The 288,358-nt window shown below is 42.7% G+C and overlaps 2 protein-coding genes across 2 annotated transcripts; both read right to left on the bottom strand.

Annotated features, from left to right (window-relative positions):
* Window positions 1-21,810: 21,810 nt before the first annotated feature.
* LOC130285309 (olfactory receptor 5B12-like) lies at window positions 21,811-22,731 on the bottom strand. Its single transcript, XM_056536665.1, has one exon. The coding sequence runs from the start codon at window positions 22,729-22,731 to the stop codon at window positions 21,811-21,813; it is 921 nt and encodes a 306-aa protein (XP_056392640.1).
* Window positions 22,732-46,662: 23,931 nt separating this feature from the next.
* Window positions 46,663-210,231, bottom strand: RHBDF1 (rhomboid 5 homolog 1). Its single transcript, XM_056533504.1, has 18 exons — window positions 209,973-210,231; window positions 132,481-132,622; window positions 122,829-122,959; window positions 113,371-113,584; window positions 113,079-113,285; window positions 111,492-111,614; window positions 108,857-109,023; window positions 107,078-107,329; window positions 99,726-99,837; window positions 91,485-91,559; window positions 79,710-79,871; window positions 76,962-77,065; window positions 75,485-75,548; window positions 73,057-73,151; window positions 72,744-72,819; window positions 66,527-66,627; window positions 66,091-66,244; window positions 46,663-47,585 (listed from the first exon to the last, which is right to left on the bottom strand). The coding sequence occupies exons 2-18, from the start codon at window positions 132,595-132,597 to the stop codon at window positions 47,166-47,168; spliced, it is 2,574 nt and encodes an 857-aa protein (XP_056389479.1). The 5' UTR covers window positions 132,598-132,622; window positions 209,973-210,231; the 3' UTR covers window positions 46,663-47,165.
* Between the last annotated feature and the right edge of the window lie 78,127 nt (window positions 210,232-288,358).

Here is a 288,358-nt window from a genome sequence, read left to right as displayed (position 1 = left end):
TGCACTATCTGTGCCCGGGATAAGACTCCTCGCCAGAAGCCCGCTGGTTTTCTTCATCCTCTGCCTGTCCCCGAACAGCCTTGGTCTCTGATTGGTATGGATTTTATTACTGACTTACCCCCATCCCATGGCAACACTGTTATTTGGGTGGTCGTTGATCGATTCTCCAAAATGGCACATTTCATCCCTCTTCCTGGTCTTCCTTCAGCGCCTCAGTTGGCTAAACAATTTTTTGTACACATTTTTCGTCTTCACGGGTTGCCTACGCAGATCGTCTCGGATAGAGGCGTCCAATTCGTGTCTAAATTCTGGAGGGCTCTCTGTAAACAACTCAAGATTAAATTAAATTTTTCTTCTGCATATCATCCTCAATCCAATGGACAAGTAGAAAGAATTAACCAGGTCTTGGGTGATTATTTACGACATTTTGTTTCCTCCCGCCAGGATGACTGGGCAGATCTTCTACCTTGGGCCGAATTCTCGTATAATTTCAGAGTCTCTGAATCTTCCTCCAAATCCCCATTTTTCGTGGTGTACGGCCGTCACCCTCTTCCTCCCCTCCCTACCCCCTTGCCCTCTGGTCTGCCCGCTGTGGATGAAATTTCTCGTGATCTTTCCATCATATGGAGAGAGACCCAAAATTCTCTCTTACAGGCTTCTTCACGCATGAAGAAATTCGCGGATAAGAAAAGAAGAGCTCCTCCCATTTTTTCCCCTGGAGACAAGGTATGGCTCTCCGCTAAATATGTCCGCTTCCGTGTCCCTAGCTATAAGTTGGGACCACGCTATCTTGGTCCTTTCAAAATTTTGCGCCAGATTAATCCTGTCTCTTACAAACTTCTTCTTCCCCCTTCTCTTCGTATTCCTAATGCCTTTCACGTTTCTCTTCTTAAACCACTTATCGTTAACCGTTTCTCTCCCAAATCTGTTCCTCCCACTCCTGTCTCCGGCTCCTCGGACATCTTCTCCGTCAAAGAGATTTTAGCATCTAAAAAGGTCAGAGGGAAAACCTTCTTTTTAGTGGATTGGGAGGGTTGTGGTCCAGAAGAGAGGTCCTGGGAACCTGAGGACAATATCCTGGACAAAAGTCTGGTCCTCAGGTTCTCAGGCTCCAAGAAGAGGGGGAGACCCAAGGGGGGGGTACTGTTACGCCGAGCGCTCCGGGTCCCCGCTCCTCCCCGGAGCGCTCGCTACACTCTCCTCACTGCAGCGCTCCGGTCAGTTCCACTGACCCGGGGCGCTGCGATACCGCCTCCAGCCGGGATGCGATTCGCGATGCGGGTAGCGCCCGCTCGCGATGCGCACCCCGGCTCCCGTACCTGACTCGCTCTCCGTCTGTCCTGTCCCGGCGCGCGCGGCCCCGCTCCCTAGGGCGCGCGCGCGCCGGGTCTTTGCGATTTAAAGGGCCACTGCGCCGCTGATTGGCGCAGTGGTTCCAATTAGTGTTATCACCTGTGCACTTCCCTATATCACCTCACTTCCCCTTCACTCCCTCGCCGGATCTTGTTGCCATCGTGCCAGTGAAAGCGTTTCCTTGTGTGTTCCTAGCCTGTGTTCCAGACCTCCTGCCGTTGCCCCTGACTACGATCCTTGCTGCCTGCCCCGACCTTCTGCTACGTCCGACCTTGCTTCTGTCTACTCCCTTGTACCGCGCCTATCTTCAGCAGCCAGAGAGGTTGAGCCGTTGCTAGTGGATACGACCTGGTCACTACCGCCGCAGCAAGACCATCCCGCTTTGCGGCGGGCTCTGGTGAAAACCAGTAGTGACTTAGAACCGATCCACTAGCACGGTCCACGCCAATCCCTCTCTGGCACAGAGGATCCACTACCTGCCAGCCGGCATCGTGACAATTTTTTTTTTAAATAAATAAATATAAAAAAAAAACACATAGGGTCCCCCCTATTTTTATTCTCAGCCAAATACCAACCAAACAGTAACAGCCTGACGTTACCAGGGTGGGCGAGGACCATTGTTACTGGCCCTCCCCAGCTTAAATAACGCCAGCCTGTTACCGCCTAGGCCCAGGAGCGCAATTTTTTACGCTCCGGTCCTGTTCGTACCGGCTCCTCCCGGCACCCCTGTGGCGTTGGGTACCGGGGTAATAATTGGGGGTTAGCGCTAGCTGTTTTTGTGGCTAATGCTAAGCCCGGCTTAGTAATGGACTCCGTCTATAAGACAGCTTCCACTACTAAGCCTGTCTAGTAAAGTAAAAAAAAAAACACAACAGGTTTAAAAAAAATTTTATTACAAAAAAACACTCCCCCCCACAAGCCCTCGTTAACCATTTTATTAACATCAAGCAAAGAAAAACGCTGGTCGTCGAAGTAGTCCACCGAATCCGAAGGAGTCCACAGGCTACACGGATCTGTAGAAGAAGTAAAAAAAAAAAAAAGTGTAATTACATTTAGGGAGAAAAAAACAGTGTTAAAACCATTTAAAAACACACACACACACACACACTAAACGCCGTTTACCACTATTCTGAGCCATGACTACAATTTAGTTATTGAATTATTTAGATGTGGTGAAAAAGCTAAAAAAATAAACTCAAAAACAAAAGATCCAGAAGGAAACCTAGCAGCCAAACCTATTCAGACAGCAGGAAAGAGGAACAGACTATTTTTTTTACTACATGAAGTAAATTTCCCACTTTTGCCTATGTGTGCCAAATTTATTAACACCGTGCAACAATTTTGTAAATTTGTCGCACATAGTCAAAAATGAAGTAGAAAAAAAACAGGGTAAAAACCAGACTACATAGTAAAAGATTAGTAAATGCCCCTCTATATGATCACAGTATGCAGAAAAATTCAGTCACAGTATGGTGATTTTATGTATTAACCCGTTTAGTTAATCTGAAGGGCCAACGTGTGTAGACCACTGTAGTGGTCTCCAAACTGTGGCCCTCCATATGTTGCAAAACTACAACTCCTAGCATGCCCAGACAGCCATTAGTGACCTTTTTTTTTTTTTTTGCAGCAACTAGTACTGCTGTGGGTCTAAATTTCGAGTGACAAATTTTCTCCATTTACCCCTTTTTGGGACCACACCAACATGTTGGTGTAAAAAATAATTTTTTTGTACTTCCATGCTGGTGTTGTCCCTTATTTTTCATTTACACAAGGGGTTAAAGAAGAAAAAGCCAACATTTGTAACACAATTTCTCCCGCGTACAGATATACCCCATACAGCATGTCAGTGGTTCTCAACCTTTTTCGGCTCGGGGAACCCCTCGAAAAACTAAAATGTCCGCGGGCTACCCCTATGCCTCTATGCACAACATCAATTTATCTGTTGACTATGTAAATTAGAGTGCTGCTTTATACAGAAACTCACAAGTGACATCTTCTAAAATAAGCGTCGTTCCCTTCTCTTCTCCGGGTCATCATAACGATTTCTTCCAGCCACAATTCTTCACCATTAAACCTGAATAACAAACCTATTAGGCTCCGCACTTTTCCTGCATCAGCCTCCAGATTCCCCTTTTACAAGTGAAGATGAATACAGGGCGTATAGGTGTAAAGGGGTAACAGAGGGGTGTAGAATAGTGTTCATGGGTGACAGGTGTGTAGAAGAGTGTACATGGGTGACAGAGGAGTGTAGAATAGTGTACATAGGTGACAGATGGTTGTAGAGAAGTGCACATGGGTGACAGAAGGGTGTTGGGGGTGTAGAGGAGTGTACATGGGTGACGGGGGAGCGTAGGGGTTGACAGAGGGGTGTACATGGGTGACAGGGGAGCATAGGGGGTGACAGAGGGGTGTACATGGGTGTAGAAGAGTGTACATGGGTGACATGGAGGCGTAGGGGTGACAGGGGTGTACATGGGTAACGGGTGTTGGGGATGTAGAGGAGTGTACATGGGTGATGGGGGAGCGTAGGGGTTGACAGAGGGGTGTACATGGGTGACAGGGGAGCATAGGGGGTGACAGAGGGGTGTACATGGGTGTAGAAGAGTGTACATGGGTGAAATGGAGGCGTAGGGGTGACAGGGGTGTACATGGGTAAAGGGTGTTGGGGGTGTAGAGGAGTGTACATGGGTGACGGGGGAGCGTAGGGGTTGACAGAGGGGTGTACATGGGTGACAGGGGAGCATAGGGGGTGACAGAGGGGTGTACATGGGTGTAGAAGAGTGTACATAGGTGACATGGAGGCGTAGGGGTGACGGGTGTACATGGGTAATGGGTGTTGGGGGTGTAGAGGAGTGTACATGGGTGACAGATGGGTGTAGAAGAAGAGTGTACATGGGTGACAGGGGGCGTAGGGGTTGACTGAGGGGTGTACATGGGTGACAAAGAGTGTACATGGGTGACAGGGAGGCATAGGGGGTGACAGAGGGGTGTACATGGGTAACAGGGGTGTTGGGGGTGTAGAGGAGTGTACATGGGTGACAGAGGGGTGTTGAGGGGTGTACATGGGTGACATATTAGTGTAGAAGAGTGTACATGGGTGTCAGGTGGGCGTAGGGGGGGGACAGAGGGGTGTACACGGGTAACAGGGGTGTTGAGGGTGTAGAGGAGTGTACATGGGTGACGGGGGAGCGTAGGGGTTGACAGAGGGGTGTACATGGGTGACAGGGGAGCATAGGGGGTGACAGAGGGGTGTACATGGGTGTAGAAGAGTGTACATGGGTGACATGGAGGCGTAGGGGTGACGGGTGTACATGGGTAATGGGTGTTGGGGGTGTAGAGGAGTGTACATGGGTGACAGATGGGTGTAGAAGAAGAGTGTACATGGGTGACAGGGGGCGTAGGGGTTGACTGAGGGGTGTACATGGGTGACAAAGAGTGTACATGGGTGACAGGGAGGCATAGGGGGTGACAGAGGGGTGTACATGGGTAACAGGGGTGTTGGGGGTGTAGAGGAGTGTACATGGGTGACAGAGGGGTGTTGAGGGGTGTACATGGGTGACATATTAGTGTAGAAGAGTGTACATGGGTGTCAGGTGGGCGTAGGGGGGGGACAGAGGGGTGTACACGGGTAACGGGTGTTGAGGGTGTAGAGGAGTGTACATGGGTGACGGGGGAGTGTAGGGGTTGACAGAGGGGTGTACATGGGTGACAGGGGAGCATAGGGGGTGACAGAGGGGTGTACATGGGTGTAGAAGAGTGTACATGGGTGACATGGAGGCGTAGGGGTGACGGGTGTACATGGGTAATGGGTGTTGGGGGTGTAGAGGAGTGTACATGGGTGACAGATGGGTGTAGAAGAAGAGTGTACATGGGTGACAGGGGGCGTAGGGGTTGACTGAGGGGTGTACATGGGTGACAAAGAGTGTACATGGGTGACAGGGAGGCATAGGGGGTGACAGAGGGGTGTACATGGGTAACAGGGGTGTTGGGGGTGTAGAGGAGTGTACATGGGTGACAGAGGGGTGTTGAGGGGTGTACATGGGTGACATATTAGTGTAGAAGAGTGTACATGGGTGTCAGGTGGGCGTAGGGGGGGGACAGAGGGGTGTACACGGGTAACAGGGGTGTTGAGGGTGTAGAGGAGTGTACATGGGTGACAGGGGTGTTGAGGGGTGAACATGGGTGACATATTGGTGTAGAAGAGTGTACATGGGTGTCAGCGGGGCGTAGGTGGTGACAGAGGGGTGGACAGTGGTGACAAAGGGACAGAGGGGTGGTGAACATGGGTGACATTAAAGTAGACAAGGGTGAAAGGGGGTAACAGGGGGGTGGACAGGGGGGACAGAGGGAAGAGGGTGCATTACCTTAATTAAGCTAAGCTGTTTTTCACTGTCCTTCTGCATGGGGCTGGGAAGATGGTTATACCAGGAGGATGGTCCTGGGGCCGGGTGGATGGATGGTCCTGGGGCTGGGAGGATGGATGGTCCTGGGGCCGGGAGGATGGTCGGTCCTGGGACCGGGAGGATGGATGGTCCCTCTCTCATGGCGCTGCAGGGGGAGGGGGACGCTGTGTGTGCAGTGCGCATGTACACGCAATGCGAACGCAGGCTTCCCTTCCCACCCTGCACCGCTGTGATACACAGGCGCACAGGCTGGGTAAGGAGATTTAAAAAAATAAATAAATAAATGAATGAGTTGCCGGAGCGTTGTTCCAGGTTGGGAATCACTGGCATATATGAACGTGAAGAGCTCGGGCGCACAACATAGCTCAGGAATGAAGGAGTACCATGTACATTTGAGGCCTGAATTGGTGATTTACGCAGGGAATGCTGCTTGTTGTTGAGGTTCTGACATAAATGCTTAAAAAACCCCACATGTGACCCTATTTTGGAAACTACACCGTCAAATGAAGTAACAAGGGGTGCAATGAACATTTATGCCCCACAGGTGTCAGGCAGATTTTTGGAACAGTAAGCTGTGAATATAAAAAACATTTTTTTTTTATTCCAAAAATCTGTCAGACAACTGTGGGGTCTAAATGCTCACTGCACCCCTTGTTATGTCCCTAGAGGGGTGTAGTTTCCAAAATGGGTTCACTGGTGGTCTATTTATTTTTATTTTTTTAGCTTGTGCAGGGTTTCAACTGTTCTGGCACCGTGAGGGCTTTATAAATATGCCATGGTACCCAAAATCCATTCCAGCCAAATACACTCTCCAAAAGCCCAATGTCGCTCCTACTATTCTAAGCCCATCCATACGCCTGCAGAGAACTTTATGTCCACATATGGGGTCTTTCCATGCTCGGGAAAAATTGGGTAACACATTTTGGGGTGCTTTTTCTAATTTAACCCTTTGCAAAAAATTAAGAGTTTGGGGCTACACCAACATCTTAGTGTAAAAAAATGTTATTTTTCATTTTTACGGCCCTCTGTCCAAAAATTGTCAGACATCTGTGATGTTTAAAGGGTTATTCCGGGCAAAAGCATCTTATCCCCTATTGAAAGGATAGGGGATAAGATGTCTGATCACGGGGGGCCCGCCGCTGGGACCCCTCACGATCTCCCTGCAGCAGCCGCACTCTATGCGTAGCAGCGTCTGCAGTTTTGGAAACCACCGGGCTTCCGAGACGGGGTCGTGATGTCACGCCCCCTCCATTCATGTCTATGGGAGTGTTTTATTTTTAAACTTCACTCCCTGCAGTCGGGGCCGGAGAGTAGGGAGTTGCGCCGGTCGGTCTGTGCGGGCCGTTTGTGTGGGCCGCCGGGCCTATTTTAACGCAGGGGCCTGGAGCTCCTCCTCTCTTTTTTTAATGGATGGGCAAGTGGGTTGGTGGGGAGGTGTAGGTTGGTTAGGTAGGACTCGGAGTAGGTAGGTTCCTCTCCCTCTTGGGAACGTATAGTTTTTTTTCCCATTAGGTAGGTGTACCCCTGTATTTAGCTCAGTATGTAGTTTCCCCTATTAATCTGTCACCCACCATAGGCATGTTTTCACAGTATGCTTGTTTTCCCCTTGTATGTAGGACCCCTTGTAGAGAGTTTGTAAACACCACCCCCCCCCCTTCCACACACACACCACAACGTTGTAGATAGGACTGTCCTGTAGCTAGCTCCTAGTAGGTAGGACTCCCATGTATGAAATTTGTCCAAGGAAGGTAGGTAGGTAGGCAGGTAGGAGCCCATTGTAGGGAAATTGCAATAGGTAGGTGGGTAGATGGGTAGGACCCCCTTGTAGGAAGCTTGTCCAAGGTAGGTAGAAAGGAACCCCTTGTAGAAAGATTGTCATAGGTAGGACCCCCTTTTAGTAATATTGTCCCAAATAAATAAGCTGGAAATTTGGTAGGTAGTAAGTTTGGTTGGTAGATAGGTAGGAAGTTTGGATGGTAGGTAAGAAGGTAAGAAGTTTGGTTGTTAGATAGATAGTAAATTTGGTAGTTAGATAGTAAGGTAGGTAGTAAGTTTGATAGGTAAGTTCCCCTTTAAACCCCTAGCATCCACCTGCATGCATTACTAAAGGCTGTTAGTAACATATGCAGGTGGCTGTTAGGGTTGTGCAGTACAAGTGTGCCCTGGGCCATTTAACCCAAGGGCAGTGAGCTGAATGGAGGGTCCTCTGTGGCGGATGAACCCAGGATTGTGGGCAGTACCTGTTGCAGTGAGGCGGCCATTTCCCATCTGACTTTCTGTGTAGACTGCTCGAGGGTTGTGACACTAAGACTTACTGCCGGACATCCCAAGCGGGGTCTTACGGCACTGTATAATAACAACCTGCCATTACCAGGGCAGACAAACCATATATGCTAGTGCAGATGCACATGTAGATTATTTCTGTAGCAGGTGGATCAGATATCTTGTGTTAATGTTTGGAGAAACACCGCTCCACTCCAGCCCTCTGAAAGCACCTGCGCAGCGGACCCGCCGGCACCGCCCCCGCTTCAAACACCAAAGTCCAAGTAGAAAACGAATGTCCAGTACTAGGTGTTCAGGTACAAAATCTTTTGTGCTTTATTGGGATGCGACAGGATAAAACAGGCACGATGAAACCTAGCGCTGGACATTAATTTTCTACTTGGACTTCGATATCTTGTGTTGTACAGATCTGTGATACACCTACAGCCAAGTATGGGACTATACTGTGTCTCCTTGTCAAAGTAATAATATTACAAAAAAAATAATTAATATAGGATATCAATTTGGCCTGGCTGCATATCCAGAACCTGGAAACTTACTTTTCTCTATAACAAAATTTTCTCTAAATGACACCAGAACTCCATCTTCCTAACCTATCTAAATAATAGATTGCCATCTAGTGACATCTAGAGGACATCTGGGGGTATTACAATTGAAACTTTATCCATCCAGCTAAACATAAACAAATAAAGACATTTTGCTGTATATATTTGTAATAAAGTCATACTGGGCTGCAGTAAATTTCTTATTGACATATTCTACAGTGACCACATTATATTGTACATATGCTGATGATCTTTCAGAAATGTGGACATAAAAATTCCTATTTAAAGGGGTTATCCAAAGATTAAGCCTCATTCCCTATTGGCAGGATAGGGGAAAAGCAATCGACCACCAATTCTGAAAATTGGTCCCTTGTCCATCAAGTGATCGGATCAGCAGTGCACACACTTGCTTGGCAGCTGATCTATTCACCCTTTATGGGCCTTCTAATAATAACCAAGTACAGCATGGTGCCTCAATGCTTAGAACTGTTGCCTTGTGGCGCTGGGTTCCTAGGTTCAAATCCCACCAAAGGACACTCTGCATTGAGTTTGTATGTCCTCCCTGTGTTTGCCTGGGTTTCCTTCCTCACTTTAAATACATATAGATAGTCAGTTGAGTTTAGATTGTGAGCCCCAATTGTGACAAAGTCTAATTTGACTGATAAAAACATCAGGATGCGCTCCCTAGTGTGATACCTTGGGACGAATGGTAATGCTGAATGTGAACTGCCGCTTACCAAGGAAAGTTGTACACTGACCAAGTACAACAATGGGATGGCATATGTATGATAGCAGGTCTCTGCAGCTGCTCCACGACAATATTCAGCATAAGACCAAGATAACTCCTCCACCACACGGCGGGATCAATCAAACACTGAGACCACGGTACGATGAGGGAATTTTTATTACCTACAATGCAACGCGTTTCGCCGAGAATCCACTTCCTCATGCATGTAGGATTGGACTGAATACAGAGGTTATATAGGGAGGATTTTTAACCCCTAAGCGGGATAAAAAAAAGTAACCCTTTACAAGCAACTTCATAACATATTCTACACATAATAAAAACTGGTTGCAGGTCAATTATATAAAGAGTGACAACTGCACAAAAGGAACACTAAAGGATATTCACATAAAAAAAATATATATACCTATACAACAGTAGAAAATATAAAATTAATAATTAAAATGTTAAAATAATTTAATGGGCATTTTCTAGTGTCTCATTTAATTCGTCCGGAAATAATGTAACCAGGGAAAATATCCCAAAAGCTTCTCTATTGTTTAATTTTTGCACACGGTTGTGAGTATGATGTGGAATAGTTTCAAGTATCGTAAGTTTTAAATTATTCATATATTTATCATGCTTTATCCCCTTAAGGACACAGCCCATTGTGACCTCAAGGACGCAGCCATTTTTTTACAAATCTGACCACTGTCACTTTAAGCATTAATAACTCTGGGATGCTTTAACTTATGAATTTGATTATGAGATTGTTTTTTCGTGACATATTCTGCTTTATGTTAGTTGTAAATTTTCTTGCATCATTTGTGTTACAACTTTTGCTCCGGACAATTTCCCTGGCCATGAGCACACTGTCCCCCTCTCCCCTGCTGTCGGCGGGGCTGGGATCCGCATTGCGGGATGCGCCTACATGCGAATCCCAGACCCTCACTTACCACGCTCCTCTGCTGCTTCTTCCTCTGCCTCTGAGCTCCAGTGCGTGTGTCCACGTCTCCTAGGGCATGCGTACACGCGCCGGAGCTCTGAAATTTAAAGGGCCAAAACGCCCATAATTATGTGAAACACCTGACACTATTCTTTAAGTCCCTGTACCTCCCACTCTTCCCTGCCGGATCTTCAGTGCCATTTGCTTGAGATTAAGCGTTCCATACTGTCTGTTTGCCTTGCCCATGTTCTGACCCTTCCACTACGTTATTTGACTACGCACCTTTGACGCCTGCCTTGACCTTCTGCTAAGTCTGACTACGCCTCTGCCTCATCCTACTGTATTTCGCCTCGCCCAGCTACCTGTGTGGTTGAGCCATGTCGGGGGTAGCAACCTGGGTGGTGCCTGCCGCAGCAAATCCATCCTGCTTTGCGGCAGGCTCTGGTGAAGACCAGCGGCACCTTAGACTCTGCTCCCTGATGCGGCCCGTGTCATCAGCCACTCAGTTCAGTGGATCCAAAACCAGCATTGTTACAGCAATATCCGGCCATGGATCCCACTGGGGTACCTCTGCACGTGAATCCGGATCTCGCCACCATAGTGGCTCTTCAGTCACAGCAGTTGGTCCAGCAGGCGCAGCAGTTAAACCAGTTGTCCACCATGATGCAGCAGCTGCTTACTGTCCAGCAACAGTCTCCTCCTGCTCCAGTAATGCCTCCCGCTCCAGCAGTCACCACGGGATCCAAGCTCCATTTGTCTCTTCCCGAGAAGTATGAAGGGGATGCCAAGTCCTGCCGTGGATTTGTGACACAGTGCTCCATGCACATATATGGACATTTATCAACGGGTTTAGTCAGGTTTTCTTTACTATAATTGTCGCAAAATTGTCGCAACTGCGACTACGCGATTTTTCGTGCGACATTTTGACTGGAAAGCGAGAAAAGCAAGTTTTCCAAACAATTTACTACGTAGTAATAATTTTAAAAGTGACTACGTGTAGTCAGGTATTTATTAACTGCGACAGTCGCAACTGTGCAAAAAAAAAAGTCGCAACAGGGTTAAAAATTGACTAAATTTACTCCAGCTCAAACATGGAGCAGAAAAAGCTACTACCAAAGTAAAAAAGGAAAAATTGCTTACGTGAAAGAAAATTATCAACAGGCTGAAACCAGTTGATAAATAAGTCACACATAAGGAAAAAATTACTAAAAAAAGAATACATAAGCGAACATTGATAAATGTCCCTCATAGAGCTTATAGCGGAACGAGCGAAGGTGGCCTTTGTTGTCAGTCTGTTATAGCGGAACGAGCGAAGGTGGCCTTTGTTGTCAGTCTGTTAACTGGAAGGGCTCTGGCCTGGGCAACTCGTTTATGGGATCGCAGTGATCCACTCACAGCCAGTCTTCAGGCTTTACTGACGGAATTCCGAAGTGTTTTCGAAGAACCTGCACTTCTGCTGAAAGGCCTTGCTAAGCCTTTCTCAGTTTAACTCCTCTGTGGGCGAATATGCCATCCGATTCTGTACCCTGGTTTCAGAGCTATCCTGGAATAATGAAGCTCTTTGCGCCACTTTGAAAAGAGGACTCTCTAGCCATATTAAAGATGTCCTTGCTGCCCAGGAATTGCCGTCTACCTTAAATGATCTTAGACAGCTGGCCTCCCGGATTGATATCCATCTCTCTGAGCGACGTGAGGAACAACATCAAGAAAGGGAGTCTGCATGACCATGGCGCTTTCCTAGCTTGGCACCAGTCTTCCAGCAACTACTGCAACCTTCTATGTTGCCTCCCGCAATGGAGGCTATGCAGGTGGATCGGTCTCGCAGGAAAGAACTCGCCGACGAGCTGAGAATCTATGTCTCTACTGCGCCAGTGGAGATCATTTCCTCAAAGATTGTCCTGTACATCCACAGTCACAGGGAAACGCTCGCACCTAGGGTTTGTAGGAAAGGCCTCCCTAGGTGTGAACACCACCTCTCTGCGCTTACATTTGTCGGTCCAGATTTCTCTACCCTCCAAAGAGATTACTTATGTTCTTGCCTTCCTGGATTCTGGTTCCTCGGGATAATGGAGAAAATCTGGACTGTACTGTGCTATACCGCACAGAATCGATATCAATGCAGGTCGGAGTCTTGCATAAGGAGAACTTGGCCTTCTATGTACTTCCTCACTGTACCTCTCCTCTCCTGCTTGGCCTTCCTTGGTTGCAACTCCATGCCCCGCAGCTGGATTTGAAAACTGGAGAACTTCTCCGTTGGGGACCTTATTGCAACATTCACTGCATTCATACTCGTCCGTCTAAGTGGGTGCCTCCTTCTACTCCTCTGCCCGGTTGGCCTTTGTTTCTTCAGGACTATGTTGACGTCTTGAGTGAGAAACAAGCTGAAATATTGCCACCTCATCGTCCCAATGATTGTCCTATAGACTTATTGCCTGGGACCTCGCCTCCTCGGGGAAGAATTTACCCTCTGTCTATTCCTGAAACTCAGGCCATGTCTAAATATATTCAATAAAATCTTCAAAAAGGCTTTATCAGGAAGTCATCTTCCCGTGCCGGAGCTGGATTCTTCTTTGTAGAGAAAAAAGTCGGTTCTCTGCGACCCTGCATTGACTGTCGCGAACTGAATAAAATCACCGTCAAGAACCGCTACCCTCTTCCCTTGATCTCGAAGTTGTTCGACCGTCTCCGTGGGGAAAGGATCTTCTCCAAACTAGACCTTCGAGGTGCCTATAACCTGATTCGCATAAGAGAAGGTGACAAATGTAAGACTGCATTTAATACTCTGGATGTACATTTTGAGTGTTGCCGTTCAGACTATGTAATGCTCCAGCAGTCTTTCAGGAGTTCATTAATGATACCTTTCGTGACCTCTTATACACCTGTGTCATGGTCTATTTGGACGATATACTCATCTACTTGCCCAATCTTCAGACTCATTGTTCCCACATCTGCCAGGTCTTGCAATGTCTTTGTGACTACCATCTTTACGCTAAACTTGAGAAGTGTGTTTTTGAAAAGTCCAGTCTTCCTTTTCTGGGTAACATTGTTGCTAGTCAAGGTTTACAGATGGATCCTAACAAGTTGTCAACTGTACTGGACTGGCCCCAACCTGCCAACTTAAAAGCTATTCAGCGTTTTCTTGGTTTTGCCAATTACTGTCGGCAATTTATTCCGCATTACTCCATCTTGGTAGTGCCCATTGTCTCTTTTACCAAGAAGACTTCTAATCCCAAGGTCTGGACTCCAGAGGCTGGAGATGCTTTTAAACAGTTAAAGGGGTACTCCGGTGGAAAACTTTTATTTTATTTATTTATTTATTTATTTTTAAATCAACTGGTGCCAGAAAGTTAAACAGATTTGAAAATTACTTCTATTACAAAATCTTAATCTTTCCAGTACTTATTAACTGCTGAATACTACAGAGGAAATTCTTATCTTTTTGGAACACAGTGCTCTCTGCTGACATCACGAGCACAGTGCTCTCTGCTGACATCTCTGTCCATTTTAGGAAATGTCCAGAGCAGCATATGTTTGCTATGGGGATTTTCTCCTACTCTGGACAGTTCAGAGTAGAAGCTACCTGTGTGGTCGAGCCATATCGGGGGTAGCGACCTGGGTGTCGCTTGCCGCAGCAAATCCATCCTGCCTTGTGGTGGGCTCTGGTGAAGTCCAGCGGCACCTTAGACTCTGCTTCCCGATATGGCCCGTGTCATCAGCCACTCAGGTCAGTTGATCCACATCCAGCTTAGTTACAATTTCTTGGTAAAAAAAATACAAAATTTTTCGAACTTTGAAACTCTTCGCTTGTAAGGAAAATAGACCTAACAAATTAAAGTGTAGCAGCAATTTTCCAAATTTTCAAGAAAAAATCTGAATTTTCCAGGGGCCAGTTAAGTTTGAAATGGATTTGAGGGGCCTTTCTGTAAGAAATCCCCCATTATAGAAACTGCACCCCTCAAAGTATCAATAATTTGATCATGGTCCCTAAGAGTAACAGATCTACTCCATGAAAATCTACTATGGAAAACACCAAGAATAAGTGCATAACGTCCATAGGTACTAATGAAATGCTTTATTAAACAAATGTACTCCAAATGACATACATTTAAAAACATATAAAAATATTAGAAAGTAATGAGGTAATAGCAAATATGCTATAGGAACCGACTAACAAGTGGAGACTACACACTTAGCATACAGCCTAATAGAGGGTATAAATGTCCTCCTTTCCCGTCCTCCTATTTCGACCTCCTATCTCGACCTCCTATCCCGTCCTCCTATCCCGTCCTCCTGTCTCGACCTTCTATCCCGACCTCATATCCCAACCTCCTATCTCGAACTCTTATCTCAACCTCCTATCTCGACCTTCTATTCCGACCTCCTATCCCGACCTCATATCCCATCCTCCTATCCCATCCTCCTATCTCGACCTCCTATCCCGACCTGTAATATGTGTACCAGGTATTGAAATATCTCCAGCCGTATGGAAGTTATGTGGGAACATACATTTTTCATTGATTTGCATGGGACTTTAAACTAAAACCCCGACCCTCACAAATGGGGGTAGTTAAGGGTTAAATTAACTATCCTATATTTTAAGTGGACATATAAGTAACATGTGACCAAGTATTATCGAAATATCTCCAGCCGTTTGGAAGTTATGCAGTAACATATATTTCCCATAGAGTTGTATAGGACCTTAAACAAAAACCCAGACCCTGGCAAATGGGGGTGGGTAAGGGTTAAATCACCTATCCTATGTTTGTTGTTGACTTATAAGTAACATGTGTGCCAAGTTTCATGTTAATATCTTTCGCCGTTTGGACGTGATGCTGAAACATACACACAAACCCACTCACACATACATACATACTGTCACGATTCGGCTTACAGGTAGTGGATCCTCTGTGTCAGCGAGGGATTGGCGTGGACCGTGCTGGTGGACCGGTTCTAAGAGGCTACTGGTGTTCACCAGAGCCCGCCGCAAAGCGGGATGGTCTTGCTGCGGCAGTAGCAACCAGGTCGTATCCACTAGCAACGGCTCAACCTCGCTGACTGCTGAGAAGGCGTGGGACAGAAGGACTAGGCAGAGGCAAGGTCAGACGTAGCAGAAGGTCGGGGGAGGCGGCAAGGTTCGTAGTCAAGATGGATAGCAGGAGTTCAGGTAACACAGGCTTTGGACAACACTAAACGCTTTCACTGGCACAAGGCAACAAGATCCGGCAAGGGAGTGCAGGGGAAGTGATGTGATATAGCCAGGGAGCAGGTGGAAGCCAATTAAGCTAATTGGGCCAGGCACCAATCATTGGTGCACTGGCCCTTTAAGTCTCAGAGAGCTGGCGCGCGCGCGCCCTAGAGAGCGGAGCCGCGCACGCCAGCACATGACAGCAGGGGACCGGGACGGGTAAGTGACTTGGGATGCGATTCGCGAGCGGGCGCGTCCCGCTGTGCGAATCGCATCCCCGACGGCCATATCAGTGCAGCGCTCCCGGTCAGCGGGACCGACCGGGGCGCTGCAGGGAGAGAGACGCCGTGAGCGCTCCGGGGAGGAGCAGGAACCCTGAGCGCTCGGCGTAACACATACATACACACATAAACACACACACATTGAGTTTTATATATATAGATTGTAAATGTAAATGCTCGCTGCACCCCTTATTACTTTCCTTGAGGGGTGTAGTTTCCAAAATGGGGTCACATGTTCTGGCACTATGGGGGCTTTGTAAACTCACATGGCCGTCAATTCCAGCCAAATTCTCTCTCCTAAAGACCAATGGCGCTCCTTCTCTTCTGAGCATTGTAGTGCGCCCGCAGAGCACTTTACATCCACATATGGGGTATGTTCTTACTCAGAAGAAAGGGGGTTACAAATTTTGTGGGGCTTTATTCCTATTACCCCTTGTGAAAATTAAAACTTTTCATTTTAGTGAAAAAAAATCTAATTTTTCATTTTCTTTTCTTTCTTTCTTTTTTTTTTTTAAATAATTGTTTATTTTAAATACGTTTTTCCATATTTATATAACAGATGAGGTACAGAAAACAAAAAGTACATCACGTAATAGTGTAAAGAAATCAGAAAACAGAATCATATATTCAATATAATAATATGCATGACATTTTAAATTGAAGGCAATATATTCCTTACAGGGGTTATTCAGCCATTTTTTAGATATCAACTGGCTCAGGAAAGTTAAACAGATTTGTAAATTACTTCTATTACAAAATCTTAATCCTTCCAGTATTTATGAACTGCTGAAGTTGAGTTCTTCTTTTCTGACACCTGTCTCGGGAATTGTGCAGAGTAGAAGCAAATCCCCATAGAAAACCCCTTCTACTCTGTGCAGTTCCCGAGACAAGCAGAGATGTCAGCAGAGAGCACTGTTGCCAGACAGAAAAGAACAACTCAACTTCAGCAGCTGATATTTATTGGAAGGATTAAGATTTTTTATGTTCAATAGTTTTTTATTAAGATTTTTGGAAGTATATAAAACAAACAAAGAAAAAGAAGCAATGACAGACGCAGCTGTCCATAGTATTCCAAAGTGCAGATAGCATAAGTCTTTAGCAAAAAATTACAATAAACAAATAAACAGAACAGTAAAAGGAACGACCACATGGTTGTAATCAGTGAGCGGAGTCAGCACTCATATGAGGAATACGAAGAGAGTAATGGGATATGGAAACTGAAGGGAAAGAATTGTGTGTTGGACCCACTTGCTACTATGTCCATGGGAATATGGAAGGACCATGTCACTTAGCGACAAGTCTAATTGACCTTGTGCCACAGTCTTGTGTTGGGGAGAAATATGGGGGAGTCGTGTGGAATGACCAATTCCGGTGATATGTATAGCAGGGATAATCATATATCTTTACAAAGGGGGGAGGCTGTCCATAAAGCCCATCTTGTGGAGAACTTTTTCTTATTACCAGAGCCCATAGCTAATACTATTTCAAAAGAATAAGTGGTCAATTTTTGTAAAATGGCCTCTCTTGATGGAGTGTTGGAAGGATTAAGATTCTTTAATAGAAGTAATTTACAAATCTGTTTAACTTTCTGGTGCCAGTTGATATAAAAATATTTTTTTTTCCTGGAATACCCCTTTAATGCGTGCGTAAAGAAAACAAAATGTGGTTCATTGGGGTATCTAAATATGGTATCTAGAATGCATAAAGATTCAGTGGTTCAGCCTAAACCAAATAATGGCTGATGCATGGCCTTTCCCGACATGCCAAAATTACTGTACCATCTACATATTTCGTTGAGAGAGGAAATATACCCCTAGATGACATAGAAAATACATGAGGAAATCAAGAACAGGGTAAAGGGAAAAATAAGGATAGAGATAAGTGCAAAAAAACAAATTAAGAATGAAGGAGGGAAAATAATTTAGCATTTTCATGTCCAAATTTAACGAAAATTTGTCAAACACCGTGGGATGTTAAGGCTCACTATACCTCTTGTTACGTTCCATGAGGGTTGTAGTTTCCAAAATGGGGTCACATGCGGGTGTTTTTTTTTTGCGTTTATGTCAGAACTACTGTAACCAGCAGCAACCCCTAAGCAAATCACCAATTTAGGCCTCAAATGTGCATGGCGCTCTCTCACTCCTGAGCCTTTTTGTGCTTCCGCAGAGCATTTTACGTCCACATATGGGGTATTTCCATACTCGGGAGAAATTGCGTTTAAAATTTTGGAGGTCTTTTTTTCCTTTTACCTCTTATGAAAATGAAAAGTATGGGGCAACACCAGCATTTTAGTGTAAAAAATTTTAAATTTCGATTTTTTTCACTAACATGGTGATGTAGACCCCAACTTTACCTTTTCATGAAGGGTAAAAGGAGGGGAAAAAAGAAAAAATTTGTTCCGTAAGTTCTCTCGCGCACAGAAATACCCCATTTGTTGCCCTAAACTGTTGCCTTGAAATACAACAGTGCTCCGGAGTGAGAGAGCGCCATGCACATTTGAGAACTAAATTAGGGATTTGCATAGGGGTGGACCAGGATGCAAGCATGGCGCTTGCCTCCGCCGCCAAAATACCCTACAGCAGTGTTCCCCAAACAGGTTGTCTCAAGCTGTTGCAAAACTCCCAGCATGCCTGGACAGTCAATGGCTGTCTGGCAATACTGGGAGTTATTTTGCAACAGTTGGAGGCTCCGTTTTGGAAACAGTGTTGTACCAGACATTTTTCATTTTTATTGGGGGGAGGGGGGGGTGTGGGTAACTGTGTAAGGGTATATGTATATGTAGTGTTTTACTCTTTATTTTGTGTAAGTGGAGGTGTAGTGTAGTGTTTTTAGGGTACATTCACACTGGCGGAGGTTTACAGCGAGTTTCCCGCTGGTAGTTTGAGCTGCGGTGGAAAATTTGCCGCAGTTCAAACTTAATGCGGGAAACTCGCTGTAAACCCGCCCGTGTGAATGTACCTTCAACTGTTGCAAAACTACAACTCCCAGCGTGCACTGACAGACAGTGCATGCTGGGAGTTGTAATTTTGCAACAGCTGGAGGCACACGAGTTGGGAAACACTGAGTTAGGAAACAGTGTGCCACCAGTTGTTGCAAAACTACAACTCCCAGCATTCCCGGACAGCTTAAGGGAATGCTGGGAGTGGTAGTTTTGCAACATCTGGCCCTTCAGATGTTCCAGAACTACAACGCTCAGCATGCCTGGACTGTCTGGGTATGCTGAGAGTTGTAGTTTTGCAACATCTGGAAGTGCATAGTTTGGAAACCACTATACAATGGTCTCCAAACTGTAGCCCTCCAGATGTTGCAAAACTACAACTCCCAGCATGCCCAGACAGCCTTTGGCTGTCTGGTTATGCTGGGAGTTGTAGTTGGGAAACTACAAGGCAGCAGTAAAGATCACTTACCAGATCTTCACTGCTGCCTCTGTCTCTGCCGCCTGCATTCTTCTGCTGCCAGTCCTTCCTGCCACCGGTCCCCCGCTGTCTGCCACCTTCCCCCGCTGTCTGCCGCCGGTAACCGTCTTTACCCCATTCTGCCCAGACTTCAAGGGTCCGGCAGAGCGGGGATCTCAACTTTAACCCCACGCCCCCAACTGCCATTGGCCTGTTAGTCCTGACAACTCCGATCATCCCTAGTTTCCGGGCGATCGGGTCACCAGAGACCCGATCAGCCTGGAAAAGCCGCAATTCGCCAGTTAGAATTGACCGGCAAATCAATGTGATCGCCGACAAGGGTGGGGGTCTCAGGACCCCCTGGGCGATATGCCGGGATGGCTGCTGATAGATATCAGCAGTCATCCCGTTCTGATCACCGTGTCCAGAGAAGCGGTGATCAAAGAACGCAGTGCCGTAAATGTACGGCGCTGTGCGTGAAGCTACACTTTGCAGCGCCGTACATTTACGGCGCTCGTCATTAAGGGGTTATGGATAAGTGACGGAAAATACTGTGAAGCATAAGCCTGTTTTTTTATATTTGACCTCTACTTGTTCATACGCGACTGCACTGTCTGAACAGTGCGGCCCATGTACTGAAGTCCACAAGTACAGGTCAAAAGATATATAGCAAAGGAGCTATCACAGGTAGGATGATTTTTGATTAAAAAAAAGGTTTTTTTGTAACATGGGACGAAAATGAAAAAGTGGGATTTCCTATCATGGAACAACAATTACAGGAGTACCTACTGGTCCATCATTGATAATGTTGGGAACATCTGGTTTGAACCTACTTGGGGCTATCATATTTCTCAGATTGGGGGATAGACGAAAAGGGATCCCAGGTTGCTGAGGTATTATGTTTTTCATGATGGGGTCGTTTACAAAATTGGTCAATATTTATTCAGAATTTTTCTGACATCACCTACAGCACAATTATAGTCAATTATGAAATTGTATTTATAAGAATTATCATAAACAGGGGTTGTGGATACAATGGAGTTTTTTTTTTCTTTACTAATGTTTCCTGCAATATATTTTTAACTCTATTATAAGTATGTGACAGAATGGATTTGGGGTAACCTTTATTGCGGAAGAGATCACGAAGAATGTCCAACTGCCTAGCAAAATCATGAGCACTTGTGCAATTTTTGCTTACATGCAAGTATTGCCTGTAGGATAGTGAGAACTATTAGAGTCGAGTAGACTATTAATGTCGACTTTAAAATAAAATAAAAAAAAGTCTCAGTGATGATTTTTTTTTATAAGTAGGTCCAATAAAGGTTACCCCAAATTCATTCTGACACATGCTTATAATAGAGTAAAAAAAAAAAAAAAAAAAAAAAAAATAAATATATATATATATATATATATATATATATAACCACCACTGTATCCACAACCCCTGTTTATGATAATTCTTATCAAAACACATTAATAACTGGCTATAATTGTGCTGTAGGTGATGTCAGAAAAATTCTGAATAAATATTGGCCAATTTTGGTAGACGACCCCATCATGAAAAACATAATACCTCAGCAACCTGGGATCCCTTTTCGTCAATCCCCCAATCTGAGAAATATGATAGCCTCGTGTAGGTTCAAACCGGATGTTCCTAACATTATCAATGATGGACCGGTAGGTACTCCTGGTATGTTTGCCTGTGGACATGCCCGGTGTATGTGTTGTTCCATGATAGACAATCCCACTTTTTCTTTTTCGTCCCATGTTACTTAAAAAAAAAAACTTTTTTTTTTTTATCAGAAACCATCATACCTGTGATAGCTCCTTTGCTATTTATCTTTTGACCTGTACTTGTGGACTTCAGTACGTGGGGCGCACTGTTGAGACAGTGCGGTCGCGTATGAACAAGCACAGGTCAAATATAAAAAAACGGGTTTATGCTTCACAGTATTTGCCGTCACTTATCCCTAAATCACCATAAATGTATCAATAATTTAAAACTTACGATACTTGAAACTATTCCACATCATACTCACAACCATGTGCAAAAATTAAACAATAGAGAAGCTTTTTGGATACTTTCCTTGGTTACTTTATTTCTGGACGAATTAAATGAGACACTAGAAAATGCCTGTTAAATTATTTTATCATTTTTATTATAAATTTTATGTTTTCTACTGTTGTATAATTATATATATATATTTTATGAGAATATCCTTTAGTGTTCCTTTTGGGCAGTTGTCACTCTTTATATGACTGACCTGTAACCAGTTGTTATTATGTGTAGAATATGTTATGAAGTTGCTTGTAAAGGGTTTATTTTTTATCCCACTTAGGAGTTAAAATCCTCCCTCTGTAACCTCTGTATTCAGTCCAATCCTACATGCCTGAGGAAGTGGATTCTCGGCGAAACGCGTTGCATTGTGGGTAATAAAAATTCCCTCATCGTACCTTGGTCTCATCGCTTGATTGATCCCGCCGTGTGGTGGAGGAGTTATCTTGATCTTATGCTAATTTGACTGATGATTGTGTATAGTGCTTTGTAATATGTGTGTGCTATATAAATAAAGAGTTATAAGTATAAGATAGGGCATATGTGGAGGACCCAGCTGGACCCCAAGTAAATCGACATAAAGAAAGACAGTGTTGAACATATTACTCAAAACTTTCAAAAACATATTTAAGGTTTTTATCATTTTAATGATCTAAAATATTTTTGGAAGCCCCTCTTTAGGTCATTGTTCCTTAAGCTGTAAACCAGAGGATTTATCACAGGCACAAAGATAGCGTAGACCAAAGAAACATGTCGCCCTAGTGAAAAATTTCCAGTTTCAGGGTGAAAGTAATTCATGGCACTTGTACTGTAAAATACCAGAACTATTGTTAGATGAGCGGTGCAGGTGGAGAAGGCTTTGGTTCTGCCTTCAGTTGTCTTAATCTTCAGCACAGTCATTAGGATTTTAATGTATGGGATAAATGTAAGGAGGAAGGCAGCCAAGCCCAAGACTCCTCCAAAGAGAAAAATCAGCAAGACATTGAGAAAGTAACTACTACATGACAGCTCCAACAGTTGTCGCAGGTCACAGAAGAAATTCTGGACAATATTTGGCCCACAGAAAGATAGAGTCAGTGTAGAAAGTGTATACAGCAAAGAATAAGAAACACCTACCACCCAGACAGTGAAAAGGACCCCAATGCAGACTTTCCATTGCATAATATTACTGTAATGTAAAGGAAGACAGATAGCGGCATATCTGTCATAAGACATTGCAGCCAGTAAGAAAGTTTCAGTGCTTATAAAAGTCAGGAAGAAGAAGAGCTGGGTGATACAGTGTGTTATGGATATAGACTTCTTCTCTCTAAAAAAATCAAACAGTAAACGTGGGACAGTGGCGGTGGAGGAGGCAATGTCCAAACAGGCCAGGTTACTAAGAAAGAAGTACATTGGGGTCTGAAGATGGAAGTCCGTTATTATTATAGACAGCACCAAGAGGTTACCAGTAAGTGTCATAATATAGATGAGAAGACACAACAGGAAGAGAAAAATACGAATCCTAAAATCATCCGAAAGTCCTAACAGCAGAAATTCAGACAACGCTGTACCATTCTCCATGTATCTAATACCAAGAGATATTCATTGACCAAAATGTAGAAATCTGTAAAAGTAAAATAAAATAAAACATGTCATATTCATGTGTATAGATTGGGTAGAAAAAGTAGACAAAAGTCTAAAGGGGCAACCCCCATCGTGTGCATGTATGGTTTTTTACTGTATATTGTTCAAGCATTGTATTAGGACATGTTTTCTTATATGCCATACACTTGTAATTGGACCTCTAGGACTCAGGTCTCACTGACTCTAGACCTGGGTAGTTGGTGGTTTGGGTTGGTTGGGGCTTTATGCAAATGTTTGCTTGCTTTTTTAAAATGTCAATATTATCCCATTTAAAAAAAGTACAGTGTCAAACATAATTGGTATTGCTGTTACCATAAAAAGTCTTATCTAATAAAATATCATGTTATTTATCCCACATGGTAAGTTCCATAAGAAAAAAATCATATTCTGAAAATTTATGTTTTTTTTTTTTTGGGTCAACCCACCCCCCAAAAACATTAAAAAAGAAAGTGCCTAAAAAGTCATATGTACCCCAAAATGGCACTAGTATGGTCAATGACCCCCAGAATAAAGTTATTATTTATCATTTATAACACAAACTGAACTCCAAAAAAAAATCATATCCTTATTAATAATAATAATAATAAAAAATAGAGGCATTACATTTGTTTCCTTTTCTTCACACCTACATTACATGACAAAATAAATAGTGGCATTTAAAATAAAAACATTTCCCACAAAAAAAAAAAAAAAGCCCTTACAAAATACAAAATCCATGGCTCTTGGAAGGCTGAGATGAAATATGGAAGCAAAATGGCATTAAATGCCATTTTTTACAGGTCCTGTGCTTATTCTAATCCTTAGGCTGGGTGGATCCTTCTATATGCCCTAATACGGTGTAAGGAAAGGATTTGTCTATTGGCTTTATGGAAACTTCAATTTAAGACTTTTGATTACAAAGCTGAAAATAAAAAATATAAATGTAAAAATGTGAAAATATTCAAAGTATATGCTATAAATTTCTGATGTTTCTCTAGGTGATTCTGCTATTATTTTTGTTTATAATTTTGCGAACAGTGTTAAGAAGATTTAGTTGCTTGTCATTGTTGTTGCGATTCTGAGATGAAATTATAGGCTAAATATTGTATGACCCTGGCACAAGTGCAAGATAAATGCCTATGAATGCTAAAATACCACAGATGCAAGTAAAGGCACGTTTACATGGGCCAATTATCCGGCAAATGAACGCTCCTATAAACAGTCGTCCCCAATATTCGGCCCATGTAATAGGGCCAGCGATCAGCTGATGAACAAGCAAACGCTCAGTGACCGATTGAATCTTTTGTATGGCCAAGAAAATCATTGCTATCGGTCGCACATCTCCCTGTCGAAAACAAGGGATGTGCGGCTGATAACAATGCATTTAAATGGGCCACAAGATATATATATATATATATATATATATATATATATATATATATATATATATACAGGTGTAAATAGGTCTGTGGAATGGCACCACTAGTATCAGCACATCAGGGGTCAGCAATTAGGAGGATAATGCAGCCAGCACTGGATACACAGATAAATAGAGTCTGCAGTGATGCTGGAAATAAGTAGCAAATAGATTTATGTAACAAAGTGTAACAACAGAATACAAAGAGCTTTCCGCACTCACCGTACAGTATATGGCTCGAAGATCCTATTCAGAGACGCCGGTAGACCTGGGCAGCATATGATGCATAGCACTCAGAGGTGAGGCTATTACCGGCAATTTCGCACCATATGCGCTTCTTCCGGCCTCGCAGAGGCCGGAAGAAGCGCATACGGTGCGAAATTGCCGGTAATAGCCTCACCTCTGAGCACTATGTATCGTCTACCGCCAGGTCTACCGGCGTCTCTGAATAGGAGCTTCGAGCCATATACTGTACGGTGAGTGCGGAAAGCTCTTTGTATTCTGTTGTTACACTTTGATATATATATATATTTACTGAATAAGGTTTGTCATCTACTTTCAGATTTCATCACGTCCAATTATTGGGGATGGTAGTATTATTTCAGAGATTATTAGCACTCTAAAAGGATAAATAAATAGGTGTAATATTAAGGTTTATGGTTTTAATGTTCAGTTCTGATATAGCATCAAAGCTGAGCCTCATTCTACAGTAAAACCACCACAGATCTTCATAACCCAGCCCGGTTCACTAGCATGGATAATATAGAGCAGTTGCTTGTCTTTGCTTAGTTACAAAAGGAAATGCAGAACCGGGTAATGCATACATTGAAATATAGTTGAAATATATATCATAGAAATAACAGGTCCCAAAATACTACCTAATGAACAAAATCCACAACAGAATACAAAACTGATAAACATATGAATGAAATAACATAGAAAAGGTACGATCTGCAGTAAGACGTGTCTCTTGTAGACAATGCACAGCAACCAAATGGTCTTATATAGACAGCAGCAAATCTCCAAAGCATAGGCAAATGTTATTGTTTGCTTTCCCTAGACTCCTATTTCAAAGTTGTTTAGTGTCTATGCTCTGAGCTTACGTAAGACAAAATTTGAAATCTATCCGTCCATCCATTTATTATATATTTATGTATGTGTTTATCATCTGTTTCTTCTAGTTATTATCAGTTATCAATCTCATATATATATTTGTCTATTATATATGTCTATTGTTTTTACTATCTACAGTGCTTTCAAATTTTTTACAATTCTGTCTTAATTTGACCCAAAGCTACACCAGATTGTCCACTAATCCTACACGTATAAAAAAAAAGTAGAAAATATTATTTAGTATTTTATTAATTGAGAGAAATTATCTAATATCACTTACTGTATCTGTGAGTATGTAAAACTTTAGGACTAGCAGATAATTTGGAGGTGAAATTAGAGTCAGGTCTTTTAAATCAATGGGATGACTGTCGGGTGTGAATAGGCAACCTGTTTTATTTAAAGAGCAGTGATCTATCAAAGGCCGATCTTTACAATACGTTTTTTGGAAGGGTATCATGGAACAAACAAAGAGATGTTGATGTTTATGAGGCTGGAAAAGGTTAAAAAACCATCTCTAGACTCTACCAGGCCACATTCAGTCAGATTATGTACAAATGGGGAAAAGTCAAGACCATTCTGACCCTCTATAGAAATGGTTTTACCATGAAAGATCACGCCAAGAGCAAGGCGTATAATAGTCACAAAGGAACCCAAGGTAATCTCAAAGCAACTAAAGGCCTTTCTCCAATAAGCTAATGTTAATGTTCCTGAGTCCATCAGTAGAAAGAAACTGAGAAAGAATGGTGTGCATGGCAGAATCTTAAAGTGTGCCTGTCGCCAACAAAATATTTTGATATCATGTAGATAATACTATTATATGTATATTTGTGATATACATTGATTAAAAAATGTGTATATTTTTGGGTGTAAAAATGCTGTCCCTGCAGCTATTGCCTTGTGCCTGTGAGCAGTCCAAATACAGGAAGTGAGGGCAGGAGAAGCAGGGCTCTGTGCAAGATCTTGGCTTGTCAATCATCCTGCTGTGAGCCTGAAGCATATCACAGAGCCTCAGTGTACAGAGCCCTGCTTGTCATCAGTGTACAGAGCCCTGCTTGTCCTCAGTGTACAGAGCTCTGCTTGTCCTCAGTGTACAGAGCCCTCCTTGTCCTCAGTGTACAGAGCCCTGCTTGTCATCAGTGTACAGAGCTCTGCTTGTCCTCAATATACAGAGCCCTGCTTGTCCTCAGTGTACAGACACCTGCTTGTCCTCAGTGTACAGAGCTCTGCTTGTCCTCAGTGTACAGAGCCCTGCTTGTCCTCAGTGTACAGAGCCCTGCTTTTCCTCAGTGTGCAGAGCCCTGCATGTCCTCAGTGGGCAGAGCCCTGCTTGTCCTCCGTGTACAGAGCCCTGCTTGTCCTCAGTGTACAGAGCCCTGCTTGTCCTCAGTGTACAGAGCCCTGCTTGTCCTCAGTGTACAGAGCTCTGCTTGTCCTCAGTGTACAGAGCCCTGCTTGTCCTCAGTATACAGAGCTCTGCTTGTCCTCAGTGTACAGAGCCCTGCTTGTCCTTAGTGCACAGAGCCCTGCTTGTCCTCAGTGTACAGTGTCCTACTTGTTCTCAGTGTACAGAGCCCTGCTTGTCCTAAGTGTACAGAGACCTGCTTATCCTCAGTTTACAGAGCCCTCCTTGTCCTTAGTTTACAGAACCCTGCTTGTCATCAGTGCACACAGCCCTGCTTGTCCTCAGTGTACAGAGCCCTGCTTGTCCTCAGTATACAGAGTCCTGCTTGTCCTCAGTGCACAGACACCTGCTTGTCCTCAGTGTACAGAGCCCTGCTTGTCCTCAGTGTACAGAGCCCTGCTTGTCCTCAGTGTACAGAGCCCTGCTTGTCCTCAGTGTACAGAGCCCTGCTTGTCCTCAGTGTGCAGAGCTCTGCATGTCCTCAGTGCGCACAGCCCTGCTTGTCCTCAGTGTACAGAGCCCTGCTTGTCCTCAGTGTACAGCGCTCTGCTTGTCCTCAGTGTACAGAGCCCTGCTTGTCCTCAGTGTACAGAGCTCTGCTTGTCCTCAGTGTACAGAGCCCTGCTTGTCCTCAATGCACAGAGCCCTGCTTGTCCTCAGTGTACAGTGTCCTACTTGTCCTCAGTGTACAGAGCCCTGCTTGTCCTAAGTGTACAGACACCTGCTTATACTCAGTTTATAGAGCCCTGCTTGTCCTCAGTGTACAGAACCCTGCTTGTCCTCAGTATACAGAGTCCTGCTTGTCCTCAGTGCACAGACACCTGCTTGTCCTCAGTGTACAGAGCCCTGCTTGTCCTCTGTGTACAGAGCCCTGCTTGTCCTCAGTGTACAGAGCCCTGCTTGTCCTGTGTACAGACACCTGCGTCTCCTCAGTTTACAGAGCCCTGCTTGTCCTCAGTGTACAGAACCCTGCTTGTCCTCAGTGTACAGAGCCCTGCTTGTCCTCAGTGTACAGAGCCCTGCTTGTCCTCAGTGTACAGACACCTGCTTGTCCTCAGAGTAAAGAGCCCTGCTTGTCCTCAGTGCACAGAGCCCTGCTTGTCCTCAGTATCCAGAGCCCTGCTTGTCCTCAGTGTACAAGCCCTGCTTGCCCTCAGTGTACAGAGCCTTGCTTGTCCTCAGTGTACAGAGCCCTGCTTGTCCTCAGTGTACAGAGCCCTGCTTGTCCTCAGTGCACAGAGCCCTGCTTGTCCTCAGTGTACAGAGCCCTGCTTTTCCTCAGTGCACAGAGCCCTGCTTGTCCTCAGTGTACAGTGTCCTACTTGTCCACAGTGTTCAGAGCCCTGCTTGTCCTAAGTGCACAGAGCCCTGCTTGTCCTAAGTGTGCAGACACCTGCTTGTCCTCAGTTTACAGAGCCCTGCTTGTCCTCAGTGTACAGAACCCTGCTTGTCATCAGTGCACACAGCCCTGCTTGTCCTCAGTGTACAGAGCCCTGCTTGTCCTCAGTATACAGAGCCCTGCTTGTCCTCAGTGTACAGAGCCCTGCTTGTCCTCAGTGTACAAACACCTACTTGTCCTCAGTGTACAGAGCCCTGCATGTCCTCAGTGTAGACACCTGCTTGTCCTCAGTGTACAGAGCCCTGCTTGTCCTCAGTGTCCAGAGCCCTGCTTGACCTCAGTGTACAGAGCCCTGCTTGTCCTCAGTGCACACAGCCCTGCTTGTCCTCAGTGTACAGAGCCCTGCTTGTGCTCAGTACACAGAGCCCTGCTTGTCCTCAGTGTACAGAGCCCTGCTTGTCCTCAGTACACAGAGCCCTGCTTGTCCTCAGTGTACAGTGTTCTACTTGTCCTCAGTGTACAGAGCCCTGCTTGTCCTAAGTGTACAGACACCTGCGTGTCCTCAGTTTACAGAGCCCTGCTTGTCCTCAGTGTACAGAAACCTGCTTGTCCTCAGTGTACAGAGCCCTGCTTGTCCCCAGTGTACAGAGCCCTGCTTGTCCTCAGTGTACAGAGCCCTAATTGTCCTCAGTGTACTGAGCCCTGCTTGTCCTCAGTGTACAGACACCTGCTTGTCCTCAGTGTACAGAGCCCTGCTTGTCCTCAGTGTACAGAGCCCTGCTTGTCCTCAGTGTCCAGAGCCCTGCTTGTCCTCAGTGTACAGAGCCCTGCTTGTCCTCAGTGTACAGAGCCCTGCTTGTCCTCAGTGTACAGAGCCTTGCTTGTCCTCAGTGTACAGAGCCCTGCTTGTCCTCAGTGTACAGAGCCCTGCTTGTCCTCAGTGCACAGAGCCCTGCTTGTCCTCAGTGTACAGAGCCCTGCTTTTCCTCAGTGCACAGAGCCCTGCTTGTCCTCAGTGTACAGTGTCCTACTTGTCCTCAGTGTTCAGAGCCCTGCTTGTCCTAAGTGCACAGAGCCCTGCTTGTCCTCAGTGTACAGTGTCCTACTTGTCCTCAGTGTACAGAGCCCTGCTTGTCCTAAGTGTACAGACACCTGCTTGTCCTCAGTTTACAGAGCCCTGCTTGTCCTTAGTGTACAGAACCCTGCGTGTCCTCAGTTTACAGAGCCCTGCTTGTCCTCAGTGTACAGAACCCTGCTTGTCCTCAGTGTACAGAGCCCTGCTTGTCCTCAGTGCACAGACACCTGCTTGTCCTCAGTGTACAGAGCCCTGCTTGTGCTCAGTACACAGAGCCCTGCTTGTCCTCAGTGTACAGAAGCCTGCTTGTCCTCAGTACACAGAGCCCTGCTTGTCCTCAGTTTACAGAGCCCTGCTTGTCCTCAGTGTACAGAACCCTGCGTGTCCTCAGTTTACAGAGCCCTGCTTGTCCTCAGTGTACAGAGCCCTGCTTGTCCTCAGTGTACAGAACCCTGCTTGTCCTCAGTGTACAGAGCCCTGCTTGTCCTCAGTGTACAGAGCCCTGCTTGTCCTCAGTGTATAGAGCCCTGCTTGTCCTCAGTGCACAGAGCCCTGCTTGTCCTCAGTGTACAGAGCCCTGCTTTTCCTCAGTGCAATGTGATCCGCACCAGATTTATCACACGCACTGCACCATGTAATAAATTCGGTGCAAGTACACAGTTTCTACCATATGAATTAATGGAGTAGAAAACTAAATAACCCTAATTCTGATAATCTTTCTGGGTACTCTAGTCCTCCCATTTCCTGTATTACCCTAGTTGCCCGTCTTTGAACCCTCTCCAGCTCCACTATATCTTTCATGTACACTGGTGCCCAGTACTGTACACAGTATTCTATGTGTGGTCTGACTAGTGATTTGTACAGCGGTAGAATTATTTCCTTGTCGTGGGCATCTGTGCCCCTATTGATGCACCCCATGATTTTATTTGCCTTGGCAGCAGCTGCCCGACACTGGTCACTACAGATATATTTACTATTAACTAAGACCCCTAAGTCCTTTTCCATGTCAGTCGTCCTAAGTGTTCTCCCATTTAATACATAAACCCAGCCTGTCCCCCCCCCCCCCCATGTACCTCTAAATGGTGTAATTAAAAAAAGAGCCCTCATATGTCTACTGCTACAGGAGAATAACAAAGTTATGGCTCATGGAATTCTGTGATGACTTCATTTCATTGCATGCAGCCTGTAGGAGAAGGTCATGCTTCACTCTACTGGGCAAGAAGAGAAAGTAGTATGTCGATCTGAGAGTGAGAGTGGAGAAAATGTGAGTGGGATTTTTATTATTTGTTTCTATGGAGCTGTCTAATGGGGTAAATTAGTATACTGTCCTACTGTGGGGGCATCCTGGGGGGGGGGGATTTCCTACCTACTGGGAAAGGGACTATGCACCCACTTGGGGCTTCTACCTTATTGGGGGAGGGAGGGGGGTAGAATTATCTACCTACCCACATGGGCATTTACCTGATGGGGGGAATTTTCTACCTATTGGGTGCATCTATCTAATGGGGGTGGGAATATCTACCAACTGGAGGCATCAACCTAATGGGGGGAATAATCAACCTACTTGGAATATTGGATATTAGATATTGGAATATCTACCTATTGGAACATCTAATGGAGAGAAAATGGCCTACTCGCTAGGGTCAATTACCTAATACACAGGAAATAACTTACGTTTTAGGATAATCTATGTAATGCGGGAGGGGAAATTACCTACTGGGGGGCATCTACCTAATGTGGGTGGGGGATTCCCTACCTACTGGGGCATTTTACTACCGACTGGGGAAATGGGTGGAGTTAAAAACCCACTGGGGACCTACTTACCCAGCCCCACTCAATTTTCCTACCACTCCCCTTCCCCTTCCCAACCCACTTACCCACTCACTCATACTATGCAGGCCCCAAGGAAATAATTATTTGGGGCACTATGGGTGAGGAAAAGGTGGGGTATGTGCTGGAAAGGTATGGAACCTCACATGTTTGTCTGGCAGATTCTGCAGAGACAAGTCATGGTTGGAAGAACTCTTCATGGTGATCTAAGCCAGATAGGGAATAAAAGAAAAAATAATTGTCACGTCAAGCAAGGAAGAGTCTCACAGCACCTCTGTCCCTAGACAATGGACCCCCAACTGGGCAACGTTCCTTACAGTGAGTACTAGCTGGGCTTATGGTCAAATTAACCAAAAAACAGTCAGACATGTCAGGAAAAAAGGACAGGTAAACAAAAGGGAAAATAACCATAAAATTAGCCAGACGAAAAAGAAGACAAATAACACAAACTTAGGTTAGGCAGGAAAGGGTCAAAGCCAGAAGAAGCAAATAAACACAGATTCAGAAGGCAAAGGAGTAGTCAAAACACAGTAGCCGAGATCCAAAAAGCATTACAATCCAGCAGAGGTGGGTAAAGGGTAAAGTAGTTATTGTATTGTGGTATCATTTATCTCTTGTATAGAGGTGTTCTTGCTGATATTTGTTTGTGTATAGTGGTTATTTTTTATTAACAGTATGATGGTATTTAGTTACTGCAGTAGTAATATGCTATCCCTAATCCTGCACAGTGACCTCTGCACAGGTCACAGATCATGTCTACAAAATTAGCCAGCTTCAGACTGTTGTTTCCGATTGTCCACATGGCTCCTGAAAAGCATCATACTAAAAGCAGTCTTGACAAGATATCTGTAATCACATATAATGCCCCCATCATGCGCCCCTCACATATAATGCCCCCATCATGTGCCCCTCATATATAATGCCCCCATCACGAGCCGCTCACATATAATGCCCCCATCATGCACCCCTCATATATAATACCCCATCATGCACCCCTCACATATAATGCCCCCATCATTTGCCCCTCGTATATAATGCCCTCTGTGCTGTACCCCTCACATATAGTGCCCCCTGTGCTGTGCCCTTCACATATAATGCTTCTGTCATGTGCCCTCACATATAATGCCCCCTGTCCTGACCCCTCAGGGGTCATTATATGTGAGGGGCACAGCACAGGGGGCATTATATGTGAGGAGCACAGCACACTGTGTCACTGTCATGTGCTCTTCACATATAATGCCCCGTGTGCTTTGCTCCTCACATTAAATATTCCCTTTTCTCTGCCCCCCCCCCCCTCCTCCTCCTGTACGATATAGTGCCCCCTGGGCCCTGAGCATACTCGTCTTACTTACAGTATGCTACCCACAAGGATGGGATCTCCAGGCGCTGGCGCCATTATGTGACGTCATTGCACCAGGCTGCCGTGGAACGCATCCCTGTGGCTCACGCTGTGTACTCACAATGTGTGAGGAAGGTTAGTGAATGGAGGAGCGGGAGCTTACAGCTTCCGCTCCACCATGCTACAGTACGGGGCCCCCCCTTGCTATTCCACTGTGCAGCGGGCTGCAAAATTTTGGTCCATGGGCCGTGAGTTTGAGACCCCTGTTTTAGAATGTAGGAGTATGTTACCACTTCAGGGTATTCGTGCACATATCTGAATGACGTGCAGCACAGGAGTAAGAAATAAACCCTGGATCTCTGGCACAAATAATCCTTGAGAATCAACTTGGATATCCAAGGGATTCAGGTGTTGCCATTTATTATTAAAACAAATATAGAAATGGAAATAAAAATATAAAAGGCATGACGCATTTCACAGCAACATGCTTCTTCCTCAGATGCACTGGGTCCATGTCTGATGAAGAAGCACATTGTTTTGAAATGCATTTTGTCATTTATATAGTTTTTCTTATCATTTGCATGTTTGTTAGCAATAACTCAATCCATTAAATATCTAAGTTTATTCTCCAAGGACTGCTTGCGTTTGGGGTGCAGGGTTCTTTTCTTTCTCCTGTATAGCATTGTTGTTGTATTGTTGCATTGTTGTACTGTTTTGGTGGCACAAAAAGGCTTACATAACATTAGTCAGTTGGTTTTATTGTTACAGCTGGAATCTATCTATCTGTCTTATTACTGTGCACATTACTGTAACTTTCTTAAATTAACTTGAAATTTGGCAACACTAAGTAATTGAAGTAATTTCATATTACAGAAAAATGTATGCTTATATATGTTACTCACTAAGTCTTGCAGATGCTTTTCATTTCTTTTTTTTATGTGTCTAGTATCTGTATTTGGCTCACAAATCCCTTTGATCTTCTGCTCACAAGGCAAACACTGAGCCCACTCACCATGCATTTACTTCCTCCCTGAATCTACTGTGCTTTGCTGTGTCTCTTCATCCAATTACTGCAGTCTGCTTTGTAACCCCCTTCTTTCTGTTTGCAGACAGGAGTCTAATAAACAGGACAGGAGGGAGCACATAGGATTATTAGTCCTGTCCTCACTTTCTGCCCTTACAGCCGGACAGGTTTATGTTCTGGATGGTATGGGGACCCCTAGTGGTCTTTTTTTAAAGCCATGATTTCTATAAAAAGGAGATAACATTTCTGTATGAAGTATATTAGAAAGGTTAATGTTTTGCCAAGATATACAACATATAAGATGTTTTTTATTCTGACAGTGCCCATTTATTTATCAACAAATAGTTTTTTAATTCAACCAGACAGGCCTCAGTGTATAATTAGTATAATGAGTCTCTGAACATGGCTAATTAAGCTTTGACTGCAGAAGCAATTGTTTTATTGTATCTGTTTAGTGAATAGGAAAATCCCAAGTGAAGCTAAAAATAAATGGGACCGTATTCTTACAAAACAAGAAACAAACTAATTAGAAAGAAATACATTGTCAAATTAAAAGTTTTATTTTACAAAACTTCTATTATACACTTCTCAAAAAAATAAATAAAGGGAACACTTAAATAACTCAATGTAACTCCAAGTCAATCACACTTGAAATCACACTGTCCACTCAGGAAGCAACACTGATTGACAATCAATTTCACATGCTGTTGTGCAAATGGAACAGACAACAAGTGGAAATTATAGGCAATTAGAAAGACACCTCCGGGTAATATGAGGGCCCGATGTCCACAGGTGGGGGTTGTGCTTACAGCCCAACACTGTGCAGGACATTTGGCATTTGATAGAGAACACCATGATTGGCAAATTCGCCACTGGTACCCTGTGCTCTTCACACATGAAAGCAGGTTCACACTGAACACATGTGACAGAGTCTGGAGACGCTGTGGTGAACGTTCTGCTGCCTGCAGCATCCTCCAGCATGGCCAGTTTGGCAGTGGGTCAGTAATGGTGTGGAGTGGCATTTCTTTAGGGGGCCGCTCCAGCCCTCAATTTGCTTGCCAGAGGTAGCCTGACTGCCATTAGGTACCGAGATGAGATCCTCAGACCCCTTGTGAGACCATATGCTGGTGCAGTTGGCCCAGGGTTCCTGCTAATGCAAGACAATGCTTGACTTCATGTGGCTGGAAGGCATTGATGCTATGGACTGGCCCACCCATTCCCCAGACCTGAATCCGATTGAGCACATCTAGGACATCATGTCTCGCTCCATCCACCAATGCCACATTGCACCACAGACTGTCCAGGAGTTGGCGGATGCTTTAGTCCAGGTCTGGGAGGACATCCCTCAGGAGATCATCTGCCACCTCTTCAGGAGCATGCCCAGGCATTGTACGGAGGTCATACGGGCACATGGAGGCCACACACACTACAGAGCCTCATGTTGACATGTTTAAAGGACTTACATCAAAGTTGGATCAGCCTGTAGTGTAGTTTTCCATTTTGATTTTGAGTGTGACTCCATATCCAGACCTCCATGGGTTGATACATTTGATTTCCATTGATAATTTTTGTGTGATTTTGTTGTCAGCACATTCAACTATGTAAAGACGAAACTATTTCTTACGATTAGTTCATTCATTCAGATCTAGGATGTGTTATCTTAGTGTTCCCTTTATTTTTTTGAGCAGTGTAGGAAGGCAGCTCACTAGAAGGGCTCCGTAACTTCAACATGTGGCCACTTGAACATAAACACTGTATGGATTGGCAGGAAGCAATGGACTGGCTGTGCAACAGTTTTATTGCTTACACATGGCTGTGGCAAGCCAGGAGGGACATTAAATAAAGATTAATATATTTGTATAACATAACTACTACATAACATGACCAAATGTCTTAACACAAAAAAACCATCTAATAGCACAGATTTTCTATTCCCATCCTGACAGCTTAGTGTCAGCTTTTGCAATACAAATGTGTACCAAACCTGTGTACCAAAATTTGAGCAAATGATGACTACTTCAGGGTATTTGTGCCCATATCCAAATGGCCTGTGGCACAGGAGAAATATACCCTGGATCTCTGTGCTTGCCAGAGGTAGCCTGACCGCCATTAGGTACCAAGATGAGATCCTCAGACCCCTTGTGAGACCATATGCTGGTGCGGTTGGCCCTGGGTTCCTCCTAAACAATCCTTGAGAATCAACTTGGATATCCAAGGGATTCAGTTATTGCCTTTTATTATTAAAACAAATGTACAAATGGGAGAAAAAACTATATAAAAGGCATTACGCATTGAAATGCACACATGCCGTGGTGTGAACGCGGCCTTGGGATATGTTTACACACCAGAATTTCTGCATGGAATTCTGCATGAATTTATAGCCAATACACTTCAATAGGATTCTGTTACATAGTTAGTACGGTCGAAAAAAGACATATGTCCATCAAGTTCAACCAGGGAATTAAGGGATAGGGGTGTGGCGCGATATTGGGGAAGGGATGGGATTTTATATTTCTTCATAAGCATTAATGTTATTTTGTTCCATAAATGTATCTAATCCTGTTTTAAAGCTGTTAATTGTTCCTGCTGTGACCAGTTCCTGAGGTAGACCGTTCCATAAATTCACAGTCCTCACGGTAAAGAAGGCGTGTCGCCCCTTGAGACTAAACTTTTTCTTCTCCAGACGGAGGGAGTGCCCCCTCGTCCATTGGGGGGGTTTAACCTGGAACAGTTTTTCTCCATATTTTTTGTATGGGCCATTAATATACTTATATACGTTTATCATATCCCCCCTTAAACGTCTCTTCTCAAGACTAAACAATTGTAACTCCTTTAATCGCTCCTCATAGCTAAGATGTTCCATGCCCCATATTAGTTTAGTCGCGCGTCTCTGCACCCTTTCCAACTCTGCAGTGTCCCTTTTATGGACAGGTGCCCAAAACTGAACAGCATATTCCAGGTGAGGCCGTACCAATGCTTTATAAAGGGGGAGTATTATGTCCCTGTCCCTTGAGTCCATGCCTCTTTTGATACATGACAATATCCTGCCGGCTTTGGAAGCAGCAGCCTGACATTGCATGCTATTCTGTAGTCTGTGATCTACAAGTACACCCAGATCCTTCTCTACCAGTGACTCTGACAGTTTAATCCCCCCTAAGACATACGACGCATGCAGGTTATTAGTACCCAGATGCATAACTTTACATTTATCCACATTGAACCTCATTTGCCAAGTGGATGCCCAGACACTTAGTCTATCCAAGTCATCTTGTAACTTATGCACATCCTCTATAGACTGTACTGTGCTACAAAGCTTGGTGTCATCTGCAAAGATAGAAACAGAGCTGTTAATACCATCCTCTATATCATTGATAAATAAATTAAACAACAGCGGTCCCAGTACTGAACCTTGGGGTACACCACTAATAACCGGGGACCAATCAGAGTACGAATCATTGACCACCACTCTCTGGGTACGATCCATGAGCCAGTGTTCAATCCAGTTACAAACTAAAGTTTCCAAGCCCAAAGACCTTAACTTACCTGTCAGACGTCTATGAGGGACAGTATCAAACGCTTTAGAAAAATCCAGAAACACTATATCCACAGCCATTCCTCTATATACAGAGCCTCCCTCTATATACACAGCCCCCCCTCTATATCCACAGCCATTCCTCTGTCAAGGCTTCTACTCACCTCTTCATAAAAGCAAATTAGATTGGTTTGACAACTTCTATCCTTAGTAAACCCATGCTGGCTATCACTTATAATACAATTATCCCCTATGTATTCCTGTATGTAATCCCTTATAAGTCCTTCAAACTATTTACCCACAATGCACGTTAAACTTACCGGTCTATAGTTTCCTGGGGAAGACCTAGAGCCCTTTTTGAAGATTGGCACCACATTCGCCTTGCGCCAGTCCCTTGGCACAATACCAGACACCAGAGAATCTCTAAATATCATGAACAGGGGTACAGATATTACTGAACTTACCTCTCTAAGAACTCTTGGGTGCAATCCATCTGGCCCTGGAGATTTGCTTACATTTATATCACTTAACTTACCTTGTACCATCTCTACATTAAGCCAGTTCAGTACATTACATGATGTGTTACCAGCACTGACCTGGCCAATGTCAGCTCCTTCTGCTGTCCTATTCAAAAAGTAAAACTTCCGCTGCAGGAATTCCATTGAAGTGAACTGGCTATAAAAATTCATACAGAATTTTAATGCAGAATTCCATGCAGAAATTCTGCCGTGTGAACATAGCCTAAGGCTATGTTCACATATTAGAATTTCCATGCAAAATTCCACATTGGAATTCTGTACGGGGATTCTGCAGCAGCAGAGTCCCATTGATTTTAATAGGATTCTGCTGCATTGTACACACGGCGGAATGTGCACCTTAAATTCTGATTCCGCTGCCTGCAGAAAGAATGAACAAGGTCAATAGGGGCACAGATGCCCACAACAAGGAAATAATTCTACCGCTGTACAAATCACTTCAGACCACACATAGAATACTGTGTACAACATGGCCTATGTGAAGGTTCAATTAGGTCCAAGGTTCAATGGTGCCATTAATATGTGTCATGCAATGAATGTGGCCTCTAGAAGAATAAAACAACACAGTGTGATTCTTTACCACAATCCATCTTTACCTTTAAAAACTGTTTTTGAACATTAAAAGTATACTGTACTGTATAACTTACCAAGCGCTCGGTTATATTAGCTATAATTTTGTACCATCATTTTGAATTACCCTGTATATATGTGAGAAGGATTTTATATTTTATTTTCCGTCATTTCATAAGGTTCCTTAGACAGGTCCAAATAGGTGATAAGTCTTCTTTAACCCCTTCCCGACCTATGACATACCTGTACGTCATGGGTGGCAAGGTGTTCCCGACCCATGACATACAGGTACGTCATGAACATTACTGCCGCTACTCGCGGCATCCCGCAGCGCCCGGAAAGATGTGGCTATCACTGATAGCCAGCCATCTTACCGTGCGACCACGGGGGGTTTCGTCCCCCACCCCCCCCCCAGCGATCGCTGCTATCAGCTGGTCAAATCTGACTAGCTGATAGCAGCGTTTCGCTATCAGAATACTTAGCAGCGCGGTGTGTGAGTCCGGATCACGGGGATCGGTACACACACCGCTCTGCTAAGTGTCCCTGACCCGTCCCCCGGGGTCACTTACCCGTCAGAGCGTTGTCCCGAGCGGTCCCAGCGTCCTCCGTGCGGTCCCGGCGTCCTCCGTGCGGTCCCGGCTGCGCTGCGTCCCGGAGGTGAGTTTCCGGCAGCAGTGCGGCATCTTCATTGGCAGCAGTAAGATCGCCGTAAAGCGATCTCACTGCTGCCTCTGAGAGTTTCAAAACTGCAACTCCCAGCATGCCCAGAAAGCCTTTGGCTTTCTGGGCATGCTGGGAGTTGTAGTTTTGCAACATCTGGAGGTCCACAGTTTGGAGACCACTGTATAATGGTCTCCAATCTGTGCTCTTCCAGATGTTGCAAAACTACAAATCTCAGCATGCTCAGTCTGTCCAGGCATGCTGGGAGTTGTAGTTCTCTAACATCTGGAAGAGCACAGATTGGAGACCATTATACAGTGGTCTCCAAACTGTGGACCTCCAGATGTTGCAAAACTACAACTCCCAGCATGCCTAGACTGCCCAAGCATGCTGGAAGTTGTAGTTCGGCAACATCTGATCCTTCAGATATTGCCGAACTACGACTTCCAGCATGCCTTGGCAGTCTGGGCATGCTGGGAGTTGTAGTTTTGCAACAACTGGAGGCACACTAGTTGGGAAACATTGTCCGTTTCCTACCTCAGTGCCTCCAGCTGTTGCAATTGTTGCAAAACTATAACTCCCAGCATGCACTGACAGACCATGCATGCTGGGAGTTGTAGTTTTGCAACAGCTGGAGGCACACTGGTTTGGAAACACTAAGTTTGTTTGCAAAACACTTGAAAGTTTATTACTTAACTTAGTGTTTCCAAACCAGTGTTCCTCCAGCTGTTGCAAAACTACAACTCCCAGCATGCACGGACAGCCAAAGGGCATGCTCGGAGTTTGCAACAGCTGGATGTTTGCCCCCTCCCCCCAATGTGAATGTACAGGGTACACTCACATGGGCGGAGGTTTACAGTGAGTGCTGCAAGTTTGAGATGGCGCAAATTTTGCGCTGCAGCTCAAACTTCCAGCGGCAAACTTGCTGTGAACCTCTGCCCATGTGACTGTACCCTAAAAACACTACACTAACACTAACCTAAAATAAAAAGTAAAAAACACTACATATACACATACCCCTACACAGCCCCCCTCCCCCCAAAAAATTAAAAACGTCTGGTACGCTACTGTTTCCAAAACGGAGCCTCCAGCTGTTGCAAAATAATAACTCCCAGTATTGCCGGACAGCCATTGACTGTCCAGGCATGCTGGGAGTTTTGCAACAGCTGGAGGCACCCTGTTTGGGAATCACTGGCGTAGAATACCCCTATGTCCACCCCTATGCAAATCCCTAATTCAGGCCTCAAATGCGCATGGCGCTCTCTCACTTTGGAGCCCTGTCGTATTTCAGGGCAACAGTTTTGGGACACATATGGAGTATCGCCGTACTCGGGAGAAATTGCCTTACAAATTTTGGGGGGCTTTTTCTTCTTTAACCCCTTATGAAAAGGTGAAGTTGGGGTCTACACCAGCATGTTAGTGTAAAAAAATAAATTTTTTATACTGACATGCTGGTGTTGCCCTATACTTTTCATTTTCACAAGAGGTAAAAGGGAAAAAAGACCCTCTAAATTTGTAACGCAATTTCTCCCGACTACGGAGATACCCCATATGTGGACGCAAAGTGCTCTGGGGGCGCACAACAAGGCCCAGAAGGGAGAGTGCACCATGTACATTTGAGGCGATTTGCACAGGGGTGGCTGATTGTTACAGCAGTTCTGACAAACGCAAAACAATAAATATCCACATGTGACCCCATTTTGGAAACTACACCCCTCACGGAATGTAATAAGGGGTACAGTGAGCATTTACACCCCACTGGTGTATGACAGATTTTTGGAACAGTGGTCTGTGAAAATGAAAAATAAAATTTTTGATTTGCACAGTCCACTGTTTCAAATATCTGTCAAACGCCAGTGGGGTGTAAATGCTCACTGCACCCCTTATTAAATTCCATGAGGGGTATAGTTTCCAAAATGGGGTCACATGTGGGGGGGGTCCACTGTTCTGGCACCATAGGGGCTTCCTAAATGGGACATGCCCCCCAAAAACCCTTTCAGAAAAACTCACTCTCCAAAATCCCATTGTCGCTCCTTCCCTTCTGAGCCCTCTACTGCGCCCGCCGAACACTTGACATACGCATATGAGGTATTTCCTTACTCAAGAGAAATTGGGTTACCAATTTTAGGGTGATTTCTCTCCTTTTACCCCTTGTAAAAATTCAAAAATTGGGTCTACAAGAAAATGCAAAGTGTAAAAAATGAAGATTTAGAATTTTCTCCTTCACTTTGCTGCTATTCCTGTGAAACACCTAAAGGGTTAAAACACTTACTGAATGTCATTTTGAATACTTTGGGGGGTGCAGTTTTTATAATGGGGTCATTTATGGGGTATTTCTAATATGAAGATCCTTAAAATCCACTTCCAACCTGAACTGGGCCCTGAAAAATTATGATTTTGAAAATCTTGAGAAAAATTGGAAAATTGCTGCGGAACTTTGAAGCCCTCTGGTGTCTTCCAAAAGTAAAAACTTGTCAATTTTTTAATGCAAACACAAAGTAGACATATTGTATATGTGAATCAATATGTAATTTATTTGGAATATCCATTTTCCTTTCAAGCAGAGACTTTCAAAGTTAGAAAAATGCGAAATTTTAAAAATTTTCATGAAATTTTTTGATTTTTTACCAAGAAAGGATACAAATATCAGTGAATTTTTACCGATAACATAAAGTAGAATATGTCACGAAAAAACAATCTCGGAATCAGAATGATAAGTAAAAGCATCCCAAAGTTATTAATGTTTAAAGTGACAGTGGTCAGATTTTCAAAAAATGCCCAGGTCATGAAGGTGAAAATGGGCTGGGTCATGAAGGGGTTAAAGGGGTACTCCGGTGGAAAACATTTTTTTTTAAATCAACTGGTGCCAGAAAGTTAAACAGATTTGTAAAATTACTTCTATTAAAAAATCTTAATCCTTCCACTACTTATTAGCTGCTGTATACTACAGAGGAAATTATTTTCTTTTTGGAACACAGAGCTCTCTGCTGACATCATGACCACAATGCTCTCTGATGACATCTCTGTCCATTTTAAGAACTGTCCAGAGTAGGAGCAAATCCCCATAGCAAACATATGCTGCTCTGGACAGTTCCTAAAATGAACAGAGATGTCAGCAGAGAGCACTGTGCTCGTGATGTCAGCAGAGAGCTCTGTGTTCCAAAAAGAAAAGAGTTTCCTCTGTAGTATTCAGCAGCTAATAATTACTGGAAGGATTAAGATTTTTTAATAGAAGTCATTTACAAATCTGTTTAACTTTCTGGCACCAGATGATTAAAAAAAAAAAAAAGTTTTTCACCGGAGTACCCCTGTTAATATCCATCCTTGAATAACATTTTGTTTTACTTATTTAGTCTAAAATCTTTTACTGATTAAATATTCAATTTTTTTTACACATAGCTTCAAATTCTCTCAAGATGGTAACAAGGCAAAGGGTGTGGACCTACTGTGCTACCCAACCAGTTTCACATTTAGGATAAAAGTATCTTCTAGGTTTTCACCCTTTATTCCACTTCAGGGTGTGGAAGCTGGACTTCTGCTAGAGGGCACCAGGTTGCTTCCCATGTGTGAGTAGTGGATGGCCCAGCGGACCAGAAGACTCGGGTGTGTGGCACCAAAGGATAAGGCAAGACAGGTCAAGGTCCAGGCAAGAGTCATGGGTAGGTGGTAATCACATACAGGCAGAAGAGTTGAGGCAGGTGGCAGACTGCAGGATCAGTAATTTTGGGTCAGGCAAAGGAGAGTCAGTACGTTTCAGAGGGGTCAGGCAAAAGTGGAGTCAGGTTATAAGGTACAGATAAAAACACAGAATATCAGGGGAGTAGCAAGCCTTTGCTATGGACACAGAGAATTACAATATTGCTCAGGTAAGGGTTAAAGGGGAGTGGCTGGGGACGGTATATGAGTGCATGGTGGATCTATAAGATATAGAAAGTGGACATGCTCACACCCTATGGGCAGAGTCAGGAGCATCAGAGAGTGGAGCAGATGCAAAGCAGAGTTAAAGGGGTATTCCAGGCCAAAACTTTTTTTATATCAACTGGCTCCGGAAAGTTAAACAGATTTGTAAATTACTTCTATTAAAAAATCTTAATCCTTCCAATAGTTATTAGCTTCTGAAATTTTCGGTCTAACTGCTCAATGATGATGTCACATCCCGGGAGCTGTGCATGATGGGAGAATATCCCCATAGGAACTGCACAGCTCCCGAGACGTGAGTCATCAGAGAGCAGTTAGACAGAAAACAACAACTCAACTTCAGAAGCTAATAACTATTGGAAGGATTAAGATTTTTTAATAGAAGTAATTTACAAATCTGTTTAACTTTCCGGAGCCAGTTGATATATAAAAAAAAGTTTTGGCCTGGAATACCCCTTTAACCCCTTAACGACGCAGGACGTATATTTACGTCCTGCGCCGGCTCCCGCGATATGAAGCGGGATCGCGCCGCGATCCCGCATCATATCGCGTCGGTCCCGGCGCTAATCAACGGCCGGGACCCGCGGCTAATACCACACATCGCCGATCGCGGCGATGTGCGGTATTAACCCTTTAGAAGCGGCGGTCAAAGCTGACCGCCGCTTCTAAAGTGAAAGTGAAAGTGACCCGGCTGCTCAGTCGGGCTGTTCGGGACCGCCGCAGTGAAATCGCGGCGTCCCGAACAGCTGACCGGACACCGGGAGGGCTCTTACCTGCCTCCCCGGTGTCCGATCGACGAATGACTGCTCCGTGCCTGAGATCCAGGCAGGAGCAGTCAAGCGCCGATAATGCTGATCACAGGCGTGTTAATACACGCCAGTGATCAGCATTAGAGATCAGTGTGTGCAGTGTTATAGGTCCCTATGGGACCTATAACACTGCAAAAAAAATGTAAAAAAAAAGTGTTAATAAAGGTCATTTAACCCCTTCCCTAATAAAAGTTTGAATCACCCCCCTTTTCCCATAAAAAAAATAAAACAGTGTAAAAAAAATAAAAAATAAACATATGTGGTATCGCCACGTGCGTAAATGTCCGAACTATAAAAATATATCATTAATTAAGCCGTACGGTCAATGGCGTACGCGCAAAAAAATTCCAAAGTCCAAAAAAGCGTATTTTGGTCACTTTTTATATCATTAAAAAATGAATAAAAAGTGATCAAAAATTCCGATCAAAACAAAAATCATACCGATAAAAACTTCAGATCACGGCGCAAAAAATGAGTCCTCATACCACCCCATACGTGGAAAAATAAAAAAGTTATAGGGGTCAGAAGATGACATTTTTAAACGTATAAATTTTCCTGCATGTAGTTATGATTTTTTCCAGAAGTGCGACAAAATCAAACCTATATAAGTAGGGTATCATTTTAACCGTATGGACCTACAGAATAATGATAAGGTGTAATTTTTACCGAAATATGCACTGTGTAGAAACGAAAGCCCCCAAAAGTTACAAAATGGCGTTTTTTTTTCGATTTTGTCGCACAATGATTTTTTTTTCCGTTTCGCCGTGCATTTTTGGGTAAAATGACTAATGTCACTGCAAAGTAGAATTGGCGACGCAAAAAATAAGCCATAATATGGATTTTTAGGTGGAAAATTGAAAGGGTTATGATTTTTAAAAGGTAAGGAGGAAAAAACGAAAGTGCAAAAACGGAAAAACCCTGAGTCCTTAAGGGGTTAAGAAGAACAGACCAAGCACCATGGATTGGAACTAATCATTCTGGGGGAAAATGTGAGAAGGTGGACATATACTTTAAGGCTAAGGACTATAAAGCAAAACAGCACCACAAAACTATATTCATATTCATGAAAACTAGTAGGAAAACTAAGTGTTACCCATAGCAACCAACTACAGCTCAGCTTTTAATTGCATCAGTGTTCTTGAAATATAGAAACTGCGCTCTATATCAAGGTTTAATCATTTGTTATGATGACATGGCTGATTGTGACTTTTTCTCATTGGGAAATATATGCAGGTCCCAGTTTTAATAAATTCATCATGACATCTGGCAAAAAGTTCCATAGTTTATAACTGGCCCCAAATAATGCCACAATAATTGCATAATGCATCAGTTGGCATCAGTTGTCTAGGAGGCGAATATTTGGCATCAGTAGTCCGGTGGCTAATATTTGTGCAGGCAATGTTTCCAATGATCTGGCATCCAAACTGAGGCGCCAGATGAATGTGAACTGTTCCATTAAAATGAATGGGATCAGATCTACCATCAGTTTCCCTCCGTTCATTTTCTACAGTGCCAGAGGGGAATGCCACCAGATCATGGGATTTATGTGAAGGGGGCCTAAGGCTGGAATTCCACTTGTTTTTTTTTGTTTTTTTTATTGGGAAAAACGCCAAATAAAACACCAATTCTGCAGCACGGCGTTTTTTTGTCCAAAAAACGTTGTGGCCAGATGTTAGCTGTAAATCAATGAAAAAAGGCAAAATTATTTTCCCACTTTGCGTTTTTTTTTTTTTATCCTTTTGTTTTTTTTTCACTCTTTTTCAGCTCCTTGGCGGTTTTGCAAAATTGCAGCATGTTGAGCCTATGGTGTTTTTTTCCACCCTGAAATCGTGGCGTTTTTCTACCATAGAAGTCTATGGGAGTAAAAAAAAAAAAGAAAAATGCCATGAATTTTAACTTGACTTTAGCAATCCAAAAAAGTGATGAAGATACCTTTTTAATAAAATTTCGTAGGGTACCATTAAAAAAAATTATATAAAATATACAGTAGTGATGGAAAAAATTGTATTTAACGAAATTAACATTTTTTTATAACAAAATTTTCAATTTATGTGGGCGGGTAGGGCACTAAAAATGTAGCCGACAATACGACAATAATAAAAATGTAGTGTGTGTGTTTTTCACATTTTATTCTTTATTTAAAATTTTTTTTGGTAGTACTGCTACTCCCAGCATGCAACACACTGTTCCATGATGGGAGTAGTAGTACCTGTACTAATTGACACATCGCCTGGGTCCGTTGCGATCCTTCTCTATAATTTGATAGATGTGGCGGCCGCTCTTCTATGGTCCCCTCCACTCACGTATATATAAACATATTCATATTTCCCGCAGAGAGTTGTGATTGGCCAGATGGTTCCAGCCAATCACATCTCTCTGTGGGAAATATGAATAAGTGTATATATACGTCAGTGCAGGGGACAATAGAAGAACGGCCGCATCTATACATTATACAGGAGGATCACAGCGAGTGTCAGGAGTGACATCTGCTGTGATCTTTCCTTAATTGCTCCCAACATGGAGCACACTCTGCTCCATGCTGGGAGCTGTAGTACCTGCATTAATAGACAGATCCCAACAGGTGTCAGAAGTTACACTCGCTGCGATCTGTCTATTAATGCAGGTACTACAGCTCCCAGCATGGAGCAGAGTGTGCTCCATGTTAGGAATAGTAGTACCTGCAGTTAAGGACAGATCACAGCAGGTATCACTCCTGACACTCGATGCGATCGTCCTATCTATTGCAGAGATGCGGAGCGGCTTTCTCCTGCGCTCCGCATCTCTGCACTATACTCCGGCCAGTGATGTGAATAGAACATCACTCATTCATATTTCCCTCTGAGAGCTGTGATTGGCTGCAACCATCCGGCCAATCAACACTCTGGGCGGAAAATATGAATTCACATCACTGGCCACCCGGAGTATAGTGCAGAGATGCAAGCGCTGTATAGAGCTTCTCCGCATCTCTGCTATATTATGGACGATCGCATCGGGTGATCTGTCAATTAGTACAGGTACTACTACTCCCGTCATGGAACAGGCTCTATTTAAAAATAGAGAAAAAAAAAGTGAAACACACGCAGTTTATGAAAAATTTAATTTCATTTTTTTCCCCCATCCCTACTGCATCCTTTTTTTTTCTTTTTTTGTACCCAACAAATAATAAAAGGGAAAAAAAACGCCAAAGGGGCCAAAAATGCAATTTGTGAAAAAAACGCAGGAAAAAAAACCAAGTGGAATCCTAGCCAAACTGATAAGTTGAGAATCCCTAGATGTGAAGGTACATGGAAAAAGAAACACTAAACTCAATGTTCAATAGTCTGCTTTTCTTTTATTATAGATAAAGTAGCTAAAACGCTACCCTGAGCTGAATTACTGCAGAAAGTTCTGCAGGACAAAAAATATTAAAAAAACATAATCATTGCATTAGTCCATCAAAAAGGCATCACACTGTTGTTCAATAAAAGTGAACAAGGAAACAAATAGTTCTGTTTTCAGACAGTAAAATCATCTGACACATTTAACAAAGGTTATCAAATACTATATATACATTAAATTATCAATGTGCACCTTAAGAATATTGTTTTTCTTAATATGGATACATATATATCAAAAATATTTTATTTCCCACAGCATATGATGACCAGGCCTGCTGCTTAATAATTGCTACAAGGATCAGTTATTAAGGATCTGAAATTCAGCAGGTGGTGGGATCCAATGGCTATGTTATTCCTTCAGTACCTTTAATAACAGCAATAACACAATATATTTAAACCATAGAAAAAGAATCATTTGTTTTATAAAAATGCAATCTCTAGTTAACAAGTGTCAATGAAGTTGAGCGTCAAGATCATACTTCTCACAAAATTTGTCTGTAAATGGAATACAGGTTAAATACTCGCACCATTCACACTTCATATGATAAAAATAAAATAAAACCACAAGTCCTGAGAAAAGTCCAAAAAAAATTAAAAGAAAAATTATAATTTGACACCTTTTTCGGTACATGTCAAACTTGCCAAAACTTATGTAAGGAAGAAATGCAAAAGACAAAAAGAAACCACTAATAAAACCGGAAATATGAGCAAAATTGTCAATCCATGGAAGAAGGCCAAATGTGAAGAGGAAGATGACAACAGCGAAGAGTTTGAAGAATGCCCTCCACGGTCTTTCTAGAATTTGCCAGCTTTGGAAAAGCTCAACGAAAAGGCATGCCAAGATTCCAAACTGAGATCCAGCCGGTCCAACCTGGAAGAAAGATGACATATTCTAAATACAAAACATAATATAAGAAGGAGTTTTTATTTACAGTACTCGAGCAATAAAAACAGGAGCCCTGTTGCATCAGCCCCAACCACTAGATGTAAGAGAATTTTTCAAAAGCATTGCCTTTATTTTTATTTAGTTATTTTGAGGTTTGACATTTGATGCGTAAGTCCACATTCAAAGCAACTGTGGAGCTGCCTCTGAAAGAAAAATCTTTAACCCCTTAAATGGGCACTGTCAGATAAAAAAAACCTGGCAAATGGATAGGGGATAAGATGTCTGATCGCGGGGATCCCGCCGCTGGGGACCCCCGCAATATAGCATGCGGCACCCACCTGTTTCTGCGCTGGAGGGTCTGGGTCTAATACCACGGGAAAGGAAGATCGTGACGTCACGACTCCGCCCCTGTGTGACGTCACGCATGCCCCCTCAATCCAAGTCTATGAGAGGGGGCGTGACGGCCGTCACGCCCCCTCCCATAGACTTGCATTGAGGGGGCATGCGTGACGTCACACAGGGGCGGAGTCGTGACGTCACGATCTTCCGTTCCCTTGGTCGGGACCCAGACCCTCCATCGCTTCCGGAGCAGAAACAGGTGGGTTCCGCATGCTATATTGTGGGGGTCCCCAGCGTCGAAACCCCCGCGATAAGATGTCTAGGGGAGGAGTACCCCTTTAAAGTTTCTAATATACTTCATATTGTATAAGAAATTGTATTTCCTTTTTATAGAAATCATAGCTTATAAAAAAAAATAACACTAGAGGTCTCCACACCATCCAGAACATAATCCTGTCCAGCTGTAGCATCATTTTTGTCCAAGATGAAGCACATGCAGGGACAAAATCCAGTAAGTGAGGGTGTACATGATTAGGATAAGATACTGTGCAACATATAACTTTTTATATGACAGGTAGTCTTTAAGTATCAAGCCAATTTTAGCCTTATTGGGGTATTTTAGCACCTAAAAACATTCCGGGGGAGGGCAGAACCAAATTCTGGGACCCCCTGCAATTTTTAGAATGGAACCCTGACACTACCAGATGAATGGAGGTGTGTTTAAGCACGTACTCCATTTATTGTCTATAAAAAGGGTCGCAGTGGTGGTGTCGGGAACCTGCTCTGAAGATCAGACACTGTGCATTGGCGATAGGTACTCTATTTAGCAGCTGGAGTATCCTTTTTTTGCCTCATAACCTTATTAGTCAAAACTTTTAAACCATTAAAGGGGTACTCCGGTGGTAAGACATCTTATCCCCTATCCAAAAGACAGCTGTCACGCCCCCTCCATAGGCTTGCATTGAGGGGGCGGAGCGTGACGTCACATGGAGGCGGAGCCATGACATCACTATGCTCCGTCCCTGTGATCGCTAGTAATCAGACCCGGGGCGAGCACACTCCGGGGGCTGATTCTAACAGAGTGCGGTGTGGAAGATCACGGGGGTCCCCAGCGACGGGACCCCCGCGGTCAGGCATCTTATCCCCTATCCTTTGGATAGGGGATAAGATGTCTTAGCGCCGGAGTACCCGTTTAAATTGGAAGTGCTGTTAGGGCCTTGCTTCCATTGGTTTGATGAGCTGTATGTCCTGGACATCCCTCTATATATCTATGTATGTTGGGGCATAACTATGATATGCAGTCACCCTCACATATACTATGCAGCCAACATGCATATTCTTTTCATGTAAAAGGATATGGGATTATGTGATTAAAGGTCCTTAACCCCTTAAAGAAACATGCCGTAAATGTACAGCGCTGCAGCGAGTAACTGCGCTCAAAGCGCCGTACATTTACAGCGCGGCTATGTAGTGGGCTGGTAATGGCCAACATCAGTGATCGTGCTGATGTCCGCCATTACCCTTTCAGATGCCTTGATCTCCTTTTTGGTCACATCACATTGCAAAAAAATGAATCAAAAAGTCACATATACGCAAAAGTGGTACTAAAAAAAAATAAGCCCTCACACATCCCTGTATACGGAAAAATGAAAAAGTTAGAGGTGGTCAAAATAGGGCAATTTTAAACAAACTGATATTGTAAAAAAAAAAAAGTTTGACATTTTTTTAAAAGCAGTACAATAATAGAAAAGTATGTAACCTTATGTAAGTCTCAGATTCTTCTAATTTACCCATAACATTTTTTTGTAAACCACTAGTTACTATGTTCTACAGAGGCCTCCACTGATAGTTTTTGTATTAAAGACACCAGTGGGATCTTGTTTCCCCTATTATTCAAATACTGTTTGTATATTACTTGAAAATCTTTAATAAACATTTATTATTGAAGAAAAGTATGTAACCATGGGTATCACTTTAATCGTACACTATAAACCACCAGAGGTGGTCACTAAACTCTAAATTTACCAACCATAAATTTAATAAAGTGCTTTATACAATGCTTTATTAGTAAAGTGAATACACACATGATTAAAACTAGACTATGTGCATTCTGCCTCTCTTTTTGTGATGGAGAACAATGAAAACAATAGGCTGTATAAGCTCATCACATTATCACAGTCTGCTTATATGAGAAGTATCTCTGCAGATGATGCCTCACAATGAGGGCTATTTGTACATAGACAGGTTAATAAACCAAATACAATGCCCCCCTCAACGTTTCGCCACCACTGTGGCTTTGTCAAAAGGCGACAGGGCAATGGGTAAAAATAACTCCAGCTTGGAGTTTTAAAACATCCCTTAGTGACATCACCTAATTATTTGCCAAATGGGAATGTCAGATACATAATCACAACAAAGGGAACCAATCCAAACCAGACCAAACCTTTATTATGCTGATGGACATCACTATAAGCCAATCACAAATTGTTTACCAACAGTCCAATTAGAATGGATTACATTCCTCAATTAAATTCTTAAATCCTCCTGACCGGTTCCGTCTGCGCAGACTATGCTGCACTAACACTTGGTATCCATGGCGCAAGGTAAATGACAGTACGCCCGAGATTTCCACATGGAGACCTGCGCGTGAACATAGTCTCCTGTGATCTGCGGCTGGGCTGCGCTAACTCCTAATGTCCATAGCGCAGGCTGGATGGCAGTGCGCATGCACCCGATGTCTGCGCATATGGACTTGCGCGTGGACATAGTTTCATATACTCCCCGGCAATGTAAGTATAAGAGGATGCGTATCAGCCACCTGCGCATGGACTTAGAACGTCACTGAGTTCAGCACAGGAGAAATGCCTGATGAAAATCATCATAACATGATGTGATATATATTGTGTTGTGTGTCATATGATTTCACTAGATGATAAAGTTATAAGTATGATTAAGAGAAAAAATGTGAACGGAGGATCAGAGGAAGGCAGAACAGATGGGCACTGTCCGATACAAAAAATTTTGATATGTTGTAAAGCATGCAAAACCAATATGCTTTGCGATTGCTTTCATTAGAAAATTTTCAGTATTTCATACTGAAAAAGCCAATCAAACAACTGTTCCTCCTGCCTGCTTGGACACATACTAGTCCTGCTGTGTCCATGCATCATCACCTACGTCATGGACACACTTTCTTGATTGACAGCTGTGAGTGCAGGGCTCACAGCTAGAGGAAAAATCCTCCCACTGTCAGCTTGTGTCCCGCTACTGTAGGTGAGGACAAGCTGGGAGTTGTAGTTTTGCTAATGCTAGGGGAGGGGAGATGTGGGCAGACAGCATAGTGAGGGAGGGGGCGAAGACCTGCACAGTGAGGCCACACCACCTTCCTTTGAGAGGAATTCAGACTAGTGAGCTAAATTAAAAGTGTAATAAAAAAATAAATAAAGGTGCTAGACACATAAAAATTAGATGTCAGATTTAGGAACTGAGTGATATATTAAAAAATATGTTTTTGTTGTTGGATTTGACGGTTACGCTTTAAGTCCCTTAGGACTTTGAAATTGATATATCAATCGCGCCTCAGTGCCCAGTAGTTTTTTGTCAAGATCTCCCTTTCCGGGACCCAATTTAGGTCGTATAAAGCCCCAGAATTGGATTTGTGAAAAGTCACCATTATGTATCTCCCACATGATTTGACAAGGGGGTGTCGCCTCTGGTATTGATGGTACTTAAATGCTTTGAGATTCTCCTACGAAGCTGCTGAACGATTTTACCAATATAAAGTTTAAGACATCCGCATTGTGCAATATATAAACAACACCTGTGGTCTGTCAGTCGATAAAGTCACGGATCTCATATTTTCGATTGTTTATCGGATTATTGAAGGATTTAACACGCAGCATGTATTTAAAAAAAAAAAAAGAGCATCGCCCGCAAGAAAAGAAGCCTACTACAGGATATTTCAGCCATTGCGATGGTCTACGCTCATAAAAATGGCTATTGACAAGATGTTCCTTTACATTTTTGCTCCTTCTGTACGTTACAGATGGATGCTCAGAAATAACGTTTTTCAGATCAGGATTGGCCAAAAATATGGGACAATACTTGTTGAGTATTTTCATCACTTTTTGATTTTTCTGGTCAAAATTACCTATACATCAGATAATTTTTTGAGTACTTTCTATAGGTGACTGTGTTTTTGCTGTTAATGGGGGCACTTCTCACAGTCACCCTGGCCCTGGCGTACGCCCTGTGCAGGACTTTCTTCGGATACATTTCTGTAAATTTTGGATAGATTTCTGAAATAATGCGTCACCTTCTTGTTGAAAAGCACTTGAAGTTGAACAGTTTCTGCGTGCCCTCAAATACTGACCTAATGGTATTCCTCTTTTTAGAGGTGTAGGATGGAAACTAGTCCACTCCAAAAAGCTATTAGTAGAGGTAGGTTTATGGTAGATCTCTGTTTGGACACTGCCACCAGGATCCAAATAAATTCAAGGAAGTTCAGTGTATTGGTATGTATTTCAGAAGTGAACCTCATACCGATATCATTGGTGTTTATAATTGTGACAAATTGTTGAAAAGAAGTGATAGTGTCATTCCAAAATAAAATGTGACTAGTGAGAGTGGACAAGTGCTCAGAAAAAAACAATAGTGTCTACCCACCACCCTAAAAATAAATTGGCGTAATTTGGTGTGCTGAGCCTCTCTTTTGAAAGTAAAAGTGCTGATCAAAAATGAAATAATACCCTTAGTGCTAAGAAAGTATTTTACCGCAGTGATTCCCAAATCATGTTTAATACTAGTATATAATGACTCCACGTCAAGACTTGCAATCAGTGTGCCAGGTGGGAAAGTTATTTCTTGGAGTCTGGGGACAGTGTCCTTTGGTTCCCTGAGATAGGAGAGTAAAGTAGTAACAAAAGGGGTGAGAAACTGATCCACATATAGACTAATACCCAGGGTGAGATTATCGTTCCCTGAGACAATGGGGCGGCCAGGGACAGGGCAAGTAGCTTTATGGATTTTGGGCAGCGTGTTAAACGTTGTCAGTGTTGGTTTTGCCTTAAATAAAACCCGATGTTCGTCTTCAGTGATGAGCTCCTTGGACCGTGCCTCTTGTAGTAACATCTGAAGTTCAGCTAAAAATCATGTAGTGGGATTACCATCTAACACCATATAGGCGTCTTTATCCCTCAATAGCCCAACAGCTGGAGAACCATTTCTTTATAATCCTTTTTGTCCATCACAACTACATTGCCCCCTTTATCTGAGGGCTTTATATTTATTGTATTGTTAGTTTCAAGATCACGTAAAGCCATTATTTCATCAACTGTCAAGTTCCTATATGACCTCGCTGGAAAATGTTTCAGATTGGTGAGTTCCTCGCCAAACCATGCGGACAAAGGTGTCAATTAGAGATGAGCTAATCAAATCTGACGAATCCGAATTAGTTTCGAATTTCAGGAAAAATTTGATTCGTAACAAATGCCAATATCACCGCAATTTGATCGCACAAATCGCTTTATTAAACTCCATTTTGTGCGGTCCAGGCTCCAGTGCATCTAAAATAGCGGATCCACATGTGAGGACATGGGGCAAGGAATCCTGGGAAGGCGTGAACATGGGTAGGAGGGATGACCCTGAATCACATGCAGCATGCAGCCTATCAGCAGCCAGCCACCCCTGTGATGTCACAGCCCTATATAATCGGCAGCCATCTTGCGGCCAATCACTTCAGCCTTTTATTGCAGAGAGAGAGGGACAGACAGCAGTGTGTGTTGCACAGAAAAGCATTTTTACAGCAGTGATTCACCTCCCAGTCACATCAGTGTTCTATTGCAGAGAGGGACAGAGAGCAATGTGTTGCACAGAAAAGCTTTTTTACAGCAGCGATTCACCTCAAGCCCAAGTCCAGCCTAGAAGCACTGATAGAGAAAGGAGTGAGATTGAGAGAGAAAGTGCAATTTTGGGTCTAGTACACAGCGACTGTGTGCTGCAGCACTGGTGTGTACAACAACTGAAAATCTAGTAGTAGCCAGCAAGTTAGGGTGAGCAGAGCATATTGTCCTCTATTAAGTGTAACCTGTGCGTACATCTAAGTGGTGTACTATTTTGATCCTGTTAAAGTCTTAAGGGCCTAGATACTGTGAAAGGCCAGCCAAAAGTACACACCTGCTGGTGTTGTAGACAAATACTGTTTTAAGCAGACTGTAGCACATTGTCCTCCCCTCATAAGTGCATACCACATACGTACATCTAACTGGTGTACCATTTTGTTCCTGTTAAAGTCTTAAGGGCCTAGATACTGTGAAAGGCCAGACAAAAGTACACCTGCTGGTGTTGTAGACAAATACTGTTTTAAGCGTACTTGAGCACATTGTCCTCCCCTCATAAGTGCATACCACATACATACATCTAAGTGGTGTACCATTTTGTTCCTGCTAAAGTCTTAAGGGCCTAGATACTGTGACAGACCAGCCAAAAGTACACACCTGCTGGTGTTGCAGACAAATACTGTTTCAAGCGTAGTTGAGCGTAATGTTTTTCCCTCATATACGCACTAAGTATGTCAGGCAGAGAAGTTCCAGGTCGTGCACAGATGGGATGGCAGAGGCCTAAATTCACCAGGCAGAGGTCGCAGCAGACTAGGGGCGAGTGGCAGCAGCTCCCGGTATCAGCAACCCATCTGCCGTTATCGATTGGTTAACACGGTCATCCAATTCATCACAAGTGATATCTGACACCCCCAGTCAACAGTGGATTCCTCAGACACAACCTTCAGTTGGCATGGCCTGGGAGCAGTACCTGTCCTCTCATTGCCTCTGTCCTATGCTGTCCCCTCCCCCACAGACATATCTTATGCAGTGGGTTCAGCTCCACTATTTAGTGAGGACGATATACTAGAGGACAGTCAGCAGCTACTATCCCACCAAGAAATGGAGGAGAAATCTGCTGCTTCCTCCGCTAGGCGGGCAAGTAGTGATGAGGAGGCGTGGGAGGTGGTGTTGCGAGCGTTCAGGCTCCTGAAGCAGACACTGTAGAGGAACCTGAGGAGGACATCAGTGACATACAGACACAACTCGATGATGATGAAGCCGATCGGACTTGGGAGCCGGGTGCAGAAGGGGCTTCATCATCATAAGGAGAAGAGGGTTGCAGGTTGCCCGTGAGGCCGCAGCTGAACCAGCAAGGTGGTAGCATGGTTGGCAGTCAGCATGGTGGCAGAAGTGGAAAGTCTGAAGCCAAATGTGCCCGGGGTAGACCACCTGCTTCGTGGCAGCCTACCTTCCCGGGAGGTAGTGGGATAGGGGTTCCTGGAGTCGGTGGCAGTAGCAGTGGTGGGAAAATCAGCTACTCGGCGGTGTGGCAGTTTTTCATTAAGCATATGCGCTTTCTTCACCTGCATAGTGAAGCAACTCATCAGAAGCAGGTAGACCTGGAGCAGGACCTGAACCAGCAGGGGATGGCATACCTTGACATGACCATGCCAACACATCTTGAAGATCCGCTGGACTTCTGGGCAGCCAAACTTAATTTGTGGCCGCAACTAGCAGAGTTTGCCCTGCAAAAGCTGTCCTGCCTGGCAAGAAGTGTGCCATCAGAGCGGGTGTTTAGTGCCGCGGGGGCCATAGTAACCCCAAGGAGAACTCGTCTGTCCACGAAAAATGTGGAGAGACTGAACTTTCTGAAGATAAATCAGGCATGGATCAGCCAGGATTTCCACCCACCAATGCCTGATGCATCATAGTAGATTGATGATGGGGCCACACCAACACTTCACAAATATGGATAGTGCTAAACATATTTAAAGCACTGCTCCCCAATTACAGATATTCCTCCTCATCAGACCACAAGTATTGAGGATAAGCATTACGTAAAACGTAACTTTTAAAGGAGATGTCCGGCACAGACTTTTTCTATTCCATCCTGCCGCAAAAAAAGACGAAACAAACTCTCACTTACCTCCCTACATTCCCCCGGAGCTCCGCAACAGCTGATCGGTCGGCCGGGCTGTTTACTTCCTACTTCCTTTAGCCCGGCACGCCACACGGCGCTTCAGCCTATCACCGGCCGAGGCGGGACATCGCTGCGGCCGGTGATAGGATTAAGTGCTGTGTGACATACCGGGCTAAAGGAAGTAGGAAGCAGACAGCCCAGCCGACTGATCAGCTGTTGCGGAGCTTCGGCGGAATGTAGGGAGGTAAGCAAAAGTTTGTTTTGTCTTTTTTTGCAGCCCGGGCAGGAAGGAATAGGAAAAGTCTGCGCCGGACATCCTAATATTCTTAGGATAAAATATATGTACCCAATTTTTTTTTTAAATCAAACGAAAGGAAAGGTGTGCAAAAAACACCATGTTCCACCTACACCACCAAGTATTGATGTGATGCAAAGACCTCTAAAAGGTGGAAGGGAACAACATATGGTCCATTGTAACCAGTGGGGGTAAAAACTTCCCCTGTAAGGCCCTACTCTCGCATTATTAATTCCCTTCTAGGCAAGTGTTACTCGCCCTAAAAAGGACGGCCCCACACAGGAACCTCTCCCTATTTCCCCGTACAAACACTGCCATTTCCCAGGGTTTGTAGGTGGAAATAGAGAGAGAGTTTCCTGTGTGGGGCTGCCCTTTTTAGGGAGAGTAACACTTGCCAAGAAGGAAATTAATAGGGCAGAGTAGGGCCTTACGGGGTAGGTTTTTACCCCCACCTGCTACAATGGACAATATGTTGTTCCCTTCCACCTTTTTGAGGTCTTTGCATCAGATCAATACTTGGTGGTGTAGGTGGCACATGGTGTTTCTTGCAAACCTTTTCTTTTGTTTAATAAAAAAATAAAAATTTGGGGTCCATATATTTTATCTTAAGCATAATATTAAAAGTTACGTTTTACGTAATGCATATCCTCAATACTTACTTGTGCACACTAACACCTTTACAAAAGAGACCGTTTTCTTCTGCCTACCTGCCTCAGCTACTATTCTGATCCTGCCACCCGCCTGATGCCACACATCTGATGCTTCCGCCATCTCCAGGCTGTGTCATTCAGCTACTATATGTTCTCCTCATGCTGCTGCCAACTCCAGGCTGTGTCATTCAGCCACTATATGTTCTCCTCATGTTGCTGCCACCTCCATGCTGTGTCATTTAGCCACTATATGGTCTCCTCATACTGCCGCCACCTCCACACTGTGTCATTCAGGCACTATATGGTCTCCTCATGCTGCAGCCACCTCCACACTGTGTCATTCAGGCACTATATGGTCCCCTCATGCTGCTGACACCTCCACAGTGTCATTCAGCCACTATATGGTCTCCTCATGCTGCCGCCAATATCAGGTTGTGTCATTCAGCCACTATATGGTCTCCTCATGCTGCCACCACCTACACGCTGTGTCATTCAGCCACTATATGGTCTCCTAATGCTGCCCCCATCTCCACGCTGTGTCATTCAGCCACTATATAGTCTCCTCATACTGATGCCACCTCCAGGCTCTGTCATTGTGCCGCTCTGCGACAATGATTCTAATAGCGACACCTCTGATCTGCATGTCATACTGAATAACAGTATTATTTCACTAACCCAGCACACACCCTATGCGTGTTACAGCAAGGCAAAGTGTTCTACACCCCTATTGAGGATCTCTGTAGGCCAGAAATAGCCGTTTTTAATAGCGATTTGCCGCGAATAAATTTGTACCGTAACAAATTTTTGGGGGAAATTCAGCGAATCGTCCGAATCTAATTTTTCAAAATTTCACTCATATCTAGTGTCAATATTACTGAATTGTGAGAACGATGGAGTTGTTTAAGACCTTGGTTTATGTGTAGAGAATGGAGCACTTACTGCACCTATCCCCGTTTCATTCTCATTTAAAAAAGCTTGTAAGTCATTTATTACTTGTTCATCCCATCTGGACATAATCATAGGATTAAGATCTCTATTAGTATGTACCTTATGTAATGCCAGTTTTCTGGCAAACAAATTGACATCTTTGACCCACTCAAAGGGTTCATATCTTGGAGTAGTGGTGAAGGACAAACCTTTCTCCAATACTGAGATAAGATTTGCTGATGGGATAAATGAGGACAAATTGCAAATAAGCTGATTTTCCTTTCTATTTAGTATGTCTGGGACAGGTAAGCCCACTTCTCTCTGTCCCGTAGCTGCACTCTTCCGCCTAAAAAAGACAAAGAGGAGGTAGTTGGCATTGTCATATTGGCTGATGAATGTCCAGGGGTCAAGAATGGTGTAGATGTCATCATTAGTCACCATTGGTATGTGTATGAACAGGTGAGGACAGGGGAGCTGCTGTCATTATTACAGGTTGTTGTACCATTGGTACAACATTTAGAGAGAAAAAGTAGGAGGAAGAGACACATGATGTGTCTGACATCGAAGCTGCCAGATAAAGCAAAGGAGTCTTGTTTTGAGGATGGATACATGTTTGTAGAAGGTGTATATCCTGGATTATAAGTGGTAGATTTAGCTAATTTCTTGGGTGGGAATCTACGTTTGTTTTTATATTTCGGCCTCACACTTGGTTATGAATTAGCCCTTACCACAGAGGAAGATTCTTCAGACCCAAATATTTTGGATACCGATATATCTGTATATCTAGGTGTATTACTGATAGATCTTTTGATATAAATATTACCTGTTTCAAAATCTTTTTTGTCACGGATATACTTTCTATGCTTTCTCTCCTTAATATCCGATTGAAAACTCTCTATGGATTTCTGTAATTTCTGTTCAAGGTTGTCAAATTCGGAATGTGTCCGAAAACCCTGTATTTCCCCCAATTGCTTATCCAGTTGAGCCGATATATCAACAAATGTTCTTTTCTCGTAGTTCAGTAAATATTCAAGCATGCGCAGAGAATTCTCTGTCAGAAGGCACTGCCAGCCAGAGAAAAATTCTGCGTCCCCTTGGTGGGAATTAGGTGTTATGTTTATACGTAATCCCCTATAAAAAATGTTGTTGTAGGTAAGTATCTAAACTTGTAATTTCCCACCAAGATCTTAGATATTGGGCCTCATTTACTAAGTTGAAACCGACATGTTTTTGTCTGGTTATTTTGGTGCAGAGTGTCTGAGACATGTCTGCGCCAGTGTGCGACAGTGTGCGCCTGGAAAATCCAACAAACCCGACATTGCACTGTGAAAAGCTGAAAAAGGGGTGCGGTCTGTCGCAAATGGGGCGTGGTTTCACAACTCGACCGATTTACTATTGAATTCACAGAAAATCCTGTGGGTAAATGGCTGGAAATATCGACCTAGAAAAAGCTGGTCAGAAAATGTTCCCGACTTTTCCCAATAATAAATAGAGAGGAATCCTGCAAGTCTGAAACAACTTTTCCCACTAGTAAAAACCCGAAACTCTTAGTAAATGAGGCCCATTGTTTATACATCCTTTGAAGATTTTTAAAGGCTGAATCGATGTCTACTAGATTGAGAGGTAACTCATTGGCTGAAAAAACATGAGCTGCGTCACTGAGGTAAGTATCTAAATTAGGTCTGCCGGCCAAAAACCCTTCCATATTCATTACAAGCTTCTAGTGAAGCTAAGTCTCACAACTTTAATGGTCTATTCACATGTACAGTATTCTGCGCAGATTTGATGCACAGGAATTTCTGCTGCAGATTTCAATGTAAACTGAATGACTGCACACAGCTTGAAATCCTGCGCATCAAATCTGCACAGGATACTGTATGTGTGAATAGACCCTAAGGATAATTAACCCCATCCAAGAACTTAACAAAAAAGAGACCTATGGTTGGAGGGCTTCAATCAAATGAAACACTATAAACCATGAGAGGTGGTCACTAAACCCTAAATTTACCAACCATAAATTTAAATAATAAAGTGTCCTATACAATGTTTATTAGAAAAGTGAATACACACACGAATAAAGCTAGACTTTGTGCATTCTGCCTTTTTTTTTAAACATGATTCAGGAATCACCGCGGTGAAACACTTTCTTTGCACTAAGGGTACGCAGTACACGAGTCACAATAATTATATTCTGTCATTTCATATAATTATATTCTGTCATTTTATATAATGTATTTCATTTTTGATCAGCACTTTTACTTTCAAAGAGAGGCACAGCAATGGGCACGACCTGTGCGCCAAATTACGACAATTGATTTTTAGGGAGGTGGGAAGACATTGTTGTTTTTTCTGAGCACTTGTCTACTTTCACTAGTCACATTTTATTTTGGGGTCATTATATTGATGACATTTTACTTTTTTGGGATGACACTATCACTTCTTTTCAACAATTTGTCACAATTCTAAACACCAATGATATCGGCATGAGGTTTACTTCTGAAATACATACTAATATACAGAACTTCGTGTGATGAATCAACAGTGATGAAAATACAACAAGTATTGGACCATATTGTTGGCCGATCCTGAACTGAAAAACATTATTTCTGAATGTCCATCTGTAAGGTACAGAAGGGGCAAAAACGTACAGAAGGGGCAAAAAGGAACATCTTGTCAGTAGTCATTTTTATGAGCGTAGACCATCACAATGGCTGAAATCTCCTGTGTCCTTTCCATGCGGGCGATGCTCTGTTTGTAAATACATGCCATGTGTTAAATCCTTCAATAATCCGGTAGACAAACGAAAATGTGAGATCCGTGACTTTATCAACTGTCAGATCACAGGTATTGTATATATTGCACAAAGAGGATGTCCTAAACTTTATATTGGTAAAACCGTTCAGCAGCTTTGTAGGAGAATCCTCAAGTATTTAAGTACCATCAATACCAGAGTAGATATCTCCTTGTCAAAACACATGTGGGAGATACATAATGGTGACCTTTCGCAAATCCAATTCTGGGGCTTTATACAACCAAATTTGGGTCCCAGAAAGGGAGATCTTGAGGAGCGATGGATATATATCAATTACAAAGCCTGATTCCTAAGGGACTTAATGAAGGATTTACCTTTTTTGCCTTCCTCTGACCCTTCCGTTCACATTTTTCTCTTAATCATACTTACTACTTTATCATCTAGTGAAATTGTATGATGCTCAATGCCTATTCTAGTGACATCTAATGGTAATGAGAAAAGTCTTATTGCCAAGTAAATTATGCAATATACAGGAGAGGGATTTCTTGCTAATTACACAAGATACAGATACCATGGGAACCTTGGGTATCCAATAGTATAATCTAGTTTGTTCATTGACTCATTATTAGAGTGTACTCCTATAAATAAATGTATATATGTACAGTGGGGATGAAAAGTTTGGGCACCCTAGGTAAAAAATTGTATTAATGTGCATAAAGAAGCCAAGGAAAGATGGAAAAATCTCCAAAAGGCATCAAATTACAGATTAGACATTCTTATATTATGTCAACAAAAGTTAGATTTTATTTCCATCATTTACACTTTCAAAATAACAGAAAACAAAAAAATGGCATCTGCAAAAGTTTGGGCACCCTGCAGAGTTAATATCTTGTACTGCCCCATTTGGCAAGTATCACAGCTTGTAAATGCTTATTGAAGCCAGCCAAGAGTCTTTCAATTCTGGTTAGAGGTATCTTTGCCCATTCTTCCTTACAAAAGTCTTCCAGTTCTTTGAGATTTCTGGGCTGTCTGTCACGCAATGCTCTTTTAAGGTCTATCCATAGATTTTCAATTATGTTGAGGTCAGGAGATTGTGAAGGCCATGGCATAACCTTCAGTTTACGCCTCTTGATGTAATCCCCCGTGGATTTTGAGGTGTGTTTAGGATCATTATCCATTTGTAGAAGCCATCCTCTCTTTAACTTCAGCTTTTTCACAGATGGCATCAAGTTAGCATCCAAAATTTGCTGAAATGTTATTGAATCCATTTTTCCTTCTACTCGTGAGATGTTCCCTGTGCCACTGGCTGCAATACAACCCCAAAGCATGATTGATCCACCCCCAGGCTTAAGAGTTGGACAGAGGTTATTTTCATTAAATTCTGTTCCCCTTCTTCTCCAAACGTACCTTTGCTCATTACGGCCAAAAAGTTAAATTTTAACCTCATCGGTCCACAGAACTTGTTTCCAAAATGCATCAGGCTTGTCTATATGTTCATTTGCAAAGTTCAAATGCTGATTTTTGTGGTGAGGACCTAGAAGAGGGTTTCTTCTGATGACTCTTCCATGAAGACCATATTTGTACAAGTATCTCTTTATAGTGGAATAGTGTATCACAACTCCAGTGTCTGCCAGATCTTTCTGGAGGGATTGTGCAGTCAAACGTGGGGTTTGAATTGTTTTTCTCACAATCCTGCGAGCTGTTCTGTCTGATATTTTTCTTGGTCTTCCAGATCTTACTTTAACTTACACTGTTCCTGATGACTGCCATTTCCTAATTACATTCCGAACAGAGGATATTGACATCTGAAAACATTTTGCTATCTTCTTATAGTCTTCTCCAGCTTTGTGAGCGTCAACTATTATCAGTTTCAGATTTCTAGACAACTGCTTAGAAGAACCCATGGTGCTGATTGTTGGGGCAAGGTCGGATGAGTCTGGGCATTTAAAACCTTTGAGATTGACATCACCTGGTCTTCCCAGATGATGATTCAGAACAATCCATGACACTGGCAGGTCTCAGCTTTGCAAAGGGGTCAGTGCATGCTATAAATTCTGCAGGGTGCCCAAACTTTTGCAGATGCCATTTTTTTGTTTTCTGTTATTTTGAAAGTGTAAATGATGGAAATAAAATCTAACTTTTGGTGAAATATTATAATGTCTAATCTGTAATTTGATGCCTTTTGGAGATTTTCCCATCTTTCCTTGGCTTCTTTATGCACATTAATACAAATTTTTACCTGGGGTGCCCAAACTTTTGATCCCCACTGTATATATATATATATATATATATATATATATATATATATATATGTGTGTGTGTCCTTTCCTTTCTATTAAGGATATATCTGTTATTTCACCAAAGGTACATATAACCCTACATATATAGTAGGTAAAGGTATGTGATTGTAATTATAACACCGAAAAGAGAACCATACCACAGAATAAACAGCAAGATAATAGAATATACAAAATCAATCTTTATTAATACAATTTAGTGATAAAAAATATATATTAAAATTTGAAAAAAGAGGGAATAAATAGGCACTGGTGGACATACAAAGGTATAGGACAATGGTAGGACACAAATACATCAAAATATAGAAGTATAAGGAATAAATGCCACAATAGCTGGTAGGATACAAGGGTGATGCCTGCCAAAAATAAGCAATAAAGGGTGCCAAACCATACCTACACCTGGACCCCAACGATCGTTTCGCTGTTATGCCGCTTCTGAAGAAGCGGCATAACAGCGAAACGATCGTTGGGGTCCAGGTGTAGGTATGGTTTGGCACCCTTTATTGCTTATTTTTGGCAGGCATCACCCTTGTATCCTACCAGCTATTGTGGCATTTATTCCTTATACTTCTATATTTTGATGTATTTGTGTCCTACCATTGTCCTATACCTTTGTATGTCCACCAGTGCCTATTTATTCCCTCTTTTTTCAAATTTTAATATATATTTTTTATCACTAAATTGTATTAATAAAGATTGATTTTGTATATTCTATTATCTTGCTGTTTATTCTGTGGTATGGTTCTCTTTTCGGTGTTATATATATATCTGTTATTGTATAATTAATTTATACAGAATTTTAGCCTATCAGTAATGTCACCAACATGACTCCATCTATAATTACAAAAAAATACACATAATTATTGCCAACATTGATTTATTATATTTATATACAGTATATCACATCATGTTATGATGATTTTCATCAGGCATTTCTCCTGTGCTGAACTCAGTGATGTTCTAAGTCCATGCGCAGGTGGCTCATGCGCATCCTCTTATACTTACACTATGTACAAATAGCCCTCATAGGGAGGCATCATCTGCAGAGATGCTTCACATATAAGCGGACTGTGATAATGTGATGAGCTTATACAGCCTATTGTTTCAACTGTTCACCATCAAAAAAGAGAGGCAGAATGCACATAGTCTAGTTTTAATCGTGTGTGTATTCACTTTACTAATAAAGCATTGTATAGAGCACTTTATTATTTAAATTTATGGTTGGTAAATTTAGGGTTTAGTGACCACCTCTGGTGGTTTATAGTGTTTAATTTGATTGGGGCCCTCCAACCATAGGTTTCTTTTTTGTTAAGTCACTTTAATCGTATTGACCCACAAAATAAAGAAAACATGTCATTTGTACCGTACAGTGTACTGCGTGAAAATAAAACCCCCCCAAAATAGCAAAATTATGTTTTTTGTTTAAATTTCCCTACACAAAAAATATTTTTTGGGGTTAACCATACATTTTAGGGTACAATGAGTGATGTCGTTACATAGTACAATTGGTCATGCAAAAAATAATTCCTCATATGGGTCTGTGAATGGAAATATAAAAGAGTTATGGATTTTAGAAGGTGAGGAGGAAAAAATGGAAACGCAAAAACTAAAATTGGCTGTGTCCTCAAGGCCAAAATGGGCTGTGTCCTTACAACCTTCATAATAAGCACGGGAGAAGAAGCAGTAAGGTGACTGAAGTGTGTAATTCTGTGTTACTGTATCTATGTATGTGATTGCTTGTATATGTATCTATATCTATATACTCATGTTTTATCTATATACTCATGTTTTATCTATATCTTTGTGCTAGCAGTGTGCTGCTGTATTCTCCTGTTGCTGTATATTTAGCCCAGCAGCCTGCACCTGTAAGCCAGGTCTATACAATAGTTTGGAATCAAATAGTGCTGGCCAACTTATTCTTTGGTTGTATTACACATACGGGGGAGTGGCTACCTCCATGTTGGCTCTTGCACCCCAGCCTTCTCTATTAGGTGTATATAAGGTGCCTTGGATGTTTCAGACCATGCAATGCCTGTTGAACTGTTCACATAGAGGCATATTCACAGTGTAGGGTCCGTCCCAGAATGAGGTCATCTTACCGTGGTGGGACAGTCCACGCTATTTGGCCGCCAAATTCGCACGCTAAGTACCTCATAATTTCATAGTTTCATATTTTCATTTATTGCACTACAGCTGTATAGCTTTTCATGTTCTAGCTATATACTCATGTTTTAGCTATATACTCATGTTTTATCTATATCTTTGTGCTAGCAGTGTGCTGCTGTATTCTCCTGTTGCTGTATATTTAGCCCAGCAGCCTGCACCTGTAAGCCAGGTCTATACAATAGTTTGGAATCAAATAGTGCTGGCCAACTTATTCTTTGGTTGTATATGTATCTATATATGAGATGGTGTGTGTATGCATATGAGTGTGTGTATGTGCGAGGGGAAACAGTACAGATAGATGGATCTTAGAAGAACCATCGCCACATAGCAGGGCTGAACCTGGAAGGTTTCAGGGTCCACCAGGTCTTTCAGGGTCATTAATTTTGTATCTATCTATCTATATATATATATATATATATATATATATATATATATATATATGTGTGTGTCTTTAAAGGGGTACTCCGCCCCTAGACATCTTATCCCCTAGGGGATAAGATGACAGATCGGGACCTTGGCTGCAGCACCCTGCTGTCATTACTCGCAAACTCGCTCTGTGCATAATGACCGGGCAATACAGGGGCCGGAGCATCGTGACATCCTGGCTCCACCCCTCGTCACGCCCCCTCCCATAGACTTGCATTAAGGGGGCGGGCCGTGAGAGTTTGCTCTGTGCAGTAATGACAGCGGGATGCTGCAGCCGAGATCCCGGAGGTCCCCAGCAGTGGGACCCCTGCGATCTGACATCTGATCCCCTATTCTTTGGATAGAGGATAAGATGTCTAGGGGCAGAGTACCCCTTTAACAATTATTATCATTACATTTTTTTCACACCAATAGGCCCAGATTTATCAATCTGTCCAAACAATGAAGTGATTTGCCCCTAACAACCAATCACAGCTCAGCTTTCCTATCTTAACTAACTCTGGTAAAATGAAGACTTAGCTGTGATTGGTTGAAATGGCTAAATCAGACAGTTTTTGTCCTCAGAGAGAGATCATTTGTCATGTCTATTGCTGAACTCTACATATTGGTTTAGGCTCTATTCATATTACTGTGTAAATGAAGTTTTAAATAGCAAAAACAAATAGTGGCCTTTTCTTACCTCAGCTCTGTAAGGCAGAAAAATAGCACTTGTAAGATTACCAGTAATCCCACTTAAAATATAAATGATGGAGATTCTATGCCAGCCCGCCAGCTTTTCCAAATCTCGAAGTATTGTCATCTGGAAACATACCGACACCAAACAGTGCAAGATGCTGCAAAAAGAAACATATAGTAGGCATCATATCCATCTTTCTGTATTATGTACAATTCTGAATTCTACAAGCTTTAACAAGAGATAACATTACAAGAGATAACATTCGTTACATTACTTTTACAAGAATAATATTGTTTTTTATTTTTACACAACTATGTACACATTTATTTACACACTTGTCTAACCTCTACTGCAAAATTGGAATGAGGCTCATACGATCATAAAAGCCATGCATAGCATATATATTTTCTTAAACAACAAAACATACAATATTACATACCCAGCATGAAGAAACAGAGAAAGCCATAACCTATAAAACTGGTCTGGAACTTCTGGGTTCAGGAATGGCAGCAGACCGCAAACATCATCCATGCAATGAACCTAGGAACAATATGGACATTTGATCAATAAATCAGCTTTCACTAAGAGCTATAGAAAAAAAACATAATAAACAGTGTAATAAAGTATACCTATAAACGGAATTTAAGGTATCGTTCTGTTGAAAATTCTCCAGCTCACACTGATTTATTTTACATAAATGCTGTGGACTCAGCAAACTGGAGAAAATACTAATTTTCACATGAACTTCACTACAATCTATAGCCTCCATACTATATATACAGTGGGGATCAAAAGTTTGGGCACCCCAGGTAAAAATTTGTATTAATGTGCATAAAAAAGCCAAGGAAAGATGGAAAAATCTCCAAAAGGCATCAAATTACAGATTAGACATTCTTATAATATGTCAACAAAAGTTACATTTTATCTCCATCATTTACACTTTCAAAATAACAGAAAACAAATACCGTATTTATCGGGGTATACCACGCACCCTCATTTTACCAAGGATATTTGGGTAAAAAAAGTTTTTTACCCAAATATCCATGGTAAAATGAGGGTGCGTATGTGCGCGTGTATACCCCGATACACCCCCAGGAAAGGCAGGGGGAGAGAGCCCGTCGCTGCCCGCTTCTCTCCCCCTGCCTTCCCTGGGGTCTAGAGCCCTGCTGCCGGCCCTTCTCTCCCCCTAGCTATCGGCGCCACTGCCCGTTCTGTCCCCCTGACTATCGGTGGTGGCGCCCCATTGCCGGCGCCGATAGCCAGGGGGAGAAAAGGGGCAGCGGCACCGATTGCTGGCGCCGCTGCCCTGTTGCCTCCCCCCATCCCCGGTGGCATAATTATCTGGGTCGGGTCCGCGCTGCTGCAGGCCTCCGGCGTGCGTCCCCGGCGTCGTTGCTATGCGCTGCACGGCGCGGCGCATGACGTCAGTGCGCCGCGCCGTGCATAGCAACTACGCAGGGGACGCACGCCGGAGGCCTGCAGCAGCGCGGATCCGACCCAGGTAATTATGCCACCGGGGATGGGGGGAGGCAACGGGGCAGCGGCGCCGGCAATGGGTGCCGCTGCCCCTTCTCTCCCCCTGGCTATCGGCGCCGGCAATGGGGCGCCGGCACCGATAGTCAGGGGGACAGAACGGGCAGCGGCTAGGGGGAGAGAAGGGCCGGCAGCAGGGCTCTAGACCCCAGGGAAGGCAGGGGGAGAGAAGCGGGCAGCGACAGCCTCTCTCCCCCTGCCTTTCCTGGGAGTGTATCGGCGTATAACACGCACATAGACTTTGGGCAAAAAATTTTAGCCTAAAAAGTGTGTGTTATACGCCGATAAATACGGTAAATGGTGTCTACAAACGTTTGGGCACCCTGCAGAGTTAATATCTTGTACTGCCCCCCTTTGGCAAGTATCACGGCTTGTAAACGTTTTTTATAGCCAGCCAAGAGTTTTTCAATTCTTGTTTGAGGTATCTTTGTCCATTCTTCCCTACAAAAGTCTTCCAGTTCTTTGAGATTTCTGGGCTGTCTGTCAAGCACTGCTCTTTTAAGGTCTATCCATAGATTTTCAATTATGAAATAATCAGCACTAATGGTTAAGGTGCAATACTCTGCAGTTTATTTTGGTCCAAAAATCTGCAGTTACCTGTCTATAGTATGAAGTATTGAGAAGTCGGTAGGTACTGGATTGTTGGAAAAGTGCACTGTGCTGTCTATAGTGATAAATATAGAGAAGTCTAAAAAGATCTAATAGTCAGGCAGGAAAAAATTCAATTATTTTGTGTGTTCCTTGGGAGCAATGCTCTGCATCCGTAACTGAAAAATACCTGTAGGTCCTTTACGCGTTATTTCTGCTGAATTTGCTGTTGTGTCGGGCATCCACGTCCCAACAGAAGATGTGCGGTTGTGAAGATTGTGGGATATGGACGGGAGACAGCCGGTGTCCAGATAGTTCGCGGGTTCTGTGAGTGACGTCACTACAGGTAGCAAGAGAGAACAAAACGCCGACGCGTTTCGGAAGTAAACGTCTTCCTTCATCTGGGATGGTGTATTCTGTCTCATCTTGCTTTTATATAGATTTAGAACCGGATGTTTTGCAAAAAATACCTGTGATACTCTGATTGACTCTCCGAAAGGTAAGGATATAATAACTGGATTTTTCCAATGTAGATCTGTTTAATAAAAGCCAAATATTTCCATGTCCATATTCAAATCATGTGGGACAAGTGTATTCATTTAAAAAATCCATCGGCTTTCTGCTCGAGACATTTGTGCTATGTAATCCCCCCTCTCCAATGCGGGAGGACCTTTTCCAGTCCAAAAAATGTGGATCCCTCACTGGATGAGTGATGTTTATCTTTGTAGTGCTTGGATGGGGGTTTCCCTCAAAACCCCTGTTAATATTATATACATGTTCTCTTATTCTTTCGGAGAGTGTTCTTTTAGTACGGCCAATGTAAATTTTATTACATGGGCAGCGAAGTCCATAAATTATTCCTTTAGTCTAGCAATTTATATGGCTTTTTATGCTTTTCTCTACTATATTTTCTCTATCAAAGATTGAAAATACAGGGGTTTTATTTTTCATTACTAAACATGGTTGACAGCGACGGCACGGAAAAAAAGCTATTTTTTGGGGTACAAATGAAGCTGGTGGGTTTTTTTTTTATATCATTTTTTGATGTTTGTTTTCTATTGGGGTTTTTTTTTTACAGTTGGGGCTATATTATTCCCTAGATTTTTATTATTTCTGAACACAAATGATGATTCTTTTGGCAATAGTTCTCCAATAACTTTATCATTATGTAAAAGGTTCCAATGTTTTTTAATAATTTTCTTTACCAGGAAACTTTGTGAGGAGAAGGTTGTGATGATTGGTATATTAAGTTTTTGTATTTCTCCATTTTCTATATCTTCTTTCGTTCACATAGGTATGTTTTTCCCTATTAGTAATGTACTACGTTCCATTTCTCTCACTTTATCCATTGCATTAGTCAGTGTTTCCTCCTTATATTCCTCCTTAAAGTGAGAGAAATGGAACGTAGTACATAACTAATAGGGAAAAACATACCTATGTGAACGAAAGAAGATATATAAAATGGAGAAATACAAAAACTTAATATACCAATCATCACAACCTTCGCCTCACAAAGTTTCCTGGTAAAGAAAATTATTAAAAAACATTGGAACCTTTTACATAATGATAAAGTTATTGGAGAACTATTGCCAAAAGAATCATCATTTGTGTTCAGAAATAATAAAAATCTAGGGAATAATATAGCCCCAACTGTAAAAAACCCCAATGGAAAACAAACATCAAAAAATGATATAAAAAAAAAAACCACCAGCTTCATTTGTACCCCAAAAAATAGCTTTTTTCCGTGCCGTCGCTGTCAACCATGTTTAGTAATGAAAAATAAAACCCCTGTATTTTCAATCTTTGATAGAGAAAATATAGAAGAGAAAAGCATAAAAAGCCATATGAATTGCAAAACTAAGGGAATAATTTATGGACTTCGCTGCCCATGTAATAAAATTTACATTGGCCGTACTAAAAGAGCACTCTCCGAAAGAATAAGAGAACATGTATATAATATCAGGGGTTTTGAGGGAAACCCCCATCCAAGCACTACAAAGATAAACATCACTCAAAACATTTTTCGGACTCGAAAAGGTCCTCCCGCATTAGAGAGGGGGGGAATAACATAGCGCAAATGTCGCGAGCAGAAAGCCGATGGATTTTTTAAATTAATACACTTGTCCCACATGGTTTGAATATGGACATGGAAATATTTGGCTTTTATTAAACAGATCTACATTGGAAAAATCCAGTTATTATATCCTTACCTTTCGGAGAGTCAATCAGAGTATCACAGGTATTTTTCGCAGAACATCCTGTTTTAAATCTATATAAAAGCAAGATGAGACAGAATACACCATCCCAGACGAAGGAAGACGTTTACTTCCGAAACGCGTCAGATTTTTGTTCTCTCTTGCCACCTGTAGTGGCGTCACTCACAGAACCCGGGAACTACCTGGACACCGGAGGATTTCGGAACAGTAGAGAAGCCACCGGCCGGGGCTGTCTCCCATCCGTATCCCACAATCTTCACAACCACACATCTTCTGTTGGGACCGTGGATGCCCGACACAACAGCAAATTCAGCAGAAACAATGCATAAAGGACCTACAGGTATTTTTCAGTTACGGATGTAGAGCATTGCTCCCAAGGAACACACCAATTAAATTGAATTTTTTTCCTGCCTGACTTTTAGATCAAACTATACTTCTCCATCTGGAGACATTGCATATCGTCCCCTACAATACAAGCCATACTCTCGGAAGAAAGTGCAATAGCCGGAGACAAAAGTACAGTGCACTTTACCAAGTATCCAGCATTTGCAGTTCACCGACATCTCTATATTTATCACTATAGACAGCACAGTGCACTTTTCCAACAATACAGTACCTACCGACTTCTCAATATTTCATACAATAGACAGGTAACTGCAGAATTTTGGACCAAAATAAACTGCATACTATTGCACCTTAACCATTAGTGCTGATTATTTCATTTTTTTCAATTTTTAATCCTTGTATATGGTATATAGGGAACCATAATATTATAATTGCCAGTTTACCATTGATCGTGTCCACCTTAAGTAGTGCTTGTAGTGTATAAATTTAGATTTTCAATTATGTTGATGTCAGGAGATTGTGAAGACCATGGCAAAACCTTCAGTTTACGCCTCTTGATGTAATCCCCCGTGGATTTCGAGGTGTGTTTAGGATCATTATCCATTTGTAGAAGCCATCCTCTCTTTAACTTGAGCTTTTTCACAGATGGCATCAAGTTAGCATCCAAAATTTGCTGACATTTTATTGAATCCATTTTTCCTTCTACTCATGAGATGTTCCCTGTGCCACTGCCTGCAATACAGCACCAAAGCATGATTGATCCACCCCCATGCTTAACAGTTGGATAAGTTCAATTTTAACCTCATCGGTCCACAGAACTTGTTTCTACAATGCATCACGCTTGTCTATATGTTCATTTGCAAAGTTAAAACGCTGATTTTTGAGGTGAGGACATAGAAGAGGTTTTCTTCTGATGACTCTTCCACGAAGACCATATTTGTACAAGTATCTCTTTATAGTGGAATAGTGTACCACAACTCCAGTGTCTGCCAGATCTTTCTGGAGGGATTGTGCAGTTAAACGTGGGTTTTGAATTGTTTTTATCACAATCCTGCGAGCTGTTCTGTCTGATATTTTTCTTGGTCTTCCAGATCTTGCTTTAACTTCCACTGTTCCTGATGACTGCCATTTCTTAATTACATTCCGAACAGAGGATATTGAAATCTGAAAATCTTCCTATAGCCTTCTCCAGCTTTGTGAGCGTCAACTATTTTCAGTTTCAGATTTCTAGACAACTGCTTAGAAGAACCCATGGTGCTGATTGTTGGGGCAAGGTCAGATGAGTCTGGGCATTTAAAACCTTTGAGATTGACATCACCTGGTCTTCCCAGATGATGATTCAGAACAATCCATGACACTGGCAGGTCTCAGCTTTGCAAAGGGGGCAGTGCATGGTATAAATTCTGCAGGGTGCCCAAACTTTTGCAGACACCATTTTTTTTCTGTTATTTTGAAAATGTAAAAGATGGAAATAAAATCTAACTTTTGTTGACATATTATAAGAATGTCTAATCTGTAATTTGATGCCTTTTGGAGATTTTTCCATCTTTCCTTGGCTTCTTTATGCACAATAATACATTTTTTTTTTTACCTGGGGTGCCCAAACTTTTGATCACCACTGTATGTAAATACATTTTTAGTCACAATACGCACTACTGTATACTACAGTGATATGAATTAAATGAAACCAAAGAACGGAAAATATTGTGGACATTCTAAAAGATAAACAAAAGTAGTTTGATGGCTCTCATTCTTAGGATAAGGGGTCTCAAGCTGATCATGGGGGTCTCAGGACTAGTGGGGGTCATACCCCCACTGATAAGCTTGTTATCCCCTATCTTTGTCTACTTTAAGATGTGTATAACTTGACATTATTATTGTGGCCTTCTGTACAGGGATTATATATTTCCATTTTTCTGGTTGTGCTTCGCTTTTGTAAACTTCCATAACCACCTACTGAAATGTTAGATTTACCTGTGAACACAAAGTTGCTTCTTCATGGAAATATCCTTTCATGAAATCACAGTACTCTCTTGAAGTTATTTTACAGCTAAGAAAGTTAAAAAAATACATTAGTAATATTAATTTACACATTTCTATAAGTTGACATTTTCAGGCAATAATAAATGTGATAGTCAACATTGTACTTGCTCATTCTCAACTGTAAGAACTTCATGTATCTAAACTGTGTCAAGCAACAAGTGTTAGTGTTTCCCACCAGAAATAATAGTAGTTATCGAGCAACATAAGTTCTGTAAAGTTACAATTACTAGGATAATTTGCTTACCTTCCCTTTGTTCCAATACAACAGGGCCTGCCTGTTATTTCGCAATTCATGTGAAGATGGTTAGGGTAGTTTCCATTTGTGCTGTTTGTACAGACCTACAAACAAGAAATGGAAATATTACCACCAGGGGTCAAGTCCTGGGAAAAAAAGTGTGGGAACTCTCCCAAGATTTCCATTTGAAGGGGTACTAGACATCTGCCACTGAGGACCCCCGCATTCCCCCTGCTGCACCTGGCATTCATTTAGAGCATTGGGTGCAGCACCGGAGGCTCGTGACGTCACGTTCACGGCCCTTAAATGCAAGTCTATGGGAGGGGGCGTGATGACCGTCACCACCCTCCCATAGACTTGCATATGGGGGGCATTACTGTGATGTCACGAGCCTTTGCCCCGCAACACCAGTCAACCGGCACGGAGCGACGTTCACTCCGTGCACCGGATGTCTGGGGTGCTGCAGCCGAGATTGCGGGGGTCCCCAGCAGCAGGACCCCCATGATCTGACATCTTAGGATAGGGGATAAGATGTCTAGGGACAGAGTACCCCTTTAAGGACTGGTCCTGCGTTCCTGCTGTGGAAAAAGTGCAGGAACTCCGTTCCCATGAGTTCCTGCAGGACTTGAGCCCTGATTACCACCTACAAGATAACAATGTGTAAGGCTAGTCTTCCCCAACAAGGATTTAGTGGAGTTTTGGATTTCCTTGGAACCTGACACTTTTACTGTAGTGCTCACAAAATGGATGCTTAAAGTGTACCTGTCGTTAAACCTTTTATATAATGTAGATTATACTATTATACATATATAAGTAATATACATTGGTTAAAAATGTGTATATTTTTGTACCAAAAGCTATTGTCTGAGTGTCTCTGTGAGAAGTCCTAATACAAGAAGTTTAGGTGAACAAGCAGGGCTCTGTGCACTGAGGACAAGCAGGGCTCTGTACACTGAGGACAAGCAGGGCTGTGTGCACTGAGGACAAGCAGGGCTATGTACACTGAGGACAAGCAGGGTTCTGTACACTGAGGACAAGCAGGGATCTGTACACTGAGGACAAGCAGGGCTCTGTACACTGAGGACAAGCAGGGCTCTGTACACTGAGGACAAGCAGGGCTCTGTGCACGGAGGAGAAGCAGGGCTCTGTACACTGAGGACAAGAAGGGCTCTGTGAACTGAGGACAAGCAGGGCTCTGTACACTGAGGACAAGCAGGGTTCTGTACACTGAGGACAAGCAGGGCTCTGTGCACCGAGGACAAGAACGGCTCTGTGTGCACTGAGGACAAGCAGGGCTCAGTACACTGAGGACAAGCTGGGCTCTGTACACTGAGGACAAGTAGGGCTCTGTACACTGAGGACAAGCAGGGCTCTGTGCACCGAGGAAAAGCAGGGCTCTGTGTACTGAGGCCAAGCAGGGCTCTGTACACTGAGGACAAGCAGAGCTCTGTACACTGAAGACAAGCAGGGCTCTGTACACTGAGGACAAGCAGGGCTCTGTGCAGTGAGGACAAGCAGGGCTCTGTACACTGAGGACAAGCAGGGCTCTGTACACTGAGGACAAGCAGGGCTCTGTGTACTGAGGACAAGCAGGGCTCTGTACACTGAGGACAAGCAGAGCTCTGTACACTCAGGACAAGCAGGGCTCTGTACACTGAGGACAAGCAGGGCTCTGTGCAGTGAGGACAAGCAGGGCTCTGTACACTGAGGACAAGCAGGGCTGTGTGCAACGAGGACAAGCAGGGCTATGTACACTGAGGACAAGCAGGGTTCTGTACACTGAAGACAAGCAGGGATCTATACACTGAGGAAAAGCAGGGTTCTGTGCACGGAGGACAAGCAGGGCTCTGCGCACTGAGGACAAGCAGGGCTCTGTACACTGAGGACAAGCAGGGCTCTGTGCAGTGAGGACAAGCAGGGCTCTGTGCAGTGAGGACAAGCAGGGCTCTGTACACTGAGGACAAGCAGGGCTCTGTACACCAAGGACAAGCAGGGGTCAGTCCAGTGAGGCTCTGTGACTCACTCCCGGCTAACACAGCAGGATGACTGACAAGCCAGGAGCCTGCACAGAGTCCTGCTAGTCCTGTCCACAATTCCTGTATTTGGACTCCTCATAGAGACACACAGAGGCAGCATTTTTCCACCCAAAAAAATACAATTTTTTAATCAATGTGTATTGCAAATATACATATTATAGTATTATCTACATTAAGCAAAAAGTTTTTGTTAACAACAGGCACACTTTAAAGATTATTATACTTTATTATTATTTATGACATGCATTGCCCTGCTGGTGATACGGTACCCTAGCATGGCCTGTGCAATCTGCATGACTAAGGTTCAGCTTGTCACATACTTACCATTGGTCCGCAAGCAGTTAAAACACAACTGGTGTCTATGTATACAAACTGATTTAAGGGAAAGGACAGATACCTACCGGCCATTTTGTGATGTCATCTGGCCACTCATGAGGGGGAACAGAAGCTGGTTCAGCACAAAACCTACAATACAACTCTCTGTTAGCATTTATTATTTGAAAATGAAGAATTTACAATACAGCACGCCTCATTTTAACCCTACATTAGGCAATGCCCTACCAGATGTACACCTAACTGTATTCAAACAAAATAAGCATAAATAAGCTGACATATAAGACAAACATCAAGTCAAGAGAGCACTACAATAATTCATAACACGAACTACAAGTAACAAAAAGATCACAGCCATTGCCTTTATATATAATCATTGGTGGCTAAACTATTATACTTAAGCTCGTTGTATAATATCTGCAACATAGTTTTAGTAAGAATATTTTTGCCTACTGACAGAGGGGAATTTAGGATGGAATGCAGGATATTTAAAGGGGTATTTCAGGAAAAACATTTTTTTTTATATATATCAACTGGCTCCAGAAAGTTAAACAGATTTGTAGATTACTTCTATTAAAAAATCTTAATCCTTTCAGTACTTATGAGCTTCTGAAGTTAAGCTTGTTCTTTTCTGTCTAAGTCCTCTCTGATGACACCTGTCTCGGGAAACGCCCAGTTTAGAAGCAAATCCCCATAACAAACCTCTTCTAAACTGGGCGTTTCCAGAGACAGGTGTCATCAGAGAGGACTTAGACAGAGAAGAACAACCTTAACTTCAGAAGCTCATAAGTACTGAAAGATTTTTTTAATAGCAGTAATTTAAAAATCTGTTTAACATTCTGGAGCCAGTTGATATGTATAAAAAGTTTTTTCCTGGAATACTCCTTCAATGCCCTTAGGATACCCAAATCCAAAGCAAGATAAGACCACAGGGGAAAAGTTATTCAAACCTGTGTAGAGAAAATTTCCTATAGCAACCAATCAGCTTGATTCTTTCATTTTAAAGGGGCCTGTGAAAAATTAAGCAATCTGATTGGGTGCTATAGGCTACAGCACCACTTTTACTTTACACAGATTTTAATAAATCCCCCCACTGTGTCTAATTCACCTCAACATAAAAGTTTAAGGGCCCGTTCACACGGACGGATCCATTTTTCATATTTTATGCTGCAGATCCACCGACGATGGACCCCTAAGATGTGTCTACTCAGAGCGGCAATCCGCACACAGACACACTGCTGCCATGTGCGAGTCGCTGGGTGCATGCGCAGGGTACTCACACACATCGCGGCCACTCCTCCTGCTCCCTAAGCTAGGCCGAGAGCAGCCGCGATGTGAGAGAGTATACTGTGCATGCATGAGGCCAATCGCACATCGCAGTGCGTCTGCTCGTAGCGGATTGCCACTCCGAGCAGACACATCTGAGGCTCACTGTAGGGGTCCATCGTCGGCGGATCGGCAGAATAAAATATGCAGTGGATCCACCTGTGTGAACGAGCCCTAATACAGATTCATTTGGCGGTGATATATCAGCCACCCACATACCTCGGGTCCTGGCGACAAACTGATCCATAATGCCTATGACTTTTGTTGTGTAGTTGAGGGGTGCTCGGATGGTCAGGCCACTTTACCCACACCGCAAGAGTAGACTGAAAAAAACAAGAACAAAACAAAGCTGAAACACTGAATAAACTAAAGATGTCATTTATCGATCTGGTAAACAAAAATCTCATAGGATCAATGCAAAATAATACAGGCACTATTAGTGTAATTTAGGTAGAATTTTTATTTATTAGATTTATTAATTGACAAATAACTACAGAAGCACTTTGAATTGGGGTCCACATATCCAGTATCCGATACAAGTGAGTTCAAGGCATGAAGAGGCCAAATAATAAATGTTATCTCCATCTTGGTGTCCCAAATAGGGGGGGATACAATGAAACCTCTTCAGAGAAGAGACCAGATTTGAGGTTATGGATTTGTTTGTCCACCATATTGACCACTTTCTTTGAGAAGACCACTTTTTAATGCAATTGTGGGTGGTATTCTCAGACATGCAGTGCCATCTGCAGATTAATGTTTGAATGAAAAATTATGACTTACGGAGCAGTTACATATACAGTAGCTGGCAGTAGGTAGTCATTTTTTTCCCTTTTAGAGATTTTTTTTAGCCTTTTTTTTATTTTAGCTTTTTATAGCTTTATTAACCTTCTATGAGGCACTGTTTCAATCTACTTTTTTATTTTTTCCTTAATCACCCAGTGATCAATTTTCAACATTCTTCTGCCACCATGATCCTTGTGGTGCATTTTGGCTTTAAAGGGGTTATCCGGGGAAAAAAAACTTTTTTTCTATATATCAACTGGCTCCAGAAAGTTAAACAGATTTGTAAATTACTTCTATTAAAAAATCTTAATCCTTTAAGTACTCAGGAACTGTCCAGAGTAGAAGCAAATCCCCCTAGCAAACCTCTTCTACTCTGTGCAGTTCCCGAGACAAGCAGAGATGTCAGCAGAGAGCACTGTTGCCAGACAGAAAAGAACATGTCAACTTCAGCAGCTGATAATTATTGGAAGGATTAAGATTTTTGAATAGAAGTAATTTACAAATCTGCTTAACTTTCTGGAGCCAGTTGAGATATAAAAAAAAGTTTTTTCCTGGAATACCCCTTTAAGGGTACGGTCACTCATAGCAGGTTCATTTAGTTTTTTCTGCAACATATACAGTAGCGTCAAAGTAGATGAGATTGCCTAAATCTCAACCATACCGGAGCAGGAGCAGCGCAGGGATTGTAAAAAAAAAAAAATAGCGCCTGGAATAAGGAATAGGTCCGGGTACTTTGAAAAAGGGCTTGTGAGGCCACATTTTAGTATATACTGTGTGGTACATTTATGCTTTTTTGTGGCACTTAAAGCACAATCTTGGCTTTCAATGAAAAATCACCAGCTGCAATATGTTTGTGACAGCAAATTATATGTACCTGTTATTATAACAAAAAACTTTTGATGTCCTAGAGACAAGGCAAAAGTTTTATCAGTCAATGTCTGAGAGTTAAGAAGTGAGCTACCACATGTCTTTCTCCATGCTCTGTGTCTATGACATTATGAAACTATCTTGGTCGTTACACCGAGCCGGGAGAGAACGCTCTAAGAGTGCACTTTTCCTACTTGTTTCTACTGATTGGTTGGGGTCTGAACACTGACCGGAGGGTCCGACTGCTGGGCCCGTTCATGTTTCAATCAGCTGACATGCTGGGTACAGGACACGCTCTAGCAGAGTAGAGCTGGGGCTGAGCCAGGGCCACGCACGGGAGATTCAGGTGGAGCATTCCAGGATTTGTTTATTTCTTTTTTGCTTATAAGTGCAGCATAGGCTATTATTACAAAACAATATGGAGGTTTTTGTGTATGCCTTTTGCTTACTTCTTTTTGCTGATGTGGCAGGCTTGAGATTGGTTCAATTTTAGTTTACAAATGGACAAGAATGCAGCCTACATTTCCCATAATGGGGTGTTTTATTATTGCACCTGGTCATGACATCGGGCTGCTAGTGCTGGATGTTACTAAGGGTATTTGACCTATAAGAACAATCGAGGTGTTTTATGAAGATTTTACATCATTGGGATGTGTTCACACATTGAATTATTACAGCATTTTTCACACATTTTTACTGCATTTAAGATGTTTTTGAGGTGATTTTCCAAAATTCTGGTAAAAATTACCATATTTTGCACAATTGGGGTACAATCTCCATTTCCATGTCAGAGTCTGGCATTCTGCTATAACCATTAGGCATTAAAAGATTTGGGGAGTCACATGACCAAATTAGAGCATAAAAACACAGAGATGCAGCAATGCTGGAATAAAACAAATGGTGCTGTAGGACTAGTATTGGTGAGGTGAGTGTAAGAGATGAGCAAACTTACAGTAAATTCGATTCATCACGAACTTCTCGGCTCGGCAGTTGATGGCTTTTCCTGCATAAATTAGTTCAGCTTTCAGGTGCTCCGCTGGGCTGGAAAAGGTGGATACAGTCCTAGGAGACTCTTTCCTAGGAATGTATCCACCTTTTCCAGCCCACCGGAGCACCGGAAAGCTGAACTAATTTACGCAGGATGAGTCATCAACTACCGAGCCGAGAAGTTCGTGACGAATCGAATTTACTGTAAGTTCGCTCAACTCTAGTGAGTGTGTATGATATAGTTAAAGAAAAGAGCTGTTTTCCTCCACATACATCGCACACTATGTATTAATACCCTAATAGTGAATATTGAATAGAATACAGTCTTACTGAACACTCCTCTTCTGAGGTCTGAATACATCCCGATTTATCATTTCTCACACAGCACGCGGAGTGCTTCTCTTTTTCTCTTTTCTTCTGAATTAAACTGTACACTTGCTGATCTTGTCTCATGCACGGTGAAAACTTTGCCCCAAGATGTATTAAATCTTCCTGGAAGAAATTACAAATCACATAGTAGGAAAGTTTATTTACACAATAGATCAGATGCATTTTCACAGAACAGTTAGTTTTCTTTTGTTTTTTAAAGTTTACCGTATTTTTCGCCCTATAGGAGGCACCGGCGTATAAGACGCACCCAATTTATAGGTGCAAAATCTAAACAAATAAAGATTTTGAACCCAATAGTGGTCTTCAACCTGCGGACCTCCAGATGTTGCAAAACTACAACTCCCAGCATGCCCGGACAGCCGTTGGCTGTCCGGGCATGCTGGGAGTTGTAGTTTTGCAACATCTGGAGGTCTGCAGATAGAAGACCACTGCATAGGAGGTAATACTCACGTGTCCCCACCGCTCCGGACCCGTCACCGTTGCCCTGGATGTCACTGTGGCCCCGTCGCTCCGGAACGTCTCTGCTGCCGGGCGGGTATCCTCGCTCTCCGTCGCCGCCATCACGTTGTTACGCACGCCGACGTGATGACGAGGAAGGAGAGCGCCGGCCATACAGGGGATCCCTGAACGGAGAAGACACCGAGGAGGCAGGTAAAGTCCCTCCTGTCCTGTTAGCTGTTCGGGACGCCACGATTTCACCGCGGCGGTCCCGAACAGCCCGACTGAACAGCCGGGTTAGTGTCACTTTCCCTTCAGACGCGGCGGTCAGCTTTGTTCGCCGTGTCTGCAGGGTTATTACAGGGCAACACCGTGATCGGTGATGTCCTGTATTAGCCGCGGGTCCTGGCCGTTGATGGCCGCAGGGACCGCCGCGATAGGGGTGTATTCGCTGTATAAGACGCACCGACTTTTTCCCCCCAGTTTTGGGGAAGAAAAAGTGTGTCTTATATGGCGAAATATACGGTATATTAAAGGGGTTATCAGAAGGAAGGGAAGTCACTTTACTCCTCCTGGATAACCCCTTTAACTATTCTTCACCAGTGGGATCCCTTACTTGTAAGGTAGACCCTGCAGGCCAATGGAACCCTGATTGCTTATATATATAGAATTCTACATGCTCATCAACACTACAGCATGTGGCACTCCCACAACCCATCATAGAACAGACTTGTTTCCATGATGGGAGTAGTAGTTACCTCGACTACGGGAGTCTGGGGAGGCTACATTAGTGCTTGTACTACAACCCCCATCATGGAACAGAGTCTGTTCCATGTTGGGGGTAGTAGTACAGGGGCTGAAGGATTGATCGCACTGGGTCTCACTTCTAAGACCCGATGCAATCATAAGCTATTAATCGCTCCCCTGCGATGTATATAGTGTGTTTTTACTTTTTATTAATTTTTTTTTTTTTATAACTGTTTTATTTATTGTTTTCATCAGGTTTTTATAAAATACAAAACAATAAAAAAAAATAGAATTGACAATAACAAGTTAAGAGCAGTCTCGTTAGCAAACCATCAGAATCAGGCATATAGGATATCATGACTACTGAGGAAAGGGCCGTGACCCCAAGTGCCCTGAAACGCGTCTAGTTCTGATTTTATTCAGCCACTATTGATCCTGAACACAGCATCATTTGAAGTTGTGCTATCATCACAGTTATCTCTACCTGGTAGCCCAGCCCATGTGAGCACGCACAGCCTCTGGTTCCAGCCTCTGTTTCCAGTGTTTGCCCTCAACCAGTTACCAGTGACGTCACACGCTGACCCCACAAGGTTTTGCCAACTACCTCAGCAGTGAGTTCCACCATCAGCGAGCGGTTCTCCATCAGTCCGGCGCAGACCAGACCAGCCATTGCCAGGGCAAGCCAGCGCTTAACTCCTGCAACCCTGGGAGGAACGGCGGTACACTAATTCCATCTACAGTGGACGACTATCCAGAGACTGGTAATATATTCTGCCACCTGTGCTAGTGGTCTACACTTATTTTCCACTTATTTCTGAAATATTTGAACATTCAGAAACACTGTTGCAATATCTGAACATTTAAAAAGATCAAACAACCAGGCTATAACCTGTGTTAACCATATAGTGACATTTATGGACGCTGCCTGTTACAACATTACTTGAATATTTTTAACAGGATCAATTGAACAGTTATTCACTAGTGGCTATAATTTTATGTCTATTTTATGTTTAATGTTTTATTAATAATTGTAAATTGTCCATTCTATTTTTCACACAAGGGCCCTGTGTGAAGATAGTTTATTAGATAATGATAATTTTAATAAATTGAAGAATATATATTACAATTGAAGCACGGTTTTCAATAATTTAATTATTCTTATCTATCAAAACCTTCTACACTTTCCTTGAGGTCGGGCAAATTAGATTTATTTTGTATTTATATTGTTTACACCCTTGGTATAGGTGTATGCCCATCAGATCTCGGTCACTGTAAAAATTGTGAGCTGCACCATTCCTTTTTCTCATATAGGATTGTGTATTTAACGTCCTAAGATAGGAGCTCATTAAGACTTTATGCCCATTAGAGGAGTTATAATGTAGTAAAAATAGAACTGTCATTACATGCGACATACGTTGGTTTTCCTCCAGTTTTTGGCTATGAGGCATTTAGAGGCAGTCAATATGTGCAAGATAAGTCTCGACAGATGTTTTTGTATACCCGCTGGCATAAGGTTCAAATGGTATGTTTTTGGATCTAGGGGAAGATGAATTTCTGTGATTTTTCTAAAGACTGCACTTCTAGCCAGAAGTGTCTCAGGTTATGACAGTCCCAAAATATGTGTTGAAGGGTACCGGTTTCCCTCTCACATCTTCAACAAGCAGAGGACAGGTGTGGAAACAAGCTCCGTAGCTTATCCGGGGTAAGATACCAATATATCACCAGTTTGTATTGGTTTTCCTTGTATGTGATGCAAGTGGATGGTCTTGGTGCCTGAGTCCAGATTGTCTGCCATTGGGTCTGGGAGAGGAGTATGTGTCCCACTTATCCATGTAGGTATGTCTGACGGATGTGGGGTCCCGGGTAGTATTTAAAATGTTGTAAATATCCGAAATTAAGCCCTTACTGGAGGTAGACTGTCTACATATTGTTTCAAAGGTCGTAGGTGATGGGAAGGGGGGATTGTCGGAGGGCAAGTTGAGATGGGTGTGAATTTCCCGATAATAAGAAAATAAGTTGCAGGGAGCTTATCTTGTCTTGTAGCAGATTAAAGGGGATTAATGTCCGTGTGCATGGGTCTATCAAATCGGCTAAATGGAAGAGTTTGGCATGTATCCAAGGGGTAATTACAACAGTGTCGCAGCTACTTGGTATTTGGGGATTAAATATAATGGGCGTTAAGAGGGTTCTATCGGACTTCAATGGGAAGGAAACTATAGCTTGATCCCATATATTTTTTGTCAGTTTCATCGGTCCCAATAACTTATTAGAGGTTTTAAAGCGGTCCCTGGACCAAACCAAGAAAATTGGATGTAGGGGGTAAATCCACATTTTCTCAATCTCTGACCATTTATTGAAGGCCAGGAATGAGGACCAGCAGGGAATTCTACGAAGGTGGGTAGAGAGATAATATTTATAGAGGTCAGGTACTGCTAAGCCTCCGTATGACTTTTTAGCCGTCAGGACCGAGAAAGACAATCTATGATGCCCACCTCCCCAAATGAATTTAAGTATAACGGATTGGAGTTTTTTAACATACCTTTTGGGATGGGAATAGGTAGGGTTTCCAATATATATAGTATTTTAGGGAGAATAGACATTTTTACCGTGGCGATTTTACCGAATAGTGATAAGGGTAATGAGGACCACTTATGTAGTAGAGTTTTAATATCGTTGAGATGGGGGGGATATTACTTTTGTAGAGGGAGGCATAGGAGGAAAATACCTAGGTATTTGGGGGTATCCGACTGCCATCTATAAGGGAAGGAACATTTTAGGGTATCCAGAAGATCAACTGATAAATTTATCACTAGAGCTTCGGTTTTAGAGGCGTTTATTTTATATCCCGATAAGTGGCTATACCTGTCTATGGCGACGTGAAGGTTATGTAAAGAGATTTGAGGATTGCGTAACGACAGAAGGACGTCGTCCGCAAACAGTGAGATTTTAAATTCACGGTCATTGACAGATATACCCTGAATGTTCGGATTCCTCCGTATGTGGGCTGCTAGGGGTTCTATGCTCAGGACAAACAGTAACGAGGAAAGTGGGCATCCTTGACGTGTTCCGTTTCTAATATGAAAGGCTGGGGAGGTGGCGTGTGGTAATTTTATTTGTGCTGAGGGAAGTGTGTACAGGCCAGAAAAAGCACTCAGAAAGGCGCCAGAGATACCATATGACCTCATTGCGGCTAGCAAAAAAATTTCAATTTAGTCTATCGAAAGCCTTTTCGGCGTCCAAACTCAACAAAACAGCTGAGGAGTTCGTCTTGTTAATAATATCAACTAGATCTATGTTCCTTCTGGTGCAGTCTCCGGCCTGTCTGTTTATCACAAATCCGACCTGATCTTTATTGATCAAGTATGGAAGGACCGCACCCAATCTATTGGCCAACATTTTTGAGTATAATTTTAGGTCTGAGTTTAATAACGAGACTGGCCTGTAGCTGGCACAATCTGAAGGGTCTTTACCACTCTTTGGAATCACCGTAATATATGAACCCAGCATCTTTTTACTAATTTTTAAACCCCCCGCTGGGAACCCGGAGTGCCGCCATTCAAGGATCCCGGCAGGGTTTTTAAACTACTTGTGCATAATCTCAAATTTAATCCCCCCGACTGTGCATAAGTAGTTTAATAACCCCACCAGGAGCCCTGGATGACCACTGGGTGCTGGACATTCAGGGCTCCCGTTGGGGGATTTAAAAATTAAAGTAAAAACACACTATACACATCACAGGGGAGCAGAGCATGGCCCCCACTCCCCTGGTTAATAATTTCTGATCGCATCGGGTCTCAGAAGTGAGACCCAGTACGATCAATCCCTCAGCCCCTACACTAATATCTCCAAAATGGAACAGACTTTGTTCCATGATGGGGGTAGTAGTACAAGCCCCACAGTAGTCTCCCCAGCCACCCTCAGGCTCCTACAGCTGGGGGAACTACTATTCCCATCATGGAAACAAGTCTGTTCAATGATGGGAGTAATAGTAATCCAAGCTGTGGGAGTCTGTAGGTAGCTGACTTTTCATACTAACAGATGAAAAACTGATGCAAAAAGAGGTGGCAATAAATGGCATCCTTTTGCATCAGTTTGCATCCATTAGTAGTATGGTCCATTTAGGAGGCAGTGACAGGAGAAAAGCAGGACAGGGGACAACGGCCATGTGAACCTAGCCTAACCACTCATGTTCAAAATGTATGATTTGCGGTGAAACTAACTATTAAAGAAATGTAACTGAATATAAAAGGTTTTGTGAACAAGTGAGGGAATTGATCTTCTTTTTCCTTTTAAGCATTGCACACCTTAACCCCTTAAGGACGCAGCCAATTTTATTCTTGCATTTTCGTTTTTTCCTCCTCACCTTCTAAAAATCCTAACTGTTTTATATTTTTATCCACTGACAAGTATGAGGGCTTGTTTTTTGCGTGACCAGTTGTCCTTTATAATTACATCACTCATTTTACCATAAAATGTATGGCGAAAAAAAAAAAAAATAACTATTTGCGTGGGGAAATTGAAAAGAAAACAGCAATTTTTCATTTTCACGCTGTACAATTTACTGTAAAAAATTACATGTTTTCTTTATTCTGTGGATCAATACGATTAAAATGATACCCATGATTACATACTTTTCTATTATTGTACCACTCAAAAATCTCAAACTTTTTAACCAAATTAGTGCATTTAAAATCCGACCTATAACTTTTTCATAAATCTTTCCGTATAAGCAGCAGTATGAGGGCTCATTTTTTGTGCCATGATCTGTACTTTTTATTGATGCCATATTTGCATATATGAAACTTTTAATTCATTTTTTTTTAAATAATATGTGACAAAAAAGCAGAAATTTTGGATGTTTTACTTTTTAATGATTACGCCGTTCCCCGTATGAGGTCAATAACATTATAATTTGATGTAGCAAATTGAAGACAGTTCACCCAGATATGAACACCACCTGTGTTCTTTCCTTTTTCGAGATTATAATTTGATAGTTCGGACATTTACGCACTTGGCTAAACCAAATATGTTTATACATTTTTTTTTACACTTTCTGGGGGTAAAATGGGAAAAAGGGACGATTTACATTTTTATTGGACGAGGCGATTTTTTATGTTTTTTTCATTTTTGTAACTTTTTTTTTTTAAACTTTAATAATCCCCATAGGGAACTATTTATAGCAATCATTTGATTGCTAATACTGTTCAGTGCTATGCATAGGACATATCACTGATATGTATTATAGGCGATCTTCTGCTCTGGTCTGCTTGATCGCAGACCAGAGCAGAAGACCCATGGAGACAGCCGGAGGCAGGTGAGGGGACCACCGTCCGCCATTATGGACGATCGGATCCCCGCAGCAGTGCCGTGGGCGATCCGATCATCAATTTTACCGACCACACTGCCGCAAATGCCGTGATCTGTATTGTTCACGGCATCTGAGGGGTTAATGGCGGAGATCAGCACGATTGCTGTTGTCCGCCATTACTGGCGGGTCCCTGGCTGCTGGTAGCAGCCAGGACCTGGCGTGCTTGACACGAGAACCACTCCGGTGCTCGCGGTCATGTACAGGACATAAATGTACGTCCTGGTGCGCTAAGTACCAGGGCACCAGGACGTACATTTACGTCCTGTGTTGTTAAGGGGTAAAAAGTAGGGTCACACAGCGCATTTGCACGTATTTGATACTCCGGATGCGCTGTCAGCAGTCACAGAGCAGCTGCAGAGCAAGCTTCCTGAAGCTCTGTATGTCCACTTATAATGGCAGATTTTTTGTATACTATAGAGGAAGGGGTGTTGTTCTTTCCAGTCTGACACAGTGCTCTTTGCTGCCACCTCTGTCCATGCCAGGAACTGTCAGGAGCAAGAGAGGTTTGTTATGGGGATTTGCTCCTGCTCAGGACAGTATCTAACAAGGTCAGAAGTGTCAGAAGAGAGCACTGTGGTCAGATTGGAAAGAACTACACAAGTTCCTCTCGAGCATACAGCAGCTGATAAGTACTGGAAGAATTATTATTTTTAAATAGAAGTAATTTCTAAATCTGTATAACTTTATGACACCTACTATGGAAACATTGATAATACACAGATTAGGAAAAAGATTAAGAATGTGTTTGTCATGACGAGTGCTCCGGTCTCTGCCTCTGGACCGGAGCGCCCATCTCCCGCTGCAGCCCTGCGCGCCCCGGGTCTTCACCCTGACCGGGGGCGCAGTGTCTCTGTGGTCTCCGGCGGGGATGTGGGTCGCGGCACGGCTCATCCCCGTGTGCGATCCGCATCCCGGTCTCACTCACCTCTCCCCGCTCCTGTGTACACCGGTCACGTGTCCCGGCGCGCGCGTCCCTGCTCTCTGGGGCCCGCGCGCGAGCTATGTTAGATTTAAAGGGCCAGTGCACCAATGATTGGTGCCTGACCCAAATGGTTAATTAAGGGCCTTAAATAAAAGTACCCTGCCCCTTCCTGCCCTTGCCGGATCTTTGTGCCTTGTGCCTCTGAGAAAGCGTTCCCTAAAGCCTTGTATTGCCTTGCCTGTTGCCGAACCCGTTGCTACCGACTACCCGCCTGTAAACCCTAGCCACCTGCCCTGACCTCTGCTACGTCCGACTACGCCTTTGCCTGCTCCCTGTGTACCACGCCATATCAGCTGCCAGAGAGGTCGAGTCGCTACTGGGGGACACGACCTGGTAGTTACCGCCACAGCAAGTCCATCCTGCCTTGCGGCGGGCTCTGGTGAACACCAGTAACTACTTAGAACCGATCCCCCAGTACGACCCGCGCCATCGCCTCTCTGGTCCAGAGGATCCACTACCTGTCCTGCCGGTTCATGACAGTGTTCACACTGTGTTATTGCTGTCTGTTAAATGGTATATGTTAAAATATGCTAAAAACAGATGCCATACAGCTGTTTTATAACCAGCACGGCTGATCATGTTTTTGTGTGCAGCAAAATTAAAGGGACAGTAAAAGAAAGACAAAAAATGCAGTGTGAACCCAGTCTTACACAGAGAAATCATTGCATTCTGGCAGGTGAGGTCATTAACTGGTTAACCATAACTGGCACCAGAAAACAAGCATTTCTGGTGTGACAGATTAGGATATGCAAAACTTTGAAATAACTTAGGAATGTGAAGAATAGCTTTCAAGTGAGTCATAGGAAAATAAAATAAGAGATAAGCTGCAACCGAATACAGGACAAAGTAATCCATCTTAATTCTGTTAGTAAAATATCCTTATAAAGTGTCTGAAGGCACGGTCACACTTATGTGGAGTATTTATTATTGTGTCAAGGAAAGAGGTTGACCTGGCACTAGTCACAGCACTGTTCGCTACAGGAATGCTCACCTGTCGGCAAACAGGGAGCAAAACAGCCAATGTCTCTGTGTGTCTCTCCGTATGGTGGTACGGGGTGGGTAGCGGGGTGGGTTCGGCCGGTGGGCGATGGTCCGTTATCACGCATGTGCGCTTCGTCAGGCCCCGTGGGCCTGACGAAGCGCACAAGCGCGATAACGGACCGTCGCCCACCGGCCGAAACCACCTGCTCCTGCACCATCCCACCCTCTCCCTGCTATGCACATGTCTCTGTACCATGAAAAAAGAATATTCTGAATGATATTTGGTGTTCGAGGTGAGTGCTCCGAATAATTTTCCTGCCTTACAAGAACATTGAGTATTTATAATTGTTCTTGGTTTGTTAGGGAAAGCAAACACTGGGAAATATTCTTCTGGTAGTGACTGTTTTGTTTCTTAAAGGGAAACTGACAGCACTAACCAAAAAATATAGGGGTATATAGTGTGGGTGAGGCATAGGGAAAAAGTGTTTGATCTCGGGGGGTCTGACCGCTGGTACCCCTGTGAGCTCCTGCACGGGCGCCGGGTCTCTGGAAAAGCACTCGGATCTCTTTGGTGCAGCCATAGTGAATGAATGGAGTGCCTGTTGTCCCCAGCACGCCCTCTTATAAGAGAGCCAGTATTATTATAACTGTTATTATTGCTAATTAGACGTTCAAAAAAGGTAAAATAGCAAAATATTTTAAAATTAAAGCCGCTGAACAGGTTTAATTTTGTTTTTTTGTTTTTCTGTGTTGTGTGTCAAACGTGTGTCTAAACCACTCACAACCATTAATCTTGTCCGTTTTGTGTGAAACGTGCCCACTCGTTTGGTTAGAGGGGTCAATTTTGGCACATAACCCCCAGAAAAAGAACCTATTTCAATACAATACATCTGGGCCAATGTTCCTAGATAACAGGAAGAAAAAAAAAACTTCCCCCAGTTCCACACTTCTGCTTGTGCAATAAGGCATGTCCGCTTATATGGAGTCATTTGTTCTCTGTGCATCCACATTCATTCAATATGGCAGAGCCCCAGATATTCCCACCAAGAAAAACAGTTATTTCTTCTTGGAACAAAACACTTATATTAATTCCTTAATTGTAAATATATCAGCGAATGACTACATGCCAATGGGAAATACAAAACCATAAAGATCATCTCAGGACACACAATGTAAAACAATAATTCTTCTCATATGCTAAGCGTTCTATTTTTAAAGAAAAATCTTAAAGAATTGTAGTTTGTCCTAACTTTGACCCGAGCTGTGTTCACAATATAGTAATCTGCTAATCTGTAGAAACATACTACCAGCACTTTAACCCCTGAACATTTAATGAAATAATGTTAAAGGGGTACTACCGTGCTGACAACTTATCCCCTATCTAAAGGATAGGGGATAAGTTGCCTGATCGTGCGGGGTCCCGCCGCTGGGGATCCCCGCAATCTCGCACGCAGCACCCACTCTCATCAGGCCCTGGCCCAAACATCGCTCCGGGTCTGATGACTGCCGATCACGGGGTCGGAGTATCGTGACGTCACGGCTTCACCCTCATGTGACGTCACGCTCCGCCCCCTCAATGTAAGTCTATGGCAGGGGGCGAGACAGCTATTGAGTTGCATTGAGGGGCGGAGCGTGACGTCACACTGTCCTTTAGAAAGGGGATAAGTTGTCAGCACAGTAGTACCCCTTTAAATGCAAAAAGGGTAAAGAGCAATAGGGGTGCCAGAAAGTTAAACAGATTTGTAAATTACTATTAACAAATCCCAATCCTTCCAGTACTTATCAGTTTCTGTATACTACAGAGGAAGTTCTTTTCTTTTTGAATTTCTTTTCTGTCTGACCACAGTGTACTCTGCTGACACCTCTGACAATGTCAGGAACTGTCCAGAGCAAGAGAAGCTTGCTATGGGGATTTTCTCCTACTCTGGACAGTTCCTGACATGGACAGAGTTGTCAGCAGAGAGCACTGTGGTCAGGCAGAAAGGAAATTCAAAAAGAAAAGAACTTCCTCTCTAGTATATAGCAGCTGATAAGTACTGAAAGGACTGGGATCTTTTTAATAGAAGTAATTTGCAAATCTGTTTAACTTTCTGGCACCTCTTAATTTAAAAAACATTTTTTCCAGCGGAGTACCCCTTTAATGTCCCTGCGTTGCCACCTCTGTCTGTATAACATGCAAAATATTAGCTCCTTGAAAGCAAGAAACACTCTTTATTGATGCTCTCTACTAATAGATGACTTGTGCTGTAAGGTGTGTGCCTACACTGTATGACACTCAATGTACAATATACAATGCCATTCAATGTACAATATATTAAATATCAATTAACTCATACATTTTAGCAGAAATAACAGGGGAACACAGTGCAGCCTTCTAAAATACCCAAGAATTGTAATTCTATTGGGTAGTTACCAAGTGGTCACAGTTGGGTTAGTTGTGGAGAACCACATGGGTCAGTATTGGGCCCTCTACTTTTTAATATGTTTTGTAATGAGTTTTACAGAGTCGAATTTCTGTATCTTCAAATAATACTAAGCTCTGTAAGGCAATGCACACAGATGAGGATAATATCACACTACAGAGGGATCTGAGGAACTTGGAGGCTCAGAAAGAGAAATGGAAAATTGAGTATAATGTGGATAAATGTAAGATTATGCACTTGCGCCGAGGAAACAAAATGTACAATTATGTGCTAAATAATAAACTACTGGGTAAAACTGCTACTGAAAAGGATTTTGGGGATACTGGTGGACAGTAAACTCAACTTCAGCGACCATGGCCCGGCAGCTGCCGCCAAGAACGTTATAAGGAATAGGTAGCATGCAGCACCATGACAGATTATCAATCTTTGGGTTATTTAGTTTAGAAAAAAGACATTTTAGGGGCAATCTGATCACATTGCAAAAATACAGTATATAAATCTGATTTGTATTTGACCTGGGACGTTAGTAAGAATGTAAAATTCTTTTCCACAGACCTTCTTGATGGGTAATTCACTTCAAGTTTAAGTGCCTTTATGCCTTACGTGAAAAAATTTGTAGTCTGATACCACTCCAAATATAAGGGTGCATAAAATTGCATGTGCTAATGGGATCCAATGAGTACTGATCTCCCCAGCAGACAACTGGGATGGCATTCCCTTAAAAAAAAAAAAAAAAAATAATAATAGTAATAATAATAATCCTTATATTCACTTACTGAATTTGGTCCAATCCAAAAGTTTTCTTGTTGGACGTATCTAACATTTTCATAAACTCCCTTATTCCTTAAAACCTATAGATTCAAAAACAAACAAACATAATTAAATAAAAAATTATAAAAAATTATAAACTGTATTGGAGAGTTCTAAACATAATAAGCGTAACAGCAGCTTACTGTTTGGTGTACTATATGCCCTTTCAAGAGGTTTCAAGGTTATTAATACATAATAGGAAATTACAGATCTGCCGTAGCACTCACACTTTAATATACTCATTGTGAACATTCATCGTCTCCAGGGTCTGCAATTGATAAGTACAACTGTGGGTAATATATTTTTTTATTTACACATACAATGGGTCACTGGGGATTAAAGCAGCTTCCTGGAACTTTGTTGTTGATGGTCTAACCTCAAGATGGGAAATCAATATCTGTCAACATCCAACGCCGAAGCTTATGGGTGGAGGTTCTGGGTCTCAGCCCCTCACCGATCTAAAGTTGATAAGCTATCCTGAGGAAAGAAATTCTTGGTAGACGGCCTTAATGACCTATTATCATAGAAATTTTTTTTTAAGAAAAGTCACCTGAACCCATCAATTTTACGCGTATGGAGGCTCCTAACTTTCCCCCAATAGAATATGTCAATGGAAAAAAGGACTGAACATGCTAAATTTCAACTTTCAATTCTTTTGTTACAATAAGCTGCCCCAAGAGGTGTTTGGCTATGGCCTTCTACTCTCACAACACTAAAAACATACGCACACAACGTTCATGGGGAAATCAAGGAACATAGCTATATACCATATTAGAGCATATGAAGGTCATAGAGAGAGTTTCCTACGTGGGGTAAATCGCCTATGAGCCACAGCAGAGATCCAATAACAAGTAACAGTGGTCCCCCCCGGCAGACTTGGGTTACCTATGTACCATCATTTGAATGGCCACCATGTTATACTACAGTACTTGCTGAAAATCTGGCTCTGTGGCCATATGTATGGGGTGGTCTTTGATATGGCAAGACCTTTAAATTGACTTTTTAAGTAACATCAATGTCACATCAGTTTAAGTCCTGCGGCTAGAAACCCAACCTTTGGGGAAATGTCACGTCCAAGGATGTCTTTTAAAACAAAGAAAAATTGACACATTGAAAACATCTTTACAACTTGAACAATCCATTTCCTGCTAGAGAGAAGCAAGAAAGAAAATCCAAGATTTCCTCCACCGTGTGCCAAAATCAACAGTATTTAAACCTGGATAACAATATGTAAAATGAACATCAATATGAATCTCATCTGATGACTTATTGGCAGACTCGAAAAGAAAAATTACATTTACCATATAAAATCTGCTGAGCATCTGTGGTTTAGTTTACTGCAAAAGCAACTGAGCAACTCCAATAACAAACAGGACAGATGAGACGTCTGTATGACTAGATATTTAGTAATGTAACACAATTCTTCAAAGTTATTCCTCATTGTCTTTCTCTGATAGTCAGTGGCAAATAACATAACATATAATAGTAGGAATACTTCCTGGGGTGAGCCTCCAGCTGGCCGAAACTGCTAAGAAACACATCCTGCCGTAACAATAGGTACAGTATTTCATCTGTGCGTTGCAAGCCCTATGCATGAATTGTCTGCAAAACATGGTCCACATATAAATATCCTTCTTTGTTCCTTCCCTTAGAAGTGAAATGATCACTACAGTCGTATGGTTCTATTAGTGTCAGACTGCATACAGTTAGGTGATCCATACACCAGGTTTTCACTGTTATAGTATATATTATGTATCTGGTAATGAGCATTGAGATATGGCAGGATTACCATGGAATTTGGCCAATATATATATATATAGTGTGTCAAAACTTCCCTAAGAAAAATCCCATCTGTTAAAATAATAAATGCCATGACAGAAACCAATCAAACCCCATTAAAGGAATACTGTAGTGCAAAATAACTTATCCCCTAACCGAAGGATAGGGGATAAGTTATAGATCGCACGGGGAGGGGGGGGGTCCGACTGCTGGGACACTGCGATCTCCTGTAGTCCGCAGAAAGGGGGCGTGTCCATCTGACGCGGCAGCCGACACTCCTCCCTATGTATACCACAGAGATACATGGAGGGGGCGTGTCAGCCGCCGCATCATGCGGCAACGGAATGCTCCCTTCATGCAGACTGCCAGGGCCCCGTACAGGAGATTGCGGGGTGGTCCCAGCCGTCGGACTCCTCAGGATCTCCTGTACGGGGCCCTGGCAGTCTGCCTAAAGGGAGCATTCCGTTGCCTTATGACGCGGTGGCTGACACACCCCCTCCATGTATCTCTGTGGGATGCATAGGGGGCGTCGGCCGCTGCATCATGCTGAGGATGGACACGCCCCCCTTTCTGAGTACTACAGGAGATCGCGGGGATCCCAGCAGTCGGACCCCCTGCAATCTATAATTTATGCCATATCCTTCGGGTAGGGGATTTTTTTTTTCACTACAGTATTCCACACAATAGTGTTGTGTGCCAGTTTTCAGTATGAAAGGGATTCAGAGCAACCATTATTTTCATTGTTTTGCTTATATGAATGATCAGAGCAATGAATTAGCTGAATGGCAGTATATTCCTTGCGCCTGCCTCTCATTGCGTCACCAATACATTTAAACTGCCAGTTCCGGCATGCAGAACCGTTCACTGCTATTGGCGTTTGGTCTGTGGTGTAGTGCTGTTCATCGGGCACGTCCAGGGCCGGACTGGGACGAAAGAGCAGCCCTGGAACATAGACCCAACCAGCCCACATACTTAAAGGGGTACTCCGCTGGGACCCCCCACGATCTCTGCTGCGGCACCCCAGTGATCTGGTGCACGGAGTGAACTCTGCCGGATAACTGGCGATCACAGCCACCACGCCCCCTCCATTTACGTCTATGGGAAGAGGCGTTTCGACTAAGTACAAGCTGTCACGCCCCCCCTTTTTATAGACATGAATGGAGTGGCGGGGTGTGACATCACAAACCCGGAAACTGTAAGCTTCCATGTTCTGGACACCGCCGCTGCCAGCCAGGAGATGCTGATAGCAGCCAGGACCTGCTGTGCCTGATGCAAGCATCGCTCTGGTGCTCGTGTCATGTATAGGACGTAAATGTATTTCCTGGCGTGTATGTTCCTCACCTACACAAAATAGAATCTATAGTGCACTAAGCAGTAATAATGCCCCTTTAGGTAGGTCCACCCCTTAATATTTCCCCCTTTGCCCCAACATCCCCCCATTAAGTAGCAATAAACCTTTATATTAGATAGGTAGGCTGATAAACCCCTTCCCCCCTTTGTACTAGATAGGTAGACAGGCTTAATATTCACCCCCCCCCCCCAGTAATCAGCCTGTCTACCTATCTAATATGGAGGGGGAAGGGGTTAATCAGTCTATCTAATATGGAGTGGGGGGTTAGATAGGATAATTAAGCCCCCTCCCCCATCATATTAGATAGGTAGAAAGGCTGATTATCCTCCCCCCTCCTTATTAGATAGGCTTATGCCCAACTCAACATGAGTCATCCATTTAGCCCTTAATCCCCCCACCAACCTTTTGCAGTAATTTTAATTAAAAAATAAAAATAAATAAAAACACTTAGCTATTGCTTCTCATGAACAGCTGCTGTGTCCCAGAACAGCCGCTCAGTCTGCTCAGGTGGAGGCGGCGCAATGAAATGACATCATCGCGCAACCTCTGTCTGGATGCAGACGTTCTGTGCGGCTTCACGTACATCCGGACTCCAAAGTTAAAGCGCAGAGGTAGTGGGGTGCCAGGATGCTTATAGATCTTAGCTCTGACACACACAGATCGGAACTAAGATCTATAAGCTTCTAAATGCATAAAGGATGTTGCGCATAAGGTCCTGGTACTAATGTCAGGACCTTGTGTGCTAGTGGGAGGGTGGGTAGCCAACTGTGAACCAGCCCGCAGGGTGGACGGCCTTGCGGGAAAATTCCCGGTATCCCGGTAGGCCAGTCTGGCCCCGACATGTCTTCTTAAATTTGCTTTATTGCTTGGAGCCCATTATCATACTGGAAGCAGACTGAGATATTCATCCAGCATTGTTAGAGACCAAGTGGTTGAACTTGATATCTGATGGCCGGTGTGGCAGTCTATGTTGGTTTAATGATGGCAGGTGCAGCTCCTGGAGCCCTTGCAATACATCAATCTGACTATTATTTAGTGATATAAAAACTGCTTGTGATACCACTACCTACATGCTTATGTTGCCCAATGAACATAACGTTTAGAAAATGGGAAAGGAATTGGAACATTAATCAGTTACATAATTACACAGTTAGTATGGTTGAAAAAAGGCATACGTCCATCAAGTTCAACCAAGATATTGAAGGGAAGGGGTGTGGTTGGATGTGGTGTGGTTGGAAGGGGTGTGGTCCCAGCGGCGGGACCCCCACGATCAGGCATCTTGTGTCTAAGTGCCGGAGTACTCCTTTAATGTTATTTTCTTTTAAGAATGTATATAACCTTGTTTTGAAGCTTTCAACTGTTCCTGCTGTGATCAGTTCCTGAGGTAGACTGTTCTATAAATTCACAGTTCTTATGGTAAAGAAGGCAGGTCGCCCCTTGAGACTAAACCTTTTGCTCCAGATGGAGGGAGTGCCCCCTTGTCCTTTTAGGGGGTTTAACCTGGAATATTTTTTGTATGGGCCATTTATATACCATATAAGTTGATCATATCCCCCCTTAAACGTCTCTTCTCAAGACTAAACAAATGTAATCATTTTAATCTTTCCTCATAGCTAGGATGTTCCATTCCCCTTATTAGTTTAGTCGGAGCTTTAGTTTAGTCTGGAACTTAGCCTGGAATGTAGCCATAGGACTACTGTGCTATCTTGTGATTTAGATAACACTAGTTGAATACCCTTTGTTGCCTGGTTTTTCCTTCCTAATGCTTGTTGGGGAGGAAAATAAACAAAGGAGGAAGTTTTTGACTTCATATCCCGTCCTCATATATTGTTGTCATATCCCAACCCCATATCCTGTCCTCATATTCTGACCTCCTATCCCATCATCATATCCCAACCTCATATCCCATCCTCACATCTCGTCCTCCTATCCCGACCTCCTATCCCGAACTCTTATCCCAACCTCCTATCCCGTCCTCCTATCCCGACCTCCTATCCCGACCTCCTATCTCAACCTCCTATCCTGACCTCCTATCCTGTCCTCCTATCCCGACCTCCTATCCCGACCTCCTATCCCGACCTCCTATCCCGACCTCCTATCCCATCCTCCTATCTTGACCTCCTATCTCGACCTCCTATCTCGACCTCCTATCCTGACCTCCTATCTCGACCTCCTATCTCGACCTCCTATCCCGACCTCCTATCCGTCCTCCTATCTCCACCTCTTATCCCGTCCTCCTATCCCGACCTCCTATCTCAACCTCCTATCCCGTCCTCCTATCCCGTGCTCCTATCTCGACCTCCTATCCCGACCTCTTATCCCGTCCTCCTATCTCCACCTCCTATCCGGTCCTCATATCCTGACCTCCTAACTTGACCTCCTATCCCGACCATCCCGTCCTCCTATCTTGACCTCCTATCTCGACCTCCCATCCCACCCTTATATTCCGACCTGTAATATGTGTACCAGGTATTGAAATATCTCCAGCCGTATGGAAGTTATGTGGGAACATACATTTCCCATTGATTTGCATGGGACTTTAAACAAAACCCCCGACCCTCACAAATGGGGGTAGTTAAGGGTTAAATTAACAATCCTATATTTTAAGTGGACATATAAGTAACATGTGACCAAGTATTATCGAAATATCTCCAGCCATTTGGAAGTTATGCAGTAACATATATTTCCCATAGACTTGTATAGGACTTTAAACATAAGCCCCGCCCCTGGCAAATGGGGGTGAGTAAGGGTTAAATGACCTATCCTATGTTTGTTGTTGACATATAAGTAACATGTGTGCCAAGGTTCATGTTAATATCTTTAGCCGTTTGGAAGGTTTTGTGGAACATACACACACACACACATTCGTTGAGTTTTATATATATAGATTACCCTGTGCTTAGAACTGGAATAAGACGTAAAAACTGGAACTCTTTTCGAACATTGGGGATGTGCGACTTTGTACCATTTGGGTTAATTGTGTGACCCAGTTAGCACTCGGTCACTCTCCCAGTACTATGTCTACTGTCACCTTGTCTTACTAGGGACTTCCTGCGGTTTCTTAAAAGATGTATAAATATTTATTTAGTGAGGTCCATTCAAGCAGGGTAAATTTGGATGGGAGAGAGTTATGTGGATTACGGTCATTGTGACAAATTACGCTCTTGTCATAATATTTTATTTACTGTACCTTTACTTGACTGAACCTAGTGACTGTAGAATTTTGCAGTTTAAATCCCATGGGTGGTAGTTGTGTCATTAATGTGATCATTAATGGTTACGTTTTAACCCAGGTGCTAGGTTACTCATTAAAATCTCACATTTTTCTTGGTGCAGTTCGAACAGAGCAATGGAAAGAACTCTGCAAATGTGAAAAGAGCCTAAATCCAATAAGCTTCAGTTGTAGTAATGGAATACCATAAAGGGTGCCATAGGTTTAAAGGGGTACTCTGGTGGAACACTTTTTTTTTTTTAAATGAACCTGTGCCAGAAAGTTAAACAGATTTGTAAATTACTTTTATGTAAAAATCTTGATCCTTTCAGTACTTTTTAGCAGCTGTTTGCTACAGAGGAATTTCTTTTTTGTCTTGTCCACAGTGCTCTCTGCTGACACCTGATGCACATATCAGGAACTGTCCAGAGCAGGAGAAAATCCCCATAGCAAACCTACGCTACTCCGGACAGTTCCTGACACGGACAGAGGTGTCAGCAGAGAGCACTGTGGACAACACAAAAAAAAAAAAAAAATAAAGAATTTCCTCTGTAGCATAAAAGGATTAAGATTTTTTAATAGAAGTAATTTACAAATCTGTTTCACTTTCTGGCACCAGTTCATTTAAAAAAAAAAAAAAAAGTTTTCCACCGGAGTACCCCTTTAAACAAACATTCATATGGCCACCAATGTGTTCAAACTTTGCAACATAAAGCCTGATAAACACAGCAACAGCTATACTGTGACCCCTCGACATACGATGACCCCGACATACGATCATTTCAACATACAATGGTCTCTCAGAGGCCATCGCATGTTGAAGGCAGCATCAACATACGATGCTTTTTTATGTCGGGGCCATCACATAAACGGCTATCCGGCAGCGCTGACTGCTTCAGCTGCCGCCGGATAGCCGTTTACGGTGCCCGTGAGCTCCGGTGATGGTCACTTACCTGTCCTCGGGGCTCCGGCGCGTCCTCTTCGGGATCCTCTGCATCGTCGGCGCTCTCCATCGTCGTCATCACATCGCTGCGCACGTCATCCCGTCATCCAATAGGAGCGGCGTGCGTAGCGACGTGATGGCGGCGACGGAGAGCGAGGATGCCGGGGAAGCAGAGGCCTTACCGGAGCGTCGTGGACACCTCGGGGACGCGGCGACAGCGATGGACGGCGACATCCCGGGCAGCGGTGATGAGCAGTGACGGTCCGGAGCGGCGGGGACAGGTGAGTACAACTTTCTCTAACAGTGGTCTACATCCTGCGGACCTCCAGATGTTGCAAAACTACAACACCCAGCATGCCCGGACAGCCGTTGGCTGTCCGGGCATGCTGGGTGTTGTAGTTTTGCAACATCTGGAGGTCCGCAGGTTGTAGACCACTGTCCTATACTTTACATTGCACGGATCCCTCAACATACGATGGTTTCAACAAACGATGGTCCGTTTGGAACGGATTACCATCGTATGTTGAGGGACCACTGTACTTGGTCAAGCATGTCCATCTAGCAACCTATATAGAAATGTCCTATAAAAACAGATAAACACTAGTAAATGAACGCAGGGTTCTCTTCACTAACCAATTGACTATAATGCACTTCCTAAGATGTAGCTTTACTCTCAACGATCAGGTCTCTGCTCTCACAAAATGAACAGTACTATAAACAATATAACATCTTACTGAAATGTCAACTATGTCAGGTATGTAGTCTTACCAAATAATACAATGTGGGGGGGAAATATTATCCACTGGTGCATTCCATTACATTCAATTGCATAAAAGTTCAAGTGCATAAAATTACAGTCAGTAACATTCTAGAAGAAGATCAAGCCTTCTAATAAAAAAGGACTGAAGGGTCGGATTACTTACTGATTCTACTGTTTCATGCTGGGAAAATCCAACAGGTGCAATGCCATAGATGCATACCGTCAAGATGGTTATCAGTAGATGTACCACTGTGATCCAGTAAGTGAAGAACGGCCTGAGAGAACAGAAAGCATACTGGTTATATGGCACACAATGGGATCATGGAAAGCTTGTTACCTACACTCCGTTATAAACACTCATGTCAGCCAGGACAGGGCTAACTTACATGCCACTCTGGAATACAGGTGATGCCACCCTATATACATGTTACATGTGATGACAACACTAGGCTCAAAAGACACATGCCTCAAGTAGTATAGTTGTATACAGGGGTCAAGTCCTGGGAAAAAAGTGTGGGAACTCACCCTAGGTTTCCACTTAAAGGGGTACTAGACATCTTATACCCTATCTAAAGGATAGGGGATAAGATGTCTGATCCAGGGGGTCCCGCCGCTGGGGACCCCCACATTCTCCCTGCTGCTCACAGCGTTCGTTTAGAGCATTGGGTGCAGCGCCAGAAGCTCATGACGTCATGGTCACGGCCCCTCAATGCAAGTCTATGGAAGGGGGCGTGACGGCCGTCACGCCCCCTCCCATAGACTTGCATTGAGGGGGCATTAATGTGACGTCACGAGCCTCTGCCCCGCATCACCAGTCTTCCGGCACGGAGCGAAGTTCGCTCCGTGCACCGGATGTCTGTGGTGCCGCAGCCAAGATTGCGGGGGTCCCCAGCAGCAGGACCCCCGTGATCAGACATCTTAAAACATGTCTAGGGGAGGAGTAACCCTTTAAGGGCTGGTCCTGCAGAACTCCTGCTAATGGGAACTGCGTTCCTGCTGTGGAGAAAGTGCAGGAACTCCGTTGCCTTGAGTTCCTGCAGGACTTGAGCCCTGACTGTATATAAGTACACAAGTTATGGCAAATTTAAAGTATAAACTTCTCACATTTGCAGACATGACTTGCTTCTGGCTTTGGAAATAAAAGTGCATCAAATACTTGCATAGTTTCTTTCATACACATTGTATGATAAACCAGCCATATGCTGTGTTCTCAAGTAGTATTTTGGTCATTATATTGTCAATATTTTTCGCCCAAACCGGGAGTTTTTCCTGTCAGTTCCACACCCCATGCGATACCAAAAGAGTGACCAAAATATTGACCAAAATATTGACCAAAAAACAACTTGTGAGCACAGCCTTAAGATGGTCATACACATTGGATTAGGGGACAATTTATCCTCATTCTCGGGACCCCCCTCTGATCAGTTAGTCATCTCATTGTCCTATATAGAGGGGATAACTTTTGATCATGAGATAACCCCTTTATTATTGGCAGAACCTGTTTGTTTTTGGCAGGGGAAGCTGACAATTTAATGCATATGGAGGCCAAACAAATCCTCTCCAACAGCAAAGAAAGAGAGAGAGAGCAGAGAGAAAGATCTGTTGGTTGATTCTGAATCCTGAATTCTAAAACATTCTGAATCCTCATATTCTCAGGGAAAACCAGAGGTGTCTGGCAGCATCATAGGGTCCTAATACATGGGGGAGGAATTATCGGTTGAACAGGATGATAATCCCCAGTGTAATAGAGCTAGCTATCAGCCAATGAACGGGCAAGCCCACGTTCCTCAGCTGATCGAGCCCTGGTTAGTCGTAGGTAGTCGCGCGCATAACTCCTCGCGTAATACAGTGGTCCCTCAACATACGATGGTAATCTGTTCCAAATGGACCATCGTTTGTTGAAACCATTGTATGTTGAGGGATCCGTGCAATGTAAAGTATAGGACAGTGGTCTCCAAACTGCGGACCTCCAGATGTTACAAAACGACAACTCCCAGCATGCTGTATGCTGGGAGTTGTAGTTTTGCAACATTTGGAGGTCCACAGGTTGAAGACCACTGGTATTGGAGGTTATACTCACATGTCCCCGCCACTCCGGACCGCCACCGCTGCCCTCGATGTCGCCGCATCCCCGGGGTGTCCCTGACGCTCCGGGAAGGTCTCTGCTACCTGGGAACGACGCTCTCCTTCGCCGCCATCACGTCACTACGCACACCGCTCCTATTGGATGACGGGACGGCGTGCGTGGAGACGTGATGACAACGATAGAGAGCGCCTGCGATGCAGAGGATCCCGAGGAGTACGCTACGGAGACCCGAGGACAGGTAAGTGATCGTCAGCGGACCACACGGGGCACCGTAAACTGCTATCCGGGGGCAGCTGAAGCAGTCTGCGCTGCCGGATTGCCGTTTATGCGATGGCCCCGACATAAAAAAGCATCATATGTTGATGCTGCCTTCAACATTCGATGGCCTCTGAGAGACCATCGTATGTTGAAATGATCGTATGTCGGGGCCATCGTAGGTCGGGGGGGGGGGGGGGGGGTCACTGTACCAGATTTGATGTTTATTACAGGAAAGGACCACACGAGCAACTGATAATTCCTTTATTTTATGGTAGCCCTTTATACTGGAAAAAATGCCTATTGTTTGATTTACATCCATTATTTTTCTTTGTTCTACCTAGCCAGAAGAGTATATGAGTGCGTGTCATTATGCACACCCTGGCACAGCGGCAGTCATTCCATGCTGTATGTCATCACCTCTAAGGTAGTACATCATTTTATTTTAAATTAGAAAGATGTCACAGAATGAAGTTACCTCTGGAATTCCTTTAAGTAAGGTACACATTTTCCTACCCTTTCTATTCATTCAATACACTTACAAATGTCTGTAGAAGGAAACCATCCCATTGCTCCATTTTACCAGAGCAAATATTTGCAAATCCTTTTGTGTAAATGTCTGTACCATACAAAAATTCTAAAGAAAACAGGTCTACAATGCAAAGTTTCTAATATGAACATAACCTTCATGCCACTCTTACAACACTCTAATGTTTACCCTGACCAGGGCAACCAGCTATAAGTAAATCCAGTAACTACTCAAATACTAGGTGTATTGGGCCGTGAATGGTTTTACTACGTTATGTACAATCTCAACCATAACAATTTCACTAAACAGTAACAAGAACTACCAAGTATATCTATTTTTGCAGAAAAATTATTCCGATCAAAGTGTAAATGTCATTAAAACAAACTTGTGACATGTGACATAAGTTTTGATTGGTTTGGATAGGGGATTAGGAGATAAACGCTTAGCCAAGCAATTCTCTGCCTCATTCTAACGGTCGGTCGGGGTCTCAGTACCGAGGCCCAGACCAGTCATACCTTTTAGCAGGTCTCTATGATAGCTTGGTGAATCTGAAAAAAAGAAAGGGGAGGACTCCAAGTAATCCCACAGGGAGGAGGGGGGAGGAGGGATGTAGCCTCTTACCAAAGTTGATTGTGTAACATACACAACAATGGGAAGCGCATGTGTAGTAAATTCTGACTGCAGCCGTCCTGTCGCAAGGTAGCATCAACTAGATAAGGACTTCAGAGGAAGACAGGATTACCCGGCGCTGTCTGGAACAAGAACACGTAGATCCGTGGATACTTCAGGTAAGCAGCTTTATTTTAACATACATGCAACGCATTTCGCTGCGCATGCGCAGCTTCATCAGGCATATCACATGGGTAACACACACCTGTTTAAATACCTGGTGGTGTTGACCCCTTAGTGGACAACTAAGCTGAAAATATAGCTATAGATAATCAAGTATTAAAAAAAAAAAGCATATAAAACTATACAAAATCAACACTAATATGGCATATAGATGACAAAACATATAACAATACATATACTTCCAAATAATGTTACATATAATGTTACAAATAATGTTGTCATAAAAATATGAATTGGAATGTATATTAAGAACCTAAATGTCCAAACTCTTATGTTAATCACTCGAAGGGCTCTACATACATAGAGACGTAAAGTGGACAAAGGTGCGTTGTTGAAAAAATGCATTGAAACAGCCTAAATATTCACTGCATGTAAACAAATACATATACAGAAATATAACAAATCAAGAAAAACTATTAGCATGCCTATGAAGAATACGCCTCATAACTGATGGAAGGCATTACCTCTATATCGCAGCATATATGGAACTATGTGAGTTATAATGTATGGGTTAACAGTTTTTGTTAAATCTATTTGGCCCAGATATATAGAATGTGTCTTAACAGCTATACCAAATTTATTTGCCTTCCTGTATGTAGTTCTGTTTAATCTTTACACTCTTTTATATATCTTTTATATATACTTGTCTAGGTGGAGTTGTTATCACGCTAAACTCTGTTGAATCCATACGCTCCCCTAACATACACTCGTTTATGTGGAGTAATTATTATGCTGTATTTATAGGTTTACTTACACATAATTATCTTTTTTTGCTTGGTCTATGGACTGGCATGTTTGAAGCTGGTACCGTTGCATTTCCCAGGTACCGTTGCATTTTCCAGGTGTCTGTCCACATGAGGGTGGAACTGTCATTGCTCCCATGAGTTTTTTTGCATGTGCCTGTTTATATTAAATTGGCATTCTTTTGTATGTGTGCGTCTTTTATACTAACTTTTATACATGCGTTTTTGCACATACTTCCATCAGTTATGAGGTGTATTCTTCATAGGTATGCTAATTGTTTTTGTTGAATTGTTATATTTCTGTATATGTATTCGTTTACATGCAGTGGATATTTAGGCTGTTTCAATGCATTTATTCAACAACGCACCTTTGTCCACTTTACGTCTCTATGTATGTAGAGCCCTTTGAGTGATTAACATAAGAGTTTGGACATTTAGGTTCTTAATATACATTCTAATTCATACCTTTATGACATGTAATATTATTTGGAAGTATATGTATTGTTATATGTTTTGTCATCTACAGTGGGGATCAAAAGTTTGGGCACCCCAGGTAAAAATTTGTATTAATGTGCATAAAGAAGCCAAGGAAAAATGGATCTCCAAAAGGCATCATAGATATTCTTATAATATGTCAACAAAAGTTAGATTTTATTTCCATCATTTACACTTTCAAAATAACAGAAAACAAAAAAATGGAGTCTGCAAAAGTTTGGGCACCCTGCAGAGTTAATATCTTGTACTGCCCACTTTGGCAAGTATCACAGCTTGTAAACACTTTTTGTAGCCAGCCAAGAGTCTTTCAATCCTTGTTTGAGGTATCTTTGCCCATTCTTCCTTACAAAAGTCTTCCAGTTCTTTGAGATTTCTGGGCTGTCTGCCACGCACTGCTCTTTCAAGGTCTATCCTTAGATTTTCAATTATGCTGAGGTCAGGAGATTGTAAAAGCCATAGCACATTTCGAGGCCTGTGGATTTCGAGGAGTGTTTAGGATCATTATCCATTTGTAGAAGCCATCCTCTCTTTAACTTCAGCTTTTTCACAGATGGCATCAAGTTAGCATCCAAAATTTGCAGAAATTTTATTGAATCAATTTTTCCTTCTACTCGTGAGATGTTCCCTGTGCCACTGGCTGCAATACAACCCCAAAGCATGATTGATCCACCCCCATGCTTAACAGTTGGACAGAGGTTTTTTTCATTAAATTCTGTTCCCCTTCTTCTCCAAACGTACCTTTGCTCATTCCGGCCAAAAAGTTCAATTTTAACCTCATCGGTCCACAGAACTTGTTTCCAAAATGCATCAGGCTTGTCTATAATTTTCATTTGCAAAGTTCAAACGCTGATTTTTGTGGTGAGGACGTAGAAGAGGTTTTCTTCTGATGACTTTTCCATGAACACCATATTTGTACAAGTATCTCTTTATAGTGGAATAGTGTACCACAACTCCAGTGTCTGCCAGATCTTTCTGGAGGGATTGTGCAGTCAAATGTGGGGTTTGAATTGTTTTTCTCACAATCCTGCGAGCTGTTCTCTCTGATATTTTTCTTGGTCTTCCAGATCTTGCTTTAACTTCCACTGTTCCTGATGACTGCCATTTCTTAATTACATTCCGAACAGAGGATATTGGCATCTGAAAATGTTTTGCTATCTTCTTATAGCCTTCTCCAGCTTTGTGAGCGTCAACTATTTTCAGTTTCAGATTTCTAGACAACTGCTTAGAAGAACCCATGGTGCTGATTGTTGGGGCAAGGTCAGATGAGTCTGGGCATTTAAAACCTTTGAGATTGACATCACCTGGTCTTCCCAGATGATGATTGAGAACAATTCATGACACTGGCAGGTCTCAGCTTTGCATAGGGGGCAGTGCATGCTATAAATTCTGCAGGGTGCCCAAACTTTTGCAGACGCCATTTTTTTGTTTTCTGTTATTTTGAAAGTGTAAATGATGGAAATAATATCTAACTTTTTTTTACATATTATAAGAATATCTAATAGAGATTTTTCCATCTTTCCTTGGCTTCTTTATGCACATTAATACACATTTTTACCTGGGGTGCCCAAACTTTTGATCCCCACTGCATATGCTGTATTAGAGTTTTATTTTGTATAGTTTTATATGCTTTTTAAATACTTGATTATCTATAGCTATATTTCAGCTTATTTGTCCACTAAGGGGTTAACAACACCAGGTATTTAAACTGGTGTGTGTTACCCATGTGATATGCCTGATGAAGCTGCACATGCATAGTGAAATGCGTTGCATGTATGTTACAATAAAGCTGCTTACCTGAAGTATCCACGGATCTACGCGTTCTTGTTCCGGACAGCGCCGGGTAATCCCGTCTTCCTCTGAAGTCCTTATCTATGATATCTTAGATTTTTTTTTTTAAATAACAGTGACACTTTTGACAAATCTCTGTGTCACCTGCTAGGTGTAATAAAATCAAAGTACTGTTCTACTGAAGTATAATAGCTGATTATCCACTAAATATGAGTAACTATTACTTTCTTTGTTTGCCTGCATTACTACCTGTTGTCCGCACCTCCATGTGCTCTTCTTGTTGCAGTAGTGAGCTGGATCCACAGTGTGTGTACAATTTATACTTATGCTGACAACACAGTCATGCTGCCATTTGATGCCCACATAATTCTACCATACGCTGCCTAAAAAGTGCACTATTACAAGAAAAGTGCCAAACCATAGTAAAATAATGCTTACATGCAATTCCAAGTAATATCAGTATATGTTCCAAATAATTCTGGCATACAGTCCTCAAAATAATGCAGTCATGCCTCACATAATGCTCACAATAGAGGCCAAATAATGTAAGCTGTCATATCAATAACACAACCATCTATAGTGTCCATAAAATAATACATGTATAATTAACACTGAATTATATGGAAGCAAGTGAATGTAAGAAACCAGTACCGAAAAAAATCATCTACATGCTCACTAAGCGCCTCAATGCTCTTGGGCTTCTGCCAGTAATACATGCACCAATTTCTACACAGCGACTTATTCTGTTACCTTTCTAATGCGCTTACCGGTGATCATCCATATCTTCAATTTGCCTTTTTACATAGCTATCTATTCTCTTGCGGTACGTCCTATTTGTTAATCTTCCCACCATTCCCAGTCCATATGGCCTTTTTTCTTTTGCAAAGAGTTTCCTCACTGGGATAGTTATGCGCTGTCCTCGCTTTTGAGGACCAACACTGACGACTTCTTGGCACAATCGGATTTTTGGCTGTACGAGATGTCCGTCTTTTGTCTTACGCCACCCTCTTTCTAATGGCCTGGGAACACACAGAATGTCCATTTTTATGCATATTTAATAACACAAAGTACTCCTTAAACCTAACATTAATATCCATAAGCTTATTATATAATAATAATTTAGCTTCTGTTTAAGGCTACATGTTGGCATCCTATCAGAAAAGGATTCTGATGTGTTGCTGATGGACCTTAAACCTGAATAACCTGAACACAGTGTAATTGTGACTGTGTTTGGTCTATTTCCCATGTCGTGTGGTGATGTGGTGGTGGTATTCAAAACATGGTTGACCATGTGTCTTAGTAGATATGATTTTAGAAGTAGACTACCTGTGTAGCAGAAATAAACTTGTTATTTAGAACGACCCAGAACAATATCACAAGATGTTTCTTATCTGTGGTTTTCCATTGGTTAACCTAACTAATGTTGTATTGTACTAAATAGCTGATAAGTTCCTACATGCTATCGGTACTCACCTGTAATAGTAAGTACCTGAGCTGTTCCCTTCTATACAACCATTACCTAGTTACTAGAGATGAGCGAACTTACAGTAAATTCGTTTCGTCACGAACTTCTCGGCTCGGCGGTTGCTGCCTTTTCCTGCATAAATTAGTTCAGCTTTCCGGTGCTCCGGTGGGCTGGAAAAGGTGGATAAGGTCCTAGGAAAGAGTCTCCTAGGACTGTATCCACCTTTTCCAGCCCACGGGAGCACCTGAAAGATGAACTAATTTGTGCAGGAAAAGTCATCAACTGCCGAGCCGAGAAGTTCGTGACGAATCGAATTTACTGTAAGTTCGCTCATCTCTACTAGTTACATTTGTTTTTGGAAAAGGTGGATGACAACCAAAATGACCACTGTTGTTGTAACCTTATTGCAAGTGCTGTCAACCAGCTTTGTCAGATTGCTGTGAAACAAACCTTCCTTCTTTTGCAAAGATACAGGAGTAGGAAGGTAGCCATACATTTCTAGGTGGCTATTGTGGTTATCACTAAGCTTTTATAAAAAAAAAAAATAAAATAAAAACAAGAACAGTCTGAAAACTTTGGAATAGAAAAAACTCCAAGGTGCTTAAAGGTGTACTCCGGTGGAAAACTTTTTTTTTTTTTTATCGACTTATGCCAGAAAGTTAAACATATTTGTAAATTACTTCTATTAAAACATCTTAATCCTTCCAGTACTTATTAGCTGCTGATCCAGAGTAGGAGAAAATCCCCATAGAAAACATATGCTGCTCTGGACAGTTCCTAAAATGGACAGAGATGTCAGCAGAGAGCACTGTAGTCATGCTGTAAGCAGAGAGCACTGTGTTCCAAAAAGAAAATAATTTCCTCCGTAGTATTCAGCAGCTAATAAGTACTGGAAGTTTTTAATAGAAGTAATTTACAAATCTGTTTAACTTTCTGGCACCAGTTGATTTAAAAAAAAAAAAAAAAAAAAAAAGAGTACCCCTTTAAAGATACAGTATAATCCCACATTCCAGAAAACAGGTGTTGTCTTCAAAAAAACTGCTTGATATTGGTTTATTTCCATATTCACATGTCCACTTACAGCATCAAATGGCTTTTTTCTAATTCGCTCTTGTCCAAAGCACTCCCCGTACGTTCAACAGTGTCTTCCGTTTTTGCATTCTGCTCAGCCTCTTTTATGGCAGCCTCTGATGGAGATTCAAACACTTCATCCGGATAACTGGACATGTCTTCATGAAGAGCTCCTTCCTGATAAATATACAATACAGTAAGGGCATGGTGTGCTACAAGTCAGGATTTACATTGGCACTTCTCATTATGTGAACCTTGGAAGACTTTAGTGCTTTGATGTCTTTACAACACACAACTGAGCTGGCCTGGGATACAACCACTGTCATTATCAATAATTCTTTTATTTATAGTACAAATAAGTTGGAATCTGCTCCATTGATGTGAACAGATATCGTTATTGCCTTATAGCAAAGTTTACTCTAACAATATTATGATCACCTCGTGGGTTGCCATAAATGTATAATATCTTTCCTAAGACAGAATCCACTTTTTCTCAACTAATAACTTGTTATTTCTGGCTACTGGTAATCTCCTACTAAAGTCCTTCTCAACCGGTGGTACGTGTACCCCTAGGGGTACGCCACTGGTTGTGCGGGGGTACGCTGATGCCCTGACAAATACTGGCCATACATTGGCCAGTATTTGTCAGCGCAGAGCGGGGAATGGCCGCGGCAGCTCTCTGTAAAGTACAGCAGCTCCGGCAGTGGCTACTTTACGGGAGCCGCATGGTTGCCAGGCAGACGTGTGACATTCCCTGACGATGCGCGAAGGTGCCGCACAGCACAGGAGGATGTCCCCCATCAATGCGGCCCGCCGAACGCGACTCCGTGAATGGGACTCGCTGTTTACCCGAACGGGCCGGGTAATGTTAAAAAAAAGAAGAAAAAAAAAAAAGAAAGATAAGTGTATGGGAGGGAGGGATGTTATTGTATGTATTTTATGTATGAATATTTTAGCCTGGGGGGATGGGGGGAGAAATAATGGCACAGGGGAATTAAGATGGAGGAGGGGGATTATTTCCCCCCCCCCCATTTTTATCCCCCAGTGCCATTATTCCCCCCTCCCTCTTATCCCCTTTTGCCATTATTATCTCCCCCCCCCCCATCTTAATGCCCTTGTGCCATTATTCCCCCCTCCCTCTGATCCTTACCTTTATCTGATAATGGCAAAAGGGGATCAGAGGGAGGGGGGAATAATGGCACAAGGAGATTAAGATGGAGGGGGGGGGGGGGGATGATTAACCCCTCCTCCCTCCTCGTTATTCCCTCCCCCTAATTCCCTTTTGCCTATCGGATAATAATGGCACAAGGGGATTAAGATGGAGGGGGGAACAATGGCACAAGGGGATTAAGTATCGCATTAGTATAAGGTAAGTACACGCCATTATAAAAGTAAGTCATTTTATGACTTATTTTGTCTGCTCGTACCCCTCGCGCGTAAGTTCCGTGTGAATTTACGCGCGAGGTGTACCAGCAGACATACTTTCACCCTTTGGGAGTACAGTCGCAAAAAAGGTTGGGAACCACTGCTTTAAGTTCAGTACAGTGTGATCTCCATGGATTGGACATGTATTTCCACTACATTTCACATCTTGGATTGGGATCTGGTAAATCTAGTAGTCAAGTGTACACTGTGAACTCTTTGTCATGTTCCCCAAACCATTCCTAAACAATTTTTTTCAGTGTTGGTGGAAGGATTATCCTGCTGAAAGAGGTCACGGCCATTAGGGAATAGCTCTGCCATAAAGGGGTGGACATGGTCTATAATTGTGGCACACGTCATAGTAAAATCCACATAAAAGTGAAGCCCTAGTTTAAAGTTTCCAGGAAGAACAGTGCCCAGATCATCACGCCGTCTGGTTCCCATAGTCCTTCCTTGTGCAACCTCTTTCCCAGGTAAGTGACACACACACTCCTGGATTTTCACATGATGCAAAAGGAAATCTTATTCTTGAGACAAGGTCGCCTTCATTGCTCTATGGTCCACTACTGGTTCTTACATGCTCACTGTAGGCAGGCACTCTTACCGATCTGTTGCTACACTGCCCCCTATGCAACTCGCTGAAATTCATTGTGTGTTCTGACACCTTTCTGGCATAGCTAGCTAACATTAACACTTGTGCTACAGTACCTCTCCTTTGAGGCTCGTATATAGCACTCTGGGAATATCCCACAAGATCTGCCATTCTAAAGATGCTCTGAACACTTCATATAAACATCAGAATTTGTCTCTTTTCGGTGTCTCTCAGATCCTTACTTTTGCCCATTTTACCTGCTTTCAACACATCAACTTCATAAATGACGGCTTCCTTGCTGCCTTTTATATCCCACCCCTTGACAAAAAGCATTGTCATGAGATATACAGTTTATCTTTCCCCTATGGTTTTAATGTAACTAAACAGTATACTAAAAATGTTCAAATTTTCAGTTTTATGAAACATTTATCACCTTGTACTAAATGAAGATTGTAAATGTAAATAATGTAAAAATGAAGTCCATAAGAGGACCTATGTAAAGGTGCATAATGTTTTTAAAGAAAGGCATGCAGAAGGATGAATAAATCACTCTGGGGTGTTGTGGACTTCTTTCTTTTACATATAGAACTATATAGGAACATGTTTAAAAATAAAGTCAGACTAGTCTTACCCTGGCAAAAAAAGATGTATCTAATTCATCTGGAAAATCCATTGTGTCTTCTTCAAGAAAACTAACTGGGGTAAAGCTTCTTCTCTGTACCCTGCGTAATGTACCTTCTTTTACTGAGCGCCCCTGCATATTTTTTAAAAGAATAAAACAAATGATTATTTAACAGTCATGTCTGCAAATATATATTCAGTACAATCAAACACAAAGAGGGCCATCACCACCAAATGGGGGCAGTACAGAGATCTCTCCCATGGTCTATTCATACCCAGGACTATATGTATAACAAGGGGGCATCCTATACATCTAGAGGAAAGAAGTTTCTACACCAGCACAGATGGGGGTTCTTTACTGTAAGAGCAGTGAGTGAGACTATGAAATTCTCTGCCTAAGGAGGTGGTCATGGGGATCTTAATAAAAGAGATCAAAGGCGGCCTGGATGAATTTCTGGAGAGTAATAATATTACAGGTTAATGTTATTTAATTCTGGGCAAATATTTTTGTACTAAAACTACAAAAATTCTACCTCATGTTATTATTAAATAATAGGTGTGACTTATAGTTCATTTTCAACTTATATTAAATGTTTTAAATAACTCTCTTTACCAGCAACATTGTAACGAAATAGAGAAGCAAAACTAGAATTCATAGGCCACACAGAAAAGTCAGGAATGTTCTTCCAATTTGTTGTTAGTAATCTGAACTGCAGTAATGCCAAGTAGTTGCATAACTACTTTTTCATGACCAGCAATCGAAGGATGGATAGTAGTGTCATGTATCATACTTTCTACACAAAGCACAATATATTGAGTGGCTTTAGGTAACCGAAACTCTGTGTGTCTCCTCATAAGAAAAGAATAACTTACTGCATTTGAGAGGAACCTTACTAGGATCTGTAGATGTGCCCGTGACAGTATGTTATCCAACTCTGGAGATGTATATAGGTATATAGGAGTCCTTACCTTAACAAGGGGAGTGAATGGAGAAAAAGGAGGGAATTGAGTGGAGCGCTTCTGCTAGAAATGACGGGTCTCAGAACGCCACAATAGCACAGGACGATATTTATTTAAAAGATTTCGGACAATGCGTTTCGGCACAGGCACGCGTCTTCCTCAGGTCCACAAAACACTCAAGTTGGTGTGTCCTGGGGTGTGTGGCTGTGCTATTGGTGCCACCAATAGCACAGCCACACACCCCAGGACACACCAACTTGATTGTTTTGTGAACTTGAGGAAGGCGCGTGCCTGCGCCGAAACGCGTTGTCCGAAATCTTTTCAATAAATATCGTCCTGTGCTATTGTGGTGTTCTGAGACCCGTCATTTCTAGCAGAAGCGCTCCACTCAATTCCCTCCTTTTTCTCCATTGACTCCACTTCTACGCTTCTGTACCCCTGTGGATACGGAAATAGGGAAAATGAGCTGCACACTGCATGTATCCCACCCACCGCACTACCATCACAAGGTCTCGCTTGTTCTGTTGGATCACTCCAGCGGATCAAGTGTGACACCCAGAACCAGACGGTGGGTTCCATCCGCTTTTTCCCATCTACAAGCACACCAGAGAGCGCCCCTTTTTTGTCTTTGCATTACCTTAACAAGGGCAGCTGCTGCCCTAAAACTCATTTTGGCTACAGACTCTTTTTTCCGTCTTCTAGGAAATCGGTTAAATCCAGATCTTGAGCTTGTAAATGAACAGAGAGAAGTTGCTCCTGGAGTAATAGGTGTATGAGGCATACTGTAGCCATCAGTGTCTTCCACCATGCGGAAAGCACGCCCTCGCGCCAAAGGATCTATAATCTTCGAATATACAAGTAATTATTATAAATCACATAAAAAGAAAGAGAGAGGACATTGTGCTCTGCAACCATAAAAAAAAACATACCCTCTGCATATTAAACTGCGTTGGTCCCACGTAAAGAGGAGGTGGTGTTTCTGTACTTGTTAAGGATATATTATCTTGGCTGGGAAGGTCCATTTCTCTTATGACCTGTGGTTTTAACTTTCCATATCTCTGGCTGCAATGTCTTAGGCTTTTCCGTTGCCATTTCTGTGTGGAATCACTGTCTTTACTTACTCCAAACCAGTCAGCTGTGCCCCTGCAATAAGCAATACATTATAGCAACAAGGGTAAAATTAAGTATAAGGCTTGTGATGTTCCCCAGAGAAATGAATGCAGTACATATATCGCACAGTACATAAGTGTTAATGGTAAGGCAAAAACAACCCACTGGTTAGGACTTGACAGTAACATTTTTATTTATTTATAAACTCAATTTTTTTTTTTACTCATTGACTTATTGTCTGTTACTATTGAGTGCAGATGTCAAAAACAACACAAAAAGCAAATGTTTTAAAGGGGTTCTCCAGTGCTTACACATCTTATCCCCTATCCAAAGCATAGGGGATAAGATGCCTGATCGCGGGAGTCCCGCCGCTGGGGACCCCCGGGATCTTGCACCCTGTTTGTAATCAGTCCCCGGAGCGTGTTGGCTCCAGGTCTGATTAACGACGACCACAAGGCTGGCGGCATGTGACGTCACGCATCGCCGGCCTTGTGGTCGTCGGTAATCAGACCCGGAGCGAACACGCTCCGGGGACTGATTACAAACGAGGTGCCGCGTGCATGATCCCGGGGGTCCCCAGCGGCGGGACTCCCGCGATCAGGCATCTTATCCCCTATCCTTTGGATAGGGGATAAGATGTGTAAGCACCAGAGAACCCCTTTAAATAATGTTAAAAACATGTCAAGATACCAAGCTGGACAGAACCTGAGATATGCTATTTAAATAGCTTTTGTTCATTACTATTAGCCATTACAGACTTGGGGATAAGCTGGATACAGAATGCTTCACAATGACTACTAGACAGGAAGTCTACAGTGGAAAAATCCAAAAATACAATAACAAAAATATTTATCTCTGAAGGGCGCTGTTCATATGCTGGAAATACAAAAGCGTTTAAGTACATAACACAATAAAGACAACAAATACAGTAAATATGATCTTAAAGGTCATCTGTCAGTTGACTTAAGTTGCCTAAACCATGGGCATCATGAAATCCTGACCGGTTTCCTTGTTTCCTGACAACTATGTTTTAGCTGTAGCCGATGCATTAAGGAAGTGTCTTCTCTGCTTCTCCCTGCCCAGTTTAGCTTAATTCATAGGTCTCTTTATATTTGTGTATGAGGAAATCTGTCAATCAAACCAAAAAGGAAGAAGCCAGAAAATCTGCCTCCCAGACACGTCCCTAGTATCACATACAGCAATAAAATTATTTAAAATTGTGCCCATTGCCTTTAAGAAGACTGAAAAAAAGTATTTATACAGTTCTTCTATGTGAAAACTGTGGCCCAGATTTATCAATCTGAGACAACAAATTGTGTGACTGTTGTCTCAGACAGCAGCCAATCACAGCTCAGCTTTCATTTCTCTAAAGAAGCTGTAATTGGTTGCTATCAGACACATTTTTGTCTCAGATGATTAATAAATGTATGTCTCTGTTAAGGCTTAACTGTACAGTTTACTTTTTTTTCTATACTTCACTCTGAGAATTTATACTTACGTGGCAAATATATATCCATTTTCTCCATGGAATCCAAAGCTAACTATTAGGATGTGTAGGCCATGTTTGTACTCTTGGAAAAATAAACCTAATCTCTAAGGCAAATGAACAAGCTGCCACTAGAGGCTTTAATAGTTTGGTATAAAACAAAAGCATTGATCTATCATATAGTACAAGCAATAACGTTACAAATGAGATACTATTGAACACCAAATAAATTTGCCAAGTTTTACCTCAAGCTCTAACGTTTGTAGGTAAGGCTGCCAGATGGTCGGATATCTTATTCAGTTATGGTGATCATGTCCTATCTAATTAAAAAAAAAAAATCTTTTAACTTAATGTCTTAAATTGTTGGGTTAGGGATTGTGTGTAGAATTACCAAAACTAGTGCTCCTATCCTAAAGGGGGAGATGATTCCCCACAGTTTATATGGATGACACTAAGGATAGCGAGTGCAGCCAAAAAGGCTTATCAGACAGCTGAAAGTCAACAAATGTCCCACACAGAGAAGTGATATCAGGTAAATATATACTTTCAATACCAACTATGAGCTGATAACAAGGGTAGAACAAATAAAAAGTAGGTGCTGGATAGATGGCCATTACTGCTAAAAAAAAAACCTGTATATTCTGCAATGATAATGAAAATGGTACAGAGGAAACACTAGGAAAAAGATAGCTACTCCTGCTGCATTTGCCGTCTACCCCCATCATCTTTTTTGGTGAATTAAATATATATATATGTCTGTGCTTGACTTTCCTTTTTAAAGGCTGCCAAATGGCACATATTGATGGTCTATTGTCAGGATAGGCAGGATGCCTACACCCAGCACATCTGCCTCACATCAGTTGTTCTACAGAGCCGCTACAACCGCACCTACATTGTGAACGGGCTGGCAGCAGAAGGCTCTGTTCATTGTGTAGTGGCTATGAAGTGAATGGGAGGAGAACATCACTTACCTCATATGGCCACTACACCATGAACTAAGCCATCTGCTTTGCTTCCAGCACTTCTGTTTTATAGAACAGCACATCGGCAGGGCTCCCAGGTATCGGCAACCTGACGATCAGCTATTGATGGTCTGATCTTAAAAATAGTAGAAAGAAAATCCCGGCACTTGTTTATTCTTCTGAAGAAATTCTTTTTACTGGTCAAGATGCATAAATTTCAGCATACAATGGACGCAGAACGTGTTCTGGCTGTGAAGCCTTTCTCAACTGAAATGTATGCCTCTTGAACAGTAAAAAGCATTTCTTCAGAAGAATAAACGAGTGCCGGGATTTTCTTTCTACTATATCTACCCGTCTACGGGCACCGGATTCACCTACAGTGCCGACCAACCTTCTAACGTTTTGATCTTAAACATAGACCTTCATAATGTAGAACTGTAGAACCCTTTAAAAAATTAGACTGGCATTGCTGCAGATACATTAGGTAATTCATGGAGGACAATTAAAAGCTAAAAATAACTATGAATGTAAAAAGAGTAAAACAGGATGTCAATGAACTGTGAAATAATTATTTTGGTACTGACAGGTGCCCTCTTTCAAAAAAAAGTGACATGGCAGCAGGGAAGTTTTCTCCTGGAGAACATGTAGCATTAGATAGTTAAAAGGGGCTAGCACTGGGAGACTGCTGTATGACTGTGATCAGTATATGAGAGACTGTCTGACTGTTCCATGGGCAAGTCCCCCAGTTCTCACCAAACTGGTTGCTGAAAATCCAAAGGGTAAGCAGTGAGACCAGCAGACAGACACTATGTGGAGTTAGGTCATCGCCGAGAGAGGGCTGTGCATACAGAGGCAAGTCCTGACTTGTGAGACTGCAGCTTACACCGTGGAATGAAGTGTGTCATGTGATTTTCAACAGCGACATAGCTGAGTGAGGGCCGCCTGAGAGACAGCTAAGGCCAAAGGGCTCCTGAGCAGGAGACAGACAAGTCCCCTTCCTGACATTTACAACATCTGAAAGAACTTAAAGGGGTTGTACAACCTTGTAAAGTTATCCCCTATTCGCAGGATAGAGGATAACTAGCTGATCAATGGGGATCCGACCGGTGGGGCCTACCATGATCTCGAGAGCAGGGGGTCCAATCTTCTGTTGAAATGAAGTGTGGGACACACATGCACACCACCACACCATTTATTTTCTACCGAAGCCACAGAAACAGGCGAGTACAGTGTTGAGCTATTTCCAGCAGCTCCCACAGAGAATGAATAGAGCAACAATGTACAACCTACCTCTCCATTCTCACAGGAGACTGAGCTTCCCAACACAAAATAGTGAGGGGCCTCAGCGGTCACATCCTCTGTGATCAACTAGTTATTCCCTATCTTTAGGATAGGGGATAACTTTACAAGATGGCACAACCCCTTTAAAAGACTGTGTTATAGAGCACCCTTGGTGCTAGGCCCTAAAATTTAGTAGAGACCGAGTACAGCATGCTCAGTAGGCTCAGACCAAGTGTAGAGACTTTGTCAGATAAAACAACAAGCCACCATTGTTATAAATGCAACTGCTATTCAACTCAACTATAGACTAGCAACTTATCCCTGGTCATTTTTATTGTATACGATTCTGAAAATGCACACAATATATTTTTCATGTTATTTGTATATGTATTTTCAGTAAACTATTAACTTTTCTGAAGTGTCATTCAGATTACCGTTATGTGCCAGGCCAGCGGCCAGCTATGAGAAATTCCTGAATGGTGATTATTTGTTGTGCTACTTCTGTATAAGAAGGATTCCAAGGACACTAAACTTAAGTGTGAAGAAAGATTTGTGTCCTTATTCAGAGGTAGTCACGGTACATTTTACAGTGCACAGAGAATCTGTGGATCTCCGATTCCAGAAGAGGGAGAGGGCTCCTGCTGCAGTCAGTTGCTTCACAGCCAAAGACGGGAATGACGTGAGATTTGTGAGATGGAGGTATGAAAAAGGTTGATGTAGTAAGATCCAAATAAAAAATTCTCCAAATATATTCTCCAATATATTTGTGTATTATGTACAACAGACTTCTCTTCACCACTGTTATCCTGTCACATGTCTCTATCGCATATCAGAAGATAAGGTAAACCAAAATTATCCCATTAAAAGATTCAGTTAATTACAACTCATAGCCAGAATAACATAACATAAGGAACAGAGACCTTTTAATATGGCAACACACAGAAGTGGGAACAGATAGATATGTGAAACTCATCTGACCTGGCCATCTATGTGTGAGGCCCAAATGGACCCATATAATACCTTGTTAGGAACCATGTCCAACATTAATTGAGAGAATTGAGACATAATCCCAAAATGACTGTGAGTGGAGGAGTAACTCAATAAAGCTATAATCATATCAAATAATCTGCCGCTTAAGGGGAAGGTATGGATTCATTGGCTATTGTTAAATGCATTTCAATGGGCAAAACAAGAAGATTATTTAATCCCTGTTATAGTTGAAGATTACTGGTAACAAATAATTAAATGAAAGGAGTGACAGATCAGTAATAAGGATGGAAATTACTAATATTACATATTAAAGTCAAATGTACTCTTGATGTATAGACAGCTCTTCATTGTACAGAAGGCCTCTCAACACTTTTTTATTAAAGGGGAAGATCTAAAAAAGATAGAACATCTGTTCTAAATCAGAAATGTGGTTCCTTAACTACTTAAAGGGGTACTCCGCTGCTCAGCGTTTGGAACAAACTGTTCCGAAGGCTGGAGTCAGTGCTGGGAGCTCGTGATGTCATTGCCCCACCCCCTCATGAAGTCACGTCACACCCCCTCATTGCAAGTCTATGGAAGGGGGCGTGGCATCATGAGGGACGGAGCTATGACATCACGAGCTCCCGGCACCAGCTCCAGTGTTCGGAACAGTTTGTTCCAAACACTGAGCAGCAGAGTACCCCTTTAAATTTAAAAAGTGTGACTGGCCATAGGTAGGCTTGGAAGGATTATGAATATAGAGCCATAGTGAAAAGCATTATGCTGAATATGACCTAAGGGGCAACTGTCCACTTCTTTATGTTTACTTAGCTTCTACATAAGGACTTCTTTTTGCCAAAAATAATTTTAAGGGTTTAGATCACTGCAATTCCCTAGGTATATGATTAGAGATACAGTAAATTCGATTTATCACGAACTTCTCGGCTCGGCAGTTGATGACTTTTCCTGCATAAATTAGTTCAGCATTCCGGTGCTCCGGTGGGCTAGAAAAGTTGCATACAGTCCTAGGAAAGAGTCTCCTAGGACTGTATCCACCTTTTCCAGCCCACCGGAGCACCTGAAGGCTGAACTAATTTACGCAGGAAAAGTCATCAACTGCCGAGCCGAGAAGTTCGTGACGAATCGAATTTACTGTAAGTTCGCTCATCTCTATATATGATATGAAAAGTAACAAATGATTTTACTGCTTTCTTATGATTTATTTAATGCTTATATTTTTATTAATATTATTTTACAAGCTGAATCTTCCAGCCTGTGTAATTGGCGAGTTAAAACTCTGTCCTTAGCCTAAATGACAAAAAGAAAAATAATGATAAAAATTAGAAGTACGGCAGCAATACTATTAATTTCCATCGTAGCAAACCTTTTCTAAACTATGGTGTTAAATAAAATATCTTTATGACTGTATGACTAACTTTGTTTTATAGCTTCAACTACAACATTTTTCAGAATTAATAGACATGCAAGAAAGTTAATTCACGTCAAACAAATTGTTTATTAGCCATGTGAATCTAGGAGGTTGTCATTTACTATACTACAAATGTTCTCCAACAAAAAAGAATCATGCAGAATTGCAGCACCCTACATGCACTTCAAAAACTACCTGCAAAAAAAAGAAGAGAGTCTCTGACGTTTCCTATAATATATAGGTCTCCTGCGAGCCAGATGCCCCTTTACTGGCATGGTGCTGATTCTGTCAAATGTGACATGCTTTCTTCCAGGAAAAAATACAAAACAAAAATATTGGTGAACATGTCTAAGGTTACATAGAAATATATGTCTAAGGTTACATTCGCACTACCTTTCGCAGTGTTTGTATTTCCCAACATATACCTCAAATGGATGCCCCCCATAGGCTCCCATTGTAACTCAGTTTACTGTGCTTTTTGATACAGTACACAAAGGTATGCAGACATATAACAACCTGGCAGAGGCCATATGGACAATCTTTTGACCATTCTTGGGTCATTGTGGGGCTATGAATACGTTTGACATATGTGCCAGGTACTTTTTCAGCTACATACAATAAATGTACACTGCAAACACAGTGTAGAAATAGCCTAACATAATATTAGTTCAGTAATTTATGTTCTACTAATATTTTATAGTTTTGTAGAGGAAATGCTTTTGTTTTTGGACCACAGTGCTCTCTGCTGACCTCATTCCACACAGTAGTGTGTTATTTGTGAGACACCTACGTATACATAGGACCTTAAGACACACTGGTAGAATGTTTTTAATCAAAACTATTTGCAAAGTTTCTTCTATTTTTGGGGCAGAAAAGAAAAATTTGGTTGGACATATCCTTCACAACTGTTCTTATAAACAATGCATTCAGACCCTTTCACTTTTCTGACATTTTGTTAGGTTGCGGCCTTTGTGCTAAAATCAATGACTGAATCAAAGATTTAAGTTTTCATTCATTCATTCATTCTGCATCCTATCTCAATATCCCATAATGAGAGAAAGGAAATGTGAATTTTAGAACATTTGCAAATGTATTAAAAAGGAAACACTAAAATATTGCATTGACATAAGTATTCAGACCCTTTACTCAGTACCTAGCTGAAGCACCTGTGGCAGGGATTACAGCCTCCAGTCTTCTCATGTATGATGCCACAAGGATTACACACCTGGATCTAGGGATTTTCTGGTTCCATCAGGTTAGATTCGAACCGGACAGACATTTTTAGGTCTTTTTGAGTGGCCTCAGGGCCCTTGGCTGGGCCACTCAAAAATTTTCCCTAAGCCAATCCTGTTTTGTTTTGGCTTTGTGCTTAGGGTCATTATCTTATTGGAGGGTGAACATTTTGCCCAGTCGGAGGTCTAGGGCCCTCTTGATCAGGTTTTTATTAAGAATATTTCTGTACTTTGCTCCATTCAGCTTTCCCTTAACCATGACCAGTCTTCCTATCCAACCTCTGTAAAACACCCCCACAGCATGATGCTGCCCCAACTATCCTTCACTGTAGGCATGGTAACAAGCAGGTTTCTAAAAATGACACTAAAAATTGAGGCTGAGAAGTTCAATCTTGGGATTATCAGAAAAGAAAATATTTTGTTCATACAGTCTGAGAAACACTCATGCTCCAAAAGCATTTCTTTTACTGGGGAGAGGACTTCTTCTGGCCACTCTGCCATAAAACCCAGATTGGTTAAGTGATGCAGTAATGGTTGACCTAGAAGTTTCTGCCATCTGTACACAAGATCATTGGAGTTCTTTCAGAGCGACCATTAAGATCTTGGTCAATGTTCTTACCAAGGCCCTTCTCTGATTACTTACTTTGGTGGGGTGGCCAACTCTAGGAAAAGTACTGGTTGTTCCAAACTTTTTCCATTTAAGAATTATGGGGGCCACTGTATTGAATGGAACACAGGTGACTCCAATTAAAATTTTAAGTGTCATAGCAAAGGATCTGAATACAGTAATTATGTCCATGCTAAATTTTAGATTTTCCTTTTTTATAAATTTGCAAATATTTCTAAAATGATTCCCCTTCTCCCTAAAATTCTCATTATGGGATATTGAGCACAGAATGATAGCAGAAAACTTGATTTATTTTTTACTTTAGCAGAAATCTTCAATATAACAACATTTAAAAAAAGTGAAAGGGTTTGAAGACTTTTTTTTAAATGCATTGTAAACCATTCTGAAGTACATTTTTTTTTTTTAATCTGTAAATGCTTTACTAGCACATAATGGGGGAGATTTATCAACACTCGTGGAGAGAAAAGTTTTAACCCTTTAACATGGCCTTTTTTTTTTTACCTTAAATAGGACCTGTGATCACGAGTTGCAGTAACCAGTAGATGGCTGAATTGGGGCTGATCACATACCGGTTATCGCCTTCCCTGTTGCTGAGTTATAGGGACCTGTAGTCCTCTCTGACTGATTCAGTGAATTTGTCAAATGGGTGGGGACTTCATTTTCAGGTGGGCTGTGTTTGGCTGAGTTCTGTGCACAGACTATAAAGGGGCGTGCATAAAGAATGAGGGGCGTGATCACTCGCATAGAGTATGATCTCCTGCCTGCAAAGACACACCCCTTAATTAAATATGCACATGCCCTTGTAAAGTAACTGCACAGAACTATTTTGTTGATTCTTTTTCCTTTTCAACAAAATTCATTTTTTTCCACTTCATGTTGCCATGTTTTGACAGCCATAACATCTTTGATTTCTAGTCCATCAGCATTGCTTTTTTTTTTTTTTTTTGCAGCACGAGCTGTACCTATTATTGGTACCATTTTGTGATACATGCAATACCTATTATGTATATATATATATATTTTTTTTTTTTTATGATAATCTAGGACTTTATAAAGAAAAAGGGCATTTATGGGTATGTCCTGTCGCGGGAATAGAATATACCCTTACTTCCCAATGAGGGAAGGGGTTAAATGGGCCTCTAAAAAATGTAATAAGGAATCTGACTGGTTGCTATGGGCAATTGCTTCACTTTCCTCTGCATACGTTTTGATAAATCTCTGTAAATGTTTTTACCAATATTGTCAGTGATCATGGAGACGACAACAAATATTATCACAGTCAATGATTACCTTTTTATGGTCTGGGTGATTGAGGTCTGTCGTTGTAAGATTGGCCGTTTCGAGTCATTGGGAGGAGAAGGAATCCTAGTATTCTCAACTGGCATACTCACGCTTCTTAAAAACGTCTGGCGCTTGAAGGGCTGAAAGTAGAGTTGTTTTTATTGTAGCAAAAGCCTAATGTGTTTTTATGACATATTTCATTCAGCAAATGATTATCCACAATACATACTAAATATAATATATTATATGTAACAATACATAAATATCCAAAATATTCATTACATTTTTAAGTACTGTAACTAATGGAATCATTTTCATTTCAATTCAATTGCTTATACCTTCCAAAGTAAAACCCCTTAGTCACATTCTGCATGACCTATAACCTTAAAGGGGATCTCTGATCTAATACACTTCTGCCTGCTAGGGCTAGAAAATAAAAAATTACACTGTACTTACTTCAACCACTCCAGCACCAATTCTCAGGTTTTCCCAGGTCCCTCCCTTTCTTCCCCCTGATATTGGACTGTCCCTGCTCTGCTGATGAAGTTCTGAACACAATGCAGCCTCAGTGATTGGCTACAGTGGGTTCAGTATAACATCAGGAGAGGCGGAAGAGTGCATCATCAGGAGAAGTAAACAGGGGACCTGGGAGGACCACAGCATTGATGCTGGATTAGGTGAAGTGAGTACAGTAGAGTTTATTATTTTTAAACTTTTATGCTCTTTTCATATTCGCAATGTCTGGTCCCACTTAGCAGCATTCATCATACACTGTAAACTTTTTTATTGTATGCTGCTCTGTGGAATAATGCATCAATATGAGCTATATTGATACATACCACCTGAACGTAGGCCAATATAACACTCTTTTGGCCTCTGTTGGGTAATGGGGGTCTATGGATTCTTGGATATAAGGATAAATGCCAGAAGCTTTCTCATTTAGGAGGATAGGCCATCAATATTAGAAATTGGAGAACCCATTTAATGGTTTATGGGTGGTGGGAAACATGTGAAAATAGACTATGATGAATATTTTACTATTGCTAAATGCACTGGGCAACAAAACAGCTAGTAGTACTAATGCTGACACTATAGATGTGAATTCAAGGTCTTAATCTGAAACATATGCAATAATACTTAATTTTCCAGAATAGAAATGGATCTGGAGCTAAATACTGGAGCCAGCACCCAACATTGTTATTCACAATAGCCCCTTGAAGGAAATTAGGAAACGTGCACGTGTCATCGTCAGCATTAGACCACCCCCACAGCCATAGAAGAATCATCTATTATGTTATGTTTTTAGAGGTCGTCAATAGGTCATACCAGTCTTCCTCCAATTGTGAATTAATAAGGCAGTGTAAACCAGTGTACAAGCTGACTGTCACCATGATCTGGTATTGTTTCTGACATTGGTTCATCAGCTTTTGGAACATAATACCAAACTATAATTCAGTACCAATATTATACTCTGCAACAAAAGTCCATTAATAGTTGTTTTTTCCTAAATCATGTTCATGTATCATAATACTGTGCTTGTTGTGCTAGCTGCACAATGGATTGCATTGTACATACACCTAAATGGATATCTGTTGACGCGGGTTCTCTTTTTCCAATATTACAATTTGTTGGTAAGCGCCTATTTCCTCTCTTTGTCCGTGGCATGAAATACTGAGTGCTAGCACATGACTAAAGAAAGGGGGGCATATTTTGTTTTTGAAAACATGGCTAACCTCTAAATTATAGGCGGCCAGGCATTCTCAAAGATTTTCTTTTCAATGAACACATTTTAACCACTTCCTGACCAGACGCATTACCCCCTCTTGCTGAACAGGCACATTTTCAGGTATTTGCCATGTGCCAATTCAATAATAAACTATCCTATTTATCTGCCAACCTTCTATACATGTATTTGGTCTTGTTCTTTTTCAGAATATATACAGTTTCCATATGGTGCAATAAAAAGGTTAAATATTTTACTTTTTTAAATATAGAAGAAAATGAGGCCGTACAATGAAAAAAACGGGTTGCCACAATGGTCAGTCTTATTTGCCAGAAGCAAAGAAATACCATGGACATATATATATTTTTAATATATAACAGATGTGATTCAGAACCGAAAATAGATCATTTTAGTATCTGTCAGAGCTATACAATTCCCTGCCATATGCCTCCAATGTATACCTACAACAGAGGTCGTTATACGTAGGCATTCATATTTAAAAAGAAAAAAAAAAACACAACGTGTGGAATACTTTTTATTTTATTTTCTACTGTATACGGGTCTGCGCTGATCCACACATGACACCCCAATGTATACCATTTGTATATAGTCTAAAATGTCACTTATTTGGGGTAATGAGACTCTATAATACATTTACCGTATACATCAGGAGCTTCCCAATGGAGACAGTAGTATCTAAAGTCTTTCTTAATACCATGTACGGCACAAAACTTGCACTTTTTCTAGGGATTCTGATTTTCTGTTGGAGGGAGAATGTCAGGAAAGTGTTTGTCATACAGTCTGCTGATGGGCTCTGACTCAATTCTCACAGGGATTGTACCGGATGGATAAAATAGAGCCATAATGATTTCTTCCTGGAACTTAAGAAAAGTACCCTGGTTTCCAGATTTTTTTTCACCATGCAGTGTTTGATCAGCAGCTTTTTATAGTGACACAGGACTGCGCTAATACATTATACATATTAAAATAAAATTGTATAATGCTTAATGCCTTTTATTAAATAAAAGTTCAACTCAAGAAAAGTCTACAAAATATTTTTTTAAAGTGATTATTTAGTATAAAAGCACTTTTTTTTTAACTGTAAATTTGTATTGAAATATTTATGGAGACAATAATAAAAATAACAGTACAAGTAACAAGCAGGGCCGAAAGAGCCCCAGAAGATGACCAAGATTACAATACAGACAAAAAAAAAAACACAAAAGAAAAACAAAACAGGTTGGCCAGTATATCACCGGCCAAATCAGGCAAATAGGCAGTATCAGCCTGAGAGTAACAAACTTAGCCAAACCCACAAAGACACAAAAAGACAAAAAGTAAAACCAGAAAGACAAAGGGGGAGGGAAAGAGGGGATGGAGAAGAAGAAAGAGAAGGCAAGAAGAGTGAAAAGCAAAAAAGATAGGGACAAGAGAGAGCTCATGGAGTTTGACGATCAGAAAAACGATCCCAAGGCTCCCAGACAGAAAGAAACAAAGGAATAGAATTATTAAGGGGTCAGTAAGAGACTCAAGAGAATGTATCTCACGAATACGGGCAACAGGAGCAGCCTCTGAAGGAGGCAGAGTGCTCTTCCAGCACTTGGCAATAAGAGTTTTAACCGCTAAAACAATGTGCATAAAAAGCTTAAAATGCCCGATAGAATAGATGAAGGAGAGAAAGCTTAGGATCCAGGGGGACAACAACATTCAAGACATCACTAATCAAACGCTGCACCCCCACCCAATAGTCTACAATAAGCGGACAGGACCAAAAGATGTGAAAAACTAATCCCAGACCCACCCCACAATGCCATAAAAGCACTTTTTTCACCCACATTTAGGGGCAGTTTAAAACTGCCCGGGTGTTCATAAAGTGCAGCCCACAAAATAATGCTAATGCGTTTCAAGAGTTAACCATTTTTACCGCATAAACGCCATTTTGTGGACTAATTATATGGACTGTATTTAAGTGAAATTCTTTTTAAAGTTTTTAAGATTGTGCCTAGAAAATTCTGTGATTTATGACTCATAGACCAATGCTTATATAGCCCTAGGTTTAAAAAGAAATACGCAGAAAAATGCAGAGCTGTGTTGTTGGTTATCATAGCCTCAGGCCATGAGAAGTGCTGCAATTTGCTAACCTAAAGAAAAATAATATATATAAAAATGATACAAACAAAACAAAAAACAAAACAACACATCACCAACACATTACCAATAGTGCCAGAATACAAAAGGTCAATAATATCACCCCATTACGACCACTGCCATCACCCTTACACAGTAATTAGATGATACCATCATACTGTTATTAGGTAAAAAACACTATACAATGACCATCAATGCCAAAAATACCAATATACATGGGCCACATAATATCAGCGCATACACATTATTTTCATACAGTCACTAACTAATGGGCCCTACTGTTATTAAATACAACTCCTGTATGCAGGGAGGGGTGACGAGTAGCAAAGATCAAACTGGTAATCCCATGTTGGTTTCTGCACCCAGGGGAAATGGCCGTTGGTATTCCATCCCCCCTCTTCCTATAACCCTTGGGCCAATCCCAAACTTCTTGTTTGTTAACAATGTAGGAGAGACCTATGTAGGTTTTGGTCACTTAATACCAAAGGAAATGGAACAAACAAAAACAGGCCCCTCTGTATAGCCAGTCTCTAATAAACTATATGCTGGCTGAAATGATTCACAGATATTAAAATATCACAAATGTATATATGGTATATTCAGTATTCATGCCTCTAATATTTGCCAAAATGAACTCATTTACCTTATCACCTTAAAAAGGTTTTCCAATGGCACAAAAAGTTCTTCAGTGGTTTTCAAATTAAAATGAATGTAACTTACTGATAAATTATTCAAAATATTTGGTCTATTAACATTTCCTCTTTCATATTAATATGCACAGATATCACAATAATAATTATCCTTATTAGTACTGGGTAGTACTACTAAAAAAAAACTTCTTATTACGTCCCACTACAACCTAACATGAAGTTACCCCCACATAGTACACCATAGAAGCCAAAGCTTTTAGATGTTGTAGTTAAGGCTAGTAAGTGTAAAGAGCTATAAGATTCACTAATAACGCTAAGCTAGTATACGCTATATTATCCTTTCAATCGACCCCAAAGTCTTGGTAAATTTGAAAACAGCTAAATAATATAAAAAAGAATATTCTTTGCTTATTAATACAAACATATATGTTCAGGGGGAGTAGGTGGCAGTGTTGGCATTATTATACTTCAGGCTGTTAAGGCCCGTTTTTTGTAAACTGGGACCTGCAGCTGAAACCCCCGAGACTGATGGCCATGTATTCACATAAGTTGTTCAGAGCCGGGCAGTGAGAGTGCGAGTGTTCTCAATGCATAGTTGGAAACCAAGGTCACAAACATATCTCTCTCTATAGGTATAGATTTATTATGGAATTCCTTTTTATAAAACAAAAACTATCTTAGGAAATTATGCACTTCCTGTATTTCCACTATATATAGTAAAGCACACATGAATAGGCAATGAGTAATCTGTATGTATGTAAAGTGCATTCGGAAAGTTTTCAGACCCTTTCCTTTTTTCATATTTTGTTATGTTGCAACCTTGTCCTAACATAAAATAAAATAAAAAAATCAAGTCAGGTGCCGGGGCCGAAAACCTCACACTGCCGCTCACCCTATCGCCGGCCGAGTCGGGACTTCACTGCGGCTGGTGATTGGCTGAGTGCAGTATGACTCGCCGACCACCGGCAACCAGGATGAGGATCGCGGCGGAGACCGGAGTGGGTTACCGGAGGCATCGGGGGAGCGGAGGAAGGTATGTATCTATTTATTTTTTTTACTGTTGGCAGTATGGGGGACAATTTTTCTATTCATTAAACCCCATAATGACAAAGTGAAATCAAAATATTCCAGATCTTTGCTATTTGATTGAAAAGGAACAACTAAAATATTGCATTGATATAAGTATCCAGATCCTTTACTTAGTCATTACAGCCTCCTTTACAGTCTTCTTGGGTATGATGCCACAAGGATTGTACATCATAGTCTGAGGTCCAGATCACTCTTGATAAGGTTTTCATCAAGAATATCTCTGTGCTTTACTCCATTCAGTTTTTCTTCAAACTTGACAAGTCTTCCTGCCCCAGCCACTGAAAAACACCCCCAGAGCATGATGTTGCCACCACCATGCTTCACTGTGGGGATGGTATTGGGCATGTGATGAGCAGTGCCTAGTTTCCTCCAGACCTGACACTTTTTAGGTCCAAAACAATCAATCTTGGTTTCATCAGACAAGAGAATCCTGCTTCTTACAGTCCTTAAGATTTTATATATATATATATATATATATATATATATATATATATATATATTATTTTTTTTTTTTTGCAAATTTCAGTTTGGCTTTCATGTTATTTTTTTTTACTGTGGAAAAGCTTCTTTCTGGCCACTCTGCCATAAAGCCCAGATTGGTGAAGTGTTGATCTCATGGTTGACCTTCTGAAAGTTTCTCCTTTCTGCACGCAGGATCGGTGGAGCACGGCTGTGTCTTTCCAAATCATGTCCAATAACTTAACTGATCACAAGTGACTCTAATCAAGATGTAGAAACATGTCAGAGGAGATCAAGAGAAATGGGAGAGCACAACATAACAAACTGTGAAAAATTTGAAAGTGTCTGAAAATTTTACGGATGCATTACATGCATGGCATCAACATAGTGATAAGGTAAGCTGATATTTAAAAAATAAAATAAAAATAATAAAAACAACCTTCTGGTGGAATGTATTGTTTAGATGTGGGCAAGCATCAAAATGGACCTGCACTTGTCTAAACTCTGCCCAGCCTTCTCCCTGTGTGTTCTGATACAATCTAAGCAATGCTCCTTAAACTTATTATTATCGCTGGCAAGTGAAGTCACCCTGAGCACACAGCTGAACAAGAAAACCAGGTTTAGATTTTAAAAAGGCAAATAATGATCTCAATCAGTTAGACAGCAGCCGGCATCAACACATACATCCTGGGAAAGAAATGTAATGTAATAGGGTATAACTAAAGAATTGCTTATAAAAGCAATTACATTTCTAAATGGCCACTGTCATTTAAACAACTTCCCTCCATGTGAAAGCCTATATGACTTTTATAAATCACTTCATATACCCTTAGACAGAAAGCTGAAAGTCTTGGCCACTAGGTGTCTCACTTCATGCAAACTAACAGACCAAGACGGGCACACATGTGTAAAAGTAAGCCTGTCCATGCGATCTGAACCAGCCTGCCCCATCCTGAGGGTCCATGCTGACCCTAAACGGTAGATCAAGACTACCCTTTTAGCTAAGTTCTGGGTAGCTGTCTCTAGTGACAATACTAGTGTTCCTACTACTGTATGTACACAGAGCTGCATCCTGAATGTATTCCCCTATACAATCTCCACTTAAGTATTGCAAACTGTCATCATCATTATCAACAGGTTACATCCCTCCAATGGTTTGATCCTCTCTGCTACTGTTGGATTTCTTTGAGTATAAGTAACCCTTCCTCTTCCTACACTTTTCTCCATATATACAACCCGTGTAATGAGAACTTGGATGATTTCCCCTCTTTCCACACTGTCATTTAGTGTGTACAACCCCTTTTCCCTTCCAGCTACTATTTCTAACACAGCAAGGACAGCCGAGGGAGTAGAAAGAGTTAGGAACAGTTTGCTGATCAATCTATGTTAGAAGCAGCAGAACAACCAGCTATGTGATGGATATATACAGTTTTTGCTACAAAAAGGCTATTAAAAGTTACCTGACTTTCATTTAGAAAGCAAACGATCAGTGGGAAACATTTAGAGCAAGGGTGTTCATAGCCTTTGAAGGGAAGACTTAAAAGGTTTCGACTCACTTGCCCCCACCTGACTTGTATAAATTTCATTTACCACTGCCATCACTATCTGAACATATCCATGTGTGCCTTCAGTAGTACAACATACTTTGCAACACACAAAAAAAAAACCCTGTTCAGCATTGAAATTCATTTTCTAAGAGTCTGCTGGGTATTTCTTCAGCAGGCAAGTGTCCTGTGGTCTCCTCAGCAACCCCTCCAATCAAGGCTTGGTTGATATTGATTTGCAGATGATAATGGATGACGATGTAGATATCAGAGATGTCGGTCAAACATATAGCACCTGTCCTCCATGCTATTTCTAAGGTATACTACATGAAGGCTGCATTCACATTACGTTTAGCCACTACAGCTAGGAGATTTCAAAACCGGTAGCTCCCAGATCCCAGCCGGACCAGCGCCAAAACCCATTCACTCATTCAGATAGTGACTCCGGTCGGCTCATTTTGTCCCTGTATCCAATTTTGTGACCGGACCTAAAACCATATTATATAACAGTTTTAAATCCGGTCACAAAACCGAATACGGGGCAAAAATGAGCCGGCCGGAGTCACTATCTGACTCCGGTCGGCTCATTAAAGTGAATGGGTTTCGGTGCCGGTCCTGCTGGAATATGGGAGCTCCCGTTTTGAAATTTCCGGCAGCTGTAGTGACTAAACGTAATGTGAATTCAGCCTAACTGAGAACCTAAATAAATATGTTTAGAGAGTTCTCCCGGGATATATGTGTGATAGCGCTTTAGAGGTGGTTGTTTTCATATCCTTCAAAATATTGGCCTTGAAAACAAAACAAATTGTTGCAATGTTTCCTCTTTGCATTCCAGCAGTTATAAGTATTTTATTTACTGTTTGATGCAACTGTATAAAGGCTTTTTGGGGGAGTTTTCCCTAAAGTCAATGGGAGTTACACAAACTCCTGTGGATATGCCATTAATGTCAAGATGGGAATACCCCTTTAAACCAATGACATAAAACTTACAATTTATTAGTTACAAAAAAAATTTTTTTGTAACTAATAAATTGTAAGTTTTTGTAACAACTGAGCATTCTTCTACCTCTTTGTTCACTCTCTTCCCTGTATACCCCCATTTTCCTTCTCTAACTTTCGCCCTCTTTTTCCTTGGACTCCACACATCCACTCTCAGAATACCATCAAATCATACACATCTATTATATCATTTCATTCCATTAATAATATCACCAAATCATAATATATTGATACCGAGTATAATAATCATTATAAAGTCAACTCATCACAGTCCACCATCGCTGACTGGTCTTCTTTTATCATTATCCCACTCTCAACTATATCCATCAATTCAGTTATTATACCTCTTTAGTTCACACTCTATCAATTCCATTCATTATAATATATTTTGTTATTTATTTTATCTGCAATTGTATCTTTATTTATATATAAATCCATTCATTTTATCTAACAAATTTTATATTACTGAACATTTTAGCAACTTCATTTACTAATCTAATTCCACAGATCTATCCTAATCAAGTATCCACCAACACAGACTAATAGACCTTGAGAACCGATCAAATATTTTCAGTACTGAGAAATGTGTAGTAACAACTGCATGTTGATTCTTTACTTCACATTTACAACTACGTAACATATGGCTTGTACAAAACATCAGTGACCATCAATGTCCTATACTGCACTGCTCTTTGGGAGCACAAAACAGTAGAACTGTAAGCATTTCATGTCACTAGACCATAAGCACAGTCTGAGACTTATTGATTAATTTCTTGCTGAACAAAAGGAACTTGTGGACCCCTACCAGAATAGGGGGACCCATTGTTTATGGCACCGGCAAATGGGAAACAAAACATCATAAATTACCATAAGGGTTTCAGACACAAATCTAGGGGTGATGCAAATCTACTTTAGAGCATAATTCCCTAACAAACATAAATAAAAACTCAGCAAGCGAAAATATAGTCACCATGACCTACATGCAAGTGCAATCACCTTTACACAGTAGTAGCTGCTTTCTGTAGCTAAAAATCCATATGACATCATACCTGAACAAAGGCCGGCTCCTCGCTTGTCGTAGTAATTACAGATGGTATTTCTAATTTTAACCATGGTGGCTTCTTTCTTTGTAAACTGCTTGTACTGTCCCGACGCACTTCAGTCATCTTTGTTCTCTTACACTTGTTACACCTGTTATCAAGAGAAAAAAGAAATCTTAGTATTGGTAATACTGATAACTTTCCTGGTAATTTAATAATAATAATAATCAGAAGGAAGGTATAATGTCTGTTTTTGTGTCTTTCTGTCTTGGGGTCTGTTCAGACCCCAAGACAGTTCAGTTCAGCTTTTGTCTGAGCAGTTTGCTATTCTCCCTGGCTGGGGAATAGTTTATGCTCTGAGCCAATTGCAACTTGGGTGTGGCTACTTATACCCAAGCTCTGCTGCATTCTGGTTGCTGGTGATTTGTGCTATTCTGACCATTTCTGCTTTATCATGCACTTTGTAGTTATCTTGTAATATTTCTGAGTTTTAACCATGGTTAATAGTCCTGTTTATTATAGATTTTAGTCTGTGTTACATTTGTCGGTTTTTAGGATTATTGTATGTTCGTTCTGCTTTTGCCTTGTATCTTAGTCTGTGTTCAAACTGTGAGTATCCTGACCTGAGTCCCTCCTGAGTCCCTGGTGGAGTTTTATTTTGTGGAGTTTGTTCAGACTCATCCGTTTCTCAGTCTAGTGTTCCGTGTTTTATATTTCTGTTTCCTTCTAGGGCAGTATTCTGATCACATGGTGGATTGTGCACGCTGGCTAGAAGTCTATCTGGAGTTAGTATTTTTGTCCCTCCAAGTTTGGAGTGGGGATTCTAGTTTGTATGTTTCCAGAGTTGTTTGCTGATCTTTAGAGTTTATAGTACATGCACTGATCATGGAGTTCATGCTCACTGATCTAGTGTTTCCTCTGTGCTTTACCATTGGTCTATAGTGTCCTCTGTGCTTACTCACTGATATGTGTCCTCTGAACTTAATCTGTTTGTTAGCTATCTGAGTCCAGTGTGAACAGTGTCCTACGTTCCTGATTAGTTTGGTGTTTAGCATTCAGTTCTTCTGCTCATCCCCTGCATTTCCTGGTTTCTGCTGTTTTCTCATTCTATACCTTGTCTAGTTCATTTATTCAGGTCTGCTGTTTATCTGGGTTCCGGTTTCTGAACTGTATGTTAGTACACTACATCTTGCCCTATTTGCCTGTTTATGTTCTGTCTGGTATATCTGCTTGTTTGGTGGTTTTCCCGTTATGTTTCTGGCCTGTGACCGACTATGTATATTATTATTTGTTTTTACGCCCACTGCACTTTAGCTCAGGTCGGCACCGGCAACGTGGTTGTCCATCTGCTGTTTAGGGCAGATGGGCAAGAAGGCAGGGAGTTTTCTAGGGACAGTTTAGGGCTCACTCTCCCTGTCCATTCACCCAGTTGGTCATGACAGAAATGTTAATAAGTTGCTGGTCAGCCTGAGGTCTGAATTTACATGCAGGGATATTTTTCTTAGAAGGAACAGGAAATACTATTCACATCAAAGCAATATAAAACCCTTAATTTTCCTGTAATTTGGAGTCTTCTACAATTGCTTAGTGTACATTACTATTGAAGCAATAAAGAAACGAAGAATCATTATAACCAGTCTCAGGTGCAGTTATGTGGCTTCTTTTAGTCATACAGTACTTGCCTCTCTTATTATAAAATGTTACAGAAAACACATATTGAACCCTGCTCTCAAACTTTTTGGCTTTGTCTTACTTTGTCTTTTTTTGGGCTTTGTCTTAAGTGAAACGGTCATGTTTTTGTGCATGATGAAGTTAAAATAAGTCAACAGGACCAGTACTAAGAAGGTAGGAGAATGTGCTATATAGGCAACAAAATTTTGGTAAAAAGGTAAGAACTTTTCAAAAGTTTAATTTAGGATGTTAAACATGTGGCCAAAAATGTGAATTCCATTTTTCAGTTTTGCTATTAAAGAAAAACAATGGAATTGAAGTTGTGAAATATCTATCATATGATGGTCACCAGCAACACCCGATGCACCGTATTGACCCCTATGATGGGGTCTGTTGTGTCTGTCGGGAAGACTAGAGATAAATGCTGTACTCTTTTCCCCATCTAATATAGCAGAATGTGCAACACAAACTCGAATGCTGATGTTAAACGAGTCTTAACAACAAAAACAAAAAATATCAGTTTATTCATTCTTATACTAAAAGACATACAGAGAGATTTATCAAAATCTGTGTAGAGGAAGACTGGAGCAATTGCCCATTGCAACCAATCAGATAGCTTTTTTCATGTTTCACTGGCCTTTTTTGAAAAAGAAAGAAGAAATCTGATTGGTTGCTATGGGCAACTGCACCACTCTTCCTTTACACAGGTTTTGGCTTATTTTTTGCACCACCAATTCTACTTTGTAATGACATCAGTCATTTTACCCAAAAATCGACAGCGAAACGAAAAAAAAAATCAATGTCTGACAAAATTAAAGAAAAAACGCCATTTTGTAATTTTGGGGGCTTCCATTTCTACGCAGAACATTTTTCAGTAAAAATTACACCTTCCCTTTATTCTGTAGGTCCATACGGTTAAAATGATACCCTACTTATATAGGTTTGATTTTGTCGTACTTCTGCAAAAAATCATAACTACATGCAGGAAAATGTATACGTTTAAAAATGTCCTCTTCTGACCCCTATAACTTTTTTTATTTTTCCATATACAAGGCGGTATGAGGGCACATTTTTTGCATTGATCAGATTTTTTGATCGCTGTTTATAAATTTTTTAATGATATAAAAAGTGACCAAAAATACGCTTTTTTGGACTTTGGATTTTTTTTTCCAAATACGTCATTGACCGTGTGGTTTAATTAACTAAATATTTTTATAATTAGGACATTTCCACATCCAATACCACATATGTTTATTTTAATTTACACAGTTTTTTTTTTATTATGGGAAAAGGGGGGTGATTCAAACTTTTATTAGGAGAGGGGTTAAATGATCTTTATTAACTTTTTTTTTTTCACTTTTTTTTTTTTTTGCAATGTTACAGCCCACATAGGGGGCTATAACACTGCACACACTGATCTTTTACATTGATCTTTGTTATCCCATAGGATAACATAGATCAATGATTCTGCCGCTTGACTGCTCATGCCTGGATTTCATGCCCCGATTTTGCTGAGGCAATCCCGAACAGCCCCTGAGCTAACCGGCAGCAGTTTAGTTTCATTTTAGACACGGCGATCAACTTTGAACGCTGTGTCTAAAGGGTTAATAGCGCCCGGCACCATGATCAATGCTGCGCACTATTTGCAACGGGTCCCGGCCGTTGTGGCCCTGTGTTATAGAAAGGTAGCAGACTCAGGGCGTACAGGTACGCCCTGCGTCCTTAAGGAGTTAAAGGAGTACTACACTGCTCAGCGTTCGGAACAAACTGTTCCGAACGCTGGAGCCGGCGCCGGGAGCTGGTGACATCATGCCTCCTTAATGCAAGTCTATGGGAGGGGGCGTGGCAGCCATCACGCCCCCTCCCATAGACTTGCATTGACGGGGTGGGGCGTGACATCATGAGGGGGCAGGGCTATGACGTCACGGACTCCCGGCGCCAGCTCCAGCAATCGAAACAGTATGTTCCAAACGCTGAGCAGCAAAGTACCCCTTTAATTCCCTTTATCTTAATAATGTACAAAAAGATGTTCTGAGGATGACATCCTGTACTTTACACTTAAGAAATTGTTAAACACAATACATATACACAGGGTAGTATTTCCTGAGGAGGAATTAGATGTACACCTGTAGCAGGCGAGAACATGACCCATCTCATTCCAGCAAAGAGCAGGAGTAATTGTTTTACTCGAAGCAATTGCATTAGGAAACAATAGATCATTTGAGAGGAAATTCTTCAAAATCTACCTGGTCCTGTAATATAACACAGAAGACGATTCCACCTTTATGCCTCACAATGGACACATTGTATACAAGCTGGTACATGACCCAGACAACTTCTCCTTAATCTTCCTTAAAACTGGTTGATCTTGTTGCCAAACATGAATTGTTGAAACAGTTCAGCTCTCCCAATGAATGTTAGGGGTATGTAGGTTATTTACACACCTTCCGAGCATGCACTCCTAATCCTTAAACTGTTACAATGCACTTCCCAACAACTACCATTATTTCTTTGGATAGAAAAATGCCTTTCAAAAGTCGCTCATACGCGCTTTTTCTACATTATTTTATTGAGCAAATAAAGTCACAGCGGGATATAATATAATGACATTGACACATTTTATACAAAAAATAGAAGCAACAACCAGAACCACAAAAAAAACAACCCTTGTGAGGGCAGGAGGGGGACTTGGATCAGGGGGATCCCAAGAGGTGTAGAAGCAGAGAAAGGAAGAGGTGAGAGGAACAAAACTGTGGAAGTGGAGGTGGAGATTGGGTTGTTGAGAGGTCAAGGCAACAAGTTAGAAGAGACAGAAAAAAGCCTTAAAAAAGAGACATAATATGATGAGGGGAATTGCAAATGTACACAGAATTAGCTACCAGCATGTAGTCGGTAAGGTTCTCTATACCGTATTTTTCGCCGTATAAGACACACTTTTTCTTCCCCAAAACTGGGGGGGAAAAGTCGGTGCGTCTTATACGGCGAATACACCCCTATCGCGGCGGTCCCTGCGGCCATCAACGGCCGGGACCGGCGGCTAATACAGGACATCACCGATCGCGGTGATGCCCTGTATTAACCCTTCAGATGCGGCGATCAAAGATGACCGCCACATCTGAAGGCACAGTGACACTAACCTGGCTGTTCAGTCGGGCTGTTCGGGACCGCCGCGATTTCACCGCGGCGGTCCCGAACAGCCCGACTGAATAGCCGGGTTAGTGCTTACAGGACACCGGGGGGGGGGGGACCTTACCTGCCTCCTCGGTGTCTTCTCCGTTCAGGGATCCCCTGTATGGCGGGCGCTCTCCTTCCTCGTCATCACGTCGTCGCGTACGTGCGTCGGCGTGCGTAACGACGTGATGGCGGCGACGGAGAGCGAGGATACCCGGCCGGCAGCAGAGACGTTCCGGAGAGGCGGGGACACGGCGACAGCGATGGAGCGACATCCAGGGCAGCGGTGACGGGTCCGGAGCGGCGGGGACACGTGAGTATTACCTCCTATGCAGTGGTCTTCAATCTGCGGACCTCCAGATGTTGCAAAACTACAACTCCCAGCATGCCCGGACAGCCAACGGCTGTCCGGGCATGCTGGGAGTTGTAGTTTTGCAACATCTGGAGGTCCGCAGGTTGAAGACCACTATTGGGTTCAAAATCTTTATTTTTTTAGATTTTGACCCTAAAACTTGGGTGCGTCTTATACGCCGGTGCGTCCTATAGGACGGAAAATACGGTATTTATGTCATAGTAATGGATGGGGGGAGATGATGTGCACTGTATAACTTTTTTATTAAAAAAAGTAAGCAAAATATGGTGATAGTAATGTTTTAAAACTATCATATAACAAAGAAACATGAAGTCGCACTCACCCGGACAAGTCTTCAGTGTGATGAAAACTTTATTCCAACAGATATGCTGCAGATTACAGGAAATACAGATCCATGGCGGGGAGTGAGAGCCGGTGAGGCTCTCAGACGCGGGGCATACCATTGATAGGCCTATCAGTGGTATGCCCCGCGTCTGAGAGCCTCACCGACTCTCACTCCCCGCCATGGATCTGTATTTCCAGTAATCTGCAGCATTTCTGTTGGAATAAAGTTTTCATCACACTGACGACTTGTCCGGGTGAGTGCGACTTCATGTTTCTTTATGATATGATATATGATACCTATTTGAACTCCTTTATACTTGGAAGTCAGCACCCTAGGATACAGCTAGCAGCCAATTTATACCCAGCAGCCAATAGGAGCCATCCTTCGGGCCTTACGTGTTTGCAGAGCGGTGCCTGGTTTACTTTCCTACTGTTTACAATGTTTTCAAACTACTGTAGGAAAGATATCCACCCATTACAGTATAGTTGGAGCATAAATAGAAAAATGTAAATGTTACAGTAGATTGGAGGAAATTTTTTTAAAACAGACACGTATGTGGCCTCTCCATGCACATATAAAACATAACGCTAAATTATAGATGTGTCTCTGTGGTTACAGTCTGTAGTCATTTTCTCTAATATTTCCTGCTACTTCATGCTACCATACATTTGAAAAGTTAGAAGAGACAGATCAGACTACATAGGGCTTATATGTAGTCTGTGACTATGGAGACACATACATCTGCACACAAGCTATACACACAAAATGGCTGGGTATATATAAAAAGTTCCTGTCATCAACAAAATGTTTTATATAACGTAGATAATACCACTATTGTTATGGTCACGGCAGGTGGTGGATCCTCTGGGCCTGTGTGGATGATGACGTGAGCCGTGCCAGGGAGCGGAGTCTAAGGTGCCGCTGGTTTTCACCAGAGCCCGCCACAAAGCGGGATGGTCTTGCTGCGGCAGGTGGCACCCAGGTCGCTACACCTGGCACGACTCGTTCACTCAGGTAGCTGGGAGGTGGCCTGGCACAGAAGGAGACTGGCAGGACGTGGCAAGATGGCAGTAGGTCAGGTCAGGAACACAGGTACAGGGTAGGAAGGTAGCAAGGAACAGGTACACAGTAACTGAGACACAGAACTTTCACAATTGCAGGGATCCGGCAGGGAAACAAGGGAGGAGCTGATATTAAAGGACAGGAGACAGGTCTAGACACTTTGATTAAATGAGCACTGGCCCTTTAAGAATGAGAGCTCCGGCACGCGTGCACCCTAGGAGGTGGGGGCAAGCGCACTGGTGATTGACGGGATGGGATTCGCATGCGGGTGCTTCCTGCGATGCGAATCCCAGCACCGCCGGCAGCGGGGACATGACAGAGCGCTCACAGCCAGCGTGTCTGGCTGGAGTGCGGATGTCACAATTATATGTATATTTGTAATATGCATTGGTTAAAAAAATATGTATATTTTTGTCCCTGCAGCTATTGCATGTGTGTCTCTATGAGGAGTCAAAATACAGGAAGTGAGAGTGGACAAGCAGGGCTCTGTGCAGTGAAGACAAGCAGGGCTCTGTGCAGTGAGGACAAGCAGGGCTCTTCGGTGAGGACAAGCAGGGCTCTGTACACTGAGGACAAGCAGGGCTCTGTACACTGAGGACAAGCAGGGCTCTGTGCACTGAGGACAAGCAGGGCTCTGTACACTGAGGACAAGCAGGGCTCTGTACACTGAGGACAAGCAGGGCTCTGTACACTGAGGACAAGCAGGGCTCTGTACACTGAGGACAAGCAGGGCTCTGTACACTGAGGACAAGCAGGGCTCTGTGCACTGAGAACAAGCAGGGCTCTGTACACTGAGGACAAGCAGGGCTCTGTACACTGAGGACAATCAGGGCTCTGTGCACTGAGGACAAGCAGGGCTCTTTAGTGAGGACAAGCAGGGCTCTGTACACTGAGGACAAGCAGGGCTCTGTACACTGAGGACAAGCAGGGCTCTGAGCACTGAGGACAAGCAGGGCTCTGTACACTGAGGACAAGCAGGGCTCTGTGCACTGAGGACAAGCAGGGCTCTGTACACTGAGGACAAGCAGGGCTCTGTACACTGAGGACAAGCAGGGCTCTGTGCACTGAGGACAAGCAGGGCTCTGTGCACTGAGGGCAAGCAGGGCTCTGTACCCTGAGGACAAACAGGGCTCTGTGCAGTGAGGACAAGCAGGGCTCTGCAGTGAGGACAAGCAGGGCTCTGTACACTGAGGACAAGCAGGGCTCTGTACACTGAGGACAAGCAGGGCTCTGTACCCTGTGGACAAGCAAGGCTCTGTACACTGAGGACAAGCAGGGCTCTGTACACTGCGGACAAACAGGGCTCTGTATACTGAGGACAAGCGGGGCTCTGTACACTGAGGAAAAGCAGGGCTCTGTACACTGAGGACAAGCAGGGCTCTGTACACTGAGGACAAGCAGGGCTCTGTACACTGAGGACAAGCAGGTGTCTGTACACTGAGGACAAGCAGGGCTCTGTACACTGAGGACAAGAAGGGCTCTGTACACTGAGGAAAAGCAGGGTCTGTACACTGCGGACAAGCAGGGCTCTGTACACTGTGACAAGCAGGACTCTGTACACCGAGGACAAGCAGGGCTCTGTAAACTGAGGACAAGCAGGGCTCTGTACACTGAGGACAACCAGGGCTCTGTACACTGAGGACAAGCAGGGCTCTGTACACTGTGGACAAGCAGGACTCTGTACACCGAGGACAAGCAGGGCTCTGTACACTGAGGACAAGCAGGGCTCTGTACACTGAGGACAAGCAGGGCTCTGTACACTGAGGACAAGCAGGGCTCTGTACACTGAGGACAAGCAGGGCTCTGTACACTGAGGACAAGCAGGGCTCTGTACACTGTGGACAAGCAGGACTCTGTACACTGAGGACAAGCAGGGCTCTGTACACTGAGGACAAGCAGGGCTCTGTACACTGAGGACAAGCAGGGCTCTGTACACTGAGGACAAGCAGGGCTCTGTGCACTGAGGACAAGCAGGGCTCTGTACACTGAGGACAAGCACTGCTCTGTACACTGAGGACAAGCAGGGCTCTGTGCACTGAGGACAAGCAGGGCTCTGTGCACTGAGGACAAGCAGGGCTCTGTACCCTGAGGACAAGCAGGGCTCTGTACACTGAGGACAAGCAGGGCTCTGTACACTGAGGACAAGCAGGTGTCTGTACACTGAGGACAAGCAGGGCTCTGTACACTGAGGACAAGCAGGGCTCTGTACACTGCGGACAAGCAGGGTTCTGTGCAGTGAGGCTCTGTGACATGCTACGGGCTCACACATCAGGATGATTGACAAGCCAGAAGCTTGCACAGAGCCCTGCTTGTCCTATCCTCACTTCCTGTATTTGGACTCACAGGCAATAGCTGCAGGGACAGCACTTTTTCACCCATAAATATACACATTTTTTAACCAACGTATATTACAAATATACATATAATTGTAGTTTTTGTTGATGACAGGTACACTTTAACATGTCAAAAGTTTTGATCAGTTGGGGTCTCGGTGCTTAGACCCCCATTGATTCGAAGAATGAGCTGCACTGAGCACTCTGCACTCAGCACTGAGGACCTGATCGATCAAAACTTTTTACATGTCGCTGTGATATGTCAAAAGTTTTTTAAAGTGACAGCACCCAGTTAATAAAAACTGTGTGCAGATATTACCCAATTTCTATGATTAAATTGATTGAAACAATAAAAAATGGTTGCAAAGATGTACGGAGCCTTTAAGATGTCTGTTTCCAAGGGTCTCACTAAGTTTGTACACACTTTGATACAAGCAGAATGCATTTTGTTTTGATTCCTTTTTTTCTCATTCATCATTTTGATGGGGTTCATACAGGTGAATATGCAAAAAGCTTATTATCATATTATCCATAATAAATCATATGGAAATAGTAATGACTATTAATTACAAATATTCTTGTATTTTCATTATTAATGTGATAACAGTAATGACTATTACAGTGAATATACAAAAAGCTGACATAACAGAGGGTTAACGTGTGAAATGTTAGCAGCATAATAACTGGTAAAGAGTCCTCCGTCGTGGACATGAACTATAACAGTCCATGAGGAAGCTTAGGACAACATTATGTCAGGGCATCACAATCCAGTGCACTATATTTACTCTCCACTTCCTACAAATGTCTCTGCAATGCCATCACTTTTTTTTGGTCTGGCATCGCTTTACACATCAAACAAGTGTTTGTTTACTAGTCAGGGAACACTGAAAGAATATGCTGCAGGCGTTGGGTTTAGTCAGGGTGAAAACCAATAAAAGTTCAATGAAAGCAAACAGATGTGACAAAAAAAACTAACGTAAACTGAGATGACAATGATACTATGCTTTATTTTATAAGGGACACGTCATCTGGGGGGAGGGGGTCTCCATACGTAATGACTACCGTATATTCTCGAGTATAAGCCGAGTTTTTCAGCGCGATTTTTCGTGCAGAAAACGCCCCCCTCGGATTATACTCGAGTGAACTCTCTGCCTGCCGATGGCTGTCCGGGCATGCTGGGAGTTGTAGTTTTGCAACATCTGGAGGTCCGCAGGTTGAAGACCACTGATTGAAGGGGGGGATGATGATGACGAGGGGGATGATGACAGGGGGATGAAGATGGGGGTCTGGATGATGACGGGGGTGTTAATGACTGGGGTCTGGATGATGACATTTCCCACCCTAGGCTTATAGTCGAGTCAATAACTTTTCCTGGGTTTTTGGGGTGAAATTTGGGGCCTCGGCTTATATTCGGGTCGGCTTATACTCGAGAATATACAGTATGTGTACTTTATGGTGATTTTATTATAAAGTTGCTCTTTTACATACAATGTATTATTTCCTTTAAAGACTGAAGGTTGAGATCCTGAGTTTACTGAGCAGGACAACATCTGCATGGGATTTAGGTCCATATGTCAAAAGGGTTCTCTTTAAAGGGGTAATTCTAGTTCAGTGGTTTCCAAACTGTGGCCCACCAGATGTTCCAAACTACAACTCCCAGCATGCCCAGACAGCCAACGGCTGTTGACAAAGATCCCAATACGGGACGAAACGGTTTGCCTGAACACTGATTGTGCAAATAAGGACAACTTTATAAATGACACAGTAACCTAACCAAAGATCAAGTCTTGGGAAAAAAGTGTGGGTACCAAGATTTCCACTCAAGGGCTGGTTCTGCAGGACTCCTGCTAATGGGAAAGGTGTTGCTGTTGTGGAAAAAATGTAGGAACTCCATTCCCATGCATTCCTGCTGGACGTGAGCACTGTACCTAACTTAATTCCTGTGATCTGTATGGTTGAATTGATAATAAAGCGAGAAGTTCCCAATAAGAAAAACTAGAGGATCTCTTTTTGAGACACTTATTGCATCCAAGAAAGATATGCAAGGCAATGCAATTGCACAAAATGTTAAGATACAAAATATGGATAATTTTTCTTTTTTATTAATTATTCATATTATGAAAAGCATCTATTTTTCAATTCCCAATAATTGTTCCAATAAAAAAAAAAGGCACTGTTTGTTGTATCATGGCCATATGTATAGGCCTATAGACAGCTTAAAGTGTCTCTGTCACTTAAAAATAAAAACTTTTGAAATGTCCTAGAGACATGAAAAAAGGTTTGATTGGTTGGTGATTGGGTATTCAGACCCTGACCGATTGTTAGATAGAGCCAGGAGTTCTTCAATCCCCGTCTCGTTGCAATCTCCATAGAATTACAATGGAGACAGACTCATGCAGCAATAGGAAATAGGCAGGAAGCATGGGATGGGAATGAACCACTTAGCAACATGCTTCTCCTGGCTCTATCTCACGATCAATGGGGGTCTGAACACTCAGAACCTTTGACATGTCTCTACGATACGTCAAAAAATATTTAAAGGGGTACTCCGGCCCTGAGACATCTTATCCCCTATCCAAAGTATAGGGAATAAGATGTCTCACCGCGGGAGTCCCGCCGCTGGGGACCCCCGCAATCTTGTGTTCGCCACCCACCTGTTTGAGCTGCGTGCCCCCGCATGATGTCATCCCCCGCTATGCAAGTCTATGGGAGGGGGCGTGACGGCTGTCACGCCCCCTCCCATAGACTTGCATAGCGGGGGGTGACGTCACACGGGGGGGCGGAGTCGTGACGTCACCATACTCCGGCCCCCTGGGCATCACCCGGCTGTTTGTGAGCTGGCACCGCGGAATGCTCAAACAGGTGGCTGGCGAACACAAGATTGCGGGGGTCCCCAGCGGCGGGACCTCCGCGGTGAGACATCTTATCCCCTTTCCTCTGGATAGGGGATAAGATGTCTCAGGGCAGGAGTACCCCTTTAAAGTGACAGTGCCTACTTAATTAACCACTGCCTTGGCCAGAAGCTACAGTCCTGAGATCCATTCTAGACATATTGTATACAGTATTGCTACACTGAGGAACATAGGCACTGTTATATGAGCTTTACTCACATTCAGGTTTACAACACCCATTCATTACACATCACAGTGCCCGTAAAACTAAGAAAACTATACACTCTGTCATTGTATAGGGAGGAGTGAGGATGGAGTACTAAGATAACAGCAATTTATGGTTACAATACATTACATAGTTTAGTTATTGTAATTGTCCCCAAATTAGACAGGCACTATATTAACTATGCCACACTCTACCCTATGCGGAACATGTTATTTGCATTGGATGGTTAACGTTTAACTTCAGTCACAAGATACATTACAAAAGATCCTTCCTCAGTCACTGCCGGCAGAGAAAGGATTAATCCCATTAAAGACTCCGAGATTACAACAACTAAATGATGTAACCAATGATGACAAGGACACAAAATCATGTTGCATTTGCAAGAAGACCACACAAGCCCAGCCATGTGAAAGGAAAACAAGTTGTGGAAGCTTGTGGTTATAGAAAAAGGTTGACATAGTAGTTGCATTCTGTGGCGCTTATGTCATGCGTTTTATTTACTCTCTCATGTCTTTCCCAGAGAAACTATTCTTCAAAGACTATAATTAGATAGGATTTTATATCCTAACCTAGACAGTGACCTCTATGGTCATCACAATATGGTACGGCGAGGTATGACAAGGATGTGCGCTTCTCTCCAGGACATTCATAGAGATGGCGTCTGTAGAGATCCAAGTCACATGAACATGTGTTAAATACCCCACATTGCGAGACTCCTGCAAATCAAGTCATCTCTATAGAGGGAGTTTTATAAGTGGACTACATACATTGTAAGCACTGTCATTTTGTTACTTTGCACAGATTTCATTTTGTTGATTTATTTCTTGAGTGCAATTTGAAGCAACTTTCCAAATATGGTAGTTTTTATTAAAAATTACCTACCATTTATTAGGAAAAGATTAGATAAATCTATCAGCTACATTCTCTGGACTCTCAGTGTTAGGCTATGTTCACACAGCGGAATTTCCGCAGTTCCACACGAAATTCGTTGAAATTTCTGTTTGCTCAGAACACAGATTTCCACACAAAAATCAAAGCCCCAGTGAGTTCAATGGGATTCCGCCTGCCATTTCGCTAAATTTAAAGACAGAAAATTTTGAGGAAATTCCGCTGTGAGAATGGGATAAGGAAATGAACACTAACATTCCCACATGTGAACATAGCCTTAGAAGTGGCAGCAGTTTAGTGAGACATTGGACGGTAACCTTGCAGCACAGCTCACAATTATTAGAGAAAGAGAGGAGAGTAGATACAGGGTAATCATTAAAGGGGTACTCTGGTGGGAAACTTTTTTTTTTTTTTTTTAAATCAACTGGTGCCAGAAAGTTAAACAGATTTGTAAATTACTTCTATTAAAAAATTCCAGTATTTATTAGCTGCTAAATACTACAGAGGAAATTCTTTTCTTTTTGGAACACAGAGCTCTCTGCTGACATCACGAGCACAGTGCTCTCTGCTGACATCTCTGCCCATTTTAAGAACTGTCCAGAGTAGGAGAAAATCCCCATAGCAAACATATGCTGTTCTGGACAGTTCCTAAAATGGACAGAGATGTCAGCAGAGAGCACTGTGTTCCAAAAATAAATTTCCTCTGTAGTATTCAGAAGCTAATAAGTCCTGGAAGGATTAAGATTTTTTTATAGAAGTAATTTACAAATCTGTTTAACTTACTGGCACAAAAAACAAAAACAAAAAAAAAGGTTTTCCAACGGAGTATCCCTTTAAGGGAGGATCACACATGCTGTGTACAAATACAGTATAGAGAGAATATACAGCAACGTGCAGGGGCAAAAGTAAACAGAATTTTATTAGAGACCTATGGAGAAATATGTTTTTGCCTTTCTTCACTTCACAATCATCTCCCACTTTATGAGCATACAGGGCTGTTCTGGTAATTACAATTACTGCATATGCATATGATGATAGGATGATACAGAATCTCACACAAGTAAGTCAACTCCTCACATTTTTGTAATATTTTTTCTTATATCTTTTCATGTGACAACCCTGAAAAAATGACCCTCTGCTACAATGTAAAGCAGTGAGTGCACAACCTGTATTTAATGTGGGGTCCCCTCAAAATAACTCAACACACAGCCATTAATGTCTAAACCTTGGCAGCAAAAGTGAGTACACCCCATTTGTTGCTCTACATAATGTGAGTGGGCCCCATTTGTTGTTCTATATAAAGACGGCCTAGGCTATAAGAAGATTGCAAAGATCTTGAAACTGCAGCATGGTGGGCAAGACCATTAAGCAGGTTCACAGGACAGGTTCCACTCAGAACAGGCCTCACCATGGTGGTCCAAAGAAGTTGAGTGTACATGCTCAGCATTATATCCAACGGATGTCTTAGTGTGAAACGGACGAGCAACGTCCATTTCACACTAACTTGTGCTTCTTCCGGCTCGAGCCGGAAGAAGCACAAGTTAGTGTGAAACAGAGGTTGCTCGTTTTCTGTGAATTGTACCTGTATGTTAACCCACTTTCAATAAAGCCTGAAGATCATTTGGTGAGATGCTGCAGTTTTCATTTTTCTCTTTGCTTGGAGATGTAACATTATTTTACACTTGCAATATCATTAGTAATCTGCTTAAAAACAGGCGAAAAAATCATGTTCCTTTTTTTGACTATTACAGCTGAAAATGCAAGCGTACAGAAAACATACCTGAGTACATGTTACAATGTGTGAATTTAGCCCAAGGTTGGGTTCGCACGGCAATTTTGTTTACATTTAATATATATTTATACACTTTATACTCTGAAACTGATTAAAAAGTATACATTAGCAGATGCTAAAAATGAATCCTGCAGTATGCTATGCAGCATAATCTGTTTTCCATTTATTTACATTAAAAAAAGGGGTTTTAAATGATGTCTACATTAAACATAGTCAACTAGCCTTTTGTATACCGCAAAATTAAACGTAATGAAGTGGAAACCAGTGAAACAAAGACACAGAAGGCACTGTCAACATATACTTAATTAAAGGACAATCATTTTCACACAAAACTGACATCAAGAAATACTATAGTCTTAAAAAAAATTATAGGGATAGGAAAAAATTAAATGCTGGAAAAACTATATTCATACCTAGGTTTTATTTAGAAATTGCATATTAATACAGCAAAACAAGCAGCATTCAGCAGTGTCAACACAGGTATATTCCAAACAGGTTTGAAGAGGTACAATTTCCACTAAAGCATCTGGAGATGAGCACAGCTTCGAATCTGGTATCAGGGACCGGTATGGCCTTACAGGAACCAACAACAAACATTTACAGGTGACTACACAAGAGACAACAGCACGTTCACACACCTGTTCACACTCGACAGCTGTCCCTTCCCCCATCAATCCACAAAGAGACTCTTAGGTCATGTTCACCTGGTGTAAAATGTGCAGAATGTCCGCACTGAAAACACGTGTGGATATTCCGTCCATTTGAATAATCCAGCAGGCGCTAGGACCACTCAGAAATGTGCCATCTCATAGACGGCATTTCGTAATCAGGATTTTCCACCATGTGCACAGTGCTGCAGAATCCCATTAAAATCAATGCTGCAGTGGAATATTAATGCGCAATACTCCTGCGGAATTCCGCACGGACATTCCACCATGTGAACATACCCTTACTCAGTGTCAGTAATGGGCGCCATGGCCAGGTTCTTAATCTAATCTGACCATAATGTAAAAAATTGTGTGGGCAATTACAATTCATATGAAGCACCTTAGAAAGTACAATGTAAGAGCTGACCATCCCATTTTAGACAAAGTAGAAGTGTTAGGTCATTTCCATGCCATTAAAACCACCTTTCTGGCAGAGAGTTTAATGGAAAAGAAGAGGTGATTGTAAATACGGAATATAAGGGCCCGTTCACGGGCGGATTTAATTGCAAGATAGCAGCACAAGTCTGCATTACGACAAAGCGGATTTATGGCAGAAAATTCACTGCAGACCCCATGGACTTTAATGTGGTCTTCTATGGGTTTTACATTTTCTGCAGCTTATATTCCACTGCTGAAAATCTACCGTGGAGAGCTTGCCCCGATTCAGACTCACAGCGGGAAAACACGCTGCTATCTAGCAAATAAATCCGCCTGTGTGAACAGATGCTTAAAGTGTAAAAAGAAAGTACAGTTATCTTTGATGGGAAAAACAGCACTGCATGCAGCACTCTTTACCTATCAGAATGAAGGATACCTCAGCACAACCTGATGGACCTCTTAAAGGAGAAATGCAATAGAAATCTTTTAAGTTCCCCTGTGCTCGGGCTGCAAAAACTTAAAGGGGTATTCCAGGATTTTTTTATTTGACTATGCTACTGGGGCTGTAGTTCATAATATCGTGAAGTTAGTGTAGTTCATAATATCGTGTCTGTACCTGTGTGTGGCGATTTTCTCACAATTCTTATGTGATTTTCACCCCAATATTTATTTTTAACAGCATACAAAATGACTGTTGTCTCCGATTTTTCTCAGCTTGCAATGCAGCCGAGACCGGATTCACAAGTCAGCTGATGACAGGGAGCCTGTCTGCTTCAATGGGTGGATCGATCGCTTGGTGGGAGAGAGATCAATCTGCAACTAATACAACAGCTGTAGGCACCCCGATTGAAAACCACAGGTCTTTTGAATGGATGCAGCTCATTTATGTTTCAAAGGGTTGGGTGGCTGATGTGTGGGAGGGAGGAACATGGAATTGTGGGATTTGTAGTCAAAAAAGAAAAGTCAAACAGGAAATACCAGTTCACAAAAAAAGCTAGCCACAGTGTTATGGTAATCTCATGACATAGCCATTTAGCCCCAAGACAAGCACAGATCCTTCCTAAGCATGTACATTACTGTCTGCCAGGTATGTATTAAAATCACTTTATGGTGGATAACATCTTTAAAAAAACAAACTTTAACTAACCTTTCTACGTTCCCCCGTTGCTCTGTCACTGCTCAGCTTTGTGCTTCTTAGGCTCAGAACGTCACACTGTGGTCAGCGTATCGCCGGCCGCAGCGATGTTCTGCCTCGGCAGGACATAGGCTGAGTGCACTGTCATATAAGGAGCCGGCCCGAGCTCCTTACATGACAGAGTGCTCAGCCTATCATTGGCTGAGGCGGGACATCGCTGCGGCCGGCAATAAGCTGACCGCAATGTGCCATTCTAAGCCCAAGTAGCACGGAGCCAAGCATTGCCGGAGGAACGGGACGCCGATACCGGAGTAACGGTGGAATATAGGAAGGTGAGTTAAAGGGGTACTTCGGTGGAAAACTGTTTTTTTTTTTTTTTTTTTAAATCAACTGATGCCAGAAAGTTAAACAGATTTGTAAATTACTTCTTTAAAAAAAAATCTTAGTCCTTCCAGTGATTATTAGCGGCTGTATACTACAAAGGAAATACCGGGTCGGTCCCGGCTGCTAACGATAGCCGGGACCCTGGGCTAACAGTGTGCGGCACCGATCGTTGTGCCGCGTGCTGTTAACCCTTCAGACGCGGCAATCAAAGTTGACCGCCGTGTCTGAAAACGAAAGTAAACGGCTCCCGGCAGCTCAGTCGGGCTGATCGGGACATTGCGAGATAATCGAGATGTTACGATCAGCTGGGACGCAGGCGGAGATCTCCTTACCTCTCTCCGCGGCATCCGATCGGGGATTGATTGCTCCAAACCTGAGCTACAGGCTTGAGCAATCAAGCCCCTATCTGACTGATCCCTGCAAAGCTATGGCTTTCCAGGGATCAGCATAGGAGATCAGTGTGTGCAGTATTATAGGTCCCTATGAGAGCTATAACACTGCAAAATAAAAGTGTAAAAAAAAGTTAACAAAGGTAATTTAACCCCTTCCCTATTAAAAGTTTGAATCACCCCTCTTTTCCCATAAAAAAACTGTGTAAATAAAAATAAAAATATGAATATCGCCGCGTACGACAATGTCCGAACTATTAAAATATATCATTAATTAAATTGCACGGTCAATGGCGTGCGCGCAAAAAAATTCCAAAGTCCAAAATAATGTATTCTTGGTCACTTTTTATATCATGAAAAAATGAATAAAAAGCGATCAAAAAGTCTGATCAATACAAAAATGGTACCGACAAAAACTTCAGAACACGGTGCAAAAAATGAGCCCTCATACCGGCCCATTCGCGGAAAAATAAAAAAGTTATAGGGGTTAGAAGATGAGAATTTTTAACATATACATTTTCCTGCACGTAGTTATGATTTTTTCCGAAGTACTACAAAATCCAACCTATATAAGTAGGGTATCATTTTAACCGTATGAACCTACAGAATAAAAATAAGGTGTTATTTTTACCGAACAATATACTGCGTAGAAACGGAAGCCCCCAAAATGTACAAAATGACATTTTTTCTTCAATTTTGTCGCACAATGATTTTTTTTTCCGTTTCGCCGTGGATTATTTGGTAAAATGACTAATGTCACAGCAAAGTAGAATTGGTGGCACAAAAAATAAGCCATCATATGGATTTTTAGGTGCAAAATTGAAAGCGTTATGATTTTTAGAAGGAAAAAATGAAAATGCAAAAACAGAAAAAGGCTGCGTCCTTAAGGGGTTAAAGTTAGATTTTTAAGTTTTTGCAGCCCGGGCACAGGGGAAGTGAAAAGATTTCTGCCGCATCTCTCCTTTAATAAGTAAGTGTGGTCTGTTAGACACCACAAAAGTCTGTCGTGTGATGGATCCAGCAGACTGCTGTGGATTCAATTATGAATGAAAACAACAACCCACATGTAATCAGAGCTTAAAGGAAAACTGTCAGCTTTCTCCCTCCCGCACTAACCAGCAGTACTGGCTGGTAGTGCGGGGGATGCTGGTCAGTTTGATGCTTACCGTGCCTGGATCCGCCGCGCCGTTAGGCCCTAATCTTCGTTTTTCTGTATATGCTAATGAGGTGCTAACTGGCACCGGCCGGGCTAACTGGCACTCTGACGTCAGTGCCACTGGCCGCAGCACCGCCCAGTTCATCAATATTCCTCCCCTCTCCCTATTCATTACAGAGTGGGGAGAAGAGGGAGAGGCAGAGAGGGGGGAGGAATATTGATGAGCTGGGCAGCGCTGTGGCCAGTGGCACTGATGCCAGAGTGCCAGTTAGCCCAGCCGGTGCCAGTTAGCACCTCATTAGCATATCCTGAAAATAGAAGATTACGACCGAATGGCGCGGCGGATGCGGGCTTGGTAAGCATCAAACTGATCAGCGTCCCCTGCACTACCAGTCAGTACTGCTGGTTAGTGCGGGGGGAGAAAGCTGACAGTTTTCCTTTAAAGGGTTATCCAGGCAACTGAGCTAAATTCTTCTAAAAACAGCACCATACCTGTCCTCAAGTTACATAGTTACATAGTTACATAGTTACATAGTTAGTACGGTCGAAAAAAGACATATGTCCATCAAGTTCAACCAGGGAATTAAGGGGTAGGGGTGTTGTATGTGGTATTACAACTTGGCTCCATTAACTTCTATGGAACTAAGCTGCAGAACCATACACAACCTGTGGTTTTTGGAAGAAATTGGCTCTGTTTTCCGAATCCTGGACAAACACTTTTTAAAAAATACCTATGTGAATATGTTCAGCAAAGGGGCCAGCATATGTCATCCCATCATAGGGATCATCATGATGTATTAAGTCATAACTTACTGTAACAATACGACTTGTTCGTTATATCTATGGTATGATACCTACATTCTCCATACTGTAAACCAGCAAATCTTGGCAGTCAACAACATTGTTTCTCAGAGCATTTGTCCTGCTTGTAATGTAGGCCACAATTCTGTACTATCACTTCACCACTAAAGCTGGCATATACAATGACACATGCCTTCCCTTGTACTCTGACAGGCATCTCTAATATTTCTGACCACTTATTCTGACAGGCAGCTCTGAGGTTATGTTTGATTTCCTTGAAACACCGCAATAATATTATGTGTAATCTCATGTTTATTATGTTTTCAACATTTATAAAAGACACAAAATGGCATGCAATGTGCAGCAACAGTAAAACAAGAAATACTGTAAGTTTATACACACATTTTCATTTACTATATAAGGAACAATTACAATTACACACTGTTGAATTAATCACAATGATCAAGACCCACAGTATGTTTGATAGCAGTAAATGCAGACTTGTATTTTACAACTACTATCAGGTTACTGTGAACATCTGAGGCCATGTACATCAGACCTCCGCAAACCCATCATAGAAAAATGAGCTGCAGGAGTCAACCATCCAGGCCATGGTGATACAGGTAAAAAGATATATGATCTCAGGTAATACAGTGGACCTACATGCTCCCTAAGACTAACGTCTATCAAAACCCTAAAAGTCCCAGCTATGGTAAAGATTCCCTCTGTCAGCTCACGTTCTGCTTCCTATCAATACTTCCCAAGCCTTGCCTATGGGTCCCCAAAACACCACAGGTGACCAACTACACAGAATCCACACAGGCTCCTCCACTCATGATAAATAAGCCTCTCTGGCCTCCAGTTCACCAAAACAATGCAATTGGATAAGCCGGGGCCTAAAAATGACATAGACCAAGGACTTCCAAGTACCATTCACAGACCATACATATTCAGCTCCTTGGAGGCAAACCAATGCTTTATAGCAGCTTCTCTCTGCATTAGCATTGTCATACAGTGTTCCATTGTCAAATAAGTCAAACTTATGGCCCTAGGCTCATTGGGCCCATGCTTAAGCAGTCCCTTAAAGCAAAACATAAAGAGGCAGATTTACTAAAGACAAGCGTTTTATATTGCCAATCTATATACACTGCTCAAAAAAATAAAGGGAACACTAAGATAACACCTCTTAGATCTGAATGAATGAACTAATCATATGAAATACTTTTGTCTTTACATAGTTGAATGTGCTGACAACAAAATCACACAAAAATTATCAATGGAAATCAAATTTATCAACCCATGGAGGTTTGGATATGGAGTCACACTCAAAATCAAAGTGGAAAACCACACTACAGGCTGATCCAACTTTGATGTAATGTCCTTAAAACATGTCAAAATGAGGCTCAGTAGTGTGTGTGGCCTCCACGTGCCCGTATGACCTCCCTACAACGTCTGGGCATGCTCCTAATGAGGTGGCGGATGGTCTCCTGAGGGATGTCCTCCCAGACCTGGACTAAAGCATCCACCAACTCCTGGACAGTCTGTGGTGGATGGAGCGAGACATGATGTCTCAGATGTGCTCAATCGGATTCAGGTCTGTGAAACGGGCAGGCCAGTCCATAGTAGCAATGCCTTCCTCTTGCAGGAACTGCTGACATACTCCAGCCACATGAGGTCTAGCATTGTCTTGCATAAGGAGGAACCCAGGGCCAACCAGCATATGGTCTCACAAGGGGTCTGAGGATCTCATCTCGGTCCCTAATGGCAGTCAGGCTACCTCTGGCAAGCACATGGAGGAGTGTGTGCAGCCCCTCAAAGAATGCCATCCCACACCATTACTGACCCGCCGCCAAACCGGTCATGCTGGATGTTGCAGGCAGCAGAACGTTCTCCACAGCGTCTCCAGACTCTGTCACATCTGTCACAGTGCTCAGTGTGAACCTGCTTTCATCTGTGACGAGCACAGGGTGCCAGTGGCGAATTTGCCAATGTTGGTGTTCTCTGGCAAATGCCAAATGTCCTTCACGGTGTTGGGCTGTAAGCACAACCCTCACCTGTGGATGTCTCATGGAGTCTGTTTCTGACTGTTCGAGTGTACACATGCACATCTGTGGCCTGCAGGTTTCTGGCAGGCGGAGGTAGCGGTCCTGCTGCTGGGTTGTTGCCCTCCTACGGCCTCCTCCACATCTCCTCATGTACTGAACTATCTTCTAGTAGCGCCTCCATGCTCTGGACACTACGCTGACAGACACAACAAACCTTCTTGCCACAGCTTGCATTGATGTGCCATCCTGGATGAGCTGCATTACCTGAGCCACTTGTGTGGGTTGTAGATTGTCTCATGCTACCACTAGAGTGAAAGCACCGCCAGCATTCAAAAGTGACCAAAACATCAGCCAGGAAGCATAGGAACTGAGAAGTGATCTGTGGTCACCACCTGCAGAACCTCTTCTTTATTGGGGGTGTCTTGCTAATTGCCTATTATTTCCACCTGTTGTCTATTCCATTTGCACAACAGCATGTGAAATTGATTGTCAATCAGTGTTGCTTCCTGAGTGGACAGTGTGATTTCACAGAAGTGTCATTGACTTGGAGTTACATTGTGTTGTTTAAGTGTTCCCTTTATTTTTTTGAGCAGTGTTTAATATGGTGTTCAGCAAAAAAAGAGCAGAACGAGCCCTTAATGGGATGAAGCATAATGGCAATGTGAACTTAGCCTAACTGGACTTGCACAGAGTGATTGGCATGTAATGTAGACATTAAACATGTCAACCCACATAAGATAGTGGTTGGCCAAAATGGCCAATTTGACAGTACATAAACATTTGGGTCTAGATTACAAATCTGACATCCAAAGCCTAAAAAATGGAGTGCAAAACACTTTGCTGGACCTGATATGCTTAAGTTTCTGGTGTTACAGACAGTAAAAAAGGTCAAGATGAGGCACAAGAAGCACAAAGTTATGGCCGCTTCTTGGTTGTTACCATTCAAACATTTTAACTAAAATATTAATAGATGTTTTTCCAGGAACCCTTGTGAACTGTACAAGAAAGTGGGGGAAGTTCAAAGGGCATTAAGCCGGTTAACTGAGTAATCTCTTGCTATTATGATGAATACTATATTCAGTATGAGTAATGCACTACACCCAAAATGTTATTAAGGCATTAGCATTCTCTGTCATATATGGACTATTGATTCTTCAAGGATTCAGATTTCGGTGGAATATGTCAGTATTATAATTCTGTATGCTCAGACTGGTAGCATGGATGGGTCAGCAATGATGGTGTCCAAAATAAATCAAAAAAATAAATCTAAATGAGTTTTAGTTACCGTATATACTCGAGTATAAGCCGAGTTTTTCAGCACGATTTTTCGTGCTGAAAACACCCCCCTCAGCTTATACTCAAGGGAACTCTCCGCCTGTTCAGTGGTCTTAAACCTACGGACCTCCAGATGTTTCAAAACTACAACTCCCAGCATGCTGGGAGTTGTAGTTTTGCAACATCTACAGGTCCGCAGGTTGAAGACCACTGGATTGACAGGCGGTGATGATGAAGGGGGGGTGGGTGGGATGATGACAGGGGGATGATGACAGGCGGTGATGATGAAGGGGGGGTGTGGGATGATGACAGGGGGGTGATGACAGGTGGTGATGATGAAGGGGGTGGGATGATGACAGGGGCATGATGACAGGCGGTGATGATGAAGGGGGGTATGGGATGATGACAGGGGGATGATGACAGGCAGTGATGATGAAGTGGGGGATGATGACAGGCGGTGATGATGAAAGGCGGTGATGATGAAGAGGTGGATGATGACAGGCGGTGATGATGACAGGCGGTGATGATATAGGGGGGATGATGACAGGGTAATGACGACAGGGGGATGATGACAGGCAGTAATGATGAAGGGGGGGTGTGGGATGATGACAGGGGGGTGATGACAGGTGGTGATGATGAAGGGGGTGGGATGATGACAGGGGCATGATGACAGGCGGTGATGATGAAGGGGGGTATGGGATGATGACAGGGGGATGATGACAGGCAGTGATGATGAAGTGGGGGATGATGACAGGCGGTGATGATGAAAGGCGGTGATGATGAAGAGGTGGATGATGACAGGCGGTGATGATGACAGGCGGTGATGATATAGGGGGGATGATGACAGGGTAATGATGAAGGGGGGGATGATGACAGGGTAATGATGAAGGGGGGGATGATGACAGGCGGTGATGATGAAGGGTGGATGGTTAAGGGGGGGGGTGATGATGACGGGGGTGTTAATGACGGGGTCTGGATGATGACAGGGGGGGATGATGTATTTCCCACCCTAGGCTTATAGTCGAGTCAATAACTTTTCCTGGGTTTTTGGGGTGAAATTAGGGGCCTCGGCTTATATTTGGGTCGGCTTATACTCGAGTATATACGGTATGTATTTTAACTAGTGATTTATCTCCTGAAAATTCCCTCATCAGATTTCCTCAGCCTAGAGATTTCTTTAAGGAATATAGTCTACCACACATGGCAGTACCAAGGGAGGCTAAAAGAAGTAAATCCAACAGTAACACAGTATGTTTTAAGATAAGCAAGTGAACTACACTTTAGTATCATCATGCTTAATATCCTGTTTAGAAAAGCATATACTTGTACATTTTATTCAGGTATGAGACAAATCTACAGAAAGGTCTATTTCAACACCACAAACAGAACACAATTTATTCACTGGTAAAATGTATTCTACTCTACACTCCTATGTGCCGCAAATACATTTTCCCTACAGAGAATGGATCTAGTGCTTATTGTAAATGCTCTTTAATATCAATATAACACAAGGTTATTACTAAACTGGGTAGGTGATAATCACATGACTACCAAAAGATCAAAATGATGTATGTAGGTTCATGTATATCATATAACTGGAAATCACGTGACTGTAAACTTGTCAGCGCAAATCTCCTTTAGAATTGTCTTTGTTGATCTTCTGTGTTAACTCATCCCACTTACTAACCAGAAGAATGACATATCAATCGAGTTACCAGCTGTCACCCCCTCATATAGCTCTGACTGGGTATAGGTGACTCTCTGGCCATAAGAGTAAACGTCTTAAAGGGAAACATCAGGTTAAAAAAAAATCTGTCTTCCTTTGTTTTAAAAATCCCAAAGATCTATTTGTTTTGGGGGTCTTAGTCCTGTGCTGTCTGATTGTACTTCCTGGTTCCGCAGTTGCTCAGTACTACAATTCCCATAATGCATTGCTTTCCCCCTGCTCTTCATCATAGTACTCCCACCCTGCCATAGCACTTCTGCAAGCACCTGCTTTCTCATTCCCTGACTGCAGCATTGGATCTTGTCTCTGAGTTTAATGCCTGCCCCCTAAATAATGTCATAACATCACTCAGGGGGCGAGCATTAAAGGGGTACTCCGCTGCTCAGCGTTTGGAACAAACTGTTCCGAACGCTGGAGCATGCATCGGGAGCTTGAGAAGTCATAGTTCCGCCCCCTCACAATGTCATGCCCCGCCCCTTCAATGCAAGTCTATGGGAGGGGGCATGGTGGATGCCACGCCCCCTCCCATTAACTTGCATATGATGTCACGAGCTCCCGCCCTCCAGCGTTCGGAACAGTTTGTTCCAAACGCTGAGCAGCGGAGTACCCCTTTAAACTCAGAGACATGATCCAGCCGGGCCTCCTGAGACAGCAGAGGAGGATGCCTTGTTTTGAAAGAGAGGGAAGAGCCAGGAAGCTGGAGACAACAACACACTGAAAATAAGAGGGCTACACAACATTCTATCAGTACAATTTGTTATAACACTATATTAGTAAGTTATATGTCCTGGGGTTATAGTCTCATTCAAACACAATTTCTGAAACCGGAATACCCCTTTAAGATGATCATTTGGAAGCACCAGAGCAGCTCCAGACAAGTGAAAAAGTTCTAGCATGTTCAAGACCATATCTACACATAAGAGCCATTTTTAACATTTTAACTACAAGATAACCTTAGAAAGCTTTTGTAACATTGCAGACAGCACTTCCACATCTTATAGTCAGTCCATTTCTGCTGTATAACATAACATTGAACCAAATGTACCCCAATGTGCTATGACCAAAATTACACAAAGTCAGTAACACAAAAAATCAACCCGAAGGCAAAGGAAGCGTATTATGGCTCAGACTTGGTGAAAGTCGTGCCTACCCAGTGCCAAGTATCTCTGAACAACCTGATTATAAACCCTGCATATAAAGTGATTCTTTCTTCCTTCCAGGGAACCCCGGACTGCATTCTAAGGAACCATCTAGTGAAACAGTAATAAAACTTAGTCTGGCAGGAAAAAGATGGGAATGGGTGTGAAAACACTCTTCTTATCCAGAAATGTTAATACAACTGAAACTAAGCAGTAATTATAAACTGAATATGTAATAAAAGATAAACATGTACATTACATTTACCAGTACAATGTTTCATCATTTTCCCACTGATGCTATGTGCGCACTCAGCTTTCTGCTTCATATTTTCAGCCTTCAAAAAAACAGCTGTATTGTCTTGCCATTGGTCAATGTTTTGATTATTATGTAATTTATAAACCAGGCATTTGTGGGATGAAAAAAGCTCAAAAATGTGCAAATTTTTTTTGGTTTACAAAAAAATATGTTTTTTGAGCCATAAATGGCCAGGAAAAGGTGCTCATACACAATTTAACAGAAGTAACATTTTAATGAATGTGAATAACCAGCGGTTTTCCATTGAATTCAATAGAACTGTTAAAACTGGGGGTACATATTAGGGATCGACTGATTATCGGTTTGGCCGATATTATTGGCCGATATTCACGATTTTGGACGTTATTGGTATCGGCAATTACCTTGCCGATAATCCCCCGCACCGGCGGTGGCAGTCTCTGGCCGGGGCGGTGCGGTGGGGGGGGGGGGTTGCGGTGCGGTGCGGTGGTTGGACTAAGGACCAGCAGGGGGAGAGAAGCGGGCGAGGCGGTGTGCTGAAATAGCCGATAATTTATACCGGAATATCGGTATAAGTTATTGGCTATCGGCCTTAAAGTCCACAGAGTATCGGTATTGGCCCTAAAAAATCGATATCGGTCGATCCCTAGTACATATAAACAGTCCCTGTATCAAGACATCCATACAGCTGTTTTTCATTGAATTCAATAGAACTGTTAAAACATGGGGTACATATAAAGAGTCCCTGTATCAAGACATACATACAGCTGTTTTTTCTGAGCACAGGAGAAAATACCTACCAGAGTTTAAAGGGGGTATTCCGGCACTGGTCCCACCACAGCTCTGGTTTCTCTACTTCTGGTCCATCGCCGGCAGTCTCTTCAACCGGCTTCCAAAACAAGCGCTTGAAGGAAGACCTTCCTGCTCACCACACCACTCACCCAATGATTGGCTGAGCAGAAAGATCCTGCCTTTTAGCACTCAGAAGCAGGTTGAAGAGACAGGTGGCGGGGGACCAGGGGCAGGTAAGTATAGCTGTTGTTTTTTCTATTTTACCTCCTATTTTTCTTTCTTTTTTTTAAGTGCTGGAATACAGCTTTAATATCTGCTTCATGCTGAGGAACTATGGGAAATTGAGCTAAACCTTATTTTGACTTTAAAAGGTCCCAATCATTTAATAAAACATTTCACATGTCACCGAGACATATCAAAAGTTTTATCAGCAGGGGTCTGAGTATTCAGCCCCCCACCGATCATTAGAACAAGAGGGTAGTGGCTAGTAGAGGCTAGAGGCTAATTTCCTCAGTCCAGTTACAGAAAATAGTCTCCATAGTCTTATAATGCAGCCCCTCTAGGGTAACTGGATGGAGACCACAGAGAGTCAGGGAAATCGTACAGCTATGCTCCAATCCTGTCTCTTTCTAATGATTGGTGAGTGTTCAGACCCTGACTGATTAAAACTTTCTGTGACATGTCAAAGGTTGTCATTTAAAACAAATTTTTGATCAGACATGTCAAAAGTTTTTGAAAAAAATCAATGTATATGCAGTATGTGTGAAGAAGACCCAACAAAGGATACTGGTTATTGTACAAAGGAAACAAGATGTGAAAACAGTATTTTAACACTGTACACGTGTAATATAGGTACAAGCCTAAAGCCAGAGGCAGCCATTCTGATGACATTTCCTGTTCTGACTTGTGGTAGGTGCCATGTTATCTTAAAAATCTTGTATTGACTCTAAATCACCAAACACATTGATGTCCCCACAATCACACAGTACTAGTCATTCCAGACAGGATGTTGATACTGTTGCATTTGCAAACTCCTCATAAGGTATCAAAGACAACACGAGAGAAATCAAAAGAGATGGAGTCATCAGCGTCTGAGTATTGTAGTCTCAGAGATTTAACTTCAGGGAACCAAATCTCTGAATGGAAGGAAGATAATAAAAAGAGTTTCCAAAAATAAATGAACACTGAAAGGTTATTAGTCACTGTCATAGAGACACTTTAAAGTTTTTATTGGTCAGGGTCTGGGTGCTGAGACCCATATCCATCCCTAGAACAATTGGGAAGAAGTTCTCAGCTGCGCCCTTCTCTCAGTATTTCTCAGAGACAAATTCTATATTAAGTCTTTGGAGTATGTCTATCACAGTGAGCAGTAAGACAGAAAGAATCCCTCATTCGAGCATTTTTCCTAGTTTGGTGGATATCTAAACACAGACCCCAACCAATGTCACAAGTTTTTGTAAGTGAAAGTGATACTTTAAAGGGGTACTCCGGCACTTAGACATCTTATCCCCTATCCAAAGGATAGGGGATAAGATGCCTGATTGTGGGGGTCCCGCCGCTGGGGACCCCCATGATCTTGCACGCAGCACCCCAAGTTAAAATCAGTCCCCAGAGCATGTTCGCTCCGGGTCTGATTACCGGCAACCACGGGGCCGGCGGCATGTGATGTCACGCCTCAGCCCCTGTGTGACGTCATGCTCTGTCCCTCAATGCAAGCCCATGGGAGGGGGCGTGTCATGCTCTGCCCCTCAATGCAAGCCTATGGGAGGGGGCGTGACGCCCCCTCCCATAGGTTTGCATTGAGGGGCAGAGCGGGACGTCACATGGGGTGGAGGCGTGCCGTCACACGCCGCTAGCCCAATGGTCGCCGATAATCAGACCCGGAGCGAACATGCTGCGTGCAAGATCACAGGGGTTCCCAGCGGCGGCCCCCCACGATCAGGCATCTTATCCCCTGTCCTTTGGATAGGAGATAAGATGTCTAAGCGCTGGAGAACCGCTTTAAGTGTATCTCAACAAAAAAGTCAAAATATTTGATCAAAGAACCATTCTCAACGCAGCAGTAAGGGCATAATGAAGGGAATTTATCCAACAATTAAGACGTGCGACTTTTCCTGCGACATGTCATTTAGACTGTTTATTGTGGTCAATAATTTATCATGTGCAAATTTTCTGGGAAATGTTGCAGAAAAGTTGCACAGGCCAGATTTAGAGCATGTCACAGGGCAATTTAATCCTGTCCTATATGTCTCTATGCAACAATTGTATTAAGGTCCATGTGACTTTTAATACAAGTTCAGTAGGCATTTATCTTTGCTTCAATTGATAAATTTGGCGCACGGCCCCCACTTTCTCCTCAACTATATAAGCTAGACGTTTGAATAAAGCACAGCACATTTTTGGGATATACATATTTACACTACATGTTGACAGTATTAATGTAATCATATCTATCCATTACACTTGTCAGATCCATAACACTCATAAATTGTATTTTATAATAATGTTAGGAGACCGTCCCACATAAGAAGAGAAAGAAGCCCTTAGTGGTTACATCTGTGCGCCTGGTTTTATCACAATACAGTATTCATCTTTTTGTTAACAGGATTTTTGGGATATTGGATTCCATAATGGTATGTGATATTTCGGGGCAGAGGCACTGGTGTCTCAAAAGCTGTTTTATCTTTTTGACAGGTCCCTTTCAGCGTAACTGAATGTAAATAAAGGAAGATTTATCATGCTTTCACAGCTATTTCCAGCCTATTGTCATACAGAGACGCTACAGTGTATTCCACAGGAGGCTACATTTATTACGTCACTTGTAGCACTACTGATATTTTACAGAAGTGTTTTGACATTTGCAAGAAGTAATGAATGTATGGGTACTATTTTTATAAACAGTTTGTTCCTATATCCACCAGGTTACTGCACAAATGTAGGGGGTAATGAACAGTTTTAAGTTTTTCGTATTGATTAATTTGTAAATTTAAAGGGGTTTTCCAGATATGGCAAACCCCCTTGTCTTCAAGGAACTTCATTTCTAAGGGATAACAAGCTGGGGAAATTGTGTGCAAGATTATTTGGCCAATAAACAACCAAAGGGTGACTTTAGTTGCAATAGACTGGCTTAACCCCTTAAGGACGCGTCCGCCATTAACCCCTCAGGTGCCGGGATCAATACAGATCCCGGCATCTGCGGCAGTGCGCGATTTGAATGAATGATCGGATCGCCCGCAGCGCTGCTGCGGGGATCCGATCATTCATAACGCCGCACGGAGGTCCCCTCTCCTTCCTCCGTGCGGCTCCCGGCGTCTCCTGCTCTGGTCTGTGATCGAGCAAAAGATCACCGAAAACACTGATCTGTTCTATGTCCTATACATAGAACAGATCAGTATTAGCAATCATGGTATAGCTATGAATAGTCCCCTATGGGGACTATTCAAGTGTAAAAAAAAATGTTAAAAAATGTAAAAGTAAAAAAAAAGTGAAAAATCCCCTCCCCCAATAAAAAAGTAAAACGTCCGTTTTTTCCTATTTTACCCCCAAAAAGCGTAAAAATGTTTTTTATAGACATATTTGGTATCGCCGCGTGCGTAAATGTCCGAACTATTAAAATAAAATGTTAATGATCCCGTACGGTTAACGGCGTGAATGAAAAAAAATTTAAAAAGTCCAAAATTCCTACTTTTTTAATACATTTTATTAACAAAAAAATTATAAAAAATGTATTAAAAGTTTTTTATAAGCAAATGTGGTATCAAAAAAAAGTACAGATCATGGCGCAAAAAATGAGCCCCCATACCGCCGCTTATACGGAAAAATAAAAAAGTTATAGGTCATCAAAATAAAGGGATTATAAACGTACTAATTTGGTTAAAAAGTTTGTGATTTTTTTTAAGCGCAACAATAATATAAAAGTATGTAATAATGGGTATCATTTTAATCGTATTGACCCTCAGAATAAAGAACACACGTCATTTTTACCATAAATTGTACGGCGTGAAAACGTAACCTTCCAAAATTAGCAAAATTGCATTTTTTGTTTTAATTTCCCCACAAAAATAGTGTTTTTTAGTTGCGCCATACATTTTATGATATAATGAGTTATGTCATTACAAAGGACAACTGGTCGCGCAAAAAACAAGCCCTCATACTAGTCTGTGGATGAAAATATAAAAGAGTTATGATTTTTAGAAGGCGAGGAGGAAAAAATGAAAACGTAAAAATTAAATTGTCTGAGTCCTTAAGGCCAAAATGGGCTGAGTCCTTAAGGGGTTAAAGGGGTACTCCGGTGAAAACCTTTTATCTTTTAAATCAACTGGTGGCAGAAAGTTAAACATATTTGTAAATTACTTCTATTAAAAAATCTTAATCCTTCCTGTACTTATTAGCTGCTGAATATTACAGAGGAAATTCTTTTCTTTTTGGAATGCTCTCTGATGACATCACGAGCACAGTTCTCTCTGATGACGTTATTATATAACGCTTTATTTATTGTTGTCCTTAGTGGGATTTGAACCCAAGTCCCCAGCACTGCAAGGCAGCAGTGCTAACCACTGAGCCACCATGCTGCACTTAGCATACATCTGCTATGCATCTGCTATGCATCTGCTATGCACGGTTGCTAAAATGGACAGAGATGTCAGCAGAGAGCACTGTGCTCGTGATGTCATCAGTGTTCCAAAAAGAAAGGAATTTCCTCTGTAGCATTCAGCAGCTAATGAGTACTGGAAGGATTAAGATTTTTTTATATAAGTAATTTACAAATATGTTTAACTTTCTGCCACCAGTTGATTTAAAAGAAAAAAGTTTTTCACCGGAGTACCCCTTTAAAAGCTGTTTAACTATTTTACAGCCTTATTCAAATGGATGTATTACAGCTGCCTTATACTAAATGCCATAATCGGTTCACATTAGGGAAACGCAAGGAAACCTTAATTCAAAGGCTACGAACACCACTACAGTTTTTTTGTACTGTTCATTTGCTTTCTATATGCAGCACTAAGCGTTTTTCCTAAACATCTTCATTAAACATCTGTTACCTTTCTTGCTGTTGTAGAGTCTGTGCAATATACATATTTGTTATCGCTTCGTGCATAAATGTACGACCTATTAAAATATAACATTATGTATCCCGTACGGTAAATGTAAAAAAAATACCAAACCAGAGAATTACAATTTTTATAATATTCTCAGAAAAAAAGTTAAAAAGCAATTAAAAAGTCAGATCAATACCAAAATGGTACCGATACAAAAAAAAAAGATTATGGCGCAAAAAATGAGCCCTCATACAGCCTGGTATGCGGGGGGGGGGGGAAAGCTACAGGGGTCAAAAAATGGCAATAAAAAAATAAATCGAAAAAGTTCAAAATTATTTAAAAATGAGTAAAACATGTCGTAAACTATAGAAATAGCAGTGGTCAGACCCCCGCAACCTGACACTTATCCACTATCCATGTCCCCTAAACATTTTAATTTATGTAATATAATGGAAAAATCTCCAAAATGCATCAAATTACAGATTAGACATTCTTATAATATGTCAACAAAAGTTAGATTTTATTTTCATCATTTACACTTTCAAAAAAACAGAAAACAAAAAATGGCGTCTGTAAAAGTTTGGCCCCCCTGCAGAATTTATAGCATGCACTGCCCCCTTTGCAAAGCTGAGACCTGACAGTGTCATGGATTGTTCTCAATCATCATCTGGGAAGACCAGGTGATGTAAATCTCAAAGGTTGTAACCTGTTCAGGACGTAGGGCGTATGCATACGCCCTGCATCCCGAGTTCCAGTCCCCGCCGCTAGCCGGTTGGGGACCGGACCGGGATGCCTGCTGAAATCATTCAGCAGGCATCCCGGCACATCGCCGAGGGGGGTCCTGACCCCCCATGTCGGCGATCGCATGAAATCGCATGTCAGCTATTTTCTGCTATATCCGGGCTGATCGAGTCTCTGGTGACCTGATCGCCCGGAAAATAGGAATGATAGGAGCTGTCAGTGACAGCCCCGATCATCCTGAGGGATAGGAGGGAGGTTGCAGTGCTGCGATCTCCTCCTATCCCCTGCCATTAGTCAGCAATGAATGCTGATCAATGGCAGTGGAAGACGGGGGGTTGCCATGGAAACCCCCCACTCTGCCCACCCCTGGATGTCGGGCAGAACAGGGGAAGAAGATGGCAGCCAGTACCTGGGGAGAAGATGCGGTGGGGACCGCTGATCATCGGTGACAGCAGCGGAGATCAGGGGCGCACGTACGGAAGCGACGGTGGGCGGGGTGGGGGGATGGCCAGGAAGGTGGCAGTAAAGCGATATTTACTGCTGCCCTTCTAGTGGTTGCCAAACTGCAAATCCCAGCATGCTGGGAGTTGTAGTTTTGCAACATCTGGAGGGTCACAGTTTGGAGACCACTATTACAAACGTGCCCAAACGGTAGCCCTCCAGATGTTGCCAAACTACAACTCCCAGCATGCCTAGACTGCCCAGGCATGCTGGGAATTGTAGTTCTGCAACATCTGAAGGGCCAGATGTTACAAAATGGATTCAATAAAATTTCAGCAAATTTTGGATGCTAACTTGATGCCATCTGTGAAAAAGCTGAAGTTAAAGAGAGGATGGCTTCTACAAATGGATAATGATTCTAAACACACCTCGAAATCCACGGAGGATTACATCAAGAGGCGTAAACTGAAGGTTTTGCCATGGCCTTCACAATCTCCTGACCTCAACATAATTGAAAATCTATGGATAGACCTTAAAAGAGCAGTGTGTGACAGACAGCCCAGAAATCTCAAAGAACTGGAAGACTTTTGTAAGGAAGAATGGGAAAAGATACCTCAAACAAGAATTGAAAGACTCTTGGCTGGATACAAAAAGCATTCACAAGCTGTGATACTTGCCAAAGGGGGCAGTACAAGATATTAACTCTGCAGGGTGCCCAAACTTTTGCAGATGCCATTTTTTTGTTTTCTGTTATTTTGAAAATGTAAATGATGGAAATAAAATCTAACTTTTGTTAACATATTATAAGAATGTCTAATCTGCAATTTGATGCCTTTTGGAGATTTTTCCATCTTTCCTTGGCTTCTTTATGCACATAAATACCAATTTTTACCTGGGGTGCCCAAACTTTTGATCCCCACTGTACAGACCCATCTAAGGGCTTGTTTTTTGCGTGACGAATTATACTTCGTAAAGAAACCTGTCATTTTACCATAAAATGTACGGCGAACCCCAAAAAATATTTTTTTGGGTCGGAAATTTTAATGAAAACCATCATTTTGCACATTTTGGAGGGTTTTGTTTTCACACTGTACACTTTACGGTAAAAAAAGACATGTGTTCTTTATTCTGTGGGTCAATACCCAATTTTTGTACCGCTTAAAAAATCTAAAACTTTTTGTACAAAATCAGTAATCTATTTTGACCACCTATAACTTTTTCATTTTTCCGTATATAGGGCGGTATTAGGGCTAATCTGTACTTTTTATCGATACCACATTTGCATATATAAAACTTGTATATAATTTTTTATTAATTTTTTTGGGAATAAAATGTGACAAAAAAGCTGCATTTTTTGACTTTTTTTTATTTTTACGTTTACGCCATTCACCATACGTGATGATTAACATTATATCTTGATAGTTCGGACATTTACGCATGCGGTGATACCAAATATGTTTATTTAAAAAATTACACTTTTTGGGGGTAAAATGGGAAAAACGGGCAATTTTCATTTTTTATTGGGGGAGGGGATTTTTTTTTTACTTTTTAAAAAATATTTTTCAACTTTTTTTTACACTTTTTTGTCCCCATAAGGGACTATCTATAGCAATCATTTGATTGCTAATACTATTCAGTGCTATGTATAGGACATAGAACAGATCAGTGTTATCGGCTATCTTCTGCTCTGGTCTGCTCGATCTCAGACCAGAGCAGGAGACTCCGGGAGATGGACGGAGGCAGGTGAAGGGACCTTCATCCGCCATTATAGATGATCGGATCGCTGCGGCAGCGCTGTGGGCGATCCGATCATCTATTTTAACATGTGCATTGCTGCAGATGCCGTTATCTGTACTGATCACGGCATCTGAGGGGTTAATGGCAGACATCCAAGCTATCGTGGATGTCGGCCATTACCGGCGGGTCCCCGGCTGCTGACAGCAGCCGAAAACCTACCGTGTATGACGCCAGCACCGCTCCGATGCTCGCGGTCATACACAGGAGGTAAATGTACGTCCTGGTGCGCGAAGTACTGCCAAACCAGGACGTACATTTACGTCCATGGTCGTTAATTGGTTAAATTAGTAAAACATGACGGAAACTACATAAATCTGGTATTGCTGTAATCAGGCCTGCCTAAAGTATCAAAAGAACATGTTAACTCAACCACAAGGTAAATGGCGTAGAAAAGAAAACCACCAAATTTGCTAAATTATCTTTACTATTTAAATTTCACTTAGCATATGTTATGGAAAAATTAAAAGGTATCATTATAGTAGGTAGTTATGGCTATTATAGGACGAGGAGGGAAAAAAACGAGAGTGTAAAAGCGAAAATTGGCCCGGACAAGTGGATCGTCATGAAGGACAAGTAGATTTTTCTCCGCTTTAGGACATGGACAAGTCGTTTTTTTATTAAATTTCCACACCCCTGAGTGCTGATCTGCCCATCGTGCTTTGTTTACATTGCTTCTGACTGGCTGCAGTGGTAACAGTATGGCACCTCATTACTACTGACATTAAAAAGACAGGTAGGGGACCACAGGAGCATCAGGACTTGGGCAATGGGACACTTAACAGGCGACTCATATTCACTACCACACAAGGCTTGTGCATTGTTGTACAAAGAACCCAATCACACCTATGCTGGGAGTTGTAGTTTTGAAACCTCTGGAGGTCCGCAGGTTGAAGACCACTGCGGCCTTTGTCATCATCCAGACCCTCCCCCCTTTAGTTTTCTACTCACCTCCCCTCGGTGGGAAGGAAGGGTGAGCTGGTCCGGGCCATCTATGCTGAAGGGACCGTCCGGTGGGGAGGGTTAGTCGTTCCAGGCTTTCTACCGGGGGGGGCCCTCTTCTCCGCGCTCTGGGCCCGGCCCCGGACTAGTGACGTTGCCTTGACGACGATGCACAGGGACACGCATGAACGTCCCTGTGCATCGTCGTCAAGGCAACATCACTAGTCCGGGGCAGGCCCGGAGCGCGGAGAAGAGGGCCCCCCCCGGTGAAAATGGACAGCCCGGAACGACTAACCCTTCCCACCAGACGGTCCCTGCAGCATAGATGGCCCGGACCAGCTCACCCTTCCCACCGAGGGAAGGTGAGTAGAAAACTAAAGGGATGGATGATGACGAAGGCCACAGTGGTCTTTAACCTGCGGACCTCCGGAGGTTTCAAAACTACAACTCCCAGCATGCCCGAACAGCCGATGGCTGTCCGGGCATGCTGGGAGTTGTAGTTTTGCAACATCTGGAGGTCCGCAAGTTGAAGACCACTGATGAAGGGATTGACACGCGGTGATGATGAAGGGGGGAATGATGATGACGGGGGTCGGGATGATGACAGGGGCCTGGATGATGACATGGGGAGATGATGTATTTCCCACCCTAGGCTTATAGTCGAGTCAATAACTTTTCCTGCATTTTTGGGGTGAAATTAGGGGCCTCGGCTTATATTCGGATCGGCTTATACTCGAGTATATGCGGTAATATTGGATTAATGCTATAATTTGCTGTATAACCATAAATACTGAATATTAATAGTAGCCTTTAGACATAAATACTAGATGTTATTTTTACCAAAACAGATCTTATTACTTCATCGGCTGCTGTCTAGAAGCAAAACAGTTTGTGGACTTTGGTCAGCTGCGGCAGGCGTTCATTGTAGTCATACAAGTACAATTCATAAAATAAGCTGGGTTTGGGAACTTCACTGCATATAGATTTGCATTTTAAATACATAATTTTTAACATGTTCACGTACCCTCCTACCAAATCTATTTGGCATTCTAGTAAAGCAGAATATGTACTCAGGAGATATGTGCACCGTATATCTCAACATATTTGCAATACAATTTTTAACATTTATAGAAAGTAATAGGCACCAATTGGATTGTTTTATGGTTCAGCAATAAAACATTTTGCAGATACCTGAAGAAAAGAACCCAAAGTTTTTTTTTTCTATCCCTAGGGAATTAGGGAATTAGGGTATGTTCACACGGGGAAAAATATGACAGTATTTTCATCCATAAACAGCAAACAAATCTGCAAAAAATTAACTGTATCTTTAAAGGGGTACTCCGGTGGCAAAAAAAAATTTCATCACTAGTCAGGTGAACAGAGGGAGCCTGTCCTGCTTTAATTTTGCAACAGCTGTAGGCCCCCTGGTTAGAAAACACTGGCCCTCACTTACTATTGCAAACACGACATGTTTTGTCAGGTTGTGCGCCAGATTCTGTTGCATTGCGCCAGAAATTCTGTCTGCGTCAGATTTTGCCCCAGAATTTGCGCCAGAATTGAAAAAACCCTAACTAACTCTCCATTTTGCTAAGAAACCCAAAAAGGAGTGTGGCCATTGGGGAAAAGAGGGCGTGGTCTACAAAAGGGCCGTGTTCTCGACATTTTCCCAAAAAGCCAACATATTTACTAAGGTTTACACATAAAATGTGGTGGATTTGAGCTGAGGAAAACCAGACAGATCAGAGCGTGTGTAAAAAAAAAAGCAAAGTGTAGGGAAAAGTGGAAAATGTAGGGAAACCTTAGTAAATACCGTGGAAAATAAATTGTAGGGAATAAAAACCCACAAAGAAACCTACACAACACTCTTAGTAAATGAGGGCCAAGGTGTTTCAATAGTTGGGTGGCTGATGTGTAGGAGGAAGGAAAGTGATCTCAAACTTTCAAGCATGGAACTGTGGGATGTGTAGTTTAGAGAACTAAATCAAATAGGAAATACACAGTTCTGGTAGGTAAGTACTAAGATCACCTTATGGTGGATAACCCCTATAAGATACCATATATGCCGGCGTATAAGACGACTTGGCGTATAAGACGACCCCCAACTTTTACAGTTAAAATATAGAGTTTGGGATATACTCGCCATATAAGACTACCCCTCCTACTGCGATGTACAGTACCTTGTAGTTCCCCCCACATTAGGTAGGCATCATGTTCCCCCACGTTAGGTAGGCAGTATAGTTCCCCCACAATAGTAGGCAGCTCCCCCACAATAGGTCGGGAGTTACCCCACATTAGGTCAGCTGTTACCCCACATAAGTAGGCAGCTCCCCCACATTAGTAGCAGTTCCCCCACATTAGTAGGCAGCTCCCCCACATTTGTAGTCAGCTTCCCCCACATTTGTAGGCAGCTCCCCCCACATTAGGTCAGCAGTTCCCCCACAATAGTAGGCAGCTCCCCCACATTAGTAGGCAATTGCCCTACAATAGTAGGCAGTTCCCCCACAATAGTAGGCAGCTCCCCCCACATTTGTAATCAGCTTCCCCCACAATAGTAGGCAGCTCCCCCCACATTTGTAGGCAGCTCCCCCCACATTTTTAGGCATCTCCCCCCACATTAGGTCAGCAGTTCCCCCACAATAGTAGGCAGCTCCCCCCACATTTGTAGGCAGCTCCCCCAACAATAGTAGGCAGCTCCCCCCACATTTGTAGGCAGCTCCCCCCACATTTGTAGGCAGCTCCCCCCACAATAGTAGGCAGCTCCCCCCAACAGACATACAGCTTCCAGCCATAAACAGTGTATGGCTGCAGGCTGTATGTCTGTACTGGTCTGCCCCTACAGTGTTTCGATCACCGCTCCTCCGGCCCGGGTCACCATCTACTGCTATGGCCTATGGACCATAGCAGTAAGTGCCGGGACCGGGGAGCGGTGACCGGATCACTTAAGATAGCATGGCCGATCACTCACCAGGCCCTGGCCAGCGCGCATCCTCCTGCGGTCCTCCTGTGCTCCTCTGCCTCTATGGTTGTACGCACGTGACGTCACTGACGTCCCGTGCGTACAACCATAGAGACGGAGGACCAGACCGCTCCCGTGTGTGGCTGCAGGCGGGGGCGGGCCAGAGCAGCTAAAAACAAATACTCTATACTAAAAACCAGGGTGCCTCCAGCTGTTGTAAAACTACAACTCCCAGCATGCCCGGACAGCCTTTGCCATGCTGGGAGTTGTAGTTTCACAACAGCTGGAGGCACCCTGGTTTTTAGTATACAGTATTAGTTTTTACTTGCTCTGGTCGGCCCCCGCCTGCAGCCGCACACGGGAGCCGGCCTGGGCAGATAATCAGAAGTTTTCCTATCCCGGACCTCAATACCCGGCGTATAAGACGACCCCCGACTTTTCAGAAGAAAATTTGGGGTTAAAAAGTTGGCTTATACGCCGGGATATACGGTACTAAAAAATGAAATGCAATAGCAAAATACATATAATAATAATAATAATAAACATATTAATAAATAATACAAATAGCTATAGTAAAATGAGCAAAGCAAAGCTTGGTATACCCAGCAAACATAACAAAGTTAAAATCACCAAAGGAAATATTATCCACATCCTGGTGGAAAAGGATGCCTGATAGCTGTAAGTAAACCCATCTCTGAACTTTACAAACAGCAGTTATGTCCCTAAAGCTCAGCATCTGATCCACGACTCTGACAAGCCTTATTTTTACAGCTTTGTATTTCTCAGCTATATGCAATGGATTGCCCCTTAGTTGCAGAATAGTACATTAAAGTTTACACTACTTTCCTGAACACTAAAAGGGGTTGTTCCACTATACAACAATCTTATATGACAACAAAAAAAAGAGAACATACAGAGTGCACTATGTAACAACTATGTGAGCTGGGATAGGTAAAACACTCGATGAAGTGCTTATAGGAGTATGTTGTGCTATGGGCACAACATCTCGGAACAAGTGCTCTACAGAAGAGGCTACACAGTGGGGCAAAAAAGTATTTAGTCAGCCTCCAATTGTGCAAGTTCTCCCCCTTAAAAAGTTGAGAGAGGACTGTAATTTTCATCATAGGTATACCTCAACTATGAGAGACATAATGAGAAAAAAATCCAGTCTGATTTTTAAAGAATTTATTTACAAATTATGGTGGAAAATAAGTATTTGGTCACCTATAAACACGCAAGATTTCTGGCTCTCACAGACCTGTAACTTCTTCTTTAAGAGTCTCCTCTGTCCTCCACTCATATTAATAGCACCTGTTTGAACTTGTTATCAGTATAAAAGACACCTGTCCACAACCTCAAACAGTCACACTCCAAACTCCACTATGGTCAAGACCAAAGAGCTGTTGACGGACACCAGAAACAAAATTGTAGACCTGCACCAGGTAGGGAAGACTGAATCTGCAATAGGCAAGCAGCTTGGTGGGAAGAAAACAACTGTGGGAGCAATTATTAGAAAATGGAAGACATACAAGACCACTGATAATCTCCCTCGATCTGGGGCTCCATGCAAGATCTCACCCCTTGGTGTCAAAATGATCACAAAAACGGTGAGCAAAAATCCCAGAACCACATGGGGGACCTAGTGAATGACCTGCAGAGAGCTGGGACCAAAGTAACAAAAGTTACCATCAGTAACACACTATGCCGCCAGGGACTCAAATCACACTGTGCCAGACGTGTCCCCCTGCTTATGCCAGTACATGTCCGGGCCCGTCTGGAGTTTGCTAGAGAGCATTTGGATGATCCAGAAGAGTATTGGGAGAATGACATATGGTCAGATGAAAACAAAGTATAACTTTTTGGTAAAAACTCAACTTGTCATGTTTGGAGGAGAAAGAATGCTGAGTTGCATCCAAAGAACACAATACCTACTGTGAAGCATGAGTGTGGAAACATCATGCTTTGGGGCTGCTTTTCTGATAAGGGACCAGGACGACTGATCCGTGTAAAGGAAAGAATAAATGGGGCTATGTATCGTGAGATTTTGAGTGAAAACCTCCTTCCATCAAAAAGGGCATTGAAGATGAAACGTGGCTGGGTCTTTCAATATGACAATGATCCCAAACGCCCGGGCAAAGAAGCATTTCAAGGTCTTGGAGTGGCCTAGCCAGTCTCCAGATCTCAATCCCATGGAAAACCTTTGGAGGGAGTTCAAAGTCTGTGTTGCTAAGCGACAACCCCAAAACATCACTGCTCTAGAGGAAATTCTGCATCGAGGAATGGGCCAAAATGCCAGCAACAGTGTGTGAAAACCTTGTGAAGACTTACAGGATACGTTTGACCACTGTCATTGCCAACAAAGGGTATATAACAAAGTATTGAGATGAACTTTGTAATTGACCAAATACTTATTTCCACCATAATTTGCAAATATATTCTTTAGAAATCAGACAATGTGATTTTATGGATTTTTTTTTCTCATTCTGTCTCTCATACTTGAGGTATACCAATAATGAAAATTACAGGCCTCTCTCATCTCATCTTTTTAAGTGGGAGAACTTGCACAGTTGGTGGCTGACTAAAAACTTTTTTGCCCCACTGTATGTGTGTATATATATATATATATATATATATATATATATATATTAATACATTTACTGTAAATATATATATATATATATAATTAGGAATGTTCCGATACAATCAACCGCAACCAAGTACTCGCCAATACCAATTACCGATACTTTTTTTAATGTTTTCATGTAACAGGGTTTTAAATTATTATTTTTTTACTTTTTGAAAAGGGGGCAATTCAAACTTTTATTAGGGAAGGGGTTAACTCACATTTATTATTATTATTATTATTATTTTTATTTATTTTTTTTACATATTTTTTCACTATTGTTTAGTCTCCATAGGGGACTATGACATGCAATCTGTAGACTGCATACACTGATCAATGCTATGTCATAGCATAGCACTGATCAGTGTTATCGGCACTTCTCTACTATGGCCTGCCATGACAATGATACGGCATGGAACACGGTAAGGGACCTCCGGCTGTCCTCTCAGCTGATCGGGACACTGCCATTTCACTGCGGTGATCCCGATCAGCAGTTAATTTCAGAACTTCTAGACGCCGCAATCAACTTTGATTGTGTTGTGTAAAGGGTTAATGCCGGACATCACCGCGATGTTTCAGCATTAGCCACAGGCCTGGCCTTGATGATGCACGCTGCAGAGTTCGTGAACTGCATAGCATATGGCACCCCCGTGATACGTGACGGCAGGGGTCCCTCCAGCAGGTATCGGATTAGATATCAGGGACATTTGCACGAGTAGAAGTACTCATGCAAATGTCCAGTATTGGTCCCGATAGAGTATCAGTATTGGGATATCCCTATATATAATACAAGCAGAGGGCTGCATTAATGATCCAGTGATTCTGGTTATAGACTCAGTAAATAAGCGCTGATCTACATTGCCCTCCGGTCCATGCAATAAGGTCCATAAACGCACGAACATTCATCATCAAATGTACACATTGCCTTTCTTTGTTTCTGTCAGGCCTATACTAGTTCATTACTATCTCCTGAACACTGTTCAGAACATATTGTGGCATTGTACCTCCAGAAGAAGTTGTTTTGTGCTACTGGAGTAAAGAATGTTAAGCAGACCTGAGTTAGCTGAGCCAGGCAGGTTTTGTGTACAATGTGCTCAGTGCTGCTCATATTTGTTTGCTGTGGATGAAGAATAAAGATGGCTGAGGCCACTTTAAAATGAACCTGGCTGTGATGGACTGAAATTTCTGTTGTACCAAACATCTCAGACCCTGGAGATGGAGAACCCTGTGAGCAAGTGACCCCCAAGCTGGGCTAGAGGGGCCTCCATTGAGCGTATGTTACTGCCATCCAGCTATTTTAAACTCCCTTAAACTGTCCAATCCAGGGCTATCAATGGCACAGTGCTACTCCTGCATTGCAACTTTATCGCTCTGTTATGTTAGAAATGTTCCCTCCTCTAACATAAAGCGATGTAACAGTATTTAGCAGAAATGACGTTATGAGAAGGCTCAGTCGGAACTGCATATGCTGCAAACTAGGGCTGGGCGGTATACCGGTTCATATCGAATACCGAATTTTTTGGGCTGCACGATATGAATTTTACCCCATACCGCAATACCGGTTGGACCCCTCCCCCTCGGGAATGTATTATCAGCCTAGCGCAGCGCTGTCCCCACATCGGGGAACTAACCCTATGTTACCCACCAGCGCTGTTCTGCCCCCCCCCCCCCCCAATTAATGATCAGCCCAGCGGGGTACTATTCATAGATGTCAAGCTCTGCCCTCCTCCTCTTTGTTGGGGGCCGCCGGTCGCTGGAACTCTATACTGAACGCCACTGGTCTCCAACCTGCGGACCTCCAGCTGTTGCAAAACTACAACTCCCAGCATGCCCGGACAGCCGTTAGCTGTCTGGGCATGCTGGGAGTTGTAGTTTTGCAACAACTAAAGGTCCGCAGGTTGGAGACCACTGCTGTATGCTGTATCCCTATGCCCGGGCTGCAAAAGATACAGCGCTGGTGGGTCACATGATTTGGGGGGGGGGGGGGTGTGTGTGAAAATACCATTATATACCGTGGAACCGCCGTAAGTTAAAAAAATACCGTCATACACATATTTGGTCATACCGCCCAGCCCTACTGCAAACCCTATGCCAGGGCTCAAGTCCAGCAAGAATGCATGGGAACGGAGTCCCTGCACTTTTTCCACAGCAGAAACATTGTTCCCATTAGCAGGAGTCCTGCAGGACAAGCCCTTGAGTGGAAATCTTGGGTGATTTCCCACACTTTTTCCCCACGACTTGACACCGGCCTATAGGTATGGGACTGAAGTCAGGCCAGATGTGCACTTTATATTCTATGTTTAATGAAGCATGCTCCAATGTATAGAACAAACATCAAGATGCATCAATTTTGTAAATGTTGCACTATTTTTTAAGAAAAAAAATGGTTGGCAAAATGCATTCTTAGCATATATAGGAAATGAAAACCAGCTCCATCCAGTATTAGTGCTAAATCAGCCAATGTACTTTACATATAAAGTCTGTTGGTGGTATTAAGTTAAAATGTGACAGTGCTTTCCAGCCAACTAACATAATGGTTTATTCTTTAACTTACTACAAAGCATTTTTTTTTTTTTAAACAAGTTGGCTAAACTTCTTCACTTTCTATCCAAACCTGTTATTTTTGTCTTTCTGTCCAGCGGTTTAGAACGAGCCAGGAAAGGAAAATAAGCAGAGCCACTGCCAACAGACGTGAATTACACCGGAATTAACTGCAAGTCTAACAAAGCAGTCCCGATTCATTGCTGAGAGGAAACAGATCTTCTCCTAGTCCTGACTAGGCAGACACGATCTACGTCTTGCTCTGTAATTAGATGAGAATCCGGTGTATAGTAGCAAGAGACAAGCTGCCAAGAGTAACCTGTCCTCTTATAGGGAGGAAGAAGAAAATCTGGAAACTCAGAGGGCCTTTCCCTGTAACATGGAACCTACTCTAACATGGAACCTACTTTCTTCTAGGAATTAATTTTAAAGTCTAAATTTTAACCTTCCAAATACTTCCCATGTTTTCCCTTGCTGACAGCTCTTACATGATGCCCCTTCTACTGAAAGGACAGGATTTCTTATAGCATGTACTCAGAAAAGCTTATCTTTTACTTGTCTCTTCCTAAGTACCAAAAGCTGCTCTTCCAACAAACGACAGGACATTGCTACTATAGAAGAGAGGAAAAGTCTCACTCCTTTCTACATGTCCGCCATTAACGATCTGTTCATGGTTTCGTATTAAATAATTAGAAATAAAAACCTTAATGTGTTAACACACCATAAACCAATCACCAAAACTGGTGCTTGCTATATAAGGGCATGACACAAGTATCATGAATAAAAGCATATCCCCTATCCGAAGGTTAGGGGATACATTTTAGATTGAGGGGTTCCGAGCACTGGGGCCCGCTGCGATCTCCTGTTTAAAGCCCCGGCTCTCCTTCACAGTGGTGCGTCACAACCCCCACTCAAACCGAGGGCTGCCACGCCCCCTCTATATAGTTCTATGGGAGAGTCGAAGATTGCCGTACGGCTCTTCCATAGAGCTATATGGAGGGAGCGTGGTAGCCCCCGCTTTGGGCGGGGTTGTGACACACCGCTGTATGGGAGAGCCATGGCTCTAAACAGGAGATTGCTGGGGCCCATTGCTCGGATCCCCCACAATCTAAAACATCCTCTATCCGAAGATGTTGGGATAAACAAGACTCTGGCATGTTGGATTTCAAAATCTGTTTGTCCTGCTGGGAGATACGTCACTAGCAGAGGTGTCTGACAGCAACTTGCTTTCCTTTATTAAAGAGCCTATCCTAAGATTAAAATATATGCACCTTCCACAAATGGGTAAACATGACAGACTTGAGGAGAAGAGGAGAATGACATAAGAGAGAGAAAGGAAGAGTTTGGTTATTTGTAGGCAGACTGCTGCGCACTTCACCCAGCCATTACTACTAACTACTGAGAGGGGGAAGGAGACCTCAACCGATTTTAACTTTTGAAATGTCTGTGCGACGTGTCAAAAATTAATTTCTATGATGGTAGTGATTTAAAGGAGGTATTCCAATATTGAAATGTATCTCCTAACCACAGGATAGGATAGATATCTGATTGTGGGGTCCTACCACTGGGACCCCAACAATAAGAACAGAAATCCCTTTTTGCCCTGAGTGAATGGTGTGAATGGAGTGAATACTAGGGCTGGGCAGTATACTGGTTAATACCGAATACCGAAATTTTTGGGCTGCACGATATAAATTTTTCCCCATACAGCCATACCGGTTTGGCCCCTCCCCCTCGGGAATGAATTATCAGCCCAGCGCTGCACTGAACTAATCATATGTGACCCACGAGTGCTGTTCTGTCCCCCCCCCCCAATTAATTATCAGAGCAGCTCTGCGCTGTCCCCATCGGGGTACTACTCACATATGTCACCCACAAGCGCTGCCTCCTCGTCCTCCTGTTTGTTGCGGCCGCCGGCGCTGACACTCTATACCAGTGGTCTTCAACCTCCAGATGTTGCAAAACTACAATTCCCAGCATGCCCGGACAGCCGTTGGCTGTCCGGGCATGCTGGTATTTGTAGTTTTGCAACATTTGTAGGTCCTCAGAATGAAGACCACTGCTCTATACTGTATCCCTATGCTCGGGCTGCCAAAGGTAAACAAAATAAACTTTAACTCACCTTCCCCGGCGGTCCGGACCAGCATCCTAGTGAATGGAACGTCGGAAAGCCGTCAGCCTATCACCGGCCGCAGCGATGTTCCGCCTCGGCCGGTGATCGGTTGAGCCCACTGTCATGTAAGATGCCGGCTTCTTACATGACAGTGGGCTCAGCCTATCACCGGCCGAGGCGGAACATCGCTGCGGCCGGTGATAGGCTGACGGCTGTCCGACATTCACATCCCCAGGAAGAGGCCAACGTAGGAACATGCATTAAAGTTTATTTTTGGGCTAATAATACATTTTTTTTTGGGGGGGGGGGGGAATACAGTTATATACCATGGAACCGCCATAAGTTACAAAAATACCGCGATACACATATTTGGCCATACCGCCCAGCCCTAGTGAATACACATGCTTTATTTACTCAGGTGACAAATGGCCTTCACCTTTAAGATTGATGGGGGTCCCAAAGGTAGGTCCTCCCCAAAGGTTTTAATCTGGGCATAACCACCTTAAATAAAAAAGTAAGTATGTGGCCAGCTTTTCTCTTTTAGTCTGCATTCAGGCTGCCATGAACATGTCCTTTCTCTTTTCCCTCCTTCTCGTCTCATCTCTACAAGTCTGTCATGTTTACCCCTTATTCCCACTTTCCCGCATTCTGCGCCTACTTGGCTTTTACACAATTATGTGATGCCGGTGTACCACAGCATTAACACCCAAAGAATAAGCAAGCAATGGAAAATTCTTTATTAAAATCAGGTATGTTCATTTTGTAATTGCATTGTAATAAACAAAGTTACTAATAATTCATCTCTAAAAATTACTGGAAATACGAAGAAATTCGGAAAATAACAGAAACTATACTGTCACACAATAAAAACAAGTGTTTACTTTATAATTATAATATATATTCTTCTTATTATTATTATTTTATTAGTATCACTATTATAACATATTTGTAAATAAACTTAAAATACCTATCTGATTAAGTACTTAATGGAGTAGAGTAAGTAAATGTGCATAGCTGAGACAGATATGCTAAAATTGGAAACTGACATTCGAGTCATTCTGGGAACCAGCAGGCCTCAAACAACTATGACTATATTTATTTTTACTATATTTTCCAAGGCTGACCTCTTGCAGCTCCACTACTGAGCTACTGAAATGTGCTTTCTATGTCTCCCAGTTATGCATTAGGTTACAAGGATGCAGAGACCAGGAAGTAGGGAACAGAGATCAAAGTCAGAGGAAGAACTTGTTTTCCTGTCTAGATTGTTGTTGTTTCTAAGGAACCTGCTTTAAGATCATTCTTTCCAATTCCAGCAGGTTTGAACCTGCACGGACTCCACTGCAACAGTACAAGGTCACAGGGGCTTCTTATAGGTGGAAAGAACATATTTTATCAATTCTTTTTTGTTTAAGAAAAATAAAATCCCAGCCTAATGACTTTGATTATTCACTTGTATACGAGGTGTGGCCAACTATTACATATAATACTTTCTCATGAACAGAGCCAACAATAAATCTGTGCAGGTTAGACAATTAAAGATTGTTCTGTTACTACATAATCATTATCATTTCTCAATCCTTCTCTGGAGGCTGCAGAGTCAAAAAATTCAAAGCCAAAATTAATTTCTGTAAAAGTAGAACATAACAGATAGAATGGCCTGGAATTATATAAGGAACAAGGAGACAAAAATAATTATAACTAATAGTATAATTATAATAATTATTTTAATAATGTTTTAATAATATCTAATAAAAAGATGATACTTGTAATGTATTCTGTAACTCTGAACTCCATAAAGACAGGATGTGTATATAAATGCCTTCTCCTAGAGACCAATACAATTTTGTTTCAAAGCTGAAATAAAATAAACATTATAGGCTGGGTTCACATCTGAATTGGAGACTCCATCGGGCTGCCCGATTTAAGGTTCTGTCAAAAATACCACACAAGATAGCAAAGCGTTTCTGCACTATTTTGTCTGATAAAATGCCAGACACCATGCTGGAAACCTGACTGACCCTAATAAAGTCCATCCGGCACCATTCATGTCATTGTTCGGCCAAAACGATGGAGAAGAACTACAAGAAACACAACTGTAAACCCCAACTTAGGGTCCTTATTACATGGCCAGACATTTACTGTAAACATTTAAAAAGCCAATTATAAGACTCGACCACTGCACGATTCACTGGATCATCCGTGGGTCACACATACCCTATGTGTGGAGATGTTGGTCCGCCAATCTTTTTGTGTTTTGCTTGTTTTTTTTTTTGGGAGGGGGGGATGCCAACATATACAGTCATGGCCGTAAATGTTGGTACCCCTGACATTTTTAAAGAAAATGAAGTATTTCTCACAGAAAAGGATTGCAGTAACACATGTTTTGCTGTACACGTTTATTCACTTTGCGTGTATTTGAACTAAGCCAAAAAAGGGAGCAAAAAAAGCTATTTGGACATAATGTAACACCAAACTCCAAAAATGGGCTGGACAAAATTATTGGCATCCTTACGTGCCAGGAGTAGCGACCTGGGTGCCGCCTGCTGCAGCAAGCCACAGCAAGTCCATCCCGCTTTGTGGCAGGCTCTGGTGAAAACCAGCGGCACCTTAGACTCCGCTCCCTGGTACCTTCCAGCGGATCCACTATCATCAGTGTTCCAGTCTACTGAAGCGTGAGTATTACAGTAAGATCCGGCCATGGATCCCGCTAAGGTACTCCTGCCTAAAGTCACGGATCTTCCCTCCGTTGTGGTACGTTAGTTTCAGCAATTGGCGTGACAAGCGCAGCAACTTAACCAACAGTCTGCTATGATGCAACAGCTATTGGCCTTGCATCAACAACAGCAGGTACCACAACCTGGCCCACTCCCACCACCAGTTCCTGCAGTGTCTTCTGGCTCTCAGCTACATTTGCCTTTACCTTCTAAATATGATGGTGATTCCAAGTTATGCAGAGGCTTCATCACACAGTGCTCCATGCACTTGGAGCTCATGTCTTAACAGTTTCCGACAGAACGTGCGAAGGTGGCCTCTGTCATAAGTCTACTGTCCAGAAAAGCCCTGGCCTGGGCTACACCCCTTTGGGACCGTGGTGTTCTCGTATCCTCCAATTTGTCAGCTTTCTTGGCAGAATTTCGACAATGTCTTTGAAGAACCAGCACGTGCCTCTTCTACTGAGATGGCTTTGCTGAACCACTGTCAAGGGAATTCTTTCGTTGGTGACTATGCGGTTCAATTTCGCACTCTAGCCTCAGAACTTGCATGGAATAATGAGGCCTTGTGTGCCACATTCAAAAAAGGACTCTCAGGCAGTATTAAAGATGCCCTTGCAGTACATGAGCCTCCATCTTCTTTGACTGAAATTATCTACTTGGCCACACGTATTGATGCGCATTTTGCTGAGAGACAGGAAGAACTGCACTTAGAGAGGGAACCTGCCCGAACATGGAGATATCCTCGCCTGGACCTGTGTTTCAATGTCCACCTCTTCAGTTTCCTGTGCCTCTTGCCGAAGAGGCTATGCAAGTGGATCATTCTCGTCTTACGCAACAGGAAAGGACACAACGACATAGTGAGAATTTGTGCTTGAATTGTGCTAGCCCGGAGCACTTCCTCAAGGACTGTACAGTTCGCCAACAGCATCGGAGAAACCTACTGTACGTGGGAGATGCATCCCTGGGTGTGAATACTACCTCTCCATGCTTAACTATTTCTGTACAAGTCTTCGCTTCAGCTAAGTCTTTCTTCAGTACTACAGCATTTTTGGATTATGGATAAGCAGGTGACTTTATTGCTGCTTCTTTGGTCCACAAGTATCATCTTCCTGTCACTCGGCTTGCCAAGCCCTTGTTCATCTCCTCTGTTAATGGACACAATCTGGACTGTATGGTTCACTTCCGTACAGAATCTCTGGGTGTATTGCATAAAGAAAAGATTGAATTCTATGTTTTGCCACACTGTACTTCAGAGATTCTTCTTGGCATTCCTCGGCTGCAACATCATTCCCCGCAACTGGATTAGAGAACTGGAGAAATAAATCGCTGGGAACAATCCTGTCAAAATCTTTGCCTCCAACCAGTTCAGCCTAAAGTTGTTTCTCGTCTTCCTCCTTTACCTGGCCTTCCTCCTTTACCTGGCCATACCAAGATTTCTCTGATGTATTCTGCAAGAAACAGGCTGAGTCTCTGCCTCCACATCGTCGTTACGACTGCCCTATAGATCTTTTGTCTGGTACCCCTCCTCCTGGTGGAAGGATATACCCTCTATCGGTTCCTGAGACCAAAGCTATGGCTGAGTATATCCAGGAGAATCTCCAAAAGGGATTTTTCCATAAGTCCTCTTCTCCTGGGAAGAAGGATGGCTCACTCCGTCCATGCATTGACTACAGGGGACTTAACAAAATCACAGTCAAGAACGGTTACCCACTACCTCTTATCTCAGAACTTTTTGACCGTGGTGCCAAGGTTTTCTCCAAGTTGGACTTACGTGGAGCGTATAACCTCATTCGTATCCGCAAGGGAGATGAATGGAAAACGGCCTTCAATACTTGTGACGGACATTTTGAGTCTAGTTTTCCGTTTCTTGGCTACATTGTCTCTCATCGGGGCCTGCAGATGGATCCACATTAATTGTCTTCAGTATTGGATTGGCCTCATCCTTCGGACCTACGTGCTATTCAACGCTTTCTGGGATTCGCTAATTATCATTGTCAATTCATCCCACATTTTTCTTCCTTGGTTGATCCAATCGTGGCTCTCACTAAGAAGACTTCTAATCCTAAATCGTGGCCTCAAGAGCCTGAAGAGGCCTTCTCCCATTTAAAGTCTGTGTTTGCCTCAGCTCCTGTGCTTACAAGACCAGATCCGGGGAGGCCCTTTGCTTTGGAGGTTGATGCCTCATCTATTGGAGCAGGTGCCATTCTTACTCAGAAAAACGCCAAGGGCAAGACTGTAACTTGTGGGTTCTTCTCCAAGGCCTTCTCTCTTGCTGAGAGGAAGTACTCCATTGGAGATCGTGAACTCCTGGCTATCAAGTTAGCCTTGGAGGAATGGCAACATTTATTGGAGGGTTCTTCTCATCCAGTCAGCATCTACTCCGACCATAAGAATCTTCTATACCTTCAGTCTGCTCAGCGTTTGAACCCAAACCAAGCAAGGTGGTCACTGTTCTTTTCTAGATTCAACTTCTTCATCCACTTCCGTTCGGCAGATAAGAACATCAGGGCAGATGCTCTCTCCAGGTCCTCTGACGCCATCGGTTTGGACTCCACGCCTAGGCATATTATTCCTCCTGACTGTTTGATTCCTGCCCCTCCTGCTGAAATTCAGCAAGTTCCTCTGGGAAAATCCTTTGTGCCTGCCAGATTGAGACGCAAGGTGCTGAAATTGGGCATAAATCTTCCTTGATAGCAGGTCATCCTGGTATGCGCAAAACTCTACTTCTAATCTCCCAGTACTACTGGTGGCCCCATCTTGAACATTATGTTTCAGATTTTGTTCGTTCCTGTGAAACTTGTGCCCATGACAAAACTCCTTGACAGAGACCTGCAGGACTGTTACAGCCTTTACCCATTCCAGAGACTCCCTGGTCCCATATCGCCATGGATTTCATCACTGATTTGCCACCATCTCATAACACTGTCATTTGGGTCGTTGTAGATAGGTTTTCCAAGATGGCTAATTTTATTCCTTCTTCTGCCCTACAGCTGGCAAAGTACTTCTTGTTGCATGTCTTTCGTTTACATGGTCTTCCTCAGCATATCGTTTCGGATCATGGTGTGCAGTTCGTCTCTAAGTTCTGGTGAGCCCTTTGTAACCGTCTGGACATCAATCTGGACTTCTTCTCGGCCTACCACCCTCAGTCCAACGGTCAGGTGGAGAGGGTTAATCAAATTCTTGAGACTTATCGTCTGCATTTTGTTTCAGCTCGCCAAGACGATTGGGACGACCTTTTCCCCTGGGCTGAATTCTCATATAATCATAAGGATTTGGAGTCCACGAGGTCGTCTCCCTTTTTTGTTGTCTACGGACTCCATCTCCATTCTCCTCTTCCTCTCCCAGTTTCCTACGGTGTGCCTGCTGTTGATGAGCTGGTCCATGACTTCTCCACCATCTGGCAAAAGACCCGACAGTAGTTATCCCAGGCTTCTTCACGCATGAAGGCGCAAGCTGATAAGAGTAGAAGACCTCCTCCGTCCTTTTATCCTGGCGACATGGTGTGGCTTTCATTCAAGTGCATCCACTTCAAGATACCCTGTTACAAGCTTGATCCTCGCTACCTTGGTCCCTTCCAGATTCTACAAAAAATGTATCCTGTCTCCTACAATCTCTGTCTACCTGCTACGTTACGTATTCCCAATTCCTTCAACGTCTCTCTTAAGCCTCTTGTCAAAAAACAGTTTTCTCAGAAGAATCATGGGGGAGATTCATCAAAACCTGTGCAGAGGAAAACTTGCCCAGTTGCCCAGAGCAACCAATCAGCTTTCTTCTTTCATTTTTATGAAGGCCTGTGAAAAATGAAAGAAGCGATCTGATTGGTTGCTATGGGCAACTGGACAACTTTTCCTCTGGACAGGTTTTGATGAATCTCCCCCCTTGTCCCCACACCTGTCTCCGACTCTTCTGACATCTACAAAGTTAAAGAGATTCTTGCCACTAAGGTAAACAATTTTTTCTGGTCGACTGGGAGGGTTATGGTCCTGAGGAGAGATCTTGGGAGCCTGAGGAGAATATCCTGGGGTACTGTTACGTTATGCACTCCAACCACACATGCTGGCCGTGAGCGCATGGTCCCGTTACCTGCTGCTGCCGGCAGGGCTGGGATTCGCATCGCGTGACGCGCCCGCATGCGAATCCCAGCCCGTCACTCACCTGGTGCTTCTCCTGTCCCCTGCCTCTCTGCTCCGGCGCGCGTGTCCCCTAGGGTGCGCGCGCACCGGAGCTTTAAGATTTAAAGGGCCAAGTGCGCCCATTAGTGAAGTAACACCTGTAGCTCATTGATAAATTCCTCCCCCTCCCACACTTCTCTGCTGGATCTTTGTTGCCCTAGTGCCTGAGAGAAAGCGTTCCTGAGAGTTGTCTTGCCATGTATCATACCCTTTGCTCCGTGATCGGACCTTGCTCCTTTGCCACCTGCCTACTGACCACTTGCTACGTTCCTGACTACGCTACTGTGACGCCAGTCCTGACCTTCTGCTATCCTGACCACAAGTTGCCTTATTCCACCTGTGCCTCGAATCTTCTCAGCCACCTATGTGGTCAAGCCGTGCCAGGGTTAGCGACCTGGGTGCCGCCTGCCGCAGCAAGTCCATCCCGCTTTGTGGCAGGCTCTGGTAAAAACCAGCAGCACCTTAGACTCCCTGATACAGTCTGAGTCTTTTACTACACAGGTCCAGCGGATCCACTTTCATCAGTGTTCCAGTCTACTGAAACGTGAGTGTTATAAGAAGTTCACTTAGTCTTTGCATTGTGTGTCTGTGTGTGCCACACTAAGCATGGACAACAGAAAGAGGAGAAGAGAACTGTCTGAGGACTTGAGAACCAACATTGTGGAAAAATATTAACATTCTCATGGTTACAAGTCCATTTCCAGAGATCTAGATTTGCATTTGTCCACAGTGCGCAACATTATCAAGAAGTTTACAACCCATGGAACTGTAGCTAATCTCCCTGGGCGTGGACGAAAGAGAAAAATTTATGAAAGGTGTCAACAGAGGATAGTCCGGATGGTGGATAAGCAGCCCCAAACAAGTTTCAAAGATATTTAAGCTGTCCTGCAGGCTCAGGGAGCATAAGTGTCAGTGCGAACTATTTGTCGACATTTAAATGAAATTAAACGCTATGGCAGGAGACCCAGGAGGACCCCACTGCTGACACAGAGACATAAAAAAGCTAGACTACATTTTGCCAAAATGAACGTGTGTAAGCTAAAATCCTTCTGGGAAAATGTCATGAGGACTGATTAAACCAATACAGAGCTTTTTGGCAAAGCACATCATTCTACTGTTTACCAAAAATGGAATGAGGCCTACAAAGAAAAGAACACAGTACCTACCGTGAAACATGGTGGAGGTTCAATGATGTTTTGTTTTTTTGCTGCCTCTGGCACTGGGTACCTTGAATGTGTGCAAGTCATCATGAAATCTGAGGATTTCCAATGGCTTTTGTGTCGCACTGTACAGCCCAATGTCAGAAAGCTGGGTTTGTGTCCGAGATCTTGGGTCTTCCAGCAGGACAATGACCCCAAACATATGTCAAAAAGCCCCCAGAAATGGATGGCAACAAAGCGCTGGAGAGTTCTTAAGTGGCAGCAAAGAGTCCAGATATACATCCCATTGAACACCTGTGGAGAGATCTTAAAATTGCTGTTGGAAAAAGGCGCCCTTCCAAAAAGAGAGACCTGGAGCAGTTTGCAAAGGAAGAATGGTCCAACATTCCGGCTCAGAGGTGTAAGAAGCTTATTGATGGTTATAGAAGAGAATGATTTCAGTAATTTTTTCCAAAGGGTGTGCAACCAAATATTAAGTTAAGGGTGCCAATAATTTTGTCCAGACCATTTTTGGAGCTTGGTGTGAGATTATGTCCAATTTACTTTTTTTCCTCCCTTTTTTGGGTTTAATTCCAATACACATAAGGGGAATAAACATGTGTATAGCAAAAGATGTGAGAAATAAATTTTCTTTAAAAATGTCAGGGGTGCCAACATTTACGGCCATGACTGTACCTGGGTCACACAACAATCACACTGTGTAAACTCAGCCTTCTTGGTTGTAATGTAAATTTATGTTGCTAATTTTTTTTCTTCTTTTATACAAGAGATCACATGTTTTTGTATCAGATAATTTTTTTTATGCTTTTAGCCAATAGTACTGTCAGAAAGCCAATCGTTTGTCCACCTGATTTCCTGTCTATGGCATGTGATGCTAAGTCTACACATCAGACAGGTTGTCCAGCGTTGAAAGGAATAAAAAAAAATTAATGTCCAAAGCTCAACTCATCTTCTGGGCTTTATTGATTGTAGAAACAATAAAATGCTTTGAAAGTCTACGTGCTAATGAAAGGGCTTTACCTCTATTTAGAAACATCCCAATCATACTCTGCACCCTTTAAGAAGATAATGAGATTACCTGGCATTCAAATGTAAATCTAAGTAACACCTGTTTGTTTAACCACAAGCTGCTAAGTACTAATTATAGTGATGATCAATGGAAGCATTCAATAGAAAAGATTACTATTACACCTAGAACAGATACTGTCACCAGTCACCATTGTATTGTTTCAATGACAGATACACACTGAGCATAAGTGACAGGTATACAATGAGCATGGTTGTATGGTCCTTAAAGGGGTACTCTGCCCCTAGACATCTTATCCCCTATCCAAAGGATAGGGGATAAGATGTCAGATCGCCGGTGGGGACCCCCGGGATGTCGGCTGCAGGACCCACCTGTTGCGGCTTCCGGAAACGCTGGAGGCTTTGGCTCCCGACCATGGTGACGTAAGATTGTGACATCACGACTCCGCCCCCGTGTGACGTCACGCCCCACCCCCTCAATGCAAGTCTATGGGAGGGGGCGTGACAGCCGCAACAGGTGGGTCCTGCAGCCGACATCCCGGGGGTCCCCAGCAGCGGGACCCCTGCAATCTAACATCTTATTCCCTATCCTTTGGATAGGGGATAAGATGTCTAGGGGCGGAGTACCCCTTTAAAACTAATGACTGACAGATGATTACCCCAAACTTGACTAAAAAGTGGGGTTTTGGTGGTAGGGTCTTCTCAAAGATGTGGCCTTTTTGGGAGGGCGCACAGCATACCACAATATCCAGGCAGAAGGCATACCAGCCCCAAAGCCATTTGCACTACGCTGGCTGGGTTCACATGTGCATTGGAGGCTCATGCAGCGGATCCGCCTGTTTAAATTTTTTTCCCTCTTTGGAGCAAATAATCTTAAAGAAAAATCGGAGCCTCCAACTCAGATGTGAACTTAGCCCTAGTTGTTCAAGCCATATTTAACCTCTTCACATTCAATGACGTTTACTTATTGATCCTTCTAGAGATTACTGAATGTTTTACTTTTCATGGCAAACCAGGACAATTACAGCATTTAGTCTCAATAAGAAAATATTGGAAAACGGGAATAAAACCTGAATTGAATAAAAAAAAATCAAAACAGAAAGGAAAGTACTATGTGCCAGTCTGTAAAGACGTTTGCAAAGTGTTGACACAAACAGCCATTTAGAAATCTGGCAGAGAAACGGGTCGTTCTTTCCTTTGATTCTCTCTCTGTTCGCCTGGGGCATAAGAAGGAGCAGGGCTTAGTTATAGGAGTGGAGCTTGTCATGGCTTTGCCATCACTGGATTTGTTCTTGAGGAGGATAGAATTCCCAGCATGTCCCTTTGTTTATATACTAACCTTATATCATAGGCCCTGAATTTATAAATATTGCAATATTTTCCTATGCATGGTCTTTAATAACAGTAACATGCCGCCTCCTTTAGAGTCATATTGGTTTTAACTTGTGTCAGTAAAGGAGTACTCCGGTGCCAGAGAGTTAAGCAGATTTGTAAATTACTTCTATTTAAAGATCTTAATCCTTCCAGTATTGATCAGTTGCTGTATACTCCAAAGGAAGTTGTATTTCTTTCTGGAGTTCTTTAAAGTCTGACCACAGTACTCTCTGCTGACACCTCTGTCCATGTCAGGAACTGTCCAGAGTATAAACAAATACCTATAGCAAACCTTTCCTGCTCTGGACAGAGGTGTCAGCAGAGAGCACTGTGGTCAGACTGAAAAGAACTCCAGAAAGAACTACAACTTACTCTGGAGTATACAGCAGCTGATAAGTACTGGAAGAATTAAGATTTTTTAATAGAAGTAATTTACAAATCTGTTTAGCTTTCTGGCACCAGATGATTGGCATTTTTTTTTTCCACCGGAGTACCCCTTTAAATTTATGGATAAACTACAATGGACATAATAACCACTGGATACGATTCTTTCATATATAAACGCCATTAAGTGAATGGCTACTATCCATTGTTTACACCAATTATTCATACAGAGGAGGAAGGTTTCTGCTACAGTAAGCTGCCTCCAAGCAATAAACAAAACAGCATATGTGTCAGCCCATTTAGAATATTGTTGCCTAAGAGGCATGAGAATAAAGCTACATTCACCCTACAGAATTTCCGAGCGGGGAACAGTTCCTAAAATGGACAGAGGTGTCAGCAGAGAGCACTGTGCTCATGATGTCAGCAGACAGCTCTGTGTTTCAAACGGAAAAGAATTTCCGCTGTAGTATTCAGCAGCTAATAAGTACAGGAAGGATTAAGATTTTTTAATAGAAGTAATTTACAAATCTGTTTAACTTTCTGGCACCAGTTGATTTAAAAAAAAAATATAAAGTTTTTCACCGGAGTACCCCCTTAAGACAGAGCATGCCCGAGCAGTCCTGGCACCTGCTGTGCACGGAAAATCCGCCCAAATTTCCTCCCGATATTCCGTAGTGTGAACCTGGCCTCAGGGTTGTCTTACATGGTCAGACCCATGCCTGATACAAGTGCTGATCTCTGTTTGATCCACAGCTGCCTCCTTTCTTAGTCATTGAATTTGCTATATGAAATAGAACACAATTTTAAAGATATAATATATTACTTAAAGCAATCCCACTATGTCATTGTTTAGCTTGTAGACATTTAAAGAATAAGTGTAATTTGGAAAAACTTTTGATAGGTTGTTTAGACCTGTCAAAAGTTTACAGCGCAATGGGTCCCAGTCCTGAGACCCAATGCCATCATCAGTAATAGCTTGGTGAAGTGCACAGCAACACTCCTTACTCCCCAGCCACCTGATCCAACTCTTTTACTCCATAGACCAGTGGTCTTCAACATGCGAACCTCCAGATGTTGCAAAACTACAACTCCCAGCATGCATGACGGGAATTGTAGTTTTGAAACATCTGGAGGTCCGCAGGTTGAAGACCGCTGCCATAGACTAATGCAGCGAAAAAGTCGACTTTGACTTCTAGACAGGGAATGAAGCCTGCGCTGCCATGCACTTCACCCAGCTATTACTCATGATTGCAGCAGGTCTCAGGACTGAGACCCATTGCAATCTATACTTTTGACATGTCTGGACAACCTATCACACGTTTTTACATATGTCATCAAGGATTTAAAGTGTACATGTCATTTTAGAAAAACATTTGACTAGGGATCGACCGATATCGTTTTTTTAGGGCCGATATGATAATCGGTGCAGGTTAGGGCCGATAGCCGATAACTTATACCGATATTCCGGTATAAGTTATCGGCTATTTATCCCCCCGCCACACCGCTGCAGATCATTGATTTAAAGCGGGCACTTTAAATCAATGCACTGCAGTGGCTTTTGCGGTGCCATAGGCCGCCGCCGCCACCACCCGCTTCTCTCCCCCTACCTGTCAGGGTGGTCCGGGCCATCCATCCTTCCTGTAGTGTCCGGCGGCATTCCGGGTGGAGGGTGAACCGGTCCGGGCTGTCCTTCTTCTCCGGGGGTCCTCTTCTCCACTACGGGCAGGCTTCGGCCTAGTACGCTGCATAGACGCCGCTGCGTAGTGACGCCCGTGCGCAGCGACGCACTTGACGTCACGGCGTAGCGGCGTCTATGCAGTGTACTAGGCCGGAACCTACCCGAAGTCGAGATGACCCCCGGAGAAGGACAGCCCGGACCGGTTCACCCTCCACCTGTAATGCCGCTGGACACTACAGGAAGGGAGGATGGATGGCCCGGACCACCCCCATTACGGGTAAGTTTAATTTTTTTTATTGACTCGGAGGGTGGGGGAGGGGTCCGACCGGTATAGCAGTATGGGCAAAAATCCATATCGGTATACCGCCCAGCACTACGATGGGGGGTGCGATGCGGGGCAGTGGGTCGGGGGGCGGTCGCAATGCGGTGGAGGGGGTGCGGGGGGCGGGGCATTATCGGCAAGGTAATTGCCGATACCGATAATGCCCAAAATCATGATTATCGGCCGATAATATCGGCCATACCGATAATCGGTCGATCCCTACATTTGACATGTCACAAAGACACGTCTGAAGTTTTGGTTGGACAGGGAGAATGAGCAGGGAGCACCTGGTACCATGCTTTACACCTCAGCTCGCACCGATCTCCATTCTATAGGGCCATCTAGATACAGTAAGCTCAAAACTTTTAACATGTCAAAAGTTTTTTTTTACATGACAAGTAGCCTTTAAACTATTTCTTAGCATTGTTTCAGTAGTTGGACAACCCAGTTATATAAAGGGCTGCAGAAACAAGGCCATATTTATGACGACTACAGGGCAGAATAAATAAATATAGATAGGATTAGATGATACACTTGATCTTCCCACTCAGCAGACTGATCCATTCAGGAAATATTTGTCATGGCCACACCTGAAAATGGATCAAATCCATCCCAGACTTTATAATTGAAGACAGATTGGGGTACGCAGGGCCAAATAGTCATTTGGATCACTCTGTCTGTGCACTTACACACACTTACACAAACTTAAAGGGGTACTCCACCCCTAGACATCTTGGGATAATATGTCTGCACCCACATGTGTAGCATGCTGCACCCACCTGTATCTGCTCCCGGCAGCGCTGGAGGTTCTGGCTCCCGACCACGGGAACGGAAGATCGTGACATCACGACTCTGCCCCCGTGTGATGTCATGCCCCGCCCCCTCAATGCAAGTCTATGGGAGGGGGCGTGACAACTGTCACGCCCCCTCCCATAGGCTTGCATTGAGGGGGCGGAGCGTGATGTCACTCGGGGCGGAGACAAGACGTCACAACGCTTCGGCTCCGTGATCGATAGTAATCAGACCCAGAGCGAACATGCTCCGGGGACTGATTTTAATGGGTCGCGGCGTGCAAGATCATGGGGGTCCCCAGTGGCGGGACCCCCACGATCAGGCATCTTATCCTGTATTCTTTGGATAGGGGATAAGATGTCTAAGCACCGGAGTACCCTTTTAAGAAAATATTACTCAGCCCCTAATTCTCCTACCACAAATACTGATCAGCCATAACATTAAATCCACCTGCCAATACTGTGTGCGTTCCTCTTGTGCTGCCAAACAAAAGCCTACCCCTCAAGGTCTGGACTCCATAAGACCCTGAGGATGGAAACAAAAAATGTGTTTCTGTCTGCAGCATGAAGGTGTCCTCTAGTATCTGGCAACAAGATGTCAGCAGTAGATCCTTTAAAGGGGTACTCTGGTGGAAAACTTTTTTTATTTTTTAATCAACTGGTGCCAGAAAGTTAAACAGATTTGTCCATCTCTGTCCATTTTAAGAACTGTCCAGAGTAGGAGAAAATCCCCATAGCAAACATATGCTGCTCTGGACAGTTCCTGAAATGGACAGAGATGTCAGCAGAGAGCACTGTGCTCGTGATGTCAGCAGAGAACTCTGTGTTCCAAAAAGAAAAGCATTTCCTCTGTAGTATTCAGCAGCTAATAAGTACTGGAAGGATTAAGGTTTTTTAATAGAAGTCATTTACAAATCTGTTTAACTTTCTGGCACCAGTTGATTAAGAAATTTTTTTTTTTACACCGGAGTACCCCTTTAAGCCCTGTCAATTGCAAGGTGGGGCCTCCATGGATTCTACATATGCTCTATCAGATTGAGATCTGGGGAATTTGAAGGTCAAGTTAAAGGTGTACTCCGGCCCTAGACGTCTTATCCCTATCCAAAGGATAGGGGATAAGATGTCTGATCGCGGGGGGCCAGCTGCTGGGGATCCCCACGATCTCCCTACAGCACCCACTTATCATCAGCCTCACGGAGCAAAGATCGCTCTGTGTCTGATGAACAGGGGCCGGAGTATTGTGATGTCACGGCTCCGCCCTCTCTTGACATCATGCCCTGCCCCCTCAATGCAAATCTATGGGAGTGGGCGTGGCAAGATGTCTAGGGCCGGAGTACCACTTTATCACTTTGGACTCTTTGTCTGGTTCCAAACCATTCCTGAGCAATTTTTGCAGTGTGCAAGGAGCATCATCCAGCTGTAAGAGGCCACAGCCATTAAAGGGGTGACCAGGCAAAAACTTTTTTATATATATCAACTGGCTTCAGAAAGTTAAACAGATTTGTAAATTACTTCTATTAAAAAATCTTAATCCTTTCAGTACTTATGAGCTTCTGAAGTTAAGGTTGTTCTTTTCTGTCTAAGTCCTCTCTGATGACACCTGTCTCGGGAAATGCCCAGTTTAGAAGCAAATTCCCATAGCAAACCTCTTCTAAACTGGGCGTTTCCCGAGACACGTGTCATCAGAGAGCACTTAGACAGAAAAGAACAACCTTAACTTCAGAAGCTCATAAGTACTGAAAGGATTAAGATTTTTTTAATAGAAGTAATTTACAAATCTTTTTAACTTTCTGGAGCCAGTTGATATATATAAAAAAGTTTTTGCCTGGAATACCTCTTGAACCTCTTTAGGACATAGGACGTTCTGGAACGTCCCCGCTACCTGGGCTTTAATGCCCAAGGACGTTAGAGAACGTCCTGTTGTATTTCCGATCTCTGCCGCGCGCCGGGCAGAGATCGGAACGGCAAGCCTGCTGAAATCTTTCAGCAGGCATGCCGTGCAAATGCCGAGGGGGGTCCCGGGACCCCCGCATGTCGGCGATCGCAGAAAATCGCATGTCAATTCAGACATGCGATTTTCTCCTATTCTGGGCTGATCTGGGCCAAAGGCTGTCTGGGCATGCTGGGAGTTGTAGTTTTGCAACATCTGGAGGGTTACAGTTTGGGGACCACTGTTACAGTGGTGCCCAAACTGTAGCCCTCCAGATGTTGCCAAACTACAACTCTCAGCATGCCTAGACCACCCAGGCATGCTGGGAGTTGTAGTTCTGTAACATCTGTCCCTTCAGATTTGGCAATTTTCATGAAATTTTTGAAAATTGCTGCTCTACTTTGAAGCCCTCTAATTTTTTCAAAAAGTAAAAATATGTCCATTTTATGATGCCAACATAAAGTAGACATATTGTATTTGTGAATAAAAATAAAATTATTTGGAATATCCATTTTCCTTACAAGCAGAGAGCTTCAAAGTTAGAAAAATGCAATATTTTCAAAAATTTCATGAAATTTTTGCATTTTTTCACGAAAAAAGGATGCAAGTAAAGCCGAAAATTTCCCACCAAAATAAAGTAGAATATGTCACGAAAAAACAATCTCAGAATCAGAATATTCGGTAAAAGCATCTCAGAGTTATTAATGCTTAAAGTGACCGTGGTCAGATGTGCAAAAAACGCTCTGGTCCTAAGGTGTAAAATGGCCTGGTCCTTAAGGGGTTAAACCATTACTATAAGGCAGGGTTTCCCAACCAGGGTGCCTCCAGATGTTGCAAAACTACCACTCCCAGCATGCCCGGACAGCCTTTGGCTGTCCGGGCATGCTGGGAGTGGTAGTTTTGCAACATCTGGAGGCACCCTGGTTGGGAATTACTGCTATAAGGGCTTGTTCACACAGGCGGATTTCCTAGTGAACTTACATGCAAGTTTGAATGGGGACAAGCTCTCCTCCAAATCCGCCTGTGTGAACGAGCCCTTAGACAGTGTTATTGGTCTGCAATAATGTTTAGGTGAATAGTCACATCGTCCCCATAACATCGGCATGAATGCCAGGACCATTCTAGCATCACACTGCCTCTGCTGGACTGCCATCTTGCCATAGTGCATCCTGGCGCTATCTCTTCCCTAGGTAAGGAATACACACTTGTCCACATGATATATGAGAAAACTTGATTCTTCAGATCAGGCCACCGTTCTCTATTGGCCTATGGTCCAATTATGATGCCCACTTTTCCACTAAGGGCACTTTCCGAATTGTACAGTGATCAACATGGGTTCTGACGGGTTTGCAGTGTGGGCAGGTGTATGGTGTGACAGATTTAGGAGGTGTTAACTTATTCAGCAATATGTGCTACAGTGCCTTTGTAATGGTGGCTTATTATTTGCTAGAGGGACATTGGGGACCCCTCAAACACCAGGGCTCAGGTGTAACTGCTACCTCTGAACCGACTACAGTTAAAGGGGTATTCCGGGCAAAAACATCTTATCCCCTATCCAAAGGATAAGGAATAAGATGTCTGATCGCAGGGGACCCGCTGCTGGGACCCCCTATCCCGCCCCCCCCCCCCCCCGCGATCTCCCTGCAGCACACGCATTCTATGCTGAGCTGCGTCTCTAGTTTCAGAAACCTCCGGACATCACGCCCCCTTCCATAGACATGAATGGAGGGGGCGTGGCATTACATCACGTCTCCAGTCCCGGAAACCTGGGGGTTTCCGAAACTAGAGACGCAGTTCCGCATAGAATGCGGGTGCTGCCGAAACACCCCCACCCCCCCCACCCCACCCGCGATCAGACATCTTATCCCCTATCCTTTGGATAGGAGATAAGATGTTTTTGCCCGGAATACCCCTTTAACCCCTTCATCTGCATGATCAAACCAGGGTAGCTTTCTCTGCCCATGAGCATCACCGAGCCTGAGCACCCATAAATCTTCGGATGTTGACTGGTTGTCATTTTGTGGACCATTTTTGGTAGGTACAAAAACCTGCATATTGAGAACAACCCAAAAGATCTGTACGCTGTGCATGAGGATCACTATCTAAGCCTATATACAAACTAGTCTTTCCTTTGTCTGGGTATCTTAAAGGGGTATTCGAGGGAAAAACTTTTTATATATATATATATATATATCAACTGGCTCCAGAAAGTTAAACTGATTTGTAAATTACTTCTATTAAAAAATCTTAATCCTTCCAATAATTATCAGCTGCTGAAGTTGAGTCGTTGTTTTCTGTCTGGCAACAGTGCTCTCTGCTGACATCTCTGCTTGTCTCGGGAACTGCACAGAGTAGAAGAGGTTTGCTATGGGGATTTGCTTCTACTCTGGACAGTTCCCGAGACAGGTGTCATCAGAGAGCACTTAGACAGAAAAGAACAACTCAACTTCAGCAGCTCTTAAGCACTGAAAGGATTAAGATTTTTTAATAGAAGTAATTTACAAATCTGTTTGACTTTCTGGAGCCAGTTGATATATAAAAAAAAGTTTTTTTTCCTGGATAACCCCTTTAACAAAAATGGATGTTAATGAACATTCATTACAGGATCCACTCCTCCGGCTGTGTTCACATGTTGCGGATGCATTGTGGGACTATTATCTGAAATCATGGTTAAAGCCGCTGCAATTCTGCCTAGATTTCGGAAAATCAGTGAAAGACCACTATGAGAGCCCAGTACAATTTTGGTGGCACCACAATGTATGCTGAACACATGAACACAGCCTTATAATCCATCATTTAGAGACCTTCTCCAGTTCCTGACAGCTAAGAGGTCTGTTATGTGACCTAATGTACACTGCGGAGCTACCGTCAATGCCATAAGATAAGTCTCCAAGTTCTATGTTTTATACTAACAGACAGGCATACTGAAAAGACTCATTCACACCTTATAAAAAAATAACAAAAAAAACACAACATTACGCTGCTCACATCTCATCGCAGCGTTACGTCAGAAGTACCGTATTTTTCGCCATATAAGACGCACTTTTTCTTCCCAAAACTGGGGGGGAAAAGTTGGTGCATCTTATACGGCGAATACACACACCTAACGCGGCGGTCCCTGCGGCCATCAACGACCGGGACCCGCGGCTAATACAGCACATCACCAATCGCTGTGATGCCCTGTATTAAAGGAGTAGTCCAGTGGTGACCCAGTGGTGAACAACTTATACCCTATCCTAAGGATAGGGGATAAGTTTGATATTGCGGGGGGTCCGACCGCTGGGGCCCCCTGCGATCTTCTGTACGGAGCCCCGACAGCCCGCGGGAAGGGGGCGTGTCGACCTCCGCACGAAGCGGCGGCCGACACGCCCCCTCAATACAACTCTATGGCAGAGCCGGTGCGCTGCCTTCGGCAATCTCCGGCTCTGCCATAGAGATGTATTGAGGGGGCGTGTCGGCCGCCGCTTCGTGCGGGGGTCGACACCCGCTATCTGGCCGGAGAGCCTGGCCCCCGTACAGAGAGATCGCAGGGGGCCCCAGCGGTCGGACCCCCGCGATCTCAAACTTATCCCCTATCCTTAGGATAGGGGATAAGTTTTTCACCACTGGACTACCCCTTTAACCCTTCAGACGCGGCGATCAAATCTGAACACCGCATCTGAAGGGAAAGTGACACTAACCCGGCTGCTCAGTGGGGCTGTTCGGGACCGCCACGGTGAAATCGCGGCGTCCCGAACAGCTTACAGGACACCGGGAGGGACCTTACCTGCCTCCTCGGTATCTGCTCCATGCCGGGATCCCCTGCATGGCCGGCGCTCTCCTTCGACGTCATCACGTCGTCGCGCACGCTGTCCCGTCATCCAATAGGAGCGCCGTGCGTAGCGACGGGATGACGGCGACGGAGAGCGTGGATCCCGGGGAAGAAGACGTCCGGAACGTCGGGGACACCACGGGGATGCGGCGACAGCGATGGAGCGACATCCAGGGCTGCGGTGACGGGTCCGGAGCGGCGGGGACACGTGAGTATAACCTCCTATACCAGTGGTCTTCAACCTGCGGACCTCCAGATGTTGCAAAACTACAACTCCCAGCATGCTCGGACAGCCAACGGCCACCACCCGCTTCTCTCCCCTACCTGCCAGGGTGCTCCGGGCCATCCATCCATCGTTCATGTAGTGTCCGGGGGTGTTCCGGGTGGAGGGTGGTCCGGTCCGGGCTGTCCTTCTTCTCCGGCGGTCATCTTCTCCACTCCGGGCAGGCTCCGGCCTAGTACGCTGCATAGACGCCGCTGCGCAGTGACGCCCGTGTGCAGCGACGCACCTGACGTCACGGCGTAGCGGCGTCTATGCAGCGTACTAGGCCGGAGCCTGCCCGGAGTGGAGAAGATGACCGCCGGAGAAGAAGGACAGCCCGGACCGGACCACCCTCCACCCGGAACGCCCCCGGACACTACATGAAGAAAGGATGGCCTGGACCACCCCCATTACGGGTAAGTTTAATTTTTTATTGACTCGGAGGGTGGGGGAGGGGCCCGACCGGTATAGCGGTATGGGAAAAAATCCATACCGATATACCGCCTAGCATCACGGTGGGGGGTGCGACGCGGTGCGGTGGGTCGGGGGTGCGGTGCGGCGGGTCGAAGGGGTGGCGGTCGCGGTGCAGTGGGGGCGGGGCAGGGGACGGGGCATTATCGGCTTATCGGCAAGATAATTGCCGATACCGATAATGCCCAAAATCGTGATTATCGGCCGATAATATCGGCCATACCGATAATCGGTCGATCCCTAATATATATATATAAAAAAAGGTTTTGCCTGGAATACCCCTTTAATATAACTGGTGGCCTCCATCTTGCTGTCCTCCCCCAGTCGCGAAACAAATGCAGATCTGCTGTAGATTTTCAGCAACTAATCTGCAGCAGATCTTAAAAGAACTGATCTAAAATACATTAATCTGCTTTTGTTTAGAAACGCAGCACATATTCTGCAACTCACCCGCAGCAAATCTGAGCATTTTAACAAAAAAATTTAAAATATATAAATAAATAAAATACAAACATAAGGCTTTGAACTTCCTCGTCAATTGTCCGGGAGGCATTGATTCGTTGAAACTTAGATTACGCCAAAAGTGGCGCAATATTTTTACCATGATCTATTTTTTTTTTTTAAACTCTTCCAATGTAAAAATAAATAAAAAATTTTTATGCAATAGACCACAACACAGTTTTGTCACTTTCGCTTGTCATGTGACCCAGCACAAGTCCGCTTACATGTCTGCACAGTGACCCGCGCGATGATGCTCTCATAAACAGGCAGGACAGTCACAGGAGTGAAGTCACTATGGAGGACATGTTATTGTGCCAGCGTGTAAACACATATATATTGTTAGGGTACAAGTACACAGAGAAGTATTTTAACATTTTAGACAGAGTTTTTTTTTTTTTTTTTTATTATATATATTTTTTATCCCCCGGAAAACCCCTTTTAGGCAGGAAAAGAAGTGTCATGTGCTCTTTGGCTGGGAACAGAATCTGCTTTGTGATAGCAGAGCTATAACTGGCAGCGCAGGCTGGCTCCAGCTATCTATCTCGTGAGAAATTCTTGAGGAACTAGACACACACCCTGTGTACTGTGAAACGACTGAATTTACATTTTTTTTCTGAACTCTTCTGCATAGTTATATAGACCTATGCCGAGCTCACTACAACCTTACCTAACTACAATTCAGGTAAAATAATGTTAACAGTATAGCGCACAGTGGTATGCAACCTGCGGACCTCCAGATGTTGCAAAACTACAACTCCCAGCATGCCCGGACAGCCGACGGCTGTCCGGGCATGCTGGGAGTTGTAGTTTTGCAACATCTGGAGGTCCGCAGATTGAAGACCACTGCATAGGAGGTAATACAGTGTGAATCTTACAGGTCCAGTCAGACATTTCCATGAATGCATTTACCTACCGTATTTTTCGCCCTATAGGACGCACCGGCATATAAAACGAACCCAATTTTAAAGGTGCAAAATATAGAAAAAAAATATTCTGCACCCAACAGTGATCTTCAACCTGCGGACCTCCAGATGTATCAAAACTACAACTCCCGGCATGCCCTGAGAGCCGTTGGCTGTCCGGGCATGCTGGGAGTTGTAGTTTTGCAACATCTGGAGGTCCGCAGGTTGAAGCCCACTGGTATAGCACATACATTTTCACATCTTTCTAAGTGGGTTGTTGCCTCAGATCCCAGCTTCTTCTCCATTGGGAGGGCATCAAGTCACCTTGCATGTTGTGACAGAGCAGTTTCTATGGCACACGTAAAAACTCCGTTTCATGGGAACATGGGAGTGTACTCTGCAACTACAGAGCGCATTACACACTGCCAATCTAATGGGACGCACTGCTCTGCACAGTTCGAAGGTACGCTGACAGCAAGTGGCCATGAATAGAGACAATGGTAAGTGCACACTGTCAATCAAACCACCATAAAATAGTGACACCTTTAATAGCACACTGCCTGGACATGTCACACACGGCATAATCCGCCAGGAAAAGAGCCCAACAATAAAGACAGAAAAAGAATCAGACAGCCCATTCTTCCTTGAGATTGGTGGGGCTCCCAAAGGTAAGACCCCAACTGATCATACAGTAATGGCAATCCTTGTAATATGCTATCGCTTTAAGAGATAGGAATACCTCTTGAAGCAAAAAAATATATAACACATGCTTTTCTGAATTTATATTGGACCTGTCAGCAAGTTTTTACATATAAAGGAATAAATAAAATGGAATGGACAGCTCTACAACAAAAAATGTATGAGGTTAACGGACAATGGCCCTCATTTACTTAGAAAATCGGGTTGTAAGTCTATGTTGCTTTCTTACCCGACTGCTTTTTTCCCCTGGTATTTATTATTATGTCGCATCCCGTTTGTCGCACGTGGGTTTTGTTGGTTTTGGTTTCCAGCTCCTCTGAGTTGTCGGGAAAAAATCCACAACAATCCAACAAATTCGGGTTGGAAACCTTTATAAATACGTGGGAAAGCTCAGAAATGTCGGGTTACGCCCCTTTTTCGGGTTTGGGAGAATCCACATCGGGTCCGTCGGGAAAAAATGTTGCATCGTGTCGCAGACTGGCCCACGATGTCTGCGACATGGCGCAGACAAAGATGCGCCAAAAAAATAACGACAAAACAAGTCGGGTTTACAATAGTAAATGAGGGCCAATGTGTTCTAACCCCTTCCTCAGTGTCTTTCACACCCCGAAACGCGTTGGACCATTTACTTTTAAGTTGTTTTATATGTTCTATCGGAACAAGGTTTATTTCAGTGTCCACACAGCATAACCTATTAGGCTTGGGGTTATAAGTGAGACCCATGTATGTTTAGGCTGCTGCCTAGCAACAAGCGGGGAGTAGTCAGTAGGTGACTACTCTGGATGATCATGCTCCTCTGAAGACAAGCAAAGTGAGTCACAATGCTGAAGAACAGCTGGTGCTCATATTGGAGACTGCAGTTTCGTCTAACTCCTACATTTGTACATTTCACAAGGAGAGATGGCTTCATGCCCCTCTATGGCCCAGACAAATATGTTGGTCACTGGGGAGTCTTGTTAAAACAGTTGTCTTCTTGAAAGGTGAATATCTCATTCAGAATATTGTCTGACATCTAGGACAACAATGATGCCAGTTCATAGGTGATAATTTGGAGGGTATAGAAAATATGTTTTGTTTTTTTTTGAGAGCGCTACTGTATCTCGACGGGAGTCAAATGAAGCAGAGATAAAGCCGGCACTTACGCAGTACTACACAAAAATTATATTTGTGGACTTGAGGAAGGTGCGAGTGTGCGCCAAAACGCGTTGTCCTGTTTTACTTTTGACTTCTTTTACCAATAAAAGCTAGTCCTGCGTAAGTGCCGGCTTTATCTCTGCTTCATTTGACTCCCGTCGAGATACAGTAGTGCTCTCAAAAAAAAAAAAAAAAAAGGATTTTCTATACCCTTCATATTACCTTGTTGTCTGTCTCCCTTGGGTACACGGAATAAAGGGGTGAGAGCAGCAGACTGTGACAAATCTACCTTTGCATACCCTCAACCACACATCAGAGACCCCACTGACCTCTCTACACATCCACTCAAGGTCAGTGCGTCACCTTGGGTGCTGTTGGTGGGTAGTTGCACCCTTACTTTTTATTCCAGAAATACTACACTAGGGAGCACCCCATTGGTTTTTCTCTTCCTTTTTTCTTTATACTAGGTGATAATTTGTAATTTTTGGGAGAACCCCTTTATGGCTAAGAACATAAGGCTCATCCTTTACACTAAACCATGTGCTCCATATAACGTAGGGGTGGGGGGGGGGGGGGTTTACTCCTGGTAAACTCAATTACAGCATCTAAAATAAGAGGATCCTCCCTTGGACCATGCCTTATGGTGCTACAACGCCACCAAGGAACTACCATGAAATACTGCATAGAAGTGATGTTAGACATATATGAGGCTGTGGATAACATTCCAGACAGTAAGGTGACAGGGAATACATCTGTACATTTACGGAGGATCTCCACCTAAAACCATTTTTAATGAGAGTAATATCATAGCCTGGGATGGAGATGGACAAGAATGCTGCTGAGCCGCTATTTCCACTTCTGTGCTGTCATGGTTGTGTCAATCCAGCTTTGTCATATGTCTTGTTGCTAAGGATACAATGTCTAACAACCACAGCCTTATCAAAGGGGATGTCAGGTGAAATATCCCTAACATAAAGTCTGTGTCAGATCAGGTATTAAACTTAAACTATGCTGTTTTGAATCTACACAAGTCATATTTAAAAGGTGTTTTATGTTTTACAGGCATTTTACGTTAGTGGTCTATCCATAGGAATGAATGTAATACATGGTCTCGCTCTGGTGTCTGATGAGGAGAATCCACTCTAAGGCATCCACATATCCTGAAAGCTGTTGGGGCACACTGAGGGGTGTAGCTACAGCGCTACAGTTTAGAGACCTGCATAAGACCATAACTTTTAAAAAACTTTCTAACTTTCTAAAAAGTTAAATGACAGCTGTTGCTTCAACAAATTTTGCATAATTTGACAGTTTAAACAAATATCAGAAACGTAATATATATCTTACTAGAGAAAATAGACTTCTTTACTTAACAGTCACTTTATCTCTGCTCTGCCTTCTGCACTGATCATTTATGCACAATTCACTTCTAAAATCTGTCATGAGACAAAGAACAGACCAAATTTTCAGCTACACTGATGGACCAGTTACAATTACCGCCCATAAAAAAAATCAAAGAAAAGTTGGAGGAGGAGGAGAAAGAAGATGCTGAGAGAGAAAGAATACTGCTGCCATAGTAATTGTTTTCCTATGTTAGGAAGTACTGGATTCTCAGCTTACACTGCTCAGTACTGCTGTATAATGTCCTCTATGCTGTGCTGTTTTATATGTGTTTGAGATAAAGGAGCAGAATTTCCTCTTTTTTATGTGCTAAGTAAATGAGATACCATAGCCGCTAATCCACACCCACTCTTGAGCTGAGGGAAAACTGACAATTAGAGATGGAACCTGAAGAAGGGAAAATTGGTGAAAAATGCAGAATACAAGTCTCGCAATACGCAGAGCTGTGTGTTATTCCTCATGTACGCACTATAGTTTTTGAAAACACAGATATGCTTTAGTTTCTTAAAGGGATAGGACTTTTTTAATAAAGTGATGTCATATTAATAATATATCAATTAAGGAGGGGAGGGAGAGGGGGTTGCAACCTCTGTAACTCTCACCAATCATCAGAATGAAGAAGTTGAAGTACTGGTTCAACACTATGTCCTCTTCACTGTTTTCCCCCCTGCACAGTTGCATTCCCAGTACTGCATTCCCTTCCTACTACTGATCATAAAGGAATGGCATATCCCAGCGATGTGGCTTGACATTATAAGATAGAAAAAATCCCTTAAAGCAGTTGCCACTATGCATGGGTGTAACCTCAGCCATATTATACAGCTAGTTCAGGTTTATAAATGGAATGTTATTTTAAGACATTCATGCTGTATAAAATGAGGGATTGATCTCAGAGTATATACTGAACACATACATATATTCTGTACCATAAAAGGCCATAAAAGATCAAAGTTAAAGATGAAAAAAAAATGTCACCAAAGAGAGGACTGACAAGTGAAACTGAAATTGTACAGTCCAACAATACAGCAGAGCAAACACCAGCACCGTGCCACACATTTCAGTGATATCCAGGCAATAAGCTGTATAAAGAACTGCTCATAAAAAATAAATATATATAATACAAACATACAGAATCCCATACCTACTACCTTCATGTCCACCAGTACCGGCAGCCACAGTACATATTGCGGGGTATTTATCAAAGGATTTATGTGTTTTTTTTCACGTAACTTTGGCGCAATACTTAGGCGCAGTGTCTTTTTGCGCCAAAGTTTGGCGCATCTTCTCCACTGTCATTTTTTCAACTTTCTCAAAATCACACGGTCCTGTGTGTGATTTCAACTTTAGTCAGTAATTCATCATTTGCGGCAATCGATCTTTGGTGCAATTTTGCGCCTTTAGAGGTTTTTTTGGCGAAATTTTGCACATGGAAAACACACTTAGCAATGTCAGAAAATGTAAAGGCGTCAAAATACATAAAAAATATTTTTGGTGAAATCAGCGACGCCTCCAGGGCTGCTCAATACAATCCTGCGACATAGTTGTCTCTGTGGAACCTTCACCCTCCGTTGAGCCAGCATTGGACATGGCCACACAGCTTCAGGAAAGGTAAGCACTAAAGCAGTGGTCTCCAACCTGCGGACCTCCAGATGTTGCAAAACTACAGCTCCAAGCATGCCCGGAATTGTAGTTTTGCAACATCTGGAGGTCCGCAAGTTGAAACTAAAATCCATTTCACATGGTGGCTATAAACCCCACAAAAGAAAATAACTCACGTCGCTTGCTGATATACTGCAGGAGGGACTCCGAAATGGCTGCTCTACAGGGTAAAATACGCGTCCTCTGTGGCGGTAAGTTCTGTATAAAAGGCGCTGTGAACAGCTGATTTCAACATTTGAGCCAAAATTACTAACAACTTGCACCAAATGATAAATTTGGTGCATGTCCACGAAAACCAAAGTGAAAAGAAAAAGGGTAAAAAGAAACTGTCAGACAAAATTGATAAATACTCCAACAAATCCTTCCACGCTACCGTTGTCACCGTGTGACGGCTGTCGGGGCTGCCGGGAGAATAGTAGGAGGAAAAATACATCATGCAATGTTTTTTCCTCCCACAACTTCCACTGAAAACAGCGGCGCCCGATGGACCCCATTGACTATAATCGAGTCCATTGGGACCCGCTGTTGCCTGTTGCGCCCCCTCAAAATGACAGCTGTCAAACTCAAAAAAAAAAAAGAAAAGGAGAATCTGACGGCCATTCTTGTCGGGCGCAGCGGCAGTGTGAAAGAAGCCTTACTGGTGGGGATTTACTTTACAGTGTCAATAGCTCCACAGATCTGGAAACAGGCGGGCAAGTCCTGAAGTACAACTCCCCTGAGCAGCAAATTTGTACTGAGGGGTCTGAGGGGTGGTTGACCATAGGACCACCAAGCACAAGGGCTCACAGCCATAGTGATAAATTAAGGTCACCAAACACCTTTTCTTACATTTGTGATCAGCACATCCACATGTCCAGTAAACACACGAATGAATAGTAAATATAATGAGTAAACAGAATTACAAAAAACACGGCCACCCTTTCCACTTCGCAGGGACTGACTCTACTGCCAAAAAGTTAAAGAGGTACTCCCGAAGAATTTTATTTTTAAAATCAACTGGTGCCAGAAAGTTAAACAGATTTGTAAATCACTTCTATTAAAAAATCTTAATCCTTCCAGTACATTTTAGGGGCTATATACTAAAGAGAAATCCAAAAAAAGAAAACGCATTTCCTCTGATGTCATGACCACAGTGCTCTCTGCTGACCTCTGTTGTCCATTTTAGGAACTGTCCAGAGCAGGAGAAAATCCCCATAGCGAACATATGCTGCTCTGGACAGTTCCTAAAATGGACAGCAGAGGTCAGCACTGTGGTCAGGACATCACAGGAAATGCATTTCTTTTTTGTATTTCTCTTTAGTATAACAGCCCCTAAAAAGTACTGGAAGGATTAAGATTTCTTAATAGAAGTGATTTACAAATCTGTTTAACTTTCTGGCACCAGTTGATTTAAAAAAAAAAAGTTTTCCACGGGAGTACCCCTTTAAAGGGGTGCCGTATTAAAACTACAATTTATTAATAACTTCAATAAAAACCACCAAATGAAAACAATGCAATTATCAAAGAATTAGAGACAAAAGCAACCTCTAAGGCCCAATAGAACAGGACAACCTGAGAGGTAATTCTGGCTCATCAAATATGGTGAATGGTAGAACTATTCCAACCAGTAAGATTCAATCTGGTAACAAAATAATATGAAGGAACTACTATAACCAGTAAGATTTAGTCTGGTAACAAGATCAAAAATGACTGTACTGTGTTAGGCTGGGTTCACACTACGTTTTTCAAATACGGTTACCGTTTACGGTTTTCCGCTAAAAAACGTATGGCAAAAACCATATGCAACCGTATACAACCGTATGACTCCAAATTAAAATGTATACAGTTTTTCCCCGTACGGTTCTATCCGTTTGCATCAGTTTTTGCCAACGGTTTTGCTATTTTGCTGGAATTAGTTTTCCAGCAATTTAATAAAGTTACTATTGTTCTATTGAAATTCCAATCTGCGCATGTGTCAACTCCAAAAATGGATTAGAAAAACCGTGTGCAACCGTATTCTGAAATTCTCTGTACGGTTCTCATAGACAACAATGTTAAAAGAACCGCATACGGTTCGCATACGGTTTTCCAACCGGAGGCAAAAACGTGGTCAACAGCGTTTTTGCCTACGGTTGAAAAATCAGCAAAACCGTATCCGAGGCAAAACGGATGCAACCGTACACAACATTTGGAATACTGTTTACAATGCATTCTCTATGCATACGGTTTCGTATACGGTCGTATACGTTTTCTGCGGAAAACCGTATACGGTTACCGTATTTGAAAAACGTGGTGTGACCCCAGCCTTAGGCTGCATTCACACTATGTTTGCTGCCTACGGCTGCTGGATCTGGTTGGGAAATTTCAAAACCGGGCGCTCCCGTATCCCAGCCGGACCGGCGCCGAAACCCATTCACTTTAATGAGCTAAACGGAGTCATACAATGACAGTAAAATAGACGGAATGATCCCGCACTCACCGCGTCCATCGCTGGGTCAAGGAGGGCACATGGAAGAAATGAGACGGGGGCCGGTGGTTTCGTGCTAATTAGCACTTCATCCGGCCTCCAGGAGGCCGGATGAAGTGCTAATTAGCACGAAACCACCGTAGTGTTAACGTAGTGTGAATGCAGCCTCAGATATATACTATATGTCTATTTCCAAATATGGAAAAGTAAAGAGAAACAATTTGTATCCTATGTGTTTCCTCTTATGTAACGAATGATCAGCGTTGGGTAATCTGTATCCAGGTTTATCCATTTACTCCAATGACGAGTGACTAAAGTCTCACATGACTCAGTTATGAGATACTGTATACTCAGCTGTATGAAGGGCGCTCAGTTGTAACATCTCAATGTGTGTATATTATATATGTGGTGTGGACAATTTACACATGTACATTAAGTGTGTGCACGGGGTGTGTATCTGCAAGTTTGTATATGTGGAGTGTTAGAATGTTGTAAGTGCTGTGTATGCATATTTCTGTAAGTCTGTATATATGGTGTATTTATCTGTAGGTTCGTATATGTCTGAGTATATATCTGTATGTTTGTGTGTATGTGTATAAAATGTCATTGTGTGAATGTACTCTATATTGTATATCTATCTATTTCTGTATACATGTGGTAGTTTGTATACTGTATGTATATAGGCAGTGTATATATACATCTGTGTGTTTGTATGTGTATGAAATGTACTTGTGTGTACGTTTTATATATATATATATATATATATATATATATATATATGCGTTCATTTGTGAAAAGGTGGTGTGTATGTACAGTATAATGTCTGTGCATATGTGGTGTGTTTGCATACTGTATGTGTAGACAGTTAGTATCTATATGTGGTGTGTATCTATCTATCTGTATATGTGTGTATATATATATCTGTATGTTTGTGTATGAGTGTGTATAATGTAGGTGTGTATTATATGTGGTGTGTATGTACAGTATAACATGTATATGTGGTGTGTATGTATCTGTATGATATATCTGTGTGTATATATATATATATATATATCTGTATGTTACTATATGTGTGTATATATCAGTATGTTTGTTTGTACGTGTATATGATGTAGTTGTGTGTATTTTGTATATTTGTGTATGTGAGGTGTGTATGTACAGTATAAAGTATGTGTCTAGGTGGTGTATTTGTATATTAATATATGTGTGTATGTATCAGTATGTTTGTTTGTACATGTATATATTGTAGTTGTGTGTATTTTGTATATTTGTGTATGTGAGGTGTGTATGTACAGTATAAAGTATGTGTCTAGGTGGTGTATCTGTATGTTAATATATGTGTGTATATCTCTGTATGTTTGTGTATAGGTGTATATATTGTAGTTGTGTGTATTTTGTATATTTGTGTATGTGAGGTGTGTATGTACAGTATAAAGTATGTGTCTAGGTGGTGTATCTGTGTAGTTGTGTGTATTTTGTATATTTGTGTATGTGAGGTGTGTATGTACAGTATAAAGTATGTGTCTAGGTGGTGTATCTGTATGTTAATATCTGTGTGTATATCTCTGTATGCTTGTGTATAGGTGTATATAATAGAGTTGTATTATCTGTATTTGTGTATATGTGTGTATATCTCTGTATGTTTGTGTATAGGTGTATATAATAGAGTTGTATTATCTGTATTTGTGTATATGTGTGTATATCTCTGTATGTTTGTGTATAGGTGTATATAATAGAGTTGTATTATCTGTATTTGTGTATATGTGTGTATATCTCTGTATGTTTGTGTATAGGTGTATATAATAGAGTTGTATTATCTGTATTTGTGTATATGTGTGTATATCTCTGTATGTTTGTGTATAGGTGTATATAATAGAGTTGTATTATCTGTATTTGTGTATATGTGTGTATATCTCTGTATGTTTGTGTATAGGTGTATATAATAGAGTTGTATTATCTGTATTTGTGTATATGTGTGTATATCTCTGTATGTTTGTGTATAGGTGTATATAATAGAGTTGTATTATCTGTATATGTGTGTATATCTCTGTATGCTTGTGTATAGGTGTATATAATAGAGTTGTATTATCTGTATTTGTGTATATGTGTGTATATCTCTGTATGCTTGTGTATAGGTGTATATAATAGAGTTGTATTATCTGTATTTGTGTATATGTGTGTATATCTCTGTATGCTTGTGTATAGGTGTATATAATAGAGTTGTATTATCGTTATTTGTGTATATGTGTGTATATCTCTGTATGCTTGTGTATAGGTGTATATAATAGAGTTGTATTATCTGTATTTGTGTATATGTGTGTATATCTCTGTATGCTTGTGTATAGGTGTATATAATAGAGTTGTATTATCGTTATTTGTGTATATGTGTGTATATCTCTGTATGCTTGTGTATAGGTGTATATAATAGAGTTGTATTATCTGTATTTGTGTATATGTGCCCATGTATTCCGTCCATGTGTGAGTATACACTAGTGTAGGCTTCCATGTTATTTCCTCAGTCTGGGGCTCGGAGCTGACACTCACCAGTCACAGGGCTGCACTCATCCCCCGGCAGGACAGTAGGACAGAGAGCGGGCTCCGGGCTCTAGATCCCACGGGCTCCCCAGTGTAAATCCCAGCTGGGGCCACAAGTGAAAAAAGTGCCGAATAGTGCTAAGAATCCCGGGGGTTCCAGGCTCCGGTAACTTTCTGCAGTGCACACAAGTCTGGAGAACAGGGACACCCTCCACATCCACCTATCAGCGCCGGCAGCCGGGACTTGTACACAAGGAGGAGCCTCATAAATGTCACATTGTTACAGCAGCCTAACCAGTTCAGCGTGTCTCTGGGCTGCGTGCCTGCGAGACGCCACTAGGGGCGCCAGAGAGCCGAGACCTGCTAAACTTTCCGGAGCGACTTCCCAACATACAAGACACCATCATCTACTGCTGCAGAAGGGAAGGGTGACATGATCAAGAAGTACCGAGGGTGCTGGTGAGCCAGTGTGTGTGTGTATATATATATATATATATATATATACACATACAGTGGTCCCACAACATACGATGGTAATCCGTTCCAAACGGACCATCGTTGGTTGAAACCATCGTATGTTGAGGGATCCGTGCAATGTAAAGTATAGGAAAGTGGTCTACAACCTGCAGACCTCCAGATGTTGCAAAACTACAACACCCAGCATGCCCGGACAGCCAACGGCTGTCCAGGCATGCTGGGAGTTGTAGTTTTGCAACATCTGGAGGTCCGCAGGTTGAAGACCACTGTTAGAGGAAGTTGTACTCACCTGTCCCCGCCGCTCCGGACCGTCACCACTCGTCACCACTGCTCGGGATGTCGCTGTCCATCGCTGTCGCCACGTCCCCGGGGTGTCCCCGACGCTCCGGCTTCCCCGGCATCCTCGCTCTCCGTTGCCGCCATCACGTCGCTACGCACGCTGCTCCTATTGGATGATGGGACAGCGTGCGCAGCGACGTGATGACAACGATGGAGAGCACCGACGATGCAAGGATGCCGAAGAGAACGCAACGGAGCCCCGAGGACAGGTAAGTGATCGTCAGCAGACCACACGGGGCACCGTAAACGGCTATCCGGTGGCAGCTGAAGCAGTCTGCGCTGCCGGATAGCCGTTTATGCGATGGCCCCGATATACAAAAGTATCGTATGTTGATGCTGCCTTCAACTTGCGATGGCCTCTGAGAGGCCATCGTATGTTGAAATGATCGTATGTCGGGGCCATCGTAGGTCGGGGGGGTCACTGTATATATATATATATATATATATTACAGTTCCAAGGCCACAGCAACAAAGGTGAAAGACTCCAAGTAAAGTGAAAAGAGCTGTTGTCTTTTATTGGTTCCCTATGTAGCCAAAACGTTGCACATGGGGAATTGATAAAAGACAACAGCTCTTTGCACTTTACTTGGAGTCTTTCACCTTTGTTGCTGTAACCTTTGAATTGTTGTTTGAATGCTGGAGCGGCCCACCTGATGACCACGGGCATGGTGAACGGATCCAGTGCGGTCCTCCGCCGCTTTTTTTTATATATATATATATATATGTGTGTGTGTGTGTGTATGGACCAAAGGGTGTAGCGGTGGAGGGGCAAGATGGTATTAACCCCCGGGGCAAGGTGTTGTTAATCCCTAGTGTTCTGATGCCGGAGTGTTTTTTGGCTACTGGAACCACATGAACGGTATCTCCGCTATTCCAATGGCTAGGTAGTGAAAGGAGATTCCACAACCAGTTATGGTTTAACGGAGGCTTTACTGAGTTTACATAGATGGTATTATCTACACAGCTAGGCCAGATTCCCAGAGAGGTGGCCAGGAACACAGAAGGGCTTGCAGCTTGCTGGGACCAATTAGACTTGTAATAGACTTTAAATAATTATCTTGAGTCTTGACTTTAGACTGGACTTGATTATTTGTAGTGACAGCAGACATAGACTTTTGACTTACTGGAATGACTGTAGCTTTGCGGCCTTCCAGGTGCTGGACACTAACACTGAGGTATCTGGTGTTTGCTGTTCCTCAGCAGGGAGCATAAGAGAAAAAGAGGGAATTGTAACGGCCACCCCCTTATATAGAGGGGGGGGGGCTGAGCCAAAGCCCGTTGGTCAAAGTGCGGGTCATAGGTTAAGCTGGTGCTTAAAACATATGTGACATTTCACAGGTCCTTTAGACAACCTCTCACAGGTCCTTTATACTAACTATACATTAGGACACTGACTACAATCCCATTATAATAAATTAATATACATTACAGGAACAGCAGGGGAGACACTGCAGGAGAGCCCCCAGGTCACTGAGAGACTCAACCTGACAGGGCCTAAGGGTAGTACAGAACCCTAAGGGACATTCCATATATATATTTATATTTATACTTTATATTTACTGTATATCACTCACATTCCTACTTTTTTCTTTAGATTTTTGCCCATTATTAGGAAGCATAACATTCTTCCAGGCAAATGGCTCAGACTATTTGTAGGCATTTAAATGGTTGGAGTTTTCTTCAGCCATGAATCTATTAGGTGAGGTATATAAAAAAAAAAATAACATCTGATTTCCTCCAGCGCTCCTGCGGTGCCTCTGGTGTCCTGCTCTATTCCTCTGCAATGATTGTCTTCGTGAAGCTGCGTGACTGTCGTCTACAGAAGTACTTGGACCCAATATGTCATACTAGAGCTCAGTAAATCGCTGGCCAAGGTGGGACATCTCTGCGGCCAGCGATTCGCTGAGCTGCAGTCTGACACTTTGGGCCTGGGTGCTTCCGTAGACGACAGTCACACTGCAGCTTCATGAAGACCATTACTGTAAGGGACCGAAGCAGGACACCGGAGGCATCGCAGAAGTACTGGAGGTAAGTAGCTGTTTATTATTTTTTTATACCCCACACAATAGGTACAATTAGAGAGAAAAAAAACTCCTGCCAGAGTTCTCCTTTAAAGTGTTACTGTCACTTTCACAACATAAGCATGGAGAAGCACACAGCTGAGCACTTTATTCACAGATAGAGAACACACCTAGCTGATCTTTCTGACAGGTTTTGTAGTAAGTCTATGATGCACATCTCCTGCAGTAAGTCCAATAGACCAGCAAGCCAAGGAGTGAAGTGCTCACCTGTGCGCTTCTGCTCGCTATATCTAGCAATTGCTGGGGAGGATTGGTGGTCCGAGCACACAGGCCTCAGTCGATTAAAACTTTTCACATGTCAGTTTGACAAGTCAAAAGTATTATCAAGTGACAGTAACGCTTTAAGATATGCTCTCACATAGATGTCGGCAAAATCACGATTTTAACAAATCTAAAAATGGAAAAAATACATGAATTTCTTTTTTCTGTTGATTTCTACGAAACTCAATAGCAAAAAACCATTTGTTTACAAACAATATAAAATTCCCCAAAAATAAGTCACCTTTCCTTTATTTCAGCTGTTTATGGCAAAACAAAAAAAATAAATAGCAATCTTTGCTGCCAGTTATTTGTCTGTATTTTGGCCCATATTTTGGCCCGTAAATGGCTCAATTCAAAACAGCTGTGTTTTGGGCTATAGAATTGTTTAAAAATGTGGTACCCAAAATAAGATGTGTATTTTCCCCCAAAACACACACAGACAAGATCAGCGATCAATGAGAGAATGACAGACGATCACACTCTTCCTCTTGTAGGATATCCATACTAACCTCAGGGCAAAGGGTGTTAGCTATGAAAGCAGACGATTTTCACTTATCTCTCCCTTGTCAAAAAGAGGTATACTAAGGGATCAAAGTATAGGTGTACTCTCAGTCTACTGCAGTAAGGGTTAACATAGAAAGTCACTGAGGATTCTTATCTCTGTGCTAATAAGGACTGGTGGAATGTTAGGACAATTTAGTTGAACTTCCTCAACAAATTGATCAGACTCGATAGACAGTAGTAAGTGGTGCATGTAGAACTGAATGTTAGTCTTAAAGTGTAACTGTCATGTTAAAAGTGTAACATGTCAAAAGTTTTGATTGGTCAGGGTCTTGGTGTTCGCTAGAACAAGGCAGAAGTGCTTGCCTAAGTGATTCTCTTTCTGTCCTGCTGTCCGCTGCACTATACTGGCTGTAAAGACTTACTATAGAGTCCATCTTGTGCAGCAACATTGTATCTGGAGAGAAGCGCTTAGCAAAGTGTTTCTCCTGCCTCTTTCTGGCGATATGGGAGGTCTGAACACCCAGATCCCAACCAAATTCACTTTTTTTTAAAGACTTCTGAGCTGTATATCTGTCTGAATAACAAGTGTAGCATCTGTACACCCCAGCATTAAAGATGGCTGTTGTTTTTTGCTGCCGTTTTTCCTTCACATGCTGGTTATGCCAGGTCCCGCCTCCTTTGCACAAAGCTGGATTTTAGCAATGGAGGATAATACAACGGGTATCTCCAAAATCGGACCACGGATCTGGGCAAGTGATACCTCTTTGCAATCTGGTTCACCCGCACTATAACCCAGTGTATTGGCTTTAGTTCAGGTGAACCTGCTGTCAATTTCCCTTTAATCCCTTAAGGATACTGGGCGTAAATGTGCATCCTGGTGCCCTGGTACTTAAAGGGGTACTCCGTTGCTCAGTGTTTGGAATAAACTGTTCCGAATGCTGGAGTCGGCGCCGGGAGCTCGTGATGTCATAGCCCCAACCCCTCATGACGGCTGTCACGCCCCCTCCCATAGACTTGCATTGATGGGGCGGAGCGTGATGTCATGAGGGGGCAGGGCTGTGACATCACGGGCTCCCGGCGCCGGCTCCAACGTTCGGAACAGTTTGTTCCAAGCGCTGAGCAGCGGAGTATCTCTTTAACGCTTCAGGATATACATTTATGTTCTAAGCGGCATTCCGACTGTGCGCACAATTAAAGACTGTAAGGGATGGCTGATATCAGCAGCTGTGCACTTAATACAGTCAATGGCGGAGAATGGCGATCAAAGCTCTTAAGCATCGCAATCACTGTTTCCATAACCAATCGGCAACCTTGCAATATGCATGTATGGGTCCAGTCAATTTGTTGCCCCCTGGAGGTCCTCTTACTTGCTCCATGCAGGTCTCGGCTCCAAGCATATCACCGATGACACGGAGTAATGCTATGCAACAGAATGGCATTATTTAGTGTAAGACATCTAAAGATTGCAGGTAAAAGTCCCTTATGGGGATTTAAAAAGTGTAGGTAAAATAAAAAAAATAAACATTTTTTTTTTAAAAACACATAAACCCCTCCCCTAATAAAAATTAAATGACCCTCTTTTCCCAAATGTCAAAACTATTAAAACATAATGGGCCTTATTTACTACGAGTGGAGTGCAGTTTTCTTGTGGGTTTTTGTTTTGTTATGGCATTTACTACTGTATCTTGTATTTGGCAATTTTCCCTATGTTTTGCTTTTTTTTACACATGCTCTGAGCTGTCGGGTTTTCCCGAGCTCAAATCCACCACATGTGAGTAAATGTGTATGTTTCTTTTGAAAATGTAGGTTTGTTTTTTTGTCTGAACTTCTGGTGCAGGACACATGGCACACAAAAAAAACTTCAAAATCTACACGGAAGAGCCTTTGTAAATGAGGCCCAATGTTCATTATCCCGTATAGGGAACAGCATAAAAGTAAAAAAACAAAAAACAAAAAAATAAAACACCAAATTCCAAAACTGCTAATTTTTGGTCACATCCTAGAAAAAATTGAGTGATCACAGTGATCACAAAGTTATATATATGCGCAAAAGTGGTTTTGATAAAAACAACCGATCATGGTGCAAAAAATAAGCCCTCATACAGACCCATATTTGGAAAATGAAAAAAGTTCTAGGGGTCAGAATAGGGTGATTTTAAACACACTTATTTTGTTTAAAATTTTTTATAATTTTTTTAAACCAGTTTTAATTGTATTGACCTACAGAAAAGAGATTACATTTTTACCATAAAGTGCTCTCTGTAAGTGCATTCCATGAGTGCGGTTTTCTTTTCAATAATATTATTTAAAATAATATTTTTACGTTGGGCCATACATTTTATGGTAAAAGAAAAGTGTAAGTACGAAGTACATTTGTACAACAAGCCCTCATATGGGTCTGTGGATGGAAAAATAAAAGAGTCATGCCTCTTAAAGGGGAGGAGAAAAAAACTAAAATGCCAAAAAGAAAACTTGTCGTGCCCTAAGGGCAAAATGGGCTGTGTCCTGTGTGCAATGCGCACAAATACTTTTGAAAACAAATTTGCAATACCCCATTAACATTTAGTACATTAGAATCTCCCAATAGCAAACACTCACAGGGAATAAAAAAGTGTCCGCTATTGAGAGATGTCCTCTATTGGGAAAAAAAGGCTCAAAAATCTTTCTAAATGATGAATACTGTACTGTATTCACTCCAGAGTGCAATTACCTATAAACACGATAACAAGCAATATTACAGTAGAATCTCCCAGTGCCATTAAATCACCCCTTATCAACCCCCAGTACCATTTCATACCCCCTTTATACCCTGTGCCACTTTATTCCTCCCTGTGCCTTGTGCCAAATCATCCCCCCTTACTCCTTGTGCCACATCATTCCCCCTTGATTCCCCACTGTGCCATTTCATTCCACCTTGATTTCCCTCTGTGCCATTTCATTCCCCTTTATTATCCTCTGTGCAAATTCATTACCTCCCTCTTTACCAACCCCTGTGCCATTCCTTCCCCCCTGTACCATTTCATTCCTCCTTTATCCCTCTGTGCCTCTTTATTTCCTCTGTGCCCTTTGCCAAATCATCCCCCTCACCCCTTGTGCCACATTACTTTTCGCCTTCCCTCCACCCCCTGTTGTTCTTCTTACCTGTCCAGCAGGCTCTGGTGCAGGGGTCCTCAGCGGGTTTGATGTTCTCCTGATGTCCTCTGTACTGCACTTGCTGAGAGCAGCAGCAGTGGCTGTGGGCACTGACAAGTGACGTCAGGAGCTTCCCTCGTCAGTGCCTGCAGCCATAACTGCTCACAGCCTCTCAGTAACTGCAGCGCCTAGGTCCCTTACTGGGGTATTGGCTGTACCCCACTGATAGTGGCTCTGTGTACAATGTAGGGCCAGCACATAAGCCTGGTTGTCCCCTATTAGAAGTGTTTTGTCCCCTTTGTCCCCTATTGGGAGTGTTTTGTCCCCTGTTGGGTGTATTTTGTCCACTATTGGGTGTGTCTGTGTCCGCTATTGGGAGTGCCCCTATTCGCAGGGTGCCAATACATTAAGTCTTATGGTACACTGCTGGGGAATTAAAAACTGTCCACTATTGGGAGGTGTCCCCTTTTGGGAGGGGTGCGCTAAGGGAGATTTTACTGTATATAAAAACCTTTTCTTTCAGCCACAGCTTCTTACAGATTGTAGCTGGAACTTTGGTACTGGGACACTACACAAGCAGCAACCAAAGATGGCTACAGTAAAGGCCTGGCAATGCATCTGAAGGGAAGAAACAGCATCTGGTGATGCCCGGGGGTTTGAGACTTTAAGAAGACATGGACCGCATTGCTTGTGCTCTCCAAATACTGAGACTGATCACTGAGGCTGCAGTGTCAGCAGAGACAAGAGAGCTTGTCATGGGATAGAGACCCCCCCCTCACCCCATTATGACCCACTTATTAATATAAATAATACACTGACTCCATAGCTGCATAAAAGGCCACGGCCGTTTTATTGAGGAATAAATATAATTCAATTTAATAAATAAATCAATAAATAATAATAAATATTTAATAAATAAATAACCAATAAATATAAAAACTTAAACCAATATCCACTGAGATAAATATCTCACCATCTCTCCACAAAACATTACCTGTCCACCCAGAACTCTGGGTGACCCCCAATTGATAAATCCTCATAACTAGTACTAAATTGTCCACCCAACGGTGACGTCCTCAAACGACCGTGACATAAAGGGGGTGGGGTGGGGGGTGATGGGGCTGTTATTTCTTCCTCACAGGTCTGGAACAACTGGTCCAACACCGCACGCTGACCTGACTAATATCCCCTTCAAATCTTCCCGCCTGAACCAGCTCCACCAATCAGCAACCAGCTCTGTTCTGCCCAGCAACAGCCGGCCCTGCAATGAAAATCTCAGCACAAATGTAAGTATACCATAATATTAATAATAACTTACTATACACAGCCTGGGGGAGGGGGGCTCATCCCATGTGGCCCCTACGCTGCTCTTCTGGGCCTTAAACATCAGAGTAGATAAAGAGAGGGCCTAGAGAATCATGACAGAATGAGGTGAGTATGCTGTATTTTGCTATTTTACAGCTTTTTTTTTTAACTAAATAACAATACCACTTTAATACAATATTTTTTGTTAGACCCCTTGAAAAAAAGCTAAAAGTCTGCACTGTAATCATATATTGATGGCTTTGTTTACAAATCATTGTGGTAGTGTACAGAGGTTTTACTATGGAAATAGATGGACAGATACATATGTGGATATAATTATTTTTCACTTTGAAATACATCCAGATGTATTGAAACAATAATACACTTAGCAATCTCTTCTATGTAGTTGCACCCACCCCCAAGCCCTTAGACCAAGTTGCATCCATGACACCAGATGGATTCAGTCAGTCAGAGAATGTGATCTCTATCTCCCTGACTCACAGTGGGAGAATTCTTTCAGGGATGATTCATTCATGTGTTTAGTATTTTTTGGTTTTTGAAATTATGCTGAGAAGTTGATCAAAATAAAAATGGTGGATGTGCGGCTGTGTTTCTGTTTATATATATATATATATATATATATATATATATATATATATATTAGTATTTTTTTTATTGACCTACACAGCATAAAATAAGCCTTAAACCTGCAGCATATACACATTCCTTACTTTTTTCCCTATACACTACTGTAACGCCTGCGCTCTGGCCGGACACGCCAGCCGTGAGCACTCTTTGCTTATGCTCCCGCTGCCGGCAGGGCTGGGATTCGCATCACGGGACGCTCCCGCAAGCAAATCCCAGCCTGTCATTCACCTCCTTCATCTTCCGCCTCTCCGTGTCCTCGGTGCGCGTGCCCCCGCTGGAGCTCTTACTCTTAAAGGGCCAGTGCTTAATTAACCAAGTGTCTGCACCTGTCCCCTGTCTTTAAATATCAGCTCCTCCCTTGGTTCCCTGCCAGATCTTTGGTTGTCTATTGCCATAGTGAAAGTTCTGTGTCTCTGCTACCGTATACCTGTTCCTTGACCTGACCCTGCAGCTTCATGCAACTCCCCTGACTCACACTATGTGCATATTTTCTAGATGTCCTAGGTAATGTAGCCTGACACTGCTCTCCTGTAAGAGCTAACAGAGAGAGACTTATCACAAGGAGACGGGCTGAAGCTGACTCTCAATGATACTCTACAGTGTGAGTTAGGTGGACATAAGTTCAATGTCACTGATCTATCACTTGCTACACTTAGATACTGATCATAAGACTATACTTCATATAAGATAGGGCCAGGGACTATTGATAGTATTCAGAATATTGGGCAGACCAGATGGGCTGAATGGTTACTATTGCTGACACATTCTATGTTTTTATAGGACTCAGAGCAAGTGCAGTCTCCGTCTCTGCAAATCCAAAAGATTAATGGGAAAAGTAGGGTGCAGTAGTAGAGTCATATCAGAACAGAAATAGGAATTAAAGGGTTATCCGGGAAGACCTTATTTTTGCTCAGGTAGGTGTGGAATAAAATACACAACATAACTTACCTTACTCTCTCCCCAGGAATGATGGAGCTCCGTGCTTTCAGGTTTGTAAACATGCTGTCAGAGGCCTACTTAGCCAATCATTGGCCACATGATTTCAAAATATAAAAAGAAACAATGGATTTCTCCATTATAAGATGCTTCCTTATCACAAAAAAAAAAGAAAATTTAAATTGAACAGACTTGGTAATGACACAGCTGTCATGGTCCATATTAACATTGCTCATCCTGCAACAAACAAGCATAACTCCAACAAGAAAATAATTGAAAGTTATGGCTCTCAGAATATGAGGACCTTGTTATTTGTGCAAAAGAAGCAAAAAATTATATTAATTTGGTAGTTCCGTATTTCGAACTGACCAACAGGTTAAGGTTACTGTCACGATCACACCCTATCGGTCCAGCCAAGACGCTAGAGAGAGTGTGATGGTGCAAGGGTTAAAGCCGCCAGACCTCTGGGTATCCACTACTAGTCCCAGCAAGTCACCAAATTAACCCTTAGATAAACGTGTTTTACCCGAGCTGCCTTCAGAAAGGTGAGCTCATATATTTAGAGATCAAAGAAAAGAGCTGATTAATTAAACATTTAATCTGATAAAAGGTATCACAGTGCTGACTATATAAAAATACAGAAACAAATGACATACAGTTACAAAAATATATAAAAGAGTTTAGCAAGTTCAGAAAGCAAAAATGAAGTTCTTACAGCGTAATATTATAGTAGTCCATGAGAGTGAGTCTCCAGCTGCTCTTAGGATGGTCTTGTCAGCTTGGGGCACAGATCTTAACAACTGACTCTAGCCTTGTTACATATTATATATCTCCTTTTTGGAGGGACTCCATTCCCCCCTCCCCTCTGGTCCCACCAGGGGGGGGCATCTCTTATCTCATATATGGGACCAGAGACCCCTTACATCCTGCTACTTCAAAGAAACTCCTGACTTCAAAAAGAGGAAAACAGCAGACAGGCCCCAATTGACTGCAATACTCAAAAACAATGGATGTGGATGTGTGTGTCGGCTGGAGCAGCCGGTGTTTTTTTTTCCTCGGCTTGGCGATGGCCGTTTTTTTGGCTGCGGGCTGTCTCCCATCCCTGTCTTGGCCACGATGTGTGCTGTGCCGTCTTTGGTAAGCAGCCCTGTGTTTTTGCTCTTTAGCCATCGAATACCTATTAGCTAACTATGTTAGATCAAGAGATTCCAAGAGGAATGGGTCTACATGTTTTATTTTTATTATTTTTCTTATAATGATATTTTATCTGTACTTGAAAACACCTTTCATCCACAAAGGGTGTATATCATGATTATTGTTATTCTGCGATTTTACATATGCTATTTGTATATTTGAATTTATTAATATATTGTTTTGCGGGCTTTTCCCCCGTATATATATGACGTGTATGACATCTATCCTATCAGATGACCTGACGAAGAGGGGGTCCCACCCCTTGAAACGCGTAGTCTTTAGCGCTGATTAAAGTAATGTTGAATATTTTATCCACTGTCCTCCACGGCTAATTCTTTCATCGGGTGAGCGCCAAGAGGGTCCAAGTTTTCATCCTCTGCAATTTGCAGTTTCTAACGCTGATACACAAAAACAAAGGATACACCGTCTGAATGACCCCTCACCCCCCCAGGTCTTAGTTTATACATAGATGCAATTATAAAACACATGTATGTTTCCATAATCAGGCATTGGGCCTGAAACCTCCCCCTTAAGATGGAGACTATTTCTCTTCTTGATGCATACCCAGGCAAAGATGGCACTGAAGGGGCCTAGTACCTGATTAAGCTGCCTTTCTCTCTCCTGGGCCCCTAGCATGCCTTTGGAAAGGGACTCCCAGTACAAGATATCATTTTCCCAATATACCCGATGCCCATCTGTGTCAACACCTGTATGTTCAGCACGTTGTCTCAGCCCTTCAAGGGAAGAGTCACTGCGCAGAGCTCCCCGGAAATGCTCATTTCCCTCCCTCCATCTTGGGGCATCAGGGAGCACATTTCCCCCGGGTGGACTAGCATCTCCACCTTCCTCTCCCTCAGTTCCAGACATAAGAATGTTACAGGCATCATACACAGGGCTATCACTCCTTCCCTCCTCCTCCTTAGGCTCACAGGATTGGGACATATCGCTCACTGCTGATCCCTCATCCTTCTTAGGCTCACAGGATTGGGACATAAAGCTCACTGCTGATCCCTCATCCTTCTTAGGCTCACAGGATTGGGACATAAAGCTCCCTGCTGATCCCTCATCCTTCTTAGGCTCACAGGATTGGGACATAAAGCTCACTGCTGATCCCTCATCCTTCTTAGGCTCACAGGATTGGGACATAAAGCTCGCTGCTGATCCCTCATCCTTCTTAGGCTCACAGGATTGGGACATAAAGCTCACTGCTGATCCCTCATCCTTCTTAGGCTCACAGGATTGGGACATGAAGCTCACTGCTGATCCCTCATCCTTAAATGTCACCAGGGGCACACCAACCCCTCCCCCTAGCCCATCTCCACTAGGTTTTGGCATTGGCAATGCATTGTCACCACATTTTACAATACACCCCTTTCCACTTTTGGAAAACATTACTGGTTCAGTCACAGGTAAACAATTATCAATCTCCTGCACCCCCTCACAGTTACCACATTTCGCAGTGTCTCCCAAAGTCTTGCACAGTACCTCAGAATGAACAGGGCTCTCTCCTAGCCCTTCCTGTGTGCAGGTAGTGTCCTCTGGAGCATAATGACAGAGCATCCGACCCAAATCATTCCCCAGCAGAACATTAACAGGGATGTCCTCAGAGACTCCCACCTCCCGCAAACCTTTGCCTGTACCCCAATCCAGGTACACACGGGCCATGGGCACAGCAGGCCGCACACCTCCAATTCCTTTTAAAGCCATGGTTCTTCCAGGGATGATGTCCTCTGTATCCACCACTTCAGGCCGCACCAAGGTAAAGGAGGCTCCCGTATCTCGCAAACCCACTGTCACCCGGTCACCCACAGTTACACTCTGCAGGTTATCCGCTCTTTTCTCCACGGCTTGCGGTCCAATATCCACTTTCTGGCTTCAAAGCTCCGTGTTTGGAGAAACTGATCCAGGACCATCAAGTCCTCCAGGGACTCATAGGTAGTGATTTGTAGGCCCCCAGTACATTGCTTGAATGCAGTCCTTAGCTGACCTGCATGCTGAGTGCAGCTTTCTGTGGCACTTTGTTGCAAAGTCCGAAACTTTTTCCGATAAACCTCTGGAGTCAGATTAAAACTTTTTAGCAATGCAGATTTTATTGCCTCATAGTCCTGGTCACTCTCAGAGGGAAGCGAAGCAAACACATCCAGAGCTTTCCCTCGCAACCGTGGGGTTAGATATCATCCCCACTGTTCCTTAGGTAGATGGAACTGCCGGCAAACCTTTTCAAATCCCCTCAGGAACACATGCAGATCACCATCTTTCTCCAACATGGGGAAATGTTCCAAGCAGGGTTTGTGGTCTCCTTGACCCTGCACATCACTCCGTGCGGATGAAGCATCCCCTCTCAGCCTCAGAACCTCCAGTTCATGCCTTCGCTGGGCCTCTCTGCCGCCTCTCTCTCTGCCGCTCGTGCCTCTCTCTCTGCAGTTTGGTACTGGAGAAGCAGTTGGAGTTTCATATTGGCATCCACATTCCCAAGGTGTTGTAAGGCAGTCCGCATATAAGAGTTCAAGGCCTCATGTGGAGTACTGTCCTGATGGGGAGTAATGTTGCTGTGTTCCCCAGGAGATATCAGTCCTTGGATGGCAGTTCCAGCTGTAGGACTTTGTCTCATGTCACTCAGCTCTTCTGCACGGGCATCATACTCCACAGGATCAGCAATAAGTTGTTTCTTGTTCTTTCCTGCAGTAGGGATGTCCTTTTCTTGGCACATTAGCTCCAGTGCAGGCTTGGACTGCTTGCGATATGCCTCCATATTTCCGAGATGAGACAGAGGAGGTAAAACAGGAGATGGGAAGGACAGAACTGTCTTGCACTTTTTTTGGATGTCTTTTAAACCAGCACTGAGCTCTGTCTTTGGAATTTACACACAAGAATATATATGCAATTTCTTTTTAGTGCTAAGATTTCCCTACAGGTAAAATCCAGCAAGCACTAAAAATCTCTAAATATGTCCCGCCGCTGCCACCAGTTGTCACGATCACATCCTATCGGTCCAGCCAAGACGCTAGAGAGAGTGTGATGGTGCAAGGGTTAAAGCCGCCAGACCTCTGGGTATCCACTACTAGTCCCAGCAAGTCACCAAATTAAACCTTAGATAAATGTGTTTTACCAGAGCTGCCTTCAGAAAGGTGAGCTCATATATTTAGAGATCAAAGACCAGAGCTGATTAATTAAACATTTAATCTGATAAAAGGTATCACAGTGCTGACTATATAAAAATACAGAAACAAATGACATACAGTTACAAAAATATATAAAAGAGTTTAGCAAGTTCAGAAAGCATAAATGAAGTTCTTACAGCGTAATATTATAGTAGTCCATGAGAGTGAGTCTCCAGCTTCTCTTAGGATGGTCTTGTCAGCTTGGGGCACAGATCTTAACTACTGACTCTAGCATTGTTACATATTATATATCTCCTTTTTGGAGGGACTCCATTCCCCCCCCCCCCTCCCCTCTGGTCCCACCAGGGGGGGGGCATCTCTTACCTCATATATGGGACCAGAGACCCCTTACATCCTGCTACTTCAAAGAAACTCCTGACTTCAAAAAGAGGAAAACAGCAGACAGGCCCCAATTGACTACAATACACAAAAACAAAGGATACACGTCTGAATGACCCCTCACCCCGCAGGTTTTAGTTTATACATAGATGCAATTATAAAACACATGTATGTTTCCATAATCAGGCCTTGGGCCTGACAGTTACCATGACATATAAACCAAGTTTGAATGCTGTAAATACTAAAATCTATTCCAGAATGTTTTTCCTATTGCTCAAAAGAAATTAAAGGGGTTATCCACCATAAGGTGACTTAAGTACTTACCTGCCTACAGTAAAGGACATGCTTAGGAAGGATCCATGCTTGTCTTGGGGCTAAATGGATGTGTTGTGAGTACACAATAACGCTGCTGCTTTATTTTTTGGGAACTGGCTATTTCTTGTTGGAGTTCCCTCCCTCCAACTAAAAGTCCCACGATCTGTTGCAGAGAGGATCCCTTTCAACACTTGACTAGTGATGTAATGTTTCAGACCACACTGCAACCTGGGAAAAACTGAGACAATACTCATTTTGTTGATAAAAATTAACATGGGGCAAAGATCACATAAGAATTGCAAGACCATCTATCAAACACAGGCACAGACACTATTATGATTACTGTTATGAACTCAACTAACTTTACAGCCCCTGTAGCACAGTAAAAAAAAAAAAATCCTGGAATAACCGTTTAACAAAAGATTTTTAATAACTAAATGCACTTGTTTCTCAAAAAAAAGCCATCAAACACCTACATAGTCCATACTGTAATGTTATGTTATTTTTTCAGTGAGCTAAATAAAAAATGTAGCAGCTGCCAATAAAACATTTTTACAGCTTTTTTTTCTATGCTTCACACAACTACATTTAGTTTAACTTTTTTCCTAGTATGTTAGAAGTTCTCATGTTCCTAAATAAATTATGTTTGTTCATTCCATGATGGGTTATACCGACAGAAGTGGTCTTGAGAGATCATTATTCCAGTAGGATTTCCTGTGTTCTAAGCATTTTCTGACATATTGTAGTAGTTTTAGACTTTGTAAATTGTACCACATGTTGAGCACTAAAGAAGCTGTGGATGTAAAAGATTTAATTGAAATAGTTGAAATGACTTACAAATACTTTTTTTTATGTACTACAATATCTTATCATGCTAAAGAGGCTGTGGATATAAAAAATGTAATCGAAATAGTTGAAATGACTTACAAATACTTTTCTTGTTTACTATAATATCTTATCTTATTAACTACCATAAAAATATTTTGCATTATTAAAAAAAAAAAAAAAAAAAAAGTTAGAATTTGGAAGTAGGTGGGCCTGAGCCTGAACATAACCACTCTGCTGCCTGAGGTAAATTCTTTCCCCCATATGGAAGACACAACCTGGAGAGCAGATAGTCAATTTGACTAGACAGTGTATCAAAACAAGAAGTCTCTTTGTAGGGGAGTCTTTTGGAATTGTGTGTTTGCCTAATGCTGCATTCACACCTCATTTTCAGCCTACAGTTGCCGGATCCAGCTGGGGGAGGGGAAAAAGGGCATTCCCGTACCCCAGCCAGACCGGTGCTGAAATCCATTTACTTTAATGAGCTGACCAGAGTCAAATGGGAACTCCGGTCGGCGAATTTTTTACCCATATCTGTTTTTTTGACCAGACCTAAAATCGTCTCATTAAAGTAAATGGATTTCAGCGCCGTTCTGGCTGGGGTACGGGAGCACCCGATTTTCCCCTTCCCTCCCGGCAACCGTAGGCTGAAAACGAGGTGTGAATGCCGTCTAAGCAAAACGACCTCCTGCTCTCTAGATTGAATATTTTGCTATAACTTTAAAAAGGTCACTGTAATTTAAAAAAACTTCCCTTCATTTGATAGCCTATGTGATTCCTAACATAGACATTACTTTCTATACCAAACATGACCCCTAAGGCTACGTTCACATGGCCGTTGTCCCCCATCTACATTTTGTCCGTTATTGCCTCCTAAACAAACCAATCTATTAACGGGTGGAAACTGATGCAAAGAGATGCTATTTATTGGCATCCGTTTGCATCAGTTTTCCATCCGTTAGTATCAGCTGTCTACAGACTCCTGCACCCGGGACTACTACTATTCCCATCATGGAACAGACTTCTTTTCATGATGGGAGTAGTAGTTCCCTGGCTGCGGGATTCTGCAGGCAGCTGGGAGGCTAGATTAGTGCTTGTACTACTACCCCCATCATGGAACAAAGTATGTAACATTACAGGGGCTGAGGGATTGATCGCACCGATTCTCACTTCTGAGACCCGATGCGATCAGAAATTATTAACCATGGGAGTGGGCGGCATGCTCCGCAACCCTGCCATGTAGATTGTGTGTGTTTTACTTTAATTTTTAAATACCCCACCGTGAGCGCTGAATGGCCGGCACCGGGGGGCCATTCAGGGCTTCCAGCGGGGGGTTTTAAAGTCATTAGCAAAGATTGTAATGTTGCACTACACTGGCGGCCGGGGAAGCATTGCGCTGTGTTACCCGGCTTCGCCGCTGCGGGACCATATGTATAGAAGTTGCAGGGGGGGCGATATACATAGCTAGCGATATACATAGTGCTATATGTGTTCCCCCTGCTGCGCTAGCTATGTATATTGCCCCCCCTGCTGCGCGAGCTATATATTTTGCCCCCCCGCAGTGTATACATATGTCCCCCCAGCAAGCGCATACATATGTCCCTCGCAGCATATTTGTGAAGTATGCTATCAGCAGGGCATCATGCTGCTGGCCGGGGAAGGCAGTGCAGTGCCGCCCGCTTCCTGGACGGCAGATGCGCTGCTGATAGCATACTTTTCACAGATAGTGCTGTGAGGGACATATGTGTATAGAAGCGATATAGGGGGACAGATATATTGTGATATATATCTGTCCCCCTGCAGCGCTTCTTTACACATATGTCCCTCGCAGCGCTATCTGTGAAAAATATGCTATTAGCAGCGAACATGCCGGCCGGGAAGCGGGCGGCATTGCACTGCCTTCCCTGGCCAGCAGCAGGAGTCACTGCTGATAGTATACTTCACAGATGCCCTGCGAGGGATTAATGTATGCGCTCGCTGGGGGGGGACATATGTAAGCGCTGTGGGGGCAATATACATAGCTAGCACAGCGGGGGGCCATTATACATAACTAGCACAGCGGGGGGGGGGGGCAATATACATAGCTAGCGCAGCGGGGGGCAATATATATATAGCTAGCGCAGTGGGGTGCCAGACATATAGCGCTATATGTCTGGCCCCCCCACTGCGCTAGCTATGTATATTGCCCCCCCACTGCACTAGCTATGTATATTGCCCACTGCTGCGCTAGCTATGTATATTGCCCCCCACTGTGCTAGCTATGTATAATGCCCCCCGCTGCGCTAGCTATGTATATTGCCCCCCCACTGCACTAGTTATGTATATTGCCCACTGCTGCGCTAGCTATGTATATTGCCCCCCACTGTGCTAGCTATGTATAATGCCCCCCGCTGCGCTAGCTATGTATATTGCCCCCACAGCGCTTACATATCATGTTGTACGTTTAAATGTAATCATAGGTTTCTGCTTACAAAGTAAGTCAAGTGTGCGGTCTCTCTCGAGGATGCCCCAATACGACAATATAGATTTTTTTTATAGTTTCTGATATAGGACTGAATTTAAAAGAAAAAGAAAAACGGACAGTAGCACTTACAGTATCTTGTTTAACCCCTTAAGGACTCAGCCCATTTTGGCCTTAAGGACTCAGACAATTTAATTTTTACGTTTTCATTTTTTCCTCCTCGCCTTCTAAAAATCATAACTCTTTTATATTTTCATCCACAGACTAGTATGAGGGCTTATTTTTTGCGTGACCAGTTGTCCTTTGTAATGACATCACTCATTATATCATAAAATGTATGGCGCAACCAAAAAACACTATTTTTGTGGGGAAATTAAAACGAAAAACGCAATTTTGCTAATTTTGGAAGGTTTTGTTTTCACGCCGTACAATTTATGGTAAAAATGACGTGTGTTCTTTATTCTGAGGGTCAATACGATTAAAATGATACCTATTATTATATACTTTTATATTATTGTTGCGCTTAAAAAAAATCACAAACTTTTTAACCAAATTAGTACGTGTCACGATTCGGCTTACGGGTTGTGGATCCGCTGTGTCAGCGAGGGATTGGCGTGGACCGTGCTAGTGGACCGGTTCTAAGAGGCTACTGGTTTTCACCAGAGCCCGCCGCAAAGCGGAATGGTCTTGCTGCGGCAGTAGCAACCAGGTCGTATCCACTAGCAACGGCTCAACCTCGCTGACTGCTGAGAAGGCGTGGGACAGAAGGACTAGGCAGAGGCAAGGTCAGACGTAGCAGAACGTCGGGGGCAGGCGGCAAGGTTCGTAGTCAGGATGGATAGCAGAAGTTCAGGTAACACAGGCTTTGGACACACTAAACGCTTTCACTGGCACAAGGCAACAAGATCCGGCAAGGGAGTGCAAGGGAGGAGATCAGATATAGCCAGGGAGCAGGTGGAAGCCAATTAAGCTAATTGGGCCAGGCACCAATCATTGGTGCACTGGCCCTTTAAGTCTCAGAGAGCTGGCGCGCGCGCGCCCTAGAGAGCGGAGCCGCGCGCGCCAGCACATGACAGCAGGGGACCGGGACGGGTAAGTGACCTGGGATGCGATTCGCGAGCGGGCGCGTCCCGCTGTGCGAATCGCATCCCCGACGGCCATGACAGTGCAGCGCTCCCGGTCAGCGGGACTGACTGGGGCGCTGCAGGGAGAAAGACGCCGTGAGCGCTCCGGGGAGGAGCGGGGACCCGGAGCGCTAGGCGTAACAGTACCCCCCCCCTTAGGTCTCCCCTTTTTTTTGTCCGGTAACTGCCTCCCCTGGGATGAGGACACCGGGAAAGAATGGAGGGTTTCCTCAACGGCAGGCAGTACAGCAGGAGTTGGAATGGGGAGGGAGGGCAGAGGGTGAAGCTTGGCACGGGGCAGGGAGACACAAGGACGGGAGCCATGAGGAGGCACAGAGGCCTGCCTGACGGGACTGGGAGGGGGGGAGAGGCACTTCCTGTGGCAGGCAGAGTCCCAGTTCTTGATCTCCCCGGTGGTCCAATCAAGGGTGGGAGAATGAAGCCGAAGCCATGGCAGACCGAGGAGGACCTCAGAGGTACAGTTGGGGAGAACGAAGAGCTCAATCCTTTCGTGGTGGGGTCCAATAGACATCAGGAGGGGTTCTGTGCGGTAACGCACGGTGCAATCCAATCTGACTCCGTTGACCGCGGAAATGTAGAGCGGCTTGACGAGACGGGTCACCGGGATGCTGAATTTATTCACAAAGGACTCCAAAATAAAATTCCCAGAGGCACCAGAGTCCAAGCAGGCCACGGCTGAGAGGGAGGAGTTGGCTGAAGGAGAAATCCGCACGGGCACCGTGAGACGTGGAGAAGCAGACTTAGAACCAAGAGACGCCACACCCACGTGAGCTGGGTGCGTGCGTGCGTTTCCCAGACGTGGAGGGCGGATAGGGCAATCCACCAAGAAATGCTCGGTACTGGCACAGTAAAGACAGAGATTTTCTTCCCTACGGCGATTCCTCTCTTCCTGGGTCAGGCGAGACCGATCCACTTGCATGGCCTCCTCGGCGGGAGGCCCAGGCGTAGATTGCAACGGATACTGTGGGAGAGGTGCCCAGAGATCTAAGTCTTTTTCCTGGCGGAGCTCTTGGTGTCGCTCAGAAAAACGCATGTCAATGCGGGTAGCCAAATAGATGAGTTCTTGCAGGTTGGCAGGAATCTCTCGTGCGGCCAGCACATCCTTGATGCGACTGGATAGGCCTTTTTTAAAGGTCGCGCAGAGAGCCTCGTTATTCCATGATAACTCGGAAGCAAGAGTACGAAATTGGATGGCGTACTCGCCCACTGAAGAATTACCCTGGACCAGGTTCAGCAGGGCAGTCTCGGCAGAAGAAGCTCGGGCTGGCTCCTCGAAGACACTCCGGACTTCAGCGAAGAAGGACTGGACTGTGGCTGTGGCAGGATCATTGCGGTCCCAGAGCGGTGTGGCCCAAGACAAGGCCTTTCCTGAAAGAAGGCTTACTACGAACGCCACCTTAGACCGTTCTGTAGGAAACAAGTCCGACAACATCTCCATATGCAAGGAACACTGAGACAAAAATCCACGGCAGAGTTTAGAGTCCCCATCAAATTTGTCCGGCAGGGACAAGCGGAGGCTAGGAGCGGCCACTCGCTGCGGAGGAGGTGCAGGAGCTGGCGGAGGAGATGGTTGCTGCTGTAGCAGAGGCAGAAGTTGCTGTAACGTGGCGGTCAACTGCGACAGCTGCTGTCCTTGTTGGGCAATTTGCTGCGATTGCTGAGCGACCACCGTGGTAAGGTCAGCGAGACTTGGCAGCGGCACCTCAGCGGGATCCATGGCCGGATCTACTGTCACGATTCGGCTTACGGGTTGTGGATCCGCTGTGTCAGCGAGGGATTGGCGTGGACCGTGCTAGTGGACCGGTTCTAAGAGGCTACTGGTTTTCACCAGAGCCCGCCGCAAAGCGGGATGGTCTTGCTGCGGCAGTAGCAACCAGGTCGTATCCACTAGCAACGGCTCAACCTCGCTGACTGCTGAGAAGGCGTGGGACAGAAGGACTAGGCAGAGGCAAGGTCAGACGTAGCAGAAGGTCGGGGGCAGGCGGCAAGGTTCGTAGTCAGGATGGATAGCAGAAGTTCAGGTAACACAGGCTTTGGACACACTAAACGCTTTCACTGGCACAAGGCAACAAGATCCGGCAAGGGAGTGCAAGGGAGGAGATCAGATATAGCCAGGGAGCAGGTGGAAGCCAATTAAGCTAATTGGGCCAGGCACCAATCATTGGTGCACTGGCCCTTTAAGTCTCAGAGAGCTGGCGCGCGCGCGCCCTAGAGAGCGGAGCCGCGCGCGCCAGCACATGACAGCAGGGGACCGGGACGGGTAAGTGACCTGGGATGCGATTCGCGAGCGGGCACGTCCCGCTGTGCGAATCGCATCCCCGACGGCCATGACAGTGCAGCGCTCCCGGTCAGCGGGACTGACCGGGGCGCTGCAGGGAGAAAGACGCCGTGAGCGCTCCGGGGAGGAGCGGGGACCCGGAGCGCTAGGCGTAACAGTACATTTATAATCCCTTTATTTTGATGACCTCTAACTTTTTTATTTTTCCGTATAAGTGGCGGTATGGGGGCTCATTTTTTGCGCCATGATCTGTACTTTTTTTTGATACCACATTTGCATATAAAAAACTTTTAATACACTTTTTATAATTTTTTTTTTATAAAATGTATTAAAAAAGTAGGAATTTTGGACTTTTTTAATTTTTTTTCGTTCACGCCGTTCACCGTACGGGATCATTGACATTTTATTTTAATAGTTCAGACATTTACGCACGCGGCGATACCAAATTTGTCTATAAAAAATGTTTTTTACGCTTTTTGGGGGTAAAATAGGAAAAAACGGACGTTTTACTTTTTTATTGGGGGAGGGGATTTTTCACTTTTTTTTTACTTTTACTTTTAAATTTTTTACATTTTTTTTTACACTTGAATAGTCCCCATAGGGGACTATTCGTAGCAATACCATGATTGCTAATACTGATGTGTTCTATGTATAGGACATAGAACAGATCAGTATTATCGGTCATCTCCTGCTCTGGTCTGCTCGATCACAGACCAGAGCAGGAGACGCCGGGAGCCGCACGGAGGAAGGAGAGGGGACCTCCGTGCGGCGTTATGAATGATCGGATCCCCGCAGCAGCGCTGCGGGCGATCCGATCGTTCATTTAAATCGCGAACTCCCGCAGATGCCGGGATCTGTATTGATCCCGGCACCTGAGGGGTTAATGGCGGACGCCCGCGAGATCGCGGGCGTCGGCCATTGCCGGCGGGTCCCTGGCTGCGATCAGCAGCCGGGATCAGCTGCGCATGACACGGGCATCGTTCCGATGCCCGCGGTTATGCTTAGGACGTAAATGTACGTCCTGGTGCGTTAAGTACCACCTCACCAGGACGTACATTTACGTCCTGCCTCCTTAAGGGGTTAAATCTAGTGTGTTTTTTGTGTTCTTTTTTTATTAACCTTTTTCGATCTGTTTTTTGTACTCCTACATATGCTTCCTCTAATACGTTTTGTGGATAACCTCGCTTAGTGAGGCATTCCATCAGGGCTGTGGCTTGCAAGTTGAATTGTTGCTCTGATCTATTAATGCGTTTTAACCGTAAAATTTGTTATATCCGTTTCTATTCCGTTATTTTTAACAGGAGAAAAAATACTGCATGCGAGATCTTTTCTTTTCCCCCAACAGGAAGGAAACGGCTGCAGACGGGTGATTTAAAAAAAAAATCCCATTGACATCAATGGGATTATTTTACAGCCGTTTGCAACCCCTTCAAAAATTATCATTGTCGGCGGAGTAAACGAGCCCTTACTTCAGAAAGAGCCCTAAAATCTTGGCACCTAAGGGTGTAATTTCTCTGCAGGCTGCTGTCAGTCACCTGTAATTGAAATTCCATCTCTGGTACCTGAAAGACCAAGACAGAACACAGGAAATGAGTGCAGGGCATAGTTACTTATGTCCAAAAGAGTCTGGCTATGTGAATGCAAGCTGTGCCCGTCTAACTCCTCCAGAGGATCCATGCTGTGCCTAAAACATAAAATTAAGGCTTTCCTCTTATCTCTAACCACCCATAAAGTTTTAGGCATCTGCCCCTTGTGTAGCTTGTGTGGCAGCAGGTCAGCTGTATTTCCGATTTAACCTCAGCCATTTTGTGCCGCTATTTCTTTCTGCTCACATAGCACCTTGCATAACCAGTGCATCAATAACCCATACCATTAAATGCCATCTATAGTAGTTTACTGTGTAAATCATCCCCAAGCACAGTGCAGCCTGTTAAGTCCAGTTCACTTTCTCCAGCACTATCTCAAGACCTAGCAAAGAGGAATAGGTGCTGCCCTTTGATTGGTCAGTAAAATAAGACAATGAAAGTCCAGGTGTAAGTACTGTTGGTACAGTAAATGTATTAAGAGAACTAAAATCACCATGTCACTACTGTAAAAGGTTAACCTAACTTAACCATGCAGGTTTGTAAAATAATTTTTATAGATTTGGTATGCCTTAGACCTATGTTGAAAGATTCTACATTTCCTTGTAGCTAGACTTTATCTTAAACACAAAGGGGGAGATGTATCAATGTTGTTGTTGGTAGACGTTTTTTGTAGATCATTTTGGTTGGTCTAAATTTGGAGCAATTTCTCCAAATTTATCAAACTTGTGCAAGCCCCATGATAAATTTCGTGCAATGGTCTAAGTCTCCACAAAGTTCTATTTGTAGACCTGTTCTACACCTCACAGGAAAAGTGGTGTATCCTGGACGCTGGGCTTTTGTTCTATTGTTTTTCAGGATTCCACAGAGGTTTTTTTTTGTCCACCAGCAAAAACGCCTGAAAAACGGTCCCAGCTTTTCCTGCATTTTGGTAATTTTTCTTGGGGGAGATTTATCAAAAACTGTACAGAGGAAGAGTAGTGCAGTTGCCCATGGCAACCAATCAGATTGCTTCTTTAAAAAAATGAAAGGAGCAATCTGATAGGTTGCTATGGGCAACTGCACCGCTCTTCCTCTACATAGGTTTTGATTAATCTCTCCTTGTGTTTTTTCTTGCATTTTTGCTGGTGTGCGGAAACAAACATTTTTGTACCCTGTGTGCATTTTTTTCACTGCAGGTACTACTCCATGGGTCGGATGCAGAGCGCCCGCCCTACGGAGTGTAAGGAGGTGAGGAGTGATGTATAGCATATACATATACAGGGTGCAGAGCATCACTACTTACCTCCGCCTGCTGTATAGTATACAGGGGGCATAGTGTATCCATGTATACTATACAGGAGCCCAGCAAGGAAAGAGTTAACCCACACTGCAGCTCTGAGTTAAAGGGGTAGTCCAGTGGTGAAAAACTTATCCCCTATCCTAAGGATAGGGGATAAGTTTGAGATCGCGGGGGGTCCGACCGCTGGGGCCCCCTGCGATCTCTCTGTACGGGCCCCGGCTCTCCGCCGAGATAGCAGGTGTCGACCTCCGCACAAACCGGCGGCCGACACGCCCCCTCAATACATCTCTATGGCAGAGCCGGAGATTGCCGAAGGCAGCGCTTCGGCTCTGCCATAGAGTTGTATTGAGGGGGCGTGTCGGCCGCCGCCTCGTGCGGAGGTCGACACGCCCCCTTCCCGCGGGCTGTCGGGGCTCTGTACAGGAGATCGCAGGGGGCCCCAGCAGTCGGACCCCCAGCGATCTGCAACTTATCCCCTATCCTTAGGATAGGGGATAAGTTGCTCACCACTGAGTCACCACTGGACTACTCCTTTAAATCTTTGTGCGCTCTCCTTTATATACAGCCATCTATAGATGACTGTATATACAGGATACAGTAGGCAGACAAGAACAATTGGAGGCTCCCTGTTACACACTGCAGTATGGGCGCACTCACCAGGTGAGATCGCAAATGATGTCCTAACCTTTTTTTTCCTCTCATTTCAGATACGTGAATGGGGAGGACAACGTCAGATTCAGTGTATTGCGATGATGACCAGCTTTTTTTTTATGTCAATAAAAGGTTTAATGAGGGCTGTGTGGGGAGTGTTTTTTTTTTTTTAAATACATTTTTTTTTCAATGCCGGGCTTAGCGTTAGCCACAAAAACAGCTAGCGCTAACCCCCAATTATTACCCCGTTACCCACCGCCACAGGGTTGCCGGGAAGAGCCAGTACCAACAGGCCTGGAGTGTCAAAAATAGCGCTCCTGGCTGGGGTTATTTAGGTTGGGGAGAGCCAGTAACAATGGTCCTCGCCCACCCTGGTAACGTCAGGCTGTTGCTGATTGGTTGGTATCTGACTGACACTGAAAATATGGGGAACCACACACTTTTTTTTATTACAAAAAAAACAACACATAGGCTTCCCCATATTTTCAGTGACAATCAGACACCAACCAATCAGCAACAGCCTGACATTACCAGGATGGGCGAGGACCATTGTTACTGGCCCTCCCCAGCCTAAATAACCCCAGCCTGTTACCGCCTAGGCCAAGGAGCGCTATTTTTGATGCTCCGGGCCTGTTGGTAATGGCTCTCCCCGGCACCCCTGTGGCGGTGAGTACCGGGGTAATAATTGGGGGTTAGCGCTAGCTGTTTTCGGGGCTAACGCTAAGCCCAGCTTAGTAATAGATTCCGTCTACAAGACGGCTTCCACTACTAAGCCTGAAATTTCAATTATAAAAAACACAACACATGAAATAAAAAATGGATTTAAAAAAACACTCCCCCACAGCCCTCGTTAACCCTTTTATTGACATTAAAAAAACGCTAGTCATCGTCACACTCCACCGAATCTCAGGTAGTCCTCTGCATTCACTTATCTGAAATGACAAGAAAATAAAAACACGAAAAATGGGTCAGTACATTTTTGGCGCTTTCCCCTGGGTAGAGCGCACATAATGCAGTGTGTTCCTAAAGAGGGAGCCTCCAATTGTTGCTAAACTACAACTCCCATCATGGGGGCTGTAGGTAAACAACAGCTGGAGTCTCCCTGTTTGGGAACACACTGCCAAAAAGGCTCTGTTCCCATTATGCAAAACGCATAATGAGAACAGAGCCATACTTACCACCCTGGCTTCAGCCCTGGACTGTGAAGCTCCGCCCCTAATGATGTCATCACTAGGGGGCAGGGGCGGAGAAGTTGCAAGGGGTCTCAAGAGTGAGACCCCTGAGATCCGTCAGTCTGCCCTCGGACTACTACTCCCATCATGGGAAATTTTGTGTCCCATGATGGGAGTAGTTGTAGTACCGCAGTGCTGAGGGATGGCTCTTACACATCCCCCAGCTGTGAAACTGTATTGTGACTGTTAGGACTACTACTCCCATCATGGACAGACTCTGTCCATGATGGGAGTTGTAGTCCTCGGGCTAAAGGACAGATCGCAGCAGGTCATTCTCCAGAGACCCGCTGCGATCTGCATTTATTAACTTAAAAAGCCAGCGGCAACACTGCACTCCCCTCCCCCCCCCCCCTCCTCCTGTATACAGATGTCACGATTCATGATCCCCGCCGCCGGGAGACCGGAGCTCTGATTGGTGGAAAGCTATTCACCACTATGCACCAATCAGAGCTCCTGTCTTCTGGTGGGGATTATGAATTGTGACAGGTCTATACAGGGGAGCGAGTGGAGCCGCTTCTACAGTATATAATTGTTATGTGTACTGTACCCCCCCCAGACTAATACTGACCCCTTCTATAGCGCTGGGACCGCTGTATGATTGACAGGTCCCCAGCACAAGTGTCCGGCCCCACTGACCTTTATATGTTATAAATCTTTATGATACACACTGCCCGTCCTCCTCTTCATTCTTCTGATGCCCGAGACGAGCGGCTTCTGTATCATAGTCTATAGACAGAGCGCCCCCTCCCGGCCTCCACACTGCACGGGGCTGGGGCCAGACAACGGCAGGGGGCGCTCTGACTATAGTGAAAGCAGAAGCCGCTCGTCTCCGGTATCAGAAGAATGAAGAGGAGGACGGGCAGTGTGTATCATAAAGATTTATAACATATAAAGGTCAGTGGGGCCGGACACTTGCACTGGGGACCTGTCAATCACACAGCGGTCCCAGCGCTCACTATAGAAGGGGTCAGTATTAGTCTGGGGGGGGGGTACAATACACATAACAATTATATACTGTAGAAGCAGCTCCACTCGCTCCCCTGTATAGACCTGTCACAATTCATAATCCCCGCCAGAAGACAGGAGCTCTGATTGGTGTATAGTGGTGAATAGCTTTCCACCAATCAGAGCTCCCCTCTCCCGGAGGCGGGGATTATGAATCGTGACATCTGTATACGGGAGCCGGCGGCAGCGCAGTGGAGCTGCATATACCGCCGGCTTTTTAAGTTAATAAATGCAGATCGCAGCGGGTCTCTGGAGAATGACCTGCTGCGATCTGTCCTTCAGCCCCAGGACTACAACTCCCATCATGGACAGAGTCTGTCCATGATGGGAGTAGTAGTCCTAACAGTCACAATAGAGTCCCGCAGACAGGGGATGTGCGTCTCTCAGCGTTGCGATACTACAACTACTCCCATTATGGGACAGATTCGGTCCCATGATGGGAGTAGTTGTAGTACTGCAGTGCTGAGAGACAGCTCCTGCATCCCCCACCTGCATCTTCCACCGTCTGCCATTTTCTACGAGTCCTTGCTAGCACTCTTAGATTTAGACTACTTTTCTTGCAAAAAAACGCAATTGCGCAAAAAAAAACATCTACTTTTTTTTTGCGCAATTGATAAATACCAGTCCACTGGATTAGGTGGTGTACTGTAGACCAAACTGGTGACAACTTTAGAAAACTGTCCACCAAAAAAAACGCAGCTCTATGCAAAAAAAGCAAAATTGCGCAAAATTTGTAGACGTGAAAAATGGTCTAAATGCAATGATACATGTCCCCCAAAGACCATTACAAAAAAATCTATTAAATGGCCACCTAAACTTCAGTAAAAAGCATACTTCTTTGAGGCTGTCCTGTCTTCTACTACAACTTCTTCACCTTCTGTAGACTTTTGCAGTGCACTCTCCACCAATAAACCAGTTGAATGGCCATGTGTATGAGGAGGACAGGAGAGACAGTCATTGAAATTGTATGGTTTGTTTTTAAAGCTTCCCCTAAATCGAGCGTGACTAACTTGCTCACTGCTGCCTCTTGCTGGCAGTGGATATCTACACCACCACCCCACTACTTTCAGCAGCCAGCCCAAGCTCAATAACACAGAATCAGCCCAAGACAAATCAACACTGCACATGACAAGAGGCACCTTCTGGGCTTCTTAATTTAGATCCAGCCGTGGACTTACAGTATGGTGGGAATGCTGTTGACTAGAATCCTGGACTGGCTGTTTCCTTAGACTTTGTATTTGCCACCTGGTGCTGCCTACAGTTTCTCACTAGGCAACTCCCCAACATTTTCAAGAGGTGTGGGTGGTACATATACAATCTAAGTAAAGAACCATTACAGGATGTCACAGTCTGAGCTGGTCCTTTACTTAGATATTGTGTGCTGCCCCTTGCTGTTTACTCCTCTGCCATCTTGGCCAGCTTCACCATTGCTTAGGATGTGCCACGTTCACCACTCTTTGGAAACGGCTCATCCTGGACTGGTTATTTACTGCTGCCTGGTGCTACCCATATATTTTCATTAAAAAATTCCCTTCTTCTACAACAAAGTAGAAGGGAGTTGCCTAATAAGGATTTGTGGGTGGCACAGGGTGGCAAATAAAGAATCAGCCAATCCAACCTAAGATGGTTTACAAGTAAAATGTGCCTCCATTTGGATATTCATTCAAATCCAGTTCTTCGTATTATTCCTTTTCTCAATCATCTGGAAAATCCTTTGATCTGGGATTTCTCTAGTTTCAAGGAAGCTGAAGGCATCAGGAGGTCAATGAGGCTCCACATTGAATTTTCACTTCTAGTCTATAGTGTAAAATAAACTGCATGAAATCAATGTCTGATGACTTCTAAGTTGACCTCTATAGGTAAAACAGTATAGTGGGATCTTTTCCTAGGTACCTATCATGAAAAGCTTTACTCCCTCCCAAACTAATCTATCAATAATAAGTTATTATAGCGCCAATAATATTGTGACAATTATTGTAGTCCAGAGAATACCTGACCCTACGCTGTATGTCCTCAGTCAGAGATATCTAAATAAAAAATAGCATAATTGTTATTAAAGACATAGCCCTACTGCTGAAATGATTTAAATGCATTCAGCAAACAGCTGGCCCACACCCCAAACTGCATCCAAATATGTCCATCTGGGATCAATTTGAGTAGTGAGCAAGGAATTCCCTGTAATGCTGCATAACAGTCCCAGCTGCTTTTGCAGAAGAGATTTGTAATGAAGTCCAAGACTTAAATAGCCAAACTGTATGTGGTGAATAATAAATTTGTAAGTCTAATATTACATAAATAAAAACTGAATGTTCAAATGTCACCTTGAGTAAAATAACTCCTTTGTAGGGTACTTTCTAAATGGAAAGTAAAGCAAATTATCATAATTGTCATTTTTATTAGTGTAATACATATATTGAGACAATCACAATTCTTAAGGCAGGCATAGGCAACCTTCGGCACTGCAGGTGTTTTGGGCTATGTCTTCCATGATGCTTTTGCAGCATTTTGACTGTAAGAGCATCATGGGAGATGTATTCCGAAACATCTGCCGCGCCAAAGGTTGCCTATGCCTGCCTTAAAGAGTACCTGTCATCAAACCATTTTTAAAAACTCATTCGGATTATATTCCATAACTACTCCTAACACTCCTCCTGCACTTAAAAAAAATTCAGAGTTTAAAAAAGCTATGTATCATACCTTTCCCCTTGTTCACATTGTGTGAGCTCCCGGCAGGAAAAAGTGGGCGTTCCCCAGCAGGCATGACATCACTGAAGCCTGTGAGAGCTGTGCCTCGCCATGCCCCACATGCACTTCCTGAGTTTGGTCTCCTGCCAGGCCAGGAGTAGACCAAACTATCTGTTTGACTTGCGGCAGGGAATAGAATAGAGCCAGCTAGTGGCTGTTTTTTCAATCACATTAAAAACATATAAAGGTTTAGAACTTTAACAGCAAGTAAATAGCAAAGTAATTACATAAGGAACAATATATTAAAAGTTTATTTTGGTGACAGGTACTCTTTAACCCCTTAAGGACACATGACGTACTGGAACGTCATGTGTCCACTCCCGATCTATAACGCGGGGCCACGGCGTGGCCCCGCGTCATAGCGGGTCGGGCCCGGCCTCTAACAACGGCCGGGACCCGTGGCTAATAGCGCGCGGCATTGATCGCTGTGCCGCGCGCTATTAACCCTTTAGACGCGGCGTTCAAAGTTGAACGCCGCGTCTAAAGTGAAACCGAAAGCATCCCGGCTAGCTCAGTGGGCTGTTCGGGATAGCCGCGGTGAAATCGCGGCATCCCGAACAGCTGACAGGACAGCGGGAGGGCCCCTACCTGCCTCCTCGCTGTCCGATCGTCGAATGACTGCTCAGTGCCTGAGATCCAGGCATGAGCAGTCATCCGGCAGAATCGTTGATCACTGGTTTCTTATGAGAAACCAGTGATCAACATAGAAGATCAGTGTGTGCAGTGTTATAGGTCCCTATGGGACCTATAACACTGCAAAAAAAAAGTGAAAAAAAAAAGTGAATAAAGATCATTTAACTCCTCCCCTATTAAAAGTTTGAATCACCCCCCTTTTCCAATAAAAAAAAAAACACAGTGTAAATAAAAATAAAAATAAACATATGTGGTATCACCGCGTGCGGAAATGTCCGAATTATAAAAATATATCATTAATTAAACCGCTCGGTCAATGGCGTGCGCGCAAAAAAATTCCAAAGTCCAAAATAGTGCATTTTTGGTCACTTTTTATATCATTTAAAAATGAATAAAAAGTGATCAATAAGTCCTATCAATGCAAAAATGGTACCGTTAAAAACTTCAGATCACGGCGCAAAAAATGAGCCCTCATACCGCCCCATACACGGAAAAATAAAAAAGTTATAGGGGTCAGAAGATGACAATTTTAAACGTATTAATTTTCCTGCATGTAGTTATGATTTTTTCCAGAAGTACGACAAAATCAAACCTATATAAGTAGGGTATCATTTTAATCGTATGGACCTACAGAATACATATCAGGTGTCATTTTTACCGAAAAATGTACTACGTAGAAACGGAAGCCCCCAAAAGTTACAAAACAGCGTTTTTTTTTTCAATTTTGTCGCACAATGATTTTTTTTCCCGCTTCACCATAGATTTTTGGGCAAAATGACTGACGTCATTACAAAGTAGAATTGGTGGCGCAAAAAATAAGCCATCATATGGATTTTTAGGTGTAAATTTGAAAGAGTTATGATTTTTTAAAGGCAAGGAGCAAAAAACGAAAATGCAAAAACGGAAAAACCTCCGGTCCTTAAGGGGTTAAAGGGGTACTCCGGTGAAAACCTTTTTTCTTTTAAATCAACTGGTGGCAGAAAGTTAAACATATTTGTAAATTACTTCCATTAAAAAATCTTAATCCTTCCAGTACTTATTAGCTGCTGAATGCTACAGAGTAAATTCCTTTCTTTTTGGAACTGTTACGCCGAGCGCTCCGGGTCCCTGCTCCTCCCCGGAGCGCTCGCGGCGTCTCTCTCTCTGCAGCGCCCCGGTCAGACCCGCTGACCGGGAGCGCTGCACTGACATTGCCGGCGGGGATGCGATTCGCATAGCGGGACGCGCCCGCTCGCGAATCGCATCCCAAGTCACTTACCCGTCCCGGTCACCGGCTGTCTTGTTCTGGCGTGCGCGGCTCCGCTCTCTAGGGCGCGCGCGCGTGCCAGCTCTCTGAGATTTAAAGGGCCAGTGCACCAATGATTGGTGCCTGGCCCAATCAGCCTAACTAGCTTCCACCTGCTCCCTGGCTATATTACCTCACTTCCCCTGCACTTCCTTGCTGGATCTTGTTGCCTTGTGCCAGTGAAAGCGTTTAGTGTTGTCCAAAGCCTGTGTTCCAGATCTTCTGCTATCCACATTGACTACGAACCTTGCCGCCTGCCCCGACCTTCTGCTACGTCTGACCTTGCCTCTGTCTAGTCCTTCTGTCCCACGCCTTCTCAGCAGTCAGCGAGGTTGAGCCGTTGCCGGTGGATATGACCTGGTTGCTACCGCCGCAGCAAGACCATCCCGCTTTGCGGCGGGCTCTGGTGAAACTCAGTAGCAACTTAGAACCGGTCCACCGACACGGTCCAAGCCAATCCCTCGCTGACACAGAGGATCCACATCCAGCCTGCCGAATCGTGACAGGAACACTGATGACATCACGAGCACAGTGCTCTCTGCTGACATCTCTGTCCATTTTAGCAACCATGCATAGCAGATGCATTTCAGATGTATGCTAATGGCAGCATGGTGGCTCAGTGGTTAGCACTGCTGCCTTGCAGTGCTGGGGACTTGGGTTCAAATCCCACTAAGGACAACAATAAATAAAGCGTTATTATTATTATTATAATAACGTCAGCAGAGAGAACTGTGATCGTGGTGTCATCAGAGAGCATTCCAAAAAGAAAAGAATTTCCTCTGTAGTATTCAGCAGCTAATAAGTACAGGAAGGATTAAGATTTTTTAATAATTTTAAAGTAATTTACAAATATGTTTCACTTTCTGCCACCAGTTGATTTAAAAGAAAAAAGGTTTTCACCGGAGTACCCCTTTAAGGCAGGGGTCTCAAACTGGCAGCCCTCCAAATGTTGCAAAACTTCAACTCCCAGCATGCCTGGAGAAGCCCAGACAGCCATTTGCTGCAGCTGATGGCTGCCAGGAATGCTGGGAATTTAAGTTTTGCAACATCTGGAGGGCCACCAGTTTGAGACCCCTGCTTTAAGGTATAATCATTTGTGTGAGATGTTTACAACATCACTGAGAGATAATATAATACTATATTATATTAGATAATAAAACTTAAAGTACTCCTGCCCTAAGCCATCTTATCCCCTATCTAAAGGATAGTAGATAAGATGCCTGCCACGGGGGTTCCGCCACTGGGGACCCCCGCTATCTTTCATGCAGCACCTCGCTATCATCAGCCTCTGGAGCGAAAGATTGTTGGGGTCTCCAGTGGTGGGACCCCCAAGATCATGGGATAAGATGTCTTAGGGCCAGAGTACCCCTTTAAAGAAATGTGGAATGCAGAAACAAAATGGAATTTGCCATTTCTCTTATTTTATATTTACAAATTTGATTTAGCTTTGTAAATACTTTATTTTTCCATTTTTTTTAATCAATACATATAATATCTCTATCTTGACCCAAATAATGCTCCACCCACAGAAAAGAAAATACTGTGAAAACTCTTTCTTTCTCAAAGAAAATAGGCACTATGCAGAATGTATGGTGAAACGCAAATCTAAATTCAGATCTGGGTAAGGGGCTGGTTTTCTCAAAGAGGCAGTCTTTTGGAGGGGTTTTACTGTACTTATTCCCCTATAATAGTGTTCTCGTACCTATGGTTCTCCATCTGTTGTAACAATATAGGGGAGATTTATCAAAACCTGTCTAGAGGAAAAGGGGGCATTAGATTTATAATTTTAACCCTTCAGAAAGTGTCGAAAATTATTGCAAAATGTGGGGAAACTGACCATTATTCAACTGGTGTTCATTATTTTTAATTTTTTTAATTAACATACATGTTTCATTTAATTAGTTTAATGGATGTTTTTATCCCCTACAACCAGCATCATTTTGGCTTTTAATGGCCATGGCACTTTTTAACTATTACTGCTTCCAGGTGGTGTAATATATATATTTTCTTTCACTATTGACATCTCTCTCTCTCTCTCTCTCTCTCTCTCTCTCTCTCTCTCTCTCTCTCTCTCTCTCTCTATATATATATAATATATATATATATATATATATATATATATATATATATATATAAATACAAAAATAAATAAAAGGAACACTAAAATAACACATCCTAGATCTGAATGAATGAACAAATTGTATGAAATACTGTCTTCTTTACATAGTTGAATGTGCTGACAACAAAATCACACAAAAATGATCAATGGAAATCAAATTTATCAACCCATGGAGGTCTGGATATGGAGTCACACTCAAAATCAAAGTGGAAAACCACACTACAGGCTGATCCAACTTTGATGTAATGTCCTTAAAACATGTCAAAATGAGGTTCAGTAGTGTGTGTAGCTTCCACATGCCCATTTCACCACCCTACAATGCCTGGGCATGCTCCTGATGAGGTGGCCAACTCCTGGACAGCCTGTAGTGCAATATGGAGTTGGTGGATGGAGCGAGACATGATGTCCCAGATGTGCTCAATCGGATTCAGGTTTTGGGAACGGGTGGGCCAGTCCACAGTATCAATGCCTTCCTCTTGCAGGAACTGCTGACACACTCCAGCCACATGAGGTCTAGCATTGTCTTGCATTAGGAGGAACCCAGGGCCAACTGCAACAGCATATGGTTTCACAAAGGGACTGAGGATCTCATCTCGGTACCTAATGGCAATCAGGCTACCTCTGGAAAGCACATGGAGGGCTGTGCGGACCCCCAAAGAAATGTCACCCCACACCATTACTGACCCACAGCCAAACAGGTCATGCTGGAGGATGTTGTAGGCAGCAGAATGTTCTCCCCAGACTGTCACATCTGTCAAGTGCTCTGTGGGAACCTGCTTTCATCTGTGAAGAGCACAGGGCGCCAGTGTCAAATTTGCCAGTCTTGGTGTTCTCTGGCAAATGCCAAATGTCCTGCACAGTGTTGGGCTTTAAGCACAACCCCAACGTGTGGTTGTCGGGCCCTCAAACCACCCTCATGGAGTCTGCATCTGACCGTTTTAGTGGACACATGCACATATGTGGCCTGCTGGAGGTCATTTTGCAGGGCTCTGGCAGTGCTCCTCCTTCTCCACCTTGCACAAAGGCGGAGGTAGCGGTCCTGCTGTTGGGTTGTTGCCCTCCTACGTCCTCCTCCACGTCTCCTGATGTACTGGCCTGTCTCCTGGTAGCGTCTTCATGCTCTGGACACTACACTGACAGATACAGCAAACCTTCTTGCCACAGCTCGCATTGATGTGCCATCCTGGATGAGCTGCACTACCTGAGCCACTTGTGTGGGTTGTAGACTCTGTCTCATGCTACCACTAGAGGGAAAGCACTGCCAGCATTCAAAAGTGACCAAAACATCAGCTAGGAAGCATAGGAACTGAGTAGTGGTCTGTGGTCACCACCGCATAACCACTCCTTTATTGAGGGTGTCTTGCTAATTGCCTATAATTTCCACCTGTTGTCTGTTCCATTTGCACAACAGCATGTGAAATTGATTGTCAATCAATGTTGCTTCCTTAGTGGACAGTGGGATTTCACAGAAGTGTGATTGACTTGGAGTTACATTGTGTTGCTTAAAGGGGTACTCCGGTGGAAAACATTATTTTTTTTAAATCAACTGGTGCCAGAAAGTTAAACAGATTTGTAAATTAAAGGAAAATGTGTATGTGCAGCTCACAATTACTAATACACACCGAGGTCAAGCTAGGGCATGCAGCTATACCTTAGTTGCAAAAAGGGAAAAAAACAGAAACAAATACTTGTGCCCGGACCTTCTAGGTGAGTATAGATATACTAAATTTGAGTTTATAATTATAAAAAATAATATTGGGACGTGCTTCAATAATAATGCATTGAATTTATTAAAATGACAATGTAAAAAAGTTACTCCTCACAGGGCCCTGTGTGGAGAACACATAAGATACAGGCAATAGATATTAATGCATAACAAGATATAGATATAATTATACCGCTGGCATATATAGTAGTTTCTTATGTGCAACAAGGAAATGCCTATTCTAGATAAGCAGATACCCAATGCACAAAACAAGCCACGTGCGAGGCTAAAATAATACGCTAGTTAGGTGGCTGGTTACAACATTCAAATACATATAAGCAAAATGTGTCCTTATTTTATGCTAGACAGTTTGTAGCAATTCAAATATGTTACCGGTCTTATGTAACAACTCTGGCAGTCCGCACTGTAAACAGATATTGTTGTGGCAGTGCCTGGATGGTAAGGCGCACTGAATCCTCTGTGCGGCGGTCCCAGATGGTAGCAAAGAGATAGCCTGGCAGAGTCCTTAGTGTGAAGCGGTGGTGGTCATCACGGGCTGTTGACGCTGGCTAGGCGCCGAGGTGGGAAAGCTGCCGGAGGACCGTTGGTGCTGGCAAGCGCTGTGGATGGAGAAATTCTCACCGCTGGGCTGCAATGCTGGCTGTATGGGACCGAGAACCTCACACTGGATACGAGGGGCTCACCTCGTGTTGGCGGCGTGTGACGTCAGCAGGTGTTAAAGCTGGAAATACTGCACCTGAGTTGGCCTTGAAAAGGCTGGACCGGACAGATGCTGGACTGGATTCGCTGAAGTCCACAGAAGGTCGCGGACACAATTCATAAATAGTGTTTCATAAATAGCGTTTATGCCAGTGGCTAGTGCATGCAAGACTAGACGCGTTTCAGGGTGATATAATGCAACCCTTTCCTCAGTTTGTAAATTACTTCTATTAAAAATATGTGTCCTTCCAGCTGTATGCTACAGAGGAAATTCTTTTCTTTTTGAATTTCTTTTTTGTCTTGTCCAAAGTGCTCTCTGCTGACACCTGATGCCTATATCAGGAACTGTCCAGAGCAGGAGAAAATCCCCATAGCAAATCTATGCTGCTCTGGACAGTTCCTGTACAATCCAGTGAACTTCATAAACGATAGGGAATTCTCAGGCGCTGACCGGAACAAAGAGGCTTAAGGTAGGAAGATTCAGGTATAAAAAGCTTTATTAAGCCAAGGTGCAACGCGTTTCACTGCGTAAGCGCAGCTTCATCAGGCATCATGATACATAAAGATCCCCAAGATACATAAAAACCCTGTTAATCTGCCGAGATGCCTGATCGTGTCGGGGATAGACAGACTCAGCGATTCCGTTTGTAAATTTATAGATTATTATCTAAAACCATTAGTAGAAAATCTACCGTTGTTTGTCAAAGACACTACGGATGTCCTGAGGCGGATCAATGTGGTTTTTATGGAATCAGATATGATTCTTGTCACTGCCGATGTGGAAGCGCTATATACATGTATAGGACATAAAAATGGGCTAGTAGCTGTATTTTTGCTGGTTTTTTGGGGCTCAAGTAGCTGGGACACCGACACCTGCCGATTGATTTTGATTTTGTTAGAATTTGTTCTTACTCATAACTTGTTTACTTTTTGGAACAATTTTTATTTACAGAAACGTGGCATTGCCATAGGCGCAGCCTGTGCCCCATTGTACGCCATCCTCTTCCTAGGGTACTGGGAGAGGGGGTATTTGTGTGTGGAGGGGCGGAGGGCGCTTGCCATGTGCAGTGTTGGATTCGTTATATAGACGATTTTTTTTTTTATGGCAGGGGTCGGCGTCTAGGCTCGAGAAGTTCATGACAGAGCTAAATGAAAATGAGATGAATATTAAACTTACCTATAAGCATAGCTCTGAAATGGGGGATTTTTGGTATATACAGATACATAAGGCATCAGACGGTTCATTGGCTACCAATGTTTTTCGGTTCTACATCTACAAATTCGCTGCTACATTCCACTTCTGCCCACTTGAATTCCACAATAAGAGCATTCCTGTTGGTCAATTTTTGTGAATGAGGAGTATCTGCTCTACGAATGAGGCATTTGAAAAAACAAGGTAAGTATTTAAAGGGGAACTCCCGTGGAAACAAGTAGAAAATAAATGTTTTCAAATCAACTGGTGCCTGAAAGTTAAACAGATTTGTAAATTACTTCTATTAAAAAAAAATCTTAACCCTTCCAGTACTTATTAGCTGCTGTATAAAACAGAGAAATGTGTGAATTTCTTTCCAGTCTGACCACAGTGCTCTCTGCTGACACCTCTGTCCGTGTCAGGAACTGTCCAGATTAGAATCATCTCCCCATAGAAAACCTCACCTGCTCTGGACAGTTCCTGACACAGACAGGTGTATGCAGAGAGCACTGTGGTCAGGCTGGAAAGAACTTTACAAGTTTCTCTGTAGTTTATCTGTGGCATACAGCAGCTGATAAGTACTAGAAGGGTTAAGATTTTTAAATAGAAGAGATTTAAAAATCTGTTAAACTATCTTGCACACAGTTGATTTGAAAACATTTTTTTCCCACCGGAGTACCCCTTTAAAGGAACGATTTATAGCAAGAGGCTATAGTAAACGCTTTATTAAAAAGGCATACCATAGAGCTAAAAATATTAAGAGAGAAAATCTATTAACTAGTAAAGGAAAGGAAATAGAAAGAGAGTAACAGACAATAAAACCAGGTTTATCACTACATTTAATTGTCAGTGGAAAGCAATAAGACAAGCATTGACAAAACATTGGGGGTTTTGTCAACAGATCCTATTTTAACCCCGTTAATAACAAAGGAGATTTCCATGACCGCAAAGAGGGGGAAGAATTTAACCCCTTAAAGGGTAGCTCCCACCATCACTTTTTTCTTTTTTCCGTCCCTGCCTATTACCCATCTATCTCTAACCCCCTCCCTGCCTTTAATTTTTTTTTTTTACATATTAAAAATGCCTTTTTGTCTGCCTGGTAGTGTGCTCGCTACCAGGCAGACTTCCCCAGCAGGCAACACGTTACTGATGCCTGCTGGGGCCGACACTTCCGCCCTTAGTTCACCTATACAGGGCGCCTCCAGCTGTTTCCCCACTGCAACTCCCAGCTTGCCCTGACATCTATTGGCTGTCAGGGCATGCTGGGAGTTGTAGTGGGGAAACAACTGGAGGCACCCTGTGTAGGTGAACACCGGATCTGTGATGGCTGCACAAACCACTCCCCACCGCGCAGCCCGCAACCCCACCGACCCCGTCGCGCCACTCAACTCACTCCCCCTCCCCCTTAGTTGACCCATTCTGTACCCCCTTCCCGCCGCGCAGCCCGCAACCCTGCCGCTCCGCTCAACCCACTCCCCCTCCCACCACCCTTAGTTCACCTATTCAGTGTCACTTCAGCTGTTTCCCCACTACAACTCCCAGCTTGCCCTGACATCTATTGGCTGTCAGGGCATGCTGGGAGTTGTAGTGGGGAATCTGGAGGCATACTGTATAGGTGAACATGCAACCCCCCCCCCCCCCCCGGCATAATACTTTACCTTGTCCACGGGAGCCTGCGCGCATCCACTTCCTTCAAAGCGCTCGCTCCCGCCTGTCTGATTGAGGTGGGGGCGAGCACCACAGTGACTGAATTTTGACTCGTTGCCAGTCTTCAATGAGTCAAAATTCTGTAGTGACGTCACTGCAGAATGCATTCGGCCACTAGGAGGGCGACCCCTAGTGGCCGAATTTAAAAGTGATTTTAAACTGGTTTAAAATCACTTTTTTAAATTAAAGTATATTAGAGATATGTTGTAGTACTTAAGTACTACAACATATCAATTTTTTTATTTCATAAAAGTGCCCATTTAAGGACTCAGCGTTTTTCCATTTTCATTTTTTCCTTATCACCTTCTAAAAATCATAACGCTTTCAAATTTGCACATAAAATTCCATATGATGGCTTATTTATTGCGCCACCAATTCTACTTTGCAGTGGCATTAGTCTTTTTACCAAAAAATCCAATGAAGTACAATAATTTATTGCAGCTTGATGTGCAAGTTTATTTGTCTTGTTCATAAAGGATCTAACGGTGCAAAAAGTGTAGGAAAGAACTTTTCACCAGAAATGATATAAATGTGCATTTGGAGCTGTGCAAGGAAAGCATGCAGATGAGATGTATAAACCAATCTTTTAGTCCCGAATAGGCATAAAATATGTCTATTAACATATTTTGAGACTCATAGCATTAGATAAAATTCATGGCACTCACCCTCTCTGTGTACGTCAGACAAAGTTCTTTATTTTAAAAATCCAACAAAGGAACATAGTGCTGGACATTAAGGGCCGGCAGACGCCCAAGGAATACAACATGAGTTACAGCAGTTTCACACTAAGTGCATTTCATCAGACTCCACCTTAGTGTGAAACAGCCGTGACTCCGGTTTTATACCTGGGGCGTTTGCCTGCCTTCAGGATCCTACACTATGTTTCTTTGTTCAATTTTTGGAATATAGAACTGTGGGTGAGTGCCATGAACTTTATCTACTGCTATGAAGATTTGTCTATATTGTTGCAGTCATTGAGCAACACCCACATCGTGAATTTTTGCAACCTGTAGCTGGGGTCATTACTGTTGGAGTTTTGCATACTGGCATAGTGCCAGCAACTCACCTACTTTCTCTCCTTTACAGATATATTGAGTCTCATCTGCCAGAACCTCATGGACAGAAGAAGAAGATGTATATAAATATTCAGGGTCTGATGCTTAAGGCCCATCAGACAATTAGCCTTAGGCTCCTAGTTTCTAGTAGTTGTGACGCAGCAATTCTGGGCATCTTCTTTGTGTTTAGTAGGAAAACACTGGGCAGACCTTGTGTATCATCGCCTTCGTGACCTCCTTTGGGCCAGTAACCCAGCAGTTGTGGGACTCTGCAGCAGGCCTGGACTCTGGAGTCCAGCAAATTACAGGCAGTCCTAGTTTGGTCTTCTGGCAGTCTTTAAGTTGTTTGAAACAGTGACTATTTAAACCTAGAGCATGTAATCTGAAGCATATACAGTGGTCCCTCAAGTTACAATATTAATCAGTTCCAGGATGACCATTGTATGTTGAAACCATTGTATGTTGAGACCAGAACTCTATGGAAACCTGGTAATTGGTTCTGAAGCCACCAAAATGTCATCCGAAAATAGGAAGTGAGGATTAGAGAAAAATAAGTAGATAACTAATATATATAAAGCAAGTCTGTACATATAAAAGTAAGAAAGAGCTGCTGGGAGATGTAAATCACTGTCTATGTAGAGGACAGGAGTTTCTTCAGGGTCCTGTACAGTATACACAATGACAGGCATTTATCAAGCGATTTAGTAAATTTTTTTTTACTAAAAATGTCGCACAAATGTTGCACCTGCGACTACGCGATTTTTCGTGCGACATTTTGACTGGAAAGCGAGAAAAGCAAGTTTTCAAAAACTTAACTACGTAGTAATAATTTTAAAATGGACTACGGGTAGTCAGGTATTTATTAAGTGCGACAGTCGCAACTGCGCAAAAAAAAGTCGCAACAAGGTTAAAAATTTACTAAATTTACTCCAGCTCAAACATGGAGCAGAAAAAGCTACTACCAAAGTAAAAAAAGAAAAAATTGCTTACGTGAAAGAAAATTATCAACAGGCTGAAACCAGTTGATAAATAAGTCACACATAAGCAAAAAAAAAGTAAAGAAAAAATTACTAAAAAAAGGAATACATAAGCAAACATTGATAAATGTCCCTCAATGTCCTTAAAAAGTAAGATGGAGCTGCCCTCACCTGGTGTCCAAAGGAGCAGCTAACCCTGGCACAGGTAAAGAGTACAGGACATGTAATACCTCCCCTGTACTGTAGGGGGCACTACCAGACAGGAATTCAGTGCATATGCTTCAGTAATACATGGGTTGTACTAGTGAATGCCCATTCTGATTGGTCAGTTCTTCCAGCCATTGACATGTTTTGCAGATCTGGACTGTCTGTAGCATTGTATGTTGAGTCTGGTTTCAAGTTACAATGGTCCAGAAAAGACCCTTGTAAGTTGAAACTATTGTATGTTGAGGCCATTGTAAATTGAGGGATCACTGTATTAATAAAAAGTTAACTATACAGACATACACTAAGGCTTTTTCAAGCTACTCTTACATTTATTTTTCATCATAAAGGTTTCACATCGAAGGTGTTGCAGGATCAATAAAGCAGGGAACTACTGTTGGAAAATAAACACATTCCAGGAAAATGTAGCTTAGCATATAGAACAACACATTTCAGACAAATGTATTCAAGTATAAAATATTATTAGTCCAAAGTGCTTTATTTATCTTATTAATACACAGACAGGGGCCCAGATTTACTATTTTAAACTTTACATGATTTGTCGGAAAAACCTGCAAAAGGGGCGTGCCCGTCATGGAACTGGGATTGGCTACTGAAAATGGGGCGTGTCCCGACATTTTCACAAAAAAACTACATATTGACTATGGTTTAGATGGCAACTATCCCACTGAAGCAGGGTATTCGTAGCAGTCTCCTTCCTAAAAACTGATGTGTGTATAGAGCCGTCTATTTGTACAGAAATATTTAGGTCGAGAAATTCAAGTTGACATTTATGAATAGTGCTAGTGAATGCAAGTCCCAGATCATTACTATTGATTGTGCTCACAAATTGTTGAAAATCATCCTCAGTGGAGTTCCAGATAATGAACACATCATCAATGAACCGAAGCCATAATATTATATGGTCGGTCCATGTTGTCATCTCATCACAGAAGAGGTATTGGTCCTCCCACCATCCGAGGTACAGGTTAGCATAACTGGGGGCGCAAGGGCTCCCCATGGCTGTACCTCGTTGTTGGTGGAAGGACCGCCCCTCAAATTCAAAATAATTTTTCATGAGCACAAATTTCAATAGTTGTATGATGAACTGATTATGCTCGAGATACTGTGTCCCTCTACTCCTCAGAAAGAATTCAACAGCATTAATTCCCCTCTCGTGGGGGATGGAGGAGTAGAGCGCCTCCACATCTAAAGATGCAAGGAACGCTCCCTCCTCCATCTTAAGATCTTCAATTCTCTTCAGTACGTCAGTTGTATCTCGGACGTAGGACGGTAGGGCATAGACAAAAGGTCTCAGGACCGAGTCAACATATTGGCTCGGTGCCTGAGTAAGATTGTCTATGCCCGACACTATAGGTCTCCCTTTTAGGGGAGGATACCCCTAGTGTATCTTAGGAGTCGAGTAAAAACATGCAATCCTGGGACAATCTGATCTCAAATAGTCAAATTCAGTTTTATCTATCAGCTTATCAGATAATGCTTGCTTCAAAATAGTCATAAGTTCATCACTAAACTGTTTAGTAGGATCTATTCTCATCAGGGAATAACACTGCCTGTCATTGAGAATTTTTAAACACATGGATCTATAGTCCTCCCTGGTCATCAAAACAATATTGCCCCCTGTGTCAGAGGGCTTGATGACCAGGGAGGAATCCTTTTCCAAGCTCACAAGTGCCTTTCTTTCATCTGGACCGAGATTTTGGCATATCACTGTTTTGGAATCTAATGTTCTAAAGGCCTGAGTAACAACATCCACAAACATATCAATGTTTGCATAATCCCCAATTGGGGGGGGGGGGGTTGTACTTTTTTTTACTTAAATTTGTGAATGGTCCCAGTCCTTCCATCCTATTGCCTTCTCTCTCCAGAGTTTGAAGGTCTCTCAACAGAGACATGTCCTCAGATTCTACCCCTAATTGTTGTCCTTGTCTCCTATCAAGCAGGTGAAAGTACTTCCTCCATTTTAACTTCCTTGCAAATAAATTAACATCTTTAGTCCATATAAATGGATTAAACTTCACAGTTGGAACATATGATAAACCTTTAGAAAGTAAATTCATTTTTGCTTGATTGAGTATTTTATCAGTGAGATTGATAATTTGCAATGTATCAGTATTTATTTTTTGTTCCCCCCTTTTTATGTCGGACGTACGCTCCTCAGCAGATAGTTGGACATATTGGGGGTCTGTTCTAAAAAACCTCTTGAACCTCTTCGTGGTCCTCTATTTCTATCCCTTCCATACACTCTTCCTCGATTACCTCTATATGGCTGGCTGATGGGTATTCTGACTCCTTTCTATGTCCGACTCTTCGCACTCTGATGATGATGGTTCTGTGTCAGGTAACTGTGGGCTAGTATGTTTCAGAATTACGTATTCTTGTTTTGTTTTGAAATCCTGAAGGTCCCTTTTAAATTGACTATGCTTTCTATCCTTCAGGTAAGATACAAAACTTGCTACTGCCTCCTCTAAATTTTTTTCTTTCTTCTCAAATGAGGGATCTGTTTTATATATGTTTATTTGTTCTATCGCTACATTTAAATTTGTTGTAATTGTTTCTAAGAGAACTCTTTCTTCCTCCAACAAAATATTCATTAGTCTTAAAGAGCTCTCTGTCGCCTCTCTTTCCCACCTTTCCTTAATCTTAGGTGTTTGTACACGTGTTGCTGGGGTTATCTGAATACGTAATCCACGTGGTATTATTTTATTGCTAATATAGCTTTCAAGACTAAAAATCTCCCAACTAGAACGATCGTGGTCTTTATACAATTTAGTGATGTTCTTAAATGCTGATTTAATAGACGTTACTTGATTATTAAATGACACTTCTTTATCAGAAAAAACTTCTCTTACATCTTCTTGCCACCGACTACTGTCAACCTTGCCTGCCAGCAATTTAGCCATTCCCTCGGTCAAAGAGGGGAAAGAAAATATCTGCACTGATAGATATATATCTATAAATGTTAGGTCTCTCAATAGTTACACAAACTGATAGACCAAAAAGGGAACCTCTAAAAAATACCTTTTAATTATATCAATGTTAAAAATCACAATGGTGAAAAATAGTGAAATAGAATTAAATTGAACTAGAAAAATAGAAAAATCTGTATATTACTTAGATATCTATATAGTTACGGGCCATCATATAATCCAGAGAATCCAATAATATAGATTAGCCACAACGGCACAGATCATATATGCAGAACTCTAACTGGACAATTAAAGAATATGTAACAGTTCACATAGAATGCATAGGACTTTCTTCATAAGTTGCAATTCACACAAAAAAGTTGCGGGTCATACAAAATAGTCGTAAATCAGTGTATTTCCACGGACGTACATAGTTTCCATTTGGATTACTTCATCATAACCACTCAGGGAATTATCAAGTGTACGATGTACCAGAATATTATACTCCAAATTTACGTGAAGGGTGCAATGCTAAATCAGAGCGCAACATATGTTATCTCATGCATAGAGCGTACGCAGATAATGACCATTGTTTCAGCTCTCTTATGGTGTAAGATACAAACTTAGACCACTGTTCACATTGTGTATTGAAACTCATCTACAGTCCAGACTGCTCTTAAGCTCCACATTAGCACTGCCAATAGAACACTTATTCCAACAATATTGATTCAATTGTAGAATTTGTATGATAGCATTCAATATTAAATCCTCTTCAAAATACACCGATAGAAACAGTGTTAGTGTTCATGAGCATTGTTACAGTAGTTCCAGCAACGAAATTTATGATGTAGTATGCATACTATTATTTGTTAGTGTGCCTGCACATATAAGCCACATATTATTATTGCAGTGTTGTGGTCACACTGTTTTGGCTGCGGATTTTCTGCTGTCTCATTTTCAGTGCTTCATTCTTCATCCGCTGTGGGCACACAGCTTTGGATCTCGATCCTGCACCGACAATAAGCAGTATCCCGCTATAGCTTCAGATGGCGGCATGATAACTCTCTTTCATGAAATGACTCCATCTCACTTGAGGGGTCCAACGCAGCGTTTCTTTAGCTAGAATCTTCAGGGACCATTAGGCTAGTCTCCTTCATTTCAAAGAGTGGTGCATTAGCACTATGTGTGCGGCTCTGATGGCGTCCGTACTAAAACTAATTAACTAACATTGTATTATACCTGGTGATTCCTCCTCACATGACCCAAGAGACCAATCACCACCACGCCGCCTCATCATGACGTCTATAGCACAGTGATGACCAGGTGTATCTCGGGTCATGCGCAGAGAGGATCTCAGTGTTACCTACAGGAGGTATGCATTCCAAACCTCATTCTGAATCATTGCTGGCTCGACTCGGCTGACAGATTTAACTATTACAGCTAACAGTCCCATTGCGGGACACTTCGGTAATGCAAGAAGATAGTGTTGAGGAAATTTTTATATATATGAATTAGTAAAATGACCATGTTGTAGTGACAAGTGGTATTAAACATACAAAAAAAAAATTTGTTACAAAAAAATGCTACAAAAATATGTTTGGTATGTTGGATACCACTTGTCACTACAACATGGTCATTTTACTAATTCATATATATAAAAATTTCCTCAACACTATCTTCTTGCATTACCGAAGTGTCCCGCAATGGGACTGTTAGCTGTAATAGTTAAATCTGTCAGCCGAGTCGAGCCAGCAATGATTCAGAATGAGGTTTGGAACGCATACCTCCTGTAGGTAACACTGAGATCCTCTCTGCGCATGACCCGAGATACACCTGGTCATCACTGTGCTATAGACGTCATGATGAGGCGGCGTGGTGGTGATTGGTCTCTTGGGTCATGTGAGGAGGAATCACCAGGTATAATACAATGTTAGTTAATTAGTTTTAGTACGGACGCCATCAGAGCCGCACACATAGTGCTAATGCACCACTCTTTGAAATGAAGGAGACTAGCCTAATGGTCCCTGAAGATTCTAGCTAAAGAAACGCTGCGTTGGACCCCTCAAGTGAGATGGAGTCAAATTATGGACCTTTCATGAAAGAGAGTTATCATGCCGCCATCTGAAGCTATAGCGGGATACTGCTTATTGTCGGTGCAGGATCGAGATCCAAAGCTGTGTGCCCACAGCGGATGAAGAATGAAGCACTGAAAATGAGACAGCAGAAAATCCGCAGCCAAAACAGTGTGACCACAACACTGCAATAATAATATGTGGCTTATATGTGCAGGCACACTAACAAATAATAGTATGCATACTACATTATAAATTTCGTTGCTGGAACTACTGTAACAATGCTGATGAACACTAACACTGTTTCCATCGGTGTATTTTGAAGAGGATTTAATATTGAATGCTATCATACAAATTTTACAATTGAATCAATATTGTTGGAATAAGTGTTCTATTGGCAGTGCTAATGTGGAGCTTAAGAGCAGTCTGGACTGTAGATGAGTTTCAATACACAATGTGGACAGTGGTCTAAGTTTGTATCTTACACCATAAGAGAGCTGAAACAATGGTCATTATCTGCGTACGCTCTATGCATGAGATAACATATGTTGCGCTCTGATTTAGCATTGCACCCTTCACGTAAATTTGGAGTATAATATTCTGGTACATCGTACACTTGATAATTCCCTGAGTGGTTATGATGAAGTAATCCAAATGGAAACTATGTACGTCCGTGGAAATACACTGATTTACGACTATTTTGTATGACCCGCAACTTTTTTGTGTGAATTGCAACTTATGAAGAAAGTCCTATACATTCTATGTGAACTGTTACATATTCTTGAATTGTCCAGTTAGAGTTCTGCATATATGATCTGTGCCGTTGTGGCTAATCTATATTATTGGATTCTCTGGATTATATGATGGCCCGTAACTATACAGATATCTAAGTAATATACAGATTTTTCTATTTTTCCAGTTCAATTAAATTCTATTTCACTATTTTTCACCATTGTGATTTTTAACATTGATATAATTAAAAGGTATTTTTTAGAGGTTCTCTTTTTGGTCTATCAGTTTGACTATGGTTTACACAGAAAATATGGTGGATTTGAGCTGAGGAAAACCCCACAGATCAGAGCATGTGTTAATGTAGGGAAAAGTGCAAAATGTAGGGAAACCTTAGTAAATACTGTGGGAAAAAAACTGTAGGGAATTAAAACCCACAAAGAAACCTACACAACACTCTTAGTAAATCATTGCCAGAGTCTTTGAACCTTAATAAATTCTCATGTAACTATTCCAAGCATAGTGGGAAAGCTGCCATAGAAGTACGGGATCTGCTGTTCACCTAAAAGTAAGAAGACGATTAAGGAAAGATTAACATTGACAGTCTACTTTGTTTACTGTTTTCTATGCTGCCAAATACAGCGACACTGAGTCAACTGGCCCTTAATGTGAGTAGTGAGATTAGGTGACTATGAGAAGAGACGCTACTAAATCTACAGTGTTAGCAGTTATTAATAAGTCCAAGTAGGTAATCCTCTAGACGAATTACAGGCTGATCCTCCTAAACTTCATCCAAGTAACGTTTACAAGGGTTATGATAATAACAGATCAGATCTGCCAAATGTCACAAGCTGCCAGACAGTACAATACCGGACTATGTATGTCCCAGTAGCAAAAAGGCAAATGGAATCAACACCAAATTTCATCACGTTTGTCAAATGCCAGGAATTTAGAAATCTGGGACGGAGTTTTTTGGACCTTGTTTCATACTGATAAAGTCACATGTAAGGGTAAGAAGAAAACATTGAAAAAAAGATAAATATGTGTGCACAGAGCTTGTGAGGAAGCACAGACTACTGGTGGTCCTTATAAGGTCTCTATGTTCTGGTACTATGGAGCAGCAGGCACTCCGTGTGATGTATGGTGGAGCCATAATATCTGAAGAAGCATGGCAAAAATGTATGAATCTAACGGGAAAATAGCATGTGCAGACAGACTTCCATTATATTACAGATTTATACAATGTAGAACTTGAAATACAGATTTTTCATGAGCCCTTATGACCCAACTCTTGATGCAGTAAATTATTGTAACTTCAAGTAAAGAAGTCACTGACACAGTGGTCTGACCGTGAGCATTAAATACCATGTGACATATGAGATATATTTTATTGGAACAGAGCATTCATGATAAATTCACTTGTGCAGATCCTTAACCCCTTAAGGACTCATGACATACCGGTACGTCATTAGTCCGCTCCCGATCTATAACGCGGGGCCACAGCGAAATCGCGGCATCCCGAACAGCTGTTAGACACAAGGAGGTTCTCCTACCTTGCCTCCTTGTGTCCGATCGCCGAATGACTGCTCAGTGCCTGAGATCCAGGCATGAGCAGTCAAGCGGCAGAATCATCGATCACTGGTTTCCTATGAGAAACCAGTGATCAATGTAAAAGATCAGTGTGTGCAGTGTTATAGGTCCCTATGGGAGCTATAACATTGCAAAAAAAATGTGAAAAAAAGTGAGTAAAGATCATTTAACCCCTCCGCTAATAAAAGTTTGAATCACCCCCCTTTTCCCATAAAAAAAAAACTGTGTAAATAAAAATAAACATATGTGGCATCGCCGCGTGTGGAAATGTCCGATTTATAAAAATATATTGTTAATTAAACCGCACAGTCAATGGCATACGCGCAAAAAAATTCCAAAGTCCAAAATAGTGCATTTTTGGTCACTTTTTATATAATGAAATAAGGAATAAAAAGCGATCAATAAGTCCTATCAATGCAAAAAATGGTACCGCTAAAAACTTCAGATCACGGAACAAAAAATTAGCCCTCATACTGTCCCATACGTGTAAAAATAAAAAAGTTATAGGGGTCAGAAGAGGACAATTTTAAACGTATACATTTTCCTGCATGTAGTTATGATTTTTTCCAGAAGTACGACAAAATCAAACCTATATAAGTAGGGTATCATTTTAATTGTATGGACCTACAGCATAAAGAGAAGGTGTCATTTTTACCGAAAAAATTACTGTGTAGAAACGAAAGCCCCAAAAGTTACAAAATGGCGTTTTTTTCCAATTTTGTCTCACAATGTTTTTTTTTTCCGTTTCGCCGTAGATTTTTTGGTAAAATGACTGATGTCATTACAAAGTAAAATTGGTGGCGCAATAAGCCATCATATGGATTTTTAGGTGCAAAATAGAAAGAGTTATGATTTTTTAAAGGTAATGAGGAAAAAAACGAAAATGCAAAAAAGGAAAAACCCCGAGTCCGTTAAAGGGGTACTCCGCCCCTGGCATCTTATCCCCTATCCAAAGGATAGGGGATAAGATGTTAGATCGCCGCGGTCCCACTGCTGCGAGTGCGCTCTGTGCGTAATGACGGGCAATACAGGGGCCGGAGCAGCGTGACGTCATGGCTCCGCCCCTCATGACATCACGGCCAGTCCCCTTAATGCAAGTCTATGGCAGGGGGCGTGACGACCGCCACACCCCCTCCCATAGACTTGTATTGACGGGGGCGGGCCGTGACGTCACAAGGGGTGGAGCCGTGACGTAACGATGCTCCGGCCCCTGTATTGCCCGTCATTACGTGCAGAGCGATCTTGCTCTGCGCAGTAATGATAGCGGGGTGCTGCAGCAGCGATCCCCGGGGTCCCCAGCAGCGGGACCCCGGCGATCTGACATCTCATCCCCTATCCTTTGGATAGGGGATAAGATGTCTAGGGGCAGAGTACCCCGTTAAGGGGTTAAAGGGGTACTCCGGTGAAAAACGTATTTTTTTTTTAAATCAACTGGTGCCAGAAAGTTAAACAGATTTGTAAATTAAACGGTGTAAAGGTGTAGAAACACAATCGGCACTCACCAGTCTTCTCCAAAAATGAATCCTTTATTGCAAAATACTCACATAGAACATAACAGGTGGGGGAGAGGGATACGGTGCATGGGGGTAAAAACCTCTGGCGACAGACTCTGTTTCACCCGCTATGCGTGCGTTATCTGGCCATGACAGGGAGGACTGACTGCCGGTTCTTATACAGGTAGGTGGGTGGTCCCAATTACTCAGGACTGCCTCATTGTACTGACGTGCAGGGAGGGACTAACTTAGTCTCTCATCCTTGGCTGTAATTCGCCATCTTGGATACAGGTCAGTAGAATCCGGCATCACGTTTAAAATACATATACACACGTGAAAAACTAAACTAGTGTATAAATTACAATAGTGTATTTTAAAAACAGGGCGCATAATCTACTTTTTCATTTAGACCAAGGGGGCCGGCTGCAGATGTGTGGATGATCCAGAACGTCTCCCTTTGGAGTAAGTACCTATCTAAGTTAACTCCTGGCTTGGGTTTAACCCTCTCTATGCCCGCAAATTTTAAGTGGTCTGTCTTGCCCCCATGAGCTTCCATCACATGGGCAATTAACCGAGGTGCTCCTTTTAAAGTACGGAGAGAATACCAATGCTCTCTTATCCTTGCGTTTAACTGTCTAATGGTTTTGCCGATATAATAGAACCCGCAGGGGCAAAAAAACACATACACTACGAATTTCGTTCTACACGTAATTAAGTCGGACACTGTGTGTGTAACGGAGCCCATTCGGATAGTTTTTAGTTCAGAATTATACCTGCAAAAATTGCAGGACTTACAAGAATAATTCCCTTTCGGGGTAAATTTATCTAACCAATTGTGCTCACGTTTACTCCTCACAGTGTCGGGTTTTTTCAAAGAATCACCTAATGTTCTGTTCTTCCTAAAAGAAATTAATGGTCTCCTAACAGCCACTTCTTTAAGTTCTAGATCGCTCTCTACTATGTGCCAATTACGCCTAATGGCACGCCCCAAAACTTGGTTGAGGGGGGAGTTCTGGAAAGTGAAAGCAAACCTCTTTTTCTCAGGATCTAATTTTTTCTTCTCTTTGTCTTTAAGTAAAAACTCTCTATTCTTTTAGCTCTATTCTTCCCTTCTTTAATCAATTGTAACGGGTACTGTCTCTCCCTTAACCTGTTTTGTAAATCCTCAGCTTGGATGTCATATGTATCCTCTGAGGTGTTATTACGCCTCAAGCGGATAAACTGGCCAAAAGGGACACCCTTCTTCACTGAGCTCGGATGCGAGCTATAATAGTGAAGAAGGGTGTTCCTAGACTGTTCTTTTCTATATCCCTCACTGACAACCGTATAATTTTCAATTTTTAATCTAACTTCCAAAAACTCTATGGACGATCCACTGAAAAAGGAAGTGAAGGACAAGTTCATGGAATTCGCCGCATTGAGATATGTGACAAAGTCCATGAACTGGTCCTCAGTTTCTGCCCAGGCCAACAACACATCATCAACATATCTGAAATAGAACTTAATACAACTAATATAAGGATTGGTGGAGGAGTAAATATACTCACTCTCGAACTCTGCTAGAAAGAGATTAGCATAGGTACAGGACATCGGGGTCCCCATCGGGGTCCCAGTGTCCTGCCTATACCATTGCTCACCAAACCTAAATGTGCTATTAGTTAATACAAAAGAAAGTGCATCTGTAACAAAATCAATGAACGCCAACGGTTTACTGGACCTTTCAAGACTGGCTCTGACAGCCTGTACACCCATATCGTGGGGGATACGGGTGTACAGGCTGACAACATCTATAGAACACAAATGCCATGAAGGCTCCCACCTCAAGTTCTCCATCAACTGTAACAGGTGCAAGGTGTCTTTTATATAAGCAGGTATGCTGGCTAACATGGGACTCAATAGCCACTCTAAATAGTGGGACAGATGCTCCGTGACAGACCCCACCCCGAGACGATAGGTCATCCAGGGGGCGGGGTCTGCCCCTTGTGTACTTTGGGCAAGTGGTACCAAGAGGCGGCTTTGGGTGACTCAGGAATGAGACGTTCAGTGTTTTTTTTTTTAGAAAGTACTCCCTTCTCTACTGCTTTATGTAAAAAAGAGATGAGATTGGAAAGTATCCTGGGGGTGGGATCGGTTTTAAGGGGTGTATAAGTGGACCTATCACTTAGCTGCCTCTCGGCTTCACGTAAGTACATGTCTTTGTACATAAGGACCACAGCTCCTCCTTTGTTGGCTTTTACCACCAATAAATCCTCTCTACCTTTCAGTTTAGCTAATGCTATTTCTTCAGATTTAGAAAGGTTAGAAGGGGATTCAGTGTAAATAACCGATTTAACGTCCTGCATTACTGCATTTTGGAACAGATCGAGACTACTCCCCGGGAAAATGGGGGGGTTAAATCTTGATCTGTTCCCTTTGGAAAAACGCTCCACCTCCGCGGATATAACAGTATCTGACTCGCTAAACTCGCAAGCCAGCAACTCTAAACACTCTGCCTCTAACTGGTTACACTCTTTCGGAAAAAAAAACTAATTGTGAGACTGAACAGGCATGTCAGCCGTGCACTCTGCATGCTTAGGTGAATTCTTATTGCGGAAAAACTTGTATAGGTTAAAGTCTCTTAAGGACTTGGCTAAGTCTATTTCAAAGTTGACAGGGTTGAATTTCTCAATCAAACTGTAGTTCAGTCCTTTTGAAAGGAATGAGTCCATTGCTGGGTCCAGAAATTCCGAAGTGAGGTTGATGACATTAGACACAGATGGGGCATTAGAACCGTGAAAAATGTTCCCATTTAAACTGTCGTTTTTCTTTTCTTTGGGTCATTGTGACCTCTTAGACCATCCTCTCCGAGTGTGTTTCTTTGGTCCAAAGGGACAGGAGCTCCCATTTTTGTTTGATGCTGCTCTGTGGAACCGGTTGCAGTGTTCACACTACTTGCGTTATCAGTGCGTTTCTTGAATTGAGGATGAGACGCTCTCCTTTGCTGAGATGGCTTAGCTCTAAAGGAGGGACCCGATGCTTTGGTATGCCACTGAAATTCTTTGTCTTGCTCATAGTCTGAGCGATCTCTCAAAAACTTTTCTCTTTTTTTACTCTTTATTTCCTCCTGTAAGGTAGACAGTTTTTCTTGTAATTTAGCGAAGAACAGACGTGTCTGATCAGGTGAAGCTCTTTTGAGGTATTCCCTCTTAGTTTTAGCAAGATCTTCAATAATTTTATCATGTTCGATGCGGCTTCTAGTGAGGATAATGTGCATCAATTTCATGGAGTGCTCGTGATGAGCTTGCTTCCATATATTGAGGAAAACTAGATCATCACTGAATTGAGCCAGTATTTTATAAACTCGAAGACCTCTCGGAGATCGATCACTTTGTATGTAAGACTGTAATGAATTAATGGTCCAGAACGTGTTAATCTCCTTCTCAGAGAGGGTAGTTATGCGATGTTCTAAGGACTTGACATCGATAAGTTCAATGTCCTCCTTAGAGTTACAGTCCAAAAAATACCCTTCTGGATCCTCTCTCCCCATGAGTAGCATGTTCTCTAATGCATGGACCATTCCGTCCGTCTCCATTTCCACATTTTGTGGCGTATTGTCGGCCATATGGCGTATTTTGTGGCGTAATGTCGGCCATGTAAGCGTGCTTCTGAACTATCAAAGTGCAGACAAATCAACAAAGAAAGAAAAAAAGGGAAGTCCGGCACTGCTTAACTGACTGGCTTGGTAGGACTGTAAAGGGTATAAGGTCCGAGAGAACAATGGATGGAGATAAAGTGGTGCTCTGACTGTAATAGATAAATGCAGTAATCCAACGGTGTAAAGGTGTAGAAACACAATCGGCACTCACCAGTCTTTTCCAAAAATGAATCCTTTATTGCAAAATACTCACATAGAACATAACAGGTGGGGGAGGAGATATGGTGCAGGGTTTGTGTAGAACGAAATTCGTAGTGTATGTGGTTTTTTGCCCCTGCGGGTTCTATTATATTGGCATAACCATTAGACAGTTAAACGCAAGGATAAGAGAGCATTGGTATTCTCTCCGTACTTTAAAAGGAGCACCTCGGTTAATTGCCCATGTGATGGAAGCTCATGGGGCAAAACAGACCACTTAAAATTTGCGGGCATAGAGAAGGTTAAACCCAAGCCAGGAGTTAACTTAGATAGGTACTTACTCCAAAGGGAGACGTTCTGGATCATCCACACATTTGCAGCCGGCCCCCTTCGTCTAAACAAAAAAGTAGATTATGCGTTTTTAAAATACACTATTGTAATTTATACACTAGTTTATTTTTTCACGTGTGTATATGTATTTTAAATGTGATGCCGAATTCTACTGACCTGTATCCAAGATGGCAAATTACAGCCAATGGTGAGAGACTAAGTTAGTCCCTCTCTGCACGTCAGTATAATGAGGCAATCCTGAGTAATTGGGACCGCCCACCTACCTGTATAAGAACCGGCAGTCAGTCCTCCCTGTCATGGCCAGATGAAGCCCGCATAGCGGGTGAAACAGAGTCTGTCGCCGGAGGTTTTTACCCCCATGCACCGTATCCCTCTCCCCCACCTGTTATGTTCTATGTGAGTATTTTGCAATAAAGGATTCATTTTTGGAGAAGACTGGTGAGTGCCGATTGTGTTTCTACACCTTTACACCATTGGATTACTGCACTTATCTATTACAGTCAGAGCACCACTTTATCTCCATCCATTGTTCTCTCAGACCTTATACCCTTTACAGTCCTACCAAGCCAGTCAGTTAAGCAGTGCCGGACTTCCCTTTTTTTCTTTCTTTGTAGATTTGTAAATTACTTCTATTAAAAAATCTTAATCCTTCCTGTACTTATTAGCTGCTGAATACTACTGTGGAAATTATTTTCCGTTTGAAACACAGAGCTGTCTGCTGACATCATGAGCACAGTGCTCTCTGCTGACATCTCTGTCCATTTTAGGAACTGTCCAGCGTAAAAGGAAATCCCCATAGCAAACATATGCTGTTCTTAACAGTTCCTAAAATGGACAGAGATGTCAGCAGAGAGCACTGTGCTCTTGATGTCAGCAGACAGCTCTGTGTTTCAAAAAGAAAAGAATTTCCGCTGTAGTATTCAGCAGCTAATAAGTACAGGAAGGATTAAGATTTTTTAATAGAAGTAATTTACAAATCTGTTTAACATTCTGGCACCAGTTGATTTAAAAAGAAAAAGTTTTTCACCGGAGTACCCCTTTAACCTGTTAAGGACCTAGGGCGTAAACTTACGCCCCTAGTCCCGCTCCCGTGATATAACGCGGGGTTACACGGTAACCCTGCATCATATCGCGGCGGGCCCGCCGTCATAGTGAAGCCGGGACCCACCTCTAATAGCGCGCGGCACTGATCGCAGTGCCGCGCGCTATTAACCCTTTAGCCGCGCGCTCAAAGTTGAGCCGCACGGCTAAAAACGAAAGTAAAAGTGCCCGGCTAGCTCAGGGAGCTGTTCGGGATCGCCGTGGTATAATCGCGGCATCCCGAACAGCTGTAGCACAGGAGGAGGTCTTCTTACCTTCTCCTGCGCTGTCCGATCGCCGAATGAATGCTTCAAGCTTGAGATCCAGGCTTGAGCATTCAATCGCCGAAAACACTGATTGATCCATTCCTATGGAGATGGCTCAATCAGTGTAAAAGATCAGTTAATGCAATGTTATAGCCCCCTATAGGAGCTATAATATTGTATTAGAAAAGTATTTAAAAAATCATTAACCCTTTTAATGATCCCTTCCCCTAATAAAAGTTTTAATCACCCGGCATTTCCAAGAATAAAAAGAACCAGTGTAAATAAAAATAAAAATAAACATATGTGGTATCGCCGCATATGGAAATGTCCGAATTATAAAAATATACCGCTTTTTAAACCGCACGTTCAATGGCGTACGAGCAAAAAAATTCCAACGTCCAAAATAGCGTATTTTTGGTCACTTTTTATTTCATGAAAAGATGAATAAATAGCGATGAAAAAGTCTGATCAATGCAAAAATGGTAACGACAAAAACTTCAGATCACGGCGCAAAAAATTAGCCCTCATAGCCCCCTGGACATAGAAAAATAAAAAAGTTATAGGGGTCAGAAAATGACAATTTTAAATGTATAAATTTTCCTGCATGTATTCATGATTTTTTTTCAGTAGTAATACAAAATCAAACCTATACAAGTAGGGTATCATTTTAACCGTATGGACCTAGAGAATAAAGAAAGGTTTTGTTGCACAATGATTTTTTTCCCGTTTTGCCGTAGATTTTTGGGTACAATGAATGATGTCATTACAAAGTAGAATTTGTGGCGCAAAAAATACGCCATAATACAGATTTTTAGGTGCAAAATTGAAAGAGTTATGATTTTTTTTAAAGGTAATGAGGAAAAAATGAAAGTGCAAAAAACGAAAAACGCCTGGTCCTCAAGGGGTTAAGGACCCAGCAAATTTTCATTTTTGCATCTTCGCAAAAAAATCATAACGTGTTCTAAAAATCATAACGCTTTCAATTTTGCACCTACAGACCCATGTAAGGGCTTGTTTTTTGCATCACCAATCGTACTTTGCAATGACATCACTTATTTTGAAAAAACAGGTAGGAAAGATACATTTTTTTAGATGAAGCTCTTTAAAAATTTGTCCATTTTTGTACACACTTTGGTCTTGAACCGACAAATAAAAAAAATTTGATACTTAGCTAGATGTCCAAATTCAAGTTGTGAAAACAGCCTAATGTATCACACTTCGGATTCGTTTCCACTTTTTTGCTTTCTGAACGCCCCCCAAAAAATGACACATCTGCCGCATGCCATTTTTTAAGCACAAAAAAACGCTGTGGTCAGAAATGAGCAATGAGTCAATAGGAGAATATGAAACCCCAAACCAACTTAGCATTCTCTTCTTTGGCATTTTGTCCCTTTTCATTGATGATTTTTGGTTCAATGGCAGGGTGTGACTATGTTTTTTTGTGAATCTTCAAATTTTTTCTCTTATAGAGTATTTTAGGAGGAAATATTGCCAAAAAACACACACTATGGACCTGATTAACGATTGTAAATCCAACATTTTCTCTGGGCTTTGCGCCAGAAATTCTGTCTGTGTCAGAATTTGCGCCAGAATTGGAAAAAACCCGACCAACTCTCCATTTTACCGAGAAGACCGAAAAAGGGGCTTGGCCATTGGGGAAAGGGATGTGGTCGCTGGAAAGAGGGTGTGTCTCCAACATTTTCAAAAAAATTTGTAAAAAAAAGCAAAATGTAGGGAAAAGTGTAAAATGTAGGGAAACCTTAGTAGATACTGTGGGGAAATATCTGTTAGGGCAAAAAAAAAAACACACACACACAAAGAAAACTCCACTCCACTTGGGATTTGTTCTTTATTTAGGTGCCATATTTTGCTACATCCTGTATATATTAGTGTTTAAATTATATCAATAAAAATTTTGGCAAAATTGTTTAGGGCATACACAGTTTATAAATGAAAAGAGATTTCTCATAAAGAGTTACAGATGTGACAATACCAAGTAAGTCTATCTTATTTTATGCCTTGGAACTCCTGTATAATTTATTGTATTTTATATATTTTTTTTCCTCTTTTCTTTTTTCTAGACTAAGTTAGAGTAATTTAACTGCCTTTATTCCATACTGTACTGCTCTGTATCTGGAAAGGTGTATTTAGGTTGCATCCCAATAGGAAATGTTTTTAAAATGCTTTTTAAATTGTTCCTGTTATATATATATATGTCAGCTAATAAATATACATTTAAACTACGGTAATATAATGTATTAGAGTTGTTGTTTTGCTCTTGATTGCACTGGTATGGTGGCAATGTATACTACAGGCTTTCTGCCTGTCACTCACTATAAGCAGATTAAACTTGAACAAATTAACGCAACAGTACAATACAAGTGACAAAACACTTTTTTAGAGCATGCCGGACTTATTTCAGGTCCTGTAATACATACAAATGAACATTTTCCACGAGAGGCCACGTGCAGCTATAAAAGCAAACAAAGTGAAAAGAAACGTAATTAAAAAATAATTGAACAGACAGACAGGAAACTTGTATTACACCCTATGACCACATACAAGCTCCTTCTCTGGAATACCAAATCAAATCAGCACTTCAAAGCCAGCAATCCGAGAAAATTGCTGTAATAAGGGTCTGCGCCATTATAAACCAGAGCCGTGACCACACATGACTCTGCCTGTTGGGTTCTTTAGTGCAACAAGGGAACCACAATGTGACTCGATCCGCATGAATTTTCTTGGTGCTAGGGAAAAGCAATATAAGGGTTTACATTTATAAGTGCTCAGGGTGGCAGTAAAACATTAAAAAAAACATACTCAGTGATTAGATGAATGAGCATTTCCTCTGTGTAGGATGAGAACAGGAAGAACTGAGCAGCAGGATCGGAACAGTTGCATCTGAACCAGCAGAGCATTGATGGCAAAGGAGTCAATTTTTTAAAATTATTTTACTTCTATCCTCAGCACTTCTAAATGTAAACATGTTTCACCAGGCTGACAGTGGTGTTGTTCAATAGGACTCTGAAAAGGAAGATAAAGCATACCTGTCATTTCAGGTAACTTTTCCAGATCAGCAGCCCTGTGTGTACATGAGAAGCAGCACTATTTGTGACCATTATATAACTTGTATACAGTATTTTTCAACAGACTTGTGCTCTGCATGCTTCATCTATAATTTTTAGTTCTCCCAGAGCTGGTGGGCGGAGCTACCCCTCCCACCTCCATAGACTTGCATTGCTTGTCTTGCAGACAAAGGACAATGTTGAACTGATTTTCCTTGTAACATTGATCTATGCAAAGCTTGTTCAAATGAAAGTGCCTTAATCATAGTGACAAAATATCTGCACCCATGATCACTATAATAACACTCCATAAATATCTACATACATACATATGTACATATGAACAATATTAACACTTTTTATAATCTATTTCTTTTTTTATGAACTGCCAATTTATGGTTGTTAGTCCTTTAGTATGAGCTCAGAAATGCAATATAAGAATAAAATATAAGAAATACTGGCAGTATTTTATGTCTTTTCTATTCTCTTTCTTTTGTGGCTTCATCTATAACCCCATCCTGACACAAATAGTTTTTCTAGTAGAAGGATCTATTGCTTAGAATTGATAAAGCATGTGGCATATTTTCATATACAATTTCAAGAGATAAAAAAGCAGTGGCACTCAACTGTTGTGCCTTTGGGGACTTTTAACTACAGAAAAGTGTTTATACACAGTGGCCCTCATTTACTATTGTAAACCCAACATGTTTTGTTGGGTTGTCCGCCAGAATTCTGTCTCATTGCGCCAGAAATTCTGTCTGCGCCAGAATTGAAAAACCCGACCAACTCTCCATTTTACAGAGAAAACCCGAAAAGGGGAGTGTCTGTTGGGGAAAAGGGGCACGGTCACAGAAAGGGGCGTGTTCCCGACATTTTCACAAAAACTAAACATATTTACTAAGGTTTCCACAGAAAATATGGTGGATTTGAACTGAAAAAACCCTACAGATCAGAGCATGTGTAAAAAAAAAAAAAAAAGCAAAATGTAGGGAAAAGTGCAAAATGTAGGGAAACCTTAGTAAATACTATGGAAAATAAATTGTAGAGAATTAAAACCCACAAAGAAACCTACACAACACTCTTAGTTAATCAGGGACAATGTAGACTTCCTAGACAGACACCAGTAAAGTGCAACACGATTTGTACCACAATTTTTTTAATATGGTGGTATCAATGGGGGTTATTCATCAAGAGTGGTGTAGGTGAACGTCTTTTTACCCCATTAATTCATGTGGAGGAAACTGTGTACCTGCACCAAATGTACTACACGGTGCAGGGCAAGTGATAAATCTGGTGCTGATCACATTTCTTACATCAGAACTTCACTTTGTATGGTGAATTTCTGTGCGACTTTTTATCCCATGTGATAATATGCGTGACATTTTAATAATGCTGTCAACAGTCAGTTTTGTAAGCCAAGCCAGGGCTGGAGTAGATTTGCGCATAACTGAGCGCAGTAGCGACAAAATATGCGACAAACAGTTGCATTTCATGAATACCTGACCGCTGCATGATTTCAATTGAAATCATGACTTGGTATGTTCCTTTAGAAAGCCTTCTAAAGCAAAAGTCGCAATGACAATTCTCAAAACAGCATCTGAGACAAACTGTGAGACAAATGTACACCGCAAAACCCGGGTAAAACCAATGATAAATTCCCCTTATGACCTTATTGAAAAGTACTCTATCATATTCCCCTTTTAAGGGATACAGATTCTGCATATGTTTGAGCCTGAAGATTATTAAAATGTATCTGCCACTTAAAAAACTTTTGACATGTCCTAGCGACACGTTAAAAGTTTTGATTGGTGGGTGTTTGATTGTTCAGACCTCCACTCCTCAGGAGAACCAACTGGTAGAAGACAGCATGGCATTGCAGTTCTCTCCGTGCTCTGTACATATACAGTGGAGCATGGGCAAGGGTCACAAAAACCCTTATTTTATGCCCACTCCTAAAATATCACCTTTCTTTGGTTTTAGTAAAATATAAATAAAGACACCGTGGAACACACGTTTAAAATCCCAGCCTTTTTGTGTGTTATCAATCGTATGAGATCATGGATGACTCTGTAATTCCACTTACTTATATGTCACTGGTCCCATGGGCTGCAGTCCCACTGAGCCTGAACCACACACTAGGATGATTATAAAACACCAACTATGCCCTCCTCTACATGTTTCGTAACATTATGCATCACTTATTAAAGGTGATCATTTCAGTAAGAGGTGATTGTGATTAATTAACATGTATATTATAAATAAGTAGAGCCTGTAATAAATAGTGCAAACATGTGTGCAGTATATATACATATGGTAAATAAATAAGGAGAGCCTGGAAGCACATAGAAAAGAGCATTAGAGTCTAAGTGCAGAGCTTGGGATATACCCCATTCAGGAGATGGAGATTGTGAAGGATAGCATAGCGCATGTGCGAGTAGCGAACCCGGAGTGGGCGGTAGTGCGCATGCGCTGGGGAGGCGGCGCTACTACAGCGCTAGAGAATGACGTCATAGGGCTCCAGGAGATGATGTTCTATGTTTACATTTCCAGATTGGTTTAGAAACATGGCGAAAGTGAGCGGAATGACGATCAATGCACCTTGATTGGTATGTTTCTTATTGAGGTTGTTAGAAGCGCTACGATAGGTGATGTTTGGAGAATAGGGTCGGTAACCCTATTCTCCAAAAAATAAGAAAGGAATTGTCTGTATTGTTTGATGCCCATTTTTTTCTCCTGAAGATGTTACTGATGTAACGAAACATGTAGAGGAGGGCATAGTTGGTGTTTTATAATCATCATAGTGTGTGGTTCAGGCTCAGTGGGACTGCAGCTCACGGGACCAGTGACATATAAGTAAGTGGAATTACAGAGTCATCCATGATCTCATACGATTGGTAACACACAAAAAGGCTGGGATTTTAAATGTGTGCTGCACAGTGTCTTTATTTATAGTTTAAAAAACCCAATAAAGATGATATTTTAGGGGTGGGCATAAAATAAGGGTTTTTGCGACCCTGGGCTCTGGCCCATGGTAAATTGTGTATGTAATAAGTGACCCTAACCCTTTTTTGGGGGTTGTTTGGTTATGCTCCGTGCTCTTTGTCACATGATTGAAACACTCTCCATTGATAAATATTGAACACGTGACACAAAGACAGGAGAGAACGCGCTGAGTGCGGAGTTCTCCCAGGTCGTTCTCCTGATCAGTGAAGGTCTGAACATGCAGTCTTCCACTGATCAAAACTTTTCCAAGTGACAGTGCCCATTTAGGGAGCTTTTTCTGGCTTATACCCTGGATTTTTTTGTACCAGATATCAAAGGGGAATGCTGGAAGCACTGAAAACATCTGATTCGCATGCTTGCATAATGTAAAACATTGTTATATCTGACAGCTGGGTGACTATTATACTGAGCCCCATCTGGACAACACCACAACAGGCTGACGCAGGTCTGCAGCTGAAATCCCTGGTGATCAGCTGTTACTGATATTGGAAACTTTAGGTGACCACTAGAGGAGATATGTGGTATTACATACACCACCCAAAATGAACCTATTGATGGAGGGTAGAGATAATCCAATCACTATTTCCAATTGATCACAAAGGTCATCACTGGTACCCTACGTTTACCATCCACTGAACATAATATATTAACTCTTATAGAACGTAACTTTTAGTACATTATGCCTGTTATTTAAAATTGCCAACAGTAGGTCTCTTTATAAAATATCAAGTAAATCCATAAAGTATGGTAGCTACATGCTAATAGTGCGTCACCATATATTATTGCAGCTACAGTCCGCAACTGATAATGAAGGTATTCAAAAGACCTAACTGTTTATTTGAAAACAACATACACATTCCCCCCCCCCCCAATGTTTTTATCAAGGGCTATAGGGCAAATGGTATGGATTTACTTGATATTTTATAAAGAAACCTATTAATGGCAAATTTAGGGTACTAGTGATCACCTTTGTGATCAATTGTAAATAATGATGTGATATTACATGGCACGCACCAAAATACATTTATTATGGCTTTCTACTCCAATAAATATACTGGGGGCCCAAGCAGGGAAAGCCCTCCATGACAATATATATGAAATATAGAAAAAGGTTGTCCCATATAACAGTTAAAGGGGTTCTCCACTGCCCTGCCTTCTGGAGCTCCGCTCACAACGTCCGGAAGTTTATTACTTCGAACGCTGTGTGCGGGCTTCCGTGTTCGAGGCCGCCCCCTCGTGACGTCACGCCCACCCCCTCATGACAGCGGGCACGCCCCCTTCCCAATGACTTTCGTTGAGGGGGCGGGCGTGACCTCACGAGGGTGCGGCCTCGAACACGGAAGCCCGCACACAGCGTTTGGAGTAATAAACTTCTGGACGCTGCGAGCGGAGCTCTGGAAGGCAGGGCAGTGGAGAACCCCTTTAAAAAGTCACAAGTAACAATAGACTGTATTTATGCTGTGCTGAACCTTAAACAGAATTGAAATCTACATAGAATAAGCAAAAGATTATTGTTCTATATAAAATGAGGCACTAGTCTTGTAATACTCTACAAATAATACATAAAAATAAGAAGTTTCTTATATGTTTTGGATATTTTGGAGTACTTAGTCATGGATAGGAAAACAACAGCAAACACACATTTAGGTGTCGTTTTACTCCCACCCACAAAGTGTCAGCAAGCCATTAAAGTGTTCCAAAAGGAAGGAAAAATAAAGCAGTAGAGATACATCTCATAGTAAAAATGTAACAGATGGATAAGTTATTTGGAAGTGATTTGTGCCTAGAAGCACATGCTTGTAACACTGATCTGACACTCCCTAGCACCACAATTACAGCTTTTAAAGGGGTACTCCACTGGAAAAAAAAACTAAACATATTTTAATCAACTGGTGCCAGAAAGTTAAACAGATTTGTACATTACTTCTATTTAAAAATCTTAATCCTTCCAGTACTTATTAGCTGCTGTATGCTGCACAGGAAGTTCTTTTTTGAATTTCCTTTCTGCCTGACCACAGTGTTCTCTGCTGACACCTCTGTCCATGTCAGAAACTGTCCAGGACAGTTCCTGACATAGACAGAGGTGTCAGCAGAGAGCACTGTGGTCAGACAGAAAGGAAATTCAAAAAGAAAAGAACTTCCTGTGGATCATACAGCAGCTGATAAGTACTGGAAAGATTAAGATTTTTTTTTTTTTATAGTCATTTACAAATCTGTTTAACTTTCTGGCACCAGTTGATTTAAAAAGAAAATGTTTTCCAGTGGAGTACCCCTTTAAAGGGGTTATCCAGGAAAAATCTTTTTTTTATATATATATCAACTGGCTCCAGAAAGTTAAACAGATTTGTAAATTACTTCTATGAAAAAATCTTAATCCTTTCAGTACTTATGTATGAGCTTCTGAAGTTAAGGTTGTTCTTTTCTGTCTAAGTAATCTCTTATGACACCTGTCTCGGGAACCGCCTAGTTTAGAAGAGGTTTGCTATGGGAATTTGCTTCTAAACTGGGCGTTTCCCGAGACACGCATCATCAGAGAGGACTTAGACAGAAAAGAACAACCTTAACTTCAGAGGCTCATAAGTACTGAAAGGATTAAGATTTTTTTATAGAAGTAATTTACAAATCTGTTTAACTTTCTGGAGCCAGTTAATATATATATATATATATATATATAAAAAAAATTTTTTTTCCTGGAATACCCCTTTAACCTTGTACAGACCATACCATTAGGCAATGTCCCATCCTGCTAGTGTGGCATGGACACTGAATCAGAGATTGCCACGTTTTATGGACTTAACACATTTTACTGTATATTATTTTTAGAGAACAAATCATTTTTTATTCTCCACGGGAGTTAGACATTACTTTACAGGACCATGTTACATAGTTAGTACGGTCGAAAAAAGACATATGTCCATCAAGTTCAACCAGGGAATTAAGGGGTAGGGATGTGGCGCGATATTGGGGAAGGGATGAGATTTTATATTTCTTCATAAGCATTAATCTTATTTTGTTCCAGGAATGTATCTAATCCTGTTTTAAAGCTGTTAATTGTTCCTGCTGTGACCAGTTCCTGAGGTAGACCGTTCCATAAATTCACAGTCCTCACGGTAAAGAATTCCACATAAAAAATTCCACGTCTAAATCCTTGCAGAATTCTCTGACATTCCTTTAATGTGGCATGTTAATAGCATACAGTCAATAATGAATGCACATTTTAATTGATTTAACAATGAACTGCATATTCAATATCGCTGGGGATTCAGTATGGAAGAGCTGCAGGCCCAATCCACATGCATATCTGCTGCCGAATCTGCAGCAAAAAGTTTAAGCTTCAAATTTCTAAAAATTCTCCAATAAATTTGTCTGCAAGAAATTCATGTGAACATGGCCTTATTATCATTTACACAGTCATACAAGCACTAACAGGGAATATATATAGTCAAATCTTATTAGATATTAGATTGCTAAAGACAATCAAGAAAGTAAAATCAGTAAAAAATAAGAAAATACACAAAATATATGGAATGGATCTTTCCATATTTACTGTAGAGGGAAATTCCTGTATGTGTTTTTGGCATCAAAATGTGTAGGAAGGAAACCATTGAATACTCCTTTGTGACACAGGCTGGCAGAAATGATGCAATGCAATTAAACAAGAATGTGGTCATTTTATATGGACAGAACTGCCCTTTTAGAAACTAAAGTGATTCCTTCCTTTTAATAAAATGCGTTATTCATAAGTAATAAACATGCAGTTTGACACACAATCCAACAGTTTAACTCATGCCGAGAACACCAGCATGCTAAGATGTGTGTGCTAGTATTATATCCACAGGAATCAAGGAAAAGTTAAAATGAGGAAAAACATATTCATCAATTTGTTTAAAGTGGACCCAGGACGACCCATAAAGCCATCAAATACCTTAAAGGGGTACTCCGGCGCTTAGACATCTTATCCCCTATCCAAAGGATAGGGGATAAGATGCCTGATCGCGGGGGTCCCGCCGCTGGGGACCCCCTTGATCTTGCACTCAGCACCCCAGTTAAAATCAGTCCCCAGAGCATGTTCGCTCCGGGTCTGATTACCGGCGACCACGGGGCAGGTGGCGTGTGACGCCACGCCTCCGCCCCTCAATGCAAGCCTATGGGAGGGGGCGTGACAGCTGTCTCTGGTTTCTCATAGGAAACCAGTGATCGATGATTCTGCCGCTTGACTGCTCATGCCTAGATCTCAGGCACTGAGCAGTCGTTCGGCGATCAGACACCAGGAGGCAAGGTAGCAGACCCTCCTCGTGCCTAACAGCTGTTCAGGACACCGCCATTTCGCCGCGGCGATCCCGAACAGCTCCCTGAGCTAACGGGCATGGTTTCACTTTCACTTTAGACGCAGTGTTCAACTTTGAACGCCACGTCTAAAGGGTTAATAGCGCGCAGCACCGCGATCACTGCCGCGCGCTATTAGCCACGGGTCCTGGCCGTTGTTAGAGGCCGGGCCCGACCCGCTATGATGCGGGGCCACGTCATGGCCCTGCGCTATAGAAAGGGAAAGGACTCAGGACGTACTGGTACATCCTTGGCCCTTAAGGGGTTAAAAACAAAGTTACAGGTCTGTGAGAGCCATAAATCTTGCTTGTTTGTATGTGACCAAATACTTATTTTCCACCATAATTTGCATATAAATTCTTTAAATATCAGACAATGTGATTTTATGGATTTTCTTATTATCTCTCTCAAAATTGAGGTATACCTATGATGAAAATTATAGGCCTCTCTCAAGTGGGAGAACTTGGCTGAATAAATACTTTTTTGCCCCACTGTATAATGCCCCCATCATGCACCCCTCACATATAATGCCCCCATCATGCGCCCCTCACATATAATGCCCCATCATGCGCCCCTCACATATAATGCCCCATCATGCGCCCCTCACATATAATGCCCCCATCATGCGCCCCTCACATATAATGCCCCATCATGCGCCCCTCACATATAATGCCCCCATCATGCGCCCCTCACATATAATGCCCCATCATGCGCCCCTCACATATAATGCCCCATCATGCACCCCTCACATATAATGCCCCCATCATGTGCCCCTCACATATAATGCCCCCATCATGTGCCCCTCGCATATAATGCCCCATCATGCGCCCCTCATATATAATGCCCCATCATGCGCCCCTCACATATAATGTCCCATCATGCGCCCCTCATATATAATACCCTCATCATGCACCCCTCGCATATAATGCTCCCATCATGCACCCCTCGCATATAATGCTCCCATCATGTGCCCCTTACATAAAATGCCCCATCATGCGCCCCTCACATATAGTGTCCCCTGTGCTGTGCCCCTCACATATTATGCCCCATCATCCGCCCCTCACATATAATGCCCCCTGTGCTGTGCCCCTCACAAATTATGCCCCATCATCTGCCCCTCACATATAATGACCCCATGATGTGCCCCTCATATATAATGCCCCCTGTGCTATGTCCCTAACATAGAATGCCCCTTGTGCTGTGCCCCTCAAATATAATGCTCCCGTCATGTGCCCCTCCCATATAAAGCCCATGTCCTGTCACCTCAGAGGGCATTATATGTGAGGGGCACAGCATAGGGGGTATTAAATGGGAGGAGCACAGCACAGGGGGCCCCACCTGTCATGTGTTTTTCGCATATAATGCCTCCTGTGCTTTGCCCCTAACATTAAATATTCCCTATTTTCTGCCCCGTCCAAGTTTTTAACCCCCCCCCTTCCTCCTCCTGTACGATATAGTGCTCCCCGGGCCCTGAGCATACTCATCTTACTTACAGTATGCGAGCTGCGGGAACGAGATCTCCAGGCGCCAGCGCAATTATGTGACGTCATCGCGCCAGGCTGCTGTGGATCGTGTCCTGGCGGCTCACATGCTGTGTACTGACAGCGTGTGAGGAAGGTTAGTGGATGGAGGAGCAGGAGCTTACAGCTTCCGCTCCACCATGCTAGAGTACAGGCCCTCTTTGCTACGCCACTGTGCAACGGGCCGCAAAATTTCTTTCCGTGGGCCATGAGTTTCAGAGCCCTGTTTTACATCAATTGCATATACTAAGGTAATTAATGTTAACATTACTGTATAACAAATGAATGATGCCTTAGTCATGTAAGCTGTAAGCTCCTGCTCCTCCGTTCACTATCCTTCCTCACACACTGTGAGTACACAGCGTGTGAGCCGCAGGGACGCGATCCACGGCAGCCTGGCGTGATGATGTCACATAATCACGCTGGCGCCTGGTGATCTCGTTCCCGCGGCTCGCATACTGTAAGTAAGACGAGTATGCTCAGGGCCCAGGGGGCACTATATCGTACGGGAGGAGAAAGAGGGGGAATAAAAAAAAAAAATTGGGGGGGGGGGGGGGCAAAGAAAAGGGAATATTTAATGTGAGGGGCATAGGGGGGCATTATATGTGAAGAGCACATGACAGGTGGGGCCCCCTGTGCTGTGCTCTTCACATATAATGCCCCCTGTGCTGTGCCCCTCACATATAATGCCCCCTGGGGGGACAGGACAGGGGGCATTATATGTGAGAGGCACATGACAGGAGCATTAAATGTGAGGGGCACAGCACAGGGGGCATTATATATGAGGGGTGCATGATGGGGGCATTATATGTGAGGGGCACAGCACAGGGGGCATTATATGTGAGGGGCACATGATGGGGCATTATATGTGAGGGGCGCATGATGGGGGGCATTGTATGTGAGGGGCGCATGATGGGGGGCATTGTATGTGAGGGGCGCATGATGGGGACATTATATATGAGGGGCACATGATGGGGGCATTATATGTGAGGGGCACATGCATCCCAGCCTCACCCAGCCTCTACCTCCAGTGGTCCCCATATAATTTGAGTTTGAGACCCCTGATTTAGGCCAAAGTGCCTTCTCTAGATGAAATCCTGTCTACAATCATGTCACCTTTCCTGTTCAAGAGGATGAAGAGGATAAAGTGCTAAAGCGTACCATTATATGTACATTTGTATTATACATTAGTTAAAAAATGTGTCTATTTTGGGTTAAAAAAAAATGCTGTCCCTGCAGTTATTGCCTATGGGTCTCTAAAGGGAGACAAAATACAAGAAGTGCGGGCAGGAAAAGCAGGGCTCTGCGCTGGCTTCTGGCCTGTCAATCAGCCTGATGTGTGAGCCGGGGGGCGAGTCACAGAGCCTCAATGCAGAGAGATGTTTTTGCAAACACAATTGATCACTAAGCAATCACAAAAAAAAACAAAACAGTTTTCCCATCCACTAATATTGACTTAAAATGTAACTTTTATTTAATCCTAAATTGTTAAAACCTCAACCCACTAGTCTCATCGGTGTAAACAGGAGATTTTTTTTACATTTTTTAAAGCATGCTATTGCGTGTCAAACTAAAGTGCACATATAGAGGTGTCATGGCTACAGTCCACAACTATCAAGATGAACAAGTGGGTAATTATTGAAACCTAACAACACATCGCCCACCCAATGTTCCACCATAAACAGTGGCTTTCTCAAGGGCTTTTGGGCAAATGGTGTGTGAACTAGCCGTTATGGGGTTTTTCATAACCTCCTTATTGTGATGTCACTAGTTGGAAGTAACTGTTTTCCTCAAAACGCATCATCATTGACGGAATGACATACTTTCCAACCCATCACAATCCAGAGTGAGTGCCAGTCAACAACTACCACAATGCTTTTGCTGTTGCTGTTGCTGTTACAACTTTGTGCTACAATTTAAACATATTTGTTTTAATCTACCATTCTTCACTTTATACCCCATAAACAGAATTAAAAATTTTAAAACGAACATACGTATTCAGACTTTGCTATGACACTTAAAAATTTCAGCTCTAGGGCCTCCTATTTCTCTTATCTTTGAGATGTTTCTACACCTTGATCAAAGTCAACTGCAGTAAATTCAGTTTTTTAGACATGATTTAAAAAGACACATTCCTGTCTATATACTTTCTCACAGCTGCATATCAGAGCAAAGCATGAGAAGGAAAGAACTGCCCATAGAGCTCAGAGTCAGAATTGTGTGGAGGCACAGATCTGGAAAAGGTTACACAACATTTCTGCTGCACTAAGAAGTTCCCATGAGTACAGTGGCCTCCATAATTCTTTAAGGAAAGAAGTATGAAACAACCAGGACTCCACCTTGAGTTGGCCGCCCCATAAAACTAAGGTGGAGAAGGACCTTGGTAAAAGAGATGATCAAGAACCCAAAAGTTACTCTAGCTTAACTCCAAAGATCACGTGTGCAGATGTGAGAAACTTCCAGAGATGTCAGCCAACATTGGAGCATTCCACAATTTAGGCTTTATGGTAAAGTGGTAAGAAAGTAGCCTCTCCTCAGTAAAACACACATGAAAGCCTGCCTGGAGTTTGCAAAACACACCTACAGGACCCCCAGACTGAGAAACAAGATTCTCTAGTTTGATTAAACCAGAATTTAAGTTTTGGGCCTCAATTCTGAGTATCATGTTTGTAGGAAACCAGGCGCTGCTCATCATTGGCCCAATACCCTTCCCACAGTAAAACATGGTGGTGGCAGCATCATGCTGTGGGGTTGTTTTGCAGGAGCTGCAACAGGAAGACTAGTCAGGGTTGAAGGAAAGCTGAATGGACCATAGCACATTGATATTGTTAATGAAATCCTGATCCAGAGTACTCTGAACCTCAGACTGGGCTGTAGGTTTACTTTCTAACAAGACAATAGCTTGAGAGGATCTGCAGAAAATAATGCCAGACAATCCCTAAATCTAAGTTTGCATACCTCGTGGCATACCCTAGAAGTAAAGGGTCTGAATACATATGTCCATGCAACATTTTAGTTTTTTCTTTTCAATATATTAGCAGAGTGTTATCTGGACATCTGATTGTTGAAAAACGAATCCCAACAATGACCCTGCTCCCCTGCCACTGCTGGTTTCTCAATCACCCGGTCTCCACAGTCTGCACAGCAGCTGATCAATGCTGCCCTGCTCCTCATCACTCTGCTGTCTATGCTAAGCGGTTATTTCCTACCCACAAAGCACTTCAGCAGAAGTAGTAAAAAAGAAGATGATGGCAAAGACTAGGCAATCAGAAAAAGTGGCAGAGGTAGATGAATGGGCCCGGGAAGTAGACTGCTTTGTTATGTTTCTTGCACTCCCAGCCACCAAAGATTAAAAATTAGCACTTCCCATACAACCCTTTAAAATGCCCACAGAACTTTAATAGCTGTCTAATGAATAATCATTTAGATAATAGTTATTACTAATGATTCCATTATAAACATGTGATACAGCATACCTGAGAGATAGTATAGGTGGGGTGTATAGCTACCTAATGGGCTTATGGTTCTGATGAGGTTACGCAAATGTGTCAAGTTTGTGACATCAGAAATAGGGTTGTGTATGTAGACTGAGGAGTATGATGAGGGCTGTGGTATCAAGTGGCAAAAGTGGTACAACTCTTTAACGATGCACATTTCCACAAATTACCACATCAAATAAGCTGTAGTGAAAGTACCTCTGGAGTGGGACATGCAGGCAGGAGAAAGTTTGCTGGAACAATGCTCTCTAACCAGAGGCATAGGCTATACTAGACTAAAACAGGTGCTTTTTAGATCCTCCGACTATTCCTGGGATTGGGGTGCGAGAGGACAGACCTTAGCACTAATTGACTAAGGGTAGACATGTGATGAAAGAAAGAAAGAAGCAAGTAAATACACAAATAACATTATAAATGACAGGGCAGCTGAGGCGGCCCAAACAAACTGTATTAACAGGCTAAGAATCATAAAATAGGCTTCTAAAAGGAAGCACCACTAATCTAGGAGCCCCTTACAAAAGAGTAGCAAATCAGGAGACATAAAAAAGAAAAAGAAATAAAGAGAGAGAGAAAGGGGAAAAAAAGGGAGGCGGGTGGGGGTAGGGATGGAAGGGTAGGTAAAAAAAAAAAAAACACCTCCTGCCACCCATTATACTTAGTGGAAACAATGGGAGGACCTATGCAGCGAAGGCAGAATACTCCAACAAGGGCTTCCAAACACAGTGCAAGACTTCTTCTTTATCCATTAATATCCATAATCCAGTTAAGTTTTCTTCAGACAAACTCAAAAAGGTACCACTGCCTTCTTCCGTGAGGTCCCGATAGTGATTCGAGACACCAGAAAAAGAAAGAAAGCAAATCTATGAAGATATTTAGAGATCCCTGGGAATTTCTAATTTAATAAGGCACAGGGTTCACCTTAGTCTATATATATATATATATATATATATATATATAAAACTCAATGTATGTGTGTATGTTCCAGAATCACTTCCAAACGGCTGAAGATATTTCAATAAAACTTGGTACGCATGTTACATATATGTCAACTACAAACATAGGATATATAAATTAACCCTAACCTACACCCATTTGCGGGAGTCAGGGTTTTTGGTAAAAGTCCCATGCAAGTCTAAGGGAAATGTATGTTCCAGCATAACTTGCAAATGGCTGGAGATATTTTATTGAACCTTAGCACACATGTTACTTTTATGTCAAATAAAAATATATGGTATTTAAATTAACCCTAGCCTACCTCCTTACCTGAAGGATGGGGTTTTTGTCTTAAGTCCCATGCAAATATATAAGACTTCCAGCACCTTACTTCACAAGCTCTGCATCTCCTGGTGTGTGCATCAGTCTGGCCACACCCCATCTCGCAAAGCCACACGCACCATTTAAACCACACCCCCTTTTTTATTTCTACCCGTTTTATGCATTGGTCAGACTTGCAAGTCATGCCCCCATTCACAAAATCACAACTGCTTCTATTTTCGGCCTACAATCTCTACATCACAACTCAGCCCCACCTGAGTTCGGGATATGAGGGCGGGACATGAGGGCAGTATATGAGGGCTGGATATGAGGGCAGGATTTAAGGATGGGATGATAGGATAGGATATGAGTACGGAATATGAGGTCGGGATATGAGGACGGGATATGAGGGTGGGATATGAGGTTCGGATATGAAAACGGGATATGAGGTCAAGATATGAGGACAGGATATGAGGATGGAATATGAGGACTGGATATGAGGTCAGGTTATGATGACGGTATATGAGGTGGGATATGAGGACAAAAGCTTCCTCCTTTGTTGCTTTTCCTCCCCCACAAGGATAAGGTAGGAAAAACCGGGCAGCGCGGGGTACTCAGCTAGTGATAGAATAAAGCACGTTGAATATTCTCCTCCAGAACGCCTCACCTCAGGACATTACCACCAAATATGGAAGGGAGTGCCCCTGTCCCCATGATTTTGGAAACATACGCAAAGCCTTATTGCTAGAAATTAATGTAGGAACAGCCACATCCCTAGTCGAGAATGTTTTAGAAATATCAGATTACAACTGAGAGAATATGAGAGAAGTTGCAAGTAGGGCAAATACAATGAGAATAGATTAAGACCCGCTGGTAGAGACAAGGCACAAATTCTCCCAAAAAAAAAATGAGATGTGATATTCGGGCAAAAAGACTTGCAAACAAAAAGTGGCATATTTTATTAAAGGGGGAACTCCCGTGGAAACAAGTGGAAAACAAATGTTTTCAAATCAAATGGTGCCAGAAAGTTAAACAGATTTGTAAATTACTTCTATTTCAAAATCTGAAGCCTTCCAGTACTTATCAGCTTCTTTATACTACAGAGAAATGTGTGAAGTTCTTTCCAGTCTGACCACAGTGCTCTCTGCTGACACCTCTGTTCGTGTCAGGAACTGTCCAAATTAGAAGCAAATCCCCATAGAAAACCTATACTGCTTTGGACAGTTCCTGACACGGACAGAGGTGTCAGCAGAGAGCACTGTTGTCAGATGGGAAAGAACTTCTTAAATTTCTCTGAAGTATATCTGTAGTATACAGCAGCTGATAAGTACTGGAGGGGTTAAGATTTTTTAATAGAAGTAATTTACAAATCTGTTTAATTTTAAGGCACCAGTTGATTTGAAACGAAATGCTGCAGCCTCCGGCATTTTGTTCCCAGTACAAAAAAATTCACCAGCACAGATCCCAATCTGTAGAAAAAGTACAATACAAGCCTTTATCAAGTCACAACTGAAAGGTCTGGGAGCAGAGACCTGGAGGAAAAGCTGGATTAGAAAATAACCTAGTCGCTGAAGTCTGTTCAGAAACCAAGTGGAAGTGGAAAAGAGGAGTGGACAAAGTATTACAGAACGCCGTCTCTGGGAAATCCAAGGCTGAAGGTTTTTAGGAGTGGAAGGGCAGGCAGTCTATTCTATTGCAATCCACTGTGCGATAGAGGTAATAAGATGCAATTGAATAAGGGGAGCCAATCTAGCAGCATAATACATTTAGGTGTGGCGTTAGGGGAGGCCAAAAACAGGACAATGTAATCTGCGTAGTGAATGCATTTATGATGCACCCCCCCACATCAACACCCTAAACCCCTTAAGGACGCAGGGTTTTTCGTTTTTTGCACTTTAGTTTTTTCCTCCTCACCTTTTAAAAATCATAACCCTTTCAATTTTGCACCAAAAAATCCATATTATGGCTTATTTTTTGCGCCACCAATTCTACTTTGCAGTGACATCAGTCAATTTACCCAAAAATCTACAGCGAAGCGGGGAAAAAAATCATTGTGCAATGAAATTGAAGTAAAAACTCAATTTTGTAATTTTTGGGGGCTTCCGTTTCTACACAGTACATTTTTCAGTAAAAATGACACCTGATCTTTATTCTGTAGGTCCATACGATTAAAATGCTACCCTACTTATATAGGTTTGATTTTGTTGTACTTCTGGATAAAATCATAACTACATGCACGGAAATTTATACGTTTAAAATTGTCATCTTTTGACCCCTATAACTTTTTTATTTTACTGCATGTGGGGTGGTATGGGGCTCATTTTTTGCGCCGTGATCTGAAGTTTTCAGCGGTACCATTTTTTTATTGATCGGACTTTTTGATCGCTTTTTATAAATTTTTTCATGATATAAAAAGCAACCAAAATACGTTATTTTGGACTTTGGAATTTTTTTGCGCGTACGCCATTGACCGTGCGGTTTAATTAATTATATATTTTTATAGTTCGGACATTTACACACGCGGCGAACCACATATGTTTATATTTATTTTTTATTTACATGGTGTTTTTTTTATGGGAAAAGGGGGGTGATTTGAACTTTTATTTAGGAAAGGGTTAAATCACATTTCTTAACTTTTTTTTTACTCTTTTTTTTTTTTTGCAGTGTTATAGCTCCCATAGGGGACAACTATGCTGCCTAATCTGGGGGACAACTATGCTAATCTGGGGGAAAACTATGATCCTAATCTGGGGGACAAGTATGCTAATCTGGGGGACAACTATGCTCCTAATCTGGGGGACAACTATACTGATCTGGGGGACAACTATGCTCCTAATCTGGGGGAAAACTGCCCGGCCCTTCACAATTTTTTAGTTTCTAATGTGGCCCCATGGAAAAAATTATTGCCCACCCCTGCTCTATATTAATTTCCTTTGTTGGGCAAGAAAACAAGCTGCACAGCAAAGTAACAAAATGAGAGCCAAAGCCCCATCTATCCAGTATAAAAAAAAATGCTTTACCAATGTCTATTGAAAGACACAGCGCTAAGGTGGTAGAAGTCGCGGTCCACTGCTATTTGACAAGAGAAATAAGATCTATTTCTCTCCTCAGTGATCAGACTCTTGCCAAAGAGGGATGAACCCTACTTATTAACCCCTTAATGACGCAGGACGTAAATCTACATCCTGGTGAAATGGTACTTAACGCACCAGGACGAACATTTACAATCATGGCCGTAAATCTTGGCACCCCTGAAATTTTTCAAGAAAATGAAGTATTTCTCACAGTAAAGGATTGCAGTAACACATGTTTTGCTATACACATGTTTATTACCTTTGTGTGTATTGTAACTAAACCAAAAAAGGGAGGAAAAAAAGCAAATTGGACACAATGTCACACCAAACTCCAAAAGTGGGCGGGATAAAATTATTGGCACCCTTTCAAAAGTGTGGATAAATAAGATTGTTTCAAGCATGTGATGCTCCTTTAAACTCACCTGGGGCAAGTAACAGGTGTGGGCAACATAAAAATCCCACCTGAAAGCAGATAAAAAGGAGAGAAGTTCACTTAGTCTTTGCATTGTGTGTCTGTGTGTGCCACACTAAGCATGGACAACAGAAAGAGGAGAAGAGAACTGTCTGAGGACTTGAGAACCAAAATTGTGGAAAAATATCTCCAGAGATCTAGATTTGCCTTTGTCCACAGTGCGCAACATTATCAAGAAGTTTGTAACCCATGGCACTGTAGCTAATCTCCCTGGGCGTGGACGGAAGAGAAACATTTATGAAATGTGTCAACACAGAATAGTCCGGATGGTGGATAAGCAGCCCCAAACATGTTCCAAAGATATTAAAGCTGTTCTGCAGGCTCAGGGAGCATCAGTGTCAGCGCGAACTATCCGCCGACATTTAAATGAAATGAAACGCTATGGCAGGAGACCCAGGAGGACCCCACTGCGGACACAGAGACATAAAAAAAAGAAAGACTACATTTTGCCAAAATGAACTTGAGTAAGCCAAAATCCTTCTGGGAAAACATCTTGGGACAGACGAGACCAAGATAGAGCTTTTTGGTAAAGCACATTCTACTGTTTACCGAAAACGGAATGAGGCCTACAAAGAAAAGAACACAGAACCTACAGTGAAATATGGTGGAGGGTCAATGATGTTTTGGGGTTGTTTTGCTGCCTCTGGCACTAGGTGCCTTGAATATGTGCAAGGCATCATGAAATCTGAGGATTACCAACGGATTTTGGGTCGCACTGCACAGCCCAGTGTCAGAAAGCTGGGTTGGTGTCCAAGATCTTGGGTTTTCCAGCAGGACAATGACCCCAAACATATGTCAAAAAGCCCCCAGAAATGGATGACAACAAAGCACTGGAGAGTTCTGAAGTGGCCAGCAATGAGTCCAGATCTAAATCTCATTGAACACCTGTGGAGAGATCTTAAAATTGCTGTTGGGAAAAGGTGCCTCTTCCAATAAGAGAGACCTGGAGCAGTTTCCAAAGGAAGAGTGGTCCAACATTCCGGCTGAGAGGTGTAAGAAGCTTATTGATGGTTATAGGAAGTGACTGATTTCAGTTATTGTTGCCAATGTGTGTGCAACCAAATACTAAGTTAAGGGTGCCAATAATTTTGTCCAGCCCATTTTTGGAGTTTGGTGTGACATTATGTCCAATTTGCTTTTTTTCCTTTCTTTTTTGGTTTAGTTCCAATACACACAAAGGGAATAAACATGTGTATAGCAAAACATGTGTTACTGCAATCCTTTTCTGTGAGAAATACTTCATTTTCTAGAAAAATTTCTGGGGTGCCAACATTTATGGCCATGACGGTACATCATATACATAACCGCGAGCATCGGAGCGATACTCGGGTCATGTGCAGCAAGTCCCAGCTGCTGATAGCAGCCAGGGACCCACCGGTAATGGCTGACATCCGCGATCGCACGGATGTCAGCCATTAACCTTTCAGATGCCGTGATCACTACAGATATACGGAGATCCGATCATCCAGAACGGCAGACGGTGGTCCCCTCACCTGCCTCCGCTGCCTTCCACGGGTCTTCTGCTCTGGTCTGAGATCGAGCAGACCAGAGCAGAAAATGACCAATAATACTGATCAGTGCTATGCCCTATGTATAGCACTGAATAGTATTAGCAATAGAATGATTACTATAATTAGTCCCCTATGGGGACTATTAAAGTACAAAAATTAAAGTAAAAAAAGTAATAAAAAAGTTAAAAAAAATTAGAAAAATCCCCTCCCCCAATAAAAATGTAAATTGTCCCATTTTCCCCATTTCACCCCCAAAAAGTGTAAAAAAAAATATAAACATATTTGGTATCGCAGCGTGCGTAAATATCAAAACTATTAAAATATAATGTTATTGATACCATACAGTGAACGACGTGAATTAAAAAAAAAAAGTCCAAAATTGATGCTTTTTGATAACATTTTATTCCCAAAAAATTGATAAAAAATTGATTAAAAATTTTACATATGCAAATATGGTATATATAAAAAGTACAGATCACAGTGCAAAAAATGAGCCTTTATACCGCCGCCTATACAGAAAAATGAAAAAGTTATAGGTCTTCAAAATAGGGGGATTTTAAACGCACTAATTTGGTTAAAAAGTTTGCGATTTTTTTTTTAAGTGCAACAGTAATAAAAAAGTAGGTAATCATGGGCAACATTTTAATCATATTGACCCAAAGAATAAAGAACACATCATTTGTACCATAAATTCTATGGCGTGAAAACAAAACTTTCCAAAATTTGCAAACTTGCAGTTTTCTTTTAAATTTTCCCACACAAATAGTATGTTTTTTCTTGCGCCATACATTTTATGGTAAAGTGAGTGATGGCATTACAATGGACAACTAGTTT

Source organism: Hyla sarda, chromosome 8 (assembly GCF_029499605.1).
Source record: "Hyla sarda isolate aHylSar1 chromosome 8, aHylSar1.hap1, whole genome shotgun sequence".
NCBI lineage: Eukaryota > Metazoa > Chordata > Amphibia > Anura > Hylidae > Hyla > Hyla sarda.
This window is presented reverse-complemented; position numbering and strand designations above follow the sequence as displayed.

Bases quoted from the DNA above. Each gene is read 5' to 3' on its own strand.
- RHBDF1 (XM_056533504.1), bottom strand. From the start codon at position 132,597: ATGACTGAAGTGCGTCGGGACAGTACAAGCAGTTTACAAAGAAAGAAG. The intron at 79,872-91,484 runs GTAAGTGAATAT...AATTTCTTCCAG, and splicing joins TTTGGATTGGACCAAATTCA to GAAGATTTAATACATCTTGG. The intron at 77,066-79,709 runs GTAAGACTGTAT...TGTTTTTTTCAG, and splicing joins CCTCAGAAGAGGAGTGTTCA to TCTACTCTTGCGGTGTGGGT.
- LOC130285309 (XM_056536665.1), bottom strand. From the start codon at position 22,731: ATGGAGAATGGTACAGCGTTGTCTGAATTTCTGCTGTTAGGACTTTCG.